The sequence below is a fragment of the Oncorhynchus nerka genome, linkage group LG26 (assembly GCF_034236695.1).
Source record: "Oncorhynchus nerka isolate Pitt River linkage group LG26, Oner_Uvic_2.0, whole genome shotgun sequence".
In the NCBI taxonomy this organism is placed as follows: Eukaryota; Metazoa; Chordata; class Actinopteri; order Salmoniformes; family Salmonidae; genus Oncorhynchus; species Oncorhynchus nerka.
Window position 1 is genome coordinate 4,296,271 of NC_088421.1, and position 288,358 is coordinate 4,584,628.

The following is a 288,358-nucleotide window of genomic DNA, read 5'->3' on the forward strand; positions in this document are numbered from 1 at the left end:
TCTAGTCAGTACCGTGAGTCTCTCTCCTCCCCTCTCCTACTACGTCTAGTCAGTACCGTGAGTCTCTGTCTACCCCTCTCCTACTACGTCTAGTCAGTACCGTGAGTCTCTCTCCTCCCCTCTCCTACTACGTCTAGTCAGTACCGTGAGTCTCTGTCTACCCCTGTCCTACTACGTCTAGTCAGTGCCGTGAGTCTCTCTCTTCCCCTCTCCTACTACGTCTAGTCAGTACCGTGAGTCTCTGTCTACCCCTCTCCTACTATGTCTAGTCAGTACCGTGAGTCTCTCTCCTCCCCTCTTTTACTACGTCTAGTCAGTACCGTGAGTCTCTGTCTACCCCTCTCCTACTACGTCTAGTCAGTACCGTGAGTCTCTCTCCTCCCCTCTCCTACTATGTCTAGTCAGTACCGTGAGTCTCTCTCCTCCCCTCTCCTACTATGTCTAGTCAGTACCGTGAGTCTCTCTCCTCCCCTCTCCTACTATGTCTAGTCAGTACCGTGAGTCTCTGTCTATCCCTCTCCTACTACGTCTAGTCAGTACCGTGAGTCTCTCTCCTCCCCTCTCCTACTATGTCTAGTCAGTACCGTGAGTCTCTCCTCCCCTCTCCTACTACGTCTAGTCAGTACCGTGAGTCTCTGTCTACCCCTCTCCTACTACGTCTAGTCAGTACCGTGAGTCTCTCTCCTCCCCTCTCCTACTACGTCTAGTCAGTACCGTGAGTCTCTCTCCTCCCCTCTCCTACTACGTCTAGTCAGTACCGTGAGTCTCTCTCCTCCCCTCTCCTACTACGGCTAGTCAGTACCGTGAGTCTCTCTCCTCCCCTCTCCTACTACGTCTAGTCAGTACCGTGAGTCTCTGTCTACCCCTCTCCTACTACGTCTAGTCAGTACCGTGAGTCTCTCTCCTCCCCTCTTCTACTACGTCTAGTCAGTACCGTGAGTCTCCGTCTACCCCTCTCCTACTACGTCTAGTCAGTACCGTGAGTGTCTGTCTACCCCTCTCCTACTACGTCTAGTCAGTACCGTGAGTCTCTCTCCTCCCCTCTCCTACTACGTCTAGTCAGTACCGTGAGTCTCTGTCTACCCCTCTCCTACTACGTCTAGTCAGTACCGTGAGTCTCTGTCTACCCCTCTCCTCCCCTCTCCTACTACGTCTAGTCAGTACCGTGAGTCTCTGTCTACCCCTCTCCTCCCCTACTACGTCTAGTCAGTACCGTGAGTCTCTCTCTCTACCCCTCTCCCCCCCTCTCCTACTACATCTAGTCAGTACCGTGAGTCTCTGTCTACCCCTCTCCTCCCCTACTACGTCTAGTCAGTACCGTGAGTCTCTCTCTCTACCCCTCTCCTCCCCTCTCCTACTACGTCTAGTCAGTACCGTGAGTCTCTGTCTACCCCTCTCCTCCCCTACTACGTCTAGTCCGTACCGTGAGTCTCTCTCTACCCCTCTCCTACCCCGTACCGTGAGTCCCTCTCTTCCTCACCCCTCTCTCTCTCTACCCCTCTCCTCTCCTCCCCCGTACCGTGAGTCTCTTGTCAGGGTTGACCTGGATCATTCCTTTGAGCAGGGCCTGGCAGTCTGGGGGGATGAAGTGGGGCATGTGGAACACCCCACTCTTCACCTTCTCAAGGAGCTGGCGCAGGTTGTCATGGTCAAAGGGTAGAGCTCCCTACACACACACACACACACACACACACAGGAGAGGAGAGAGGGGAGTTACAGAGCGAGAGACATCGAGGGGAAGAAAGAGATGGAGGGAGAGGTTCTTACCACCAGCAGTGCAAAGAGGATGACTCCACAGCTCCACACATCTGCCCTGCGACCGTCATACTTCTCCCCCTGCAATGCAAGAGGACGGCAGGACACTCAAGGAGAATAAAACCGATTCACTGTTCATTCATGCAGTACAGACACACACAGAGATTGTGGGTGTACGTCTGACCTCCACAGACGCACAGAGAGAAGGGAACTTACTCGGATAACTTCTGGACACGCGTAGTGAGGAGATCTGTCATGGTTCAGAAGAAAGAAAAGGCAGTTCTTAACATGTTTTATTTATTTAACCAGGCAAGTCAGTTAAGAACAAATTCTTATTTACAATAACGGCCTACAGGGGAACAGTGGGTTATAACTGCCTTGTTCAGGGGCAGAACGACCGACTTTTATCTTGTCAGCTCGGGGATTCGATCCAGCAACCTTTCGGTTACTTGTCCAACGCTCTAACCACTAGGCTACCTGCCATCCCCAAAATACTGTACGTCAGTAAGGGCACCCGCCTCTACACACACACGCAGGAACACACACACTGTACTCACCCACAGCTGGTCTCTAGCAGGCTGTCTCCCACCTGTAGGGAAGCCATGCCGAAGTCAGCGATGCGGATGTTGTTCTTCTCATCCAGGAGCAGGTTCTCAGGCTTCAGGTCTCTATGACTACACACACACACACACACACACACACACACACACACACAAACACGCGCGCACACACACACGCGTGGACACACAAACACACGCACGCGTGTGCACACACACACACACAAACAAACACACGCACACACACACACACACACACACACACACACACACACACACACACACACACACACACAGGTTAGAGAAACAGGTATGTTCTCTTCATTCACGTCTTCTTTTTCGCCTCTCTAGAGTTTAAACTGGATTGATTTGACATAGTGGCTGTATATATCTATTGCTCTGACCTTATAGAGTGACAGTGTACACACAGACCGACCAGGTGAATCCGAGTGAAATCTATGATCCCTTATTGATGTCACTTGTTAAATCCACTTCAATTAGTGTAGAGGAAGGGGAGGAGATGGGTGAAAGAATCTTGACACAATTGAGACATGGATTGTGTGTGTGCACCATTCAGAGGCTGAATAATGGGCAAGACAAAAGATTGAAATGCTTCTGAACAGGGTATGGTAGTAGGTGCCAGGTGCAACAGTTTCAGTGTTCCAAGAACTGCAAAGCTGCTGGGTTTTTCACACTCAACAGTTTCCCATGTGTGTCAAGAATGGTCGACCACCCTAAGGACATCCAGCCAACTAGACAACTGTGGGAAGTATTGGAGTCAACATGGGCCAGCATCCCTGTGGAATGCATTCAACACCTTGTAGAGTTCATGCCCTGATGAACTGAGGCTGTTCTGAGGGTAAAAGGTGTGGGGGGGCAACTCAATATTAGGAAGGTGTTTGTAATGTTTGGTATACTCAGTGTATATACTGCATTGCTGTAGTGTCTGAACATGTAGAGTGACTGTGTATATACTTCTGTAGTGTCTGACCATATAGAGTGACTGTGTATATATTTCTGTAGTGTCTGACCATATAGAGTGACTGTGTATATATTGCTGTAGTGTCTGACCACATAGAGTGACTGTGTATATACTTCTGTCGTGTCTGACCATATAGAGTGACTGTGTATATATACTTCTGTAGTGTCTGACCATATAGAGTGACTGTGTATATATTTCTGTATACAGTATATTATTGTAGTGTCTGACCATATAGAGTGACTGTGTACATATTGCTGTATACAGTATATTATTGTAGTGTCTGGCCGTATAGAGAGACTGTGTATATATTTCTGTAGTGTCTGACCATATAGAGTGACTGTGTACATATTGCTTTATACAGTATATTACCGTAGTGCCTGACCATATAGAGTGACTGTGTATATATTGCTGTAGTGTCTGACCATATAGAGTGACTGTGTACATATTTCTGTAGTGTCTGACCATATAGAGTGACTGTGTATATATTGCTGTAGTGTCTGACCATATAGAGTGACTGTGTATATATTGCTGTAGTGTCTGACCATATAGAGTGACTGTGTACATATTGCTGTATACAGGATATTGCTGTAGTGTCTGACCATATAGAGTGACTGTGTATATATTGCTGTATACAGTATATTGCTGTAGTGTCTGACCATATAGAGTGACTGTGTATATATTTCTGTAGTGTCTGACCATATAGAGTGACTGTGTATATATTTCTGTAGTGTCTGACCATATAGAGTGACTGTGTATATATTTCTGTAGTGTCTGAACATATAGAGTGACTGTGTATATATTTCTGTAGTGTCTGACCACATAGAGTGACTGTGTATATACTTCTGTCGTGTCTGACCATATAGAGTGACTGTGTATATATACTTCTGTAGTGTCTGACCATATAGAGTGACTGTGTATATATTTCTGTATACAGTATATTATTGTAGTGTCTGACCATATAGAGTGACTGTGTACATATTGCTGTATACAGTATATTATTGTAGTGTCTGGCCGTATAGAGAGACTGTGTATATATTTCTGTAGTGTCTGACCATATAGAGTGACTGTGTACATATTGCTTTATACAGTATATTACCGTAGTGCCTGACCATATAGAGTGACTGTGTATATATTGCTGTAGTGTCTGACCATATAGAGTGACTGTGTACATATTTCTGTAGTGTCTGACCATATAGAGTGACTGTGTATATATTGCTGTAGTGTCTGACCATATAGAGTGACTGTGTATATATTGCTGTAGTGTCTGACCATATAGAGTGACTGTGTATATATTTATGTAGTGTCTGACCATATAGAGTGACTGTGTATATATTGCTGTAGTGTCTGACTATATAGAGTGGCTGTGTATATATTGCTGTAGTGTCTGACCATATAGAGTGACTGTGTACATATTGCTGTATACAGGATATTGCTGTAGTGTCTGACCATATAGAGTGACTGTGTATATATTGCTGTATACAGTATATTTCTGTAGTGTCTGACCATATAGAGTGACTGTGTACATATTGCTGTATACAGTATATTACTGTAGTGTCTGACCATATAGAGTGACTGTGTACATATTTCTGTAGTGTCTGACCATATAGAGTGACTGTGTATATATTTCTGTAGTGTCTGACCATATAGAGTGACTGTGTACATATTGCTGTAGTGTCTGACCATATAGAGTGACTGTGTATATATTTCTGTAGTGTCTGACCATATAGAGTGACTGTGTACATATTGCTGTATACAGGATATTACTGTAGTGTCTGACCATATAGAGTGACTGTGTACATATTGCTGTATACAGGATATTGTTGTAGTGTCAGACCATATAGAGTGACTGTGTATATATTGCTGTATACAGTATATTGCTGTAGTGTCTGACCATATAGAGTGACTGTGTACATATTGCTGTATACAGGATATTGCTGTATTTTCTGACAATATAGAGTGACTGTGTACATATTGCTGTATACAGTATATTGCTGTAGTGTCTGACCATATAGAGTGACTGTGTACATATTGTTGTATACAGTATATTACTGTAGTGTCTGACCATATAGAGTGACTGTGTACATATTGCTGTATACAGGATATTGCTGTAGTGTCTGACCATATAGAGTGACTGTGTATATATTACTGTAGTGTCTGACCATATAGAGTGACTGTGTATATACTACTGTAGTGTCTGACCATATAGAGTGACTGTGTATATACTACTGTAGTGTCTGACCATATAGAGTGACTGTGTATATACTACTGTAGTGTCTGACCATATAGAGTGACTGTGTATATACTACTGTAGTGTCTGACCATATAGAGTGGCTGTGGCAGAAGTCCAGCGCTGAGATGATCTGTCTGAAGAACTTCCTGGCCTCTTTAGGCGTCAGTCTGCCCTTCTTCACCAGGTAGTCAAATAACTCTCCTCCTGAGACATGCTCCAACACCAGATACCTGGGAGGGAGGGCGGGAGGGAGGGAGGGCGGGAGGGGAGGGAGGGAGGGAGGGAGGGAGGGAGGCAGGGGGAGGGAGGGAGGGAGGGAGGAGGGAGGGAGGGAAAGGGAGGAATCAAATACTGTATGTTTCAGCATATAATAATAACAAACTAATTCCCCCACTGTACATGGTCACACATACTCTCACACACTTTGATGTGTACATGCTTAAACATGTATAGGCCTGTTCATAATGTCACACGTTCAGTACAGCACCAATTATCACTCACACATACACATGCGTGCGCGCACACACATACACATGCATGCACACACTCACGCACAGTATATTAGTATATTATTATATTATTGAGTTTTGGTACAGTAGAAGAGACGGGCAGAAAGAGTGGGTGAGAAAAGAGGATAATATACTTACAGGTATTTGTTATTCTCATAAACATCATGCAGCTTCAGCACATGAGGGTGCTCTATTAGTTTTAGTATAGCTATCTCCCTCTCCACCTGGAGACACAGAGAGAGAGAGAGAGAGAGAGAGAGAGAGAGAGAGAGAGAGAGAGGAGTTACAAACAGAGAGGAGAGAGAGAGGGGGGGGGTCGAGCGAGAGGGAGAGAGTGAGAGAGAGAGAGGAGGTACGAACAGAAAAGAGAGAGAGAGGAGGTACAAACAGAGGAGAGAGAGAGAGAGGAGGTACGAACAGAGAGAGAGAGAGAGAGAGAGAGAGAGAGAGAGCGAGAGAGAGGAGGTACGAACAGAAGAGAGAGAGAGAGAGAGAGAGAGAGAGATTCATATTTATATATATTTATAGAGAGAGAGGAGGTACGAACAGAGGAGAGAGAGAGAGAGAGAGAGAGAGAGAGAGCGAGAGGAGGTACGAACAGAGGAGAGAGAGAGAGAGAGAGAGAGAGGAGGTACAAACAGAGGAGAGAGAGCGAGCGAGCTTGAGAGGAGATAAAGACAGCAGGAGCAAGTCCGGAAGCGAGAGATAGCAAGAGATCGATAGAGAGCGAGCGCCAGTGAGCGCATGTGACAGAAAGAGCTTGTGAACACACAGTGCATAGCCTATACACACACCTCCTCTACCCCAGAAGTAGATTACAAAAGAAGAACCAAAGAGGAAGAAGAAGCTGATGACATATTGTATGTCAAACTACATTCATTATTAACGACAGCACACTGGCTGGTCTATATAATGTGCTCCTACAAATGCCTAATAGCAGGCTCATGGCTCTCTCTGTAGGCTACTGGACCTTCAGAAGGACAGACACTGAGAGCCTCTGAGTCCCAATTGGCACCTTATTCGCCGTGAAATGCACTACTTTTGACCAGGGCCCATGCTCTGGTCGGAAGTAGCCCGCAATGTCGGGGAATAAGGGTGCCATTTGGAACACAGGCAGCTTCTCCGGGCTCATACCTTCATGAGGACAGACTCGGACAGCTTCTCTCGGTTCACAATCTTTATGGCCACCTTCTGTCCCGTGATACAGTGGACTCCCAGCTTCACCAAACCTGGGAGAGAGAGAGAGAGAGAGAGAGAGAGAGAGAGAGAGAGAGAGAGAGAGAGAGAGAGAGGGCGGAGGAGGAGAGGAGATGGGGGAGAGAGAGAGGGAGAGAGAGACAGAGAGAGAGAGGGCGTAGGAGGAGAGGAGATATGGAGAGAGAGAGAGAAATAGAGAGAGAAAAAGAGCGGAAAGTAAGAAAAGAAAGAGAGAGAGAAAAGCTTTGAGTTTGTCTCGTTCGTTTTGCTTCTCCTTTACTTTCAACACGGCTCCATTCTCATTCACAACAAGTGAGCCAGAACCCATACAGGGGACACGGGTGGAGCATGGCCTCGCCCAAACCATATCGACTTGACTAGGCAGAACCTAATGGCCTAATTCAGCGACTGCAGTCTACGTCGGCCTGTCTATGGTTCAACCAGTTCAATCCACCAAGGCTACACCAGCCTGTTCTCAGCACTGACATCCGATACTCGCCAAAACCTCCACAATAAACCAAGCAATATCAGTCTTCTCCATCGATGTCCATTCATGCCAGCTGGTCAGTCTACACAGGTCTGAACGAGTCTACCGAGGGGACAGATTCCCAGACCAGGATTAAGTCTACTCCTAGATTAAAAAACCTCCACTGGGGAGAGAGTGTTGTTTTAGTCCAGGAATAGAGAACAGGCTTAATCTGAGCGTGGTACATCTGCCCTTATTAGATAAATTCATCCTGCTAGTCCAAGTCTCTGCCCGTCGAGTGGGCCTACTTTACTCTGGCGGGGGGTCACTTAGCTCCAATATGAAGGTCCGGATTTACCAGACACAAATGAAACCTAATCCTGGATTTAAAACGCCGTTTCAATGTAGAATGAAGATTCCCTTTAGCCCTGGACTAGGCTTAATCTGTGACCGGTTAGTTAGTTAGTTAGACTTCAGAGCACCAGGAGATGAAAGATACCGAGATCGGCCAGACTGTGTCCACCCCTGTACTGTTTCTGTCAATGAGACGCACCCCTCAGAGACACATGGATTCATTCCTGAAGGACACAGACACCATACACAAACAAGCAGACAACACGCACACAGCTACTCTCACAACAAACAAACAAAAAAACATGACATGCAACATCATACACACGTAAAAGCTGTGACCACATGCTTGACATTACTGATCCCGGATATTTGCAAATGGCAAGACTATCGGGGCCTATCGGGCCCGTCCGTGTGAGTTGCTTGCACTACTGTGACATACATCACATACACACACATATTAATCCTGAGGACATCATGTCCAGGCGCACATAGAGCGGACTCTTTAGACAACCAATTGTATTTCTCGGCCTAATATACATCAATAGTTACAGACGTGACTATTTTAATCTACCATGCATTGATAATAGCAGCTTTTGCGCTTGGTGATGAGTTTAAAGGGAACGGTGGAAGTACGCTTACCCGTCTGTCCCTTCCCAAGGGTTTTCTCCAACCGGTAAGGCCCGACGTATTGGGCCGACTGGCCTACGGACAGCTCCTTGCTTGTCATGATGTCCGTGCGTTGAAAGCGAAATGATATGATGATAAGGAGATCAACTCGCAGTTTTTTTCAGGAGGAATGTATAGCTGTCGGTCCTGGCGGCAGAACGGCTCCGCGGTAATAACATTACAGACGCCTAGCGATGTTGTCACAGGGAGGAATGGAGAGAGCGGTTGTAGTCGTGATGACAATATCGTGGCCTATAGTCTCGGCAGGGCTACTCCCGTGCACTTGCCCTTTTCTATGCGGCTATTGCATAAATTTTCCGTCATATAAATTCGGCAAACTCAGTTTATTATCAACGACCGTGAATTGACTAAACAGGAATGAAACAAGGGGACGTTAGAAAGTGGAAGAGGGAAACTCGTACGGAGATTTTGACAGGTGCATATTTGAGAAGTCCAAAATAACGGAAGTTATTATGAATTACAATTATTATTAACAATAGACGTAATAAATGTGTCCTATTGTTCATATTAGTATAGACAGATAGATGTAAGCAGCTGGAATAGCCTATCAAAAACTATTTCATCAGATAGGCTCAATTTAACGGCTAGATTGCACACAATTCTGCACCTCATAGCCTACACCCGATGCTGTCATAAGTGATCCTTATAATAACATAATAACGACATTTGTAAAGAATCTTATCATCGTAACATATTTGTGTCTTCCTCCACCTCTTTTTGTCTCATTTTGGTATGTAGACTATCTCTGCTCCGTCCTTCAGGCTATATGAATAGTAATTTTCCGTTATAGCCTCAGAGGGGTGGTTTTCCCAATATCCGGTGCACTCTTCGGATTATCCCAGGGCCTGGTATCAGGAAATAGAGGGTAACAGAGCGTCAAAACAGCCACCCTGCTATCCGCACCCGTTCGGACTAGCCTAGACTTCCCTCAATCTGTATTCCCCCAGTCAACGTCTGTCAACAATTTCACTTTGCGTTTCTGTTCGGACCAAAATGTTATTTTTCTTTCGATAAATAATCGTTTTCTCTATTTAAGTGAAACGCTCGATTGGATGGTTGTAATACATCGTGTTTCTACAAAAAAAAAAAAAAAAAGCATATTTAGCTGGTGTAGTACTCCTCCCTCCCTCTTTCTTTCCCGTGCACTCTCCCCTCCCTCCCTCGCCGTCTATGGACATATCACACCATCCCCGCTCGCGCTCCTGTCGCCGCTGGTTCCAAGAATCATCCTTCACCGGCGTCCTTGTGCAGAAAGATGCAGCTTCAGAAGCGATTCGAAAAATATCTGCTTGTCTGTCGAAGTTCTTTGCATCCACAATCCATCACGGGATAGCCTCCCTTCTGGCCGCAAAAAAAAACACGTTATTTTTTTTCTCTCTCCCCTCTTCTTCTCCTCCTCATACGATACGGCAGCATCAGCATCCGGGTTCCGTTCCGCCCCCCCCCTTTTTCTCTCCTCCACCCCATCCTTTTCCCCCGTCTGCCTCTCCTTAAAATATGCTTTCCGTCGCCTCCTGTTCGCCTACCTACTTCTTTATTCAAACACACCAACTTTTGAAGGGCTGAGGGGGAAACACATGAAAATACCCTTTCCGACATCTAATAGTGTAAAGAAAAGAAGATACACGTGTTGTTGAATGTTCTTGTAGAATAGAATAGTATAGAATAACAAACCGATTAATTTACTTCCTTTTAATAGTTTTTGTACGTCCCTCTTTGGTCCATTTCCACGTCTTTCTTATTTCATCCCAGGCAACACAAAATGTAATACGGTCATTTACAAGTGTTTAACTAAAAGTATGTTTCTCTTGATCTAGCCTATTGATTGGTCAAATCAGACAGATATTATTCATCTCACGTCATTTCTATGACGTGTCTAGTTTCTCTCATTAGATGCATCAACAGTCTTAGCGAATGGCGAACCAATAGCCATTAATAATAGGCTAATAGGCATAGCATGTTGCCACACCGTCATGCAGTTCCGCGTTTGTACAAAGGGTGTATTACTTGCTCATAGCGCTGACTTGGCAGAAAGTAACTTACAATATGAATTTCATTGCATGACTTAATGAGATTATTTTTGATTGATTTATTGGCCCAATTATTATTATTTGAGATGATGGACTTATTATTAGTGTCTTGTGTCATATATATATATATGGGCTTATTATACGACACAGCTCATTCAGTGGATCGTTTACAGTGTGTGAATATAATGATACTTTGTGTGAAATACATGGACTGACAACATCAAATTCCTTCCTATACCATATGGCCTGTATACATTTGAGTGGGCAGAAGGTGCACATGTATTTTTACTGCAGTTCTCTTCATAACCACCAGGTGTCAGACTATATGAACAGGCAGATGACATGAAGGTGTAATTCAGTGGTCACCAAATGGTCGATCTGCAGTTGATTCAGAAGCCCTGCGCACCAGGACTGCATTCCCAACACGAATAAAATTATGGGGCGTTTCAGGTCCGAAGAGAAAATAATTGTACACTCGCAGATCCCGTTAAAAACGAGGGCTGAGGGGCTTACGTTGCAAACCTCCCGTGCTTGGCTAATCATTTGGACAAATATGGCCGCGGGGATTCCCCCAAGGGCTGAGGCTTTAGGTCCGAGGGCTGTCTACTTTGAGTTTGAAACGCAGCCCAGGTAGGTAAAGTGTATCCATTTGGAACCATTCAATTTGTCTGAAAACACAAACTCGCCCTATCAGGCGAACCGGCAGATATGTGGCTAAATCGAGTGCGCCTACTGTGCTGGCCAATTGGATTGCTCAAATCACCGTGCCAACAGCTTCGAAGACCCGGCAACAGCGAAGTTTGATTTCATGACTTTTAAAAACATGACCAGAGAGACTGTCAAATAATACAGCAAATAGCTGCTGTTTTTATGAGTCAGTTTTGATTCGGCAATGTAAACACAGTTTTTATTAATCACTTACAAAATATAAAACGGCAGCTGGATGAGTAGCCAAGTGTATAGATAGCCCAGCGTTTGTATTATTATTAGCAGCTTATGTCTATTTTAATATCAAGGAATATTTCACTTTCTCTGGTCATAGATGCGGCTCGAGGAACCGAAGGAGAGAGTAGGAGAGACCCTCTGCTGCTATCTCCCTACCTCCGCTGAGACTAATGCCGTGTTCAAAACTGGGCATTTTAAAATCTCCTACTTCAGTGCGTTCAAGACAACTGGGTTCTCGGGAGAGAAAAAAACTAGATCAGACTGGGAATAAATAGTTTTGAACGGTCATCCAACTCGGAATTTCAAGACGGAAACTCAGGCATATTTTCTAGAGCTCCGACTTTCCGACCTGAATATCGCTGATGTCATGATTTGAACTCGTTTTTCTCCCCAGTTCTCAGTTGTCTTGAAAGCACCATGATCATGACGCAAGGCACATCAGTCCGGTAAAATAAAACATGGTCTGAGATGAATAACATCGCTGGCATATATAACCAATATGCTGTGTTAATCCGTTAGGCCTACTGCACAAACCGAATTCCTACAGAACTGATTGAGTTTGAGTTTATTTTATTTTTATAGGGACAGTGCACATTAATCAACGTTTCAGTAAAAGTGCCGGTTTTAGTCAGCCGGCTAATTTCAACCGCAGTCCCTGGGCAGGTAAAAACAATTACAATATAGACAATCATTGAGCAGTGAGCACACGCAGAGCAACATAGGACAAGAAAGACGTAGCATACACACAGAGCAACATAGGACAAGCAAGACATAGCATACACACAGAGCAACATAGGACAAGCAAGACATAGCATACACACAGAGCAACATAGGACAAGCAAGACATAGCATACATACAGAGCAACATAGGACAAGCAAGACATAGCATACATACAGAGCAACATAGGACAAGCAAGACATAGCATACACACAGAGCAACAAAGGACAAGCAAGACATAGCATACACACAGAGCAACATAGGACAAGCAAGACATAGCATACACACAGAGCAACATAGGACAAGCAAGACATAGCATACACACAGAGCAACATAGGACAAGCAAGACATAGCATACACACAGAGCAACATAGAACAAGCAAGACATAGCATACACACAGAGCAACATAGGACAAGCAAGACATAGCATACACACAGAGCAACATAGGACAGGCAAGACATAGCATACACACAGAGCAACATAGGACAAGCAAGACATAGCATACACACAGAGCAACATAGGACAAGCAAGACATAGCATACACACAGAGCAACATAGGACAAGCAAGACATAGCATACAGACAGAGCAACATAGGACAAGCAAGACATAGCATACACACAGAGCAACATAGGACAAGCAAGACATAGCATACAGACAGAGCAACATAGGACGAGCAAGACATAGCATACACACAGAGCAACATAGGACAAGCAAGACATAGCATACAGATAGAACAACATAGGACAAGCAAGACAGAGCATACACACAGAGCAACATAGGACAAGCAAGACATAGCATACAGACAGAGCAACATAGGACAAGCAAGACATAGCATACACACAGAGCAACATAGGACAAGCAAGACATAGCATACAGACAGAGCAACATAGGACAAGCAAGACATAGCATACACACAGAGCAACATAGGACAAGCAAGACATAGCATACACACAGAGCAACATAGGACAAGCAAGACATAGCATACAGATAGAACAAAAAGCAGCAAGACAAAATTGATAAAAGCAACAAAGTGTTTCCACACCTCACAGACAACATGGAAAGTGGCAATACACAGCTAGGGATTATGATCACAAATCTGATTGACCTTTAGCAATGTCTTCATGCATTTTGTGAAAGTGTGATAGGTGGTGCAGTTATGTGTGTCTGGTGGCATAACTGTTTTTATTAGGTTAATATAAATTAAATGTAAGTCATGTTTAAAGGTTGGTGACCACTGGTGTAATTGATTGAAGTCTTCTTATCCCCTGTGTATCCACAGACAGTAATAAGTTAATCCTGTTAGTGTCTTTACAACGAATCCTTCTCAACAACCGTTAGAGTTCAGACTGTTGACCAGTCAGGTCAAGCAGCAGGTAACCTAGTGGTTTGAGCATTGGGCCAGTAACCAAAAGGTTGCTGGATTGAATCCCTGAGCGGACAAGGTTGTTGTTCTGTTGTTATGGCTCTGAACAAGGCAGTTAACCCATTGTTTCCCGGTACGCCGTCATTGTAAATAAGAATGTGTTCTTAACTGACTTGCCTAGTTAAATAAAGTTGTTTTTTTAAGCTTGGTGTAGGCTACTACTATGTGCCCTAATAGACCAGCGGGGAGCTTAAAATGGTACCTACCACATACACTACCACCTCCCAGTAGGGCTGAGCAGTATACTGTATTTTACGATATACCGGTATTGACGCATGGATCGGTTTGAGTTTTTACTTTACCTTCTATAACGGTATTTGAATGTTTGGTTTGTTATATGTGATAAGCCGTGTTTAACGTCCATTTTTATAATTTACTTCGCTACTTGAGTCATCCCTCTCCGATCTCCCCATATGCCGCTTTCCACACAGACCTAGCCCCGCCCCCTGTCACTCAACGAGCGCATGTGTTGCGCTCAATCTGCACGGTCAATGCAGCGCATTGCAACAATGTTGTTTTCGCTTTTCCCTCTTCATATAAATCCAGTAGTATTCTATAATTACACTATTAGTTTATGTTGCTTACATCTGCACCCAGCTAGTTTGTCTGTTCTTAGCAAGTTGGGCCTACATCTTGTTAGCCGATAATGCTAATCGCTAGGTAGCTAGCTAATACATGTACTGAGTCGGAGCAAATATAATCACTAATACAGCCTGATAATAGCAGTGATGGTGTAGACCTAAATCAGCATGTTGTTTGTGCAACAGTACCTTTTAAATCAAAGAGGAATACAAGAAGCATTAATGTGTTAGCTACATGAACTAGCCAAGAGAAAACACACAATGTAGCCAAAGATTATAGGGTTCCCTAGGAAGCATTTATCAACAATTTGGTCCCTTAAAAAAAACATTTTGGTTCCTACCCTATCACAATAACTCCTCCCTGGCATTTTCATTCGTCTTCATGTCAAACAACACTATTCAAAGTGCCCACTATCATATTCTGACTATGAATTAAAATAATAATTCTATGTCCATGATTCCAACAAAGTGTTTTGCTTGAAATCACAAGTAAAATCGCTATTGCAACATTAAGTACAAAATAAGTTTGAGATTGTTTGCCCATATCGTGCAGCCCTACATGGCAGTGTGGAAATGATCTCAAATGAGTGCAGGAAATGCAGAAATGTATGAAAATGCAAAAATATATATATTTTGGGTTGAAGTTGAATTGAACAGTATAAAACAATCAGAATGGAGAAGGACCCATTGAAATAATGTAGAATGTATGTGTTGCCACCCCGAGGTCATACACTACTTATAAAGACATTTTAGAAATGTTATAGTTTAAAAACATAAAAAATATATAAAATATATAATATATAATGCTTGTGCTTCTAGTTCCGACAACAACTACCTAATACACACAAATCTAAGTAAGGGAATAAGAATATATATATATATAAATATGGACGAGCAATGACAGAGCGGCAAAGGCAAGATTCAGTAGATGGTATAAAATACAGTATATACATATGAGATGAGTAATGCAAGATATAAACATTGTTAGTGATTAGTGATCCATTTATTTAAGTGATATATTTTGGCCATATCGCCCAGCACTACCTCACAGTAACGTGGGCTCCCCGCGTCTTTATCCCGTCAAGTCAAGCAAGTGTACTACTGTTTACCCCTATCCCTTTTAAAGTCCCGGGGGAAAGTTGACCAGCGGGCGGTTTAAATGGTATTGTCATGAAACAGCAGGGAGCAGGGCACCCTCGACCATCTGGCCCGAGGTCCAGCGCGCTATCGACTGTGCCGCAAAAGCATGCTCGTGCGGCAGAGTCGATTTCCGCGCTTATAAACCCAGGGTCATTACAGTATGTACCCCCGTCCACATAGACTTCAACGCCCCCTTCCCATATGCCTCACTGACACATAACTCTGGGATGAACCGAAATATCTCCTCCCTCAGTAAAATTCCACTCAGGCATAGGAGTCCCACTGAAGATCCAGGGGTCCAGTGAGGTTAGAGTAAATATATCTGGATAGAGCGCTGTCCTGTGGGGTATACGAAGCAAGCTAGATCTACTCATGGTTCTCTAAAGCAAACCAGCTTCAGTTAGCTTCACCTTCCAATTCAGGCTTCATCCTTATTACGACGGTGGATATTGCGCGGCCACCTGCCGCTAACCCTAGCATGTTGCACATGGCTAATCAAACGCCGAACTCTTCGTTGAGACAATACTGAAACGTCAATCCATGGGCGAGTCAGTGCAACATTTTAATTTGTGCCGTAATTAAAACGAAAGAAAAGTCATCTTGCAAATTCAGCAAGCTATGGTGTGGAATACGCTTTTATTACTGACATCTTTATTTGATTTCTTATCCTTAATGCTGACTTTGGTGTGCTTATCAATGCACTCACCTTTTTCCCCCCATTCTTTAAGTCATACTGTGCATGAAGTTTAAAATGTATTCCGTCATTACTACATTTGCAAAGTGATATATTGTAACATTTTTTTAACACAAAACATTTAATACAATATTGAATCAGTCTTCCTCAAATCAAGGGTAGATGATGCAATCTTTGCAAGATGGAGGCAATCTGATTTCAATGGTTCTCAGCTCATGGTCTAGACATTTCATTCAGGGTAAGTGGAGTTAGCCTGCCCCAGAGCTGGTTAGCTCTGAAGGATATGTTGCCATAGAAATGTACCTGGCTAAAAGGTGAGCCACTTTCGTATGACCGGTTATCCCAAGTTGACCAAAGTTGCCTTGTTAACTCCTCGGGTGAGTGGTTTGTGTGTCGGGAGGGGGGGTAGTAAAGGTATGTTCTTTCACATGGAACATTCCTGGGAAAGAATTTGTTACGCACACACACCCTTTTTCCCTCACATGCAAGTACAGTCCCACCACCTACATGGCAATATCTCTCCCATACATAGTCCACACATGCATACTAACCCTAATCCACAGCTAGTGTTTCTCCTTGCTCATACTCAGTTCACAGAGCATTTAACTCACATTTACAGATATCAAATCAACTACAAGAGATAGTCTAAGACTTCATGGTCTGGCGTCCACTTGTGGCGCTCCTAGTCATGTGTTGTGCCATGTCCCACTACCAAGCCCCCTTCACACTCAAAACCCTCCTTACATGCACACATATTCCTTGCATGCGGTCCCATCTCTCTCCCTCTCCCCCCCATCAGCTGTCTGATTCTGGAGCCCCGTGGGGTAGATTGACACTTTAATGTACTCACATCCCGATTATCCTTGGAGTCTACTCACACCATAGAAAGTGTGTGTGTCATACCTCCCTGAACCCAACCTCACCCACCTCTGGGCCTTCAGCCAATCTGCAGGACAAACACATATGCACTTAACCCTCAATGTCAGGACCCATTGATCCTGTGCAGTGTGTGGCCGAGTCGCAGCTCTACACCCTTTTCAGAAGTGTACTTGCACTTTCCCCCCCCATCATGTTTTTAAAAGCATATGATTGGTGCAAGCATTAGCTGGAGTCAGTTTACACCATTGTTCAAGCCATACGAGGAAGAGCAAGTGTACAGTTTGGTAGAAGGGTGGAAAATGGGGATGCAGGCTCTGTGTGCCTAGTTCAGAGTGCGTTCATGTAATCCATGAGAATTAAGAGTGCATCAGTCGCATTTGACAGATTAAAGCTTAACTGCATTAGTCAAATTAAGGGTTTATATCTCCTGGTCCTTTAAACCCATTACAAAGAGACAGAATAGTCCCAGGTTCAAATGCTTTCGGATTAAAGAGTTGAATCTTAAAGTAAGAAGTGCAAAGAGCGACGACTTCTTGAAATTAGACACATTCACCAGCTTTTGATGGTCTGAGCCCGTATTCATGAAGCACCTCAGAGTAGGAGTTGATGTAGGATCAGGTCCCCCTCTAATCTTATTCATTAGGCGCTAAAAAGGCTAAACTGATCCTAGATCAGCACTCCTGAGAAGCTTTATAAATAGGGGCCCTGGTCTGCAACAGGTCTAAAAAGCCAAAGCCCAATTCAGAACATGAAACTGTAGAGACTGGCTAGCCGACGTCAGGATAACGATGAGCACGCGTCAATGGGGAAGAAGTCTGTGTCGTGACTATGACAAGAAGCTGCCATGGGGGGGGAATCGTCAGTGGCTCGTTTCACCTAGTTCTTGATTTACCGTAGTCTTGTTTTGACTGATATCACGTCTATGCTAATGTGGCTCAAATTCGCTAGCTAGCTAACCAGCAACGGTAACGATGTATTTAAGAGACATTGTGCACATTAGGTTTTCAATAAACATTGGTGACGAAACATTGTTGGCATGCCAACAATCTAAGCCAAAAGTCTGTTTTGCCCCATAGTTTCGCAAGCGTCGCTTGTGTTGCTCAACAACCAACCTGTCTGTTGAGGTTACAAAACTGTTCAAAGAAACCAGAATGACATTTTACATCACATTTTAAAAAAGAGAAGCAAAGCAAGACGCAAAATGTTATACCAATTTATTTTAGACTTTATTATTCCATTTTTAAATGTATGCATCTCAAGTGGACAACTTACATAAAACCCATGGGCTTTCTGGGAATTGTCTACCAATGGATGTACTCAGCCACGGTGGGAGTATAGGATACAAATCGGAAGACACCATTTAAGCTTCGAGGGGAGGGGGAGAGAGTTGGGGAGGTAGGTAAAAGGTGAAGGGTTTCTGCCAGGCGCCGAACACCGCCAGTATCATTCAGCCCAGTGCTCGTTGTGCAGAAGGGAATACTGGTAAACATGGAGAACTCAATGCAGTGGACCTGGAGAGAGTGCAGGAACAGAAAAGAGAGGGAGATAAATTAGTTTCAGTCATACTGGCTTGACATCTGCCTTCCTGGCTAGAGTGGATAGACTGGCTGGCACACCATAAGCCAGGTCCTGCAGGCTATTCAAATCAAATTGTATTGGTCACATACACATGGTTAGCAGATGTTATTGCGAGTGTAGCGAAATGCTTGTGCTTCTAGTTCCGACAACAACTACCTAATACACACAAATCTAAGTAAAGGAATAAGAATATATATATATATATATATATATATATATATATATATATATATATATATATATATAAATATAAATATGGACGAGCAATGACAGAGCGGCAAAGGCAAGATTCAGTAGATGGTATAAAATACAGTATATACATATGAGATGAGTAATGCAAGATATAAACATTGTTAGTGATTAGTGATCCATTTATTTAAGTGGCCAATGATTTCAAATCTGTATGTAGGCAACAGCCTCTGTGTTATTCAATTCACATTCCATGAGTGTGCCCCAATATTCAGCGAAGCATTTCCTGTGGCATTACAGAAAGTCCATTACTGGACAAAGGTTGGCTTTAGTGTATTAGGAGTCTTATCAGGACACAGCGACCCTGCATGTGAACTTACATTTCCTGTCAGCCTAGCTCCTCCTCACGACGCCTCCGCCGCACTCTTCAGACAGGCTGCAAACGCCTCCATCAGATCCTTACAGTCACCGCCCTCCTTCACACTGCAGAGAGAACACAACCACATGGTTAGGACCTCGGATCCTCTCCTCCAATGCTAGTAACAGTTTGACAGAGATCTTTGAAGCATTTAGATACGTTGGCATCGAGCTCAGCACCAAATGATCCCTGTCAACTCAACTAAAGATGTTTTGGCGTCAAGCCGTCAGCCCTGAAGTGTCCTGGTCCTACCCTGTCCCAGTATGACCTTTTCTAAACAATGTTGGCATTCCTCAGATTGAACCAAGTCACAGACAGACAGACACCGCCCTCACTGGTTACATAGGTAGAGAGTGTTGGCAGACTGGTTGAGGGAGATTATTTCAGGAACTCTGCACCAAACCTCGGGCAGACACTGACACAACGCATTAGGGTGATGGGGCGAAAGGGAGCGAGAGAGAGAGATAAACACATCTGTGAGGTAGGGCGGACAGATGAAAAGTACGGGTAGGAGGGCAATGGTCAGAGACGGCAGGAGGGGATGGATTGACTGACATGGCTGTCTGCAACCCCACACTACCTCACCATTCACCAGGGTGCATTTCAGGGAGGAGCCCCCCCCGGTTCCATGCCTCCTCCCACCCCATCCCCTTGTCACTGGGCTGATCTCCATGATGTAACTCACAGCTGGTTTCTGCAGATTAAAAAGGTTTATGCAGCCGGTTGCTAGGGGGGGATGGAAGAAGGGTCGTTTGTGAATCTGTAGTGTGTGTCAAGTCACTGAATGCATAAGAGTACATGTGTGCGGTTGGCAGAGGCATAGGGGGAGGGTGGGGGGGAAGTGATGCAGAGGCAGCAGAGATGACCCAACAGCAGCAGCACAGAGGACCTGGCCCTGAGGCTGTGTGGCCAGATAATCCATCCACCATAAACACCCCCTGCTTTTACCACATAGAGGAAGTGCAGAAAAAACATAGATATGGCTGGACCAAACCTATGAGAAGCAGGGGGGGATAAACACAACAGGCAGCCATTTTAATAATGAAATTACATTGAACTGTAATGGCGGGAGGGAAGGGAACGAGGGATGGATAGAACAACATTCATTCTGCCACTTGTGGGTGCCCCACAAGTGTAGCCCGGGGCCTCGTCAACCAACCAAACCAATTAGGCTTCGTTATAGAATGCTGCCTGAACAGAACAGAACTCTCCTCTGTCCAGCTTCAGCTCCACACAAATGATTGGGGGAATCCTTTGTGAATGAAGCAAAGGGAGAACTTTTGGGGTTTGAATATACTGTACATAAAAAAATATTAGTTTCAAGTTAAAATCTTGGGATTGAGTGATCAACATGCAAGAGTCATCTGCCGCAGAGTGTTACCTCTGGGCATCATAGAGGTTGCAAAGGCAGCGAATGGTGACATCACCATGACAGCGGTCACATAACATGGAGGCGGTGCCGTAACGTGACTGATGCCCCCCCCCCCGCCATGTTGGCATGGCAATGGGCACCGACCACTTTAGGGCGCATCACAGAGCAAGTTAAAGAGGGTAGGATAGGGTGGCAAGGGCTGGGTTTGTATGGAAGGCAGATGACCGATCAGGTGGTTGGACTGGTGGAAACACTGCCTTTACAATCATGAAATTAAGATGTGGTCGGCCGACAGCCCTAAATAATTCACTAGTTGTGCGTGGGTGAGCGGTTTGTTTATTAGCAATTGCTAATAACCTGTTCGATTTAGATACGTTTCTGCTTATAATTTCCAACATTTTGGAAGACTATTTATTAGTCAACTTGTCTGTAATTAGATAGATGCAGCTTCTCTGTCATTAAACAGTTGAAGTCAGAAGTCATTAAAACTTGTTTTTCAGCCACTCCACAAATCTCGTGTTAACAAACTGTAGTTTTGGCAAGTCGATTAGGAGAGTAGTTTTTACAAACATTGTTTACAGTAAGATTTCACTGTATCATAATTCCAGTGGGTCAGAAGTTTACATTAAGTTGACTGTGCCTTTAAACAGCTTGGAAACTTCCACAAAAAAAGTTGTCATGGCTTTAGAAGCTTCTGATAGGCTAATTGACATCATTTGAGTCAATTGGAGGTGTACCTGTGGATGTATTTCAAGGCCTACCTTCAAACTCAGTGCTTCTTTGCTTGACATCATGGGAAAAAAATCTAAAGAAATCAGCCAACACATCAGAAAAAAAAAATTGTAGACCCACACAAGTCTGGTTCATCCATGGGAGCAATTTCCAAACACCTGAAGGTACCATGTTCATCTGTACAAACAATAGTACGCAAGTATAAACACCATGGGACCACGCAGCCGTCATACCGCTCAGGAAGGTGATGCGTTCTGTCTCCTAGAGAGGCAGCTAAGCAAGGAAGAAACCACTACACCAAAACCACCATGAAGCCAGACTACGGTTTGCAACTGCACATGGGGACAAAGATCGTACTTTTTGGAGAAAGGTCCTGTGGTCTGATGAAACAAAAATAGAACTGTTTGGCCATAATGACCATCGTTATGTTTGGAGGAAAAAGGGGGCGGCTTACAACCCGAAGAACACCATCCTAACCGTGAAGCACAGGGGTGGCAGCATGATGTTGTGGGGGTGCTTTGCTGCAGGAGCGACTGGTGCACCTCACAAAATAGATGGCATCATGAGGAAGGAAAATGAGGTGGATATATTGAAGCAACATCTCAAGACATCAGTCAGGAAGTTAAAGCTTGGTCACAAATGGGTCTTCCAAATGGACAATGACCCTAAGCATACTCCCAAAATGGCTTAAGGATAACAAAGTCAACGTATTGGAGTGGCCATCACAAAACCCAGACCTCAATTCCATAGAAATTTGTGGGCAGAACTGAAAAAAGTGTGTGCCGAGCAAGGAGGCCTACAAACCTGACTCAGTTCCACCAGCTCTGTCAGGAAGATTGGGCCAAAATTAAACCAACTTATTGTGGGAAGCTCGTGGAAGGCTACCCGAAACGTTTGACCCAAGTTAAACAATTTCAAGGCAATGCTACCAAATATGAATTAGTGTATGTAAACTTCTGACTAATTTGGAATGTGATGAAAGAAATAAAAGCTGAAATAAATAATTCTCTACTATTATTCTGACATTTCACATTATTAAAATAAAGTGGTGATCCTAACTGACCTAAGACAAGGATTTTTAAAAATTTGATTAAATGCCAGGAATTGTGAAAAACTGAGTTTAAATGTATTTGGCTAAGGTGTTTGGCTAAGGTATATGTAAACTTCCAACTTCAGCTGTATGTTGCCCTAGAAGACAAAAAAAAAATCCTTGTTTACCAGAATGTCATAAATCAATATAATGAATGCTTTAATCATTGGTAAAGTTCTGTAATCTCTGCATCTTTTGCAGAGCAAAGATGTTTAGGGACCGGGGAGAAAATTTATTTTTAAAAAGTGAAAGACTGTGCAAAAATCACCAAATCAGCTGTTTGATCGGTTTCAAGGGAATATACTGAACCAAAATATAAATGAAACATGTAACAATTTCAAAGATTTTACTGAGTTTCAGTTCATGAGGAAAATCAGTCAATTGAATTTAATTCATTAGGCCCTAATCTATGGATTTCACATGACTGGGAATACAGATCTGTTAGTTACAGATAACTTCTCTTAAAAACAGGCCTCAGTATCTCACTGTATTTTTGTGCATTCATATTACCAATCTATAAAATGCAAATTGTGTTAGTTTTCTGCAGCTTGTGCCTGCCCAATACCATAACCCCACCCCATGGGGCACTCTATTCACAATGTTGACATCAGCAAACCACTCACCCACACGACGCAATACACATGATCTGCGGATGTGGGGCCGGTTGTACGTCCTAACAAATTCCCTAAAACGTAGTTGAATAGGCGGCTTATGGTAGAGAAATTAACAATCAATTTTCTGCCAACAGCTCTGGAGGACATTTCTGCAGTCAGCAAGCTAATTGTTTGCTCCCTCAAAACATCTATGGCATTGCGTTGTGACAAAACTGCCTGCCTTTTATTGTCCCCAACACAAGGTGCATCTGTGTAATGACCATGCTGTTTAAATTAGCTTCTTGGGACCAACACCAACAATTGACATGTTCCATTTATATTTTTGTTTAGTGTAGAAAGCGGTGAAAACAACCCAACATGTTTCTGATAAGATTTCAGTTTGGCTTGGATGCATATTTTATGTGATTTGTATTTCAATCAGCTTTTATGATGCTGATAAAACAGCCTCTCTACAGACTGTATCGAACACATTCTCTCAAGAAGCTAAAAAAAAAAAACATTTCTCCACTCCTGTTAACAAGTACACATTTTGCCTACATTTGGTGTATCATTTTACTGCAAGAAATGCTTAATTCTGCAGGAGTTAATATTAAGGCTATGTAAGAGGTTATATACCTATAGTCAGTATCCAGATTTCAGTTTCCATTTAAACCATCTGAACAGTAGGCTTCAGTTCCCTTGACGTACCATAGGCCTATTTAAAGTCCCCATCTTTTGACTGTCAAATTTGTATAGTGCCTCACAATCAAACAGCATGCGCCTTTACCACTTCACTATATCTTTCCCTTGTTAGTATCCTAAAGGAACTCCTGCTCAATTCTGAGTATCAATCAAGTTTCCAGAACTCAGACTAAAAAAAAGCATTGGTTTGGACTAGAAGTCAACTGATTAATTAGGGCCGATTTCAAGTTCCCATAAAAATCGGTAATCTGCGTTTTTTGGTCACCGATTATGGCCGATTACATTGCAATCAATGAGGAAACTGAGTGGAAGGCTGACCACCTGTTACACGAGTGCAGCGTCAAAAGGACCTTGTGGCTGCAATGAGCCAAGGTAAGTTGCTAGCTAGTGTTGAACTTATCTTTATAAAAAATAAAGCTTACCATAATCACTAGTTGACTACACATGGTTGATGATATTACTAGGTTAACTAGCTTTTCCTGCGTTGCATATAATCAATGCGGTGCCTGTTAATTTATCATCGAATCACAGCCTACTTTGCTATATGGGTGATGATTTAACAAAAGTGCATTTGCGAAAAAAGCACATTCGTTACACAAATGTACCTAACCATAAACAATGTTTTTCTTAAAATCAATACACAGAAGTATATTTTTTTAACCTGCATATTTAGTTAAAATAAATGCATGTTAGCAGGCAATATTAAACTAGGGAAATTGTGTCACTTCTCTTGCATTAAGTGCAAGCAGAGTCAGGGTATTTTCAACAGTTTGGGTTGCCTGGCCCATTGTGAACTGTGTTTCTTCCCAACAAAGACTAATTAATTTGCCAGAATTGTAAATAATTATGACATAATATTGAAGGTTGTGCAATGTAACAGCAATATTAGGGTTGCCACCCATTTGACAAAATACGGAACGGTTCTGTATTTCACTGAAAGAATAAACGTTTTCTTTTTGAAATGATAGTTTCTGGATTTTACCATATTAATGACCAAAGGCTCGTATTTCTGTGTGTTTATTATAATTAAGTAAATTATTTGATATTTCATAGAGCAGTTTGACTGAGCGGTGGAAGGTAGCAGCAGGCTCATAAGCATTCATTCAAACAGCACTTTCCTGTGTTTGCCAGCAGCTCTTAGCAATGCTTGAAGCACAGCACTGTTTATGACTTCAAGCCTATCAAATCCCGAGATTAGGCTGGCAATACTATAGTGCCTATTATGAATATGTTTCATTATTTAATTGAGACTCAGATTTTATTTACGTATTATATTCAAATAAGTGTTCATTGTTCATTCAGTGTTGTAATTGTCATTATTACAAATATATAAAAATCGTCCCGATTAATCGGTATCGGATTTTTTTTGGTCCTCCAATAATCGGTATCGGCATTGAAAAATCATAACTAGGCTGTCCTAATGGAAAATAAGGGATGCTTGAGAAAAGGGTACCAAAGAGGGGGGAACCATCCAGATCAGTACGCTAAAGAAAGAGTAGGGACACGAAACCAACATCATCCAGTTTGTGAGCAGCGCCCAACATTTAAACAGCTTTGAAGTTGGTTACTGGGCCTGTCTGAGTGGGGAACTAAGAGTGACCTAAAGTCACTACACAGTGAAGAGTTCAATGGCATTGGGACGCCTGCGAGTGAACAACTATGGAGGGAACTAAGGGAAGGCCCACAATGACAGGGATATCATTCTAGGACCAATACAAAACATTGTCTGAGTCTCAAATGGTTCACTGGGCTCTGGTCAAAAGTAATGCACTAGAGAGGGAATAGGGTGTAATCTGGGACAGAATAATTATCTACGGAGCAGGAGGAGAAGAAAGATCAAAGCTGTGATAAAAATAAAGAAAATAACTGCGAATGACTTGGTCGGTCTCCAGCTGGAACCCTGTTGAAGCTACGGGGTCTCGAATTGCATTGACAGTGCATACCATCCACGTAAACCATACTTTCTGTCAGGCAGAGCAAGCACACACGTCTACATACAAGCCATCGGCCAGGGTCTGTGTGGAAGGCTAGAGTGTTGGCTTACAGGTTACACACAGTTAAGGAAGACTACCAAAGTTACCACAGAACCACATTTCAAAGTACACAGCAGGACCCATACAGGTAGCAGACATCCTGCAACATTTTAACGCTTAAAGCGGACGTTAGTTATCCGAGTCACATATTTACACGGCTAACTTCTAGGTCTCCATGTCCTGACTATGAGATACACTACATACCGCGGGTAACAGGGAGGTCAGTAAGGCCCCTACAAAGCACACACAAATACCAGGTTCAAAGGTCAGTCGATGCAGGTTCTAGAATGTTAAGGCCGGGGGACGCAAACTGAGCTCAAAGTGCTTTCCAGGGAACTTGTTTCGCCCAGTGCCAAACTGACCCCTAGACCCTAAGGCATGTGTACTTCTGGATAACCGAGGATTATGCAGGTGTACCCAACAACATTACATTTTTTTTTAGTTTGAAGCCATCAAGGTGACCCCTCCAACTAATCCATGTCTTTCTAGGTGACATGTCTTGGGCACGTCAAGCCAGCCGCAGTTAGCTGTGCATATACGTTTATACAGTACGTATGCAAGTTCCAAGGGAAGTCGGCAACATGATTATGATCTACGGCCATAGGACCGGACATGGTATCCTGGACATTTACACACCAATCCATGCGTGACTATTTAGGATTCACGAGTGGAAGCTCAAAATACATCGTCCTGGTATAGATTACTCAGTCAGCCCTCTGGTACTGCTAGCTACGCTGCATTCAGCAGTCACGTGGGCCAGGTTACAGGATACAGTACCATTTTGGCTCGTCGATGACAAAAAGCCCCAAGGACCGTGAGGTAAACAGTAGAACCCCCGGCCTGTAGGTTAGCAGTACAACCGTTGCTTGTAGGATTAACAAAGTGTCCTGAAAAATTGCGCCAACACAGCACAGGGCCCTTGACTCATTGTCAAAGTAGATGTGATTTACTGTGGCATAGACCAAAGTGCTGTACACTACAAAAAAATATATAATAATTATAAAGAGAAATTGCAATATATGCCCTTGACCCAAGTGTTGAGAAATCCTTAATCTAGTTTCTAATGCAAAATGTACAAATTATAAAAGTATAAATGCTGAGGTAAAAGTAAAGGCCTACAACGTGCAGCAACACTACACTCCATTCATAAAAGGTACCATACCACAAACACAGGGAACTTAATGCAAGGACATTCAATTCACCATGGCTCAAGACCGCTATAGGCCCACTGAAAATGTTACTAAAACAAAACTTTACAGCCAGCAGCCAACCTAGCCCATCCCTAGCATGCCCTGCAACCTACCACCCCCTAAACCCTTATCTCATCCCTCACACCCATCGGGCAGGACGTATCTGGCCTATACAGCCTGAGACACTCCAGGCCCTATCCTATCCTAGCCTAGCCTATCCTAGCTCCAAACCCTGCAACACCACATCAAAATACAACACCAAGGGTCAAGATGCATCTTGGTTTTGGTGCAATGTCAATGTGAAGATTGACAGAGTTGAAAACAGCTGAAGGCTAGAGTAGACACGTTACATCAGCCATCGAACTGGGCTTTGACATTGCACTGTCATTGAGCCCTCACACACAAACACCCAGGTTTCCTGTGTCTACGCATTTCTAGAGATAAAACCAGCAATAATCTCACTCTGCACTAATCTTGCAGAGGGAGGACGGACGGGGGGGTGCACACCTGTCGGGACAATGAAGCAGTGAGTTAGCGACGGCTAACGCTCACTCAGCGCTGTTGACACAGCAAGGCCAGGGAAGCTGAGCGGGGACAGACATGGCAACATAACGAGGGGGGTGGAGTGGGGGCAGCGAGTGGGAGAGAACATGACGTAGGCAAATTCCCTGCCTTCGATCAGGCGTGTGCGAGAGAGACTGCCGTGCTTTGACCCCCAAGACCCCTACATGCGGACCCCCCATTACACTACAATAGGACCCACCCCCCTCCTAACGACAATTTAAATTCAGTTACATTTAGAACATTGGAATGGGGATTCTTCCATCACCATGCACTGCATTACTCAACTGTTCCACCATTTTATCATGGCGCAACACAAGGACGCCACACGACATCAGCTCATCATGCACCACTTTAGCCTATCTCTAAACCTGCAGGGGGGGGTTCCACTAGCTGCTTCAAATAAACACAACTCGACACCGAAATCCACTTGGATACATTGGGAACCTCCAAGTGAAATGTACTTGAAGCACTGCGGCATTGCCATGTCCATCCGTGGCTTCCAACTCGTTGGATGGACATCCCGGAGACGTTGGTCCCGGTGGCAATGGAGGACAAGAACAGAGAAAACCACGTCTGTCCGTACGGACACTCACCATTTGTCCAGGTCCGCCTTGATGCTTGCACATGCGGCAGGGACTGGGGCCTCAGCGGGAGCGGCGGTCTCGGAGTCTGACATGTCTGTAGAGTTGCTGTGTGTGGGAGTGTCTCCTCTGTACGCCTGTGGGTTGAGTGTTCCAGAGAGAGAGAGGAAGAGAGTGAGAGGAGAGAAGAGAGCAGAGGAGCGTATTAGTGGGAGGGGCAAGTGAACACATGAGGGGAGGGGAGAAAAAAGTAACGGGGCAGGACACATGTGAAAATAAGGGGCAAGCTCAGTGACCCAGACAAAGTTCAGCGGGAAAATAAATCAAGTGGAAAGGTTGAGTAAAGTAGAGAATAGTTCAATAGACTAAAAACGACACTTCAAATATCATGAAATGACAGATATCCATCTGACAGATACCCTTAATGTTCATGTAGGCCTAAAATTCATCCACCAACGATGTGGTAGTTGGCAACCCATACCGACACCAGTCTATTAAAGCAGCGGACAAAGCAAAAGTGAAATTTTGCGCGCACTTCGCCACAGAAGCGCACGTTTTGGGGCCCGTGCGCGCACACGAATATGGAGCGCTGAGCGCAGCAGAAGGAAACATTTTTAAATCCATCAAAGCGAAAGGATCCCTGCACGACCCATGGACGAGTGCCACCTACTGGCCTGTTCAAGAAATTACGCACCCACTGTAGTAAATGGCCGAAAAGGTCACCCCAAATAATGATGGATAACGTACGCCTCAGTTGGTAAGCAAAGCACGACTCCTACAATTAACCTATAGCTAAACTTAAAAAAAAAAAAATCAAAACATGAAGATTATAACTACTAGTCAGTGGTCCATACAGGAGTTAAAAAAAAAAATCAAGCATGTTTCGGCTATGGAACATAATGGGCGTGTTTGAGTGGTAAAGCGAAAGCAACCGACTGCAGAGAAAAGAGTGAAGTCAGGGAGATGCATGTGAGAAATACGAAAGTCAGACACTAATGTGGTTTTCAACCAGCAAGGCTCAGATCATTGTTCTCTATAATGTCGAAATAAACATGGCTCCAACCGCCACATCACACACTCACAAACTGAACTGGTATGCGTGTGCATTGTACAATCAATGACAGAGAGAGTAAACTACCACATTAATTTGTATACATTATTCCACTGTATAGCCTACGTGAAGTTGGTTCCTGTTTCAGTCTCTTCTTTGGTCACGTTGGCTTAGGTCAAACAAACATCCGAATGATTGGTTGACAATAAAGCCTCCCACAATGCAGGTGATGGATGCAGGATGAAGTGCAGAAACTTGCAGTCACATCTTCATGACCTTCGACCATATGATTTCTGTAAAGCTCATGCAGTCCACTTGTCAACACACTTAAAAGCGGTGAACAACGACGGTCCCCGACCAGACAAAAGCGACCTGCTCGAACGCTCCCAATTGCCTCGGCAAAGGCGGCAGTGTCAGTCAGGCCCAATTCGCGCCCTTGCATGAATAGATCTATAGGGTTCTCAAGGACACGGACATACAACCGTCATACAAGTTGTTATCGTTAAAGGCTACCGGCAGAAGTCGGTGCCATAGTTTGATAGCCAATGTTCAGTAACCATCCACGTGTTTATAGAACATTAAGTAACCAAACCATTTAATATTAATCGAGCCTGGGCAAGGATGCGCAATAAATCCAGATGAGTAGCCTACGTCAAAGTAGACTACACATGTACAGGGTGGGAGAGACTACGGAAATTCATTTCAGTTCGTGTTCAAACTCCGTGGTAAACCTTAATAAAACTGTCATTATTTGGTGTTATATTACTCTGCATTTGTCATGTCACTTTTCGTTGTTGTGAAACACTTAAATATATGTATAAATAACTATCGTAATTAATTAACACACTACACTCCGAGGACATACAGCTAAAAATACAATTTTTGCACGGGGTGTGCACATTCTGCTAAGCAAAAACCACAATCGTTTTAAGTATACAAAGGCTGATAGCATTGACTCTATGTAGGCTACTACACAAGTCGAAACGCATATTTAATACATTTACTGTCAAGCATTTGCATTTTGGCAGCTGTCATTGCAACCAGTCACATAAACCAAAAGCCTAACCACAGGAATGTGGCACATGGAGCACAGGTAACCCTTTTGCAAACATTCCATTTAAGTTTTTTTTTTTTACCGAAATAGTCGCGACTCAAAAAAGAGGAATGGCGAATAAATCTCAAGTCTAGGGCGTACTTGTGTATATTTTAGTAAAACAGGTCAAACCGCAAACATTTCCCAACGATTCAACCAGGATGTCTTACCTGATCCCTCTGTAGTCAGTATCAAAAAAACGCTATCGGCTTTGCTTTATAGGCTACCTCATCCCGTCAACACACCAGCAACCAATTACAAGTAGTGATGGGTCGTTCGCGTACGAGTCAGCTCTAAGAGTCAGCTCTAAGAGTCAGCTCTAAGAGTCAGCTCTAAGAGTCAGCTCTAAGCCAGCTCTAAGAGCCAGCTCTAAGAGCCAGCTCTAAGAGCCAGCTCTTGCACGTTGGGAGCCGACTAGCATATCAGAAGAGCCGAATCTATTTTTTAAAACATAATTTTTCTAATGAATAATCAACAGATTTAAATGAATAGAATTAACGAATTCAAAGAACGAAAAAATAAATACAATTATATAGGCCTAAATGCTCAAGTGCACACACATTCTTTCTGACTGTCTGCTCAGAATAACAGCCTCACCTGTTGTTCCTGTCAATCAGACACACCGAGCCAACTCACTCACAGTCACACGCTTAGCAGCCGAGGACAGAGAGGAAGGACAGCTGTGAAAAAAACAGCTGGAAAATGAGTCGGAAGCACAGTATCATTTGGATGCATTCTAATAATGTAGATAATTATAGAGTACAGTGTAGAATTTTCCAAAACATATTCTCATATAAAGCCGGTTCAACCTACACCGGCATATGTGAACTGTGCACCCAACTGTGAAGCTAGCTGTAGCGGAGCTTTGAGAAACTAGCGGGCCTGCTAGTGATGGTGGTGGAGCCAGCACCTCCACACGTGGAGATGTACCCACTCAGTCAAGTCGGCCTACTCCGCGACCCACAGCAACACAGTCTTCTATGGATCAGTTTATATCAAAGTCCATGTCTGTAGCAAAACAAGGCCAAGTTGATATTGCATTGGCTAAAATGATTGCCACCGATTTCCAGCCATTTTCGATCGTGGAGGACAGAGGTTTTAGAAATTATAGCAATAGTCTAAATCCAATGTACACAATTCCAAGCAGGAAAATCAAAATCACTTATTCCACAACTGTACAAGAGCACACAGGCTTCAGTGCTGGAAAGAGTCCAAAAGGCTACTACAGTTTACCTTACCACTGACTGCTGGACATCAAGGGTAACCACTTCTTACATGTCGGTTACCTGTTACTTCATTGAAGATTTTTCGATGTCTAGCTGTCTTCTGGACTGCTTTGAGTTCAGCGACAGACACACCTCAGAGAACTTGGCAGAGGAACTGTTGAGAGTGGCCAGAGAATGGCAAGTAGATGGAAAAGTGGTCTGTTGTGTTAGCGACAATGCAGCTAATATAACCAAAGCCATGAAAATGTTCAAATGGACCCATCATCCATGTCTTGCCCACACAATCAACCTGATTGTAAGAGATGCTCTGAAGGTGATGAAGCCCACTGTGGACAAAGTGAAAGCTGTGGATTACTTCCACAGGAGCACAGTAGGTGCTGAAAAACTAGTCTACACAACGCCAGATGGGGATGCCTGAGCTGAGGCCGAAACAAGACTGCAAATACAAGGTGGAATTCAACATTTAAATGTTGCAGCGGTTTCTTGAGTCAAAGGATGCCATCATCGCTACCCTGGCCATTGTCAATGCACCTGCTGATACTCTGACCCAAGAGGAATGGGAGGTGGTGGAGGAGGTGTGCAAAGTCCTGGACACCTTTGAACTGTGGAGATCAGTGGAGAGAGGTACAGTAATCAGTTATTACTACATCATTATTTAATACAGTATTATATATGTATATGAGCAGTAGATGAGAGGGTAGTATCAGTAGACAAAACATGAACCTGAACTAATAAGTTACTGTTCTCTCTTTTCAGCTGTGTGACAGCCTCAAAAATGATACTCCTGTGTAAGGGTCTGCAGCCAATCACAGCCAGACGCTAGAGAGAAGCAAATGTAACCACAGGACATGTGACAGAGTTGATGGACACCCTATGTTCAACAATAGACAGAATGTTCCACAGAATGGAATATAATCACATGCTATCAGATACCGCTGCACTTGACCCAGGTTTAAGAAGTTAGCCTTCAGTGATGCCAGAGCGATTGATGAGGCTCTTCAAAGAATAACCTCAGCAGCAGGGACGGACACTCCCAACAGTCAGCTGGCTCAGGCACCAGGGCAACAGGAAGAAGAGGGATCAGATGGAGCAGAAGCACCAGTAGTAGTGCCACAAATGTCTGCTGTTAGGATGCTGTTTGATGAGAGAGCAACTGGGGATGCAGCACGAAGGAGTCCCTCAGCCATAATGGAGGGCCGATCCTATTTGAAGGAGATCTGCAGATCCTCTGAGCTGGTGGAAGAACAAGGCCTCTGTCTACCCGCGGCTTACTAAAGTCATGACAGGGAGACTCTGCATAGTGGCCACATCCGTTCCCTCTGAGAGGGTCTTCTCGAAAATGGGACAAATAATTACTGAGAGAAGAAACCGCATCAGCCCCTCAAAAGTGAGGCAGCTTGCATTACTGAATGCAAATCTCTAATAAAAGCAGAATATGGTCAGCATTGCTGTGTGCTGCTGGTTATATCATGGCAATAAAGAAGAGAGAGAGAAAAAGGGACCAGTTTAATGTTTTAAGAATTGAACCCTGTGGCACCCCCATAGAGACTGTCAGAGGTCCGGACAACACGCCCTCCGATTTGACACACTGAACTCTGTCTGAGAAGTAGTTGGTGAACCAGGCGAGGCAATCATTTGAGAAACCAAGGTTGTTGAGTCTGCCGATAAGAATGTGGTGATTGACAGAGTCGAAAGCCTTGGCCAGGTCGAAGAATACAGCTGCACAGTATTGTCTCTTATCGATGGAGGTTATGATATCGTTTAGGACCTTGAGCGTGGCTGAGGTGCACCCATGACCAGCTCGGAGACCAGACTGCATAGCGGAGAAGGTACGGTGTGATTCGAAATGGTCGGTGATCTGTTTGTTAACTTGGCTTTCGTAAGAACCTTAGAAAGGCAGGGTAGGATAGATATAGGTCTGTAGCAGTTTGGGTCTAGAGTGACTCCCCCTTTGAAGAGGGGGATGACCGCGGCAGCTTTCCAATCTTTGGGGATCTCAGACGATACGAAAGAGAGTTTGAACAGGCTAGTGATAGGGGTTGCAACCATTTCAGCTGATCATTTTAGAAAGAGATTGTCTAGCCCGGCTGATTTGTAAGGGTCCAGATTTTGCATCTCTTTCAGAACATCTGCTATCTGGATTTGGGTGAAGGAGAAATGGGGGAGGCTTGGGCAAGTTGCTGTGGGGGTGCAGGGCTGTTGACCGGGGTAGGGGTCAGGTGGAAAGCATGGCCGGCCGTAGAAAAATGCTTATTGAAATTCTCAAATATCATGGATTTATCGGTGGTGACAGTGTTTCCTAGCCTCAGTGCAGTGGGCAGTTGGGAGGAGGTGCTCTTATTCTCCATGGACTTTACAGTGTCCCAGAACTTTTTGGAGTTTGTGCTACAGGATGCAAATTTCTGTTTGAAAAAGCTAGCCTTTGTTTTCCTAACTGCGTGTGTATATTGGTTCCTAACTCCCCTGAAAAGTTGCATATCACGGGGGCTATTCGGTGCTAATGCAGTACGCCACAGGATGTTTTTGTGCTGGTCAAGGGCAGTCAGGTCTGGAGTGAACCATGGGCTATATCTGTTCTTAGTTCTACATTTTTTGAATGGGGCATACTTATTTAAGATGGTGAGGAAAGCACTTTTAAAGAATAACCAGGCAACCTCTACTATGGTGCAATATTCCATTATTATGTTGGTCAGATTGTATTCGTTTTGAATTGTTACATTTATATGCACTTTGTTTATATACATAAAAAAAGTTATACATTAAATGCAAATGTTTAACAGCATTCTTTTTCATAACAAACCAATGCATTTTTAAATACATTGTGATTAAGGTAGAGTATGATTTAATTGAATAATTGAATTAGAATTGTTTTAACACTATTCACAGTCAAACTATCTCAAACTGTTTGACTTGGGAAAAAATACAAAACATATATTTTTTTAAAGAGCCATTTGGGAGCCAAAAGAGCCAGCTCTTTTTGAGGAGCTGAGTCGAACGAGCCGGCTCACTGGAAAGAGCCGGAATGCCCATCACAAATTACAAGGGGTCTATGACTTGGGTCTGGTAAACGTAGTCTTTTGGACACAGCCTACAGCCATAGGCCTATTACCATACCATGTTCCGTACTTTGCATAATGCTACATGAGAAAGCATGGGCATTTAACGTCCAACCTCCCAACAAGTGACGTTGCTCGCAACAACAACAACAAAAACGAGGATACTGAAGAGAGAACCTAACATCCGTGGTGAGATCGCCCCCCGACGCCCCCCTTCACCCAACCCACTTCCCTCCGTCTTCCCGAGGTGAGCCTCGTGCATGTCCATTAATAGCTCCTATAGATTCATATTCACCACGAGAGGCTCAACTCTAGTTCTAATTAAATTACCATTAAATGCCACCCAATTACCTTGTCCTGCAGCGGGACTGGATTTGACCGGAATGAACAGGGACTTCAGTTCAATGCATAACTGGAACAGGAACACAAATGTACTAAAAGCAGTAGGCGTGCACTACACATAGTACACTACACTACACATAGTGCACTACACTACACATAGTACACTACACATAGCAGCAGTGCACCTGTCAGACCCTCTTGACGTGAGAGTTACATGTACATAGCCCGTGTTTGAATCAACGAGAACACCTTTTACAAAACATACAGAAACTTGGTCGAAGTCAGCGCATGGCTGTTGAAGTGTATTCCCAGGGCATCTGTTCTTTTACCTCTGTATGCGATAGCTGTTCTTCCTCGGTCCATCCAAAGCCTTCTGCTTGTCACAATGAGCAACATAGCAAGAACGTTACGGAGGCCCGGAGACAAAGAGATCATGGTGGCACACAATAAAAGTACCCATCGTGCCAAAACTGACCGCAGAACAGCTTTAATCCCAGTGTAAAGTATCAAATCCCACCTATCCGTGCAGATGTCTGATCGTAGTCTTGTGTGACAGCAGGTGTATTGAGGAATTGCGATGCTGAAGCCTCCAAACACCTTCAACGGTTTCCTAAGGTACCGGTGAATGTGATCCTATGGAGAGAGGGGGGTGTGTTGCAGTTGGGTCTGTGTGTTTGTGCCTGTGTCTCTGTGTGTGCTGCACTACAGTAACGTATAGAGTGCCATAGAGGCCCTGGGGGAGGTAGTGGACTTTCCTTTTCACAAACTAAGCAGAGTCAACCCCTTTCACTGGAGAGAGAGAATTCACAAAATGGGACAAACACCAAATTGAGACTCTGCATGCAGAATTCTGCAAAAATGTCCTCTGTGTATAGCGTAAAACACCAAATAGTGCACACAGAGCAGAAGTAGGCCGATACCCGCCAATTATCAAAATCCAGAAAAGAGACGTTAAATTCTACAACCACCTAAAAGGAAGCGATTCCCAAACCTTCCATAACCAAGCCATCACCTACAGAGAGATGAACCTGGAGAAGTCCCCTAAGCAAGCTGGCCGTGGGGCTCTGTTCACAAACACAAACAAATCCCACAGTTCCCCAGGACAGCAACGCAATTTGACCCAACCAAATCGCGAGGGAAAAAAATATAATTACTTGACACATTGGAAAGAATGAACAAAAAAACAGAGCAAACTAGAATGCTATTTGGCCCTTAACAGAGATTACAGAGGCAGAATACCTGACCACTGTGACTGACCCAAACTTAAGGGAAGCTTTGACTATGTACATACTCCGTGAGCATAGCCTTGCTATTGAGAAAGACTGCCATAGGCAGACCTGGCTCTCAAGACAAGACAGGCTATGTGCAGACTGCCCACAGAATGAGGTGGAAACTGAGCTGCACTTCCTAACCTCCTGCCAAATGTATGACCATATTAGAGAGACATATCTCCCTCAGATTACACAGATCCACAAAGAATTCGAAAACAAACACGATTGTGATAATCTCCCATGTCTACTGGGTAAAATACCACAGTGTGCTGTCACAGCAGTAAGATGTGTGACCTGTTACCACAAGAAAAGGGCAACCAGTGAAGAACAAACACCATTGTAAATACAACCCATATTTATGTTTATTTTCCCCTTTGTACTTTAACCATTTGCACATCGTCACAACGCTGTATATATACATAATTTGACATTTGCAATGTCTTTATTCTTTTGGAACTTCTGTGAGTGTTAATGTTTACTGTTCATTTTTATTGTTCATTTCACTTTTGTACATTATCTATTTCACTTGCTTTGGTAATGTTAACATATGTTTCCCATGCCAATAAAGCCCCTTGAATTGAATTGAGAGAAGTTGCAACAAAACCCTTTTAGAAAGAGAGGGAGAGCAGAGGAGGGACAAGGACAGAGAGAGATATGATAGGCGCAGAGAGTGATAGAGGCTCTGCCAACCATTTTAGGTGAGTGAGGGAATGAGCAAGGGAGAAGAGAAAAAAGCACAGTAACAACTCTTTGAGGAAGAAAAGGAGGGAGAGAGAGAACAAGAGAGAGAGAAAAGGGTGGAGAGAGAGAGGCACCATGGTTAGATTCCACATGGGCAGGACATGACAAATAATTGTTTCTTCATGGCAGGGGAGGAGTGTTTCAGATGGTTTTTCAGGTCCTCTCTCTGTCTCTCTCTCTGTCTCTCTCTTTCTCTCTCTCCCCCTCTCTCTCTACCCCACTACCCCTCACTCTCTCTCTACTCCCACTACTCTCTCTCTCTCTCTCTCTCTCTACCCCCACTTTCTACATCCCTCTCTCTACCTCCCACTCTCTCTCTCTCTCTCTACCCCCACTGTCTCTCTCTACCCCCACTGTCTCTCTCTACCCCCACTGTCTCTCTCTCTCTCTCGCTTTGTTGTCTCTTTACACCCTCCCTCTAATCGTTTTGTTTTCCTCATATTTGTGGTTTCATCACTGGTTTGCATATGATCAGACTCGCCAACTCTTCTTCAGGCTCCTACAGAGATCACATCTACCTGAGTCTATCATCCATAGCAACACCCCTGGCCTGAAGCCACATCCCCCATTCCTCTACTCCACATCACATCACATCAAGCCAGCACAGCACAAATACAGCCACGCCTACAATTATTGTTTTAGTAACAGTAAGCAGTGGAACATTTTGAGAGAAAAAGACAAGAGAGAGAGAGAGATTTGAAGAAGTTTTTCTATTTTGTGTTACAGCAGTTGGTAAGGAAATGTTTGTTGAGGAGAGAGAGAGAGAGAGAGAGAGAGAGAGAGAGAGAGAGAGAGAGAGAGAGAGAGAGAGAGAAAACAGTTTGGGAGTAGTTTTGTGTTCAAGTAGGGGTTGGTAAGGAAAGGGTTGGTAAGGAGAGAGAGTCAGTGGGAGTTATTTAACTCCAGGGGCACCTCTAAGGGGAAGTAAATTACAATTAAAGTCAGATGTATAGGTCATACTAGGGGGGAGAGGAGGAGTGTTTCATGTGTGTGTGTTGTATGTGTGTTAGTGTTCCTGTGTGTGTGTGTGTGTGTGTGTGTGTGTGTGTGTGTGTGTGTGTGTGTGTGTGTGTGTGTGTGGTTAGAAACAGCCACTGTGAAAGGACGACGTAGGGGGAGGGTGTCAGCCAGCAGCAGAGGCACATGGGTAATCTATAGGGTGAACGTCCATGCGGTGAGACCGGTTGTTCCACACATGTTGTCTTTGTGTACTGAAACCCCATATATAGGACCTTGTGTTTATCTCATAACCACCACCCACAGGGCTGGAGAGCAACTTGTGAACGATACACTAAATAGTCTACCCTCCATGCATGCACCATATAGATACACACCATATAGACGCCTGCACACACACACACACACACACACACACACACACACACACACACACACACACACACACCAAAGATACATGCTTATACAGGGCACACACATAAAATAAAGCTATATACCTTAAATTCACACTATCATAGATAGCACACATAAGCATACATTCGTTCTCATGCCAAACACACACACTGCTCTAGATTCATAAGGAGCAATGCTCTGGCTTGATGGCTTTCTATGAGCTTTCTATCATTTATTCCCCAATAATGGCAGTTTTAGACCATTTCTTGAGGACACAGGAGCCCTTCAGTGAAGTGTAGGCCTAATACCAAACACATGAATTCTAGCCTGGGTCTCTCTCTGTCTGGAGAGAAGAGCAGCCTCTGCTGGCTCAACAAGGCGTGTCAGTCCTGAACAACTCTAGCCCAGTCCATGGAAAAGAGAAATAGAATTTGTGCCATTAGGCTGGATTTCAGCCCACTGTGACACAATATATCGGTGCACTAACCCCATATGTAGATCATGTTTTTATTTTACCTTTATTTAACTAGGAAAGTCAGTTAAGAATAACTTCATATTTTCAATGATGGCCTAGGACCAGGGGCAGAACAACAGATTTGTACCTTGTCAGCTCAGGGATTTGAACTTGCAAACTTTCGGTTACAAGTCCAACGCTCTAAACACTAGGCTACCCTGCCGCCCCATTATTGAAGATAATGTATTGATGTCAATGGGATGAAAATTCTAGAGTACATTTTTATTTAAAAAAATAAAAAATACAAATGATTAAAAATTTAACAAAAAACAGCCCTGAAACTAAACGTAGGCTGAAAATAATTTGCACGTCATCTTACAGGAAAAGACTCACAGAACCACCCGAAGTCACACATTCAGATTTGGCACTTCAAGCACAAATATTTCATACTTTGACAAAAACAACGACTTATTGACTTACATAGTTGTGCAACACCACGGGGAAGCATTGGCCATCGGAAATGTGGATTTCTAATGGTGTGGGCGTTTAACGTTCTCAAAACGGAAACTATTGGTTATTTTAAGGTAATTATACAGTGCCTTCAGAAAGTATTCACAGCCCTTGAATTTTTCCACATTTTGTGTTACAGCCTGAATTTAAACTGGGTTCAAATGTGATTTTATGTCACTGATCTATACACAATTCCCCAAAATGTCAAATGAATTAAAAATGAAAAGCTGAAATGTCTTGAGTCAATAAGTATTAAAACCCTTCGTTATTGCAAGCCTAAATAAGTTCAGGAGTAACATTTAGCTTAATTAACAAGTCACACAAGAAGTTGCATGGACTCACTCTCTGTGCAATAATAGGGTTTAACATGATTTCTTGAACGACTACCTCATCTCTGTACCCTACACATACAATGATATGTAAGGTCCCTCAGTTGAGCAGTGTATTTTGAAAACAGATTCTACCACGAAGACCACAGAGGTTTTCCAATGCCTCGCAAAGAAGGGCACATAATTGGTAGATTAAAAAAAAGCCAACATTGTTTTTAGTTTAGTTTAGTTTATTTTATTTTTTACAGGGACAGTGCACATTAATCAACGTTTCAGTAAAAGTGCCGGTTTTAGCCAGCCGGCTAATTTTCAACCGCAGTCCCTGGGCAGGTTATTAAAAACAATTACAATATAGACAATAGCACCATAGAATAAGCAAGACATAGCAACATAGGACAAGCAAGACATAGCATACAGACAGAGCAACATAGAACAAAAAGCAGCAAGACAAAATTCATAAAAGCAACAAAGTGTTTCCACACCTCACAAGCTACAGACAACATGGAAAGCGGCAACACACAGTTAGGGACCATGTTCACAAATCTGATTGACCTTTAGCCAGGTCTTCAAGCATTTTGTGAAAGTGTGATATGTGGTGCAGTTATGTGTGTCTGATGGCAGTGTATTCCAGACATGGGAAGCTCTCACAGAGAATGCAGATTTACTAAAGGTGCTTTTCCTTAGGGGAACTATACAGTCACCTCTCATGGCAAACCTTGTGGATCTGCTGCCATATGTCTGGGTTTTCTGTTTAACAAAAATATTGAGTGGAGGGGGAGCCAGGCCATTAAGGATCTTGAATACAAGACATGCGTCGGTATATTGCACAAGATTTTCCCAACTCAAGAGCTCATGCTTTCTAAGGATGTGACAATGATGATGGCTATTGGGCTTCCTATCAAGCACTTTGAGAGCCTGTTTGTAGACAGACTGAATAGGTTTTAATGTTGTACAGCAAGCTTGGGCCCAACTAGTCAAGCAGTATGTTAAGTGGGGGAGTATCATAGATTTGAAGTACAGTTTTGCTACCTCTGTAGTCAAACAATTTTGTATAAATCGGAAATTAGCTAGATTGAATTTAGTTATTTGAATTACCTTTTTCACATGCTTTTTAAAAGAGAGGTTGGAATCAAGTATGATGCCAAGGTACTTAAAATCGGATACCACCTGGAGCTTCTCCCCTGACACATAGACATCTGGTTCAGTAGCATCTGTTGCCCTCTTTGTGAAGAACATGCAAACAGTTTTTTTCACATTGAGATGCAAACACGAGTCACTGAGCCACTTTGTAACCTGGACCATTACAGTATTGAGTTCTTGTGCAGCTTGTTGTTTGCTCTTTGCATGCACATATATCACTGTATCATCTGCATACATTTGAACTTCAGACCCAGTACAGACAGAAGGCAGATCATTAATGTACAGGCTGAACAGGAGGGGCCCCAGTATTGACCCTTGGGGCACGCCCACATCATAGCTACGAATGGGCGACAGCTCATTGCTCACTCTGACACACTGAGTTCTGCCTTCAAGGTATGATTTCATCCATCTCAAGGCATCAGGGGAAAAGTTGAACTTGGACAATTTTGTGATGAGAATCTCATGGTTAACAGTATCAAAAGCCTTCCGTAGGTCCGGAAACACAGCCCCAACAGCACCCCCTTTGTCCATCTTGGACTTCACATTTTCCAGAAGAAAGCAGTTGGCCGTTTCTGTGGAGTGTTTCGCTCTGAAGCCAAACTGCATGGAGTGTAATGTGAAGGGGCTGTTGTTGAGGTGGGCAATCAGTTGTTCTGCTACACACTTTTCAACAACCTTTGACACCACAGGTAGTATACTAATGGGCCTGTAGTTACTCACGTCAGCAGGGTCGCCTGATTTAAAGATGGCCGTTATTATGGCCGACTTCCATACCCTTGGAAACACACCGAGACCAATAGATGTGTTGGTGACCTTAGTAATGGAGCCAATGAGTGACTCTTTGTAGTTTAAGAAAGGTAGAGTCCATCCCAAACACATCTTTGGCTTTAGAGTTCTTTAGTGAGCTAATCACCTTGTTCACCTTTGACTCAGAAACCTCCCTTATGATGAAGACAGGTTGAGTGTCATTCACTAGCACTGAGCCCAAGAAATCAGTGGAGGGGTTCTGTGTCAGTAACCTGACAGAGTCAATAAAGTAGGAATTGAAGGCTGTTGCTATTTCAACTGCATCCTGTGTTAGATTGTTATTCACCATGATTTCTAGTCTTTTTGCAGTGTTACTATGGTCTTTCCCTGTTAACTTTTTTAGATTCTCCCATATCAATTTAGAATTTCCCTTTGCTTCACCAATTATGTTAATAAAAAAGTTTGCCTTGGCCTGTCTGATTTCTTTTATCACCTTATTTCTCAACATGGTAAACCTACGTCTGTCATGCTCTAATTTAGATTTTAGGGCTATTTTTAGAGCATAATCTCGTTCTTTCATCAATTTCCAGATTTCTCCATTTAGCCAAGGAAGAGTGCTCTTTTGGCCAGGTTTGGATTTTATTTTCTTTAGGAAGCCATTTATTGTAGTCTGGATTGTGGATAGAAAAACCTGACTATCAGCTTCCACGTCTGTATAGGACAAGAGATCATTCCAGTGTATTCCCTTAATTGCTTTTTCAAAATAGTTTAATTCACTCTTAGGTATTCTGAGTTGATCCGGCTTTCTAACAGTAGAGAGGTTAAACCTGCTCTTAGACAGCTTTCTGGCTATAAGTGTCATTGAATATCCCTTTGAGCATGGTGAACTTATTTATTATTTATTTATTTGATTTATATTATTCTTTGGATGGTGTATCAATTACACCCAGTCACTACAAAGATACAGGCGTCCTTCCTAACTCAGCTGTTGAAGAGGAAGGAAACGGCTCAGGTATTTCACTGTGAGGCCAATGGTGATATTCCAAAACACGGATCCTGTTTGCAATAAGGCACTAAAGTAAAACTGCAAAGAATTTGGCAAAGAAAGTCATATTTTGTTTGGGGCAAATCCAACACAACACATCACTGAGTACCACATGATGGTGGCTGCATCATGTTATGGGTATGCTTGTCATCGGCAAAGACTAGGGAATTGCATAATCCTAGAGGAATACCTGGTTCAGTCTTCTATCCAACAGACAAATTCACCTTTCAGCAGGAAAATAACCTAAAACACAAGGCCAAATATACACTGGAGTTGCTTACCAAGACAACATTGAATGTTCCTGAGTGATCTATTACAATTTAGCCTTAAATCAGCTTGAAAAATCTATGGCAAGACTTGAAAATAGCTGTCTAGCAATGATCAATGACCAACTTGACAGAGCTTGAAGAATTTTAAGAATAATGCACAAATATTGTACAATCCAGGTGTGCAAAACTCTTAAGAGAGTAACCCAGAAAAATTCACAACTTTAATTACTGACAAAGGTGATTCTAACATGTATTGGTATTGATATAGATATTTCTGTATTTCATTTTCAATAAATGTGGTGATTCTAACATGTATTGATATCGATATTTCTGTATTTCATTTCAATACATTTGCAAAAGATTTCTAAAAACATGTTTTCAATTTGTCAGAATTGTGTGTAGATGGTGAGATTTTTTATTTATTTAACCCATTTTGAATTGGGACTGTAAACACCACAAAATGTGCAATAAGTCAATGGGTATGAATACTTCCTGAAGGCACTGTAAATAACTTTCTGAGAACAATAGACTTTTAATAACACTGCTCGCGTAATTTGGGTTAGCTGTTTTGAACTCCACATATATGACACATGTAAATTAATTTGCTTAGGCAAAACATATGTATTTTTAATTGTGGCATGGCATCAGTGAGATTTGAACCTATGCTCTTTTGCTCTCTATCCATGGAATTAATCCACTATGCCACCAGAAAAACATGCCATGTTTTTTTATCTCATAAAAAGCTGTTCATTTTTAGTCTATTTACACAGACTCTGTTTCAAATGAAACAGGCACTCATTAAGATCAGATGTGGCCAACTAATGGACAAACTTAACACATTTAACAAGATAGAGAATGATTTTTTTGTTGATGCCGAGAACGGAATGTATACGTTTTAAATACCTTTTTAAAAAAAACATTACTAAGGTTTTCTTCTGTTTTTTTATGGAATGTTTTCTTAAAGTTCTGAGAACATGACTTTAAATAGAACCATGAGGAAACCTGTAGAAAATGTATTGCTGAAGTTCTGAAATTCCCACAGAAGAAAAGTGTTTGTTAACATTCTCTGAACAATTTGAGAACATTACTTTCAATAGAACCACGAGGAAACGTTCTGGGAAGGTTGTATGCAAAATAACCATAGGACCACTACGCTCTCACCAAATTCTAAGAAACATATGGTTCTCAGAATGTTATGTGCCAACTGGGGTGTGCTTCACAACGGTAATGTTACTCATTCATTGACACATTGGCATCATTGATGCTGACAGGATGTGTGTGAAGACAGTAATGGTACAGGTACAAGGTTGGAATTATGCACTGACACTTGAGGTTTGCCCTGTAAAGATAATGGTCTGGGCTAACATTTTAAACACATATGGGGTCATCTAGGCTGCCTACGTGAGCAACTAGGTTTGAACCCAGGTCATCTGTGTGCAACAAGACTGTGCTAGCCTGTTGAGCTAAAGTCTAGGCATTCGCTTAGGGAGATAACACAAGTCTTCAGGACTCAGGAAACTCATATGTTAGCGCAAAGTGCTGCATCAGATGAACCTGGCCTCCACAATTGTCCGACCTCACCCCAATTGAGATGGTTTGGGATGAGTTGGACCGCAGAGTGAAAGAAAATCAGCCAGAAAATGCTCAGCATATGTGGGAACTCCTTCAAGATTGTTGGAAAAGCTTGCCAGGTGAAGCTGGTTGAGAGAATGCCAAAAGTGTGAAAAGCTGTCATCAAGGCAAAGGGTGGCTACTTTAAAGAATCTCAAATATATAATATATTTTGATTTGTTTAACACTTCTTTGGGTACTACATGATTCCATATGTGTTATTCCATAGTTTTGATGTCTTCACTATTATTCTACAATGTAGAAAATAGTAAAAATAAAGAAAAACCCTTGAATCAGTAGGTGTGTCCAAACTTTTGACTGGTACTGTATACATATTTAAAGGGCATTTTTGCTTTTAATTAGACAGATAAGATTTAGAATCAACAGGGGAGACAGATTAGGAGGAGACACATTTGGGAAAGGTGGAGAGGGGGATTGAACCCCAGGTTTGAACTCCAGGGTTGAAGCCCAGTCTCCAGGTTTGCCTGTATGTGGGCCTGCATAAAGGATTGTTGAGAGGCGTTTGTGTTACATCGCTGTGGGAAAGTTTGTGTAAGTCACCCGTGATTGGTGGGACTTATTCAACAATCATGAAGAAGCTTCCAGATCAAGACCAGGATCCAATATTGTAGTCAGCCTTCTGGAACATTCTTAGAACATTCTCGATGTAGCGGAGGTGAGTCGGACTCACGTTCTTGTGATGAGGTAGCCCTGCCTGCGACTTCAAAACCAGTGTCACCATCTAATGCATTGATATTCATAGTCGGAGTCCCTGCAGTTGGGTTGCCAAATTTATTTATTTAGGGAACAAAACATTTACACTACAGATTATTGTATGGGACAATATACAAACGTTTCTGAGAAAGATAATTTGACAAATGTAATTTTATTGAGTAAAGGTATTTATAGGTTTCTTTTCAATTTGATAAGAGATGATAATGCAATTAATAAAAGGTTGTGTCATTAGATCTGGAGTGGGGTTGCAAGAAATTCTGGTGGGAAAGAAAATGGGGTCCCCGCGGAAAAAGTTTGACTACCAATGCTCTAATGGTTAAGATGTTAGTTACCGAGCGGGAGACTGGGGTTCAGATCTCAGGTCATCAGTGGCAGAGATGGAAGGTATTACATCACCACACATACTAGTCTGCCAGAGGACAATAGAAAGGTTACTTTCCTCTCTGTTTTATATTTTTTCAGATATTTAATTCTAGAGAATAGACAGTATATAGATGGGAAGAGAGGAGCTGGTAGCAGTGATTCCTGGATTCAAACCTACCACATGCGGTCACGAGCATACACCTGCTGATAGCAGTGGTGTTAACCACTAAACCACTCCAGTCCAGGCCATGTGGAAAGATGACTTGTGTGGAATACAAACTGGGTGGCAGTGTGGCTGACCCGAGGCTCATTGGAAGTGGTTTATTTGTATTTACATTTTTTTGTGTGTGTGTTTTCTCTCCAATTTCGTGATATCCAATTGTGAACTTCACGGGAGAGGCGAAGTTCGGGTCATGCGTCCTCCGAAAAATGACCCGCCAAACCACGCTCCTTAACACCCGCCCGCACCAATGTGTTGGAGGAAACACAGTTCAACTGACGACCAAAGTCAGCCTACAGGTGCCCGGCTCACCACGAGGAGTTGCTAGAGCGCAATGAGCCAAGTAAAGCCTCCCCGACCCCTAACCCGGATTATGCTGGGCCAATTGTGTGCCACCCTATGGGACTCCCGGTCATGGCCGATTGTGACACAGCCTGGGATCGAACCCGGGTCTGTATTGACGCCTTAAGCACTGCGATGAAAGTGGTTTTAGTGAGAGAGAATGAGACAGTGTAATAATGATATGATAAGAAAGATGGTCATTTAGCAAATGCTTTTAGCTGCTGAATATACCTACAGGGTGCCGTGAACACTGGTTACACTGGCCAAACTAAAGGGAAGAAAGAGCCAACAGCACACTAACAACACTATCAAATACTATCAAAAAAAAAATACTCAGCTAACACTATCAAATACTCCGCTAACAACACTATCAAATACTCAGCTAACAACCCTATCAAATACTCCGCTAACAACCCTATCAAATACTCTGCTAACAACCCTATCAAATACTCTGCTAACAACCCTATCAAATAGTCTGCTAACAACAGGAAAAAGACCAGATGTGGTGCTCTCTCAAATCTGGGAGTAACACATGACAGTTAAAGAGGCTGTACAGAATTTCTGACAGAAACCATTAGTAACTTAGCTTCCATCGTGTACCGTGTATTCAAGTTACACAAATACAGACGATCCCACCTTGTAGGACGAGTCAATGATTCCATTCAAAACTCACACTAAATGGAATCTAATTGCCCTTCAACCATCCCCCCAGCCCCCCTCTCTTTTTTCCAAAAGCTTTTATCCACCTCACTATCTCACCTTAAAAAAATACCATGGGTATTGATGAGTACATGCCTAAGGGACAGACCCCCCCCCCCCCCCCCCAAAACAATGTTTCTCATTAGTGATCAGGAGAGAACTAGTTCTGAACAATACGCACAGTCACCAAACTTATGCATTCACAAATGAAAAAGACAAGGGCATTATATAAGGGGGGCGAGAAGGAACAACAGCCAAAAAGCAGGAGAGGAAGGACAAGAAGATAAGGAGAGAACCGAAAAGAAGGAAAGATGACTCGCCGATCCCAGGGTACCAAACTCCACTTAGCAGGTGAGATGAAATGTGTGTGTTTAGTCCGTGTGTGAGTTTTTGATGGAGGCAAATTGACTAAAGCCAAACCTCTCTCTTTCTCTTTCACCTCTAGTTCTGTGTCTAGTTGTGTCCTGTCATGCCATTGGCCTTAGTGACCTAATGGAGAGAGCTTCCCAGCGATCAGACAAGCTTCACTCACTCAGCACTTCCCTCACCAAGGACCTGGTCAGTAACAACCATCCCAGCTAGCACATTTGGTTCCTTGGAAGTTGTGGGAACGTATGTTTTTGGTTTCACATTGGTTGTGGGAATGAAGTCATACGTTTCCTGACCGGTAAAACTGAACACTTTTTAAATGTTCTGAGAACAGAGGTGAAAATGTTGCCTTTTCTGGGAACATTTATCTTTAGGTTGCAGGGACGTTCAGAGAACATTTTTGCTCTGGTTCCTTGAAAGTTTTCCTGGGAGGTTTTATTAACGCTCTGAGAACTAAAATGATAGGTTATTTGTAGGATTTTGAATAACTTCCTTAAAACTTTCACTGAATATTTCAATAACACTTTCAGATTATTTTGGGTAAACTTTTTTTTTAGCTCCAATCCCAGATGTGGCACATGGAAATGCATTTCCTTTGGCATTCACCGTGCAACTTTAAAACAAATGTGACACGGCATCAGTACGGTTCAAACCTATAATCTTCCGTCCTCTATCTGTGGAATTTGTCCACTGCACCACCAGGATGGAGATAATATGCCATGTTTTTTTTTACGCATACAAAGCTGTTAATTTTAGTCTATTCAAACAGAACCCATTTCTAAAGGAAACAAGAACTCATTAAGATCAGGTGGGGCCAATTAGTACTTGCAGCCAACCCACCTGAACATGATTTTAAATAGACCCATGAGGAAACCTGTAGGAAACGTTATGCTGAAGAACTGAAATGAACGTTCTCTGAACTATTTGAGAATATTCTCAATGACAAACCAGTTTAAGAACGTTAGAACATTTCAAAAAGGAAAATTAAATGTAACCACGTTTGAACTTTTAGAAAACGTCCTGTTAAAGTAATGAAATACCAAGAAATTAATGTTTTTTTTGTCAAATCAAATGTATTTATATAGCCCTTCGTACATCAGCTGATATCTCAAAGTGTATATCTCAAAGCCTAAAACCCCAAACAGCAAGCAATGCAGGTGTTGAAGCGCGTTGTCTAGGAAAAACTCCCTAGAAAAGCCAAAACCTTGGAAGAAACCTAGAGAGGAACCAGGCTATGAGGGGTGGCCAGTCCTCTTCTGGCTGTGCCGGGTGGAGATTATAACAGAACATGGCCAAGATGTTCAAATGTTCATAAATTACCAGCATGGTCAAATAATAGGTCTGGGACAGGTAGCACGTCCAGTGAACAGGTCAGGATTCCATAGCCGCAGGCAAAACAGTTGAAACTGGAGCAGCAGCACGGCCAGGTGGACTGGGGAGAGCAAGGAGTCATCATGTCAGGTAGTCTTGAGGCATGGTCCTAGGGCTCAGGTCCTCCGAGAGAGAGAAAGAAAGAGAGAATTAGAGAGAGCATACTTAAATTCACACAGGACACCGGATAAGACAGGAGAAGTACTCCAGATATAACAAACTGACCATAGCCCCCCGACACATAAACTACTGCAGCATAAATACTGGAGGCTGAAACAGGAGGGGTCAGGAGACACTGTGGCCCCATCCGATGATACCCCCGGACAGGGCCAAACAGGAAGGATATAACAATAAAACAATAATTAAATAATTAAATGTGCTGAGAATGTTCCAAAGCCAAACAACTATCCTGCACCATTCCCAGAAAGTTGTGAGAAGGTTAATAACCATGGACAACCATGCACGTGTACTTGGGTCTGTGTGCGCATGTGTATCTGTGTGTATACCTGGTCTGTTTGTGTTCAAGATGTATATATCGTGCATTACATTATGTTCAGAGTATTGTGTCAGAGCATGTTCAACTTGAGTTAACTTTATAATCACTTTTGTGCCGTTCTCTCTCTCTCTCTCTCGCTCTCTCAGGACTCTCACTTCCCACCAATGGGACGAGTGATGATGCCACGCCCGTCTATGTGTCACACCTCCTCACTCCAGACACCCAAGGACAAGGAGCAAGCACTCAAAGTATCGGTCAGTAGAGCTCTGTGCTCTCCTCACTCATCTCTTTCACCTCTCTATTTAGTTATAATCTATCCCCATTCTCTCTTTAACAAATCTACCTGCTTGAGTACTTGAGCAATATGCATCCAGCAGTCTCAGAATAGTGGAGTCGTGGAGATGAAGGAAAGGAGACAAGGAGAGGTAGCCCCCTAACTCAGATGTACCCTTCCTCTCCTCTCGCTCTAGATTTGTCTCCTCCCTGTGGTGTATCTATGTTAGTATTCACTCCGTTCTAAAAGAGCAGCGCATTTAACAACCTGCACAAGGCCTTCCTTGACTAAACCCCCAATGCCTAGTCCCTACTCCTACTCCCTGTCACGCCCTGACCTTAGAGAGCCTTTTTTATGTCTCTTTTTGGTTTGGTCAAGGTGTGATTTGGGTGGGCATTCTATGTCCTTTATTTCTATGATTTGTGTTTCTATGTGTTGGCCGGGTATGGTTCTCAATCAGGGACAGCTGTCTATCGTTGATTGGGAATCATACTTAGGTAGCCCCCCCCCCTTTCAGTGTGGGTAGTTGACTTTGTTAGTTGCACTATAGCCATCTTAAGCGTCACGGTCGTTTCCTTGGCTACATTTTCTATAAATAAAAGGAATATATACGCTCCACCACGCTGCACCTTGGTCCGCTTCTTATGATGCTCCCCTTCGTCGAGCTTGATTAGGACCTTTTGTGTTGGAGCGTTGCACTCAGTAAAACTGCAGGAGCATTCTACAGCGTGCAGGATCTATCTTTCTTTCATGACTGTGTTTGTCAGGAGAATGAGCTGATCTCCCTGGCCCGCTCCCTCCTCCTGGCCTGGAACGATCCCCTGCTGCTGCTCTCCTCAGAGGCGCCCACTCTGCCACACCCCTCCAATGGCGACATCAGCAGTAAGATCAGGGAACTGCAGGACTACTCCAAGAGCCTGGGAGATGGACTGGACATAATGGTAAACAAGGTGGGTGACTTATGCTGTGTATCTGTTTTTGTGTGAAGCATACCGAACTGTTTATGTACTTAGTGGGTTTAGTTCAACAATTGAACACTGTGTGCAAGGTGACAACCTTTTGGCACTATCTTTCTCTATAGATGGGACCCTCCTCCCAGTACATTTCTTCAATCCCCTTCAAGGGTGGAGACCTCGGCAATGACAAGACCTCCCGCCTCATCAACTTCCACTTCCTCATGTCCTGCTTCCGCAGGGACTCCCACAAAATCGACAGTTTCCTCAAGGTCCTTCGATGCCGGGCTACCAAAATGCGACCAGAAACATGTTAGGAGAAAATGGCAGGCATTTTGGTTCTGGATTGTTCCATTTTCAAACTGATAGTCAAAATGGGGTAGCCATTTGAAGGAGAATTTAGGGGATTGTTTGTTGAGTTTGATTTTGTGAAATTACTAATGCTGCCATCTACATCACATTTGGACTATTCATAGACTATACGTTGTATTCAACCTGTTATCTGAAACACATTTTACCATATAACTTAAGGTAGTTTATGTTCGGTAATGCATTTCATCAAAAATATGCAACTTAATATTGCCACTTATAATCATATTCAAAGGATCCCTCCAAGTCATTCTTAGTAGATACAGAGGGCTGATAGTTGACCAATGACCGTCATGATAACATTTGCACTTTAGAATATGATTTCTCAAGTCACTTATAACTTATCTTATACTATACACAATGTACTGTTTCACTAAATACCAAATAAAATCTTTATTGCATTATAAAACATGAATACTTGCAGTCCAACCAGAGCTGTAGATCACTTCAAACCGTGAAACAGGGTTCGAACTTTCTGCGGCCAGTCTGTGTGTCCTTGTTATTACTGTCGGTGTATGATGAGAGAGATGTGAAAAGCTGACTCCTCTCCTGGCCGCTCCGTAACCTGACACCTGCTCGCCGTATTTGACAGCTCTGCTCTAGTCAAGAAGAGGATGAAGCAAAACCAGAGCGCAGCCTACCGTGCCAGCGCGAGTTGACATGTCAGACTATGACGTGTCAGTGCAGCAGCTCAATGATCTGTGTACCAACGGTGACGGTTACTACAGCATGCCAATACACCGTGTCGTCGAGGTGTTTCCCCCGAGAGATATGTTGGAAACGCATGCGTTTCATTTGCTTGAGTTCAATGTGTCAATGGAATGTTCATTCTAAACTTTATAGATGGGTATAAGGCTATTTGATCAACTTGTCTTGGCAACGCTTATCTGAAGCATTATGATATTCAAATGGAGTATAGCCTAAGTGCATCCACACTGATTGTACAAAAGATTAAGAACACCTGCTCTTTCCATGACAACCTGGCCAGGTGAATCCAGATCATCTATAATCCCTTATTAGTCACTTGTTAAATCCACTTCAATCAGTGTAGATGAAGGGGAGGAGACAGGTTAAAGAGGATGTTCAAGCCTTGAGACAATTGAGACTTGGATTGTGTGTGCCATTGAGTGTGAATGGGCAAGACAAAAGACTGAAGTAGCTTTGAACGGGTTATGGTAGTAGATGTCAGGCACACCAGTTTGTGTGTCAAGAACTGCAATGCTGCTGGGTTTTTCACAATTGTTTCCTGTCTATATCAAGAATGATCCACCACCCAAATGGCATATAGCCAACTTCCCACAACAGTGGGAAGCATTGGAGTCAACGTGGATCAGCATCCCTGTGGAACACTTGACACCTTGCCCATGCCCCAACGAATTCAGGCTGTTTTGAGGGCAGGTGGTGCAACTCAATATTAGGAAGGTGTCCCTAATGTTTTGTACACAGCCTATGTTGTGAAAATAACTTAATGGTTTTATTTGTTTGCTTTTATCATCCTGATTTCTTTATGAAATATTTGTTGACAAAAGCCATACTGATTAGATGGATTAAATATTAGCATATCACATAAGATAGTCTATGATGGAACACAGAGACAAACAAGTTTAAAATAAGCTGACATATACTTATTCCCTAACTAAGCTAAGGCCAAATGTAAATAATTTGAGGGCATGCATGCTCTCTACCTGAATCTACCATACATACCCCCCATCCATCATCGACCTGGCCAAGGCTTTCGTCTCTGTCAATCACCGTATTCTCATCGGCAGACTCAACAGCCTTGGTTTCTCTTATGACTGCCTCACCCGGTTCACTAACTACTTCTCAGATAGAGTTCAATGTGTCAAATCGGAGGGCCTGTTGTTCGGACCTCTGTCAGTCTCTATGGGGGCGCCACAGGGTTCAATTCTCGGGCTGACTCTTTTCTCTGTATACATCAATGATGTCGCTCTTGCTGCGGGTGATTCTTTGATCCATTCTACGCAGACGACACCATTCTGTATACATCTGACCCTTCTTAGGACACTGTTATCAAACCTGCATACGAGCTTCAACGCCATACAACACTCCTTCCATGGCGTCCAACTGCTCTTAAATGCAAGTAAAACAAAAATGCATGCTCTTCAACCGATCGCTGCCCGCCCGCCTAGCATCACTATACTGGACAGTTCTGACTTAGAATATGTGGACAAATACTATGCTTTGCTTTATCTTGGCCAGGTTGCATTTGTAAATGAGAACTTGTTCTCAAACTGGCCTACCTGAAATAAAGGTGAAATAAAAATGGCAAAATCCTAGAGGAAAAGCTGGTTCAGTCTGCTTTCCACCAGACACTGGTAGATGAATTCACCTTTCAGCAGGACAATAACCTAAAACACAAGTCCAAATCTACACTGGACTTGCTTACCAAGAAGACAGTGAATGTTCCCGAGTGGCCAAGTTGAGTTGACTTAAATCTACGTCAAAACCTGAAAATGGTTGTCTAGCAATGACCAATGACCAACCAATGACAGAGCTTGAAGGATTAAAAAAAATAAACTGACAAAATGTTGCACAATCCAGGTGTGGAAAGCTCTTAGAGACTTACCCAGAAAGACTCACAGTTGTCATTACAGTCAAAGGTGCTTCTGCAAAGTGTTGACTCAGGGGAGTGAATACTTATGTAAATTTGATATTTCATTTAAAATAAATGAGCAAGAAACAAATCTATTTAAGCCATTTTTAATTCAGGATGTAACACAACAAAATGTGAAATAAGTCAAGGGGTATGAATACTTTCCGAAGGCACTGTATCTGCCTGTATACAGTACCACTCCAGGTTTGTGACAGTTATGACACCTACGGTACTTTGTTGCACACGAGTTGGTGAAGTGCAGGCCGATGGAACAAAACACTTCGAGCAATAGTGTCTAGCCACCTCTTTCTTTTAAAATAAAACAAAGCTGGGAAGGATAAGGTAACAGTGGATTGTTGTGGCGTCCGCCTCTGGATGAGATCAGTGGAATAGAATACAGCACATCACAGTACATTTACATTTAAGTCATTTAGCAGACGCTCTTATCCAGAGCGACTTACAAATTGGTGCGTTCACCTTAAGACATCCAGTGGAACAGCCACTTTACAATAGTGCATCTAAATCTTTAAGGGGGGTGAGAAGGATTACTTTATCCTATCCTAGGTATTCCTGAAAGAGGTGGGGTTTCAGGTGTCTCCGGAAGGTGGTGATTGACTCCGCTGTCCTGGCGTCGTGAGGGAGTTTGTTCCACCATTGGGGGGCCAGAGCAGCGAACAGTTTTGACTGGGCTGCGCGGGAACTGTACTTCCTCAGTGGTAGGGAGGCGAGCAGGCCAGAGGTGGATGAACGCAGTGCCCTTGTTTGGGTACATACATTACATGTATGTACATACAGTACATGACATTATCGAGCGAAGATGATGAAGAAGGGCTTTTGTGGTCTAATGGGATGACTCTGTTTCAACACGATCACACTAGGGATGGTTGCAGAGATGACTTCAGAAGAATCAATTATTTTAATAGATTTTTGGCATCGTGCATTTAGAAACTGGAAATTTAGTTGAATTCAAATGCAGAATTGTCTCAACTTAGAAATAAATTAAATACATTTTGATGCAACATTTTATCCCGGTATGTGATGTAATATTTTATCCTTATTTGTTGCAATATTGCATCCTATTAGTTGATGCTATATTGTGTCCCGTTCTCTCTGACCTCTAGCCCCTCTCCCCGTCCCTCAGGCAAAGTGTATGTCTACTGCAGAGAGGGCTACAGCCGCTCCCCGAAGCTGGTCATCGCATACCTGATGCTGCGCCACAGGATGGACGTTCTCTCCGCCCAGCCCATGGTACGAATGAAGAGAGAGATCAACCCTAAAGACGGCTTCATGCGGCAGCTGTGTCGCCTCAATGAGACGCTGGCGGCCGAAGGAAAGTTCTAGAACCAATTCCAGTTTTGGCCGGAGGGGGTTTCTTTCCCTTGTACCCGTACCTTACAAGTATATACAAATAAACAGACACGTGAAAGTGTGTAGGTATTCAGGACATCTGAAAAATATGTACCTGTAGATGTACACAGACACACACATTCACCGACTGCCATCCTGGTTTTGTAGGCTGGCTCAAGCATGACTTGTCCTTTGATTTCTATTCAGACAGGCATTGTATACAAGTGGATCCTCGCACTCCGGAACAATGCTGCTACCATCCCTGCAACTCCCCCTCCTCCGTCTCTCTCCATCCAACCTTGACCCAATTCCTTCAGTCAGTCACACTGCCAGTCTTGTCTAGCCTCTGTGCTGTGTAGCTTCCATCTACTCGTCAAGGTGATTTCTAGCGAACCATTGAATGGTTGTTGTCAGGTTTACTTTTCCTCCTGTTCCATCAAGTGTCTAAAAGAGAAATAGTTCTCATTTTGTTGTAGCATGTATTTTTTTTTGCACATTTATGAGAAACTGTGTGATGGTTAACATAGTGCGGCCTACAGTCTTACTGAGATCATGCTATATTCTTACACACACACACACACACACACACACACACGAGGACTAAACTAAGACCCCTGGCCAATCGTTTGTATGACAGACTGAACAGATGGGATTGGGAGGACTATCATATGTGAGCTTCCCATTGTCGGTAACACAGATCATGTGAAACACCAAATTAATGATCTAACCAATTCACTGTATTCAGTTTTTTTTAATGTTCTACGATGTAAACACTGCAAGAATGGTAAACGCTACCAGATATTTGGTTACTTTTTAGTTAGAGACTTATGTAGTTAACCTATGTACTGTATATTACAATGTACAATTTTTGATGTCTTATTGTATGTAGGCAGTGAAATATGATTGAAGATAAACAGAAATGCATTTATTTTTGTATCTGCACGTCATGGACGTGTTTTTCTCCATTACTGAATCTTTATGCAAAGTAAGTGCTGTGTACATATCGGTTCTTGTGGGCACAGAAGAGCACTTTTCACTGACAAACACTGGTCCGTGCACTTTGTCCCAAACAAGGTCCTGTCATTGTTCTCTCTTTTCACGATACAGCGCCATAGGGCTCTGGTCAACGGAATAGGGCGCCATTTGGGACAAGCCTAAAGATGAGCTTCCATCATATTGTCGTCACCCGTATTTTTCAAACATTGCAGATGAAGGGGAGGAGACGAGCAGAGGGCAGTAAGTAAATTAAGTAATTTGGGACATTCATCAGTTTGTCCTGGTGGGGGCGCTGTGGTAAGACTGTAAAAGAGCAGCTGCATATTATATCTCAGGTTTAATAGTTTGCGCCAACTGAACATAGTCAAACTGTTACTTAGCTGTTTTTGTTTAATTGCCTGTTTTGTTTGAAAGAAGAAACCAGAAATTACAGATAGTATTTCTTATTTAGTTTGATTGTGATATTTTCAAATTGTAATTCTTCAGTGAATACCAGGTATACTGACAATACTGAAACAGTTGTGGAGAGGTTCTGCTATTGACCAGCATGGGTATGGAGTCCACTATACCTTTATGAGAGCAGCAGAATATCAGGCTGGACAACATTTGGTGTTCTCGGTCTGTATCAACTGGTCTGGGGCTGGCTCTGCTGATACTCATGTAATGCCTGCATACCGTTAGGAATGGGATAGGATGAGGGTAACTGGACCTGTATTCAGCAAGCGTCTCAGAGTAGTGGTAGGTAACAACCCATCCGCCACGCTGATCCTCAACACAGAGGCCCCTCAGGGGTCTGTGCTCAGCCCCCTCCTGTACTCCCTGTTCACTCATGACTGCACGGCCAGGCACGACTCCAACACCATCATTAAGTTTGCCGATGACACAACAGTGGTAGGCCTGATCACCGACAACATTTACATTACATTACATTTAAGTCATTTAGCAGACGCTCTTATCCAGAGCGACTTACAAATTGGTGCGTTCACCTTATGACATCCAGTGGAACAGCCACTTTACAATAGTGCATCTAAATCTTTTAAGGGGGGTGAGAAGGATTACTTTATCCTATCCTAGGTATTCCTTAAAGAGGTGGGGTTTCAGGTGTCTCCGGAAGGTGGTGATTGACTCCGCTGTCCTGGCGTCGTGAGGGAGTTTGTTCCACCATTGGGGGGCCAGAGCAGCGAACAGTTTTGACTGGGCTGAGCGGGAACTGTACTTCCTCAGTGGTAGGGAGGCGAGCAGGCCAGAGGTGGATGAACGCAGTGCCCTTGTTTGGGTGTAGGGCCTGATCAGAGCCTGGAGGTACTGAGGTGCCGTTCCCCTCACAGCTCCGTAGGCAAGCACCATGGTCTTGTAGCGGGCGAGCTTCAACTGGAAGCCAGTGGAGAGAGCGGAGGAGCGGGGGTGACGTGAGAGAACTTGGGAAGGTTGAACACCAGACGGGCTGCGGCATTCTGGATGAGTTGTAGGGGTTTAATGGCACAGGCAGGGAGCCCAGCCAACAGCGAGTTGCAGTAATCCAGACGGGAGATGACAAGTGCCTGGATTAGGACCTGCGCCGCTTCCTGTGTGAGGCAGGGTCGTACTCTGCGGATGTTGTAGAGCATGAACCTACAGGAACGGGTCACCGCCTTGATGTTAGTTGAGAACGACAGGGTGTGGTCCAGGATCACGCCAAGGTTCTTAGCGCTCTGGGAGGAGGACACAATGGAGTTGTCAACCGTGATGGCGAGATCATGGAACGGGCAGTCCTTCCCCGGGAGGAAGAGCAGCTCCGTCTTGCCGAGGTTCAGCTTGAGGTGGTGATCCGTCATCCACACTGATATGTCTGCCAGACATGCAGAGATGCGATTCGCCACCTGGTCATCAGAAGGGGGAAAGGAGAAGATTAATTGTGTGTCGTCTGCATAGCAATTATAGGAGAGACCATGTGAGGTTATGACAGAGCCAAGTGACTTGGTGTATAGCGAGAATAGGAGAGGGCCTAGAACAGAGCCCTGGGGGACACCAGTGGTGAGAGCGCGTGGTGAGGAGACAGATTCTCGCCACGCCACCTGGTAGGAGCGACCTGTCAGGTAGGACGCAATCCAAGCGTGGGCCGCGCCGGAGATGCCCAACTCGGAGAGGGTGGAGAGGAGGATCTGATGGTTCACAGTATCGAAGGCAGCCGATAGGTCTAGAAGGATGAGAGCAGAGGAGAGAGAGTTAGCTTTAGCAGTGCAGAGCGCCTCCGTGATACAGAGAAGAGCAGTCTCAGTTGAATGACTAGTCTTGAAACACGACAACGACGAGACAGCATATAGGGAGGAGGTCAGAGACCTGGCAGTGTGGTGCCAGGACAACAACCTCTCCCTCAACGTGATCAAGACAAAGGAGATGATTGTGGACCACAGAAAAGAGGACCGAGCACACTCCCATTCTCATAGACGGGGCTGTAGTGGAGCAGGTTGAGAGCTTCAAGTTCCTTGGTGTCCACATCACCAACATGGTTCGAGCACACCAAGACAGTCGTGAAGAGGGCACGACAAAACCCATTTCCCCTTAGGAGTCTGAAAAGATTTGGCATGGGTCCTCAGATCCTCAAAAGGTTCAACAGCTGCACCAGAGAGCATCCTGACTGCTTGCATCACTGCCTGGTATGGCAACTGCTCGGCCTCCGACAGCAAGAAACTACAGAGGGTAGTGCTTACGGCCGAGTACATCACTGGGGCCAAGCTCCCTGCCATCCAGGACCTTAATACCAGGCGGTGTCAGAGGAAGGCCCTAAGACACCAGGTCAGACTCCAGCCACCTTAGTCATAGACGGTTCTCTCTGCTACCACCCGGCAAGCAGTACCGAAGCGCCAAGTCTAGGTCCAATTTTTTTAATTTTTTTTATTTCACCTTTATTTAACCAGGTAGGCTAGTTGAGAACAAGTTCTCATTTGCAACTGCGACCTGGCCAAGATAAAGCATAGCAGTGTGAACAGACAACACAGAGTTACACATGGAGTAAGCAATTAACAAGTCAATAACACAGTAGAAAAAAAATGGGCAGTCTATATACAATGTGTGCAAAAGGCATGAGGAGGTAGGCGAATAATACAATTTTGCAGATTAACACTGGGGTGATAAATGATCAGATGGTCATGTACAGGTAGAGATATTGGTGTGCAAAAGAGCAGAAAAGTAAATAAATAAATAAATAAAATAAAAAAACAGTATAAAAACAGTATGGGGATGAGGTAGGTGAAAATGGGTGGGCTATTTACCAATAGACTATGTACAGCTGCAGCGATCGGTTAGCTGCTCGGATAGCTGATGTTTGAAGTTGGTGAGGGAGATAAAAGTCTCCAACTTCAGCGATTTTTGCAGTTCATTCCAGTCACAGGCAGCAGAGTACTGGAACGAAAGGCGGCCAAATGAGGTGTTGGCTTTAGGGATGATCAGTGAGATACACCTGCTGGAGCGTGTGCTACGGATGGGTGTTGCCATCGTGACCAGTGAACTGAGATAAGGCGGAGCTTTACCTAGCATGGACTTGTAGATGACCTGAGCCAGTGGGTCTGGCGACGAATATGTAGCGAGGGCCAGCCGACTAGAGCATACAAGTCGCAGTGGTGGGTGGTATAAGGTGCTTTGGTGACAAAACGGATGGCACTATGATAGACTGCATCCAGTTTGCTGAGTAGAGTGTTGAAGCCATTTTGTAGATGACATCGCCGAAATCGAGGATCGGTAGGATAGTCAGTTTTACTAGGGTAAGCTTGGCGGCGTGAGTGAAGGAGGCTTTGTTGCGGAATAGAAAGCCGACTCTTGATTTGATTTTCGATTGGAGATGTTTGATGAGTCTGGAAGGAGAGTTTGCAGTCTAGCCAGACACCTAGGTACTTATAGATGTCCACATATTCAAGGTCGGAACCATCCAGGGTGGTGATGCTAGTCGGGCATGCGGGTGCAGGCAGCGATCGGTTGAAAAGCATGCATTTGGTTTTACTCGTTTAAGAGCAGTTGGAGGCCACGGAAGGAGTGCTGTATGGCATTGAAGCTCGTTTGGAGGTTAGATAGCACAGTGTCCAATGACGGGCCGAAAGTATATAGAATGGTGTCGTCTGCGAGAGGTGGATCAGGGAATCGCCCGCAGCAAGAGCAACATCATTGATATATACAGAGAAAAGAGTCGGCCCGAGAATTGAACCCTGTGGCACCCCCATAGAGACTGCCAGAGGACCGGACAGCATGCCCTCCGATTTGACACACTGAACTCTGTCTGCAAAGTAATTGGTGAACCAGGCAAGGCAGTCATCCGAGAAACCGAGGCTATTGAGTCTGCCGATAAGAATATGGTGATTGACAGAGTCGAAAGCCTTGGCGAGGTCGATGAAGACGGCTGCACAGTACTGTCTTTTATCGATAGCGGTTATGATATCGTTTAGTACCTTGAGCGTGGCTGAGGTGCATCCGTGACCGGCTCGGAAACCAGATTGCACAGCGGAGAAGGTACGGTGGGATTCGAGATGGTCAGTGACCTGTTTGTTGACTTGGCTTTCGAAGACCTTAGATAGGCAGGGCAGGATGGATATAGGTCTATAGCAGTTTGGGTCCAGGGTGTCTCCCCCTTGAAGAGGGGGATGACTGCGGCAGCTTTCCAATCCTTGGGGATCTCAGACGATATGAAAGAGAGGTTGAACAGGCTGGTAATAGGGGTTGCGACAATGGCGGCAGATAGTTTCAGAAATAGAGGGTCCAGATTGTCAAGCCCAGCTGATTTGTACGGGTCTAGGTTTTGCAGCTCTTTCAGAACATCTGCTATCTGGATTTGGGTAAAGGAGAACCTGGAGAGGCTTGGGCGAGGAGCTGCGGGGGGGCGGAGCTGTTGGCCGAGGTTGGAGTAGCCAGGCGGAAGGCATGGCCAGCCGTTGAGAAGTGCTTATTGAAGCTTTCGATAATCGTGGATTTATCGGTGGAGACCGTGTTACCTAGCCTCAGTGCAGTGGGCAGCTGGGAGGAGGTACTCTTGTTCTCCATGGACTTCACAGTGTCCCAGAACTTTTGGAGTTGGAGCTACAGGATGCAAACTTCTGCCTGAAGAAGCTGGCCTTAGCTTTCCTGACTGACTGCGTGTATTGGTTCCTGACTTCCCTGAACAGTTGCATATCACGGGGCTATTCGATGCTATTGCAGTCCGCCACAGGATGTTTTTGTGCTGGTCGAGGGCAGTCAGGTCTGGAGTGAACCAAGGGCTGTATCTGTTCTTGGTTCTGCATTTTTGAACGGAGCATGCTTATCTAAAATGGTGAGGAAGTTACTTTTAAAGAATGACCAGGCATCCTCAACTGACGGGATGAGGTCAATGTCCTTCCAGGATACCCGGGCCAGGTCGATTAGAAAGGCCTGCTCACAGAAGTGTTTTAGGGAGCGTTTGACAGTGATGAGGGGTGGTCGTTTGACTGCGGCTCCGTGGCGGATACAGGCAATGAGGCAGTGATCGCTGAGATCCTGGTTGAAGACAGCGGAGGTGTATTTGGAGGGCCAGTTGGTCAGGATGACGTCTATGAGGGTGCCCTTGTTTACAGAGTTAGGGTTGTACCTGGTGGGTTCCTTGATGATTTGAGTGAGATTGAGGGCATCTAGCTTACATTGTAGGACTGCCGGGGTGTTAAGCATATCCCAGTTTAGGTCACCTAACAGAACAAACTCTGAAGCTAGATGGGGGCGATCAATTCACAAATGGTGTCCAGGGCACAGCTGGGAGCTGAGGGTGGCCGGTAGCAGGCGGCAACAGTGAGAGACTTATTTCTGGAGAGGGTAATTTTCAAAATTAGTAGTTCGAACTGTTTGGGTATGGACCTGGAAAGTATGACGTTACTTTGCAGGCTATCTCTGCAGTAGACTGCAACTCCGCCCCTTTGGTAGTTCTATCTTGACGGAAGATGTTATAGTTGGGTATGGAAATCTCTGAATTTTTGGTGGCCTTCCTGAGCCAGGATTCAGACACGGCAAGGACATCAGGGTTAGCAGAGTGTGCTAAAGCAGTGAGTAAAACAAACTTAGGGAGGAGGCTTCTGATGTTGACATGCATAAAACCAAGGCTTTTTCGATCACAGAAGTCAACAAATGAGGGTACCTGGGGACATGCAGGGCCTGGGTTTACCTCCACATCACCCGCGGAACAGAGAAGGAGTAGTATGAGGGTGCGGCTAAAGGCTATCAAAACTGGTCGCCTAGAGCGTTGGGGGCAGAGGATAAGAGGAGCAGGTTTCTGGGCATGGTAGAATATATTCAGGGCATAATGCACAGACAGGGGTATGGTGGGGTGCGGGTACAGCGGGAGGTAAGCCCAGGCACTGGGTGATGATGAGACAGGTTGTATCTCTGGACATGCTGGTTGTAATGGGTGAGGTCACCGCATGTGTGGGAGGTGGGACAAAGGAGGTAACAGGGGTATGCAGAGTGGGTCTAGGGGCTCCATTGTGAACTAAAACAATTATAACTAACCTGAACAACAGTATACAAGGCATATTGACATCTGAGAGAGACATACAGCGAGGCATACAGTAATCACAGGTGTTGAATTTGGAAAGCTAGCTAAAAACAGTAGGCGAGGCTAATCCGCTAGCACAACAAACAGCAGGTAAAATGGCGTTGACTAGGCAACGGGGCCGACAGGTAAGACAAACAAGCAGAAAGGAGTACCGTGATTAATGGACAGTCCAGCGTGCGTCAGCTATGTAGCCAAGAGATCAGTGTCCAGGGGGCAGCGGTGGTGGATGGGCAGGGGGGCTGGGCTGGCGAGTGTTATCCAGGTTTTTTTTTTTTTTTTTTTTTTTTTTTTTTAACAATGACTAACTAGCTTGTAGCTAGTTAGCTGGTTAGCGTCTGAGGTTCTTGAGTGTGTCATAAAAATAAAAATAAGAGTAAAAGTAATAGCGATTCCGTATCACATTGGGTGAGGCAGGTTTCCGGAAGGTATAAACAAATTAAAAATCAAAAAGAGATAGAAAGTAAATGGGGTCAGAGAGTGATTGGGACGCGGTGGTACAGACGGTTAGCAGGCCTGTGCTAACAAGTTAACAGTTCGTAGGCCCGAGCTAGACAAGGTAGCAGTTAGCGGACCGGAGCTTGACAAGCTAGCCGTTAGCAGGCCGAATTAGCAAGCAGGGAGATAGCGAGGGCTAGAGAGTTAACCTTTGGGGGACGTCGCGATGGGGTGAGTCTGTTTATTCCTCTTCATGCGGTGAGCTGGAGATACAGCGATTCCTGTGGGCCTTGGCCAGCAGACGGATCTTTGGCGATGTCGCAGCGGAAAAGCCTGTTGAAACCCCTCGGACGATTATGTCGGCGGACCAGTCGTGATGGATCGGCGGGGCTCCGTGTCGGCAGTAGAGGGTCAGTAGAGGGTCCAGGCCAATTGGCAAATTAGGTATTTTTGGACCTCTTCGGGTAGTCGGGAGATGGGCTTAGCTCGAGGCTAGCTCCAGGCTAACTGGTGCTTGCTCTGGGACAGAGACGTTAGCCAGGAGTAGCCACCGGATTGCAGCTAGCTATTTACGATGATCCGGTATAAAGCTTCAGAGTAGGAACTGGAGATGTGGTAGAGAAAAAGCAGTCTGATATGCTTTGGGTAGATGTCGCGCTGGTGTCCTAGTTAGCGTTGAAGAAAGTGGCTAGCTAGTAGCTAGTTAGCGGCTAGCTTCTGATGAGGGTTCCGTTTCTAAAGCATAGAAAAAGCAGTTCCGTACCACATTGGGTGATGCGGGTTGCAGGAGAGTATATTCAGCCTGTGGTTGGGAAGTGAGATTAAAATATGTACGAAATATATACGGAAAAAAAAGAGGAAAAAAACTATATTTACACTATACAGGACGGGACAAGACAAAACACACGTCCGACTGCTACGCCATCTTGGATTATTCCCAAGAGGCTTCTAAAACACTACTGAACACCTAATCAAATGGCTACCTAGAATATTTGCATTGCCCCTCCCTCTTTAACACCGCTGCTACTCTGTTATCATCTATGCATAGTCACTTTAATAACTCTACCCACATGCACATATTACCTCAACTAACCGGTACCCCCGCACATCGACTCTGTACAGGTTCCCCCCTGTATATAGTCTCGCTATTGTTATTTTACTGCTGCTCTTTAATTACTTGTTACTCTTATCCATATTTATTTTTCATTTTTTAAACTGCATTGTTGGTTAGGGGCTCCAAAGTAAGCATTTCACTAAGGTGTTGTATTCAGTGCATTTGACTAATAAAATTTGATTTGATTCACAAAGCACCTACGAGGAGGAGTGCTGATCTAGGATCAGTTCTGCCTTTTAGATAATAATAATGATACAAGTGATTACTTGAAAGTAGGAACTGATCTTAGATCGGTCTTATTAATCATGATATAAAAGGCAAAACCGATCCTAGATCAGCAGAGCTGTGATCTAGAAGTTTCTCTCACAGCTTACTAGATGGGGAAGAGACGAGAAACAGAAAACAGAGAAATTAGCCAATGACTGTCTGGAGTTGACTTTGCAACCCCCTTATCCCGATCACATCCAAGACCAACTGAAACCACATGCTCAATGTTATTCTTACCTGTAAAATCCCCTACTGTGCATGTGCTCCCTTATCCCTACACCAATGTTTCATTCCCCAACAAGCATCAAACCACTGCTGAGAACTGAAATTCCTAATGACCTTCCACAGTTAGATCCACTTTTTAACTATGTCGCTCACTGTTAATATTGTTTATTGCTCATTTGATGCACCAGTTTTCATGTGTATAGATTCATGTTTGATGGCTTCTCAGTTCAGTTTTAAAACACACCAATGCCTTTCTTTCACACACTCCCTCCATCCTCCCCCCTCTTTCCTACAAATCCCCAACTTCTTCCTGACAAAGTCTTTAGTGGGTCTCTCATTAAACCTGGGGAAAGCTATATTTGTGTGTGTGTGTGTTTCTGACAGGCAGGGTCAGTGTGGGTGTGCTCCCAGATGCCCCCCTTCTCCCTGTCCTCGCCTGAGCCTCAAAGTTGAGCTGAGGACACATCCAGGCTAGTGAATGAGAGGGTAATATGCTTATGTACAGTGGCGTGTATTCATGGATACCAAGCGAAGAAGAATACAATCATTTAGCTTTCGTCTTTGTGTTGCACACTCTTTCTTCAATTCGCAAATACACTCAATGTATCTCACAGGCGAAAGCATCCAAGCGAGCAAAAACAGCGCCCCTCCGTCTCTCCACGTGTCGGCCATCTATCTGAAGCTCTCTGGTCCGAACGAGTATGACATTGTTGCCACCCCTAGCATTGAAGGCAAGGAAAGCCCGCGAGCATTTAGCCTCCCTTGATAAAAAAAATGATTAAAAAAAAATGTGCCAATCAGTGTTGAACTAAACTGAGCGAGAATTCACGCATAGAATTCACTGGCTTGTATGTGAAGTAGTAATTGTTTCAAAACATCTCCTGCCATGTCACTGATGCGTCATGAAACAGTGATGAAGGCAGTGTCTGTATCCTGTTTTGGGCCTTTTCCCCCAGCATTGTTCCAGCCATATCCACGGCAGCAGGAAAAATTAAGTCCTCCACAATAGTATGGGGCTTGCCTGTCCCAGCCACTCGGTAGCTCACCATATAAGATGCTTCTAGCCCCTTCTTAATGTTATCTGTTGCTTTTATAAGCGTCTTACTACTCAAAAGTAATTAAATCTCGCTCCAAATATTCCTGTGGCTTATTTTTCAAATGGGCATGTTTTGTTTCTAAATGCCTGCGCAAGGGTGAAGGTTTCATCGAGTTGTGAGATAGTACTTTTGCACATATCACACACTGTGGCTGCGGAAAGGCACTACACCCAATATAAGTGATCCCCAAATCAATGTAATTCTCATCATATTTGTGCCTCTCCGATGGTCCAATGTCCCTGTACTGTTGTTAGGTGCTTTCCCGGGTAAAGGGGGCAGTAGCTCTTCGGCTGCATCAGATTCACAACCGTCAGTGTCCATGCTAGCTGGGCTAACAACAAATGTAGAATTACTGATGCTAGCATTGGATGTGCTTGTGGAAGCAAAACAGCTTGTGTTGTCGTCAGGTGCAGGTGTAGTCCTGCTGGTAGTAGCAGTACTACCAGTAGAGCTGGTATGTGTCTCTATGGACACAAGCCTTTTTTTAACCATTTATCCCTTTTCGAGCAAACAGAATGAGCAGCAGCTACGTTTGGCTACATGAGAACCGTTAGTGAAATTCCCGTGAGAGAGTAACGGTTCATGTGATTGATGTTAATTATTTGACTAGGCTACCTGTTTTTAACATTGTGTTATTTCACTGAACACTAGATTATTTTAGGCAGTGAAACGAGGCTACACAGGCGAGAAAGAAAAAAAAAAAACTCACCCAAATGTATCACCCTGTTGGAAAATGTAAATAACGGTTTGAAAATGTGATTTCTTGTTTGTTACATCAACATAGCTCAGGCAGTAGGAAGCTCTCATCCATTTTATATGCAGATGATAGTCTTCTACTCAGCTGGCCCCTCCCCGGATTTAGTGTTAAACGCTCTAAAACAAACTTTTTAGTGTCCAACAAGCTTTCTCTGCCCTTAAACTTGCTCGGAACACCTACAAAACAAAGGTCATGCGGTTTGGTAAGAAGAATGCCCCTCTCCTCTTGAGGTAGTCACCTCATACAAATACTTGGGAGTATGGCTAGATGGCACACTGTCCTTCTTGGTTTCCTCTATCTTAATTGCTCCTCTTTCACCCCACGCTGCCAAATTAACCTCGACTCAGATGACCATCCTACCCATGCTAGATTACGGAGACGTAATTTATAGATCGGCAGGTAAAGGTGCTCTCGAGCGGCTAGATGTTCTTTACCATTCGGCCATCAGATTTGCCACCAATGTTCCTTATAGGACACATCACTGCACTCTATACTCCTCTGTAAACTGGTAATCTCTGTATACCCATCGCAAGACCCACTGGTTGTTGCTTATTTATAAAACCCTCTTAGGCCTCACTCCTCCCTATCTGAGATATCTACTGCAGCCCTCATCCTCCACATACAAAACCCGTTCTGACAGTCACATTCTGTTAAAGGTCCCCAAAGCGCACACATCCCTGGGTCGCTCCTCTTTTCAGTTTGCTGCAACTAGCGACTGGAACGAGCTGCAAAAAAAACTCAAAAAAACTGTCCAGTTTATCTCCATCTCTTCATTCAAAGACTCAATCATGGACACTCTTACTGACAGTTGTGGCTGCTTTGCGTGATGTATTGTTGTCTCTACCTTCTTGCCCTTTGTGCTGTTGTCCGTGCCCAGCAAATGTGTGTACCCTGATTTGTGCTGCTACCATATTGTTGTCATGTGTTGCTACCATGTTTTTGTTATGTGTTGCAACCATGCTATGTTGTCGTCTTAGGTCTCTATGTAGTGTTGTGTTGTCTCTCTTGTCGTGATGCATGTTTTGTCCTATATTTTTACTGAATTGATTTTTATTTCTAATTCCAGCCACCATCCCCGTAGGAGGCCGTTCGCCTTTTGGTTGGCCGTCATTGTAAATAAGAATTGGTTCTTAACAGACTTCCCTAGTTAAATAAAGGTTCAATAAAAAATAAACTCGGGTCTGAAAATGTTGGAAACATTAACTTGCTTGACCTTGGTGTAGGTCATGTTTCCTTGCTGTAGGTCTGTTACTGTACCTGCCATATGCTTTGTGGACTTCACTGGACAGAGTTTGCCATCTGGCGTTGTGATAAAACAAAAAGTTGTGGTTGAATTAATTCTGCCACTGTGTCTTCTTATCGTCTCGGCCTTTAGGCCTACAGTATATATATCACGGTGACAAGGCATATGAATTAACATGTAGAGCAAACAACACAATTATCACAACACATATGGCCTCAGCTTCCCCAGTGATTTTACCCACGCACCGCTACTGCTTATGTAACACCGTTTTGCATGTGCAGTGTGTGTGTGTGTGTAGAGGGGGTTGGGCGGTATTGTTGTATGACGCGTGAACGGCAGGCTATTTAGATTTGCAGAGTGAAGGAACTCGTGCTTGAATTAACCTGTGCCCAGGCACGTGCGCAAACACTGTACTGATGCCATGGACACTTCACTTTACTCAAACACTGGTTTCATTTTAACTACAGTCTCATACAGTACCTGCAAGGTTTCTAAGTGTGTGTTTGAGCACTAAGTAGTGTCCTTTTTTAATGTAATGCAATTTGATGTGTGTGTGTGTGTGTGTGTGTGTATATATGTGAGAGCGAAAGTTTGTGTGCGCTATTTTTGTGCCTTTGTGGTGCTGCAAGCACTCTCCTCTCCTGAGCAGAAAAATCTGTAATGGATGTCTGAGTGAGGCTGTCAGCCTGTGTGTGTGTGTGTATTACTCTGTGAACTCAGATGTTTGCAATCTGTCTGATGTGGTGAGGAGCCGAGAGAGCAGCTCTGTTTGCACAGTGAACAAGGGCAGGGAGCGAGGTGGGAAAGACAGGCTGGTGATTGGTGGAGAGGAAGACTGCCTTTATGACGTCATCTCCTCCACAACAAATCTAAAGCAAACTCCCACAGAGTTCACAGTGCTGTACTTACTCAGGTTCAAGTTCAAAACAGAACTTGTATCAAGACAGATAAATACATACTCTTTATTAGATAAATATATTGTGAATAGACTAACCCCAACTACCATACAAATATATCATTTTAAAACAATGAACACAATCTCAAAACCTTTTTTTTTTTTAACAACTGTGCTGGTTGATTGTTTGGACCAGTCAGCCCAACACATATCGGACATAAGATAATACCCTCCATCAATAGAACATATGCAACGTGAACAGAATACTGGCTTGAGCAGCTGGTGACAGCAATCACATTAACTGAATTGTCTTGTGTGTTGGTGTTGTAGTAGTACACTGCTTGTACAATTCAATTTGATACTTTATTTTTTTATACATTTTAGTCTCTGACAAAACCCCTGAATTTTTATTTTGACTAAGAACCTTGGCACATTATAGCCACATGGGTTAACAACAGTAACGTTTAAATAACTGTAATACTTGTAGGACCTAGGCTGTGAAACCCTGATTACTGCATGAGGTTGTGTTTCTGGGGGAGTGAGACACACTCCCCCAGAAACACAACAAATAAGCAACCGCCGGTCTTGTGACCGGCGTAAGCACCCAGTGCTTTCACTTGAGCTAAAATTGCGGTTTTATAAGCGAAAAAGTGTCAACAAGCGGCCATCAAAATGGAGGGGGAGAAAAAGATGAAAAACCACTACTGTGCATCAACTTGCATAGTTATAATAGATGCTCGTCTCAAGCCATGACACCATAGGAAGAGATCATCTGTCCAAACGTTATGATTTTGTCGGTCATCTTGCACGTATCAAAGCCCAGTTAAGTGGCAGATATAGTGTAGCAGTAACACTCAACGCACGCCGGAGACCTGGGTTCAACCCCAGAGTCGTCCCTTCCAACTTCCTCCCTTCTCTGCCTCTGTATCACCTTGTCATTTCTAAAAATTAAAAATAAACTATTGGAATAAAGCTTGAAAATAAGCTTAAGTTAAACAAACGGAGGGGTACTGAATCTATAACCCGACAACCTACGGTCACATTCACTATCAAAACCTTTTTCTAAGGGAAAACCAAAATGAGAACTCTAATTAGAAAAGTCATTCTATTAGGCTACCTCGATTTCTGAAACAGCATCTCCCGTTTTGTGCCTTCGTTAGGAACATGACCATAGCCGTGGGACGTAGGAGTGCTGAACGTGCTGCAGCATCAACTGGTACATTTCCTAAATCAAATAATTATTCAACTAACCAAAATGAAACAAATAGTCCTGTTTGTACATAGGCCTAAATAAATACAATTATTCAAAATACTACACCAGAGAGGATAATGTAGCCACAGAGGATCAATATCTTAAAAAAATAGCTGTGAATTGCTTTAATCACAAGCATAGCAGTGTGCTTAATATCAAACCGCTGGTTGTTAGCTGCTGTTTCCTGACAGCCGCAGCGCCACATTGGCCTTATATTTCAGAACAGTTTTGAAATCAAATGGTTATGGCTGAAAAGAGAAGAGACTAAAATCGGTCTGTAATTAGGCTACCAAAATCAATAGGCTACCAATATTGAGAGACCAGCGGAGCGCATCTGCCATTAACCGTGAGTGAAGCTATTCCCAGAAGCCCAGCCGAGGATTCACTAACTTCATCATTGGGGAGTTTGTGCCTCTGAATTATGACATTTTTAAAATATTTTGATTCTTTGTATATTTCCTATGCTGCCTTGATTGTGTAATTGCTTGTCATGCAGGGCTGCCTTGGAAAAAACACCTTGTTCTCAAAATGAGACTCCACACTGCCTAAATAAATTACACTAATAGCATGTCAAATGAAGCAGATTTTCCTGATCCCGAACCCCCGGCCTTTCATGATCACTTAGGCGAAAACAAAATCCTTTGTTCCCGGTCAGTAGACTCAAAATCCAAAAAGGCACTCGCACATCTGAGCTATCTTTGTTGGAGGTGCATGGTAACAATTGAATAAGATGAGGAAAACAACATTTTTTTGCCCGCACACTGCTCTTTATTTATTAAGCTTTTACGTATCGACCTTCGTCCGAGGTGACAAAGGCCTCGAGGCCGATAAGTAAAGCTTAATACAAGTGCAGTGATACCAGGAAGAGCAGTGTGCGGGTTTCCTCTTTTTCGTCACCTGGGGCCTGTTGCACAAAAGTAGAATTAAGACATCCGGGATAAATGACTCAGCTGAGCTCAATGAAGCCAAAACATGTGCGTCCAGGCTTAATTGGTTGCACAAAGACCAAGCCAGGATGAGCAGACACGGATTCATTAAGCCAGGTGAAACCAATCCTGGATAGGTGCGCGCTCACGGCTCACTCAAATAGACCCCGCCACAGATCACAGATTAACTGATTTACCATGGCAACTAGAGCCGCGTACTTTTCCCCGTCGGAAGCACAAATCCTCATGGAGGCATACGAGGAGGTAAAAGATATAATTAAGAAGAAAGGCAACACCGCCACAGTGATAAAGCAAAGAGAAAAAGCATGGCAAAGTATTGCAGACCGCCTGAATGCGTAAGTAGTGCACAATTACACACTCACCGCTCCGCTGAAACATCACAATTACAATTCAAATATTTAATTCACATCTCCAAAAATGCAGTTGTACTGTAATTATGAAACGGTTAAATTTTTAATTGAAATGCACTGCAGATATGAGTGAAATTGTGTAAAGTAACTCCATCACACTGTATAAAGCTATGATACATTTTTTGATATTTTTACTGAAAACAAGACAAAAATACCAAGTAATTTTTTGCAGTGTGACTCCATTAAATGTGTGTGTGTGTGTGTGTGTGTGTGTGTGTAGATTAAACATGAACGGGCCAAAACGGACATGGCAGCAGGTCAAAATCAAATACAAGAACATTCTGCAGAATGGTATGGTCCCTGACTAATATTTAACAAAGCACAAGCATATATTGTACCCAGAAGGTGCCTGCTCACACATTGTCTGTACTGTTTTAGCAGTGAAAAAGAATACCCACAGACAAGGCACGGGTGGTGGGTCACCAAAGGCTGACCTTACCCCAGCAGAGGACATGGCCTTGGAGCTAAATAAAGGCAGGCCCGTCTTAGAGGGGATCCCTGGGGGAAAGAGACGAGCATAGGTTCCTCCCAAGATGCCACCCGCTTCATTCAAGGTATGTCCTTCCATCTCTACATGGGATACAACCACATTCATATTGAATCAATTTGGACTGTCTGACTTTGGTTTACCTATTGCCTTGCAGTGCCTGGCAGCACTGTGTTCCTGTTAGAGCCACCAGCACAAGCACCAGACGATGCTGATCCAGTGAGTACTCCATCAAAGGCATACTGTAGGCCTGGCATGTCTTGTCTACTAGCTTCAATATGAATCCGATTAAATGTGATAGGGTGAAGGCCCCAGTGCAGCAGCAACAGCACATGATGGAGACGATGATGAGGAGGAGACCATCTCTCTGGATTCCAGAAGGCATGAGGTATCATGTTAAGACTGTGAAAGTACTATTTACTCTACAATGGTGAGGAGTCCTCATCAAAATCAAAAAATCTAATTTCTTTTACAGGACCCAGATGCTATACAGTGGGAAAACCAGCCTGGCAACATAGTGCGTATTAATAAAAGGACACCACATCCTGCCAAATTCCAGCTGCGCTAATTGTATTGTGTTCACAGAGCTCACAAGCTATCAGAAAGTTGTATGGCAACCACCTCCGGCGCCAAATAGAACTGGCAGACATAGACATTCAGTACAAGAAGAAAAAGATGGAAAATCTTGCACTGGAGTCCGAAATAAAAAAGAGGACAATTAGGAAACTGGACCTTGAAATAAAAAAACTTGAGAGGGAGGTGAGATATGCCTTCAATGTACACTGTATGCTAACTGTAACACAAATGTATTAATCATTATTTTTCTTTCCTCCCCCAGCTCCAAGAAGATGACACAGCTCAAAATAAAAATTAGGTATATTCTCGTAAAGTCAAGTGAGCCATGACATATGAGCTCTTATTGTGAGCACACAGGACGGTGGCATCTTTCTAAGGTTTTTTTTATTTTCCCAGCAATCAGTACAACCAAGTCATCGTTATAAGGCATCGCCCTCTTTTGCCCACCCCCAGCACCAGGTGTGGCCACTAGCCTATATGAAGGCCCAAAATTGTGTGTTCCTTTCTGCTCTGACAATGGCATGCCCATTCGTGCGAGATGTGGTGGATGAAGAAGCACTTGTGCTGAGGAGAGCCTTCAGGCGAGAAAGGGTCTTCAGGGACCGGTTGGACCCACTGGCCTTCCCTGATGACCATCTATATGAAAGATACAGGTTTTCTGCAGATGGCATCAGGTATCTATGCAGACTACTGGGTCCCAGGATTAAGCACCGCACTGCACGGAGCCATGCACTGAGTGTGGAGCAAATGGTTTGTGTGGCCTTGCGCTTTTTTGCTAGTGGAGCCTTCCTGTACTCAGTGGGGGATGCAGAACAGCTGAACAAGGCCACAATTTGCCGCACAATAAGGAGTGTGTGTCTGGCTATCAAAGCATTAGCAGATGTCTTCATCTCCTTCCCTGGCCACAGAAGACTCTGTGACATCAAAGAGGAGTTCTATAGGATTGCAGGTAAGAGGATCTACAAATTACAGGACAACTGTTAACACATAGTAGGATACTCATTACTTTGTGTGACAGGTTTCCCCAATGTCATTGGTGCAGTGGACTGCACACACATAAGGATAAAAGCCCCCTCAGGTGCCCATGAGGCCGATTTTGTGAATAGGAAATCCTTTCACAGCATTAATGTTCAGGTGAACATAACTTTTGATATTGTCCATTGACGAACACTCTGCATTGCCAGTGATGTGCATTGATTGGTGTAATATTCCTCATCTTATGATTTCAGATGGTCTGCAATGGTGACTGTGTGATCAGCAATGTTGTGGCAAAATGGCCTGGCTCAGTCCATGACTCCAGAATCTTTCGGGCCTCTGAAATCTATCAGTGCCTATCACAAGGTAAGCCACACAACCCCTATTTATAACCATCATGGCTGTGTCAAGAATATCACTGTGTTTATGAGGTAGTAATGATGAGATTTTGTGTTGACAGGTGAATTCTCTGGTGTGTTGCTGGGAGACAGGGGGTATGGCTGCCAGCCTTTTCTCCTGACACCTTTCACAGACCCCCAGGAAGCACAGCAGGCCTATGCCCATGCCAGGACCAGGGCCAGAGTTGAAATGACCTTTGGCCTCCTGAAGGCACGCTTTCACTGCCTTCACAAATTAAGGGTCAGCCCTGTTAGGGCATGTGATATTACTGTGGCTTGTGCTGTCCTCCACAATGTGGCCTGCCTGAGGAAGGAGAGGGCCCCCAGAGTGCCACCAGCCATGGACTGGGACAATCCGGCAATCTTCCCTGATGACGACAGTGGTCGGCTGCTGAGGGACCAATATGTGTTGAATTATTTTAGTTAGTATGTGTGCTTTCAATTTTGGTTAAATATGTCCTGCGGTAGCAGAGGAATTTGGTTTTTTTTGGGTTCGTTTTTTGACGAATTTGGCCTCTTATGATGTTTGTGCGGTATACTGTGTGTAATACAAGGCTGCAGGAGGCTACTGCATCCATTCATTTGTCTGTTCAGTTGATGTGTATGGATTTGTCCTGCATTTATTTTAGTGTGCAGACATGCAGGGTGTGTTATATACAGACCTTTGAATGTGTATGTATCATTTTGTATAATATGCTTGGATTCTGTGCTTTCCATCTTGTAGAGTCACTGTGACTTCAGTTTCGAAAGGAGCTGATGGTTTACCTGCTTTGTTTTGTCCTTATTCAATAAAGGAACATAATGTTACACATTGTGTTTTTATATTCATATGGAATGTGTATTTGTTTATATGACAGAGTACTAGGGCCACACTGAAGAAAAAGGATAAAGTCATAAATTTATGAGGCTGGTTCTTTCTGCAGAAAAGCTACATATTGTTTTTACAGTTTTGATACTTAATATTCTGGCACATCAGCATGTCTTTGTTTATGAAACCATACTGAAGTACAATTTCACGAAATGCCCCACATCTGTCATTTTAACAACTGTCCTCCTTTAAAACAACTGGTTACAATATTATGACTTGTGTTTTTTTCCCCTCTGTGGCCCTAATATTCTATCATTTTATATATAGCAACATCATTTAAATTAATGATCACAAACGTTTAAATAATAACAGTGGGTCTAGTTATATGTGATAACAATGTATAGTGAGCAGTGAAATAACTATTGGTTTCCATTTGTGGTGACTGCTGACTGACATTAGGGATGAGATTAAATAGATCCTGGAATTTAGCCTGGTCTGGAGCAGGCTAGCTCCACAGAATAAATCTCCATGGTAATTTATACCATAACATATCCTCCTGCCCCCTATCCATCTTTAGTGCAACCGGATTACGGATCAATTGAGCCAGGATCACCAAGATATCCTAGTTTTGTGCAACAGGCCCCCTGTCAGTAGACTGAAATCACAAGACTATGATTTATGTACGCAGGCTATTCAATTAGCACAGGCAGACCAATTCTTAACTTAAACATTCAGATTGAATGCATATTTAACCATTGAAATTGGACATTTATGGAGCAGGGTTTGGAGATCTGATACTGCATTGAGACAGAGCTTACTGCGTCAATATGACAAAAGAGTATAAAAGTTGTGTTTACCCCAGCTTGAGCCAATCGCGACAGATTGATCCGCATTCAACACTGTCACAGCCACACCCACTTACCTCTCATCTGCCCAAGACAAGGCACAAACACAGACAGTCAAAGACGCGTGAAGGAACAATGGTTTGAGTCTAAATAATCATTTATTAAAGTGAAAAGGTCATTGTTTTCTTATATACCTGAGTTCAACCTCCTCCTGCTGCTGCTGCTTTCCACTCCACAATGACTGCATGTGAAAGTGTGCACCTGTGCATGGGTCTGTGTGCAGGCTCCAAATGGTCTTATTTTACTTGTCTTTTACTAGGATAAATTCTCTTGAAAATAGATTGGCCTATACTTTAGATCGCCTGGTGTGTCTATACGTGATACCTTTGCTGAGGGGACCTTCCAAATGCCCCTGTCACCATATTTCAGTCATGCCTTCTACGGTATCCAAAGTGACATTCAGAATGGACTTCCATTTTGGATCTACCTGGGGAATTTCGGGCATCATCTCCTAATACTTAGACTATTTGTCACCTTTTGGCGCGACATATGGCATGTTGGAATACAATGTGCTGGGGGGGGGGGGGTATAAAAAAAACAATGAAATCACATTTATGTCTAGGAGCAATGTAACAAGTGGTCACAACCACATCCCACAAACACACAATTCTGTAGCCTCCGTTCACCCCTCTACATAACATCTAGTCAGACCTGAGTGAATTTGTTAACACATCTACACAGTTTGTCTCATTGGAAATTGCAGGCGTTTTTCATTTTTAATCAGAACCAATATGCTGCATAAAAATGGTTTCCCCAATCCTGGTCCTTGAGTTGAGTATAGAAACGTCCCCATCCCATCTCCAAATCAGACATGCTCTACAGTACACCATTCAACTGGAGGGAAGAGCAGATAACTGTTCAACTGAAAAAACTCAAGAGGGTCATTCACTTGTCAGCAATAATAGGGGCAATACCCTTGCCTTGCCCACCCAAAGACCAGGATTGAGAAACACAGGAGTAGTTCATGGACTGCTCCCTCTTGCCTATACAGTGTTCGCTCCCAGCTAACCCACAACCTCCCATTCTATATACCCTACTTGACTAATGGTTACCACTGGAAATGGACAGGAAATGGATGAGTTTCCAGACTGCTTTCACTTATCTGGTCCTTTCAGATCAGTGTTCATGAAGGTAAGCTGAGAGAAGAGCAAGCACATAGTTAAATGGCCGATTTCAGAAAAATAATTGGCTCAAGAGCAGGTTGAGGAAGGGAAACGTACATCAGTAAGAAACTGGACATTAACAACTTTTGACGTATGCAAGTCACTTTTTAACAACACAAATAAAGAGCTCTGGGATGCCACCATTTCTCGATGTATGTTTTCTGTTGTTTTCATAAACTATGAAACCAAAAACAATTGATTGGCGAGTGTCTGAGCGCAAGAGCCACTATCGCATTCTGCAGAGCAGCAATGTCTATATGATTTGTCTAGCGTTACAGGGGTACTGACATAGCCTGCCTCCAGACCGGTTTGTTCCATCTTGCCAACTGTGATAATGACCATAGGAGTTTACAAGACAGCCTGATCTGGGACCAGGCTTGGTTAGGCAGTTATGAGGGACATAAACAAGAGTTATAGACATAGATCTTGTTGAGCTACATTTAATACTGAGCCAGGACATAACATCCCAATACACACTATGTAGAGGGAACCTCACCTAAACATCTCCTGATCCTGTGAGTCTATCTGAGCCTATTGGATTAAGTGGTTGTGAGAAACTGCATGATGTCAAAAGCCTAAAATACCACTTGAATTTAAGATGGTGTCGTTTTATATACAGTTCCTGTCAAGAAGCTTCACACAAACGATGTGAGCGTACGATGCGGCGGCTGGCTATTCATGCATGTGAACCACAACTCCTTTTCATTCAGTTTCCAACTTCATTGTCTGAGGTATGAAGTTGTTTAAAAAAAAAAAAAAATTGGTTTCTGTTTTGTAATTTTTTGATTTTTTTTTCTTAAAAACATAATATTCCTGTTTACATTAAGACAGACAGATGGGCAAATTCATGGGTGACGTTTCCCCCAAGCTCTCAACTAAAGGTCCTTTTTTTACTTTAACCCATTAGATCAAGGTTAATATTGGGTAGAGTATAAGCAGAACACAGATCAGTGTTTTAGGGGCGTCTTCCACCTGGAGCAAACAGTACAAACCAGCTGAGATCAAAGTGAAGTTTCACGAAGACCTAGTCTGCGTCAGAAATAGGGGGTCATTTGGGACGCAGCCCCGACACTGCACAGACGTTCAGAAAGTGTCTACAGCTGTTTGTTTTACACAGTAAAGCATCATATCAGTCAAGCGCCGACAACACAGACATTAACTTAGAAATTAAATCAAATGCTAAACAAACAATAATTATTTAAAAAAACAAAAAAAACATTTATCCAAGTTGCCTTTTCTTTCCCTCCGTTTCTGGGCTTTCAGTCCTGAGTCTCTTTCTAAACAAAAAAAAATCTTTATTGAGACCAATCTGTCAGACAAACAGCATTTCAACCCAGAAGTATGACATCACAAATATGCAGAACGACACTTATTAGTGCACAACATTTTCAGTCTGGGACTTCTCCATTTCATTTAGTCTTTTTTTTTTTTTTTACAATCCTCACAACGACATATCATCCATGTACCTGGGCTTTCCGTTCCTCTCCAAGTTCTCAAAGTGCTACTTTTGGTTGGGGTTCGATTGGATTTTCAGAGGGGAGCGAGACAACCATGTTGTGGGGAGGAAGGGGTTATGGGGAGGTTAAAGCGAGTGAGGGCAAAGCATGAGATTGGCATAACGGGGAGGGGGAGATTGGGGCTAGTTTCCTGGACCCAGATTAAGTCTAGTCCTGGACTAAGAAGCATGTTCGATGGAGATTCTCCATTTAAAGAGGTGAATGGGCGTCAGGGTAGAGATGTGTTGAGTTCCAGAATGTACATGATATCCCTGGTTTAGTAGTGTGGTTAGTTGAGGTGGTGCAATAGGAACAGTGTGGAGAATGGGAGGTGTGGGGGTAGCGTGGAAGGACATACCTAAGCTAACATTTGTCGGTTGATTGTATCCACACTGTCCTGACACGAGGATGGCTAGCGAGAGCCTGAGGATCGATCTGCTGTGCTGGTGCGATTGATGGTGTCTGAAGGCAGTGTGCTCTTCGATGCTGGTGAGTCTGATTCTGTGTGAGATTGTCAGTAGTCTAGGGACCACTGGCTGTGTGGGAAAGCTCCCTTCTTCGACATGCTGTTAATCACGACCCCTCTGGGGAACATTTCCATGTCGTTCACAGCTAAAAAGCCAACCCTCTTCTACACCTTATCCAAACCAACCGTCTGGTCAAAGCCTGGCTCGTTCACAGTAACAAAGAGTTGATTATCATTATGCTGCATATTGTTTTTATTTTTATGCATCCTTTATTTAAGTAGGAAAGTCACATTGATATCGGCATCTCTTTTTCAATCGCCGTGCACAAGTTTGAATGACATCCTATTTTCCATACAGTTAAGAGCTTCTAGGTTCCTTTAAATCCCCTTGTAATACTGAGAGTGTGTGTGTGTGTGTGTTGTGACAGAATGTTAGGCACCGGGCTGAAGCTAGGGATTAGGGTAAGACTGCAGGAGAGGGGAGGTATTGTATTAGGAGCGGTGGTGATCTGGATTGTATCGCACGGCGCATATTTAGGGAAAACACAGGGGGAGACATCCCTTTAGTGCAAAACAAACAACTGTCAATGGCTTTGAAGGAGAGGAGGGGGACATGTAGAGAAAGCGCAGAGCTGGCTGGGTGTAGGATTGGATGTGTGGAGAGGACAGTCAGAGAATCATCTCAAAGGCTTTGTGGCTCTCTGGGGCCTTTTTCCATACTTTAGGAGAAAGAGGGTTGCTACTGTGAACAGTGCTGTAAAAAGTACATTATGTGGCAGGTTGCATTGGCTGGGCCTCTCATTCATGTCTCGTCTCTGGACCTGCCACATTGAGAACCAGGGTATCCATCCACAGGTGAATACTACTGAATTGAGTTAGAGATTAGAGTACGTTTGTTTACCACAATAACAACGATAACAACGTCTACAATAACAATGCTTTGGCCCATCCATCGAGCTCAGTTGGCTTCCAAGGTGTACGGTCTGTCTTTTCCTAAGAAAGAACGTTTCCTTGGAGTTTGTCAGACACAGAATCTTTATTCCCGCCAGTGGGTTTGTTGTTTGTCTTGAACATCGATAGATGGGGGAATCCATTATGAGACTTGGTCTTGTGTGGTAAAAATACTTCAAAAAGAAAAAAGTGTAAAAGATAAAGACTGCTGTGCATGTTGATCTGCAGCTTTCTCCCATTTCATGGGGTCTTACTGAACAGGGTAGTAGGGGGACCAAACAGGTCCATATTGGCAACTGTGGAAGTATATGGGTTTTGCACTCAGAGGGGCATCTACACTGACATGAGAGGCGAGGTAGAATCTGTCAGTTTGGAGGTGGGGCCTGTGGTGTAACCACCGGCGAGGTAAGTGACACCTCTCGCCGTCCCTCAACCAATCCCACATCAGAGGGGGCGGTAGTCCTGTGTGATGGGCAGGGCAACATAGGAGACACACACAGTCTGCAACCAGGAAGTGCAGTGCAGTCCAAACAGGAGATGTAGTGGAGGTTTGGGACAGGTAGAGGTTTGGGACAGGTAGATTGACACAACCTAGGTGAGGATCAACTCACCTCAACTGTCATACGAGGTAAAAGAACAGCAAACTATTATTTTGTGTGTGTACACACAGAGAGAGGTATGTATAGATGAGAGGTACCCATATACACAGGCAGAAGGTTATGTTTACTGTATATATATATATATATGTATATATATATATATGGTTAAAGAGGTATGGCTGTATTCAGGTAGACAGGTATGTATAGGATGAGAAGTACATGGAGGTAAACCAGTGGGTATATAATGCAGGTACAGAGGTATATGTGCATGCAGGTAGACCGGTGTACTGTATACATGCAGTAAGATAGGTATACAGTACTTGTATGTATGAGGGTAAAGGGTTGTGTATATACATGACGGTACACTTGCACCTTTGCACAACAAATTGGATGTTGTTTGTATCCATTGTCATAAAGGGAGGTTTATGTGTCACTCTGTGTAAGGGAGGTATGTAAGGTACAGGGAGGTAGGTTCACAAGTACACGCCTTGGCTAGGAGGAGTTTGGGCTGCACATCAGGGGGTGGAAGGTGAAGTGTGGGGGAAGACTTGGTGACTGTCCCAGTGGAGGACGGTGAGGAGGCCGAAGAGGGGAGCAGGTTGGAGGGTGGAGGCTCTGATGGAAGCTCGAGTGTGGGACAAAATACAGCAGCTATCTGCCCTGCTCGAGTGACTGGCGGCTCTGAAAAGCTACGTCAGTCCCATGTGTGTCTATAGCAGTGTGTGTGTGTTAGGTGAATGTAGATTGTACATCAGTGGCTTTATGTGTGAGGTTTGATTTTGTAAAGTGATTGTCTGTGAATGTATATGTTTGTCTGCCTCTCAGAGCGATTGCCTTCCACTAACACAGAGCTCCCCACCAGTACCGCTACTCCAACCAGACCTCGGGGGTTTGGGTTTGCATACATGTGCACCTGGTGTATAACACAGGAGCAGAACACCGCTCAGGGCTGCTAGCCTCTCTGTTAGATAGATGCACAGCGCAGTCAGAACCACACTTTAGAGGGGGGCCCCACACCCCAACTCAAAGTGGGGCCCAGCAGCCACAAGAGCCCCAAGTGCGGCCAGAAACAAATCATCAAAACGGCTACGCAAAAGAAAGCCTTTGGTTTTCTGAGACTTTTTTCTTAGTGACTATCCGTATTGCTGGTGGTGGTGATATTGTGTTTCACAAAACAAAGAAAGCGGCCAATTTCTTTACCCCTTTTCTTTTCCCCTAATAATTCCCCCCTCTCTCTTCCATCTCTTCCAGGTCAGAAGTCAGTTCATACTTCCTGGTCCTCGAAGACCTCCAGGAAGAGCGGAGGGAAGAGCTCGTTGGGACACTCCACCTTCATGTGGAGGAAGCGGCTGGCGTGGCACGCCCCGATCATCCTCAGGTCCGTCACCTTCATCAGCAACTTGGGCCAGAAGTGGGGAATGTTGTGCTTGCGGTGGTTGATGTAGTGCTCGAAGGCAAGCAGGTACGTTTCCTGGCACTTCTCGATCTTATCTACCGACGTCAGGCCCGAGCGATCTGAGAGGAACGCACAAATACATACCTTTTAAAGACCAATGACAAGACTAGAGAAATGGTAGATATTGAAGCTTGTTCATAACATGTTACCAACATAGGGAGACCTTCAGTGTGTTCATACAGCTGTTCTTTGTTCATAAAGATGTTATGTCTGTTCTTAAAGTGGTTATGTCTGGTTATGTCTGTTCTTAAAGTGGTTATGTCTGTTCTTACAGTGGCTATGATCCTGATGTCCTTCCATTGATTGACTGTTTTGTTTGTTCATAGAGCAGCTGTGTCTGTTCATTAAGATATTATGTCTGCTCATAGAGTTGTTATAACCTTTCCACAGCCTCCTGGCCCCTCACCTGAGCTCATGAGGAGCACAGCCTGCAGCAGGGCCACCTCAGAGTCGTCCAGGTTAAACTGTGCCAGACTCTTGCCCAAATCAAAGATGGCGTCCGACACCACGCCCAGCCCGCCATTCTTCAGCTGCTCCCTCTTCACCGCCATCTCGCCGCTCAGGGTAAGCGTCTCGCTCTCTGGGTCATAGCGCACGGCGGCACGCAGCGACATGATCTCCATACAGCAGCCTTTCAATAGGATGATCTGGTCCTCACAAGGCAGCTGGAGGGAGGAGAGGAGAGGGAGACTGTTAGAGTGTACACCACATAAACACCTCTTTCAGGAATACCTAGGATAGGATAAAGTAATCCTTCTCACCCCCCTTAAAAGATTTAGATGCACTATTGTAAAGTGGCTGTTCCACTGGATGTCTTAAGGTGAACGCACCAATTTGTAAGTCGCTCTGGATAAGAGCGTCTGCTAAATGACTTAAATGTAAATGTAAATGTAATAAACACAATAATGTCATCCCATGGCAGTGAGGGGCCTGAGAGGAAACCTATAGTCAGCTGAGGTAGAATGCACTAAAAGGTCAAGACACACACACAGAGAGATATACAGACATGCACACTGCAGTCCTCACAAGGCAACTATAGGGCACATTGTACACACATACACAGCCTGGGAACAAACTGAAAGATCCAGTTACTAAATATCCAGTAATTCTAGCAGCTACCACAACAACATTATTCCTCTGCTGGCCAGTGAGACTGCATTGATGTTTATTTGTAATGATAGTCCAGCTACAGATTACATAACTGGTAAATGACAATCTTTCGGGACTGTCTGTCAGGGACCGTGGATGAAGGTGAGTTCTGTGCACCGTAGTCTGAGTACCGTGTGCATGCGCACGCGTGTGTGAGAGAAAGTGAGTGAGTGTGAAACAGCAGCATTATGTCCTCATTATATAGCAGATTGAGTCATATGCAGGAGGCAGTAGTGAATATACAGTATAACAAGCATGCACGCATGCAGGAACGAACAGACAGACACCATGACAATAAGTTCTGCTGAAGGAGGAAAAAGAGGAGGTAATCACAGTCAAGTGTGTGTTGATGAGCCCCATTAGACTCGCAGGGACAAATGAGGACACAGGAACTTACACACACACATGCACAGTGCTTTAAACTCACCTCTGAGAACATGGGCAGTTTTTTGGCAAAGTCGACGACGCGTGTGATGGCAGGGGTGATGATCTTGGTGAACTCGCTGAAGGCCTCCAGGTCTACCTTGTCTCCGTCTGGGGTGGGAACCCCGGGGGACTGACCTATATCCTCAGGCTGGGGAAACAAAGATGGTGTCTAATGAATAGTCCCACCAGGCAAACAGTCAGATCAACCAACATCCACATCTGGTTTGATATTTCATTTCGGTTGTTCACCAGACCTGGGTTCAAATGTATGTGCATTTAAGTATTTTGTATTTATATACTTATTTTCTGTGTATTTGAGTATTTTCAAATAATGTGGCAGAAATAAACTACTTCTATTTGAAGTATGAAACTATTTTTAATTAGTAAGCTATTTATAGGAAATCATTTTAAAGAATTTTTAAATACTTGTTTCCAAATAGATTTTTTTCAAAAAAACCTAGGACCAAACAGACCTGGGTTCAAATGCATGGAGTATTTCATTATTTGTACTAGAAAATAAATATATACGAGTACTTTTAAATACATGTCAATACTTTCCAAGTGTATTTCCAAATACATTCCAATATTCCACCCCCTGTATTTTCAAATATACAGTACAAGTCAAAAGTTTGAACACCTACTCATTTAGGGGTTTCCATTATTTTTACTATTTTCTACATTGTAGAATAATTGTGAAGTCATCAAAACTATGGAATCATGTTGTAACCAAAAAAGTGTTTAACAAATCAAAATATATTTAGATTTTTACATTCTACAAAGTAGCCACCCTTTGACTTGATGACAGCTTTGCACACTCTTGGCATTCTCTCACACAGGTTCACCTGGAATGCTTTTCCAACATTCTTGAAGGAGTTCCCACATATGCTGAGCACTTGTTGGCTGCTTTTCACTCTGCGTTCCAACTCATCCCAAACCATCTCAATTGGGTTGAGGTCGGTTGATTGTGGAGGCCAGGTCATCTGATGCAGCACTCCATCACTCTCTTTCTTGCTCAAATAGCCCTTACACAGCCTGGAGGTAAGTTGGTTCATTGTCCTGTTGAAAAACAAATGATAGTCCCTCTAAGGCCCAAACCAGATGGGATGGCGTATCACTGCAGAATGATGTGGTAGCCATGCTGGTTAAGTGTGCCTTGAATTCTAAATAAATCAGTGTCAACAGCAAAGCACTCCCACACCATCTCCATGCTTCAGATTTGGACTCCAGACCAAATGACAGATCTCCATTGCTGTCAAATATCCATTGCTCGTGTTTCTTGGCCCAAGCCAGTCTCATCTTCCTATTGGTTTCCTTTAGTAGTGATTTCTTCGCAGAAATTTGACCATGAAGGCCTGATTCACGCAGTCTCCTCTGAACAGTTGATGTTGAGATGTGTCTGGTACTTGAACTCTGAAGCATTTATTTGGGCTGTAATTTCAGAGGCTAGTAACTAATGAACTTATCCTCTGTAGCAGAGGTAACTCTGGGTCTTCCTCTCCTGTGGCGGTCCTCATGAGAGCTAGTTTCATCATAGTGCCTGATGGTTTTTGTGACTGCACTTGAAGAAACGTTCAAAAGTTCTAGAAATTTCCTGCATTGACTGACCTTCATGTCTTAAAGTAATGAGCGGTTATTTGAGCGGTTCTTGCCATAATATGGACATGGTCTTTTACCAAATAGGGCTATCTTCTGTATACCACCCCTACCTTGTCACAACAACTGACTGCCTCAATCAAAGCCAAGAGTGTGCAAAACTGTCATCAAGGCAAAAGGCGGCTAATTTGAAGAATCTCAAATCTATTTTGATTTGTTTAACACTTTTTTGGTGACTTGCATGATTCCATGTGTTATTTCATAGTTTGAGGTCTTCACTATTATTCTACAATGTAGAAAATAGTAAAAATAAAGAAAAACCCTGGAATGAGAAGGTGTGTCTAAACTTTTGACAGGTACTGTATTGTATTCAAGTGCAGACTGTTTTGTCTGTGTGTGTGTCCGTGTGGTTAAGGTGATGCACCGAGTGAGTGAGTGAGTGAGTGAGTGTGGTGATGCACCGAGTGAGTGAGTGAGTGAGGTGATGCACCGAGTGAGTGAGTGAGTGAGGTGATGCACCGAGTGAGTGAGTGAGTGAGTGAGTGAGGTGATGCACCGAGTGAGTGAGTGAGGTGATCGAGTGAGTGAGTGAGTGAGTGGAGGTGATGCACCGAGTGGTGAGTGAGGTGATGCACCGCCCGACCGAGCGAGGTGATGCACCGTGACCGAGCGAGGTGATGCACCGTGGTGGTGAGGTGATGCACCGCCCGTGAGCGAGGTGATGCACCGCCCGAGTGAGCGAGGTGATGCACCGCCCGACCGAGCGAGGTGATGCACCGCCCGACCGAGCGAGGTGATGCACCGCCCGACCGAGCGAGGTGATGCACCGCCCGACCGAGCGAGGTGATGCACCGCCCGACCGAGCGAGGTGATGCACCGCCCGACCGAGCGAGGTGATGCACCGCCCGACCGAGCGAGGTGATGCACCGCCCGACCGAGCGGTGATGCACCGCCCGACGAGCGAGGTGATGCACCGCCCGACCGAGCGAGGTGATGCACCGCCCGACCGAGCGAGGTGATGCACCGCCCGACCGAGCGAGGTGATGCACCGCCCGACCGAGCGAGGTGATGCACCGTTATGCCTGTTTTCGAGGCTGTGGTTATCAACACCTCAGACATGCACTGGATCAATCCATTCTGAGCAGATCCACATCAACTTTACTTTCAACAATAGCACTTTTCATACTGCGTCTCATTTGCCTGGTTGCCTGGCAACAACTTAGTCTCACTTAGCCCTAGCCTAGCCAACTTTAGATTAGCCTAGCATCTCACCAGGAACTTGCGTTTCTGTTTCCAGTGGGAGCCCTGCGCGTTGGTGTGGCGGTGGGCCTCTGTCACATGGCGAATCAGCTCCCACTCCGAGCTGTCGGGCTCCGGACGGGTCTGCAATGTCTTCACAATCTCGTCTTTCTTCCTCTTCTCCCGGTTCTCCTCAATCAGACGCCGCTTGGCAACCCGCTTAGAGTCGTCCAGCACCACTAAGGACACAGAGTTGTTTTGTGAACCGACTGTATTTCAGTACTAAATGTAGAGGTAATGGGAGTGTAAAGCAGTGACAAGGTAGGTGTGATATATATATATATGATTGACACTCATGGTTACACACTCATGGAGTGTGTGTGTGTGTGTCACTCACAGTCCATGGCCATGCCAACTGCGATGCACTTCCTGAAGCGACACAGTTGGCACTGGTTCCTTGTGATCTTGTCGATGATGCAGCAGCCATCGTACTTACAGGAGTAAGCCGGGTGAAGGTTCTTCTGGATGGTGCGCCTGAAGAAACCCTGTGGACATTGGTAGCATCAACTTAGTTATGTCAAAGTACGTTATCAACTTAATGACGTATCAACCATGTTGGTAGTTTTTTTTAGCTTAGAGACTAAGTTTACAAAAATACAATTGGTTCTGCAATGTTGAAAATCCGATGTGTGGAGACCAAAGGTTTTTTTTCAATTTCAATTTATTTGAGAAGAATTAGGGAACTTTTTTCTTTAAGAAAAGTGCAAGGGTGACAATATATGCTATTTGGACACAATTGTATACATTTTTTAAGTCACTAGTATAATATGTCAATTTTGCAATCATTCTTGATAGTTAAATCAGAAATAACACTAACTTATTTAATGCATATACAAAGGAAAATCATGTTATTCCCTAGTAGTTACTGTGGAATGCCTAGGTCATATAACATTTGACCAAACCAGTCCTTGAAGTCCCACAGGCCAGTCATGGGCCATGTCTCTCACCTTGCAGCCCTCGCAGGTGATGCAGCGGTAATGGTAGCCGGTGGCCTTGTCTCCACATACCACACACGGCTCATCCTTCTCCAAGTAGCTGGGGATGTATCCTGGGACAGAGAGGCTCAGTGCTGAAGGAGAGATGGAGAGAGTACAGGAGGAGGAGGAAGGAAGAGGAGGAAAGAGGAAGAGTAGAGGAGGTAGAGAGAGTACAGGTGGAGGAGGAAGGAAGAGGAGGAAAGAGGAAGAGTAGAGGAGGTAGAGAGAGTACAGGAGGAGGGGAAGCAAAGGAGGAGGAAAGACAGTGGAAGAGAAATGAAGAGGAGGAGGGAGGAAGAGGGAGTACACGAGGAGGAAGAGGAAGAAGAGGTGGAGGGAGTAGAGAAGGAGAGAGAGCGGAAGAAGAGAAGGAGGAGAAGTGTTAACACAGGAGCAACAAAAGCACATGTAGCGTGTGTGTGTGTGTGTGTGTGTGTGTGTGTGTGTGTGTGTGTGTGTTTGATTAGGTCTGTGTGTTTCCTGTGTGGGCACACACATAGTTGAAATCAGAAGTTTACATACACCTTAGACAAATATATTTAAACTCAGTTTCACAATTCCTGACATTTAATCCTAGTAAAAAGTCCCTGTCTTGTCTTCTAAATTGTTTAACTTGGGTCAATTGTTTTGGGTAGCCTTCCACAAGCTTCCCACAATAAGTTGGGTGAATTTTGGCCAATTCCTCCTGACAAAGCTGGTATAACTGTGTCAGGTTCGTAGGCCTCCTTGATTGCACACGCTTTTTCAGTTTTGCCTACACATTTTCTATAGGATTGAGGTCAGGGCTTTGTGATATCTACTCCAATACCTTGACTTTGTTGTCCTTAAGCCATTTTGCCACAACTTTGGAAGTATGCTTGGGGTCGTTATCCATTTGGAAGACACATTTGTGACCAAGCTTTAACTTCCTGATTGATGTATTGAGATGTTGCTTCAACATATCCACATAATTTTCCTGCTGCCTGCTGCCATCTATTTTGTGAAGTGCACCAGTCCCTCCTGCAGCAAATCACCCTCACAATATGATGCTGCCACCCACGGTTGGGACATTGTTTTTCGGCTTGCAAGCTCCCCCCTTTCCCCCCCAAACATAACAATGGTCATTATGGCCAAACAGTTATATTTTTGTTTCATCAGACCAGAGTACATTTCTCAAAAAAGTACAATCTTTGTCCCCATGTGCAATTTCAAACCATAGTCTAGCTTTTTTATGGTGGTTTTGGAGCAGTGGCTTCTTCCTTGCTGAGAGGCCTTTCGGGTTGTCGATATACGACTCGTTTTACTGTGGATATAGATACTTTTGTACCCGTTTCCTCCAGCATCTTCACAAGGTCCTTTTGCTGTTGTTCTGGGATTGATTTGCACTTCATCTCTAGGAGACAGAATGCGTCTCCTTCCTGAGCAGTATAAAGGCTACGTGGTCCCATGATGTTTATACTTGCGTACTATTGTTTGTACAGATGAACGTGGTACCTTCAGGTGTTTGGAAATTGTTCCCAAGGTTGAACCAGACTTGTGAAGGTCTACCATTATTTTTTCTGAGGTCTTGGCTTTTTTTCTTTTGACTGTCCCATAATGATGTCAAGCAAAGAGGCACTGAGATTGAAGGTAGGCCTTGAAATACATCCACAGGTATACCTCCAATTGACTCAAATGATGTATATTAGCCTATCAGAAGCTTCTAAAGCCATGACATCCAGGCTGTTTAAAAGGCACAGTCAACTTAGTGTATGTAAACAATTGTTGGAAAAATTACTTGTGTCATGCCCAAAGTAGATGTCCTAACCCGACTTGCCAATAGTTTGTTAACAAGAAATGTGTTGAGTGGCTGAAAAACTCCTTTTAAAATCACTCCAACCTAAGTGTATGTACATTTCTGACTTCAACTGTACAGTATACACACGCACATACACACACCACTCTGACCTAATATCACTCCAGGGGAAATCCTAAAGTCACTCACCATCTCAAGTCTTCAGAGCAGAGAACCACATTTACCACATGGAGGTGCCAAGACTACACAGCTGAAACATATTTATTCCTGACAATTCTAACGTGGAGTCCCCTCTTTGCAAACGACCTAGTTAAATTAAAATGGTTCTCCAATTCATCTCCTGAAACGCGCGTCTTTGTCTAAAACACTGAAAGCAAGTTGGCAGATAAACCATATGGTGTATTACAGTATGTGGAGTAAGTAGAGAAAATAAATACTAACCATCTGACCACCTAGGAATGCTGTCCCGCCCTCATAAAAAATAAAATGCTTTATATAAGGGTATCCAAAGTATGTGGCTGAGTGGCTAGAGTGTAAAGTGCTTAGAACCGCTACATGATACAACCATTTGTAAATGAACATCGACTTGTCCTTAACTGAGGAATGGTGGCCAATGGCTTGTACACAAACTTACCAGACATGCTCTTCACCGAACATGTGCTGTTCTTTCTCTTCCTTTTTGGGCCATCAGGCCACCTGGAGAGAGGGAGGGAGAGAGAAAGACCGAAACAGACAGACAGAAGGGTAGGGAGACAGAGAAAGAGGATAGATAGAGAGAAATGGAGAATGTAAGTTTTTCCCATTCGAACACACAACCAGCACCTTTAAATAACATTCCACCAACCAATCTGCCCTGTAACTAAAAAACCCATGACCAAAACAAGACTACTTACAAAGCAGGGCAGCCATACAAATCTCTTCACAAGCCGATTACCATTTCATTGACAGGACAAACTACCTCCCATCCCCCGAACAACACATTATTCTGAAAATTGCCTAATGTTATTCAGTTACTAGGCTCACAGTAACCTGGTTCCTATATGTAATCCACATGACATAGCCATTTTAGTGACCTCACAAAACATACACCAGGCATACAACATCTGGACTACTGCCTGAAAAGACATGAGGGAGAGGTACTGAGGGAGAGGTACTGAGGGAGAGGTACTGAGGGAGAGGTACTGAGGGAGAGGTACTGAGGGAGAGGTACTGAGGGAGAGGTACTGAGGGAGAGCGAGAGGTACTGAGGGAGAGGGAGAGCGAGAGTGTTCGAGAGAGACCATAGAAAACAGAGGGGAGAGCGAGAAAGGTGTGCAACTGGAGCACAAAACTCACCAAAGGTCACTTCCGCTTAGAAAACGGAGGTTTTTCCTAGCACACGCTACACACATTACCATCAGTTGATACCCAATGTTACAACACATCTATTTGGGTATTTCGGTTTTATTTTAACATCAGTCATTGACGTGTTGCTGCTCCCCTTAGGAGGAGCGGTTGTCTTTAAATCAAAATCAAATCACATTTATTTATAAAGCCCTTCGTACATCAGCTGATATCTCAAAGTGCTGTACAGAAACCCAGCCTAAAACCCCAAACAGCAAGCAATGCAGGTGTAGAAGCACGGTGGCTAGGAAAAACTCCCTAGAAAGGCCAAAACCTAGGAAGAAACCTAGAGAGGAACCAGGCTATGTGGGGTGGCCAGTCCTCTTCTGGCTGTGCCGGGTGGAGATTATAACAGAACATGGCCAAGATGTTCCAGTTAGCCTGGTCAAGCAGGCTGACTACTGTACTCACGCTTCCTTTCACAAGAGAAGCTAATCGCGGAATCAGGCTGCTTTCATAAGGACATCAGAGAGCTCTTTCACTGTGCTGGACGAAGTCCCTGCATCTTTCTCTACGCATATCCTCTCTGACATGGTCAATGTGATACGGTCACTCCCTAACACCACCATTCGTTTTTGCCTCTCATTCGCCCAGCCTCAAGTGTTCTGTGGAGGGTACAGCGCCAGGGCATTCATTTAACCACACTTGTGCACACACGCACGTACACACACGCACGTACAGGCGTCACAAGAGACTAATTCCCTTGACACCATCATTTGTCCATGTATGACAGTTTTACAGATCAACTTTTGTCAAGCATCCTCTTAAATTGTGCTTCATCTAAATGACTGGTCTATCGTTATATAACAGCAAGTTACAGTTGAAGTGATGATTGGCTTAGCACATTGCCTTCAATGTCAGTTCAGTGATAAGAGATTCTCCGTCCTCTCTCCTCTATACACCTCTACTTGTCCCCTCTCTACCCCTTTTCTCCATTCAATCACTCTCCCTCTCCCGGTTCCCGCTCCCCTTCTCCATCAGAGATATGTTAATCCCAAAATGGTCTTTCCTCCTTTTCAAATGTGATGATGCAAGCTAGATTGTTTTCCATTTCGTTCACAGTAAAGGTGCGCTTAAAGCAAGAACGTTCAACTATATTTCAAATACACTGTGGTCAACTTGGCTTTTGCTGTCATAAGCTCACACACACACAGAGACACACAGAGACACACCTGTTGATGCAATAGGGCTGCAGAATATGCATGGCTGTCGTCTGTATATCCCCCTGAGAGATCTGTATAGTATATCTTTCCAGAGCGATCCTCTCGGTACAGTATCTGGGATGCTGTGATGTTCGCTGGGTGCTTCAGCCCTCAGTACTCTCTCGCTCTCTCACTCCCTCCTTTTCTGGCAGGGAGTACGTTACTTTGCTTTCACTTCCCAACCCCTCTCCCCTTTCCATCTCTCGCTCGATGCTTCCCCCTCCCTCTCTCGCTCATGCTTTCATCTGTTGACGCCCCCCCGCGATGACAGCCAATTAGTGATAACTATCACCTCATGTGACAGAGCTTTAGAAGACACCTCTCCCTGTCCCATCCCTTCTCAAAATCCCTCAGTCCTCCTCCTCAGAATGACTTGATCTTCAATCCCAAGTCACAGAGGCTTTGCTTATATAATCATGGAGATTGTAGAATACAATGGGACCCACAGCTAACATGTTGTGACTTTATTATGGAACACCTGGTAAGTATTCCAGTGAGCTTCATCTAAATGACTGGTTGTCTTTTAATGGTGTTACAAAGGAAAATAAAGACAGGTAAATGTGTTTGATTGATCAATAATGTCAATGGGTTTAATCAATGGCTCTTCGTTTTCAGTGTTTTGAAGCTCACTGCCGGGTTGAATTTAGAGAAACCACAAACTGAAACACAAGCAGATTTTTATATACACACACACACACTGAACAAAAATATTACGCCGCAAAGTGACAATTTAAGATTTTACAGAGTTACAGATCATATAAGGAAATCAGTCAACTGAAATGAATTAATGAATCTGTCTATTTCACACGACTAGGAATAAAGATATGCATCCATTAGTCACAGATACCTTTAAAAAAAAAAGGAAGTGAAAACCAGTGACCACTATTTGCCTCCTGCAGCGCAACACGTCTCCTTTGCGTAGAGTTAGTTAGCGACATGGGGACGTGCATTATGCTGAAACATGAGGTGATGAGGCGGATGAATGGCATGACAACGGGCAACAGGATCTTGTTAGGTTCTCTCTGTGCAACAACGGCTGAAGCGCATTCAAAAAAAAAATCTGTCCTCGGTTGAAACAATCACTACCGGATTCCAAACTGCCTCTGGAAGCAACGTCAGCAAAATAACTGTTTTTCAGGAGCTTCATGAAATGGGTTTCCATGGCCAAGCAGGAGCCCACAAGCCTAAGATCACCATGCGCAATGACAAGTGTCGCTGGAGTGGTGTAAAGCTCGCCGCCATTGGACTCTGGAGCAGCATGAATGCGTTCTCTGAAGTGATGAATCACGCTTCACCATCTGGATGAATCTAGGTTTGGCAGATGCCAGGAGAACGCTACCCGCCTGAATGCACAGTGCTGACTTTAAAGTTTGGTGGAGGAGGAATAATGATCTGGGGCTATTTTTCATGGTTTGAGCTCGGTCCCTTAGTTCCAGTGAAGGGCAATCTTAACGCTACAGCATACAATGACATTCTAGATGATTCTGTACTTCCAATTTTGTGGCAATAGTTTGTGGAAGGCCCTTTCTTTTTTCAGCATGACAATGCCCCCCGTGCACAAAGCGAGTTCCATACAGAAATGGGTTGTCGAGATCAGTGTGGAAGAACTTGACTGGCCTGAAATCAACACCATCGAATATCTTTGGGATGAATTGTAACGCTGAATGCGAGCCAGGCATCAAAGCCCGACCTCACTAACGCTCTTGTTGCTTAATGGAAGCAACTCCCTGCAGCAATGTTCCAACATCTAGTGGAAAGTCTCCCAGAAGAGTGGAGGCTTTTTTATAGCAGCAAAGGTGGGGGGGACCAACTCCATATTAACGCCCATGATTTTGGAATGAGATGTTTGACGAGCAGGTGTCCACATACTTTTGGTCATGTAGTGTAGATATAAACCACATCAGGGAACAGGACATCATTTTTAAGGCCTTACAGTTGCTTAGATACCTTTATATGTAGTGGGTCTAGTCAAGGCTTAAGATGTTTGTCTTGAAAACCGACTGACTGGCCAAACATTTGTTTCTTCACTGTACCTTTCATTACATTGAGATCAGGTTAATGGTCAGCGGGCTGGTTCCTTTTCACAGATCCTCTTTACCTTATGCATCTAGTCCTGTCCCTGAGCTACCTATTCACTCATAAGTCCGGTGTGTGCGTCTGCCTATTAACTAGGCTGGGTTCTTGGACTGCACAGCTTTCGGTAATCAAGGCTGTGATGACACACACTGGCATCACTGATATGACTAGTAGCTGATGTCACTATCTGGCTGTGATGTGCTCTGCGATAAAGTAAACTCTGTTAAACATTTAGTAAACTAACATGCGTAAACATTACAATATTCTCTCGGTCACTGACCAGCCCATCAGGTCAAACATTTGTCAATAAACGCACACGCACGTGTACACGGTGCACCCACACGGACACACGGTGCACCCACACGGACACACGGTGCACCCACACGGACACACGGTGCTAGGACGTCACCCTTGCAGGGAAAAGCTTGTGAATAGTAAACAGGCTTGTTGTTGCAATTCAGAACATAGTGTTTGAGGACAGAGTCTGATGGGAAGACAACCTGGTCTCAGAGCATTGTGGGCATCAAGTTAAAACACTGACCCCATTTTACAGAACACGTGAGGTCATAGTCTAGGAAGGCAAGTAGAATATTGAGAAATGTAATTATTTTACTTATCTAGATAATAGATATGAATATTCGATAATGCATTATCTAAAGCAGGGCTCTCCAACCCTGTTCCTGGAGAGCTACCGTCTTGCAGGTATTTGCTCCAACCCTAATCTAGCGCACATGACTAATAATTAGCTGGTTGATGAACTGAAATCAGGTTAGTTACAACTGGGATTGGAGCGAAAACAGACAGGAAGGTAGCTCTCCAAGAACATGGTTGGACAGCCCTGATCTGAAGTGATACTGAAAGAGTATATTGATCAATGCATGAAGTTACTGTAGATACCGACCCTAAAATCAATGTCCACTTGTACCTGAAGTTAACGAATAACAAAGGTTTGAATTTGAAACAGCTTGAGGACTCCTTGGTTCCGTTGTTGATCTTTAGAGTGGATAAGCAAAAGGCCCCTGAATAGATTTGAATTCATCACCGCTTCATTCTTTTTCACACTCCTTATTAAATTAAAGCTGGTAAGTGAATTTATGTGGTGGGCGCCAAACCTCCCTGAGAAGAGAACTCTAGACTGCTGCTCTCTAGAGTTAATCCTAATGTGCACACACGCATGGGCACACACAGTAGCGGCGTCGCTGTGATTGCCCCAGGGCTCTTGTGTGTGTGTGTGTGTGTGTGTGTGTGTGAGACCAAAGAGCTGAGTGACTCAGAGATCACAGGGGGGGGGGGGGGGGGGGGATGCATGAGGCAGCTCACACAAGGACACGTGCACAGACATCCTCCACACACACACACACACACACAATTGCACACAAACAAAACAGCAACTCACACACACACACAAACATACACAGAGACATAAATAGCGACACGCCAGAAACAATCCCCTGCTGGCGTCACATATTGATGTGTCCTGAGTTGTCCTGAGTTTGCTTTCCTGCCATTCCATCTGCCCCCACACTCCTAATCCTACACTCTGTTCTGTTAATCCCTGCACAGTGGACACACTCACATGCACACATAAACACCATACACCTTCACCACATCCTCTGTAGTATAGGCCTATAACCAATACATCCCTTCACTAACATATAAAATACAGTACATTCGACACACACAAATTTGACATCCAACGTGTGCATTTCTCTACCGCCGTCTGTGCGCATTTAAAAACGGGACTCCAATTCGCTGGATAAATTCAGCATCTTCACATTTAATGAGAAGGAAGGCGCCGCGCATGTGAGCGCACGTGTCGGGCAGGAGGCAGCGCTTCCCTACAACTCCCTCTACATTCCTCCCCTCATTTTTACATTGTGTTTGCGGTAGATCCATGGTGTGGGTGCGTCCATGCCAGTGTTTGTGTGTAGAACATCTCTTTACAACGACAATGGTGAGACATTTGCGTCGTCTCTAGATTTATACATGAAATTGCATTATATAACGTCTAACTCGTCCTCTGAACATATGACACACTGGTATGCAATCCCCAGAGGCAGTGTTAAAAAATACATTTGGGATGAACTAAGTGGTGTATTGTGTATCTGAAATGTTATCGGACGTTGTTAGTTACAAACCCACACACAGAAATCCCGCTCGTACACACCAGGGAACAGGGAGGAACATGGGACTGACCGTTTCTCATCTCCCTCTGATGAGTTGGGGTCCTCGACGTTGGAAATGGGCTCCATTCACCTTAATTCCATCCAGCAGCCAATGAGCGGAGACTGAGGGCGGGCCCCAACCTCACTAGCCTGCTCAGCATTCGCAGTTGGCCCCGTCAAACGACGGCCATCGATGGACGGCAGCGGTGAAGCGTTCCCCGGAGATGGTTGTGTGGAACATCGGCGGGGCAGGCCCGCCCCTGGTTCTAGAGGCAGGTGATGTGCTAAGAAGAGGAGACCCAGCTGAAACCTGTGAGGGGACAAACAGAGAAATTAGAGACATAAAATATACAACATATAGTAGGGAACAAATGCATTACGAGACCACTGGTGACCTTTTTATGAATTTATAATAGCTGTTATATCTAAAAAGGTTTATTAATAGCTGTTGATCAATTCTACTGAAACCATTCAACTGAAAGTATGGCTTTTAAATGTTTTGGAGAGCAATAAATAATGCATGACAGTTGTCATCCCCTCTAGTTAAATATACTGAACAAAAATATAAAAAACGCAACATGTAAAGTGTTGTTCCAGGAGCTGAAATAAAATATCAAAATGTTTCCATACTCACAAAAAGCTTATTTCTCACATTTTGTGCACAGATTTGTCTACATCCCTGTTAGTGAACATTTCTCATTTGCCAAGATAATCCATCCACCTGACAGGTGGCACATCAAGAAGCTGATTAAACAGCATGATTATTATTACACAGGTGCACCTTGTGCTGGGGACAAAAAAAAAGCCACTAAATGTGCAGTATTGTCAGACAACACAATGCCACAGATGTCTCAAGTTGAGGGAATGTGCAATTGGAATACTGACTGTAGGACTGTCCCCCAGATAATTTAATGTAGTTTTTCTACCATAAGCCGCCTCCAACATCGTTTTAGAGAATTTGGCAGTGCGTCCAACCGGCCTCGTAACCACATACCATGTGTAACCAGGCCAGCCCAGGACCTCCACATCCGGCTTCTTCACCGGTGTGATCGTCTGAGAACAGCCACCCGGACAACAGATGAAACTGGGGAGCATTTCTGTCTCTAAAGCCATTTTGTGTGGAAAAACTCATTCTGACTGGCTGGGCCCGGCTCCCCAGCGGGTGGGCCTATGCCCGCTCAGGCCCACCCATGGCTATGCCCCTTCCCAGTCTTGTGACATCCATAGATTAGGGCTTTTTGTGAATTTATTTCAATTGACTGATTTCCTTATATGAACTGTAACTCAGTAAAATCTTTTAAAATTTTTAATTGATTTATTTCACCTTTTTTTAACCAGGTAGGCTAGTTGAGAACAAATTCTCATTTGCAACTGCGACCTGGCCAAGATAAAGCGTAGCAATTCGACACATACAACACAGTGTTACACATGGAATAAACAAAACAGTCAATAATACAGTAGAACAAAAGAAAACAAAAAGTCTATATACAGTGAGTGCAAATGAGGTAAGTTAAGGAAATAAATGGGCCATGGTGGCGAAGTAATTACAATATAGCAATTAAACACTGGAATGGTAGATCGGCAGAAGATGAATGTGCAGGTAGAGATACTGGGGTGCAAAGGAGCAAAATAAATAAATACCAGTATGGGGATGAGGTAGGTAGATAGCCTATCTGTAAACAGCCCATCTAGGTGCAGTGATCTGTAAACTGCTCTGACAGCTGGTGCTTAAAGCTAGTGAGGGAGATGTGAGTCTCCAGCTTCAGAGATTTTTGCAATTCGTTCCAGTCATGGGCAGCAGAGAACTGGAAGGAAAGACGACCAAATGAGGAATTGGCTTTGGAGGTGACCAGTGAGATATACCTGCTGGAGCGCGTGCTACGAGTGGGTGCTGCTATGGTGACCAGTGAGCTGAGATAAGGCGGGGCTTTACCTAGCAGAGACTTGTAGATAACTTGTAGCCAGTGGGTTTGGCGATGTGTACGAAGCGAGGGCCAACCAATGAGAGCGTACAGGTTGCAATGGTGGGTAGTGTATGGGGCTTTGGTGACAAAACGGATGGCACTGTGATAGACTGCATCCAGTTTGTTGAGTAGAGTGTTGGAGGCTATTTTATAGATGACACCACCGAAGTCGAGGATCGGTAGGATGGTCAGTTTTACGAGGGTATGTTTGAGTGAAGGATGCTTTGTTGCGATATAAGAAGCTGATTCTAGATTTAATTTTGGTAAATTCTTTGAAATTGTGGCGTTTCTATTTTTGTTCAGTATAGCTACAACTCAGTTACAGGAGGCATGACTAAAAGCTGGTGACAGTGCAGGTCATGTGTGTATGAGAATGTTCTAGAAACCATTTGTCTAGGAGACTTTTCCTTTGAGCTTTTCTAGTAACAGCGTCCCGAGTGAGCGGCTAGTCCATGGCTAACGGATTTACAATGCTTAGCCTCAAAAAGCCACCATTCTGAGTTTGTGGTGCAGCCCAACTGCAGTCCCTCAACATGGTTAACTTTCATAGATGGAGCTTTGGATCCAAGGACTGATAGCTCATGAAATCAATATGATAATAAATATTTTAAAAGCTATACATAGTTTCTACACAAAATCAAATGACAAAGAGTAAAACAAGCTTATATTTTGGTTTATGATAGTGTAAGACAGTTGAACTAAGCTCATGTGACTTTAATAAGTTATATTCTTCAAGAATCAATGGGTTTGTATCTTCAACTGAAATGACCAATGAGCAGGAGTAAATATCCCAGATTGCCCCTTTAACCTATGTTAAGGGTGTGTCCTGCCTGTGTGTGTAAACTGGTTTGCCTGCACACAGTGTCACTGTCAGACTTGTGTCATCTAGGATCAAGGTATTGTGCAACATCACACGTCGACTCAATATCCAATGGCTCCATTGCTGATCAATGCATTAGTCAAACACTGAACAAGCTAATGTTTAGTGACCTATACCGAATTTAATCAATGCTTTGAAATAGATGAAACATGGTTCATTGAGAACACTGGACTAAATATATGTATGTATGTATATGTATGTATGCAAGCATGTATGTACATACAGTCGTGGCCAAAAGTTTTGAGAATGACACAAATATTAATTTTCAAAGTCTGCTGCCTCAGTTTGTATGATGGCAATTTGCATATACTCCAGAATGTTATGAAGAGTGATCAGATGAATTGCAAAGTCCCTCTGCCATGCAAATGAACTGAATCCCCCCAAAACATTTCCACTGCATTTCAGCCCTGCCACAAAAGGACCAGCTGACATCATGTCAGTGATTCTCTCGTCAACACAGGTGTGAGTATTGACGAGGACAAGGCTGGAGATCACACTGTCATGCTGATTGAGTTTGAATAACAGACTGGAAGCTTCAAAAGGAGGGTAGTGCTTGGAATCATTGTTCTTCCTCAGTCAACCATGGTTACCTGCAAGGAAACGTGCCGTCATCATTGCTTTGCACAAAATGGGCTTCACAGGAAAGGATATTGCTGCCAGTAAGATTGCACCTAAATCAACTATTTATCGGATCAAGTACTTCAAGGGAGAGCGGTTCAATTGTTGTGAAGAAAGCTTCAGGGCACCCAAGTCCAGCAAGCGCCAGGACGGTCTCCTAAAGTTGATTCAGCTGTGGGATCGGGGCACCACCAATACAGAGCTTGCTTAGGAATGGCAGCAGGCAGGTGTCCTGGCCTGGTATCAAGAAGGGCAGCAAAGAAGCCACTTCCCTCCAGGAAAAAGATCAGGGCCAGACTGATATTCTGCAAAAGGTACAAGGATTGGACTGCTGAGGACTGGGGTAAAGTCAAATTTTCTGATGAATCCCCTTTCCGATTGTTTGGGGCATTCGGAAAAAAAGCTTGTCCGGAGAAGACGAGGTGAGCGTTACCATCAGTCCTGTGTCATGCCAACAGTAAAGCATCCTGAGACCATTCATGTGTGGGGTTGCTTCTCAGCCAAGGGAGTGGGCTCACTCACAATTTTGCCTAAGAAATAACAACCATGAATAAAGAATGGTACCAACACATCCTCCGAGAGCAACTTCTCCCAACCATCCAGGAATAGTTTAGTGACGAACAATGCCTTTCCAGCATGATGGAGCACCTTGCCAAAAGGCAAAAACATCGATATTTTGGGTCCATGGCCAGGAAACCCCCCAGACCTTAATCCCATTGAGAATTTGTGGTCAATCCTCAAGAGGCGGGTGGACAAACAAAAACCGACAAATTCTTACAAACTCAAAGCATTGATTATGCAAGAATGAGCTGCCATCAGTCAGGATGTGGCCCAGAAGTTAATTGACAGCATGTCAGGGCGGATTACAGAGGTCTTGAAAAAAAAAAGGGTCAACACTGCAAATATTGACTCTCAAATATTGCATAAACTTCATGTAATTGTCAATAAAAGCTTTTGACACTTACGAAATGCTTGTAATTATATTTCAGTATTCCATAGTAACATCTGACAAAAATATCTAAAGACACTGAAGCAGCAAACTCTGGAAATTAATTTATGTGTCATTCTCATAACTTTTGGCCACGACTGATTGATATATATATAGTAGGTCTCTACTGTATCAATGTTGCAATGAGATTACTGGTCAGGACAGCTCTACTAAACAGAGACAGAAAACAGTAATCACTTCACTTCTGTTGCTTTGACAGTAGATGGCGCGTGTGTGATTTCAGGTCAGACCTTGCTCACTCTCTATAGAACATCACTGCCGGGAGAGAGACATGGAAGATTTGAATTGACCGTTAATTTGAGAAATTTACCAGACCCATATTCGTTGGGTGCGTAACCCATTAGGGTTAGCATCTACTCACGATGCTTGGAATGTCATCAATCACATTTAGATTGTGGTAATTCATCTTAACAGAAGTCAGGCTATGTGGGCTGGAGGCAGAAGACTATGCATTTTGAAAACAAAGACATAATTGTTTGAAACCTGAATGTTTTACTACATGAAGAGTAATGAAAACACACAAGTGCCAATTTAATTCCACTAAATTATGCAAATGAACCTATAGACCGATAAGTATGACCATAAAATGTATTTCCATCAGCGAATGAAACGTTTTTCTCTCCCATTTAATGTGGATGGCAACAATTTTATTTATTCGCTTTTCATAATTTTTTTTCTGGCCAAAAGCTGCCATTTACCAACGGAAACACTGACACACACACACACACACACACACACAAGCGATGCGCGGGTTTGACTCAATGTCCGCGTGGCGGGCGGGTTTAAGTCATGAAATATTGTGTGGATGAAGGACGGGTGGTTGGCGGGCGGGATGAATAAAAATAAAAATGCATTTAAAAACCCAGAAATGTATTAGTCTTGTGCAATTCATATCTGTAGGCTACATTGAGGTTTTTCTTTCATTCTTTTTTATCTGGCGTTAGTGCGTAGCCTAAGCTTCAGGGCCTAACTGTAGCAGTGTAATTTTTGGGAGCCAGATGCTTTTGGGAACTCGGGCAGTTCAAAAAGAAGTAAAAGACAATACAAGTAAGTTGTGTCTAGTAAAAGTTTAATGCCGAGTGCAGGAGTCTCTCCATTTACAAACATCAGTATCAAACCCATCTGTCAGTCTGGACTTCATCACATCATCTTACAAAGTCTCCATGTGCTGGCTCCATAGATGCATCTGTGAACACATACACCATCACTGTTCTATTACCAACGGCAGTTAGGATAGGTGATATCTGACAAACAAACCGTTTCAACAGTTCAGACTAAACCTACCTAATTCTGGTCTTCCCATCCACGACCGTTGGTGATACTGGTCGGTCCCACAGAAACACAGAGCACCGATTTCCTTAATCATTGGTGGTTATGATCACGATTTGGAGGCACAGTTGAAAAGGTAACGCACTGGATTAATTAGAAAATTATAGCAGTCATTTTTTCAATGCGTGATAAGAGGTGTGGCTTATGAGTGTGAGAAGAGGGTCAAATTGCATGTCTCACACTCAATGCATGAGAGTTGGCAGCACCGCCTCAGTCATCAGAGCAGTAACTCGGTCCAAGCTAAATCTAGGTCATCACTTCATACCACAGCCACAAAGTCATACAGGGCACCCATTTCTACAATTAGCTTTTAAACCTTAACCCTAACCTTAACCACACTACTAACCTTTAACCTGATGCCTAACCTTAAATGAAGACCAAAAAGCTCCTTTTTGTTTTCATGAATGTTTACGATATACATTTACATTTAAGTCATTTAGCAGACGCTCTTATCCAGAGCGACTTACAAATTGGTGCGTTCACCTTAAGACATCCAGTGGAACAGCCACTTTACAATAGTGCATCTAAATCTTTCAAGGGGGGGGGGGTGAGAAGGATTACTTTATCCTATCCTAGGTATTCCTGAAAGAGGTGGGGTTTCAGGTGTCTCCGGAAGGTGGTGATTGACTCCGCTGTCCTGGCGTCGTGAGGGAGTTTGTTCCACCATTGGGGGGCCAGAGCAGCGAACAGTTTTGACTGGGCTGCGCGGGAACTGTACTTCCTCAGTGGTAGGGAGGCGAGCAGGCCAGAGGTGGATGAACGCAGTGCCCTTGTTTGGGTGTAGGGCCTGATCAGAGCCTGGAGGTACTGAGGTGCCGTTCCCCTCACAGCTCCGTAGGCAAGCACCATGGTCTTGTAGCGGATGCGAGCTTCAACTGGAAGCCAGTGGAGAGAGCGGAGGAGCGGGGTGACGTGAGAGAACTTGGGAAGGTTGAACACAAGACGGGCTGCGGCGTTCTGGATGAGTTGTAGGGGTTTAATGGCACAGGCAGGGAGCCCAGCCAACAGCGAGTTGCAGTAATCCAGACGGGAGATGACAAGTGCCTGGATTAGGACCTGCGCTGCTTCCTGTGTGAGGCAGGGTCGTACTCTGCGGATGTTGTAGAGCATGAACCTACAAGAACGGGCCACCGCCTTGATGTTAGTTGAGAACGACAGGGTGTTGTCCAGGATCACGCCAAGGTTCTTAGCGCTCTGGGAGGAGGACACAATGGAGTTGTCAACCGTGATGGCGAGATCATGGAACGGGCAGTCCTTCCCCGGGAGGAAGAGCAGCTCCGTCTTGCCGAGGTTCAGCTTGAGGTGGTGATCCGTCATCCACACTGATATGTCTGCCAGACATATAGCCACTATGTGGGTGTGGTAACTAGTGGAAACCATAATTCTATGCGTTACAGATGTAGACTGACTCTAGAGCCAGATTGTTGTTCCTAGTTCACTGTATTAGTCAGACTCAAACCTGGGTTAATTGCCACCATTATATTGTTTTGCCCTAGGCAATACAACTTGTATAAGCTACAAATTAACTTGCAAATCCAACTTGTAGGGTAATGTTAGCTATCTAGCCAACATGACCTAGCCTGTAGCTAGCTAGCAGTATCTAGACAATACACAATAAACTTGTATGAGCTACGACTTAAGTTGCAATGCGGTAGCTAAAACGTTAGCTAGCCTGCCTCGCTAGCTAGCCTGTAAATGGAACAATATTTTTATGTTGCACATCTTCTAGTTGCCTCATTACATTATTTCTATATGTTTTATATGCATTCATACACTTTATAGTTGGTTTGAGTTTTTAAGTCATAGAAATTGCGATATTGACCTTGTCCCCATGTACGTTGGGTAATACTGATGGTCCTAAATATCCCCATGGGGATATCGAATATCTATCCAAATTGACCATGAGAATTAAGATCTGGTTGCAAGGAGCTGCGCTCCGAATTGATGATTACTTGGATGCTGCCAGCTGTGGCTCGACAATTTATCTTCCTACACTAGTCTTTCTGGCTATTGTTTCTCAATTATTTTATATTCTTTTCACTAATCCCTAGCCTTTACATGTCTCTTCTGTTCACATTTCTTGCTCCTCTCAATTACTATGCTGTGATTTATTGCTGAGAGAATTACTAATCTTTCGGTGTGCATGCCTCGGGGCAGGGAAATTTAGTCTACTGAGTATTACTGAGACAGAAATGTCATACATTTTCTGGCTGCTGATCTTTCTGACTTGATTAATAACTCGTTTTTCTCTTTTCTCTCCTGCTTAATTGCATTCTCTCTGTGTGTCTTACTCTACTGCCCTCACCCATATATATATACAGTGGGGCAAAAAAGTATTTAGTCAGCCACCAATTGTGCAAGTTCTCCCACTTAAAAAGATGAGAGGCCTGTAATTTTCATCATAGGTACACTTCAACTATGACAGAGAAAATGAGAAAAAAAACAACATAAAATCACATTGTAGGATTTTTTATGAATTTATTTGCAAATGATGGTGGAAAATAAGTATTTGGTCAATAACAAAAGTTCCTCAATACTTTGTCATTGCCAACAAAGGGTATATAACGGAAGGTCAAATGTTTTCTGTAAGTCTTCACAAGGTTTTCACACACTGTTGCTGGAATTTTGGCCCATTCCTCCTTGCAGATCTCTAGAGCAGTGATGTTTTGGGGCTGTTGCTGGGCAACACAGACTTTCAACTCCCTCCAAAGATTTTCTATGAGGTTGAGATCTGGAGACTGGCAAGGCCACTCCAGGATCTTGAAATGCTTCTTACGAAGCCACTCCATTGCCCGGGCGGTGTGTTTGGGATCATTGTCACGCTGAAAGACCCAGCCACGTTTCATCTTCAATGCTCTTGCTGGTGGAAGGAGGTTTTCACTCAAAATCTCACGATACATGGCCCCATTCATTCTTTCCTTTACACGGATCAGTCGTCCTGGTCCCTTTGCAGAAAAACACCCCCAAAGCATGATGTTTTCACCCCCATGCTTCACAGTAGGTATGGTGGTCTTTGGATGCAACTCAATTCTGTCCTCCAAACACAACGAGTTGAGTTTTTACCAAAGTTATATTTTGGTTTCATCTGACCATATGACATTCTCCCAATCTTCTTCTGGATCATCCAAATGCTCTCTAGCAAACTTCAGACGGGCCTGGACATGTATTGGCTTAAGCAGTGGGACACGTCTGGCACTGCAGGATTTGAGTCCCTGGCGGCGTAGTGTGTTACTGATGGTAGGCTTTGTTACTTTGGTCCCAGCTCTCTGCAGGTCATTCACTAGGTCCCCCGGTGTGGTTCTGGGATTTTTTGCTCACCGTTCTTATCTCACTGATCATCCCGTATCTCACTGATCATCCCTAAAGCCAACACCTCATTTGGCCGCCTTTCCTTCCAGTTCTCTGCTGCCTATGACTGAAACGAATTGCAAAAATCGTTGAAGTTGGGGACTTATCTCCCTTACCATCTTTAAACATCTGCTATCTGAGCAGCTAACCGATCGCTGCAGCTGTACATAGTCCATCGGTATATAGCCCACCCAATTTACCTACCTCATCCCCATACTGTTTTAATTTATTTACTTTTCTGCTATTTTGCACACCAGTATCTCTACCTGCACATTACCATCTGATCCTTTATCATGCAAGTGTTAACCTCTTCAACCTATGGGGGTGCTATGTCATTATTGGATAAAAAACGTGCCCGTTTTAAGCGCAATATTTTGTCACGAAAAGATGCGACTATGCATGTAATTGGCAGCTTTGGAAAGAAAACACTGTGACGTTTTCAAAGCTGCAAAGATATTATCTGAGAGTGCCACAGAACTCATGCTACAGGCGAAACCAAGATGAAACCTCAAACAGGAAATGAGCAGAATTTGAGGCTCTGTTTCCCATCGTCTCCTTATATGGCTGAGAATGTGCCATGAATGAACCTAAGCTCTCTGCCGTTCGTCCAAGATGTCTGCAGCATTGTGACGTATTTGTAGGCATATCATTGGAAGATTGACCATAAGAGACTACATTTACCAGGGGTCCGCCCGGTGTCCTGTGTCGAAATTATTGCGTAATCTCTAGGTCCATGCGCGTTCCATTTCTTCAGAAGAGAAAGTCAACTGCCACGATGGATTTATCGTCGATAGATATGTGAAAAACACCTTGAGGATTGATTCTAAACATCGGTTTGCCATGTTTCTGTCGATATTATGGAGTTAATTTAGAAAAAAGTTCGCGTTTAATGACTTAATTTTCGTTTTTTTTCTTACCCAAACATGATGGAGAAAACGGAGCGATTTGTCAACACAAATAATATTTTTGTACAAACTGAACATTTGCAATCTAACTGAGTCTCCTCATTGAAAACATCTGAAGTTCTTCAAAAGGTAAATGATTTTAATTTGAATGTTTTTCTGGTTTTTGTGAAAATGTTGCTTGCTGAATGTCAGGCATAATACTATGCTAGGCTATCAATAGTGTTACACAAATGCTTGTTTTGCAATGGTTGAGAAGCATATTTTTGAAAATCTGAGATGACAGTGTTGTTAACAAAAGGCTAAGCTTGAGAGCAAATAGATTTATTTCATTTCATTTGCGATTTTCATGAATAGTTAACGTTGCGTTATGCTAATGAGCTTGCGGATAGATTTACACAATCCTGGATACAGGTTTCTTTCGTAGCTAAACGTGACGCAGAAAACGGAGCGATTTGTCCTAAACAAATAATCTTTTTGTAAAAACTGAACATTTGCTATCTGAGAGTCTCCTCATTGAAAACATCTGAAATTCTTCAAAGGTAAATGATTTTATTTGAATGTTTTTCTGGTTTTTGTGAAAATGTTGCCTGCTGAATGCTAACGCTAAATGCTACGCTAAATGCTACGCTAGCTATCAATACTGTTACACAAATGCTTGTTTTGCTATGGTTGAGAAGCATATTTTGAAAATCTGAGATAACAGTGTTGTTAACAAAAATCTAAGCTTGAGAGCTAGCATATTGATTTCATTTCATTTGCGATTTTCATGAATAGTTAACGTTGCGTTATGGTAATGAGCTTGAGGCTGTATTCACGATCCCGGATGGCTCGTCGCAACAGGCAAAATGGTAATTATTCGCCTACCTCCTCATGCCTTTTGCACACAATGTATATAGACTATTCTTTTCTTTTTTTCTACTGTGTTATTGACTTGTTTATTGTTTACTCCATGTGTAACTGTGTTGTTGTCTGTTCACACTGCTATGCTTTATCTTGGCCAGGTCGCAGTTGTAAATGAGAACTTGTTCTCAACTAGCCTACCTGGTTAAATAAAGGTGAAAAAAAGGGAAAAAAAAGGTCACAACAGTTTTCCATGTCCAAAAAAGTAAAAAACAATCCAATTCTAATATATATTTTTAACATTGCACTCAGGCCAAAGAGTTCAATCTTGGTTTCATCAGACCAGATAGACTTGTTTCTCATGACCTGAGAGTCCTTTAGGTGCCTTTTGGCAAACTCCAAGCAGGCCGTCATGTGCCTTTTTCTGAGTAGTGGATTCCATCTGGTCACTTTACCATAAGGGTCTGATTGGTGGAATGCTGCAGAGATGGTTGTCCTTCTGGAAGGTGCCCCCATCTCCACAGAGGAACTCTGGAGCTCTGTCAGCGTGACAATCGGGTTCATGGTCACTTCCCTGACCAAGGCACTTCTCTCCCGATTGCTCTTTTTGGCCGGACGACCAGCTCTAGGAAAACATTTTTGGAACCCTTCCCCAGATCTGTGCCTCACCACAATCCTGTCTCGAAGCTCTGCGGACAATTCCTTCAACCTCATGGCTTGGTTTTTGCTCTGACATGCACTGTCAACTGTGGGACCTTATATAGATAGGTGTGTGCACCTTTCCAAATCAATTGACTGTTTGAATTCATGTTTACGTGCTTAATTCTGCCTACCACCGCTCAGTCAGATACTTGTATGCTTGTATGCTCAGTCAGATTATATGCAACGCAGGACACGCTAGATAATATCTAGTAATATCAACCATGTGTAGCTAACTAGTGATTATGATTGATTGTTTTTTTATAAGAGAAGTTTAATGCTAGCAAGCAATTTGGCTTACTGCATTCGCATAACAGGCAGTTTCCTTGTGGAGTGCAACGAGAGAGAGGCAGGTCGTTATTGCGTTGGACTAGTTAACTGTAAGGTTGCAAGATTGGATACCCCGAGCTGACAAGGTGAAAATCTGTCGTTCTGCCCCTGAACAAGGCAGTTAACCCACCGTTCCTAGGCCGTTATAGAAACTAAGAATGTGCTCTTAACTGACTTGCCTAGTTAAATAAAGGTATAGAAACAAAATTTAAAAAATTATAAAGGCAAATCGGCGCCCAAAAATACCGATTTCCGATGGTTATGAAATCGGCCCTAATTAATCGGTCAACCTCTACTGTATACCCTCTAATATATCAAGGGAAAGCTTACATTCACAGCTAGCCATTAGACATTCTTGGAATGTTCAAGTCAACAGAACCTTGACCTTTGACCTCTAGGGTATAAATCACTTAAAAAAGGAAACCCTGATACATTAACCTTTGTTTGACAAGTGGTTCTGAAAGGTCATTAATTTACATTTGAAATTAAATTAATAAAACCAACTTTGAAAGCACCAGCTACAACTAGTGTTTAAAAATAGAGCATATTATACTATTAACGTTAGAATGTTTGAAGCTTAGCCACAGAATTCTATGTAGTGGGGCAGATATGTTTTTGTATTGTAACTTTGATGATGGAGGCACCACATTTCACACACACTGCTAGAACGGGGTTTTAAAAAGATGGAAGAAGATACAGGGCCATCACAGGATTCTCATATTAACCCCACAGAAGCCTTTTTCCAATATGGCCACCAAACAGGTTTTGGGCTCCCGAGTGGCGCAGAGGTCTTAGGCACTTCACCTCAGTACTAGAGGCGTCACTACAGACGCTGAATAGATGCCGGGCTGTATCACAACCGTCCATGATCAGGAGTCCCATAGGGAGGCACACACTTGGCCCAGCGTCGGCCCAGCGTCCTGGTTAGGGTTTGGCAGGTGTAGGCCGTTAAATAACAAATGTTAACCTTTTGCGTGTAGGGGGCAGTATTTTCGTTTTTTGCTAAAAAATGTACCCATTTGAAACTGCCTATTTCTCAGCCCCAGAAACTAGAATATGCATATAAATTGTCAGATTAGGATAGAAAACACTAAAGTTTCCAAAACTGTAAAAATATTGTCTGAGTATAACAGAACTGATATTGCTGGCGAAAGCCTGAGGAAAATTCAATCAGGAAGTGCCTCTTATTTTGAAACCTCTGTTCCTATGCAAGCCTATCCTCCATTTAAAGGGATATCAACCAGATTCCTTTTTCTATGGCTTCCCTAAGGTGTTAGTCTTCAGACTGTTTCAGGCTTTTATTTTGAAAAATGAGCGTGAAGGATCACATTGCGTAAGTGGATAGGTGGGGGCTCTGAGTGAGTTTTTGCGCAACTGAGTAAAGCCGCCATTGTTCCTCCCGCTGTTATTGAAAAACCTACACACTCGGTTGATATATTATCGAATATATATTTTAAAAACATGAGGATTGATTATAAAAAACATTTGACATGTTTCTGTGGACATTATGGATATTATTTGGAATATATGTCTGTTGTCGTGACCACTCTTTCCTGTGGATTTCTGATCATAACGCGACAAACGTCGGTATTTTGGGTATAAAAATAATCTTTATGGAACAAAAGGAACATTTGTTGTGTAACTGGGAGTCTCGTGAGTGAAAACATCTGAAGATCAAAGGTAAACAATTAATTTGATTGCTTTTCTGTTTTTCGTGACCAATCTTCCTGATGCTAAGTGTACATTTTACACTATGCTATCGATAAACTTAAACGCTTGGACTGCTTTCGCTGTAAAGCATAATTTCAAAATCTGAGAAGACAGGTGGATTAACAAAAGGCTAAGCTGCGTTTTGCAATATTGCACTTGTGATTTCATGAATATGAATATTTTTTAGTAATATTACTTCACTGTTGCGCTATGCTATTCAGCGGTTGCTGACGAAAATGATCCCGCTAACGGGAGGGGTAGCGCCAAGAAGTTAAATAACTTCTTTTTTAACTCAATAGGGTCTTTATTAGATCAATTTTGCATTATCATACCTGTGTGAAATATAATTGTAGCCCAATATCATAACATGTTCATAGTGACGTAGAACACACTACCAAATGAGCCGGCTGTGCAGATAAAGATTATTCACAGAACTGTAAGAATGTGCCCAAAAAAACTGTCCGAATCACTGATTTCTAAAGATGTCACGATCAATAACTGCAGTATTATATCTTCAAACATGTCAAATGGATATGTACAAGTGAATAGTCATGGATGTGAGCCGACTCAAATGATATACGTTATCCTATTAACTGTCGCTGGTTGCTCAGCTCCGAGAGGAACTCTTTGTCCAAAGCCATCTAATAGAAACACGGAGGATTTGTTCCCCGGTGCGGAAAGGAAAAGAAAAGGAGATAAGTCGCCCTGGATAAGAGCGTCTGTCAAATGACTCAAATGTAAATGTTACATGAGATAAGGAGGCGGCAGGGTGGACGAGAAGCAGAAGAAGGGGTCTTGATTGTAAAAGCGGCAGATGCATGGCCTCCTAAGCGAGGATCCGGAGGGGGGTTAGAGGGAGTGGAACCACTCACATCAACACTCTATAAAAGATGGAAGTTCTACTTTCATCATATCCCCCACCCCCCTTCTCTATAACCAGAAGGCAGTCATGTTCTATATGTCGAGCTATATTAGAGTGTGTGTGTGTGTGTGTGTGTGTGTGTGTGTGTGTAGAATGGTAATGCAAAGCCTTATATGTGGTGCAGCCATCTGCTCATGGTGGGAAGTCTGTGGCTTAAGCACCAGCTATCTTCATACTAACGGTCTCGCGTTACATCTACTGTACATCGCGTGTAGGTGCTGTTTTTGGCCCTGTGTTTTGCTGGTCTGCCTAAAAACAGGGGCTCGATTCAATCAAAATCTTAGGACATAAAATACCTAGCTACTTCTACCAGGTGCTTCCTCACAGGTACACGTTTGTGTGTGTGATCAAATGTGTGTGCGCATTCCTGCATGCGTGCGCTGAGCCACAAGTGGGAAGTCCAGTGTTAATTCTGATGAAGCATACTCGTCACACTAATACCTCCAAAACAGGAGCAATGACTTCCCAGGCAGCTGCCCTGGCCAAGGGGTTGGTTTGGCGGGTAGTCAGTCCACTCAGCCTGCATGCCTGGCAGCTTTTATGAACGGGCATGCCCAAAACCCCAGCCTGGCTGCGTCACCGCCCAAAACACACAGCACAGGGAATCCTGTTCCCCTAGCTGCAACCAGAGTGTCTGTGTGTACTGTGTTTGTTTGAGACTGACAAAAGCGGGCCCTGAGCCACAAGCAGTAAGAGCAGGAGCCCAAAGTGAGAGTGCTACACACAGATGCGCACGCACACTTCCCTTTGCAGTGAGGCTGACTGAATTTGCATTCCAGTGTTCACAGTAAACCGTCAACAAATTAGATTGTTTCATATACACCAACCAGAGATGGAGATCAATGGTGCTGCTGAGAAGGGAAATGAAACCTCTCCCTCCCTCTCTCTCGTGAAAAAGGTAGCTGGACTGTTGAACGTGCTGCGAAATCGCATAAGATACGGTTGTTACTGTAATGAATGCTTCAGAAAGGCCGCAGTGTTAAAATAGCAACACAGAGCATACCTATGGGGAGTGGCAGATGGGCTTGGGTCCTAAATGGCACCCTAATCCCTTTATAGTGCACTTCTTTTGATCAGGGCCCATAGAGCTTTAGTCAAAAGTAGTGCACTATATAGGAACTTGGACGCTATTTAGGATGCAGACAGGGTCTACGGTAGATACCTGTATTGTTCTCCAGCGAGAGGTGACTGGGAGAGAAGGGGCAGAGGTGGGGTGGTGGAGGGTCTCTGGTTTCCTTTTAGCCATAATCATGCGTGACTGCGAACAATGTACTTCAAAAGGTGAGACGGCACTGGCCTTCTTTAGGGCCCCTGTAAAACCAAGCCCCCCCTACAATATCAATGAACATGAAAGACCCTAAGGGTACACAGTGATTGCAAATGCAATAACGGCAGAAATATGGGGATAGGTGTGTGAGGAGACACCCAAGTTCCAGTATGGGAGGCAGAAAGCACACCAGACCTCGGAGCTAACCTTGCATGTGAAAGAAACCCTTTAACGGTGAACAGATTTTTTTTAAACCATGGTCTCTCTCTCAGGTCTCGGGAGAAAGAAAAAAAAACAGAACCACGACACTCAAACTTGACCCATACACACCTCTAACACCCAGGTCCAGTCATAGAGTGTTGACGTGAGCCTAACCATGTCTAAGATTCTCTACTGCACTTGGTCTGCCTTCCACATCTCATCCACACAGATAGGCAGAGGTGGAATGTGTGTGTGTGTGTGTGTGTATATATAATATATACATTTGTAGTTGAGTACTCAACTTGTTGTGTTAGTTTATTAAAAAAGGTTAAGGTATTCCAAATGGGTTAAAAACAGACGATATATTAATTTCTATCAGTATTTTTCAGTGAGAATTAAGGACAGGTTAGTAGACAGGCCTTTGTATCTGTATCAATCAATCAAACTTTATCTACTGTATAAAGCTGAGACATTACTAAAAAAGGCATTTAAAAGCGGAGATCCGCGAAGGTAAAAGAAAACACACAAAAAACAGTCACTGGTCGCCCCAGGCGCAGTTGTTGTTCTATTTGTATTTTTTTTAAAGAGGTGTTGAGCATCCAGTGACCTAACAGAAAAGACTGTAGTACATACGCTGCTGTTCAATTGTGCGTGTAATGATGTGCAGTGATGACCAAGGGAATAAAACAGTTGATTGTTTAGCTTTGACTTCAGGAAAGGCATTGCCAATTTTGTATGTTGGGGGGGTTCTGCATGTCATTACAATTGTGGAAAAGTTCTAGTTCTGTGGACACATCGACAACTGGACATCAACTGCAGACTTCCTAACTTGAAGCTGAAGTTTATCATGTGTGATGTGTATGGAACTGGAGCTTGGAGGGAATAGTAAAGCAGACTTGTTGGCTGGTGCTAAGCAGACCAGGCCTGTTATTACAATATGGGCTGCTTTCAGACTTGATATACTGTACATGCTGCTTTCGGACTTCATATACTGTGCAGGTGTGAATTCTTGTTCTCCATGCATCCAGCCGCCTGTCTGACAAGTCGACAGAGCATTGAAGCCTGCCACGTGAGGCTTACATTCGCTGGACTTCCCCGGGAGTATCTCAAGTCCCTTTATGGCTCCTTAAAAGGATAGGTCACTCCAAAATCAACGTGTTTTTCAGGCCTTTTAGGATCTCAAATATGGTCAAAATGTTGAGAAGAGTCCCACACCATCTGTTGTGTATATCCAGCTATAAGCCTCCATCCCAAATAAAAGGGAAAGAAAGGCACCACCCGAAATGATGACATAAGACATCCAGCTACATCTATACAACAGATGGCATGGGTCATGCCACAGAGTCATCTCAAACATTTGACCACTTTCAGGGTCTGAGCAACAACATCAATAAAAAAAAAAAAAACATTCATTTGTGTGCGAGTTGTTCCTTTAAATCCGGAATCTGACTGACAACAGGGCAAAGGTTGTGATGGAGCATGAAGGTATACTTTATCAATTCTGTAGGTCTACCTGTGGAACAACCCAGTTCTCGTGGCCGCGGCCAGGGCTAGTCAGTATTATTCCAGAGCAGTGGTGTGGTGGGCGGAACGTTCCGCAGGGTTCCGGAGTGTTACAGAGTGCGTCTGGCCTGGAACTCCCCACCAGCAGCAGGCCCCAGGTGGGATTTATGAAGTGTTAAGAATGTTTTGATCTCAAAACCTGATGCAGGCCATCTGGGAGCAGTCTACACCTCACTGGCGCCTCCATGATGCCTCGTCCTCCATCCACCCACTCCCCCTACAGAAAACACTCCAGTGTATCTAATATACAGGGAGGTAGCCTGGGTAGGGTAGGAGAGTTAAAAAGTTGGAGACCATGCCCTCTTTTCCCAAGCCACAAGGCCCCCACAACCCAACATCAATCTCCATCTGGCACAAGGCAGGCTGTCACATTCCTTCCCCAGAACACCCTACCCAACTCGACCAAATATGGACTGGGCTGATACATTCGGTACTGCTGACAAATGTGTCTCAAGTGATTGAGCGGATTAAGTCTATCAGCACAGCCCATTTATAGGGTGAAGAGCAAAAGCATCCACTTACTCATTCATTTCTAGAGCTGTCTGAGCTGCAATCGCTCCCACGACCCCATGCATGCTCCACAGAAGTTTACACACTTGAATAATGCAACAAAGCATGTCGAAATGTTGACACTGTTCATTACTGTTCGCAAAACAATGTCCATACAGGCTAGAACACTATCCAATGCAAGATGATTACATACCACCACAGACAGATGCTGGCACTAAGACCGCACTCAATGAGCTGTATACCGCCATAAGCAAACAGGAAAACGCTCATCCAGGTGGCGCTCCTAGTTGCCCGGGACTTTAATGCAGGGAAACAAATCAGTTTTACCTCATTTCTCCCAGCATGTTAAATGTGCAACCAGAAAGAAAAGAAAAAAAAACTCGAGACCACCTTTACTCCACACACAGAGACGCGTACAAAGCTCTCCCTCCATTAGGCAAATTTCACCATAATTCTATCCTCCCGATTCCTACGTACAAGCAAAAATTAAAGCAGGAAGCACCAGTGACTCGGTCAATAAAAAAAAGTGGCCAGATGAAGCAGATGCTAAGCCACAGGACTGTTTTGCACAGACTGGAATATGTTCCGGCATTGAGGAGTACACCACATCAGTCACTGGCTTCATCAATAAGTGCATCGATGACAGTCTCCACAGAGACTGTACATACATACTGCACGATATAGTCAGTGAACATATCGGAATCGGCCGATATAAGCTAAAAATGCCAACATCTGTATAGGCCGATATCTAGTTTAACGCTTGATGTGCAAAACCAATTTCAAAGCTGACGTGCATACCTATATAAATAAGGTACGTGATATAATGACGCCATGTAAAATGTTGCGCTACACGTGCAACACAGAATTCCTAACCTGGCCCACAATGTCTGCTGTGTGGATCGAGCAGTCAACAAGTTGAGCAGTCATTTGAAAGAGTAGCAACATTTCAGCGAGACAACAAAGGTGAAATCCATTAAAGCCAGGATAATGAAACTCATTGCCCTTGACAATCAACCGTTCTCTGTCGTGGGTGATGTTGGCTTTCGCCGACTGGTCGAGCACCGGCTAACACAAAGTGAACCATTTTCCCGATGTTGCCCTACCGGAGTTACACAGTAATAGCTTCACTGCTATTAGCTTCACGACATACACTATGGAGCCGCCGTTTGGGTCTATGCGTGTCACAAAAAAGATACAGTAGCACTGTCAAATATGTATAAAAATGTCAAACGATTGTGTGTTTACAATACCGCGTTGGTAATAAAGCATCATTCGATAGACCGCTACTTCTGGGGGTAGCTAGATTTAGCTTGGTACCTAGCTAGCACCAATACAACCAGCCTGAAAACAATGACCAGTAAAAACTGCAGTCATTTTCATTATTCTTAGCAATGATTTAGGAATCCTTGTAAGTATTAGCAAATAGTAGAATTATGCCTTACTTTTATTTTGAAGGCTAATCGCAAAGTCCACTATTAATCAAATAAGAACTGCCTTATAAATTAGGGTTATTTTACATTATGACACATAGCTACAGTGGGGCAAAAAAGTATTTAGTCAAATAAATTATTACCATTAATGCTGTTTTGTAGTTTGATAGATTTTTACCTAAGTAACATTTATTGTAGAATCGATTCAAATAATGCATAAACATTTTGTTTCAAATGTAATGACAGAGCAGTAGCTGAGTTTATCTGCTTGGATCAAGTGCCATTCTGGCTTTGGCTAATAAGCCTTCCTTTTTTGTGTGGTCTCGTTTTGGTATTGAGATAATAAACCTGGTATCGGTATTCAAGTCAAAATGCTGGTATCGTGGCAACACTAGTTATAGGGCTATAGGCAAGAGTCATAGATTCGCCAGCCGACCTTGCGCGTCTCTGACTGGTAACATATTGATCTGCATGATGAAAGCATCTCCCTTCAACTCTGTTTGCACTCTGCAGTCTGGACACACGCTGAGCTTCAGCAGGCAGGGAGGGAGGGAGGCACGCAGGCACACACACCGGTTTTAACAATACCAGTGTTACAATATTTTTTTTCCATGCCAAAAATGTAAACACAAAGCTCTCTTGGTCCTTTAAAAACCTGCTGCCTGTAAAATAGTGTGCTATAGCTTGGAAAATAAATACATGTGACTCTGGATGACAACATAACGGTGTTTGTTTCCAACATCAGGGCTGTTTTCCTAATGAAGTTACATTCGCTTCGTGTTTTGTTTCCTTGCCACGATACGAACAAGTATCGTACAGAGCACACACAAACGCACGCATGCTAGCATGCACACCAACACTCACACAAACGCATAGCTTCCACAAGTTCAGTAAGGTGAGCACTCCACGGCAGGAGCCTCTGATTGGACGGCCTGGGGTTCTAGTTTCTATACATCAACCTGTTGCTCAGCTGTTCCCGTGCAGCATGTGCAGGGAAGGGAGGACATTACCATGGCAACACAAAGTGCAGGAAAGGGGAAGGTGTTATGGTGCTAGTATGATGCGTGAGACGATTATCAATAGAAGTTATTACAAGTGACATTTTCACAGCAGAGGGAGTAGGGAATGCTGAGAGAAATTAAAAGGGGGATCCCTGAGGACGGGGTCAAAGATACGAGTGTTTTGTCACACAATGAGGAATATGGAAATAGCATTGTTTATGTCAAATAAAGAATGGAGCCTTGGGAGCGGCAGGTAGCCTAGCGGTTAGAGCGTTGGGCGTTGCTGGTTCGAATTCCAGAGCCGACTAGGTGAAAAACATCTGTCCATCTGCCCGTGAGCAAAGGCCTAAAACCTTAATTGCTACAGTGTCCCTGGCCGTGACCCCGCTGTCCGCTGGGGTTTTAGGGGAGGGGGATGTGCAACAAAACACACTTGTTACACACCTGTACATGTGTGAAACAGAACCAATATCAGCACTTTCGGTATTGAGCTACGTTCCTAACCCAGAATCCCATTGAAACACAGGGACTGGTTCAATCCTGACTTTACCCCTCAGGCACCATAATGGAAGACATTAGATCAAGGGGATCAAAAGGGGACATGAGATCGGTTTGATCCAGACTTATTTGAGCTAAACACACAGGGAGGGAGATCTTCATCTTAGTCTATGAAGCACAACAGTCAAACATCAACCCCGAGGTGTGTCCACACCAAATTTGCCACATTGGTGTCAGCAGTGGGATATAGCCATATCCCCACAGTCAAACAATCCAGAGTGCACTAGCACAGTCGTGTTAAAAAGGCATACAGAAAAGGGCTCGGCCCGAAGGAGGACCTGATCCTCCATCAGCACTCCTACTCCGAGATGCTTTTTTAACCTGGGCCCTGTTCAGTTGGATCAGTCACTTCGATCTCTGACAGTCTAGCTCCCTCCTCTACTTCGACTCTCTCCCCCAGAAACCCTCACGCCACCTGGCGGGTCACGGAGGATTAGCCAATCAAAAAGGTCAGAGGTACACGGAGCTTCCAGTGGCTTAACGCCACAGCCAGACAACACACGAGAGGCAGTGGACTGGTTTACTCAGGTTACTCATGTTGGGAAATAAGTTAGTCGCGTTTAGAACAATTCCTTGACTCAAGACCACATTAAGAGCACCCTGAATCTATACCTTAAGCCTTGAGATAACCTTGCCTCGCCTTCTCAAATTCAATGTGCAGATGTGGATATAAAAGAGCTGAAGCTCTGAGCTATCCAATCAGGCCCCAGCCTTGCTACTCCTGTTGTTTCACCCACTGCATCATAAGGCGGAGAGAAGGGGCCGAGTGGGAAGGAACCAGAGAACTCACCTGTGGATTGTTCTTCTCACCCTCGCTCTGCTGGGTCTTACTGTTCTTCTTATAGCCTTTGCCACCTGGCGGGCTATTATCGGCTGATAATAGGCTCCCCTTTCAGTCCCTCAGGCAGCACGCTGCTCTCAGGGTCCCCAAACCATTCAGGCTTGCCGCTGTGCTGTTTAATGTAAGTGACTGACCCCCAAGCATGCAGCCTTCTGGTTTTGACTGCCTCCCAGGTGGGCCATTTTCCAGATGTGATGCTGCCACCCAGGCAAACTGTTTTCAGGCTCTCTCCGTGCTTTTTTTTGGCAGCAACTCGCTAGCTCGGCTAGCCCTGGGTCTGAAAGACTCAGACGTGCTCCACTGCTCGGTCCTTGTCTACCTCCCAAAAAGGTGGTCTCCAGTGGATCAGTCAGCCTGCACCTGTAAGACACACAGAACAGAAGGATTCGACATAAACACAGAGAAGCAAACTGAGTACAAAAAACCTTCAAACTCACAGGGTAGATTATCAGAGGACTGGTTTCCGGAACACAGATTACGCCTAGACAAACTCACAGGGTAGATTATCAGAGGACTGGTTTCCGGAACACAGATTACACCTAGACAAACTCACAGGGTAGATTATAAGAGGACTGGTTTCCGGAACACAGATTACGCCTAGACAAACTCACAGGGTAGATACTGTAAAAACAGTCAACGCCTTGATTTTACTGGTGTGTCTATGAGTTTGGTCTGCCTTGCTGTTGTGGAGTTGAGGTCAACATTATTTTAGGGAGGTATTACTTGAGGACAAGTTCAAGTAGGGAGAATAGCATTTTAGAAAATCTATAAATTGCTCAAGAGACTGTTTCACATACAGTGCAAGTAGGAAATGGCCTATTCTGCAAGTAGGTAATAGCCTACTATGGCCCAAAGCAAGTGGAGTTTGTCAAAAGGCACCTAAATGACTCTGACCATGAGAAACAAGATTCTCTGGTCTGATGCAGCAGGGACTGGGAGACTAGTCAAGATCGAGGGAAAGATGTACGGTGGGTGCACAGTACAGAGAGAGATCCTTGATGAAAACCTGATCCAGGGTGCTCAGGACCTCAGACTGGGGCGAAGGTTCATCTTCCAGCAGGACAACAAACCTAAGCACACAGCCAAGACAATGCAGGAGTGGCTCGGGACAAGACTCTTAACATCCTTGAGTGGCCCAGCCAGAGCCCGGACTTGAACCCAATTGAATATTTCTGGAGAGACCTGAAAATAGCTGTTCAGCGACGCTCCTCATCCAACCTGACAGAGCTTGAGAGGATCTGCAGAGAAGAATGGGAGAAACTCCCCAAATACAGGTGCGCCAAGCTTGTAGTGTCATACCAAAGAAGGCTCGAGGCTGTAATCACTGGTCAAAGGGGCTTCAACAAAGTACTGAGTAAAGGGTCTGAATACTTATGTAAATGTATTAAAAATAAATAACTTTATCACATTTGCCAACATTTCTAAAAACCTATTTTTGCTTTGTCATTATGGGGAATTGTGTGTAGATTGATGAGGGAAAAAAAACTATCAATTTTAGAATAAGGCTGTAAAGTAACAAAATATGGAAAATGTCAAGGGGTCTGAATACTTTCCGAATGCACTGTATCTTTAAGCATGGTCAAGTTAATAGTTATGTTGTGGATGATGCATTAAACCACCCAGACACATAAAATATGCAGTCATCCCGGGAGAAAACTGAAGATGGATCAACAACATTGTAGTGACTCCATAATAATGACCTAAATGACAGAGTGAAAAGAACACAAATATACAGAATAAAAATATTCAGAAACATTCAAAAGTACACAACAAGGCACAGAATAAAAAACAAATACTGTATAATTGCTGTTTAGCCATGATCCCCAACACCTTGACAGAGCTTGAAGAGCACCTCCTCCCAGCTGCCCACTGCACTGAGGCTAGGTAACACGGTCTCCACCGATAAATCCATGATTATCGGCTGGCCATGCCTTCCGCCTGGCTACTCCAACCTCCGCCCGCCCCCCCGCAGCTCCTCGCCCAAGCCTCTCCAGGTTCTCCTTTACCCAAATCCAGATAGCAGATGTTCTGAAAGAGCTGCAAAACCTGGACCCGTACAAATCAGCTGGGCTTGACAATCTGGACCCTCTATTTCTGAAACTATCTGCCGCCATTGTCGCAACCCCTATTACCAGCCTGTTCAACCTCTCTTTCATATCGTCTGAGATCCCCAAGGATTGGAAAGCTGCCGCAGTCATCCCCCTCTTCAAAGGGGGAGACACCCTGGACCCAAACTGTTATAGACCTATATCCATCCTGCCCTGCCTATCTAAGGTCTTCGAAAGCCAAGTCAACAAACAGGTCACTGACCATCTCGAATCCCACCGTACCTTCTCCGCTGTGCAATCTGGTTTCCGAGCCGGTCACGGGTGCACCTCAGCCACGCTCAAGGTACTAAACGATATCATAACCGCCATCGATAAAAGACAGTACTGTGCAGCCGTCTTCATCGACCTTGCCAAGGCTTTCAGCTCTGTCAATCACCATATTCTTATCGGCAGACTCAATAGCCTCGGTTTTTCGGATGACTGCCTTGCCTGGTTCACCAATTACTTTGCAGACAGAGTTCAGTGTGTCAAATCGGAGGGCATGCTGTCTGGTCCTCTGGCAGTCTCTATGGGGGTGCCACAGGGTTCAATTCTCGGGCCGACTCTTTTCTCTTTATATATCAATGATGTTGCTCTTGCTGCGGGCGATTCCCTGATCCACCTCTACGCAGACGACACCATTCTATATACTTTCGGCCCGTCATTGGACACTGTGCTATCTAACCTCCAAACGAGCTTCAATGCCATACAGCACTCCTTCCGTGGCCTCCAACTGCTCTTAAACACGAGTAAAACCAAATGCATGCTTTTCAACCGATCACTGCCTGCACCCGCATGCCCGACTAGCATCACCACCCTGGATGGTTCCGACCTTGAATATGTGGACATCTATAAGTGCCTAGGTGTCTGGCTAGACTGCAAACTCTCCTTCCAGACTCACATCAAACATCTCCAATCGAAAATCAAATCAAGAGTCGGCTTTCTATTCCGCAACAAAGCCTCCTTCACCCACGCCGCCAAGCTTACCCTAGTAAAACTGACTATCATACCGATCCTCGACTTCGGCGATGTCATCTACAAAATGGCTTCCAACACTACTCAGCAAACTGGATGCAGTTTATCACAGTCTCATCCGTTTTGTTACTAAAGCACCTTATACCACCCACCACTGCGACCTATATGCTCTAGTCGGCTGGCCCTCGCTACATATTCGTCGCCAGACCCACTGGCTCCAGGTCATCTACAAGTCCATGCTAGGTAAAGCTCCGCCTTATCTCAGTTCACTGGTCACGATGGCAACACCCATCCGTAGCACGCGCTCCAGCAGGTGTATCTCACTGATCATCCCTAAAGCCAACACCTCATTTGGCCGCCTTTCGTTCCAGTACTCTGCTGCCTGTGACTGGAACGAACTGCAAAAATCGCTGAAGTTGGAGACTTATCTCCCTCACCAACTTCAAACATCAGCTATCCGAGCAGCTAACCGATCGCTGCAGCTGTACATAGTCTATTGGTAAATAGCCCACCCATTTTCACCTACCTCATTCCCATACTGTTTTATTTATTTATTTACTTTTCTGCTCTTTTGCACACCAATATCTCTACCTGTACATGACCATCTGATCATGTATCACTCCAGTGTTAATCTGCAAAATTTTAATTATTCGCCTACCTCCTCATGCCTTTTGCACACATTGTATATAGACTGCCCCTTTTTTCTACTGTGTTATTGACTTGTAATTGTTTACTCCATGTGTAACTCTGTGTTGTCTGTTCACACTGCTATGCTTTATCTTGGCCAGGTCGCAGTTGCAAATGAGAACTTGTTCTCAACTAGCCTACCTGGTTAAATAAAGGTGAAATAAATAAAAATAATTTTTAAAAGAATAAAATGGGCAAATATTGCACAATACAGGTGTGCAAAGCTCTTAAGAGACTTACCCAAGAAGACTCACATCTATAAATCAGGCGTTTCTAACATGTATTGACTCAGGGGTGAATTCTTATCTAAATCAAGGTATACAGTTATTTTGTATTCATCTTTTTTTTAATTGAATTTTTCTTACAGTTTGACACTATTTTGCGTAGATCATTGACAGAAAATGACAATGAAATCCATTTGAATCCCAGTTTGGAACACAAAATGTGAAGAAATCCAAGGCAGACATTCTATAGTCACTAAGTAGGGCTGCAAAGAGTCGCAAACCTTCCGGAAAATTTCAGGACATTTTTCATGGGGAGGTTAAGCCCGGGAATTTTGCTTAAATTCATCAAAAATGTTAGTTTATATCAGTCAACCTTTTTTTGTGGGATACACCTAAGGCAATTCTAGGTCTTGTGGCATGTTATGGTTAAACTATCCCCAATTCAATGGAATTGCAACCCTTTGCATGCACAGTGCACTCCATCACATGTACAGCTGATTCTCAAGATCTTGCACAGGAATGAGATGCTATTGAGCCCACACTACTACACAGTCTGAGCCAAGGACTACATGCTTTCTGGTATGTTTTGATTACAATACTGGGTGGGGTGAATTATTTTATACGACATACAATATTTTTTGTTAACTAATAAATAGTAGCCTTCAGCAAAGTGTGTTTAAATCATTTCTAACTTGTTAACAATTTCTGCTAGTTAGTTTTTGCTACCATGTGGGTTTCAGCTTGCTTGAGCCTGCCAATTGAGTGTTAATTCACCTGTTTCCATACATTTCATTTTAAAACATTTATCTTACAAATGAGTTGTTTAATTTAACTGCTTAACTATTTATCTGTACATGGAATTGTATATTTTTTTTACTCATTTGTTTTCTTATCTTTACAGGAAAATGCCACGGGCACTATCTGACACGTGGAGACATTTCACAGCAACTAATGTAGAAGGAAAAGCATTTGCAAATGTACACAGCAACTAATGCTAAATCATGTGTGAAAAATGCAACAAAGATGCAGAATCTGGCCAAGCGCATAAAGTTCCCTCAGTGCTCACAACAAGCAAGGAAACTAGGAAACTATGCAGTTTTTTGTTTTTTTTACGTGTTATTTCTTACATTAGTACCCCAGGTCATCTTAGGTTTCATTACATACAGTCGAGAAGAACTACTGAATATAAGATCAGCGTCAACTCACCATCAGTACGACCAAGAATATGTTTTCCGCGACGCGGATCCTGTGTTCTGCCTTACAAACAGGACAACGGAATGGATCGCATGCAGCGACCCAAGAAAACGACTCCGAAAAAGAGGGAAACGTAGCGGTCTTCTGGTCAGACTCCGGACAAGGGCACATCGCGCACCACTCCCCAGCATTCTTCTTGCCAATGTCCAGTCTCTTGACAACAAGGTTGATGAAATCCGAGCAAGGGTAGCATTCCAGAGGGACATCAGAGACTGCAATGTTCTCTGCTTCACGGAAACATGGCTTACTGGGAAGACGCTATCCGATGCGGTGCAGCCAACGGGTTTCTCCACGCATCGCGCCGACAGAAACAAACATCTTTCTGGTAAGAAGAGCGGCGGGGCGTATGCCTCATGACTAACGAGACATGGTGTGATGAAGGAAACATACAGGAACTCAAATCCTTCTGTTCACCTGATTTAGAATTCCTCACAATCAAATGTAGACCGCATTATCTTCCAAGAGAATTCTCTTCGATTATAATCACAGCCGTATATATCCCCCAAGCAGACACATCGATGGCTCTGAACGAACTTTATTTAACTCTTTGCAAACTGGAAACCATTTATCCAGAGGCTGCATTCATTGTAGCTGGGGATTTTAACAAAGCTAATCTGAAAACAAGACTCCCTAAATTTTATCAGCATATCGATTGCGCAACCAGGGGTGGTAAAACCTTGGATCATTGTTACTCTAACTTCCGCGACGCATATAAGGCCCTGCCCCGCCCCCCTTTCGGAAAAGCTGACCACGACTCCATTTTGTTGATCCCTGCCTACAGGCAGAAACTAAAACAAGAGGCTCCCACGCTGAGGTCTGTCCAACGCTGGTCAGACCAAGCTGACTCCACACTCCAAGACTGCTTCCATCACGTGGACTGGGACATGTTTCGTATTGCGTCAGATAAAAATATTGACGAATACGCTGATTCGGTGTGCGAGTTCATTAGAACGTGCGTTGAAGATGTCGTTCCCATAGCAACGATAAAAACATTCCCTAACCAGAAACCGTGGATTGATGGCAGCATTCGCGTGAAACTGAAAGCGCGAACCACTGCTTTTAATCAGGGCAAGGTGTCTGGCAACATGACCGAATACAAACAGTGCAGCTATTCCCTTCGCAAGGCTATTAAACAAGCTAAGCGTCAGTACAGAGACAAAGTAGAATCTCAATTCAACGGCTCAGACACAAGAGGCATGTGGCAGGGTCTACAGTCAATCACGGACTACAAGAAGAAACCCAGCCCAGTCACGGACCAGGATGTCTTGCTCCCAGGCAGACTAAATAACTTTTTTGCCCGCTTTGAGGACAATACAGTGCCACTGACACGGCCTGCAACGAAAACATGCGGTCTCTCCTTCACTGCAGCAGAGGTGAGTAAGACATTTAAACGTGTTAACCCTCGCAAGGCTGCAGGCCCAGACGGCATCCCCAGCCGCGCCCTCAGAGCATGCGCAGACCAGCTGGCCGGTGTGTTTACGGACATATTCAATCAATCCCTATACCAGTCTGCTGTTCCCACATGCTACAAGAGGGCCACCATTGTTCCTGTTCCCAAGAAAGCTAAGGTAACTGAGCTAAACGACTACCGCCCGTAGCACTCACTTCCGTCATCATGAAGTGCTTTGAGAGACTAGTCAAGGACCATATCACCTCCACCCTACCTGACACCCTAGACCCACTCCAATTTGCTTACCGCCCAAATAGGTCCACAGACGATGCAATCTCAACCACACTGCACACTGCCCTAACCCACCTGGACAAGAGGAATACCTATGTGAGAATGCTGTTCATCGACTACAGCTCGGCATTCAACACCATAGTACCCTCCAAGCTCGTCATCAAGCTTGAGACCCTGGGTCTCGACCCCGCCCTGTGCAACTGGGTACTGGACTTCCTGACGGGCCGCCCCCAGGTGGTGAGGGTAGGCAACAACATCTCCTCCCCGCTGATCCTCAACACGGGGCCCCACAAGGGTGCGTTCTGAGCCCTCTCCTGTACTCCCTGTTCACCCACGACTGCGTGGCCACGCATGCCTCCAACTCAATCATCAAGTTTGCGGACGACACAACAGTGGTAGGCTTGATTACCAACAACGACGAGACGGCCTACAGGGAGGAGGTGAGGGCCCTCGGAGTGTGGTGTCAGGAAAATAACCTCACACTCAACGTCAACAAAACTAAGGAGATGATTGTGGACTTCAGGAAACAGCAGAGGGAACACCCCCTATCCACATCGATGGAACAGTAGTGGAGAGGGTAGCAAGTTTTAAGTTCCTCGGCATACACATCACAGACAAACTGAATTGGTCCACTCACACTGACAGCGTCGTGAAGAAGGCGCAGCAGCGCCTCTTCAACCTCAGGAGGCTGAAGAAATTCGGCTTGTCACCAAAAGCACTCACAAACTTCTACAGATGCACAATCGAGAGCATCCTGGCGGGCTGTATCACCGCCTGGTACGGCAACTGCTCCGCCCTCAACCGTAAGGCTCTCCAGAGGGTAGTGAGGTCTGCACAACGCATCACCGGGGGCAAACTACCTGCCCTCCAGGACACCTACACCACCCGATGTTACAGGAAGGCCATAAATATCATGAAGGACATCAACCACCCGAACCACTGCCTGTTCACCCCGCTATCATCCAGAAGGCGAGGTCAGTACAGGTGCATCAAAGCTGGGACTGAGAGACTGAAAAACAGCTTCTATCTCAAGGCTATCAGACTGTTAAACAGCCACCATTGAGTGGCTGCTGCCTACACACTGTCATTGACACTGACCCAACTCCAGCCACTTTAATAATGGGAATTGATGGGAAATGATGTAAATATATCACTAGCCACTTTAAACAATGCTACCTTATATAATGTTACTTACCCTACATTATTCATCTCATATGCATACGTATATACTGTACTCTACATCATCGACTGCATCCTTATGTAATACATGTATCACTAGCCACTTTAACTATGCCACTTTGTTTACTTTGTCTACATACTCATCTCATATGTATATACTGTACTCGATACCATCTACTGTTTGCTGCTCTGTACCATCACTCACTCATATATCCTTATGTACATATTCTTTATCCCCTTACACTGTGTATAAGACAGTAGTTTTAGAATTGTTAGTTAGATTACTTGTTGGTTATCACTGCATTGTTGGAACTAGAAGCACAAGCATTTCGCTACACTCGCATTAACATCTGCTAACCATGTGTATGTGACAAATAAAATTTGATTTGATTTGATTTGAAGCAACCTCTGACAAAAGTTCTATTCGAGGTGAAAATTAGACACCTTATTGATAGCAACAGCTCATGGTTTTTTTTACTCAATGGAGGAACGTAGTCAGAGAAATTCTGATGAATGTCTTGCTCGAGCTGTGTATGCAACTGGATCATCTCTGATGCTCACAGGCAATGTGTATTAGAAGAGATTTCTGAATGTGCTTCGCCCAGCATATAGCCCTCCAACCAGACATGCTTTATCTACTAATTTGCTGGATGCAGAGTTCAAGTGAAGGTCAAGCAAATCATAGAGAAAGCAGATTATTGCAATCATCTCTGATGGGTCGTTGAACGTTCGTGGACAAGGAATATTTTAACTACATTATCTCCACCCATCAACAGCCTGCCGATATGGACTTCCCCATCAAGAGGATCCTCCTGGATGATGTATTTTGGGAGAGAGTGGTAAGCAGCCTGAAACTCCTTAAACCTATAGCAGTAGCCATTGCACGGATTGAGGGAGACAATGCCATCCGGTCTGATGTTCAGACTCTGCTTGCAGATGTAAGAGAATAAATTCATACTGCCCTGCCCACTTCACTGTTGCTCCAAGCAGAGTAAACTGCAGTTCTGAAATACATCAAAAAGCATGAAGACTTCTGCCTGAAGCCCATACATGTCGCAGTGTACATGTTGGACCCCAAGTATGCTGGCAAGAGCATCCTGTCTGGTGCAGAGATCAACAAGGCCTATGGTGTCATCACTACCATGTCTCGCCACCTTGGCCTGGATGAGGGCAAAGTTCTTGGCAGTCTGGTAGTACACTTCCAAGCAAGGGCTTTAGGATGTAGATGCAATGTGGCAGTCGTGCCAATATATATCTCATCAGCAACCTGGTGGAAGGGACTTTGTGGATCTGAGGCTCTTTCCCCTTTAGTTTCTGGACTATAATTTTACAGATGTATGTTGAAAACGTTTTTGGGAGAAGCGATGGATCATTGGGGATCATTCAATATTCCATTCCCTTTTGTTGTTCAGTGAAATCATCCCGTGTAAAGAGTCACAAATTTAACTTTAATTAAAATGAGTTGACTAAATAGTTGTTTTTTCTATTGGAAGGATTTAATCATTTGCAATTATGTCTAATTATGATCAGGTAAGATGTTTATGATTCGGTCTCCATATGATATGGTAAATATATCCAATGCAAAAAACACCTACATTTAAATGGTACTAATATTAATGTGCATATATTTCCGTTAATTCCCATATATTCCCGTTAATTCCCACGGAAAGTTTCCACCTCGGAATATTCCCCAAAATGTGCAACCCTAGCTGTAAGTAGTGGCCACCGGCAGCGCTAACACCTCTACTGTGGAATTGAGGATACAGCTATTGTAAAATAAAGAAAATAAGTTCTCTGGGGGGGAAAATGTGCCATTCAAGACTACTTCATGCTCTATCATTATTTGTGAATTACAGGACTCCGGTTCCAGCGTCAGCTAGCAAGCATCAAAAACCCCCAGTACCCAGCTCCTCTGAGACATTATGAACAGCATGAACTCATTTCCAGTACTCTTACAGCCCAGCCCGGAAGGCCTACTCAAAACTGTTTAAGGCAAGGACATATTTTCACTGTGTTACTTTGGTAACGGCCTTGTGTTTTTTAGCCATTGAACAAACAAGGAGAGGGTGACTCAGATCGACTCCCTGGCGCTTGAAAGAGTGACAGAGGGAGCGCAATCACAAACAAAACATCAATTAGTTAGTTAATTTAATTAATGTTAGCAATCAGTGACTATCTGCCAAGGACACACTGACAAGGAGGGATGAAAATAACATTTGGCATTGGCAAGACTTCTGTCAGAGACTGCCTTCCCTCCTTTCCTTTTTCCACATTTTGTTGTGTTACAGCCGGTATTTAAATTGATGACACTGATCCACACACAATACCTCAATGTGAAAGTGGGTTTTTTTGTACAACATTTTTGAGATTAATATAAAATGTAAACCTGAAATGTCTCGAGTCAATAATTATTCAACCTCTTTCTTATGGCAAGCCTAAATAAGTTAAGACGTGAAAATGGCCTTCACAACTCACATAAGTTGCATGGACTCATTGTATTTTTATGACTACCTCATCTCTGTACCCCAAACATACAGATAATTGTCACACCCTGGCCTTAGTTATCTTTGTTTTCTTTATTATTTTGGTTTAGGCCAGGGTGTGACATGGGTGATTTATTGTGTTCGTCTTGTCTAGGAGTTTATTAGAATATGGGGTTGTGTTCAGTTTTGTTGTCTAGGTAAGTCTATGATTGCCTAGAGTGGTTCTCAGAGGCAGGTGTTTATCGTTGTCTCTGATTGGGAACCATATTTTAGGCAGCCATATTCTTTGGGTATTTTGTGGGTGATAGTTTCCCGTCTTTGTGTTTTATGCACCAGTTAGGACTGTTACGGTTTTCACGTTTCTTGTTTTGTAGTTTGTTCATGTTTTGAGTTTTCTTATTAAAGAACCATGAACTTCAACCACGCTGCGTCTTCCTTCCCAGGAAGAAAATCGTGACAATAATCATCTGTAAGGTCCCACAATCGAGTAGTGATTTTCAAGCACAGATTCAACCACAAAGACCAGTAAGGTTTTTCAATGCCTCGCAAAGATGGGCATCGATTGGCAGATGCAAATATCCCTTTGAGTATGGTGAAGTTATTCATTAGGCTTTGGAAGGTGTATCAATACAACCAGTCACTACAAAGATACAGGTGTCCTTCCTAACGCAGTTGCCGGAGAGTAAGGAAACTGTTCAGGCATTTCACCATGAGGCCAATGGTGATTTTAAAACAGTTACAGAGTTAAGGTTAATGGTTGTGATATGAGAAAACTGAGAATGGATCAACAATGTAGGTACTCCACAATACTAACCTAAATGACAGTAAAGGAAGCCTGTACAGAATAAAAAAATATTCAAAAACATGCATTCTGTTTGCAACAAGGCACAAAAGTAATACTGCAAAAAATGTGCCAAAGAAATTTCTTTTTGTTCTGAATACAAAGTGTTATGTTTGGGGTTAATCCAATTCAACACATTACCGAGTACCACTATATTTACAAGTGTAGTGGTGGGTGTATCATGTTACAGGTATGCTTGTAATTGTTAAAGGACTACGGAGTTTCGGGATAAAAAAAAGGACCCGAATGGAGAAAAGCACAGGCAAACTCCTAGAGAAACACCTTGGTTTAGTCTGCTTTCCAACATATACTAGGAGACAAAAATCACCTTTCAGCAGGACAATAACCTAAAACACAAGGCCAAATCTACACTGGAGTTGCTTACCAAGACGACATTGAATGTTCCTGAGTGGCCCAGTTACTTTTCACTGAAATCGGCATGAAAATGCATTTTAAAAAATGTAAATGGCTGTCTAGCAATTGTTAACAATCAATTTGACAGAGCTTGAAGAATTGATTAAATAATAAATGGGTAAATATTGTACAATCCAGGTGTGCAAAGCTCTTCGAGACAAACCCAAAAAGACTCACAGCTGTAATGGCCGCCAAAGGTGCTTCTACAAAGTATTGACTTATCATGTTAAATGAAGAGTCCCTTAAGGATGTTAGGAAAGAACATCATGGGGTGGGACACGCATGCACACACGCACCTTCCCCAAAACACATGTAAATATTGTTTGATGAATTACCTGCACAGGATCGGTACATCCGAACATCACACCTGCGGGGACAGGTACAGGATGGCAACAACTGCCCAAGTTACACTAGGAACGCACAATCCCTCCATCAGTGCTCAGACTGTCCGCAATAGGCTGAGAGAGGCTGGACTGAGGACTTGTAGGACTGTTGTAAGGCAGGTCCTCACCAGACATCACGGGCAACAATGTTGCCTATGGGCACAAACCCACCGTCGCTGGACCAGACAGGACTGGCAAAAAGTGCTCTTCACTGACGACTTGCGGTTTTGTCTCACCAGGGGTGATGATCGGATTCACATTAATTGTCAAAGGAATGAGCGTTACACCGAGGCCTGTACTCTGGAGCGGGATCAATTTGGAAGTGGAGGGTCCGTCATGGTCTGGGGCGGTGTGTCACAGCATCATGGGACTGAGCTTGTTGTCATTGCAGGAAATCTCAACGCTGTGCGTTACAGGGAAGACATGTGGTATCCTTCCTGCAGGCTCATCCTGACATGACCCGCCAGCATGACAATGCCACCAGCCACACTGCTCGTTCTGTGCGTGATTTCCTGCAAGACAGGAATGTCAGTGTTGTGCAATGGCCAGCGAAGAGCCCGGATCTCAATCCCATTGAGCACGTCTGGGACCTGTTGGATCGGAGAGTGAGGGCTAGGGCCATTCCCCCCAGAAATGTCCGGGAACTTGCAGGTACCTTGGTGGAAGAGTAGGGTAACATCTCACAGCAAGAACTGGCAAATCTGGTGCATTCCATGAGGAGGAGGTGCACTGCAGTATTTAATGCAGCTGGTGGCCACAAGCTTATATTCTGGGTTCTAATGGGGTACAACAGTTGCAAAGCTCATAAGACATTTATAAAAAAGAAATATTCAAATGCGTACGTAATGAATTTATAAGTCCAAAAGTAGATGTAGCAATTGCTGATTGCCCCTTTAAAAGATCCCCTCCTGCTATTTTGTTTTCTTACTTGAAAAGTGATATCCCTGACAAACAACACAAGTGTAAGACAGCTAGGAGTATATCTACACAGTGTACAAAACATTAAGAACACCTTCCTAATATTGAGCGGAACCCTCTTTTACACTCAGAACAGCCTTAATTCCTTGGGGCATGGACCGTATAAGGTGCCGAAAGCGTTTCACAGGGATGCTGGCCCATGTTGACGCCAACGCTTCCCACAGTTGTGTCAAGTTAGCTGTATGACTTTTGGGTGGTGGACCATTCATGATACACATGAGAAACTGTTGAGTGTGGAAAAACTCAACCGCGTTGCAGTTCTTGACACCGGGCACTTCAATATTTTGGCTTGCCCGTTGACACGCTCTCTGAATGGCACACATACACAATCCACGTGTAAATTGTCTCAAAGCTTAAAAATCCTTCTGTAACCCGTCTCTTAACCCTTTATCTACTCTGATTGAAGTGTAGCATTCACCTGTATTCAACCATCTGTCAAGGAAAGAGCCGGTGTTCCTAATGTTTTGTGCACTCAAAGTATTCACTTCCCTTGACTTATTCCACATTTTGTTGTGTCACAGCCTGAATTTAAATACATGTTTTTTTTTTCTCCCTCAACCATCTACACACCCATAATGAGAAGGTGAAAATGTGTTTTCAGAAAATGTTTGTAAATTTGTTGAGAATGAAATACAATACTGAGTCAATACTTGGTAGAAGCACCTTTGACAGCGACTACAGCTGGGAGTCTTTCAGAGTAGGTCTCCAAGAGCTTTCCACACCTGGATTGTACTCAATATTTTCACTCATCTACCAATAGGTGGCCTTCTTTGTACAGCATTCAAAAGCTTCCCTGGTCTTTGTGGTCGAATCTGTGTTTGAAATTCACTGCTCGACTGAGGGACCTTACAGATAATTGTATGTGTGGGGTACAGAGATGAGGTAGTCATCCAAAAATCATGTTAAACACTATTATTGCACACAGAGTGAGCAGATGCAGCTTATTATGTGACTCAAGGACATTTTTACTCCTGAACTTATTTAGGCTTGCCATATCAAGACATTTCAGCGTTTCATTTTTATTTATTCAAAATTTCGATAGACAAAAGAACCGTAAGGCTCTCCAGAGGGTAGTGAGGTCCGCACAACGCATCACCGGGGGCAAACTACCTGCCCTCCAGGACACCTACACCACCCGATGTTACAGGAAGGCCATAAAGATCATCAAGGACAACAACCACCCGAGCCACTGCCTGTTCACCCCGCTATCATCCAGAAGGCAAGGTCAGTACAGGTGCATCAAAGCTGGGACCGAGACACTGAAAAACAGCTTCTATCTCAAGGCCATCCGACTGTTAAACAGCCACCACTAACATTGAGTGGCTGCTGCCAACACACTGACTCAACTCCAGCCACTTTAATAATGGGAATTGATGGGAAATGATGTAAAATATATCACTAGCCACTTTAAACAATGCTACCTAATATAATGTTTACATACCCTACATTATTCATCTCATATGTATATGTATATACTGTACTCTATATCATCTACTGCATCTTTATGTAATACATGTATCACTAGCCACTTTAACTGTGCCACTTTGTTTACATACTCATCTCATATGTATATACTGTACTCGATACCATCTACTGTATCTTGCCTATGCCGCTCTGTACCATCACTCATTCGTATATCTTTATGTACATATTCTTTATCCCCTTATACACACACAAGTGTAAGACAGTAGTTTTGGAATTGTTAGTTAGATTACTTGTTGTGTATTACTGCATTGTCGGAACTAGAAGCACAAGCATTTCGCTACACTCGCATTAACATCTGCTAACCATGTGTATGTGACAAATAAAATTGGATTTGAATTCCACTTTGACATTATTGGGTATTGTGTGTATGCCAGCGACAAAAAAATCTCAATTTAATCTATTTTAAATTTAGCTGTAACAAAAAGTGGAAAACGTCAAGGGAGGTGAATAGTTTCTGAAGGCACTGTTAATGCGTTGCAAAATAATGGGTGTAATGACCAATGACAATCCCCATGGTAATGATAGGTTCATCCACAGGCCAAGACGTGACATTGCGTGTTCCCTTGGACTCATCTGTGTGTCACTATTTAGGGAGCTGAACTGGTATGAGTTCAGAGTAAGTGAGAATATTCCGTGCCCTTGGCCTACTGTTGATATGCCTTTTTGGCAAACAAGTAGTGTAGTTAAGAGTTGCAGCTGTCATGACACACACAACTCTCCCTTTCTATTCTTCTCCCCACCCTAACCCCTCTTTCTTTTTGTATCCCCCTTCTCGCTCTCTCAGCAGATAAATAATAATAATAATAATAATAATAATAGTAGTAAACAATACAGCAATGTAAATAGGGCTGAAAAGTGACTTGTAGAAGGATATAGATATAGAAATACTTGTGGCAATATACTGATGGTAATATAGTGCATTTGGAAAGTATTCAGACCCCTTGACTTTTTCCTAAATTTGTTAAATTTGTTAAAATAGAGTAAAAAAAAAAATGCTCATCCATCTACACACAATACCCCATAATGGCAAAGCCAAAACAGGTTTAGAATGTTTTGCAAATGTATTAAAAATAACAGAAATACCTTATTTACATAAGCATTCAGACACTTTGATATGAGACTCAAAATTGAGCTCAGGTGCATCCTGTTTTAATTTAACATCCTTGAGATGTTTCTACAACTTGGAGTCCACCTGTGCTAAATTCAATTGATTGGGCATTATTTGGAAAGGCACACACCTGTCTATATAAGGTCCCACAGTTGACAGTGCATGTCAGAGCAAAGACCCAGCCATGAGGTCGAATGGATCGTGAGTAGAGCGCCGAGACAGGATTGTGTCGAGGTACAGATCTGGGGAAGGGTACCAAAAAATGTCTGCAGCATTAAAGGTCCTCAAGAACACAGTGGCCTCCATCATTCTTAAATGGAAGAAGTTTGGAACCACCAAGACTCTTTCTAGAGCTGGCTGCCTGGCCAAACTGAGCAATCGGGGGGGAAAGAGCATTGGTTCGGGAGGTGACCAAGAACCCGATGGTCACTCTGACAGAGCTTCAGAGTTCCTCTGGGGAGGTGGGAGAACCTTCCAGAAGGACAACCATCTCTGCAGCAGTTTGGAGTTTGCCAAAAATGGCAGCAGTGTAGCCTAGTGGTTAGAGTGTTGGACTAGTAACCGAAAGGTTGCAAGTTCAAATCCCCAAGCTGACAAGGTACAACATCTGTCGTTCTGCCCCTGAACAAGGCAGTTAACCTGCTGTTTCTAGGCCGTCATTGAAAATAAGAATTTATTTTTAATGAACTGACTTGCCTGGTTAAATAAAAGGCACCTATAAAAGGACTCTCAGACCATGAGAAACAAGATTATCTGGTCAGATGAAACTCTTTGGCCTGCATGAGGTCAATCTTGGTTTCATCAGACCAGAGAATCTTGTTTCTCATGGTCAGAGTCCTTTAACTTTTTATGGCTGCAGGGGCAGTATTGAGTAGCTTGGAAGAAAAGGTGCCCATTGTAAACAGCTAGCTCCTCAGTCTCAGTTGCTAATATATGCATATTATTATGAGTATTGGATAGAAAACTCTAAAGTTTCCAAAACTGTCAAAATATTGTATATGAGTATAACAGAACTGATATTGCAGGCGAAACCCTTAGGAATATCAAAACAGGAAGTGGCTTCTATTTTGAAAACTCCATGTTCCATAGCCTCAATTTGCTGGATTTAAAGGGATATGAACCAGATTCCTATCGCTTCCTCAAGGTGTCAACAGTCTTCAGACATATAGTGGGGAGAACAAGTATTTGATACACTGCCGATTTTGCAGATTTTCCTACTTACAAAGCATGAAGAGGTCTAATTTTTATCATAGGTACACTTCAACTGTGAGAGACGGAATCTAAAACAAAAATCCAGATAATCACATTGTATGATTTTTAAGTAATTAATTAGCATTTTATTGCATGACATAAGTATTTGATACATCAGAAAAGCAGAACTTAATTATTTGGTACAGAAACCTTTGTTTGCAATTACAGAGATCATACGTTTCCTGTAGTTCTTGACCAGGTTTGCACACACGGCAGCAGGGATTTTGGCCCACTCCTCCATACAGACCTTCTCCAGATCCTTCAGGTTTCGGGGCTGTCGCTGGGCAATACGGACTTTCAGCTCCCTCCAAAACTGTTATATTGGGTTCAGGTCTGGAGACTGGCTAGGCCACTCCAGGATCTTGAGATGCTTCTTACGGAGCCACTCCTTAGTTGCCCTGGCTGTGTGTTTCGGATCGTTGTCAAGCTGGAACACCCAGACACGACCAATCTTCAATGCTCTTACTGAGGGAAGGAGGTTGTTGGCCAAGATCTCGCGATACATGGCCCAATCCATCCGACCCTCAATACGGTGCAGTCGTCCTGTCCCCTTTGCAGAAAAGCATCCCCCAAAGAATGATGTTTCCACCTCCATGCTTCACGGTGGGATGGTGTCCTTAGGGTTGTACTAATCCGTCTTCCTCCAAACACGGTGAGTGGAGTTTAGAGCAAAAGGCTCTATTTTTGTCTCATCAGACCACATGACCTTCTCCCATTCCTCCTCTGGATCATCCAGATGGTCATTGGCAAACTTCAGATGGGCCTGAACATGCGCTGGCTTGAGCAGGGGGATCTTGCGTGCGCTGCAGGATTTTAATCCATGACGGCGTAGTGTGTTACTAATGGTTTTCTTTGAGGCTGTGGTCCCAGCTCTCTTCAGGTCATTGACCAGGTCCTGCCGTGTAGTTCTGGGCTGATCCCTCACCTTCCTCATGATCATTGATGCCCCACGAGGTGAGATCTTGCATGGAGCCCCAGACCGAGGGTGATTGACCGTCATCTTGAGCTTCTTCCATTTTCGAATAATTGCGCCAACAGTTGTTGCCTTGTTACCAAGCTGCTTGCCTATTGTCCTGTAGCCCATTACAGCCTTGTGTAGGTCTACAATTTTATCCCTGATGTCCTTACACAACTCTCGGGTCTTGGCCATTGTGGAGAGGTTGGAGTCTGTTTGATTGAGTGTGTGGACAGGTGTCTTTTATACAGGTAACGAGTTCAAACAGGTGTAGTTAAAACAGGTAATGAGTGGAGAACAGGAGGGAAAAACTAACAGGTCTGTGAGAGCTGGAATTCTTACTGGTTTGTAGGTTTTCAAATAGTTATGTCATGCAATAAAACGCAAATGAATTACTTAAAAATCATACAATGTGATTTTCTGGATTTTTGTTTTAGATTCCGTCTCTCACAGTTGAAGTGTACCTATGATAAAAATTAGACCTCTACATGCTTTGTAAGTAAAAAAACCTGCAAAATCGGTAGTGTATCAAATACTTTCTCCCCACTGGAGTTTCAGGCTTTTATTTTGAAAAATGAGCCAGAACGATAACATCGCGTCAAGTGGTCACATGAGTTTGGAAAGGTATTACTTTTCCCTCTCCTACTGTGAAAGACATTTGCGGTTGATATATTATCGATTATTTATTTTAAAAACAACCTGAGGATTGATTATAAAAAACGTTTGACATGTTTCTGTGGACATTATGGAAACTATTTGGAATTTGTCTGCGTTGTCGTGGCCGCTCTTTCTTCTGGATTTCTGAACATAACGCGCCAAACAAACAGAGGTATTTTGGATAGGAAAAATAATCTTTATGGAACAAAAGGAACATTTGTTGTGTAACTGGGAGTCTCGTGAGTGAAAACATCCGAAGGTAAACAATTCATTTGATTGCTTTTCTGATTTGTGACCAAGCTACCTGATGCTAAGTGTAATTTAAGTTTATCGATCGCACGACAAAACATTAACAAACGCTTGGATTGCTTTTGCTGTAAAGCATAATTTCAAAATCTGACACGACAGGTGGATTAACAAAAGGCTAAACTGTGTTTTCCTATATTGCACTTGTGATTTCTTGAATATAAATATTTGTAGTAATATTTATTGAATGTAGCGCTATGCTATTCAGCGGTTGTTGATGACAGTTAATCCCGTTAGTGGGATTGCAGCCATAACAAGTTAAGTGCCTTTTGGTGTCACGTCTGTAGGAAACCTGGCACCATTCCTACGGTGAATCATGGTGGCAGCATCATGCTGTGGAGATTTTTTTCAGCGGCAGGGACTGCGAGACTAGTCAGGAAAAAGTGAAAGATGAAAGGAGCAAACTACAGAGAAATCCTTGATGAAAACCTGTTCCAGAGCACTGGGGCGACGGTTCACCTTCCAACAGGACAACAACCCTGAAAAGACAATGCAGGAGCAGCTCGAAAGTCTCCGAATGTCCTTGAGTCAGAGTCCGGACATGAACCCATTCGAACATCTCTGGAGAGACCTGAAAATAGCTGTGCAGTGACGCTCCCCATCCAATCAGACAGAGTTTGAGAGGATCTGCAGAGAAGAATGAGAGAAACTCACCAAATACAGGTGTACCAAGCTTGTAGCGTCATACCCAAGAAGACTCGAGGCTGCAATCGCTGCCAAAGGTGCTTCAACAGCATAATCATTACACAGGCAAGTGTGTGGGGGTGGATTTTGCAACTTACAATATTGCTCCATTGTTTACATTTGTTGATGGGCCCATTTGATTGTGGCTTTACTTTACCATCACAGCGATGGTGCATTGATTGTGTAGCCTAGAGATTAGTGATACGGGTTTAAACTCAACAGCCACGTGTACAGTGTACAGACCAAATGTACCCTATCAGTAAAAGAACAGCACATCCACTGCTGTGATGTCACATCAGATATTGGTCAGTAGTTACTGACAGCTTCCTTTACCGCTGAAAGAGAAGGGAGGAGGCCAGGAACGACTAGTGAGCCAAGAAAGAAAGGAAAGAAAGAGGAAGAGGAAGAGAAAGGCACCAGACATGAGAAATTGAAAATAGATTAGATGGAGAGAAATAGCAGGAAGAGAGAGAGAAGTGAGAGAGAATTTCAGAGAGAGGAAGAGAAAGTTAGTGTGAGAGAGTAAAAGAAAGAAAGTGTAAGACAGGCTGAAAGAGAGGGGAAAGGAAGTGAGAGGGAGCCAAAGGCAGAGTGAGTGACTATGCATTCTGTGCAGCAGCACCCCTGAGGGGCCCCTTGCTTCATTGGTTAGCTGAGGGTATATGAGGAAAGGAGAGGTCAGTACTAAACCTAACTCAGTCAGCCAGTCAAAGCACAGAGGCCTGCCTGAGCAACAACTAGGGTGGAACTCTGCATATAACCTACATGGTATAAATCTTCCCTCTCGACCCCCTCCATCCACCTCCGTTCCCCACCCTCTGTCTAAAAAGGCACGCTCTCCATACATAACTTATATTATACCCCCTCTCCCCCATCTACAACTGATAAGGTGGTCAAAGATAAGGGGAGATTGAGGATGGCGAGGGTCTGCTCTTGGCCTGATTTAGGTCCCTTAGAATGTGTCCAAACATTGCTGAGATGGGAACATAGTGAGCAGGACTGATGGAGAAAAAAAACACACGTTGAGCCAGCAGAGTAGAGGAGAGCTGAGCAGAGGAGAGGAGAACAGAGTAGAACAAAGAAGCGAGCAGAGTAGAGGAGAGCATAGAGAGCTGAGCAGAGGAAACGGTCTGCCTTCTGAGAATTCGCAGGCTGCCATCCATTCTATTGGCCAACATGCAATTATAGGAAAATAAAATGGATGACCTACGATCAAGATTATACCAAAGGGACATTAAAAACAAATATCTTATGCTTCACCGAGTCGTGGCTGAACGACGACACGGATAATATAGAGCTGGCAGGAGTTTCCATGCACTGGCAAGACAGAGAAGCTACGTGTCTATTTGTCAATAACAGCTGGTGCGCGTTGTCTAATATTAAAGAAGTCTCGAGGTAATGCTCGCCTGAGGTAGAGTACCTTATAATAAGCTGTAGACCACACTATCTACCAAGAGAGTACTCATCTATATTATTCGCAGCCGTCGAGTTACCACCACAAACCGATGCTGGGACTAAGACCGCTCTCAACCAACTCGATAAGGCCATAAGCAAACAAGACAATGCTCATCCAGAATCGGCGGTCCTAGTGGCCGGGGACTTCAAACAAACTTAAATCAGTTTTAGCAAATTTTTACCAGCATGTCACGTGCAACCAGCGGGGGAATTTTTTTTTTTTAAAAAAAAAAAAAAAAAAAAAAAAAAAAAGTATTTTATTTGTAAACTCTGGACCACCTTTACTCCACACACAGAGATGCAAACAAATCTCTCCCCCGTCCTCCATTTGGCAAATCTGACCATAATTCTATCCTCCCGATTCCTGCTTACAACAAAAAACTAAAGCAGGAAGTAACAGTAACAGTGACTCACTCAATACGGAAGTTCTCAGATGACGCGGATGCTACAGGACTATTTTGCTAGCATAGACTGGAATATGTTCCGTGATTCATCCAACGGCATTGAGGACTACACCACCTCAGTCATTGGCTTCATCAACAAGTGTTGATGACCAGGGGCCTCCCGGGTGGCGCAGTGGTTAAGGGCGCTGTACTGCAGCGCCAGCTGTGCCATCAGAGTCCCTGGGTTCGCGCCCAGGCTCTGTCGTAACCGGCCGCGACCGGGAGGTCCGTGGGGCGACGCACAATTGGCCTAGCGTCGCCCTGGTTAGGGAGGGCTTGGTCGGTAGGGGTGTCCTTGTCTCATCGCGCACCAGCGACTCCTGTGGCGGGCTGGGCGCAGTGTGCGCTAGCCAAGGTGGCCAGGTACACGGTATTTCCTCCGGCGCATTGGTGCGGCTGGCTTCCGGGTTGGATGCGCACTGTGTTAAGAAGCAGTGCGGCTTGGTTGGGTTGTGTATCGGAGGACGCATGACTTTCAACCTTAGTCTCTCCCGAGCCCGTACGGGAGTTGTAGCGATGAGACAAGATAGTAGCTACTACAACAATTGGATACCACGAAATTGGGGAGAAAAAGGGGTAAAAAATAAAAAGTTTTAAAAAGTGTATAGACCATGTTCCCACAGTGACCGTACGTACATATCCCAACCAGAAGCCATGGATTACAGGCAACATCTGCATCGTGCTAAAGGCTAGAGCTGACGCTTTCAAGGAGCGGGACACTAATCCGGACGCATAGAAGAAATCCCGCTATGTCCTCAGACGAACCATCAAACAAGCAAAGCGTCAATAAAGGATTAAGATTGAATCCTACTACACCGGCTCTGAAGCTCTTCGGATGTGGCAGGGCATGACAACTATTACAGACTGCAAAGGGAAACCCAGCCGCGAGCTGCCCAGTGACACAGGGCAGATGAGCAAGATGCATTTTATGCTCGCTTCAGGGTAAGCAACACTGGAGCATGCATGACAGCACCAGCTGTTCTGGACGACTGTGTGATACATGGGCTACCGAGAGCATTAAGACCTTTAAACAGGTCAACATTCACAAATCCCCAGGGCCAAAAGGATTACAAGGACGTGTACTTAAAGCATGCGTGGACCAACTGGCAAACATCTTCACTGACATTTTCAACCTCTCCCTGACCGAGTCCGTAATACCTACATGTTTCAAGCAGACCACCATGGTCCCTGTCCCAAGGAAGTGAAGGTAACCTGCCTAAATGACTACCGATCCGTAGCACTCTATAGCCATGAAGTGCTTTGAAAGGCTGGTCATGGCACACATCAACACCATCGTCCCGGAAACCCTAGACCCACTCCAATTCACATACTGCCCCAACAGATCCGAAGCCCTTTCACACCTGGACGAAAGGAACACCTATGTGAGAATGCTGTTCATTGACTACATTCAGCGTTCAACACCATAAAGCTCATCACTAAGCTAAGGACCCTGCGGCTAAACACCTCCCTCTCCAACTGGATCCTGGACTTCTTGACGGGCCGCCCCCAGGCAACAACACGTCTGCTACGGTGATCCTCAACACTGGGGCCCCTCAGGAGTGTATGCTTAGTCCCCTCCTGTACTCCCTGTTCACCCATGACTGTGTCGCCAAACACGACTCAAACACTATCAATAAGTTTGCTGACGACACAACAGTGGTAGGTCTGATCACCTGGCAGTGAGGTACCAGGACAACAACCTCTCCCTCAATGTGAGCAAGACAAAAGGAGCTGATCGTGGACAACAGGAAAAGGACCCATTAACATCGGGGCTGTAGTGGAGCGGGTCGAGAGTTTCAAGTTCCTGGTGTCCACATCACCAATAAAATCTCATGGCCCAAACACACAAAGACAGTCGTGAAAAGGGCACGACAACACCTTTTCCCCCTCTGGAGACAGAAAAGATTTGGCATGAGTCCCAGATCCTCAAAAAGTTCTACAGCTGCACCACCGAGAGCATCCTGACCGGTTGCATCACCGTACTGGTTTGGTAACTGCTTCTGACCGTAAGGCGCTAGAGGGTAGTGCGTACGGCCCAGTACATCACTGGGGGCAAGCTTCCAGCCATCCAGGACCTATATACTAGGCAGTGTCAAAGACTCCAGTCACCCAAGTCATAGACAGTTCTCTGCTACCACACGGAAAGCGGTACCAGAGCGCCAAGTCTAGGACCAAAAGGCTCCTTTAACAGCTTCTAACCCCAAGCCATAAGACTACTGAACAATTAACCAAATGTTGTGTAGTGCAGTGGTTCCAAAACTGTGGGTTTCAACCCAGCCAGGGCTCTAGGTGGGTCGTGGGATGACAGTTTGTGAAGAGCAAATGATTATTTACTTAACTTTCAGTATGGGAAAACGCTTTCAGTGTAAACTTAAAACCAAGTATGTAGAAAAGACATACCTACAGTATATATTTTTCAATAATAGCCTATAACCTTTGAGAATTTACAAACAAAATAAAAGCTAGACAAAAATCAGGTCCCCATTTATATTTGAGCCTAAGAACACAGCATTAGCCTCGGTCAAAATGTGTTACATTTTAGGAAATGAAGCTTAACTGCACAATTCTCTTTCAGCTCCATGGCAGGATGTGTGGAATTTCAGGAAATAACTTCTGAAACTACAACATTCTCTTCGCTGCCAAGATGATATTTTCTACTTATTTTTGGTCTGTGTATATTTCTTTCGCCACTCAACCATTATGGTGGATCGCGGATCAGAAAGACACCTCAATTGGTGTGTCAAAGCAATAAAGTTTGGGAACCCTACATGTAGTGTAAAGGGAGAACAGGACAATTACACTCAATTTACACAACAGCGAGTGAAGTGGTTGACACATGTATGAGGGGTGAACACGAGTACATAATGTCCTTTCCGAGGCACTAAGAGATGCAGACAACGTGTACACACACACACACACACACTAACTCACACACTAACTGTGGATTAGAGGTCACTGATAAAAGTGTTTGCTCAGTGCGAAGCCTTTGCAGATGGGTGAGGCGATAAGGGAGTTCAATGGGGGTGGCCTCGGGTGTGTTATGCAAACGAGGAAAGAAGACACACACACACAAAGAGAGAGAGACACACCAATGATTTATATATACACACTAGATGACTAACAGGGGGGGGGGGGGTACTGTAAAGCCACTGTGCCTCCATCTTGACACCGCCCCACCATTGTACTTTTTTTTGTTACCAATAGAAATGCATTTATTAATGTCTACATTAGTTTCCCCATTTATTATATTACAGACACCTTAATGTGAAGGGATGTCATCAAGGCAAAGGGTGGCTACTTTGAAGAATCTCAAATATATTTTGATTTGGTAAACACATTTTTGGTTACTACATGATTCCATAGGTCTTATTTCATAGTTTTGACGGCGTCACTACTATTCTACAGTGTAGAAAATAGTAAAAATAAAGAAAAACCCTTGAATGAGTAGCTGTCAAATTTTGACTGATATCATTTTTGTGTGTATTATTATTCGCCATAGACTATAAAAGCACCAGCTGCAAGTTATTTTCATTTAGGCAATCTGTTCAAGTATTTCCAAACATAATATAGAGCTGTGATCGTATACAAATGTAAACACTGTTTGAAATGATTATGTTTGTCAAATATGTGTGTTTGGGCTTCTTGCAGTCAATTTGCGATCTACAAACTATTTGTAATTATGTTTCGGCTCCCCGACCATCCATTCAAGAAAAATTGTCTCGTGGCTAAATGTAGTTGATAATCCCTGCCTTAATACTTTAAAATTATATAAAATACTTTTTTTTTTTATTCCTGAAAATCTATTTTTTTTAGATTACTAAATGTTAGTGTCCCCTACCACCACAAAACAAATACTTGGAATTTTGGAAAAACTGTAGGATTGGACGACTGCCAATCAGTGGCTTCAAAGCTTCTCCATGGTCAATACAGAGCATCACCGCGTGCACACACAGAGTCATACAGTACACACACACACACGTCGCCCCAGATGGCACATCGAGGGGCCTGGTATGTGTGATTGACCTTGGCTGCTGTGGCGATAGTCCAAGTGGGCACCAGGCAAAAACAACCGCAGGAGGAGGGAGGGCTGTTGTCATTTTCGGCAACCTTTTAGTTACGCAATACTTGCAACTAAGCATAACCAAAAGCCCAGCTGAGGACAAGAAAAAGGAGGAGAAGGAGCATGTGTGTGAGTGTGTGTTCATGCATGTGTCCATGTGTGTGTGCACTAGTGTGTGTGCACTATATCCACGGGGCGGGTGGGTTTTAGGGCCATGAAATATTGTGTGGATGAAGGGTTGAATAAAGGGTTGAATAAAAAAATATATATATATTTAAAAAATGTATGCATTTTTTTCTAAATACGCCAAAAGTATCATTCTTGTGCAATTCATATCTGTAGGCTACATTACCTGGCACTAGGGCTCTAAAGCTTAGGCTATGCACTAACTGTAGCGCACCAAATACACACCAATTGCTAAATGCTTTTGGGAACTTCGGTAGAAAAAGTTAACACTGATCCAACCGAGGCAAAACGGACAATGTCGGAGTTTAATTCAATAAGACAAAAGCTGCGAAATGGAGAGTTGAAAATAAATAGAAGGGAAGGCCAGAAGAGTAGGCTATTATCTGGAAAATATTTGGTGAGGTGGCAAAAGAGGATGATAGCAGTGCCAGCACTGGGGACTTCAAAATGGCACGTCAAGGGAACTGTACTGTTCAGATGGGTTAAATGGAATAGTAGCCTAACTGAAATCTGAACTGTAGGTCTATAACCTCTCATATAGCCTAATATAATATTAACCCCTGCAGAATTAAGTATTTCTTGCAGTAAAATGATACACCAAATGTAAATTCTGACTCAGAAACAGGAGTAGAGAAATATGATTGGTTTCTTTCAGAATCTTGAGAAAATTAATGTGCGGTGCTGTGCTGCTCTGTCAGCATCTTAACAGCTGATAGTAGTATTTCAAAACATTCAAAATATGCATCCAAACCAAACTGAAATCGTTTTTAAAAAATTGTGTCGTTTGATAGATTTTAATTTCCTTCAAACCGGTGAAACTAATGCTATTTGGTGATTTTACACTGAAAATCTTTCCTGTTTTTTTGGTTATGGGTGAGTTATTGCATTTTATCCCCAGTCCCTAGACGTCTTTGCTGCATGAGAGAAGCAGAGATGAGGAAAGAAAACAAACCTTACCGATGTCAACCAGATTGAAGAATTGATTCTATCGATTTAGCTAATTAAATTAAATGTTATTGGTCACATACACATATTTAGCAGATGTTATTGCGGATGTAGAGAAATGCTTGTGTTTTTGTGACATTCTGGTATCTAAAAGGCCTGTCAACAACAACAAAAAAATACTCCCTCTGACTATATTAGTGGGTTAGGGTCAGGTGCGGACCTCACATCTTTAATTTATCACATATACGTCGGTCAGTTGCGAATGGGTTATTAGCAATTGCGGGCGGAACACACAGCTGACCATGCATCACTAGTGTGTGTCCGCATGCATGTTTATATACGTGTCTCTGTGTCATTGTACAGTGGGGCAAAAAAGTATTTAGTCAGCCACCAATTGTGCAAGTTCTCCCACTTAAAAAGATGAGGCCTGTAATTTTCATCATAGGTACATAGGTCGATTTCTCAGCCAAACGTGAAGAACAAACGGAGCTATTTCGCCTACAAAAATAATATTTTTGGAAAAAAGGAACATTTGCTATCTAACTGGGAGTCTCGTGAGTGAAAACATCCGAAGCTCAAAGGTAAACGATTTAATTTGATTGCTTTTCTGATTTGTGACCAGGTTGCCTGCTGCTAGCTAGTCATAATGCTATGTTAGGCTATCGATAAACTTACACAAATGCTTGTCTTGCTTTGGCTGTAAAGCATATTTTCCAAATCTGAGATGACAGGCTGTGTTTAAATAGATTTCACTTGTGATTTCATAAATATGAATATTTTCTAGTAACATTTATGTCCGTTGCGACATGCTAATTAGTGTCAGTTGATGATTACGCTCCCGGACCTGGGATGGGTAGTATCAAGAGTTTTTAACAGTCTATCCCGTGTGTCACGGTTTTCTTGCGGTGAAGGAGAGTCGGACCAAAATGCAGCGTGGTAATTTTGATACATGTTTAATAACCAAATAAACACGAACAATACAAAAAACAATAAACGTAACATGAAAACCGCAACAGCCTATGCTGGTGCAAACTAACACAGAGACAGGAACAATCACCCACGAAACACAAAGAATATGGCTGCCTAAATATGGTTCCCAATCAGAGACAACGATAAACACCTGCCTCTGATTGAGAACCACTCCAGACAGCCATAGACTATGCTAGATACCCCCACTAAGCCACAAACCCAATACCTAACAAAACCCCAAGACAAAACACACCACAATAAACCCATGTCACACCCTGGCCTGACCAAAATAATAAAGAAAACACAAAATACTAAGACCAGGGCGTGACACCGTGCGTCAATCCAAGTAATAATAAATAGTGCCCATCATAATCTGTCAGGTTAAACGAGAGTTTTTCTTTTGCATGGGCTGCGTCTCAATCCACTACACCCGCCCTATGTCGGCCTTCCACATCTGCGGTGGAAACTCTCACGAACACGACGGTGTTCTCCGTTTTGCTCTACGACACCCCACAAGTGTCACGGGACTCGTCTGCGAATGGAAGTATGGAGGTAGTTTTGTTAGGGGGTTAAATATGTGTCCAAAAAAAACTAAACCATTTCCTGAGCCTTCTTATATGCATTATTCAATGCGTTTCTATGGGCTATAGTAGTAAAGGCCAAGGACTATATATTTTTTGTATTTCTTTTTTGGACACCTAAAGGGGTCCTAAAATACTAAATCAAATAGCTAAATGATTCATGCTATGATCATCTTAAAACATTTTTTTCCCCAGTTTTGTACCCCCCCTGCGCGGTTTAGATAGAGGTTAACTGTTTTTAAAGACCACCTTCTCATTAAATCATACTCTGCTATGTCATACATTCTACACTTGTCCTGGCAGAAGATGGATTTAGGCTAGTAGTAGGCACAGATCTAGGATCAGATTACACTCACTAAATTCCTCACTTTATCCCTCAGGGAGAAGAACTGAGGTTAGATCACCTAAGTGCATCTTCAGCCTACTCCTAAAAGTAAATGTAGGTTAGCCAATCCTGCAACTTACTGTGCAATGTGCACTACACATTTTAATGTTACCCTGGTATGCCTGTACAGACCGTTTTATAAGCATTGTATTATAACCTAATGATAAGGTTTATGATCAGGACAACTCTCTCACAGATTCACTGTGACTCCTTTCCATTGAACCCAACTGACCCTTGTTGCTCAACTTTCAATTGAAAAATAGAGAAACCGCAACAAAGTAGATTTCATAGCAATATGCATTACATTTAATCGTACGGGCCAGACCAAACGAGCTGTCTGACTCTTCCTTACCTTTGACTCTGGCATCTTGCCTAATTAAATAAAGGTAAAACTTGTATTTTTTTATTCTACAGTACAGTAGGTTGAGGAAAGTTACAGATGGCTTAGTCTCCAGGGTAAAAATACCCTTTTGACATTTAACCTGTGATCTAACGCAGCACTCGTCGCTTAAGTGGAGGTCATCTGCCTCCAGATCACTAGAAACCATTCAGGGAACATTCCCACAACCCCCCCCCAAAAATGTACATTCCCAGAAAGTTCTGGGAACCAAAATATGTTAGCTGGGCTACAGTCCCTTTCGCCACATCTCACACACTGACTGACTAGTAACTAAGAAAAACATTCCTGCTTGGTGTCATTAATTCAAATAAACAAGCCCAAAAAGAGTAAGACAACCTATATACCCAGCGTGACTCGATGAATCATCTATGACCGGAAATGATAAACACTTTTGCTGAGGTGACTTGACTTTGTTTCCATGGTCAGGGCCGGTTCCAGGAATAAGCGACATACAGTGCCTTCAGAAAGTATTCACACCCCGTGACTTTTTCCACATTTTGTTGTGTTACAGACTGAATTAAAAAGGGATTAAACAGAATTGGTGTCACTGACCAACACACAATACCCTATGTCAAAGACAAATTATTTTTTCTTTAAATATATATATATATATATATATATATATATATACTTTTAAAATAAAAAGCTGAAATGTCTTGAGTCAATAAGTATTCAACCCCTTTGTTATGGCAAATAAGTATAACAACTCGCATAATAAATTCCAAGGATTCTGTGTGCAATAAGTGTTTAACCTGACTTTGATTCTTATCTCTGTACCCTACACGTACAATTAGAATTCCTTCAGAAAGTTTTGACTTATTACACATTTTGTTTTGTTATAGACAGAATTCTAAATGGAATAATAACCCCCCAAACCATCTACAAACACTAACCCATAATGACAAAATGAAAACATGTCTTAGAAATCTTTGCAAATTTATTGAAAATTAAATACAGAAATCTCATTTATATAAGTACTCACACCTCTGAGTCACACCTCAGAATCACCTTTGGCTGTGATTACAGCTGTGAGTCTTTCTGGGTAAGCCTTTAAGTGCTTCCACACCTGGATTGTGCAACATTTGTTGCTAGACAACCATTTTCAGATTTTGCCGTAGATTTAAGTCAAAACTCCCTCGGCCACTCAGGAACATTCAGTCTCTTCTTGGAAAGCAACTCCAGTGTAGATGTGGCCTAGTGTTTTAGGTTATTGTCCTGCTGAAATGTGAATTCCTCTCCCAGTGTCTGATGGAAAGTAGACCGAATTAGGTTTTCCTCTAGGATTTTGCTTGTGTTTAACTCCATTCCAATTTTTTTTTATCCTGAAAAACTCCCCAGTCCTGAATGATTATAAGCATACCCATAACATTATGCAGCCACCACTATGCTTAAAATATGGAGAGTGGTACTCCTTAATGTGTTGTATTTGTCCCAAATATAACACTGTAGTCAGGAAAAAAAAGTTACTTGCTTTGCCACATTTTGCATCAGCAGTCACATAATTAGCCCATTTTTTTAGATTGGTAAATTAGTCTAGCTGCCAGCTATCTACAGTAAACGTGTAGTAAGCATGGTCGAATTACCAACTGGGGTGGAGCCCATTTATCACCAGTTATCATATTAAAACCGGGTAATATCAGGATGTTGGATGTAACATGAACCTATCAACTTCAAAACATTTTTTTTATCTGAACAGGGGAGGGGGGAAAAAAAGAAAAGAACAATACTCCGAGTCACAGCTCAATACTACTTGTCAGACAGAGAACTGATATTATATACTTGTTGTATCCGTGGTTGGATTTTTACAATTTCCCGTAGAGAAGAAGTTTTGTCCAAATTGAATGTTAGGATTCATATAATACCTATCATTTAAAAATGGCCGATTTGAGTGCAATCTAAATGTCTCAGAGAATAAATTACAGGGACAAAGTGGAATCATAATTCAATGGCTCAGACACGAGATGTATGTGGCAGGGTCTACAGGAAATCACGGACTGCAAAAAGAAAACCAGCCACGTCACGGACACCGACATCACGCTTCAAGACAAACTAAACACCTTTGCCCGCGTTGAGGATAATACAGCGCCACCGGCAAGGCCCGCTAACAGAGACTGCCCCCCCCCTTTCTGTGGTTGACGTGAGAAACATTTAAAAGTGTTAACCCCAGGCTGCTGGCCAAGGCGGCATCCCTAGCTGCGTCGTCAGAGCATGCGCAGACCAGCTGACTGGTGTGTTTACAGACCTATTCAAATGCTCCCTATCCCAGTCTGCTGTCCCCACATGCTTCAAGATGAACTAAATGACTACCACCCCGTAGCACTCACCTCTTTCATCATTAAGTGCTTTGTGAGGCTAGTTAAGGATCATAACACCGCCACCTTGCCCACTTCAGTTTGCATACCACCCCAACAGGTCCACTGATGCAATCGCCATCACACTGCCCCATATCATCTGGACAAGAGGAATACCTATGTAAAAATGCTGTTCATTGACTACAGCTCAGCATTCAAACCATAGTACCCTCCAAGCTCATCATCAAGCTGGAGGCCCTGGGTCTCAACCCCGCCCTGTGCAATTGGGTCCTGTACGTTGACGGACCTTCCCCAGGTGGTGAAGGTAGGAAACAACAACTCCACTCCGCTGATCCTCAACACTGGGGCCCCACAAGGGTGCGTCCTCAACCCCCTCCTGCACTCCCTGTTCCCCCATGACTGCGTGGCCATGCACACCTCCAACTCAATCATTAAGTTTGCAGACGACAACAGTTGTGGGCTTGAATAACAACAACGAGACAGCCTACAGGGAGGAGGTGAGGGCACTCGGAGTACAGTGTCAAGAAAACAACCTCTCACTCAACGCCAACAAAACAAAGGAGATGATCGTGGACAGCAGGGGAAGAAAACAACCCCCCCCCCAATCCACATTGAATGTACAGCAGTGGAGAAGGTGGAAAGCTTTGTTCCTCGGCGTATACATCACAGACAAACTGAAATGGTCCACCCACACAGACGGTGTAGTGAAGAAAGCGCAACAGTGCCTCTTCAACCTCAGGAGGCTGAAGAAATTTGGCTTGTCACCCAAAACCCTGAAACTTTTACAGATGCACAATTGAGAACATCCTGTTGGGTTGTATCACAAAGAGGTATCACTAACTCAAAGAGGCTGCTGCCTACATTGAGACGCAATCACTGCCACTTTAATAAATGGATCACTAGTCACTTTAACATCTGTGCACGGAACCCGGTAGCGGGATGAAATTCGACAACATACGGTGATCGCTACATAAATAGTCATATTAAACATTCATGAAAATACAAGTGTCTCACATGTTTCGAAAGCCTAGAATCTTTCTAATCCAACTGCGTTGTCAGATTTAAACAAGGATTTACTGCGAAAGAATACGATGTGATTATCTGAGGATAGAGCCCCATAAAAAAAAAAAAACTATTTCAACCAGCACAAGTGTAACAAAATCACAAACTCCAATCAAATAAATAGTTTGCCTTTGACAATCTTCCTCTGTTTGCAATCCCAATGCTCATTGTTACACAATGAATGGTCTATTGTTTGATCAAATCCATTTTTATACACAAAATATTTTGTGAACCGCTTGTGTCGTTAATTCCGTTTCATTCCATTTGACGACACACTCGAGGTAAATACACACAGAACGTGACTTTTCCCATCATGTTTGGTTTCATTGCAGTCAACTGGTTTGTTTGTAACACAACCAAACCTGATGGGTCATTTCGCGGGACTTATTGACTGAAAGAAACTTTGAAGACAACAAGTAATGATATTGTGCACCAATGATTTGCCCGCTGTTTCGTTGATTGACTGTATTTTAACCCAATGACCACTGATCGTCTTGAAATCTAGCTGGGTAGAAAGCCAATGAGCTGAGGTAAACGGCAATATGTAATGTTTATGTGTTGGAAGACCAACCCATGTAGTAAACTCCAGCGTAAAGAGGGTCATTCGCCATTGAAGTTTCATACCGGAAAGAGCAACGCATGTTGCGCACAGCGTTGTTTTGGTAAAGCGCATATTCAGTGGTTTATATATCAATCAGTATGGCGACTAAGTCAGGGAAAGCTAAATCTAAGACTAGATATACAGATGTACACACAATTTTAGAAGAAATTGATTGAGGACGGTTCATTTAGCGATTCCCAAATGGAGGAATATTTTTTGAACGGAGAGGACATCGTTTTGGACTGGTAAGATCTTCTCATGCTAATGCCGTTGTTTGAAATTAATAATATAAAATATTATTTGTGAAATAAAATAGCCTATTTGAGGCTGTTGAGGGGAGGGCAGGCCCACAACAATGGCCAAAGTGAAATGGAGACTGTAGATACAGCTGGTCCGTTGTAATATAATAAAGACAGTAGATCTAGCTGGTCTGTCATAATATAATAGAGACAGTAGATCTAGCTGAAATGTCATAATATAATAAAGACAGTAGATCTAGCTGGTCTGTTGTAATATAATAAAGACAGTAGATCTAGCAGGTCTATAATAATATATTCAACCTTATGTTCCATGTACTCTATATATATCTGTTTATTATACCAGTTTGATACAGGGCTCATGTGAAACTATTCTAACTGAACATTTTCTTTCACAGTGACACTGACTCCGAATGGGAGCCCCCAGTGCCAAGGTGTAAATCCCCCACTGAAGCTGGTTCATCCAGCTCCTGCCAGGAGCAGGAGTGATAAACAGGACCCTGTCTTTCAAAGACAATTTGTAAAAATCCAAATAACTTCACAGATCTTCATTGTAAAGGGTTTAAACACCGTTTCCCATGCTTGATCAATGAACCATAATTAATGAACATGCACCTGTGGAACGGTCGTTAAGACACTAACAGCTTACAGACGGTAGGTAATTAAGGTCACAGTTATGAAAACTTTGGACACTAAAGAGGCCTTTCTACTGACTCTGAACAACACCAAAAGAAAGATGCCCAGGGTCCCTACTCATCTGCGTGAATGAGCCTTAGGACTGCTGCGAGGAGGCATGAGGACTGCAGATGTGGCCAGGGAAATAAATTGCATTGTCCGTACTGTGAGACGCCTAAGACAGCGCTACAGGGAGACAGGACGGACAGCAGTGGCAGACCACGTGTAACAACACCTGCACAGGATCGGTACATCCAAACATCCCACCTGCAGGATAGCAACAACTGCCCGAGTTACACCAGGAACGCATAATCCCTCCATCAGTGCTCAAACTGTCCGCAATAGGCAGAGAGAGGTTGGACTGAGGGATTGTAGGACTGTTGTAAGGCAGGTCCTCACCAGACATCACTGGCAACAACATTGCCTATGGACACAAACCCACCATCGCTGGACCAGACAGGCAAAAAGTGCTCTTCACTGACGAGTCAGGGTTTTGTCTCACCAGGGGTGATGGTCAGATTCGCATTTATCATCGAAAGGAATGAGCGTTACACTGCAATAAACGCAGTTGACAGTGAGAGGACATTTATTTTTTTGCTGAGTTTACATGCAGACACAGCATCATTCAAATAATGGAGTTCAATATGGCTGAAAAAGAACATCTCAGAGATTCATACCTGCACCGCACCTTTATTTGCCAAGGAAGAGTACATGATCAATTAACATATTCAATGAACAGGCTACAATGTGGAATTCTCATGCGTGGTAATAACTACAGTATATGTATATAGGACTTCCATCCATGGCACAATAAAGTTATTATATTCTACTCAATCCATAGGCTTCATTAATGCCATTCAGACTTGATACAACAACTATGATAGCGGAGGTTCATAGATTGGTATGAATATTAGTTCAGAACCTAACGTTTTAGGGTCCATACACAGATCGGCTACATACTGTAGCTAGCTACACATCCATAGACATAGTTCATTTTAATCCTCCACTACACAATAAGTAAATAGTTAGCTAGCATTGTTACTTCAGCTGCATTGCAAGGAAAGCTTACACAATTGTACATTAAATTTGCAGTAAATGCTTTAGCTAGCTAGAATCTTTACAACCATTGGAATCACTGAAGATTGGTCATATAAAAACCTTGGGACCCAAACACATAATGAGTGCTCTAACTCCCCCTTGTGGTGGTCTGGAGCAATGAAGCCGTGGCCCTGGGTACATCCAAGTCACTGGGTACAACTTTTAAAGGAGGAACCACTGTACTGTATTTTATACCATCTACCGCACCTTGCCAATGCCGCTCGGCCATCGCTCATCCATATATTTATAATGTACATACTATCATTCACCCCTTTAGATGTGTGTGCATTAGGTAGTTGGGGAATTGTTAGATTACTTGTTAGATACTACTGCACTGTCGGAACTAGAAGCACAAGCATTTCGCTACACTTGCGTTAACATCTGCTAACCATGTGTATGTGACCAATACAATTTCATTTGATTTGGAGGAGAGAGGACTGAGGAGAGAGAATGTTATTTTATCCAAGCGAGAATCGCCCCATGCAGACCAGTCTCATAGACTAGACGTAACAAAGTAAACGTAAATCCGGGACACTACTGCACTGTTGGAACTAGAAGCACAAGCATTTCGCTACACTTGCATTAACATCTGCTAACCATGTGTATGTGACCAATAAAGTTGGATTAGATTTTTTTGTGCACTATATAGGCAATAGGGTGCCATTTGGGACGTGGGCTTGGTCAGTGTTGAACGGAAACCGAATCTAGAGACTTGGAGGGAGTTAAGAGATTTTTCCTGGTTAAGAGTTCAGTCAACAGGTCTGGTTGGGTTCATGTTCCTTATGGGATTAACTAAGGTTAATCCCATAAGGGAGCAACATGGAGGGATGAAATAAACCGGTGATTGAAGGTGAGGGAGACGAGATCTTTCAAGACTAGGCCTACTTGATAAAAAAAAAGCTTTTTCTAATGTTAAAGAATTGAAGAGAGAAAGCTGATCCGAGTACAGCGCTGCCTTAGGATAGAAACAATCAGTATCAACAAGAGCTGTCAAACGTGTTAATAATGCGTTAACTCTAACGGCATAAACAAAATTGCCACCAATCTTTTCACCTTACTGACCCTTTTTTAGAGCAACATGGTATACCGAAACATGGTTTGGAACTATATTTAAAAAATAAAATAAAAACTTGTGTCAAATGTGTATCAGCGCAGCCGATGCACCCCGTATGGCGCGAAAGCACCGTTCCTGCTCCACTTAGCCCCCACTGGGAGTCTGAGCTGTATCACGTTAGCTCCACACTCATGCCTCGCAGAAGTTAACACACTAGAATAATGCAACACGGCACGTAGATATTTTGAAACGGTTCATTACTGTTCGCAAAACAATGTCCATATAGGCTATAACACTACACTGCAAGAAGAAAACGGTATCTTCCAGCTTTGTAGGCTAACTTTTCTTGGTAGCTTACAGCTAAAACTAACATCAATTCACTACCATAATACTTTGTATTTTTTAGGGGGTAGTTTTAATATTGCAGATATATTGTAGCTTCCATCAATGTAATCGCCTGCATCACTTCCAATCCCTTCCAATCCCCCATGGCACACTGTTAGCTAATCCAAGTTTATCATTTGCAGGGTTAGCTACAGGTAAGTATTGCAATTCTCCAGCCATTCCTGGACCTGTGACCAAAAACAAGCTACATATAGAAAGTACCAAAACAAATGATCTAATGATTCTGCCTCTTCGCATTGGACACTGGCTGAATTTACAAGAAGTTTACCTTTAAAATGGTGTAAAATACTTGTATGTTTGAGGAATTTTAATTATGGGATTTGTTGTTTTGAATTTGGCGCCCTGCAATTTCACTGGCTGTTGTACCAGAGAGGTTAACAACAAATTTGTGGAGTGGTTAAAAATTAGTTATAATGACTACAACCTAGGTATATGTAAACTTCTGACTTCAACTGTAGATATGCCGATAGTAGACAACCTTGTTATGCTCTTCTTGACAATTTAAAAGTAGCCATCATTTACTACTTTACACCTAGGGTTACTATACATGATTTTAACCTATTTTTATAAAGAGATTCTCCAAAATTGAAATGTTCCAAGCATTTATATATAAACTCCAGTCGTACTTTATCAAAAGCCTTTTCAAAGTCCACCATGAATAGCAGGCCTGGTTTCCCAGATTTTTTATAGTGTTTTGTTTGTGATAACCAACCATAACGCAAAAAATGCTGATTTACATTTAACCATTTGGCAGACCCTCTTAACCTGTGTGACTTTTTTTATATATAATTTTTTTAAATCCAGAGTGATTTACAGGAGCAATAAGGGTAGAAGCAGATATTTTACCTAGTCAACTCAGGGTTTCGAACCAGCAACCGTTTCGGTCTCTTAAAATTGGTCTCGCTCTCACGTTTCTCCCAAATATGTTCTATTGCCTCAGCGAACCGACGGTCTGTAAATAGTGCTTTGATGGGCCGCCCCCCTTTTGTTGATCAGTACAATAAAATAAGTCCCAAATGGAAGGGAAACAGAATGTCATCTGTAACCCCATCAAATCAGCCAAAACAAGATCAATAACTCAAAATGCATGCAAACACCCCTATTGAATATGCATTCAACTGTATTGTGAATAGACCTAGACTACATATTCATTTAGCCAGTTTATCGATAGAGATGTACAATTCAAATAAATGCTTACAATTATGTTATGTAGTTAGTTTGGTAAAAACAACAAATTGATTGTATGACTGTACAATTGATTTGTTAATGCACACATGGCCACCTGAAAAATGTTAATGTAAAAAAATGTAATGTAATCATGTTGAACTCAAAATAAGCCCAATAATTGAACAGAGCAGTCGCGGGGTTTCTGTCTGGATCAAGTACCATTCTGTGACTTTCATTAACATGGCTTGTTTGTTTGCTGTGGTATCGTTTTGGTATTAAGTATCGTGATGGTATTGAGAATCGTGATACTAAACCTGGTAGCGAAGTTAAAATTCTGTTAAGGTGACAACGCGCTTGGCTGACCGTTCATAACGGGTATATACAGTACCAGTCAGAATGAGAATGCCAAGAGTGTGCAAAGCTGTCAAGGCAAAGGGTGGCTACTTTGAAGACTCTTAAAATATATTTGGATATGTTTAACATTTTTGGGGATTTTACACATGATTCCATATGTGTTATTTCATAGTTCTGATGTCTTCACTATTATTCTACAATGTAGAAAATAGTCAAAATTAAGAAAAACACTTGAATGAGTAGGTGTCCAAACTTTTGACTGGTACTGTAGCTCAATTCTCCTGTAACACGTTCTCTCTCTACACTATGCGCACAGGTTTCCACAACACATTTGAAAGAAACCCTGCAGAAAGTTCAACCATAAACACATTCCCAGACATTTCTTTAGTAACAGCAAACATGTAATTTGCACAGAAGTAGCTAGGTAGTTATGCTAACTAGCTAACCAAAACGAAAATGGTTTGCAATGCCATGTCTAAATGACTCGATTCAACTCAAATTTCCCACAATGATTTTAAAAAGCAGGACAGGATATCCATTCCATTTAGCTACAGTTTTTGTTGTAGATCTCAGGTAAAAAGATTTAAGTAGATTATCCCAATTCTAGTAGCAGCTTATGACTAGTTCATGTTGAAGAACATGGATAAGTAGGCTAGATCTAATAACTGTACGATATTTTACATGAACTCACACCTGGCGGATCTGTTATTGTCTTCTGTGGAATTCCTAACATTGTTGGATAGGTTTAAAGCTCTTTGTATTGATAGATTCAGTTATTTTTTCCAATAGTCAACACTCCAATCATACATTGGGAGAACACTCATTTATAATGCCTGAAGCTTTAACAGTACTTGAGCACGTGTGTGTTAAACTTTAAGAACATCCATAAGAGTGAGTAGGCCTACTTAAACTTAGTGTTAATAGCTGTATGTTACAGTGATTTTGTGTTGTTAAAAAACATTGATATACTATGTTGTGTTTCTGTCCACTACAATCAAAGTAACCCTGTAACTCAATGCACTTCTTTATTTAAATGCAAAAATATTTATTTAGGGACAAATTTGAGCAAATTACATTGCATTAACTACAGAAAATTATGTGATTAATCGCGATACATTATTTTTATCATTTGACAGCCCTGGAATCAACACATGCTCCAACTCCAGACATAATCAAACATTCTCTCAGCGTCTTGTTTTTAGAAAGGCATATTTGGTCTATAGTAAGTCTTCGGCCGTTGTAGGAACAATACATCATTAAAAACACTCGTAAGCCTTAGTTTCATCACTTTTGGGAAACCGGGCCCAGGGAGTTACTTAATGAGTCCGAAATGGCATCCTATTCCCTATATAGTGCACTACTTTTGACCAGAGCCTGTTTCAAAAGGTAGTGCATTATATAGGGTGCAATTTCAGCCTTACATTGACTTACTACCAGCCCCTTCTTCCCCAGCCTGCCCTCCTCTCTCCCCCCACCATGCCCTGCATGGGTCTACCTCCTCCTCCCAGATGATGCTGGGGGAGATGAGGGGCACAGGACAGTTTGCGGCTGTAGTCAGCCCACATTATATACAGCAGAACAGTATCTTTCAGTTCCCAAACTCAGGTAAACTCAAGTAGCCTGACTGGGTTTGTGGGTCAGGCCATGCCCAAGAGTCCCCTGCTGTCCCCCAGGATGGCCCACACCCAGTCTCCCATGATGCAACAGCAAGGCCAGGGCAAAGCCGCCTTCCAGGCCTCGCCTGACAGTAACGGCTGACTGCCGCAGGGGAATATGTTCAGTACCAAGTTCACGCAGCAGCAACAGACCAACAATGGGGGAAACCTTGTTCAACGGCAACGGAATGAACCTCAACGTCTCCATGGCTACCAACGCCAGCGACATGGCCGCTGTGAGTCAGATAGCGGGACAGATGAGCGACACCTCGCCTGGGATGACCTGGACAGGAACAGAAAAACTGTTGACCCTTGTGGAGCATTCAGCCAACCAGCACCTCGATGTTAATACCCAGGATCCAATGAGCTCGCTGGTTTATCGTCACCCAACCAACCAACAGCTTGAATGGCTCCTTGATGGTAGCCACCATTAAGAGAATTGGAAGGTCGATGGTTCAAATCCCCGAGCAAACTAGGTGAAAAATCTGTCGACGTGTCCTCGAGCAAGACAGAACCCTAATTGTTCCTGTAATGTCGCTCTGGATAAGAGTGTCTGCAAGATGACAAATGAAGAAAGAAAAGCGTAAACTTGTAACAAATCATTTGTGAATTATGCACTACCTCTGCAGTTGCCCTATAGCAGGCCTATACCCTGCTACATCCATCATTTAAATCAGCCAATAGGAGTTCTTCTGAGGCTATGATGTAAAAGTATAGTTATCAGCAAGTAAAGATAAGTAACAGCTTACACATTAGGACATATTCACCAACATCAGTAACATGCATGCATGCCCCCTTCTCAACTGAGAATGTATTTTTCAGCCTCTTGTTTGAGGGGAGCAAAACCTTGTCACTTACATCTCACTTGATTGATTGCTTTCATTTTACTCCTGCTACTCTTTCATACTCTTTCATGTACCCATTATTTTCCCCCCCAGTTAATGTTACGACTGTGGAATGGTTTTTAATGACCTGTCAAACACATCCAGGTAATGGCTGAAACGGGCTCAATGGAATACATTGTCTTTCCGTTGAATCGATAAGAACGATGTGATTTAATGCCTCATCGACAATTGCATCATAATAAAAAGAGAAAAAAATAACTTTGTTTTGTTGGGTGCTCATTTTTTGTGGAATAGCCAATTTAATACAATGGAAATGTTTACAAATTAGATACGAAAGCAAATTCCAAAAATGAACACTCGGATTATAGTGATATGTCTGAACTCGCAAACAATGTAACGCATGTATAGATAGGTGTAATCTAGAGCCAAGCATATTGATTGTGTAAATAGCGGGATACCTTCAGATTAACAATCAAATTATGGAACAGTACTTGACAATAACCGTAATTAATGAGTCAGTCTAGACAGCGCAGGTGAGTGCAGGTAGGCCAGAAAATCACATTGTAGGATTTATGAATTTATTTGCAAATTATGGTGGAAAATAAGTATTTGGTCACCTACAAACAAGTAAGATTTCTGGTTCTCACATACCTGTAACTTCTTCTTTAAGAGGCTCCTCTGTCCTCCACTCGTTACCTGTATTAATGGCACCTGTTTGAACTTGTTATCAGTATAAAAGACACCTGTCCACAACCTCAAACAGTCACACTCCAAACTCCACTATGGCCAAGACCAAAGAGCTGTCAAAGGACACCAGAAACAAAATTGTTGACCTGCACCAGGCTGGGAAGACTGAATCTGCAATAGGTAAGCAGCTTGGTTTGAAGAAATCAAGTGTGGGAGCAATTATTAGGAAATAGAAGACATACAAGACCACTGATAATCTCCCTCGATCTGGGGCTCCACGCAATATCTCACCCGTGGGGTCAAAATGATCACAAGAACGGTGAGCAAAAATCCCAGAACAACACGGGGGGACCTAGTGAATGACCTGCAGAGAGCTGGGACCAAAGTAACAAAGCCTACCATCAGCAAGGGCATTGAAGATGAAACGTGGCTGGGTCTTTCAGCATGACAATGATCCCAAACACACTGCCCGGGCAACGAAGGAGTGGCTTCGTAAGAAGCATTTCAAGGTCCTGGAGTGGCCTAGCCAGTCTCCAGATGTCAACCCCATAGAACATCTTTGGAGGGAGTTGAAAGTCCGTGTTGCCCAGCAACAGCCCCAAAACATCACTGCTCTAGAGGAGATCTGCATGGACGAATGGGTCAAAATACCAGCAACAGTGTGTGAAAACCTTGTGAAGACTTACAGAAAACGTTTGACCTCTCATTGCCAACAAAGGGTATGAAGTATTGAGATAAATATTTGGTCAATAACAAGTTTATTTTCCACCATAATTTGCAAATGAATTCATTAAAAATCCTACAATGTGATTTTCTGGATTTTTTTCTCTCATTTTGTCTGTCATAGTTGAAGTGTACCTATGATGAAAATTACAGGCCTCTCATCTTTTTAAGTGGGAGAACTTGCACAATTGGTGGCTGACTAAATACTTTTTTGCCCCACTGAATATGAAAATACACCCAGTGTATTCTTGCAAATAAGGCACATATAATTTTCTTTATTTTAACAGAAAATATGTGCATAAAAAAGTGCAACTTAGCAATAAATCGAATACTTGAACTCCATTCATTATTTGTCCATGCCAGTAAAAATGTTTCATGTGCTATATTTCAGTCAATATCTGATCGAATAAAACATTTCTAAAAAGGTTGTATTCATCCATTGTCCAACAGTTGCATTACTTAGAATTGTTTTTAGAACCTTTTAACTTGGATGACCGTTTGTACCAAAACACACGAAGGCCACAGACATATATTTCACAATCTACTATTGCACATTCCCGAATGACAACAAACTGAGTTGAGCACATGGGAGGAGTCTGTTATTTTGTTACTATTGGTGGAATGTGTGCGTAGTGGGGGGGGTTAATGAAAGGTGATGCCATGCAGTGTCCCCGTTCCTAAGCGAGGCGTGAGACAGAATCCTGCTTCAGACAGAAGTAGATGGGTGGGTTGGTGTGTGTGTGTGTGTGTGTGTGCGCACGCACGCGCGTGTGTTGGTGTGTGTCCCTCCCTCTGTGCACCTTCCCTGCTCCTCACCACAGTACCGGTCTCGGTGGCAACAGAAGTGGATCCTGACCTTGGACCTCCATGGGGTTCACACTAGAGGGCATCGGGCTGGACCTGCGGCTCCAAACAGAGATCTCAGCATGGTTGTCATTTTTCATACTGCAGGAGTGGGTGGTCAGAGACAACTTTAGGATTCTTTCTTTGGGGGGGGGGGGGCTGTCATGGTTCTGCTTTGTATGAGTTTTAATACAATAGGTAGGCAAAGTACATATTTGTTGCATTATTCACACGCATAAAATTCCCTGTTTGAAGTCTAGTAGCCTACGTCTCCTCTCCGAGTTGGATGTGTGAGGTAAAATTTGTGGTCTCAATGAAATCGAGTAGGCTGCCTATGCATGGGCAGAGAATCAAGTGGCAGATAGCCTAATCATATTGAAGTTAAATTCCGTGGAAAGCTATAGTGTACTTGAGAGTCTGTAAATAAATAGCAACAACGGAAAGAAGTGGAGGGCATTGGTGAGCAAGTACATTGGTGAGCAAGTGTTGCGCCTATTCCTGTTCAATAAACCCATGTATGCCTCTGCCTGCAAATCGTCCTGCTCCTAAGAATTAGGTTATATCCTATATGAAAGACATAGCTCAAGAAAAAGTACAAGTGTCTGCCCTCATCATTCATGTTGCTTTAAATTCAGTAGCCATACCTCTCCTCTCCTAGTTTGGCGCGCGAGATCAGATGCGCATGTGGTCTCAATTAAATAGAGTAGGCTATAGCTACGCATGGGCGGAGAAGCACCGGGCAGTTATCGTTTTCAATTCAATTAACTTCCTAAATATGATTAGGCAATAGACTACATTGCATAGAAATACATATTGATCACCAATATTTGTCTCCGTCTGAAAATCGCCACGCTCCTTAAAAAAAGGTAGACTATGCAAAAAGGTAGCCCAAAAGAAGTGTCCGTCCACTCTCTCCAACTGTACTCTATTCAAACTACTGTATGTCTAGCCTATTGGCTGACATAGTCCAGTAATACTGATATAGCCACGCCTAATATAATGGGCCACTTGAGAATCTCTGGTAATTGAACCAATTTCTTAGGTTATTTTTGCGCATTTTGATTTTGCCTATAGGGTGCAAAATTGCTGGGACCATGGACATGGCCGAAGTGAGCTGTGTCACATATGCCTAAAATAACATTGCGGGACTGCGGTTGGTTTCGGGACCAGTTCTTGAAGGAGCAGGTGGGAGTCGGAGAGAGAAAGCCAGCAGGAGCGGGTGCGGAATGAAAAGCTTAGGGTGCAGGCAGGAACGGGACAAAGAAATCAGTCTCAAACCAGATGACTTAAAACCATTAAAGCCCATGTCAAATTCATATGGACACTGCATGGTATCAGACTGTAAAGACTGTGAATGTTCAAAAGTACAAATTTGTTCTAGGTTAGATTTAGGCCCTATCCATTTGTAACTGAACAGCGTAAAACATTTGTATATTCGTTCCAAAAGGCAGTGCCACATGTGAGTCGGTTTGACGTGTCTCAAGTCTGAAAAGCACAAAGCCAAACAACGTAGCTACACATGCAGCCTGCAACAACAGCCTAACCTACCAACTTTCTGTCACCCAACTACATGGAGCACCATTTTACTGACCCCATCACACTGACCAAATAAACGTATATGAGAAACGCCACATGCCTCCATAAATGACAAATTACTTCTGTCCAGAAGAAGAAAATACAGTTAAATTAAGTGCATCTATGCCTGAAAGCATAGATCAAAATAGTCCAATCAGCAAGGGGCTATCTCCAGATGGCCCGACCACGATTTCTTTGATTAGCTTCAACAAAACGTCCTTGTATTTAAAACCTCCTTATGATCTAGGATACATTTTAGCTTCACAAAGAGTAATGTCTCATCTCCTCTAGCCCGAGGGAAGGGGGGAGGAGGTTAGTTCACCAGGATATTGGAGTATTTGTCCCTTCTTTGTGTGTAGGCAGGGAGACATGCGGATCCAATTTTGGCTGCCATTGCCGGGAGGGAAGGGAAAAGAGAGATACAGTTTTCCAGAAACATGTCACGTGTCAACTATCATTTCATTTCTGGCAATTTGCTAAACCTCCCAGAAAATACTATGGAACATCTTATTCCGAACAAAAATGTACAAAAGTGGCTCATGCAGAAGATTTGTCAACTGACCGACCGCTCAACTTGTTCTCGAAACCAGACAGACGTTACCAGTGGCGCCATGCAGAAAGTACAATAACTAAAGCCATCAGAATCTCACATCACATCGTAAGCTATCGGTTCTCAGCAGCATCCAGTACTTTAGGCAAATGACACTTCTGTCAAACAGAGAATCTATAGGCCTATTTAGCTAACAGAAAAACTAATCCAGACAACGAGTCCTGCTGGGACAGCGGTAACGTAAACTCGCCCCATTCCGTACAAATGTGCATAACCGCGACATTCAAACGAGGCTACAAAGTAAACTAAATGGGACTGTAGCGACTGTGTTGACTTCAAAATCGGGGATGTGAACTAGGTTTCTATTCAAGCGTTGATCGACCTGGTAATGGCTCTATAGTATTGGAGAAAAGTTGAAAAAAACGGACCCTCCTTTACATCGTGTCATGTCGTAAGGTACAGCACGCATAAAGCAACCATTTGTCTTACAATCTCTCTCCACTTCGCTCATCGTTTAAAAACAAGAAATGGACAGTGACGGGGTAAGGGGGGATACCTAGTCATTTTTTTGCGTCATCACTGCATGCGATCATCATTCTCAAAGCCGCTGTTTACTTCTAAGATCACTTTATAGCACCGCCCTAAAAACCTGATTCAAATTCGACAAACCTTCAAATAGGTATGTAATGACACATTATATAAACTCTTTATAGTGTTTTATTTAAATTTTAGAGGCGATAAAGTGATAAGTTGAACAGATCGAGTGAAAAAAAAAAAGTGTTCCCACACGAATTCTCTCCTTCTCACTATCACGCATTAGTTTCGCTTCCCCACGCGCCATTTTTAAAAAGACCTGACAGGGCTCATTGCCTGCTTGAATTATGCAGAAACGGGCAGCGTTTAGGTCATGTAATTGATTTGGTTGGAAATGGGAGAAATTGTGCTTTACAATGGTATTGACATTACAGTTGATCTGGAAGTATTTGTACGGACCAAGGCGATTTGCGGTTTGCACGAGGTCATCCGACCCTTATGACGCAACATCCTCAAAAACGCCACTTACTTGGCGGCAGAGGTGAGTTCAGTCCATCTGGTGAGTCCCTAAATGTAACTACTCAGATATAGAGCAGTAGCTATAAAGATGGGGAAGTTGACCCACTTCACCAGCCAGCCCAGAGGAAAACCTTGCACTGTGTAACTGAATCTTATTACGGGGTTGTCTTATCCCACCGTAGAGCACACACCACTGATGGTGGTACCACGGTTGCATTTTAATGACCTAAAGTAGCCTCCTCGCCTCATATCACCTTCATGTGCACTGAGCTGGGGGGTGAAAACAGATAAGGGCATTTCCATCTAAAAAGGACCTATGAGCGCCAACGTGAAGTTCATAGGAGTAGTGCTGTCGTGATACCAGAATTTTTACTTCGATATCAGGTATAGTATCCCGATACTCGATACCGAAAACAATACCACGGCAAAAAAAGAAGGCGTATTAGCCAAAGTCACAGAATGGCATTTGATCCAAACAGAAACTCCGCTACTGCTCGGTTCAATCATTGGGCATCTTTTGAATTCAATATCATTCCATTAGATATTTTTTCGAGACAGCAAATGTATGCATTAATAAATCAGTTATACCCTCATACAATCAATTTGGCTATGGTTTTACAAGAGGTTGACCGATTATGATTTTTCAACGCCGATACCGATTGGAGGACCAAAAAAAAAGCCGACACCGATTAAAAATATATTTGTAATAATGACAATTACAACAATACGTAAAGATCTGGCAAATTAGTTCGCAAACGAGCCAGGTGGCCCAAACTGTTGCATATACCCAGACTCTGCGTGCAATTAACGTAAGAGAAGTGACACAATTTCCCTAGTTTAATATTGCCTGTTAACCTGGATTTCGTTTAACAAAATATGCAGGTTTAAAAAAAATATACCTCTGTGTATTGATTTTAAGAAAGGCATTGATGTTTATGGTTAGGTACACATTGGTGCAACGACAGTGCTTTTTTCGCAAATGTGCTTGTTAAATAACCGTTTGGTGAAGTAGGCTATGATTCAATGATAAATTAACAGGCACCTCATCGATTATATACAATGCAGGACAAGCTAGATAAACTAGTAATATCATCAACCATGTGTAGTTAACTAGTGATTATGTTAAGATTGATTATTTTTTTACAAGATAAGTTTAACGCTAGCTTGCACCTTACCTTGGCTCCTTGCTGCACTCGCATAACAAGTAGTCAGCCTGCCACGCAGTCTCCTTGTGAAGTGCAATGTAATCAGACATAATCGGTGTCCAAAAATGCCGATTGTTACGAAAACTTGAAATCGGCCCTAATTTAAAATTGCCCATTCCGATTAATTGGTCGACCACTAGTTTTTAACCAATCTAACTACATGACACAATGGGTGATGATAACTTGGCTATATAAGTGTACCAGTACAGAGTCGATGTGCAGAGGGGTACAAGATAATTGAGGTAGATATGTACATATAACTAGGAATAAAGAACTGACATAGTTAAACAATCGCGTATGTGGGGGGAGGGGGTTTGCAAAGAGGTCAATGCAGATAGTCCAGGGCCTGTTGGTTCTAGACTTGGTGCATCGTACCGCTTGCCATGCGGTAGCAGTGACTTGGGGGGCTGGAGTCTTCAAAAATGTTTAGGGCCTTCCTCTGACACCGCCTGGTATAGAGGTTCTGGATGGCACGGAGCTTGGCCCTCGTGATGTACCAAGCCCTGACGCAACCAGTCGTCTGTAGTACAACTGTAGAACGTTATGAAGATGTGATGGCACATTACAAATATTTTCAGATGCTTTTTATAGCTAGCTGGAAGAGAGTCAGCTAGCTCCTCCAACAATGACATAAAAAGCTTGCTTAGCTCATTTAAAATTACCCTGAAGTTGTAGACACAATTAAGAGGAACTTAACAGAATTCAGTCCGTAGATCAGCATGTTTCTTCGTGATCATATCATTGGGTCAGCTGAGCAAAGCAGTTGACTTGGGAGACTACTGCAATGACTTGTGGCAGAAGAACAGCAGCTCCATGTAAGCATTAGCACTACTAACTACAGTAGCTTGCTAGCTAGCTTTTGTTGGAAGATTCAACATTGAGTGTGCAGCACTAAGTAGGTAGCTGGTTGGTTAGCAGCATTGTTCAGTCAAAGATGATTTCAGTGACTGGCTCAGATTTCAGACACAATGAAGAAGAATCCTTGATTAGCTAGATGGAAAAAGGTGGCGACAAACATCCTCCCCAAAAACCCCTCAACATTGACTTAGTTGAGGCAGAACTGGCGTTCAGCAGACAATGTCACCTAGGTAATATGTTCGAATGTTATGGCGGCCCATTGTAGCTGGACAACTTTTGATCAATCCCATTACCATTTGTGAGATACAAGACAGATCCGTGCAATATCTGATGTAAGACAATGAATGGGCATGTCGGTGATGGACATTTCCTTTCTCTGACAATGCTTACTCCTTGTGACAAGGAATGTGGGTTCGCCTTCTGTGTAGTAATAGACACTCTGACCTGTCAATCATGCAGTTTGATAAAGAAAACAGAGAATGGAGGGTGTTGAAAAAAATGTCTCTTGTTTAGTGGTCTCCCCATATGATCTGATTGTCAAAGCATTGGTCAAAGGTCCAACATAACGTAGACCTACTCTCTAATTCAGCGAAAATGCCCACAGGGACGGGACTATGGATGTACCCTCATTATTGTGTCAATATTTAAAGCTCGAATCTGTGTTTCAGTCCAAATGCAGCCACCACCACTTGGTTTGAAACAGAATGAGCTAGGCTACATTTCTGGGAAATAGTCTACAAATTTAAGGGTAGTTCTGAGCGAGTGATGCAAGGACTGATATTAGATCGGCATGCTATTTTGAAACCGTATTTGAAAAGGCCTATACATTATTCGCTTGCAAAAGACTCAAAACAACGGCATAATATCCTACAAGCTAAAGATTTGGTGTTATGATAGGGTAAGACATTCCTACTAAGCCCATAAAGCATAAGCTAGTTTATAGACCCACTCCTCAGAATCAATTGAAGTGGCCATTAAAAATGGCAGGAAAAGTTATGGTTTGTGGCTTTTAGGGCAACTTTACACACCAGTGATTTTTGCAATCACATTGATGGATCATTTATTATTTTCAGATGGTGCTATTTCATTTGCTTCAAGAGTGATAGTTGTTGTCTATGGGGGTAACTAACCACCACATCAACAACCAATTAACACACCCACCTTCCGAAAAGGAAAATATACAGATTAATTGCCTAAAAAAAAAGGCTTAAATCTGTTGGTTTGTCAATCTGTTGGTTCAAGAACACATTAGACTGAGTTGATCGTTAGTATGCTGGTACCATCATTATCATGTATGTCTTTATGAGTGATATGTGTACACATTGGCTGGTACTAGTACAAAATAGACCAAGAACACATTGTAATTCAGGGCAAATCTCTATGCTGTAATTCAAGCCATATGAGTGCATAATGGAATACCATATTACTGTGTAACTGGGATTCAAAATGACCAGCAGGAATGTTGTAATGATGTTGGGGGTTTGAACAAACCAAGTTCCTCCTCTGCAGTTTGTGGACAACGACACGCATACAGTACGCATGCACACACACTTGGAAACACCCGCCTGCACTCAAGCGCAAACTGATCATGAGGGGCCACATTTGCCCGCGGATCTGCATACCCACATCCATACTCACACAACATGCATTTTAGAGAGGTCGACCGATTATGATTTTTCAACGCCGTTACCGATTATTGGAGGACCAAAAAGTCGATACCGATTAAATATATATAATGACAATTACAACAATACTGAATGAAAACTTATTTTAACTTAATATAATACATAAATAAAATCTATTTAGTCTCAAATAAATGTTTAATTTGGTTTAAATAATGCAAAAACAAAGTGTTGGAGAAGTAAAAGCGAAATATGTGCCATGTAAAAAGCTAATGTTTAAGTTCCTTGCTCAGAACATATGAAGCTGGTGGTTCCTTTTAACATGAGTCTTCAATATTCCCAGTTAAGAAGTTTTAGGTTGTAGTTATTATAAGACTATTTCTCTCTATACCATTTGTATTTCATATACCTTTGACTATTAAATGTCTTACAGGCACTATAGTTTTGCCAGCCTAATCTCGGGAGTTGATAGGCTTGAAGTCATAAAACAGCGCTGTGGTTAAAGCATTGCTAAAAGTTGCTGGCAAAACGCAGTAAAGTGCTGTTTGAATGAATGCTTACGAGCCTGCTGCTGCCTACCACCGCTCAGTCAAACTGCTCTGTCAATTCAGACTTAATCATAATATAATAAAAACACAGAAATACGAGCGTTAGGTCATTAATATGGTCAAATCCGGAAACTATCATTTTGAAAACAAAATGTTTATTCTGTCAATGGAATACGGAACCGTTCCATATTTTATCGAAAGGGTGGCATCCCCAAGTCTAAATATTACTGTCACATTGCACAACCTTCAATGTAATGTTATAATTATGTAAAATTCTGGCAAATAAATTAGTCTTTGTTAGAAAGAAATGGTCTTCACACAGTTCACATCGAGCCAGAAGGCCCAAACTGCTGCATAAGAGAAGTGACAATTTCCCTAGTTCAAAGAAATTCACGTTAGCAGGCAATATCAACTAAATATGCAGGTTTAAAAATATACACTTGTGTATTGATTTTAGACATTGATGTTCATGGTTAGGTACACATTGGTGCAACGACAGTGCTTTTTTCACAAATGCGCGTTAAATCATCACCTGTTTGGCGAAGTAGGCTGTGATAAACTAGTAATATCGTCAACCATGTGTAGTTAACTAGTGATTATGTTTAGATTGATTATTTTTTATAAGATAAGTTTAATGCTGGCTAGCATCCTTGCTGCACTCAACTAATAGATAGTCAGCCTGCCAAGCAGTCTCCTCGTGGAGTGCAATGTAATCGGCCATAATCGGTGTCCAAAAATGCCGATTATCAATTGTTATGAAAAATTAATTGGTCGACCTCTAGTTCAAAGGCACTTACATTTTGTCATTCCCATTCACCCTCTGAATGGCACACATACACAATCCATGTCTCAATTGTCTCAAGGCTGAAAAATCCTTTCACCTGTGGATGTAACAAGTGACATCAATAAGGGATCATAGATTTCACCTGGATTCATCTGGTCAGTCTGTCATGGAAAGAGCAGGTGCTCTTAATGTTAGTACACTTAGTTTATTTATATCATTATTTTCATTTGACTAGGAAAGTCAGATAAGAACAAATTCTTATTTTACACTGACAGCCTACCCCGGCCAAACCCTCCCCTAAACCAGACGATGCTGGGCCAAATTGTGCGCCGCCCTATGGGACACCCGATCATTGCTGGTTGTGATACAGCCCGGGATCGAACTAGGGTCTGTAGTGACGCCTCCAGCATTGAGATGTGATGCATTAGACCGGGAGCCACTCGCCACCTGCTGCGCCACATTTATATTACATTGTCTTTTTGTTAAATAGTGAAAAGATTCTGCCTGCACTGATCGGTCTCGTATCTTGCAAAGAGTAATGAGCTAGAGCAAAAGAAGAAGTTCAGCCACAGATTCCTTAAAGTATCCCTGGTTCGGCTACAACTGTGCAGTCTAACATTTGAAATGTTTACCTAGGTGACTTCGTATGCTCCCTAAAATGAGTTGACATGAATCTAAGAGAAAACAATACACAGGCTGTCAGTCATGTTTTGTTGATGAGGAAGTCTTATTTCCCCCCCATTTTACACCTAGCTAAGGATTACTGTGCTTCAATAAACAGTATTTCTGAAATTTGACTATAGGTATGAAAGCATAAACTTGTCCATTACCTTGCCAGCTGAGCCAGTCACTGAAATGTTGCTAACAAACAGCTGCCCACACACACACTGACTCTTTCAACAAAATCTAGATAGTAAGCTACTGCTACCAGCTAATGCTTACATTATGAGTTTCATGAAGCCGCCATTGTGCCACGAGTCATTGCACTAGCCTTCCGAGGTGCGTCAAAAAAGGACAGAGTAAAGGGTCTGTATGCAAATGTGATATTTCCTATACGTGTTTAGTTAAAAATGTGCACAACTCCTAAAAACATGTTTTCGCTTTGCCATTATGGGGTATTGTGTATAGATTGAGGAGGAAAAACATGTATTTAAATCCATTTTAGAATAAAGCAGAAACGTAGCATAACGTGGAGAAAGGGAATGAATACTTTCCGAATGCACTGTATATACACTAAACAAAAACAAAATGCAACATGAGCTGAAATAAAAACCAGCCCAGACATTTTCCATCTTCACAAAAAGCTTATTTCTCTCAAATTTTGGGCACAATTTGTTTACGTCCCTCTTAGTGAGCATTTCTCCTTTGCCAAGATAATCCACCCCGTGACAGATTAAACAGCATGATCATTACACACGTGCACCTTGTGCTGGGTACAATAAAAGCACTCTAAAAAGTGCAGTTTTGTCACAACAAAATGCCACAGATGTCTGAAGTAAACATGTTGACCAAAGGAATGTCCACCAGAGCTGTTGCCAGATAATTGAATGTTACTGCCAAAATGGGAGCCACTTAAGGAAAACTACAAATTCTAGCTCATTTTTCCAAAAACAAGCCTGAAACTCTTTCTAAAGGCTTGAGTGTTTTCTATCCAGCTCTACCAATTATATGCATATCCTAGCTTCTGGGCCTGAGTAACAGGCAGTTTACTTTGGGCATGCTTTTCATCCAGACGACAAAAATACTGCCCCCTAGCCCAAAGAGGTTTTAAGAGTTGCGTCCTGACAGCAAAACAAACAAATAAAATCATGATCAAAGAAGATGACTAAAAATAGTACTTTTAAAAATCACAAATCATGACTTAACATTAGACCCATTTATATTCTCAAACAAAGAGCAGTGCCTATAATGAAGTCCTTCCATACAGGCGTGACATGCTGGAGTGATGCGCCTATGACATTGTTGATGATCAGTAGGCTATTACAGAGGACCTTCAGAAAGTATTCAAACCCCTAGAATTGTTCCACATTTTGTTGTGTTAGAGCCTGGATTCAAAATGGATGAAAGAGATTTCCCCACCCCCCCCATCTACACACACACACACACACACACACACAAGTTCACATAATGACAAAGTGAAAACATGTTCAGAAATTTTTACAAATGAAACAGAAATATCCAATGTACATACACCAGTCAAAAGTTTGGACACCTACTCATTCAAGGGTTTTTCTTATTGCTTGCTGCAAAGAAACCACTACTAAAAGGACACCAATAAGAAGAAAAGTCCCAATGGACATGCTTGGGTCAAGAAACACAAACCATGCACATTCGACTGGTGGAAATCTGTCCTTTGGACCGATTGCAAATTAGAGATTTTTGGTTCCAACCGCTGTGTCTTTGTGAGATGCAAAGAACGTGAACGAATGATCTCCGCATGTATGGTTCCCACCGTGAAGCATGTTGGAGGAGCTGTGATGGTGCTTTGCTGGTGACAGTCAGTGATTTATTTAGAATTCAAGGCACACTTAAACAGCATGGCTACCACAGCATTCTGCAGCGATAGATACGCCAGTCCATCTGGTTTGCGCTTAGTGGGACTATCATTTGCTTTTCAACAGGACAATGACCCAACACACCTACAGGCTGTGTGAGGGCTATTTGAGAGCAAGAAGGAGAGTGATGAGTGCTGCATTAGATTACCTGGCCTCCACAATCACCCGACCTCAACCCAATTGAGATGGTTTGGGATGAGTTGGAACACAGAGTGAAGGAAAAACAGCCAACAGGTGCTCAGCATATGTGGGAACTCCTTCATGACTGCTTTTCAAGTTAAGCTGGTCGAGAGAATGCCACAAGTGTGCAAAGCTGTCAAGACAAAGGGTGCCTACTTTGAATTATCTCAAATATAAAATTGACTTACATTTGTTTAGCACTTTTGGTTACTTCATGATTCCATGTGTTATTTCATAGTTTTGATGTCTTCACTATTCTTCTACAACGTAGAAAAAAGTAAAATAAAGAAAAACCATTGAATGAGTTGGTGTGTCCAACCTTTTGACGGGTACTGTACATGTCATGTGTGAGGGAGCATGCTGTCATTTCCCAGGGTCCAACATCTTGTACATTGCCAGAACAGGCTCTTAAATAGAACATAATTCAGGATGGAATGTAGCTTACTGCGGTAAACATATTTCCACACACACACACACACACACAACTGAGCTTGAACACACACGCACACCAAAACAGTTACCCCTCCTCGTCTATGGGTAGTAAATCTAAGGTAACGATTTTGAAACACCCACAATTTTGGCCAAACTCAATGCATAGCCAACACCCCTGTGTGCAGAAACTTCAAAAGATCCATACACATTTAAACAAAACAATAGGCTACAGCTTCAGAATAATAATGTCAGCTGCAGAGGCGCCATGAAGAAAAATGAAAGAAGAAAAAAAAGACTCACCTTATTCCTTGGAATGGAGTCAAGAGTGGCAGCCTGGTTTGCTTGGCTCTTGTGCACATTTTACTGCTATGCATTCATTTAAAGCGTTGAGAAATGTACAGCCCTGCCGCTGACCAATCAGGTGTTAACCAAGACCATGGTGCTTGCCTACGGAGCTGTGAGGGGGGCACCTCCAGTACCTCCAGGCTCTGATCAGGCCCTACACCCAAACAAGGGCACTGCGTTCATCCACCTCTGGCCTGCTCGCCTCCCTACCACAAGGCGGAGTCAAACCCCACCTCTTTCAGGAATACCTAGGATAGGATAAAGTAATCCTCTCACCCCCTTAAAAGATTTAGATGCACTCTTTCCACTGGATGTCTTAAGGTACCAATTTGTAAGTCGCTCTGGATAAGAGCGTCTGCTAAATGACTTAAATGTAAATGTTAACCCCACCCTAAACAGGAAGTGAAGCCATTACACGGCGACATTAGTGGAGGTTTGCCCCTTCATTGTCGGTGTCCAGGGACACAGTACTGTTGGTCCTGCAGCTGCTGATTGGGAATATCCTTTTACCATTAATCACATCAGCATCCACCAAATCATCCATCTACTAGGCTATACGCTGCATAGAGATCATTTGAAGGATTATGTCTTGTTTGCTCAGCTTCAGAAAACGTAGCCAGAACATTTAAAAAAAAAAATCAACAATCAAAAAGACCCAAACATGATAAAGATCATTTGTGTGTGTGTGTGCCGCCTGATACATATGTGCATCTCGGAGTTACATCACAGTGACCGCAGCAAGGCAGAGAGAGCAGAGGGCCTGTTTGTGGGAACAGCTCCAGGAGGAGGCTGATACTAAGTCAGCCATCTGCGACAGACTGGCCCCACTAATCCTCCACAAGGAGAGGAGAGAAGAGCCATGCAGTTACACCACTGAGCACTCTAGCACAGTGACAGCACAGCTCAGCTGTACCAAGCCCCGTGGAGAACAGAGGCACAGCTACAGATGCCGCATCTCAAAATGTGATCATCCTGGAGTTTTAGGATGTTTCCTGCGCAACAGAAAATACAAACTTGTAGTTTGTTGAAGGTCATAAAAAGGCTTCTAAAATGCTGGTCATTTCCACTTTAACGTGTACGAACACACAAGTGTGCTCATTCTACTGTGGTCCCTGCAGTGATTAGAACGTCTAGTTACAATCGACGCAACAGTCGGCGTTTGAGCTGGCCACTCCCCCCCCCCCCCCCACAAGCGTTGTGCAACATGTACAAAGTTATGTCCTCAATGGGATGTCAGCTTACTTTTGGATGCAACGTTCACACATTCACAGAAGTAGCAACAGCATAACACAATTCTCATCCAAACCCGGGAAACGTAGGCTACATTAGTAACGTAGGCTACATTAGTCCTAGCGCTAATGGAGGAGACGGAGCCAACACAAGCAGTCGTATTTAGCCTCTCCTCTCCAAACAGCATGTTGCTAGCACGCAAAAGCAATCATCAATCTCAGGGAAGAAAGATGTCCAATTCCAATTAGGTTGGCAAGTCATATTCAATACTGTGTGTGTGTGTGTGTGTGTGTGTGTGGTTTCTGAAAGTACAGAATAAAGAGGATTTAGTAGTCAGAATAAAATAAGGATACAGCAATAATACACTGTTACAATGAAGTAACATGACTGAAGCGCTCCACACGGGGGGGGGGGGGGGGCAGGGCAGAGCTATGCTAAAGAAGCTCAATTACTTCAGAGCTATGCTAAAGAAGCTCAATTACTTCAGAGCTATGCAAAAGAAGCTCAATTACTTCAGAGCTATGCTAAAGAAGCTCAATTACTTCAGAGCTATGCTAAAGAAGCTCAATTACTTCAGAGCTATGCTAAAGAAGCTCAATTACTTCAGAGCTATGCTAAAGAAGCTCAATTACTTCAGAGCTATGCTAAAGAAGCTCAATTACTTCAGAGCTATGCTAAAGAAGCTCAATTACTTCAGAGCTATGCTAAGAAGCTCAATTACTTCAGAGCTATGCTAAAGAAGCTCAATTACTTCTTTGACACAATTAGCAATGTTTTACAGAAGTTATAGAAACATTTAACTAGATAAGCACAATTGAGCATAACACCATTAGAAAAATCAGTACCTAGCGTGTCCACGGTTATAAAGGAAAACACGCAGAATACATTATGCAGCATACATAAATACAGGGGGGGGCTACAATAGAAAAAGACATAACACGATATACATAAACTGTATTACGATAAAGGTAATAAGGCACTTACTTTAATAAGAACACACAGTAAATATTTGTAAGGGAAACAACAATGAAGACAACGCAGGCGCCAGCCGGAAAATGCGGCCAGATTCTGTCCTAACTGGAGATGTGCAAATGTCTGCAAACTTGGCCTGAGGGAACACTGGGGGAGTGCTTGAGCCCTCATCGAAGAGAGAAGTTTGTCCGGCTCATCTAGCTAATCCTTGCCTTACATTAGCATAGCATGCCTCAAATGTAAATTGTCCACCACAGTGAAATAGGCTACTTCTATGTGAATTAGTGAGGCGGAATGCACCCAATTTCAAACGGTTTTTTGAAAATCATATAAAATGTACAGGTTGATACATAATATAGAGAGATATATTAGCAGGCAGTGCCTTGATTTGAGGGCGGCCCAGGTTAACGAATCCACGAGCTGACAAGGTAAAAATCTGTCGTTCTGCCTCTGAACAAGGCAGTTAACCCACTGTGCCCAGTTAGGCCGTCATTGTAAATAAGAATCTGTTCTTAACTGACTTGACTAGTTAAATTAAAAATAAAATGTATTATTCTTATTTATTCTTTTTAAACATGCTTACCTCACTTCCATAGATTTTTAGCTAGAGGTGGCTAAAGTTAGCTGAAGTTTGTAATGACTGTTTAAAGAGAACCGAACTATGGATTTCAGTTTCCCCTGGCCCATAGACTACTTTCAGAGTGAGGAACCATCTAACAAGTTGTAAAATAGTGAACTACTCCTTTAACTCTGATGACCTGGCTTGAATCTATATAAGCTGGGCAAGCCGAGCAGAGCGGGGAAAACCGGGTTTACCCAATCAAGAGATTTCCTCCACTCCAATTACTCTCCATGCAAAACAACAGATTTGGGATCAGTTGTCCCTGTGTTCACCCTGTATATGAGAAGCTGGACAGCATTGGATCTGTGTCAGCATGATGATGAGAATTTATTTTCACCATGCTTCTTTCGCCAGTCATTCAATTTTAAATCCATGAGGAGGAGTGGAGCGATCAAGTGTATCTTTCAGGGGAGAAAGAGAGCTAGAGAATTGGCCCTCAGGTTCTATAGCACCACTAGTGGTGGAGCGGCTGACCGCATCTTTTAATGTCTTCCCCGGGCAGACGGGCCACTTTCTCACGTGGGCCACGCCTGACAGCCCTCCCTGATAGGCCCAGCAGAGTGGAGCTTGTTAAGTCCTCTGACCCATCACAACACTGATGTGGGGGTTTCCCATTTGCCTGCCTTGGCTTTCTCTCAAAACAATGCCAGTCCTCAGAGAGTTAATACTGATCCAGCCTTAAAGGGATAGTTCTGGATTTTGGCAATGAAGCCCTGTATAATTACCCAGAGTCAGATGAACGTGTGGATACCATTTTTATGTATCCGCGTCCAGTATGATGTAAGTTAAAGAGGTAGTTTCACAAGGAAATGCTAGCTAGCGCTAACACAATTACCAGAGGTCTACAGGAACACCTAGCATACTATAACTTTGTCAGAGGCTTGTGTTTGCAATCATGTCTGGAAGTCTAGGTCTAAAAATGGGGCAATGCCTTTAAAACAGCCAAAAAGGCTTATTTATAAGATCACCATAACAAATTTATTTTAACAAATTTGAAATAGGTCAGTGTCCCTGTTTAGGGTCGGGTTAATATGATGATTTAACTGTCAAATCAATCCCACATTTACGACTATGAAAAGAAAAAAAATGTGTAACTTAAAAATAGATTTGAAACCAATACTATTTACAACATAGGCACTACCCTCTATATGAAGTCATTACCGTTTATTACACCTTGTTCCCTGTCTATAGCGGCTATACCATGCATATAAACTGAGAAGGGTGTAATTATGGCCTACTCCTGCATGTGGGCAATTTATACTTCTATTGGTCCATTTTTAAGCAAGGGACTTCAGTACACAGGTGGGAGGCAGGGCACTCCAGTATCGTAGGTGGTGGTAATGCACTTTAACGTTGGATGCCAACTAGGGGTCGACCGATTAATCGGAATGGCCGATTTGGCCCCCAATTTTTTTTTACCACCTAGGCAAGTCAGTTAAGAACACATTCTTATTTTCAATGACGGCCTAGGAACGGTGGGTTAACCGTCTCGTTCAGGGGCAGAACAACAGATTTTTACCTTGTCAGCTCGGGCGATTACAGTTAACTAGTCCAACACTAACCACATGATTACATTGCCATCCACGAGGAGACTGCCTATTACGCGAATACAGTAAGCCAAGGTAAGTTGCTAGCTAGCATTAAACTTATCTTATAAAAAAAACAATCATAATCACTAGTTACCTACACATGGTTGATGATATTACTAGTTTATCTAGCGTGTCCTGCGTTGCATATAATCGATGTGGTGCGTAACGTTGCTCCAATGTATACCTAACCATAAACATTAAAGCCTTTCTTAAAATCAATACACAGAAGTATATATTTTTAAACCTGCATATTTAGCTAAAAGAAATCCAGGTTAGCAGGCAATATTAACCAGGTGAAATTGTAATTATGACATAACATTGAAGGTTGTGCAATGTAACAGGAATATTTAGACTTATCGATGCCACTTGTTAGATAAAATACGGAACGGTTCTGTATTTCACTGAAAGAATAAACGTCTTGTTTTCGAGATGATAGTTTCCGGATTCGACCATATTAATGACCTAAGGCTCGTATTTCTGTGTGTTATCATGTTATAACTAAGTCTATGATTTGAGCAGTCTGACTGAGCGATGGTAGGCACCAGCAGGCTCGTAAGCATTCATTCAAACAGCACTTTCGTGCGTTTGCCAGCAGCTGTTTATGACTTCAAGCCTATCAACTCCTGAGATTAGGCTCGTGTAACCGATGTGAAATGGCTAGCTAGTTAGCAGGGTGCGCGCTAATAGAGTTTCAAACATCACTCACTCTGAGACTTGGAGTGGTTGTTCCCCTTGCTCTCGTTGGGTAACGCTGCTTCGAGGGTGGCTGTTGTCGTTGTGTTCCTGGTTTGAGACCAGGTAGGAGCAAGAAGAGGGACGGAAGCTATACTGTTACACTGGCAATACTAAAGTGCCTATAAGAACATCCAATAGTCAAAGGTTAATGAAATACAAATGGTATAGAGAGAAATAATCCTATAATTCCTATAACCCAAAACTTCTTACCTGGGAATATTGAAGACTCATGTTAAAAGGAACCACCAGCTTTCATATGTTCTCATGTTCTGAGCAAGGAACTGAAACGTTAGCTTTCTTACATGGCACATATTGCACTTTTACTTTCTTCTCCAACACTTTGTTTTTGCATTATTTAAACCAAATTGAACATATTTCATTATTTATTTGAGGCCAAATTGATTTTATTGATGTATTATATTAAGTTAAAATAAGTGTTCATTCCGTATTGTTATAATTGTCATTAATACAAATAAATTAAATAAAAATTGGCCGATTAATCAGTATCGGCTTTTTATGGTCCTCCAATAAATCGGTATCGGCGTTGAAAAATCATAATCGGTCGAGCTCTAATGCCAACCGCCGATAAACCCCACAGAAGAAGATGAGGCGGGGGGCGACAAAGGTAGCTAGCTGGCTAGGATACCGATAGACAGTGTCTTTTACCCCTGCCTGTTGGGCACTGCTTTCCCACAATTCTGTTAACAACAGCAGGTGTTCGGCAGGCAGGAACAAAGGACACTATGTTAGCTAGCTAGCTAGAACTCTGGTACACAGCAGGCGGGATAGGTAGCTAGCTAGGACAATGTCCTCCTTCCCGAAAAACTCAAATACTATTATTTCCCTTTTGACACCCATTTTACCCGCATAGACAATCAGGGGAAACCCAAAATATGAAAATTGTCACACCAACATGAAGATGGCATGCACGAGGGGTGGGGCATTCATGCAGGAACCAATAGGATGTTTGAGGGGGGTGTGGGGGCGTTCTGAATTGTGGGCTTCAATCTCACACTATTGTGTAAATAGATTTTTTTTATTTCTCAGTTGATGAACTGCCATGCGCGACATATCGGGCTAAATTTATGCAGTGGTGGTGCAGTGTTGACCTGAGCAGACAGGGTTAACCTGCTGCCTTGTAGCTTCTGACATTACTGGTGCAATGAATTCAGACTATTGGGACAACTGAAGTCTTTCATTTCCCACTGGTTAGCCCAATAAAGACAAAAACTCATTCATTTCAATAATAGGATACTCATTCAGTCATATTCTTTCAATTCAAAGAGAAAATTATTTATTTTTTCTACTTTAGAAAGTAGGATAATATTTTATCAGATTTTTTTTTTTATGATAGTAGACCTATATAGGCTACTTGGAAAAGTTCCAATGGACAGTAATTTCTTAGATGTTTTATAAGCTGTACAAACTATAACCCTACCAGGTGAATTACAGCCTTACTTATTGCCAGTGTAATTTACCTTTGAACAGTGGGCTGGCTAATTCAGTGTTGGGGGAACTAGTAAATATCCAAAGGAACCAGTGGCGGTCGGTGCCATTTAAGATGTGGGAGGAGGATGTATTTTTCAAATGAGCATGGCCTTACTTCTTTTACAGCATATTGGATGACTGTCATTCATTTTCCATTCACCCAGCTCATTGTAACGTCGATAGGTTTAGGCTACTGCATGATATTTGACATTTTCCTTGTACCCGTCATGGGGTTGCTACAACCTAGTCCATGAATTAAAGTTTACAACGTTAGTCAAACACAGTTCACTTTCATAGCAGCCATGTAAAAACAGCATGATCACTTTGCTCCTTGTATATACATATAATTCCTTCTGGCAACTATCTACATGCTCTCCTCCTCTCACCTTTTCCCTTCACTTGTGGACTTCAGTGCAAAACACATCAGCTGTCTGTGACCAGGCGAAAAAAAAAGCTTTCCAAGCCAAACTATCATGACTGCTAACCTATAGGCACAGCCTACATCGTGGTCACCTCATAGTCAACATATCTATTGAAACTAACGCTAGTAAACCCATTACAATCATGCAGTATAGTGTACAGTTTGTGCAGGTCCCGTTGGCAAAAAAATATACATAAAACCAAAAGCTTACCTTGACTTGGAAGAGTTCAAGTGTTGGATAGACATAACCTGCTAACTAACATAACATCTCTCTGTTTAAATGTTCCAATATTTATGAAATTCACTGAGGATAGTCCTCCCACTCCTCTGATGAGCCTTCACTGAAAGGAACCATGTGACAATCAACGTGGCTAAATTAACTTAGAAATGTAGGCTGGAGAGAGATTTAGGCTAATTTAGGCTATGCCTATCATTCCACATAGGCCTTTTTGTAAGCTATTATAAGCTTCTAGTTACGCTAATAGACACAAGTGAATAATATAAAAGTTTTTTTTTTTTTTTTAGGGGGGGGCAGTTCGTGTAGGCTAACATTGTTCTTCTACGAGTACCTGGGCTTTTCACGTTCAGAACAACCCCAATGGCTGTTGTGAACGTTTTTTCTCTTTTTATGTAGTTCTATCCTTGAGCTGTTCTTGTCTATTAATGATCTGTAATATGTTATGTTTCATGTGGACCCCTAGAAGAGTAAAGCAGTTTATGGGGATCCTAATAAAATAACAAAACTGCGGATGTCATTCCAAAGGAATGTTTACTTTGACCGCGCAAACCAGAAACACATTTCACTGGGAAGACATTCATATGAAAAGTACTGCATCAAAAATAACTAGGCTTCTAAAAACTCTCATTACGACTATGGCAAGATCACACGCCCCCTGTGACAAAACAGTTTCACAATGTTACAGTAGCTACGCAAGTTGCATTGCTACCAAGTGATTAAGAGCTCAATTCACATGGCTACAAAACGAGGCCAAACTGTGTTAGCAAAGTGTTGCCTCGCATTCCAGATTATGTCTGACTGCACAGACTGACCTTGCCGCTAAGAATTGGGGTAATAGTAAATGAACGGACACCATTCGTATGGGCTTTACTGCTCGAGTTGACATGAGGACAGCAGCACTCACCTTGCCGCAGACAAATAGGTAAGGTGCCTTCTCGGTGACAGTCACGGACGGATACAAGTGTCAAATCCAACCAGTTTCCTGGCTACCGGTGGTAGTCGTACGATAGCTCACCGTTAGGAATTTAACGCACAGCGCAGTTTAGAACTTATCAGACGTTAAACGTTAACCAGCCATCTGTAAACATGCTGCGTTGAGCAGACCATTTCAGAAAAGGAGTAAATTAACGCTTAATACTCGACTTTTCCACTCTGGATATATTAGCACCGTTCACGTTCCACTGCCACGACTGGGAAATGTAACAGACAGCAATAATACATAGGTCCCTCCCCTTTAAAGTATGGGTGCGTGCAGTGTGCAGCCAAGAGTTTTATCGAAATGTCTACTGCTCTCTATAGGGCAATGTTAAAGCTGCAGTTCAACCCTATAGAGCAGGGTTTCCCAAACTCAGTCCTGCCCCCCTGGGTGCACGTTCTGGTTTTTGCCCTAGCGCTACACAGCTAATTAAAATAATCTAAGTTTGGTGATGAGTTGGCTATTTGAAATGTGCACCCAGGGGGGCCCTAGGACAGAGTTCAGAAACCCTGCAGCCGTTTTATCTCAAAATCGAATCATTTCTTGGTAACAATTAAGTACATTACTGTAAAAGAAAATGTATTAAACTAGTCAACAAGAAACAAAAATAGCTTCTTAGCAAGGAGTTTTAGTTTCAAGCAAGAATTTTGCTAGGACTGTCTTAATTACTTGCCTGGCGATGTCACCAGGGTGGGCCAAAATTCCATCCCACCAAAACAGGCTGCAATTTCAGGTGGCCTTTCCAAACAGCTCTTACACTAAAAGGGTATTATCATAATTTTCACAATTGTGGAAATATATATAAAACACAGGAATATCACGTTTTTGACTGCCTTTAAACAATAGTGTGACAGGGTAGGAAAGAAAAAGTTGGCCAGTGTTTCCAAATAGACCTTTATTAGCAGGGAACATTTCAAATGGTATAAAATCATGGCCTTACAGTGTACACCTCTCCAGATCAGCGCTTTGTCCCTGAAGGTCATGTGTAGGCTAAACTGTGCTGTGAAAGTTTGGGGTGTTTATTTGTGTACTTTGTTTAAATTTGACAATATCCAGATGTTTGTTAACCTCAGTTACGGGTTTGGGAAGAGATTGCCTTCACACAAACATTTGGGACAATGTATATTGTACAGTACAACAATTTAAACATTGTAGCAATTGACTGCAGGTTGTTGACAATGCGGTTTTTAAAGGCAATTTCCGATTGAGCCGACATATGCTCCCTGCGAACACGGGAACATTGCCTTTAAAAGCTGCATTGTCGAAAACATGCTGTCGGATTGAATCCCGGCCTTGACTTCAACTGTATCCTCTCTTACAAGTTGTCAACGTTGCTGAATGTGGAACTCGTTGGAATGTATGGGTCTTCGGCACCGACAGACATGGCAGCTCGCTTCGCGTTCCTAGGGAACTATGCAGTATTTTTATTTTTTTACGTGTTATTTCTTACATTGGTACCCCAGGTAATCTTAGGTTTCATTACATACAGTCGGGAAGAACTACTGAAGATAAGAGCAACGTCAACTCACCATCAGTACGACCAGGAATAGGACTTTCGCGAAGCGAATCCTGTGTTCTGCCTTTCACCCAGGACAACGGAATGGATCCCAGCCTGCGACCCAAAACAACGACGTCGTAAAAGAGGCAAACGAAGCGGCCTTCTGGTCAGGCTCCGGAGACTGGCACATCGCGCACCACTCCCTAGCATACTACTCGCCAATGCCCAGTCTCTTGACAACAAGGTTGATGAAATCCGAGCAAGGGTAGCATTCCAGAGAGACATCAGAGACTGTAACGTTCTTTGCTTCATGGAAACATGGCTCACTCGAGAGACGCTAACGGAATCGGTGCAGCTAGCTGGTTTCTTCACTCATCGCGCCGACAGAAACAAGCATCTTACTGGCAAGAAGAGGGGCCTTATGCCTTATGATTAACGAGACGTGGTGTGATCATAACAACATACAGGAACTCAAGTCCTTCTGTTCACCTGACTTAGAATTCCTCACAATCAAATGTCGACCGCATTATCTACCAAGGGAATTCTCTTCGATTATAATCACCCCCCCAAGCAGACACATCGATGGCCCTGAACGAACTTTATTTGACTCTTTGCAAACTGGGAACCACATATCCTGAGGCTGCATTCATTGTAGCTGGGGATTTTAACAAGGCTAATCTGAAAACAAGACTCCCTAAATTGTATCAGCATATCGATTGCGCAACCAGGGCTGGTAAAACCTTGGATCATTGCTATTCTAACTCGGAAAAGCTGACCACGACTCCATTTTGTTGCTCCCTGCCTACAGACAGAAACTAAAACAAGAAGCTCCCACGCTCAGGTCTGTTCAACACTGGTTCGACCAATCTCATTCCACGCTTCAAGACTGCTTCGATCACGTGGATTGGGATATGTTCCGCATTGCTTCCAACAACAACATTGACGAATACGCTGATTCGGTGAGCGAGTTCATTAGAAAGTGCATTGATGATGTCGTTCCCATAGCAATGATTAAAACATTCCCAAACCAGAAACCGTGGATTGATGGCAACATTCGAGCGAAAGGTGACGGAAACATGACTGAATACAAACAGTGTAGCTATTCCCTCCGCAAGGCAATCAAACAAGCTAGGCATCGGTATAGAGACAAAGTAGAGTCATAATTCAACGGCTCAGACACAAGAGGTATGTGTCATTGTCTACAGTCAATCACGGATTACAAAAAGAAAACCAGCCCCGTCACAGACCAGGATGTCTTGCTCCCAGGCAGACTAAATAACTTTTTTGCCCGCTTTGAAGGACAATACAGTGCCACTGACAAGCTGACGTGAGTAAAACATTTAAACGCGTTAACCCTCGCAAGGCTGCAGGCCCAGACGGCATCCCCAGCCGCGTCCTCAGAGCATGCGCAGACCAGCTAGCTGATGTGTTTACGGACATATTCAATCAATCCTTATCCCAGTCTGCTGTTCCCACATGCTTCAAGAGGGCCACCTTTGTCCCTGTTCCCAAGAAAGCTAAGGTAACTGAGCTAAACGACTACCGCCCCGTAGCACTCACTTCCGTCATCATGAAGTGCTTTGAGAGACTAGTCAAGGACCATATCCCCTCCACCCTACCCTCCACCCTAGACCCATTCCAATTTGCTTACCACCCAAATAGGTCCACAGACGACGCAATCTCAACCACACTACACACTGCCCTAACCCATCTGGACAAGAGGAATACCTATGTGAGAATGCTGTTCATCTCGGCATTTAACACCATAGTGCCCTCCAAGCTCGTCATCAAGCTCGAGACCCTGGGTCTCGACCCCGCCCTGTGCAACTGGGTACTGGATTTCCTGATGGGCCACCCCCAGGTGGTGAGGGTAGGTAACAACATCTCCACCTGGGGGCCCACAAGGGTGCATTCTGAGCCCTCTCCTGTACTCCCTGTTCACCCACGACTGCGTGGCCATGCACGCCTCCAACTCAATCATCAAGTTTGCGGACAACACTACAGTGGTAGGCTTGATTACCAACAACAACGAGACGGCCTACAGAAAGGAGGTGAGGGCCCTCGGAGTGTGGTGTCAGGAATGTATTTATTTATTTAAAAAAAAATGTTGTACCTTTATTTAAGAACAATTATTTACAATGACGGCCTAGGAACAGTGGGTTAACTGCCTGTTCAGGGGCAGAATGACAGATTTGTACCTTGTCAGCTCAGGGATTTGAACTTGCAACCTTCCGGTTACTAGTCCAACGCTCTAACCACTAGGCTACCCTGCTGCCCCCATAACCTCACACTCAGCGTCAACAAAACAAAGGAGATGATTGTGGACTTCAGGAAACAGCAGAGGGAGCACCCCTCTATCAACATCGATGGGACAATAGTGGAAAGGGTAGTAAGTTTTAAGTTCCTCGGCGTACACATCACGGACAAACTGAATTGGTCCACCCACACAGACAGCATCGTGAAGAAGGCGCAGCAGTGCCTCTTCAACCTCAGGAGGCTGAAGAAATTCGGCTTGTCACCAAAAGCACTCACAAACTTCTACAGATGCACAATCGAGAGCATCCTGTCGGGCTGTATCACCGCCTGGTACGGCAACTGCTCCGCCCACAACCGTAAGGCTCTCCAGAGGGTAGTGAGGTCTGCACAACGCATCACCGGGGGCAAACTATCTGCCCTCCAGGACACCTACACCACCCGATGTCACAGGAAGGCTATAAAGATCATCAAGGACAACAACCACCCGAGCCACTGCCTGTTCCCCCCCGCTATCATCCAGAAGGCGAGGTCAGTACAGGTGCATCAAAGCTGGGACCGAGAGACTGAAAAACAGCTTCTATCTCAAGGCCATCAGACTGTTAAACAGCCACCACTAACATTGAGTGGCTGCTGCCAACACACTGACTCCAGCCACTTTAATAATGGGAATTGATGGAAATTGATGTAAAATATATCACTAGCCACTTTAAACAATGCTACTTAATATAATGTTTACATACCCTACATTACTCATCTCATATGTATATGTATATACTGTACTCTATATCATCTACTGCATCTTTATGGAATACATGTATCACTAGCCACATTAAACTATGCCACTTTGTTTACATACCCTACATTACTCATCTCATATGTATATACTGTACTCGATACCATCTACTGCATCTTGCCTATGCCGTTCTGTACCATCACTCATTCATGTATCTTTATGTACATATTCTTTATCCCTTTACACTTGTGTGTATAAGGTAGTAGTTTTGGAATTGTTAGGTTAGATTACGCGTTGGTTATTACTGCATTGCTTGTGCTTCTAGTTCTGACATTTTGCTACACTCGCATTAACATCTGCTAACCATGTGTATGTGACAAATACACTTGATTTGATTTGTTGTGTCGTTTGTAGTGAGAGAACTATGAAACATTGAAGAACCTATCACAAATACCCAGTTATTACACAAACAAATGCCTATTTGAATAAACCCTACCCTTTGAATAAACCTATTTTCCTCCCCCTGATTTGCTTTGGGATCTGTGTTATTGTAGAGTGACATCAACTGCTAACACTTGGTGCCGTAACCCGGATGAATTGGTCATGAACAACAACAAGAAAACTCATCAACTGTGTTGATCCAGAAGATAGAGAGAAGGCTGAGCGCAGCCCACTTTGGGAGTCAACTCTTAACCTCCTGATTGATGTAAGTGCTGAGTGAGTCTAGACCAATATCATTTTAAAATAAGCAAATCAGGTTAAAATTAGTGTGTGCAACGAGTGATACATATCTGTGCTGTATTGTCATGTATTGTCATGTTATGTCTTGTTCCTGTTCTTTCTCTTCTCTTCGTTTCCCCCTGCTGGTCGTATTAGGTTACCTTCTCTCCCTTTCCTTCCCCCAGCTGTCCCTCGTCTCCTCTAACTACCTCGTTTACTCTCTCCCACCTGTTCCCTCTTTTCCCTCTGATTAGGTCTCTATTTCTCTCTCTGTTTCTGCTTCTGTCTTTGTCGGATTCTCGTTTGCTTCGCCCTTGTCGCTATTCTCCTCTGCTGCTAGAAGGGGACTCTCCTGTAAAGATCATAGGACTTTATGATTTGTTTGTCGCCCTCTCTGCGGGTTGTCTATTTAGTCAACCGATACATCTGAAGAGGATTTATGTTTTCCCTGTGTTTGGACATTAAAAGACTCTGTTTCTGTTAAACCGCTTTTGGGTCCTCACTCACCTGCATAACATGTATAAGGTTCAAGTCCTTTTTTCTGTTTGTTAAATCTCTATTATAGGGGTTCAAGTCCTCTATTAAAAGGTCAGAGTCATTTTTGTGAAAGCTTCTTGTTGCATAGAAGTGAGTTGCTAGATGAGTAGCAATTTGTACAGGTGTGGGTAATGTAAGCCTTCAACAAGCTTTTGAAGTGAACACAAGTTTTATGGGTCACCAGGCCCTACAGAAACAATTTGTGTTCTATAGATAGGAGGTTTGAGTCCTCAAGGGGTTGTCTTTTGGGGTTAAATAAATAAATAAACATATAGATATTTACTATATAACTTTTTAAGTTAATGTAATGCCATTGTTAAGTGAGAAAACCACTCTGGAGAAGGGAGTAACAGCTCCTCCGGATGTGAGCATGAAATAGATTTTAAATTCACTAGTGATATAAAGAACAATTTCACAGTAGAGAAGTGTAGGCAAGAGAAAGAAATATTCCATCATTGTTGACAAAGACGGAATATGGAATCTGTCTGATATACAAAAAGCTTGGGGGGAAATACAGAGAGCGTCTAACTCGTTGACAAAAACAAGACGGTCTTTAATGGTATTAGCCGAAGTAAGGAAGAGGGATGAGAAAATCTGTCTTGATAACCGTGATAGGACATTGCAGTGAGATAAAGATAGTTGGAAAGATCTTGGTGAACAGATAAAAACCTTGAAAGGCAAAATTCAACAATTTACAGGAGGCAAGGGTGGAAGACTTGACCCTCACCTGTGGACACTTTGTTCCCCCAATCTATCTTCAGGCTGAGTTGCGCAAGATGATCGGGTTTCAAGCATCTAGTCAGCACTGCCTGGCTTTGAGTCAACAGATACTGAAAGCAGTGATGAACAATGTCTTAGGCCAACCAGAACACAGGTTGTAAAAGCAAGTAAAAACAAACCTCCAGTGACAGTAATCACACATAAATCATCATCTCCAGAACAGTAGGATGAATGGTCAAAAATGTTGAAACATCCACGGGAAGTGGGTATGAAAACATGAGACCATTTGAAGCGTTATAAGAAGCTCTACAATCTACATCCTTATGATGGGTTCCAGTTATTAGCCTTTGTTTTGAACAACCGTGAACATGGTGTACTTGAAGAAAAGGTTTATAGAGCTGTGGGTGGTGAAGAGCAAGATGTGGCTGATGGATGGAGAGCCAGACATGTTTTCCTTAATTAGGGATAGGGTCTAGTTTCCTGAATTTCTGCCTGACTGATGTGACCAAAGTAAACTGACTGTTACTCAGGCCCAGAAGCCAGGATATGTATATACTTAGTAGTATTGGATAGAAAACACTTTGAAGTTTCTAAAACTGTTAACATAATGTCTGAGTCTATAACATAATTGATATGGCAGGTGAATATCCAAAAAAATCCAACCAGAATTTTATTTTTGAGGTCCCAGGCTCTAATTATGGAAACATATTGTTTCTATGTAAATCTGTCTCCCAAATTGCAATTCCTATGGCCTCAACTAGATGTCAACAGTCTTTATTCAAGGTTTCAAGCTTGTTTTTTGAAAAATGAACAAGTAATTGGAGTTTTGGTGAGAAGAGTACCGGAACAATATCAGTCTTTCGGCGCGCGAGGGAGAGGGCGTGTGCTTACTAATTTTGCTTTCCTATTGAACATACTATTTTCCCTATGAAATATTCTAGTTTATTTACATTTTAGAGTACCTGCAAATTAAATAGAAACGTTGTTTGACTTGTTTCGATGAAGTTTAGCGGTAGCTTTTTGTGCTCCTTTGTCTGCATGTTGAACGAGTGGATTACTGAAATCGATGGCGCCAACTAAAAACAGACTTTTTGGGATATAAAGGATTTTATCTAACAAAACGACCATTCATGTTGTAGCTGGGACCCTTGGGATTGCAAACAGAGGAAGATCTTCAAAAGTAAATTATTTATTTAATCGCTATTTGTGATTTAATAAAGCCTGTGCTGGTTTTGAAATCGGAGAACGCAGTTAGATTAACAAGAATTGAAGCTTTGAAATGATATAAGATCATGAATTATGTTCATGAATGTTTCATATTTATTTGAATTGCGCGCCCTCCAATTTTTTCACCGGATGTTGTCGGCTGGTGTCCCGCTAACGGGACGCTTATCCCTAGGGTTTGACCGATGCAACCACCAATTGGGGAGAGATAACCAAATGTGTTCAAAAACTGAAAGGACCGTTTGTTGAATTTGAAGAAAGGTTTAGAACAGAGGAAGTTAGACACAGTGGGTTACCCGACATGGAAGATGAAGATGCACTCAATTCCTACAAAAATGGGGCAATCACTCATCAACTGACGCAATCCGTACATGACGATTTGCAAAAATAAAAAACGTTAGTTTCCACAACCAATGACTGGGAGAGACAAAACTATGGCGACATCATCGACAGGTTGTCACGGCTGGACAGAGACACCAAACAACATAATCAACTCGCTGTTATCAAGAGTTGTGCAGGTTTCCGAGTGAAACCAATAACATTACTCATTCAGCAGAAGAGAAACCTGGTCTATGTCATTATTGCGGGATTTATCGTTGCCAGTGACGTCGTTGCCAGTGGGGAATAACTCCCGAGGGGAGACATGACGTACTATCAGGACAGTGGGTGATGGTAAAAAATACATGTCACAGACACATTAGGGCCAAAACAGGAAGGTCCTTATCGAGTTTTGCTCATAACGAGGGCAGCAGTGAAGGTCCAGGGAAAAATCACAATGGATACATGTCACTCACTGCAAAGTTGCCCTTTTTGATGACAAAGCAGAGCCTGGAGCATAAAGAACGGATTGATTAGCCATCGGGGGCCAGTCTCGGGGGAAGAGGCACAGTAAGATGATCAGAACCTGATAAGCTTCTATGTTGTACACTTCAGTCATCGTATTAGGGATATGTCGGGGGAAATGTCCAATGTTTTCCTGAAAATTGGGACATGCTTACTTATGCTTACTTATGTTAAATATCCATTTCTCTTGAAACCAGGACATGTTACTTTCACTTTTTTTGTTTCCTTCGTTACAGGTCATGAGAGTCTACCGTCTGAAGCTGAAGTGATATCCCTTGATCCAAGGACCGTACTTGAAATGGTACAAGATCACCTGTGCAGTGTTCATTAGAGAAGTCCTTTTCAACCAGGTGGAACGGAAGAAGAATTCCTCACTACAGGCAAACGGTCAGAACCACTGGAGAGAATCACTGGAGAATCACAGAGGACAGGGTAGAAATGACCATCTACTTCCGATGTAGATTTGTCCTCTTTGAATAAACCTATTTTCCTCCCCCCATGATTTGCTTTGGGGTTCTGTGTTATTGTAGAGTGCCATCAACTGCTAACAGCACTGTACAGCTCGAGCTGGTTTTGACAATTGACCTTCTTCACACAAACAGCTAAACCAAAAATGGAGACTTAAGAGGTAGGTGTTGTTCTAACCTTGTGTATCTGTGCTTTTATTGCAATAACACATCGGCATGTCGACACACACGGTCAATTCACAGAACATAAAAAATAGCTTTCGACAACAAGCACTGTTCACATAAAGCAATGAATGAACAAACATATCGCAACAACAGGCATATGCACAGAAGCAATGCGTGTTCATTACACACACAAAATATTGAAAATCACAGTCACACATAGAGCTGATTTGATAAGTAATAAAAGTTTCTTTGTAACATATACCATTTCCAAAAGTGTTGAATTGTTTAACACTGGTCTCGAACACACACACAACGGTATCTATATTAGACAGACTACAACCAAGTTATAATCCAACACCACAATCTTCAAGTTTGGAGTGAGATCAACAACAATACTGATATATTACTCAATAATAGTCAATAGAATGATTTGAAATCAGTCATGATATACTGTATCTTATATATACTATGTACAGAAAATAAATAACGGGGGGGGGGAATACATTTACACCCGAAACGACACTTCTCACTTCCACCACACTGTCTATGTTATCATCGGAATATTGAAATAGTTGCGATGACTTGCGCTTCATATGAATCTATGTGTATATAGAATACAGATATCATGTTTTCAAGACTGATATATCTTACTGGTCTGCATAAATATAGATAGCAAGACAGATACGCAGCACTGTAAATACAGGAAGCTAAAACATACGTGGCTAAATATACGCACAATGCACAAGACAGCACTTTTGCGATCCATATTGCGCTTCATACGGATAACATATTGGAACAGTACGATTTTCAATAGGTTTCTGCGAGGTGATATGTCGATAAGTGTCGGGTGGATGGATGATGACGCCAGTTGCCTCTGAAACATGCGTGGGTGAGAGGGGGCGGGGCGACTTCTTCTCCCTCTCGGATTGGTTGGATGAGAATGGATGGCGAACAGAGGGCGTCCTCCTCTCCTCCTCTTGCCTCTTGGTCAGACGCTCCTTCAGCTCTAGTCGAACTTGTAGCTGCGGTCGTTGCGGTCAGTGCGTTCACTGGAGAGACAGACGTGTAGAGAGATGACGATGAAAACGGATTCGGGTGACAATGATTTACCAGTGTCCCCCCCCATCTTAAACGCATGACATATCGTAAAACCACATTCGACTGTACTACAGCATGTACTCACACAACAACAACCAAATGTCAGAAACAAATGTTGAACAGGACTTAATAATAATAATAATAATATGCTATAAAACAAGAAGAAAAAAGATATGGTTCACCATTATGGTTAACAGTCATTTTAGCACTTTAATGACCTCTCTAATATACGTAATTGCACAGAATGTCTATTCAAAATGAAAGCTAAGACTTCTTCATCTTGTCGGCTAGCTTGAAGCAAAAATGCTTCAGAACTATTCGTAAAGAGAAACTTCCGAACCCCCCCCCCCCCCCCAAATAACAGCAATCTAGGACAAGGGTGCACAACTGTGGAAGAACTAAGGTTCTTCCACAGTCTTGCTGCTTTTGTTTCTCCCTGGTACTCGATGGAGTCAGTCTGTAGTTCAAAGGGCTTGAGGACTGAGGCTATGCACCGCTAATATGGAATAAGTGGTGTCCATTGTCAGAGACTATCACAGTAGGGTCAAAGCAGCCTCTGAATGACAATCTGGACAATACGTCACGGTAGGTCATGACACAGGGAGGGAATGATGATAAGGTTGTCGTATGTAATGTTTCTATTACATAGACATGATTGAGGAACAGGAGTGGCAGGTACGTCATGCATAAAATGTCTGGACAGCTGATGTCAGTTTACCTAAACAATAGCTATCTTTAATGACAAGTGTTAAATCCGTTTCCATAAGCTGACATATTTGACCGTAACTGCATATGCTTGATGTGTCATTGGGTGATAACGTGATCACTTTAATGTAGAATTTGGTCGCTCACAGCACAAGTTGGCCAGAGGGTATTTCTTGTAAAGGTATATAAGACACAGGAACGATCTCAGAAGTGCTAGCAGGGGCTTCTAGAGCTCTAAAACGTTGGCATCATTGTAATGAAGCTGAATGAGGGAAGCTATTCCCTAAAGCTAGGGGAGGTGGCTAGGGAAGCTAGTTAAATGTCTGGGTAGCTAGCCTCATAGCTAGCCCCGTAGCTTCTACTGGTGCCCTTACCCTCGGCGACAGCTTAAATTCGGATGTGGTTGGCGTCATCCAACCTGGTGAGGACAAGATGAGATCACACCGGTCAACGACTGATACTCTGACCGCATTGGCAGCCAGCGGGCAGGTCAAGTGAGTGCGACAACTTTATTCATACCCCTCTTCAAGAACATAAACAAGCGTGTCACAGGGTTTCATGTTCATAGGATCCCATTTGTGTCGGTGTGTCAGTTAAGTAACACTGATATACTAGTATTACTACTATACTAGTTACAATACTAGTAAATCATGTTCTTTTTCAAACTTTAGCCTGGTGCCTGTTGTTGTGTATCATTGTCGTAATATTCACAGAGATAGAAATGGAATAAAGGATACGCAGGAGAGGAAGGCCGGGTTTTAAAGTCAAAGAAAGGAAGCGGGTGGGAGGCCGTGACTGAGTCGCATGCAGGCGGGGTGAGGGTGATTGCGTGGGGGCGGGAAAGGGGGGAGGGGCCGGGGAGTACTCACGCCCCCTCGTCTCTAAGAAGCTGCAGGAACTTAGTGACTCTGTACTCCACATCCATCTGGAGGAAGGAAGCAGGAAACCAAAGATTAACACTACAGAAGAAGAAGACACACACTTTGACAGTGCATATGTGGCATTATGCAGGCTCTACCATAGAAAGCCATTTGCCACTTGATGCATGAAACCTTTCTAGCGACCATAGCTACGAGGCGGCAATTGTGGTCGACTGTTCTGCAGCTGAACGATGAGGAGGAGGAGGAGCGCTGACTGCCACTGACCTGCAGAGACATTTCGATGAGCATCAGGAGCTTCTTGATGCCAATCCAGACCCTCTTTCCCTTGACGTGCTGGCCGATGGTGACCCGCTCTGCGTCCGTGAAGCTTCCCAGTAGCTGCAATGGATACAACGTCAATGAGCAAACACATGGCACACGAGACAGGACAGCAGCATTAACTACTGAAACTCTTCGGCAATATGTATATCGTGTGTGTTCACTCGTTGGTTTGCGGGAGTGTGCGTACCTCTAGGGCTTCCACCAGGTGTTCTCCAGTAGAGATGTTGGGGACGTGGATGGTGGTACTGAAGGCGTCCAGCATCTCCATCTCCCGTAGCACCTCCTTACGGCTGGTGGTTCCGATGATCAACAGCTTACGGCCCTGTAGGCAGAGTAAAGCACAGACAGAGTTACACACACGTTACATGCGCACACGCACACGCACACACACACACACAAGCATAACGCAACACCTACATTCAGTAATGCAGCCATGCCCGTGTTGTACTGAACAGTGAACACTCACTTTCGGAGGAGTCTTCTTCAGCAGCACCAGCAGGGCCTGGAGAACCATGTTGGAGAAGCGAGGTCCAATGGGGACGTAGTCTAAAAGGAGCGGAGCACAAAGAAATCAGAACGGTACTTCGGACCGGAACCGCTAGTGTTGCCGCCGACTCCCTTAGCGTGGAAGAACCGGCCTTGCCTTTTAGACACAGTGCTTTGCTAGGCTGCGGCGCCACTGGAAAGTTTTAAAAAGAGAGATACCAGTTTGTTGCTCCACTAGAGACGGATCGGGGAGGCCCGCTAGACTAGAAGGAGAAGGAGGTTTCAGAGGAACGAGGAAGCAGACAATCACCTAGGAGACGCTCAATGTCGTCCACCACCACACAGCTCAGCTGAGACTTGTAGGCGTCCTCGAAGATCTGAGGGAAGGAAGGCAGGGGATACCGAGTTAAATGACGCAACAGGACTGCATAATAATGCCATACAGGAAGTACTGGTAATAATCTCTTTCCTCTGCTCTCAGTTATTATTGTGACGTCAGATAGGAAAAGGGAAGGAGAAGTCGCTAGTAAAGAGAGCGGTGGACCCAGGGATCGAACCCCTAACTCTGTGGGGCAATGCGTGGTCCAGAGTCAGCAGTGCCACATCTAGTCTACCATTCGACCAGATTCTGGGACAGTGGCCATCTCTTTCTATGGGCATGGTGCCAGCTTTACAAAGACATCGGGGTCAAAACACTTAATAAAACTGCAGGAGAAATTCAACAGTGTGCAGGTATCCATCTTTCTGTCATGGTGCCAGGCTTCACACCCACCTTCTTGATAGCCAGGCACTTGGAGTTTTCGGAGAAACCGATCATCTTGTCCGGGGAACAGATCTTGATGAAGGGGAACTCTGAGCTCTCCGAGATTTGGGCAGCCAGGGCCGTCTTTCCACTGTGAGGGGGTCCTAAGAGGACAGATGGACAAATAAAGACTGTTAGAGAGAGAGTGTGTGTGTGGGGGGGGGCTGTTATTCAACTGTGTGTGTGTGCTTAAGTGTGTGAGCTCCACCTGCATGTGCCTACGCTCACTTGCGTGTGTGTGTACTTGTGTTCGTGTGTGTGTGTGTGTGTGTGTGTGTGGTCGGGCCTACCCTCCAGTAGCACGGCCACCAGCGGTGTGCGGTCGCTGTTCTTGGTCTGCTGCACCAGCAGCTCCCCGTCATCCAGCACACAGGTCACAGGGTCGCCCCACTTGATGATGCCGTTCATGATGTAGCTGGCGTAGTCCTCCTGGTTGGAACCAAATGCCTGGGGGAGGAAGAGAGGGAGGAGGATAAAGAGGAAGGGGAGTGGGCAGAACTTTTCAAGATTGGAATGACAGTCTTAAGGGTCCATCTCAAATGACACCCTGTTCACTTTGCCGCCTGTCCTACGTAAAAAATACACATATAGTAGAGAGATGCCTACTGGTTTAATGTCGTTGTTCAGGGAGCCCATGAAGTCGCTTCTGGTGACCTGCAGCTTCTCGGCTCTCTCTGTGTCCACCTCCACTGTGGCTGTGGCCTGGACACACAGAAAGAATTAGCAGTCTGATCTGACTGTGGTATACAGTAGACTTAAAAGGACAGCGTTAGCCCCTCAAAGCACCTTGCTAAGGGGTGGAGTCTAACCATGTCATGGGTGTTCAAAGGCGCCAATTGGATAGTCTAACCGTATCATGGATGTTCATGTTTGTTGATTGGCTGGACTCTAACCTTAATGTGGCGGTTCATGGCTGTCGATTGGGCAGCTCTGACCAGCCCCTCCAGCTCAGCACCACTGTAGTTCTTGGTTCCGGCAGCCAGCTCCTTCACGTCCACATCAGGAGCCAGCAGGCCGAAGTCACGCATCTTATTAGTGTGAATGTTGAGAATCTGAACACGCCCCTTCTCATCCGGAAGACCTGAGAGGGAGGGAGGGAGGGAAGGAAGGTAAAAATGCATTCAGGGAGGGAGAGCGGTCACTACAATAACACAATAAAGGGTGGCGGAACACATGAAAAGAAACAAGCCAGGAGATAAGAGAACATGTGGGATTCTTACCGATCTCCATCTTGACCTCAAACCTGCCAGGCCTCATCAGGGCATCATCTATCAGGTCAGGCCTGTTGGTCATCCCTGTGGGGAAGAGAACGAGAGAAAGGGGGATGCAAAGTTAAAGATGGAGTTACTAGTTAAACCAGAGACTTGCATTCATCTCTAGTGCTATGTGAGGCTTAGGGTAAGATTGGTATCTATACCTCAAATCGAACCATCTATGACCAGTATGTTATAGAAGAGTGTACCTACTACCTACCTATGACCAAGATGTTGTTGAGCTGCTCTACTCCGTCTATCTTGGACAGCAGCTGGTTGACCACCGTGTCGTGGACTCCTGTACTGCCCTGCCCAGTACCTCTCTGCTTACAGATGGCATCCAGCTCATCAAAGATGATTATGTGCAGACCACTGTTAGCACCCAGCTAGGATGAGAGGAGAGAGGGGTGAGTAGGAAGAGAGGATGAAGAGAAAGAGAGGGAGACAGTCAGTCATGCATGTACGTATAACATTTGTTTGTGATCTTATCCTTATCCATCCGATTTTAAAAAACAAACATATTTTTACCCCTTTTTCTCCTCAATTTTGTGATATTCAATTTGGTAGTTACAATCTTGTCCCATCGTTGCAACTTCCGTAAGGACTCGGGAGAGACGAAGGTCGAGAGCCATGCATCCTCCGAAACACGACCCTGCCAAGCAGCACTGCTTCTTGACACACTGCTCGCTTAACCAGTAAGCCCGCCGCACCAATGTATCGGAGGAAACACTGTACAACTGGTGACCGAGGTCAGCTTGCAGGCGCCAAGCCTGTCACAAGGAGTCGCTAGAGCACGATGGGACAAGGTCTTCCTGGCCTGCCAAGCCCTCCCCTAACCCGGACAGCGCTGGGCCAACTGTGCGCTGCCTCATCGGTCTCCCAGTCACGGCCAGCTGTGACACAGCCTGGGATCAAACCCGGGTCTGTAGTGACACCTCGAGCACTGCGATGCAGTGCCTTAGACGGCTGCGCCACTCAGGATGTCGTGGATGGATTTTTTTTAGTTCGATTAATTACTTCTGGTCATCAAAAAAAAAGATGGTCGTTGGCCACTCACCCTCTTCTGCTCCTCTTCTGCATCTGCGAAGAGCTTGCGGATGTTGGCCTCAGACTCTCCAACAAACTTGTTGAGGATCTCAGGGCCGTTGACGATCTTGGGCTCGCGGGAGTTGAGCATCTTGCCAATCTGCCTGGCCATCAGAGTCTTTCCACAACCAGGAGGCCCGAAGAGAAGGATTCCCTTCACGTGCTTACAACCTGGGAGGCAATGGAACAACGACTGTCTATAGACCTCTGAATATTTGAAATCACAGCTCCAGTTGTGTACACAGACAATTTAGTTTGTGACAAATTATCACTAGGAGGCACCGAGAGGCGCAATGTTGCACATGCAATGCGGCAAATTGTTCTGCCAATACCGCGGCTCGACCTTACTTTTTTTTGTGCCCGCCACTGTAGGTAGTACCCGCACGATCTAACGAAGACCAAGGAGTGGGGAGCCTTACCCATCTGTTCCACGATGTCAGGAGGGAAGACACGAGAGGCAAAGGCTCGGCGGAAGATGTCGGAGAACTCCTTGTCCAGACCACCAATGCCCATGCGCTCAAAGTTCCAGTCCGGGTTGATGATGGACTGACGCTGCTCTTTGGTCTTGGCCTTGCCTGGTGGGCAGAGAGGAATCAAACACAACTTTCTTTAAAATACATTAAAAACATGCTCAATTAGACTTTACAATGAAAAAAAGTGTAACAATGGATAAAGACGGGTTCATTTTCCCATGGTTGAAGGATTCGATCAATCTTGGTCGACTTCGTCTAAATCAAATCACAAAAAAATCGAAATCAAAGTTTATTGCTTGCGTAGACACATTTTTAGATGCTATAGCAGGTGCAGGTAAATGCTCGGGTTACTAGCTCCAACGGTGCAGTAGTACCTAGCAATGACAATGAAAAAAAAGGAACAACACACATAATCCAGAGAAATAAAGAAATATCAGAAAGAGCAAAATCAGAGACCGGAATATATATGAATGGAAATAGTGTGTACAGCAGTAGTTATATAGAATGAGACATGACCACAATACAGTATATAGATATAAAGTGGGTGAAACAGTATGTAAACATTATTAAAGGGATCAGTGTCCAACGACTATCTACTGTATGTATATAGGGCGGAAGCCTCGAAGGTGCAGAGTAGGGTACCGGGTGGTAGTTGGTTAGAACAGTGACTAAGGCTAGTGGTGACTGATAAACAGGCTGATGGCCTAGAGATAGGAGCTGTTTCTCAGTCCCAAATTTGATGCAGCTGTACTGTCTCCGCCTTCTAGATGGTAGCGAGGTGAACAAGCTTGGGTGGCTGGCCTCCCTGTGACACCGGGTGCTGTAGATGTCCTGGAGGGCAGGCAGTGTGCCCGGTGCGTTGCGGACAGTGCAATTGCCCTTCCAGGCGGTGATACAGCCTGACAGGATGCTCTCAATGGTGCATCTATAGACATTTGAGAGGGTCTTCGGGGCGAATCCTCATTTCTTCAGCCTCCTGAGGTTGAAGAGGCGCCGTTTGCATTCATCACCACGATGTCTGTGTGAATGTACCATTTCAGGTTTTCAGTGATGTGCACGATGAGAATCTTGAAGCTTTTTACCGTATCTACTGCAACCCTGTCGGTGTGGATGGGGCAGTGCTCTCTCTGCTGTCTTCCGTAATCCACAATCAGATACTTTGTTTTCTTGATGTTAAGGGACAGGTTCTTTTCCTGGCACCACTCTGCCAGGGCGCTCAACTCCTCCCTGTAGGCTGTCTCATTGTTGTTGGTAATCAGGCCCACCAATGTTGTGTCATCATGAGACTTGATGACTGGGTTGGAGTGTGGCCACGCAGTACTGGGTGAACAGGGAGTACAGGAGGGGCTGAGCATGCACGCCTGTTAGGACCCCGTGTTGAGGATGGCAGCGTGGCAGAGGTGTTGTTGCCTACCTTCACCAAGTCCAGGACCCAGTTGCACAGGGAGAAACACGGCCGTAACTTTAATGATGAGCTTGTAGGGCCCTACGGTGTTGAAGGCTGAGTTGCAGTTGATGAACAGCATCATTACATAGGTATCTCTCTTGTCCAGGTGAGATAGGGCAGTGTGCAGTGCAGTGCAATGCAATGGTGATTACATTGTCCGTGGATCTGTTACGGCGATATGTAAATTATAGTGATTCTAGGGTGTTGGGTAAGGTGGAGGTGACATGGTCCTTAACTAGCCACTCAAAGTCCTTTAGTTCAGTTACCTTTTCTTTCTTATGTACAGAGGTGCCCGCATCGGCAGCTCGAGGTTGTTGTCCTCCAAACGGGCGAAGAAGGTGTTTAGCTCGTCTGAGAGTGAAGTTTCGGTGTCCCTTCATAATCCATGATTGTCTGGAGTCCCTGACACATTTGTCTCGTGTCTGAGCCTTTGAATTGCGACTCCGCTATGTGGCTGTACTATTGTTTTGACTCTGTGATTGCTTTACGGAGGTCGTAGCTGGTCTGTTTGTACACGTCCATGTTCCCAGTCACCTTGCCGTGGTTAAAAGTGGTGGTTCACGCTTTCAGTTTTGCAAGAATAGTTCCACCTATCCACGTTTTTGGGATAAGTTCTAATCGTCACAGTAGGAACAGCATCCTCTATGCACTCCCTGATGAACCCCGTCACTGAGTCAGTGTATACATTGATACTATTCTCAGAGGCGACCCGGAAAATTTCAGAGTCCGCATGATCTTGAAGCATAGATTCCGATTGGTCAGACCAATGTTGAACAGTCCTTACCATGGGGAGCTTCCTATTTAGGTTCCTGCCGATAGGTGGGGAGGAGCAGAATGTAGTTGTGATCTGATTGGCCGAAGGGAGGGCAGGGGAGGGACTTCTAGCCATCCCAGAAGGGAGAGTAGCAATGATCCAGGGGTCGGTGTTGTGTTTGAAGCACAGATGTGTCGATAGAATTTCAGAAGCCTTTTCCTCAGATTTCCTTTATTAAAGTCCCCTACTACAATAAATGGATATGTTTTTTCCAGTTTGTACATAGTCCAGGGTAGTTCAGGGTAGTTAATGGTGCAGAAGATGGGCTGTCCCATGGACACAGAGAGTGTTATCAGCGCATTCGGTAAGTATTCAGACCGCTTGACTTTTTCCACATTTTGTTACGTTACAGCCTTATTCTAAAATTGATTACATCATTTTTTCCCCCTCATCAATCTACACACAATACCCCATAATGACAAAGGAAAAACGGGTTTTTAGAAATGTGCAAATTTACTCAAAATAAAAAAGTTAAATATCACATACAGTTGAAGTCGGAAGTTTACGTACACTTAGGTTGGAGTCAGTCAAACGTGTTTTTCAACGACTCCACACGTTTCTAGTTAACAAACTATAGTTTTGGCAAGTCGGTTAGGACATCTAGTTTTGAAGTCTTCACTATTATTCTACAATGTAGAAAATAGTACAAATAAAGAAAAACCCTTGAATGAGTAGGTGAGTACAACCTTTTGACTGGTACTGTAGCTCCTACATAATCTACCTGTATTCTGTATGTACTCCTCTGTAACTTACCAACTAACGTGAGGGAGGAGCTCTCTGCTTTCTCGAAAACCACCTGGCTGTTCCCCACCAGCAGCCCAATGTCAATCTAAGTGAAACAGGAATTGTTGGAATTATTACCAACTACTGGTTATTACAAATAACTGTTCCAAATAAACTCGTACAATTCTGCAAAGTTCCTTTTGGACTTCGACCAGCTCCCTAGCAGCACGTTCCCTCGTCAAATAGAGACCCCGTTCGAAATGAAGGGGCAGGTGAAAGCAAGGGCTCCACCCCTTGGCATTCACCTGTCCAGTCATTTCTAATCATGGATTACTTCAAGGAAGGGGGGGTAATACCGACGGGGGCCCATATCATGAAGGGTTGAGTTGTTACAGCAGTAGGTCAATGGTAACTCTGGGTACCTTCTGCTTCTTGCCTGATGCTGGCTCTCCCTTGAGGATGCTGGCGTCCATGGCTTCAATGTCTTTGATCACCAGCCCAAAGAGCTTGTCGCAGAAACTAAACACCATCTGTGTGGGGGGGGGGGGACAGGAAGAATAATAGATGAAAGGAAGAGAGAGGATGAGAGGAGAGAGGAATTGCTGTGTGAGGTTACATCCCAATCCTCCCAAGTTTGCACTCCTACCCACATCTAAAATCAATTTGATTGATTTTAGCCACCAGTCTTTTTCCTTGTAGCTCCAGGGAAGGGAAGTGTGCAGGAAAAGTGTGAAGAGTTGTGACCGGCTGGAGTGTTTGTTGTTCTGACTGACCTGCTGGGTGACAGAGAAGCCCTGGTTGTTGAACTGCTGAATGAACTCGCTGGCCATCTTGTCTGAGTCGTAGGGGCTGGTGTCCGTGCTCTTCTTCTGGAGGAAGTCAATCTCTATCGTCATGGCACCGATGCACTGCTGGGACTTGTCAAAGTTGTAGTTGGCCACTATGAAGGGAGAGGACTGGTGTCAGATATGTTTCTAGTACCGTATAATTTGTACTCGCAGAAATACTGTACTGTCAAATGAAATAGGTACTGTATGTTAAGATGAGCTATGGGCTGTGGTCAAGGTGTGAAGGTACAGTATATTAGGGACTGTGCAGGGTGCAGTGTCAATGAGGCTGTGCTGTGGTCATAGCTTTCTTTTCCTGAGACTCGTTCATGAAATGGAGTGAATTACCTTCCACCTCCTGTCCAATGGACAGACCGGCCCATTTCCTCTGAGAGAGAGCGAGAGAGAGAGAGAGAATAAATAGATCTATGGGTATACTGTACAATAGATTGAACATTCAGTATAATATACAGATCTGGAGTGTGTGTGTGTTTTTTTTTACCTGTGGCAGACTGAAAGCGATAGTGCCAGGGACTATGGCGTGGTGGGTTTTTGTGGTGAACACAAACTTGTGAGTTGGCGTAGTCTTCACAGTCACATGTCTGAAGAGAGAGGGTTAGAGAGACTTGTGGACATCTGTTCCATACATGCAGGCAACGGCAAGACCTCAATAGAATATCATATTTACAAATACTCCAAATACTCCCCACTATATAGAGTATAGTTTTTAGTATGAAATCAGAAAAAGACAGTACCTTCACAGCAAAAACGGTGCACTAATTACAGTGGGGCAATAAAGTATTTAGTCAGCCACCAATTGCGCAAGTCCTCCCACTTAAAAAGATGAGAGAGGCCTGTAATTTTCATCATAGGTGCACTTCAACTATGACAGACAAAATGAAAAAAAAAATCCAGAAAATCACATTGTAGGATTTTTAATTGAATTAATTTGCAAATTATGGTGGAAAATAAGTATTTGGTCAATAACAAAAGTTTATATCAATAATTTGTTATATACCCTTTGTTGACAATGACAGAGGTCAAATGTTTTCTGTAAGTCTTCACAAGGTTTTCACACACTGTTGCTGGTATTTTGGCCCATTCCTCCATGCAGATCTCCTCTAGAGCAGTGATGTTTTGGGGCTGTTGCTGGGCAACACGGACTTTCAACTGCCTCCAAAGATTTTCTATGGGGTTGAGATCTGGAGACTGGCTAGGCCAATCCAGGACCTTGAAATGCTTCTTACGAAGCCACTCCTTCGTTGCCCGGGCGGTGTATTTGGGATCATTGTCATGCTGAAAGACCCAGCCACGTTTCATCTTCAATGCCCTTGCTGATGGAAGGAGGTTTTCACTCAAAATCTCATGATACATGGCCCCATTCATTCTTTCCTTTACAGTCGTCCTCGTCCCTTTGCAGAAAAACAGCCCCAAAGCATGATGTTTCCACCCCCATGCTTCACAGTAGGTATGGTGTTCTTTGGATGCAACTCAGCATTCTTTGTCCTCCAAACACGACGAGTTAAGTTTTTACCAAAAAGTTATATTTTGGTTTCATCTGACCATATGACATTCTCCCAATCTTCTTCTGGATCTTCCAAATACTCTCTAGCAAACTTCAGAAGGGCCTGGACATGTACTGGCTTAAGCAGGGGGACACATCTGGCACTGCAGGATTTGAGTCCCTGGCGGGGTAGTGTGTTACTGATGGTAGGCTTTGTTACTTTGGTCCCAGCTCTCTGCAGGTCATTCACTAGGTCCCCCCGTGTGGTTCTGGGATTTTTGCGTGGAGCCCCAGATCGAGGGGGATTATCAGTGGTCTTGTATGTCTTCCATTTCCTAATAATTGCTCCCACAGTTGATTTCTTCAAACCAAGCTGCTTACCTATTGCAGATTCAGTCTTCCCAGCCTGGTGCAGGTCTACAATTTTGTTTCTGATGTCCTTTGACAGCTCTTTGGTCTTGGCCATAGTGGAGTTTGGAGTGTGACTGTTTGAGGTTGTGGACAGGTGTCTTTTATACTGATAACAAGTTCAAAAAGGTGCCATTAATACAGGTAACGAGTGGAGGACAGAGGAGCCTCTTAAAGAATAAGTTACAGGTATGTGAGAGCCAGAAATCTTGCTTGTTTGTAGGTGACCAAATACTTATTTTCCACCATAATTTGCAAATGAATTCATTAAAAATCCTACAATGTGATTTTCTGGATTTTTTTTTCTCATTTTGTCTGTCATAGTTGAAGTGTACCTATGATGAAAATTACAGGCCTCTTTCACAATTGGTGGCTGACTAAATACTTTTTTGCCCCACTGTATATGACAATAGAAAAATGAACACATATTTAGACCGCTGTGTACTAGTTCTGCAGAGAGGAAACAGAGGAGATGCCAATCTCAGTCAAACCCCACTGTAATGGAGAAACTATAGTGTTCAAAACAACTTATTTTATTTTAAAATATAATTTAATTGTGGGTAGAACAGCCATGTAGGAAAAAAAACAAATCCAACATTTCCCAGGAATAGAGGAGAGGGTAGGTGGCAGGGCTATATGTCCAAATCAACAACATGATCCTAAACAACACTCCCTCCCTTCCCCCTTTGAGAACCAAGAGGATTCCATGGCTGGAGGACTAATCTCAAATTAGCAAGAGATTATACTCTGTGTGGTCCCTAACAATGAGCAGAAAAGAGGCAAAGAGAAATCAGTTAGGAAAAGCTGCTATTGAATTCAACTATTTATTGATTCCTATTTATTATTCAACAACTAGTTATAATATGGAGTACCACAAGGGTCAATGCTAGGACTGTTCAATTGTATACTTACAACTCGTGCTAAATTAAGATATTCTACTGAATTAAATCAACCAGACTCCGAGGGAAACTTCAACATGTCTTTGCTCCATCACTGTCCGTGTAATCCCTCACATTCCTTCACTGACGTGGTGACGTCCTATACACAACATCCCCCCCTTTACTTGGATATGAACTTCAATGTCAACCTGACCTACACAACAGCACATATTCTTTATCTGTACAGCAACCTTTATGTTATTAATAAACAACTGAAACCTGTTCAATGTCTTATTATTTCTGTTCTCCTAATGGACTTTTCTTTATTTTCGTCCGTAACAAAACATTCTGCACTTTTTTTCCTTCACAACGTAACTCAAAACATTCAGAGTCTTCGCATTAGTCCTTTTATATTGGTCATTTTTTCAGTTTATACTGGTTCTCTTAACCCCTTTCAGTACAGGATCATTATTTAATTACAATGTCTGATAACTCCTGTGGCAGTTTAATTTGTCGGTGAGGCCTGACTTGCTCGGGTGTCTGTGATCTTTGTGGTGATCCCTCACAGGTGGTCCCTGGTTTGGATTCTATGTGCCGTCTCTGCTCCACAGTCTCTTTCAGTTGTGTGTGGTCCTTTGATTGTGGATCCGGCTCCTCAAATATATACCTCTTCAGCGAATGTTGTATTCCTTAAATGCCTGGCTCCAGTTGGAGATTGAACAACCACATTGTTTCCCTCTTTATTGACCACAGTGTGTGGCATCTTGTTGAAAGTTGTTGTGAACTCGTCTGTTTTCTCCTGTTTTAGGAGAACCTGATCTCCAACGTCCACGTCGGAGGGTTTGGCTCTGCGGCGGCTGTCGGCATAGATCTTGGATTTCCCTTTCTGCTCGACATTATTGCCCCGTGCCTCCAGGTCACTCTGCTATATCTGGAAGCTTTCCCCTTGGGACTAATTGTCCGATTACACACAGTTCATTTGCTATGGGTGCAAATGCCTGGCGTGTCTCATAACACCCATTCTGAATAGCATTTCTCACCTCTCTTAGCTGTTCATCTGCAGCTGATGCTTCCTCCACTTCCCGTGTGGTCATTGCATTTGGAGTCGCGTTCACAGCCGCAAATCTTACATAGTCCTCTGTTCTATGTGTGTGTGAGTCTTTCACTGCAGTCTTCCCAATTAGACGAGACCAGAGGGTCAGCGGTGTTGTTTTTCCCCGGCATGTGGACAACTCGAAAGTCATAGGGTCGGAGTCTCAGCACCCACCGTTCGATGCGAGCGCATGGCTTTGAGCGAGGACTGTAAATAGCCTCTAAAGCCTCGTGGTCAGTCACTAGATCAAATTCCCTGCCGTGTACAAACTGATGAAGCCTTTCACAAGCCCAAAGCAATGCAAGGGCCTCACGTTCAGTGTGTGAATATCTACGTTCACACTCTGACAGACACTTGCTCACATAACAGACTGGAACAATTTATCCTTGTTGTTCTTGCACACGAACAGCTCCTAGGCCCACTGGTCCTGCATCTGCTATTACTTTCGTGGGCGCGTCTTTGTCAAAGTATGCGAGTGTCGCGGCTTCAGCCAGTTACTCTTTAAATGTCCAAAATGCCTCCGGTCCGAAGTTGAATGTTGTTCCCTTCTTGGTCGACTTCCGCAGAGGCTCTGAGAGTGTAGAGAACTGGGCAATAAACCTACTGCTGCAGCCCACTGAACCTAGAAAGCAAGGAACCTCTGATGCCGTCTCAGGCTCCCTGGCCTCGACCACTGCTCTCACTCGTTCAGCTCTGGGCCTTACGCCTTTCTATGAGTGTAACATGGCCCATAAACACCAATTTGTCCATGTTGACCTGACATTTCTCTGAGTTGAGAGTCAGCCCACAGTTCCCCAGCCTGTTGAGGACAGCATGTAGCCGCTGGTCATGGGTCACCTTGTCTGGGGCCTGGACGATGATATCATCCGATACGTCGCCCCCGATGCCTGCCAGTGCTGTTGCGATTTCATGTTGCTACTGCTCGCTCGCCGATGAAACTCCAAATGTGAGTCTTTTATATTAGTATATCCCGTTATGCACTGCAAACGTCGCTATGCCTCTCGACTCCAATTGATGATAGACCCATTTAAGATCCAGTTTACTGAACATGACAGGCCCATTCATTCCATGCAAAAGTTCACCTACTGTGGGGATTGGGTACCTGTCACAAATGATTGCTGTGTTTGCTTGTCTCATGTTAAGACACAGTCTTACGTCACCGACCGGTTTTGGCACCACCACTACCAGATTCGCCCATGGTGTGGCACCACCACTACCGGATTCACCCATGGTGTGGCACCACCACTACCGGATTCACCCATGGTGTGGCACCACCACTACCGGATTCACCCATGGTGTGGCACCTTTCACTCTCTCCATTAAGTCCATGCTTTGTAGTTCCTCTCTCTCTTCTCCACAGCTTCTCAGGTGGAATGGTACACACCGAACGGCCTGTGCTGCCGGTGTCCCATTTGATCAACATGTAGGTTGATCTGCTTTGTGTTTATCTTACCCACCCCGTCAAACAACCTGGGGTATTGCTGTTATATCGGAGTTCTTACATCTGTCACACACCCAATTGAATGGCAGTCTCTTTACCTAGCAACGGTACTCCGCGTCCACATATTACAATGAACTCAGGCACGTTTGGCACGTGAAACCCCCTTTTACTGATAATGGCATGGCCTGATGAGTATGCATATAGCTTTTTATCAGTCCGTGATGAACGGCGCCTTATTTTCGATATTTCCCCATGTGCTCGCCTCTACTATATCACTCGTGGGCCCCAGAGTCAATTAGCATGAGTAAACTGTTCCCTCCCACTGAGAATGGGGTCAGTTACAGAGTTACAGTTCTCATTTTACTGGTCTTTTCCTTTTTCATCCTGTCTCAGCCGTTTTTGTGATATTTCCTCTCCTTTCTGAAAACATGATGCACGGTCTCATTATCTTTAGCATCTGTTCTCGCATGCATGGCGGCCATTTGCACTTCAATTCTTTAACATTGTGCTAATGTTAGCCCAGGGCCCTCCAACAGTTTTCCTCGCACATATTCAGTATTACACTTGCTAAGTATGGCATCTCTAATCTGATTGTCCTTATCTCCAGCAAAGTCTTTAGCCGCTTGTCTAAGACGAGTAACACATTGCTGAACTGTCTCACCAGTGTTCTGTGTCAGTTGATAAAATGTCTGTCTCTCGCGAACGCTGTGTTGACCTGTGGCACGAAGTATGATGCGTTTAACACAACCACAGCCCTGACGCTTAGAACACACCGGCAGCGCAATTTTGGCATTTTGGTACGCCAGAAATACATTCATTTCCAATGAAACTCTGCGTTCGCCTTGCAGCATTGCGTTGCAGAGGCAGTTGCAGTACGTTCGGTGTGGTGCATAAGCGTGGACGGCTTGACAGAAATGGTAGCAGCTGATGAATGTGGAACTTTTATTGCATACATATCTAGATGATGCTGCGTCCTATTTTGCACGTTTCACTCTCACTGTCGGTGTGTTCACTGTCGGTGTGTTCACTGTCGGTGTGCTCACTGTCGGTGTGTTCACTGTCGGTGTGCTCACTGTCGGTGTGTTCACTGTCTGTGTGCTCACTGTCGGTGTGTTCACTGTCGGTGTGTTCACTGTCGGTGTGTTCACTGTCGGTGTGCTCACTGTCGGTGTGCTCACTGTCGGTGTGTTCACTGTCGGTGTGTTCACTGTCGGTGTGCTCACTGTCTGTGTGCTCACTGTCGGTGTGTTCACTGTCGGTGTGCTCACTGTCGGTGTGCTCACTGTCGGTGTGTTCACTGTCGGTGTGTTCACTGTCGGTGTGCTCACTGTCGGTGTGCTCACTGTCGGTGTGCTCACTGTCGGTGTGTTCGAGGCATGACGTTGTCCGTTGGTTCTCCGGTGTCTGCGAGTGTGAAGAAAATGTCCTGCACATCTGTCCCAGCCTGACGTAGAAGCAAAGCTCTCCTCCGTTGTTTTGTAACCGGATCAACGTCACAGGACAGTGTTAATCCTTTACCATCCGCCATCAACCACCTGGTCCAGCGTGGACCTAGCGTAGCAGGCTCACTGTAGCTGTCAAAACTTTGGCGCAGTGTTTTCCATCTCCACATCTCCATCTCAACACTAACTCACTTTTCAGATTTAACTATCGTTTTCCAACGTTATCCTTGTCGCAACTGTTCAATCGTATACTTACAACTCGTGCTAAATTAAGACATTATACTGAATTACATCAACCAGACTCATGTCTTTACTCCATCACTGTATGGGGCAGCAGGGTAGCCTAGTGGTTAGAGCATTGGACTAGTAACCGGAAGGTTACAAGTTCAAATCCCCAAGCTAACAAGGTACAAATCTGTCGTTCTGCCGCTGAACAGGCAGTTAACTCACTGTTCCTAGGCTGTCATTGAGAATAAGAATTTGTTCTTAACTGACTTGCCTAGTTAAATAAAGGTAAAATACATTTTAAAAATCCCTCACATTCCTTTACTGACGTGGTGACGTCCTATACTCACTGTCCAGACTACAGAGAGCTACACTGTATTGTGTGACTACTCACTGTCCAGACTACAGAGAGCTACACTGTATAGTGTGATTACTCACTGTCCAGACTACAGAGAGCTACACTGTATAGTGTGACTACTCACTGTCCAGACTACAGAGAGCTACACTGTATAGTGTGACTACTCACTGTCCAGACTACAGAGAGCTACACTGTATAGTGTGACTACTCACTGTCCAGACTACAGAGAGCTACACTGTATAGTGTGACTACTCACTGTCCAGACTACAGAGAGCTACACTGTATAGTGTGACTACTCACTGTCCAGACTGCAGAGAGCTACACTGTATAGTGTGATTACTCACTGTCCAGACTACAGAGAGCTACACTGTATAGTGTGATTACTCACTGTCCAGACTACAGAGAGCTACACTGTATAGTGTGACTACTCACTGTCCAGACTACAGAGAGCTACACTGTATAGTGTGATTACTCACTGTCCAGACTACAGAGAGCTACACTGTATAGTGTGACTACTCACTGTCCAGACTGCAGTGAGCTACACTGTATAGTGTGACTACTCACTGTCCAGACTACAGAGAGCTACACTGTATAGTGTGACTACTCACTGTCCAGACTACAGAGAGCTACACTGTATAGTGTGATTACTCACTGTCCAGACTGCAGAGAGCTACACTGTATAGTGTGATTACTCACTGTCCAGACTACAGAGAGCTACACTGTATAGTGTGACTACTCACTGTCCAGACTACAGAGAGCTACACTGTATAGTGTGATTACTCACTGTCCAGACTACAGAGAGCTACACTGTATAGTGTGACTACTCACTGTCCAGACTACAGAGAGCTACACTGTATAGTGTGACTACTCACTGTCCAGACTACAGAGAGCTACACTGTATAGTGTGACTACTCACTGTCCAGACTACAGAGAGCTACACTGTATAGTGTGATTACTCACTGTCCAGACTACAGAGAGCTACACTGTATAGTGTGACTACTCACTGTCCAGACTACAGAGAGCTACACTGTATAGTGTGACTACTCACTGTCCAGACTACAGAGAGCTACACTGTATAGTGTGACTACTCACTGTCCAGACTGCAGAGAGCTACACTGTATAGTGTGACTACTCACTGTCCAGACTACAGAGAGCTACACTGTATAGTGTGACTACTCACTGTCCAGACTACAGAGAGCTACACTGTATAGTGTGATTACTCACTGTCCAGACTGCAGAGAGCTACACTGTATAGTGTGATTACTCACTGTCCAGACTACAGAGAGCTACACTGTATAGTGTGACTACTCACTGTCCAGACTACAGAGAGCTACACTGTATAGTGTGATTACTCACTGTCCAGACTACAGAGAGCTACACTGTATAGTGTGACTACTCACTGTCCAGACTACAAGAGAGCTACACTGTATAGTGTGACTACTCACTGTCCAGACTACAGAGAGCTACACTGTATAGTGTGATTACTCACTGTCCAGACTACAGAGAGCTACACTGTATAGTGTGATTACTCACTGTCCAGACTACAGAGAGCTACACTGTATAGTGTGACTACTCACTGTCCAGACTACAGAGAGCTACACTGTATAGTGTGACTACTCACTGTCCAGACTACAGAGAGCTACACTGTACGTCACACCAATACACGCAAGGACCTGTGCTCTTTTTTTCAATGGCTTATTTGTAACTGCCCTTACAGAGTCGATGTGAACCGCGTTTCTCCTGTTGTTACTTAGGCAACATTAGCCACACCTATCTGCTCCCTGGACTCCACCTAAAGTAAGAATAGATCTAGGGAGAACACTGAAATAAATGCTAAGGCGCAATCTTCAACATTTTGAAACACCTGATCTCCTTCGATATTTAAATATATATATATTGACGGTACATTGGGAAGATAGTGTGACAGTGCAGAGAAGCAAAGGCAGAGTGGCCAAAACTGTGCTCAAACAGGGCTCGTACATACATTATTGTAAGGCATGTGCCGTCCCAAGTGGTAAACGCTACACCAGACTATGGCACGTTGACCAGGGATCATCAACTAGATTCAGCCAGGGGGGGATTTTAAAAATATAATCAATATATTTTCAATATATTTTATAATCAAACTATAATCATTCAAACCTTGCTTACGTTTGTATCCATTCACGTGTCTCTCTATTATGCGTAGCAATACTTGGGAACAGATTTCCAAATTGAAAATCACTTGGAGCTGGTTGTCTGGTGTTTTTACAGTCTTTTTATGTCCAACAATGAAAAAAAGATCTTTAAAAAAGCTCAGAAAACTGCCAGTTGGGGATCCCTGATGTAGTGTGATTTTCCAGACTACAGAGAGCTACACTGTATAGTGTGATTACTCACTGTCCAGACTACAGAGAGCTACACTGTATAGTGTGATTACTCACTGTCCAGACTACAGAGAGCTACACTGTATAGTGTGATTACTCACTGTCCAGACTACAGAGAGCTACACTGTATAGTGTGATTACTCACTGTCCAGACTACAGAGAGCTACACTGTATAGTGTGATTACTCACTGTCCAGACTGCAGATCCTTCTCGCTCACCACAGCACAGTTTGTCAACGACAGGTCATCTGTCGGGCATCGTGCCGCTTGCATCGTCTGCAGTGGAGAACAGAAAGAAAAGAGAGAGAGAGAGAGAGAGAGAGAGAGAGAGAGAGAGAGAGAGAGAGAGAGAGAGAGAGAGAGAGAGAGAGAGAGGAAAAGGTAGTTAACAGAGAGAAGAGAAGAGGAGGGAAGAAGGAAGTGGGATAAGGTGGAGATATCACTCCAGTACTTGAGTGGTGACGCAGCATTTCCTTTCCATTTCCCAAAGGAAAACTCATTTGACATTTAGTAGCATCATCAAGCAACTTGGATTTCCTTGTTGAGACTGAGGCTAAGAAACAACCAGGAGACACACCAATGATGACCTTTTGACTTTCATCAAAAATCATGAAGAAACATCCAGTTCAATTCTGGTAGTTCACACTATGGTGTTTGGGTATATAATGAACCATTCAACTTTGTTGCAATGCAACAGTATCCTGTAGATATGTCACAGAATTTCTTTGGGTGGAACATTGATCATGTTTAGTTTCTCTGTAAATTCAACATATTTCAACACATTAGGCAACAGCAACGTTTGTCCAACATCACAAGACAGTCAAATGCATATATAAAACCAGCCTTGAAACAGACAACGCCAGAGAGCAGCAACAAGCAGCCGACACAGTTAGCTAGTTAGTTCATTTGTTAGGATCTGTTACAGTCGTTACAAGACTGTGAATGAACGAATGGACAGATGACATACAAAATACAATGGAACCAAAGGCAAATTCAAAAGGCAAAATAACACTTCTTTCTTAGTCGCGGCAACTTATCGAAAACACAATTCTTGTTGGCGAGTTTCTACACTCTTATGTCAGACTGTCGCACGGATCCACGGCATTTTGACATTCTCTTCCGTAGCTCTGTTCGCACAATTCACGGAGCGAAAAGGTTACAGAATGAAAATGAATCTCGCCAATCTTTGTTTGCTGCTAAGAGCACAGCTTCCAGACCGCATGTGAACTGTCACAACATACCAAGGACACTATGCAGTACAGAGCCTTCCCTTTGGTACACAAGACAAACCTCTGAACACTTTCAGTTAAAAGAGAAAAGATGAGAAAAAGAAAGAACATGTTGTTCCAATTAAGAATCCCAGAGAAGGCCATGTTACAAAAAGGTTGTTGTGACGACAAAATACACTTTCCAGGGCTGCAGGGTAGCCTAGTGGTTAGAGCATTGGATTAGTAACCGGAAGGTTGCAGGTTCAAATCCCCGAGCAGACAAGGTACAAATTTGTCATTCTGCCTGCCCCTGAACAGGCAGTTAACCCACTGTTCCTAGGCTTTCATTGAAAATAAGAATTTGTTTTTAACTGACTAGCCCAGTCAAATAAAAAGCCAGAAAGTGATCTAACTCCAGTTTTTAAGACAAATCAGGGGAGATTGAGAACCCTCTATCTCAAGACTAGTCTAGACCATTTAAAAACAGTCTTGGTCTGGGTCTGTGTTGATGGTCTATGATGAGACCGCAGTCTTCATTTATTCTCAACTCATGATGTCAAGATGCATCTTTGAATACCATCTTTTCAGTTACTGTATGTGGCCATGTATGAGTGAAATAACACGCAAGTCTATCACTTGTCAGAGCCAAGTTGGACTAATATAACAACAGGTTTGGTCTGGGTCTAAATATGTTGCATCTTCGTCTGGGCGTCATAAGGTGTGGTCTTAGTCTGGGCCTTTAATCGCCATTCATTTCAGTTCGATTTTATACAATCCTATACGTTGGTTGCGAACGTACCCGGTGAAGATGTGCTTGCCATAGCCATCTCTGATTTAGCTTACTCATAGTTAGACGCGGGCCTGTCATGTACGCTTGCTTGTCTGACATTTGAGCGCTGGCGGCTGGAGAGCGGAGAGCGAAGGAGAAAGGGCAGAGGGTGTCGGGAGTCGCAATGTTTGGGAGCGAAGGGAATGCTTAGGTTGTGGTAAGTAATAGAGAGGTGCGTATTGCACTGCAGTGCTGGCACACTGCCCTGCCCCATTTCTAAAATCACCACATGCAGTCTAGTCTAGCCCTTCATCTACCATACCGCCAGCGCTCGCTCAGCCAGAAGACAAATAAATAGGCTTTAAGCTTTTCCGCTTGACCCCGGGCTCAAGCGTAGGTCTGTACACTCTTAGTGAAACTGCAGTGGAGGAGTAATGGATGATAATGAATTGCTTGTGCACTCAATCAAATATCTTCCCTCTCTGCATTTGCAACTCCGTCAATGGATCTGCAATGGCAGATGATATGTACCATATCGATATAGTTTCTCCTGAGACAGTCACTACCAGGGGTGAGAGCGGTGGCAGCGGGGGGGGGGGGGGGGGGTGCTTTCGATAGACACTGGGAGTTGACGAGGCGGATAAAGCTACTTTCAGTAAAGCCTGACTGTCCAATTAAGCTGTTAGACGTTTAGCGGGTGGCGTGGGAGTTCATACATGAGGAAATGACTTACATACATACCTTGAAAAATATTACGACCTGGGGGCCAACGTACGCAAGCAAAGAGGGAGAGGAGGACATAAGACAGAGAATTGAGACAGGCCAGGACCACTGTCTGTCAGAGAGCTGAAGCAGCATCGGGTGCATTGATTCACAATCCAAGGAATGACACTTTGACAGTGGCAAGTGGCAAGCGCATGCAGAGCGGGGCAGAGTTGGGGTCATTCTTATCATTTATTTCACTCACTTTAGTTTTGTTCCCGTCCTGAACTGCACCAAAGCATGTGGACATTTTGACGTCAGTGAATTTACACTGCCCAAATAAATTGGTCTGTGGCTAGAGTCTTGTTTTTGAAATGTGAGTTTTTAGCAAGCTAAGCGTCTACTATAAATTATACCCCAAAATCTGGTAGTATTGTCATTTTTGTCGGTCATATATGCTTAACAGTCTTATGTAGATCTTACATAAGGAAGAGATTCATTCTTCACATTGTAAACATAAAATATTGTCCTAATGTGAGAACTAATGTGAATTTCAGCAGAAATCTTTCGTATTTTTGGTGAGTTTATGTGATGAATGGATGGAACCCCAGGGTTACTGTCATGTATGGCTAATTAAAATGGTAATAGGAGCTGTATTATGCACAAACAAGCAAGACATGCCATGGTTTTGAAAATGTAGTAAGAATAAAACCCTTAACATAAATACCTTCATTCATAACAGAATTCAATGCATTTAATGAGACACCATTTGGATTCAAAGTTGTCACGCCCCACAAACCCCCGAAGACTGTATTCAAAACATATATCACAAATGGCTCATTGGTGGTGGTACGCTGCAGTCAGGACTAAGAAGAGGGTGTTCACTGATCCGTCTTATGATTGCGGTATAAACACACACACACACCGCACACACACAATCCTAAATCTTGATGCCCCGCCCAGCCCTGCAGTCTTGTAGGACAGAACACTCTGGGCTTTTTCATCCTGCCTTATTTCAGGAATCCCTTTTCAATAGTCCATCAGCTGGAGTCCTGGGGGAGGTATCCATTCAGATGTCTGTGCTGGAGATCGATGGAGTCCTGGGGGAGGTATCCATTCAGATGTCTGTGCTGGAGATCGATGGAGTCCTGGGGGAGGTATCCATTCAGATGTCTGTGCTGGAGATCGATGGAGTCCTGGGGGAGGTATCCATTCAGATGTCTGTGCTGGAGATCGATGGAGTCCTGGGGGAGGTATCCATTCAGATGTCTGTGCTGGAGATCGATGGAGTCCTGGGGGAGGTATCCATTCAGATGTCTGTGCTGGAGATCGATATGCATGGATGCAACCAGTAGGAGGAGCCATTCACCTATGCCTCTAGCCAGCTTAAGTGCATCAGGTTCACCCAATGATGTATACAGTAGAAACACAATTGAACGGAGTATAGAACACATTGAGGAAACCTGCTCTTTCCATGACATAGACTGACCAGGTGAATCCAGTATGAAAGCTAAGATCCCTTACTGATGTCACTTGTCAAGCCCACTACAATCAGTGTCGACGAAGGGGAGGAGAAAGGTTAAAGAATTATTTTTAAGCCTTGAGACATGGATAGTGTATGTGTGCCATTCATAGGTTGCATGAGCCAGACGAAAGATATAAGTGCCTTTGAACGGGGTATGGTAGTAGGTGCCAGGTGCTCCAGTTTATGTCAAGAACTGTGAAGTTGCTGGGTTTGTCACGCTCAACAGTTTTCCATTTGTATCAAGAATGGTCTACCACCCAAAGGGCATCAAGACAACTTGACACAAGTTGCAATAATTTATGCAATAATTTCAAATGAGGCGTTACTTTTTCTATGGTAGTTTGGCAATCTTACCAGTATATTATGTCTACAAATCAGTTATTCTCAGAATGGCACCAGAAAAAGTGCATACACAATCTATTTCACAAACTGATTTGGGATCAGTTCTCCCTACACCAATCTTTACTTGAAACCATTGTAAGCGAGTCAACAGGTCAGATTTTGAAGGGCATTTAGAGTCAGCACAGGGATACAGTTGAAGTCAGAAGTTTACATACACCTTAGCCAAATACATTTAAACTTTAAATTCCCTGTCTTAGGTCAGTTAGGATCACCACTTGATTTTAAGAATGTGAAATGTAAGAATAATAGTTGAGAGAATTATTTATTTCAGCTTTTATTTCTTTCATCACATTCCCAGTGAGTCAGAAGTTAACATACACTCAATTAGTATTTGGTAGCATTGCCTTTAAAGTGTTTAACTTGGGTCAAACTTTTCGGGCAGCCTTCCACAAGCTTCCCACAATAAGTTGGATGAATTTTGGCCCATTCATCCTGACAGAGCTGGTGTAACTGAGTCAGATGTGTAGGCCTCCTTGCTCGCACATGCTTTTTCAGTTCTGCCCAGGAACTTTCTATAGGATTGAGGTCAAGGCTTTGTGATTACCACTCCAATAGCTTGACTTTGTTGTCCTTAAGTCATTTTGCCACAACTTTGGAAGTATGCTTGGGGTCATTGTCCATTTGGAAGACCCATTTGCGACTAAGCTTTAACTTCCTGACTGATGTCTTGAGATGTTGCTTCAATATTTCCACATCATTTTCCTGCCTCATGATGCCATCTATTTCGTGAAGTGCACCAGTCCCTCCTGCAGCAAAGCACCCCCACAACATGATGCTGCCACCTCCGTGCTTCATGGTTGGGATGATGTTCTTCAGCTTGCAAGCCTCCAACTTTTTCCTCCAAACGTAACGATGGTCATTATGGCCAAACAGTTCTATTTTTGTTTCATCAGACCAGAGGACATTTTGCCAAAAAGTACGATCATTGTCCCCATGTGCAGTTGCAAACCGTAGTCTGGCTTTTTTATGGTGGTTTTGGAACAGTAGCTTCTTCCATGCTGAGCGGCCTTTCAGGTTATGTCAACATAGGACTTGTTTTACTGTGGATATAGATACTTTTGTACCCGTTTCCTCCAGCATCTTCACAAGGTCCTTTGGTGTTGTTCTGGGATTGATTTGCACTTTTCGCACCAAAGTACGTTCATCTCTCCTTCCTGAGAAGTATGATGGCTTCGTGGTCCCATGGTGTTTATATTTGCATACTATTGTTTGTACAGATGAACGTGGTACCTTCAGACGTTTGGAAATTGCTCCCAATGATGAACCAGACATGTGGAAGTCTACAATTCTGTTTCTGAGGTCTTGACTGATTTCTTTTGATTTTCCCATGATGTAAAGCAAAGAGGCACTGAGTTTGAAGGTAGGCCTTGAAATACATCCACAGGTACACCTCCAATTGACTCAAATTATGTCAATTAGCCTATCAGAAGCTTCTAAAGCAATGGCATCATTTTCTGGAATTTTCCAAGCTGTTTAAACGCACAGTCAACATAGTGTATGTAAACTTCTGACCCACTTGAATTGTGATACAGTGAATTATAAGTGAAATAATCTGTCTGTAAACAATTGCTGGAAAAATGACTTGTGTCATGCACAAAGCAGATGTCCTAACCGACTTGCCAAAACTATAGTTTGTTAACAAGAAATTTGTGGAGTGGTTGAAAAACTAGTTATAATGACTCCAACCTGGAGTATGTAAACTTCCGACTTCAACTGTATGTGTTATGAATTCAGAAGCAGCTAAAGACATTGAGCTAATACGGTAGGTTTGAAAGCCAATTCCTTTTTCAATTTCAGATAAATCACTTTAAGTTAGTTCTTGGCTGTCTTCCCCTACTGGAAAGTAATTCCATTGAAGTTGGAGAGATTTAATGGCAGGGAGAGACCATGCAGACACATCAAACCTGCAGGGTATGTCATGTTTTGTAAGGAAGGAAGATTAAAAAAGATCATGTGCTTGTATTTATTCTGTGCAATTTGGCTACGTTGTGCAGTAGGGAATTTCCCATCCTATATTTGAGTGACAATTTAGCTGACAAATGTGAAAGATGAGAGATAACTGCAACATGATTATTATTATTAATTTTTAATATATATTTTTTTGCATATGTCCAGCCGGGCAATGAAGCTTCAAGCTTTTCAAAATATATCAGGCAGATTTTGCTACCAAGGATGTTTATGCCTCCTGGTTCCATTCCAATACAATTAAACTCACATGAGTTCTTTTTTTTTTTGCTTTGTCCTCATTGGCTGATTCTGCTGCAAGCTCTTTGTTTGCCGCCTCCGGCAGACTGCTTAGCGAGTGAACCAATCACAGCGGGGCAAGAGGACACATCTGAAGGTTGCTCTTGTCGTAGACAAAACACCCGGCTCATCACCCTGCTCAGAATCCGAGAGAATACCTCAACTCCACTACGAGGTCTTCTTGTTTTGTACAGTCTAAACATAATCACATCACAACTGTCAGATGAATTGTGTGTCTGATGAAAAGAGTGTTTGAACTGTTCAAGCCTGGTCCACTGCAATGACCCCCACGGCACATAGTGGCACTCGCTCTAAATATAGCTGCAGCTCAACACTCACACAGATGAAGGCCCTACACAGGGATTACATATTACACAGACACCCACACACACACTGTACACTCATACACATGTATATGTGTATATAGGCACATAACATATACATATAGAGATGTGGCTATAATTCAGCAATAAGGCATGGGTGTTTATGTTATATGGCCAATATACCACGGCTAAGGGCTGTTCTTAGGCACGACGCATCGCGGAGAAATGGCTATAAAGACTTACAACCCATGTTGTTTATAACATTTTCAATATATGCTGTGCATATATTGGCCCCTATATAAATATTAGTGAGGCTAGTGTTTTTGTCGTGTGACTTTTCTGAGGTTTAAAAAACATAGCTGCAGACTGAATAATTAAATGAGACCAATGTTATATGTCAGATACAACAGTGGTGTGTATTACTGAACACGTGACTAACAGCAAGGGAGATGTTTGATGTTTGACACTATGCTGTTATGAGATAATTAGTTTACCAGAAGCCTAGCTAAATTAATTGTGGAGAGCTAAAATGCTCTCATCATTAAACCCTCCTCTGGTTCATGTTCTTGTTATGTTTAAACTGGTCTTGGTCTCATCATGTTAGTGCTGAGCGATTAGTGATTTTCGAGTTCGGTTTGGTTTCGTTTCGATTATGAAAAAAAAATAATCCCGGTTTTATGATTTCCGTTTTCTTTTTTCACATTAAATGCACAAAAAATTATGACATTAAAATTATTTGAGATTTTTTATGGGGATTGCCAAAATATTTTAAATATCCCATTGTCTCCGTCAGGTCCACATTGGGTAGACATTGGGTAGACAAAATAGAAATTTACTATGAAATAATAAAATATTTCAATTGTGTATATTACTTAGCTTTTATTTGATGACTTTATTATTTGTATTCCTTAAAGTCATCATCTCATCTCTGCTCAGGCAGTAGCAGCCAGCCAACATTATCTCTGTTCTCTCCATACTGTACTGTCCTTAGTCATCCTATTTAGCTAAGCTAAGCTAGCCTGCCTAAGTATGCTGCAGAGTTATCATTTTACTAGTTCTTCAAAGTATATTAGGCATACTTCCCCAACCAGTCTCTCGTCGTTGTGCTGTGCACATTCCTCAATGTGGTCTATGCGGTCTGTGTGCATCGAACCCATGGTTAGAGCTACTTTCCAAAAATGAAACATGTCGTGAGCTACTTATTTTGTTATAACTTTCAAATAGGCACATTCTTCTCCTCTGCCCTGCAACTCTTTGGTGTACAAGATATGTGTTTTCTGTCAATATACCTGGTAAAATAATGGTTAACAAAGAGAACCAAAAATCTCACATTTGGACAATCTCAGATCAAAGGACAGATTTCTACCGGTCTAATATCCATTGCTTATCCTCTGCAGCAGAGGTAACTCTGGGTCTTTGCTTATTTTAGCTGTTTTTGCCATAATATGGACTTGGTATTTTACCATATATGGCTATCTTTTGTATACCTTGTCACAAAACAATTGATTGGCTCAAACGCATTAAGGAAGGAAAGAAATTCCACAAATGAATTTTTAACAAGGCACACATGTATTACAGCTGTGTCACGTTCGTCGAATGGAGGAGACCAAAGCGCAGCGTGATTAGAATACATTATACTTTTAATAAAGATAGACACTTAACAAACTATACAAAACAACAAACCGAACGTGACGCTATAATAATACTAGTGCAGACACAGGCAATTAGACATAGACAATAACCCACGAAATACCCAAAGAAGATGGCTGCCTAAATACACCTAGATGGTAAACAACCCCATAAACCTACAAAAACCCTAGACAGTACAAAAACACATACATCACCCATGTCACACCCTGAACTAATAAAAATATATAAAGAAAACAAAGAATACTCAGGTCAGGGCGTGACAAGCTGACTACCTTATGAAGCTGGTTGAGAGAATCCCAAGAGTGTTCAAAGCTGTCATTAAAGGCAAAGGGTGGCTACTTTGAAGAATCTCAAATATAAAATGTATTTTGATTTGTTTAACACTTTTCTGGTTACTACATGATTCCATATGTGTTATTTCATAGTTTTGATGTCTTCACTATTTATCTCAAATGTAGAAAACAGTAGAAAATAAAGAAAAACCCTTGATGTAGTGTGTCCAAACTTTTGACTGGTTCTGTACACAAACGAAGGTTATTCTCTGACAGCCATCTGCGGTATACATTCCCGAGGTCTACTCTTCATAGTGACTCTGCGTCCTTTCTTATGTTTCACTCTTAGTAAGAACATTTTGTAAGGGGTATTCATGTAGGCTATTTCCCTCTGTTGTAAAATGTCCGCTGTGTGCTGTCAGTCTGTGATACCATCTATGTCCCTCTCAGCAGCTCTGACACTCTAGGCCCAGCAACAATGTGCAGTGCACTCTGCAAGGGCGAGGGGAGGAGGGAGACCAATGCCAGTGGACACAGTTGACTCGTGCCTTGCGACTGACTAAAAATGTATCATCAGCTGCCTTAAACAAGTCTGTCGACTGAAACGAACTGCCGAGTCCAGTAAACTAATGTACAAAAGCTAATCATTGCCTTGACACTTAACGGCAAGAAGGAGTACAATACTATATTAAATCATGTAATTTATGTTATTTTCATAGTGTAAAGATTGCATGTTCAATACTGTCTTGTAATTTCATTCGGGCTATTACACTAGAGCACTGGAGGGGGAAATGTTTGGTTCACCCAAAAAATGCCTTGTCATGTAACTCAGCAGTGCATAGGGCCCTGGAATTTGTGACAGACACCTCTGGCGGAGATGTTTAAAAAGAACACAACAGCGCTAGTCAGACTTTGACAAATTGCACCTCTGGTCTTGTCTGTGTGCCCACGGTGCCCAGGCTGGATGCAAACCCTGCTGACAAATCAAAGCTGTCTTGTTGTAGACAGGCCTATATTTCAACAGAGGATCCACTGAGAATGGAAAGGTGATCCTCGTGGTTTTCAGTCCTTATTCTCAAACCACAGAGGGGTATTGCCAATGATGTCTTCTGGATACACGTTTGCATAATGCAGGCGGGCAACAACATCAACCAATGGAATAGGCCTTGATTTGAAAACCTCATGCTATTATGCCACGCCTATATTACAATTTTGCCTTGAGCTATGTGAATTCAATGGGCAAGCTTAGATCTCCACGACATGTAATGGTTTTAAACTGGGAGAGACAGGAGAAGAGCTTCAATCAACAATAGTGATGGGCCTATATACATACAAGGTGCGGTGCATAAATTGACAGTCGACCAGCTCTAAACTGTGCTCCATCCTGTGATTAAAATCCAGTGATATAAGATATTTCCAATAGGAATTTGGCAGCACACTGGCATCACTCCAAATCAGCAGGCCAGGCAGGGCAAAGCTGATCTACGAAATGCATCAGCCAGGGGCTGTCTGTTCAAGTTGAGCATAGCATATATACCTGTGGTACTCCAGGAACAGGGTTGTTTACCCCTGTTATAGGTTGTGGCTGCCTGGCTGGAATGCATCTCTATCGGCAACAGGTTGTTGCTTGTCATGCACTGCTTCGTCTTAATTAGGGACAGGCAACATTGATGGGGGTGGAGGCCTCGAAGAAATTTGGTGGCCATAGGTTATTTTTGTGGGGGCCTTTTTTGTTTTAGAGTTAATTTCGTGCAATTCTACACATTTTGCCATAGAGTGGAGAGAAATGTTTGCAGTTTTTAATATGATATCTGAGTGGGAGTGACTAACAAAATCAATGGGGAGACCATGTCGGTAATTCGACCATGATTACTACACGTTTAGATAGCTGGCAAGACTAATTTACCAAACAAATGCAAGCTGACACGGGCTAATGAAGTGACTGTCAGTGACTGACATAGGCCTAACAAGGGAACAACAGATGATCCACAACCCCGTGTTGAAATTACACCTTGTTTCTTCCACCATTCTAACTCTCAACAGTAAGTTGACCCTGACTGAGTCCCCCCCCCCCCCCCAATTAAAAAAAAAATGTATTTGGAAATTGATCCGTGGGCATACAAAAGGGGGTTTGCCCAACCATGATCTAGATAGCACAAAAATAGCTTTCCAATGCAAGAAAGCACAGATTATACTACGGACTCACAAAACTGCCATAGGCTACTGTATATAGGTCGTGCTGTGGACAAGGAGGTCGTGCTATGGACAAGGAGGTCGTGCTATGGACAAGGACGCATGCGTGCGCTGCTGTGATATGCTTTCCACAAAATTATTACAAGCACTTTTTGCACAGATATCCTATAAAAGGTTTTAATTGCCCATTTAAGCATTTTGTCGGCTAAAGGACATGTCAAATCCAGGATTATAGCTTCAACCGATTCACGCAGCTAATGCAGTGGCTAGCTGTAGAGGCCCATAGCTTCCTAGCGCTGACTGTAGGATGATTCTTCTGCGACCCGTCAAAACCAGATTGTGCGGGTGCCTATCAAGCTGAATGCCAGGGCGTAAAAAAACATTCTGCATTGAAATAGCAGAGCGGACGTCGAACTTGACATTCAGGCGCAACGTTGCTGCAGCTAAATTCTTGCCATTTGAAAGCTGGCGACCTCCTTCCTTCGCGTATCTGGAAGCCATACATCACACTCTGAATTGTATTCTATTTACAACGAAAGAAAATGTTTATTTCGACAAAGAGATATTGAACAACCGAGAAAATATCTTACCCGGGCCGCCATCTTCGAGTTTGGTGATGTTCAGAGGTGCAGCTCTGAATGGTAATTAATATGGCAGTCGGCAGCACTGAAAGCGGACGGAGACGGCAGAGGCAGATGGACTGTATCCTACCTATCTAGCTGCGCAGGAGGAACCAACGCTTCACGCACTGCATACTACACAGACGAGAACAACGCATTCGATTTTGATTGGCCGAATTCAGAGGAAGCCCTAGATTAACGTTCTTCTTCCTCGCCAATGATCTCGTTGCAATGAACGTCCCTCACGTTGCACGATTGATGGATAGGCTGGCAATCTTAGGGAATGGCTTCCTCCTGATCCCATGTGTGTGTCCCCTCTCACTCTCACACACTATTATCCATGTAGCCTATTCTCTGTTTAATGTTGAGGATTCTCAATAAAATTATTGTATTAAACCAAACTCTGGCCTTAACGTGACATTGTATGTAGCCTAGTTTACCAGTAAATAATATGTGCGAACGAATTACGCACACAATGTAGCTATTGGAGTTTATAGATGTATTTTATAGATTGACACAATGTAGTTTATAGATTGATATTATGATCTGCAATTGTGAATAAGCAGCTCGAATCCTGATTCTAAACTGTGCTGGGTGTGTGGTATCTTGCGAAGGCGGTAATTTCAGCTCTGCAGGCAGCGCCACTACATTGGTCAGGACCAGGGACAGCGGTCCTCACACGTACAAACAGCTAGCTGCCCGTTCAGCACCACCAACCGTGGACAGCTCATCCTAAACACTCCACCACGTCCGAGGCCATACCGCACTGCAGTTGTCCACCCCGCTGCAGATTAGCGTTTGAGCGAGGCAAAGCGCTCTCATTGTTTTTAAGGGGGTTCCCTTTGAGCGAGACAATGTGCAAAATTGCTCATCTTAATCACATAGTGAGTAGTTATTTGGAAGGCAAGGTTATTTGTAGATCTGTAATTCTCCGCAGTTCGACTGCAATGTAGTCATCTCAAGTCGGCCTGCCATGGATAGTAGAGACTACCTCAGCAGCCTCACAGCAGACATAGGTTATAGTTTGGCAGACATATTAAGCAACCTAATCATCTCTTATTCAAAATTCCACCCAGCCTATCATATGGAAAGGTGAAGCAATGTCCATGATCGTAATTAGATACAGTGTCTATCCTCTCAAATCTCCAAGCTGCAGGTTGCTCAGCGTTCCTTATGACGAGCAGCAACTCTCTACTGCCTCGCTGTGGCTAGACTGGGTAGCGCAGGCTCATGGGAAGTGAAGTTCTTTTTACGGGGGGCATCCATGGAAAGGGGAAGGGGGATACCTAGTCCGTTGTACAACTGAATGCATTCAACTTAAATGTGTCTTCCGCATTTAACCCAACCCCTCTGAATAAGAGAGGTGCGGGGGGCTACCAAAATCGACATCCACGTCTTCGGGGCCCTGGGGAACAGTGGGTTAACTGCCTTGCTCAGGGGCAGAACAACAGGCCTACAGATGAAGGGATTTCCTCTCATATTGTTTATACAGTGCTTTATATGGCTAGGAGGTGGAAAGTATTTGGCCTGTCTGCATTATGGATTTATAGTGTGAGGTCCCTGGGACAGGATTGGTCTATCCATTACAATGAAAATTCCACCAAGTCTATATGTGTAAGATGGAGTTCCTATTGCCTCAATGTTCAACATTCATTCACAAGATCAGTCACAAAGAAACAGAACATTTCAAAAGGCTTGCAAATGTATTTTTTTAATATAAAGTCTCACTCACATACATAGTCATACATCCACATACAGTAGTCACAGATTGCCTCATCTTTACTCCAATAACACTATTTTGACTTGAATTGTTCAACAAAGTTGCACACAATATGATTCACAAATGGGGGGAAAAAAATGAAATAACCCCATTAACTTTGTATTGTACAAATGTGTTGTCTTGTTTGTGTTGCAAGTGAAAACATGGCACATAGTTATGACTTAGTCAAAGAAAGAAGAGGATACAGGGTGAACTTCACCCCTCTCCATAGAGTCCCAGGCTGTGTTCCATTCCAAACAGGCTGGGTGTTCCATTCCAAACAGGCTGGGTGTTCCATTCCAAACAGGCTGGGTGTTCCATTCCAAACAGGCTGAGTGTTCCATTCCATACAGGACGGATGTTCTATTCCAAACAGGCTGGGTGTTCCATTCCAAACAGGCTGGGTGTTCCATTCCAAACAGGCTGGGTGTTCCATTCCAAACAGGCTGAGTGTTCCATTCCATACAGGACGGATGTTCTATTCCAAACAGGCTGGGTGTTCCATTCCAAACAGGCTGGGTGTTCCATTCCAAACAGGCTGGGTGTTCCATTCCAAACAGGCCGGGTGTTCCATTCCAAACAGGCTGGGTGTTCCATTCCAAACAGGCTGGGTGTTCCATTCCAAACAGGCTGGGTGTTCCATTCCAAACAGGCTGGGTGTTCCATTCCAAACAGGCTGAGTGTTCCATTCCATACAGGACGGATGTTCTATTCCAAACAGGCTGGGTGTTCCATTCCAAACAGGCCGGGTGTTCCATTCCAAACAGGCTGGGTGTTCCATTCCAAACAGGCCGGGTGTTCCATTCCAAACAGGCTGGGTGTTCCATTCCAAACAGGCTGGGTGTTCCATTCCAAACATTTGTTTCCTTCCCTCTGTTCTTTGCAACTTGCCCTTCGCTGAGTTGAACAGCAACAGCAAAGAAAATGTCTTGATATTTATAATTCCAATTTTATCTGAAAGTTATACATCAGCTACCTTCCGTCCAATCCATCCCAAACATATCATACAGGATGAACAAGTACGCTGACTCTGCAATCTGATTTTCATATGCAGATTTTTCATTAGTTTTGAGACCGTCGATAATATCAATGGCAGTTTAAATTGAGAGCTACATAGCCAAGTCAGTGGAGATTCTGAAATGGACAGATAATTCCTATTTCTCTTGTTTCATGTGGCCGCTGAGTTACATTGGTAGAACACAAGTCACTGGCTCTGTCAACTCCAACATACATACACAATAATATAATAGTAACTCATGAAATGTATAGGATGATTGCATGAAGAAGTCTTTCTTGTTCTGCATGATGATCCAATACTTGGGTTGTTGTTTTTATAAATCCTAATCTTCAGAACGATATGACACAGGACTCTCGAAATCCCAACCTTGCAGGAGGTGGGTTTTCATCAAAACAAAGACTTAATCAGTAATCATAATATCATAATTATTCAAGGTAAGGGCAGCATTGCAGCATACTGCTCTCAGTCTAAAATAATGTGGGGGTGGTATGTCCCAAATGGCATGCCATTCCCTATGTAGTGCACTACTTTTGGCCCGAGAAGCCCATTACATAGGAAATAAGGCGCCACTTAGGACGTAGCCGTGGTGTGCGAACACAAAGCAGCATGCTAGGAACCCATAGAAGCACACATGCATGTCAACACAAGTCGTTACATAAATAACCATCAGTGGGGAGGGAAGCGTCTCTTTAAGGGTGATGACTGAATGGAGAATCCATTTTGTTCTGTCCTCAATGGAAACCAAGCAGGTGGACACATCACATGAAGTGCCACAATTATAGCCTCCTGTAGTTCTCGACTAGTGTTGTTTTGTAAGTCAATCAACTCAGCAGCATGTTCTACTGGCATTCCATATCACTTTCTAGTCTCCTCTCCACACCAAAACACAAATCAGGACTGTGGTGGAGGATGAGGTTTGGCAATGTTCCACTCTTATCTGTAAATGGTGAAATAAAACCAGGCATGCTTGTTGTGGGAAGAAGTGCAATGTTGTGGGGGTAGACTTGGGCAGGCTATTGTTGGTGGTGAGGTAGGGGGCATTGGCAATTGGTGATTGTGTGGAGGACATTAGGAAATGAGGACGTGGGAAGACTTGAGAGGACGTGCGAAGACGTGAGGTCTTGAGAGGACACGTGATGACATGGGACGTGATCACATGCGTAGTGGAATCATGTTTCTTGTGCCCCCACATTGCCTTGGTGTATCCACACGGGTCCTCTCCTTAGCTCTGCTTTTGGTTGCTTTAATGACTCTCTTATAGTTTATTCACCCCCCCTAAGTATGTACAGTACACGAGCAGACTACTACAGTGAAGTTGTCTGGTGTTTCCACTGTCTGTGTTAATATTTAGGGTCAGTAAGGATGCCGATGCAGCTTCGAGAGGGGGAAAGAGATGCAGTGGCCTCACAGCTTTCTGAAGTCCCTAAAGTGATTCTCTTGACTCTGAATCTGGACACATAAAATGTATCTGTCTTTTACTCAGCCATTCTTCTTTTTACTCAAGTCACTGACATTTGATTACCTGTTTTGGGTTGGTGAGGGGTCATCATTTTCTATCAATGTAATCTTGTCTGGTTTGGCTGCTGTTGAAGTAATATGTAATATGTGTCCAGCCCCAGACCAAGCTGCATCTCTGTTATCAAATGTCCTGAAGGCAGTATTTTACTGTTCACTCAACATAAAGATTATCAGTAATTGTATCTGTGTGATTGTCTGTAAGTACTATAATGCCCAAACATTGGCCTTGTTAACATGATATATGACACCAGAGCCTCCTGATTGGCCATTATGGGCCTCCAGCTAAATAAATGTCCTACTAATACAAGATGGGAACACCAGACAACACGTGTGTTCTTTTTGTAGTCGTGCGTGCCACCCTGACCCTATCCACATCCCACCCGTCCCACTTCTCCCCTGATCCTCCCTTTACCATCTTCCCACGGTTCCTCTTATCGGTCAAGGCCTATCAACAACCTTGTCTTCTCTTCCTCCTTCTTGCTCTCGTTTTTGAGGTCGGCGAACACCTGGGTGAAGTAGTGCGGGTCAGAGTTGATCTGCAGCATCTTGCCACTCATGCGGTTGATGATTTCCAGGCAGCGGTCCCAAAAGGCCTCCTTCTCAGCCTCCACCAGGAAGGGCTTGAGCGGGTAGGAGATCTCGTTGCCCATATAGGAGTAGGACAGGTAGAGGCAGGTGAGCAGAGAGGCTTGCAGCTCCCGCTCGCTGGCCACCTCGGAGGAGACCACATCGCGGCACAGCATGTAAAGGAAGACCACGTTGGCCGGGGTGATGAAGCCCTGGTCCTGCCAGCCCTGGAGGAGGAGGGAGCGGTCCACGCTTCGCAGCCACAGCACCGGGTCGGTGGGCGACAGGCGCTTCAGCCGGTAGCAGCGCCGGCACAGGAACTCACCCAAACTACGCATTAGCTCGCTGGTGGAGGCCTGGACGATCACCCGCTTGGGCGTGCCCGCGTTCGTTGCCTGGCCCCCAGTGGAACCGGTCAGCGAGTTCTTCTTGGTGGCTGCGGCCACGTTGGAGACGGTCTTGGAGGTGGGGATGGTGGCAGCTATGGTGGGTTCCTGCGTGGTGAAAGAGGACAGGTTGGCGCAGGACTGGGACTTCTTCAGCTTCTGGCTGTTGGTGATGGTGTGCTCAGTGCTGGCCTTCTGCCCGTCGTCGGTTGGGAGCTTTTTGGAACCTTTCCGTTTGGCCGATACCGCCACAATGCGTTTCCATGGCAACACGCTGATGAGGGACTGGCGCTTGAGGCTCTTGGCGTCCTTGGAGTTCTTGCTGTTCTGGACGGCCGTGTAATGGCCGACAGTGGCCGGGCCATCCTCGAACAGGGCCGCTTTCCGGTAGCTGGGGGAGAGGGACAGTACAGTACCCATGGTTCCTCTGGGGTAGAGAGCTATGGATGGAGTGTTGGTTCTCTTCTCTGAGGGATCTGACAAAAGTGATTTTAATGGGAAGAACCAAAGATGCTTGTTCTCTGAGAGGGGAAATGGTACCTGTCAATAAACAGAAGACAAAGTGCATTACAAAGTAGTATGCTACAGCGTTTTGTGCATCGTATTGAAGATTACTGAATGCATTTTCAACAGTTATTAAAACAACAACTGTTGATCTTGGAAAATGCAGGAGGTCAAGTATTTTGTATTATTTGTATTAATTGGAAGGCATTAGATATATTAGATATTACATTTGAATAGTATTCATATTTCGTGTTTATTTCAAACACATCGTTTTTAGTTTGTTCGGTTGACATACATCAGACGCAAATCTGACTTCCTATCTTCAAAACTGAAGTAATCAAAATGTCCAACTTATAACCAAATCAAATTCCTTTACAGCTTGGTTTAGATTAATCAATGAGTTCCTTATATGTGTGTTAATTGGCCTATGAATAATTATCACGTTTCTTAAATAGCCTGTGTTTACAGGAGATTCATAGTTGCATGTTTTTGTGTTTTTTAGTCACAGATGAATGAATAGACCTTGGACTATATAAAACACCCCAGAGACAGTTCATTCATAACGGCCAAATCTCGCATCATTCACTATACAATTTTGAAATTAGGATTTGTTTAATATTCATATCAATCGTGATGTTAATATCATTTATAAAATGGATTATGTTCCATATCTCTAATTTCGAATGCGAATTTGAATTAATCTAACCAGGGAAAACATTACATCATTACTATGAATTTTATATAAGGAGCAGGATAAGGCCACCGAAGCATGATAAAGAAATGTGCGCAAGCATCCATCTTAGCTTCAAAATGGAAGCCTTGAATGAAAACACCATCCACTTTAGCACAAGACAGCTTTGATATAGATATAGATGTTACAGTTGTTGATGTTACATATTTTTTTATTTGGGATATTGATAAATATTGTTTATTGATGACACATGACACATGACCCATTATTGAAGACATTTTCTCTCTCAGTTACCAAGATATGGAATGCAAGCAACCAATTCGCACTGTAATTTTAAAATGGTTGCTTAATTGTGCCCAATAAAGACAAATACAGTGCAATGATAAAGACACCGAATATACTGTATTGTTTATAGCATGTTGATTAAAACACCTGATAATGATGCTGACACAAGCTGCAGAATAACAACTGCTCATAAAGCCACAATGTCTTACCTTCAAATCAGTCTTCTGGTTTAATCCATATAGAACCACGGCTTGTAAATCTTTACTTGTAGTCAATTCTTGAGTATCATGTTATGATTGTGATTAACCGATAGGCCTAATAGTTGTTTTTCACACCGAGCTGCGGCCACTGGCACAAGCGCTGTCCACGGTCCTGGGGTATCTAGGGGGGAGCAAGACAAGGCGCTATGGAACTGAACGCTCTATGGATGAACGTTTCCCGGTTCTTGTTGTGTCTATGTGTGGTTTCTCAATCTTCAGCTAAGAGTAATGGAATAGTCTCTTTCTCATAGAGGGCAATACCGGCACACAGCAGATGCGAAATGTATTGCCAACACTCGCTATTAGAGTAGAAATGTATTCCATTGAAGAGCAAAAATCAATAGCACGGCTGTTATCGCAGTCCTCGCGACGAAGCAGACAGAGGGGGGTGTTTCTCTCAAACACGCCGTAGGGAAAGTCGAGAAAGAAGAAAATGAAGATTTAAACATTGAAAATAAAACGATAAAATGTATACTACAGATTCTAAAAATAGAGGGCTTATCCTTAAGCAACCCAGCAAAAATCTCAACGCTTTGATGCAGGCATCTGCGGATACTCGGGTTGGCTGTGAACCTGATATGCAGCCATCCTATTGGTCCACGCTGTAGGCTGCTGTTTCTGCTATGTCGCTCTCGCAATCGTAGCGCTAGAGACTGTATTGTCTGTGGATGTGTGGGTAGCCAACCACTGGGTGTTCGGTCCATGGTGCTGAATCCGCTGTCTCTAGAGGTGCCCTTCACTCCACTGACAACCAATACAGTTATGCCATACAAACTAGTTGGATACCCTCATGTAAACTCAACCCCCATTGGCAGATCAGGGTTCTCCGTAGGCCTATATATTTTAGATAAACATGCATTTGTAACTTATTCTGAAATTCTGCTTCGTGCATTTCCGATGGACAGGGTTTTTTAACAATTCGGAATAGCCTACACTTGAAATCCTTAATCAAAATGATAATTTAGAAATTTAGGCCATTAACCTTTCCATGTCACCAGACAAATATCCTCAATATGTATTGGAAAGTAACATCAAGCTCATCACCTTGCACTTTCATCATCCTGTGAAGTTCATAACTTATTTCATCTGTAGCCTAATAAACGGCATGCTTTAATGACGAGTCGTAGTTGGAGAACCAATGTGTTTCCATCGCATTTCCAACTCTACGGATAGCTTGGTTACAAAAACTGTTGCGTTAAATAGCAAATGTACCTACTCTGGTCTTGGCACGTGTGCACTGGCCAACAGCTTGCAGGTACAGTGCGGGTAGGCTGTGAGGCCAGGTAGGCTAGTCTACTTGGTGAGATTGTTATGAGTCCAAGTTTGCTTCAATATGTTTGCTGTTATATAAATAATTGCGCATAAAGACGTTTCTACTGCCATTTCTTGCATAATACATTATACAGACACAAAAAGATCCCACCATGTCGAACGAACAAATGATCTGTTGGCATTTATAAAATAGTTCTGAAACTTCCTGTTTCCATCACAGCTGTCTTGATTTGATTTTAGACTGCATGAATTTACTCACATAAAAACGGTCGATGGAAACGTGGTTTCGGTATTTATTTTAGATGGTATGAATTTACTCGCATAAAAACTGTGGATGGAAACGTGGTTTCAGTCTTTATTTTAGACCGTATGAATTTACTCACATAAAAACTGGATGGAAACTTGGCTTCTGTCTTTCTTTTCATTTCCTCGTCTCATTTCTTCAAGATTCTTTCTCAATGGTTTTTACATCTTCTTCTGAGATTGACATTTTTTTGCCGAGTTGTGAACATCGAGGTAAAGACAGATTCAGGTTGGAAATTCGACGGATATTCGCCTGTAGTTTTGGAACACTATTTTAAATTATTTATTTACATATTTGAATTTCAATAGCTCATTGGTCATATGACCGACTGACTTCAAACAAGGTTCAGAATGTCCACTGACTACCCTTCTTTTTTGCAAACTATTTAGTTTGTCCATTTTCATCTCACATGATTTTACATGAATTTTTCCAAATTTCAAATTTCAATAGCTCCTTGGTCATGTGACCTAATGACTTCAAACAAGGTTCAGAATGTCCAATCAGTGGACATTGCCCATTTTCATCTCACATGATGTTACATTAATTTTTCCAAATGTAACATTTCAATAGCTCCTTGGTCATGTGACCTAATGACTTCAAACAAGGTTCAGAATGTCCACTGACTAAGCCTTCATATCACACACTACTTTCACCTCATGCTTTTAGACTTAAATCTGTATTTCTTTTTTTTAACCTTCATTTAACCAGGCAAGTCAGTTAAGAACAAACACTTATTTTCAATGACGAACAGTGGGTTAACTGCCTGTTAACTGCCTGTTCAGGGGCAGAAAGACAGATTTGTACCTTGTCAGCTCGGGGGTTTGAACTCGCAACCTTCCGGTTACTAGTCCAACGCTCTAACCACTAGGCTACCCTGCCACCCCATAAGCCTGAGACCCAGTAGGTGTGGACATTGCTGTACAGTGGACACCCACACTCAGAAGTCATTTGGAGAAAAAAGAGAGTATCTGACTGACAGAGCAGTTAACAGTGATTACTATTATCTGTCTGACCCCCTTCCAGGACATGACAATATCCCAACGCAGGATATTCCATGGTCCTTAGGCTCATTTCTAACAGTCCTCAAGCTTCAATAGGATAGTCAATGACTGTGTAACTGTTGAAGTCTTATGGTCGGGCATAAAATGTTGTCTTTGGTTTCTTTCTTTTGGTCCTGCTGAGTGGACGGTATTGATGCCTTTTCAGTCTAGCTCCAGACAGGTGTCGTTATGTTATAAGCACCACGCCACCCCAATCGGGGGTCATAACACCCTCTCACCTTCTACCATTTGTCTAAACTCCAAGAACCATGAGAGCCCTCTAGCTGTAGACACGCCCAGATCCATGACAACTGAGATTCCCATATCCACAGCCGCCTTAGCTTGTAGCTTGCAGGTCTAAAAGCGTTTTTTGTTGTTGTCCTTGCTATGTTGAAATATCAAAGACTAAGCTTTTTTTGTGACTCTGGTAAGTCATTTCAAGTCAAAGCCTTGTTTTCCCTGGTACATAAATGTATACTACTAACTAGTTCTGCTTATTTAGACTTTGCAGCATAAAAATCTTGTCGGGAGCTGAAGAATACTTTCACAGCTGTATGTTAATAAAGAAATAGTACAGCTCAGTGCAATGGTAAATGTTAAGTCAGCTGTGGGACATGGACAGAGGAGGATGCTGTTGTAGTGACAGTAGAGTCATCACTATTTTCAGGACTTTTCTTTTGATGAGGGTCACAGCACTGGAGAATAACCTGGTTCTGGGCCAGATGTACCGGACTCATTGGCCTCTAAAACAGTAAATAAAGTTATGTTTGCTTGTACACTGGTCATCCTTATGTACTCCATGCAATACTTGCTGTTTGTAATAGTTGATGTCGTGTTTTTGTCCACATTTGTTTGGAAATACGTATAACTGTCATTTGTCGTTGGCATACCGCTGCATGGTACTGTGACATTAGTTTCCACGTTGTCCACGAAGCTGGTTGTTGTTCGTCTAAAGCATACGTTTACAAGTTTGTTTAATATTTGCATTTGTCACCCAGCTCTCTGCCTCAAGAGTCCAGTCTGCCTTCCACAGCCTTTATTTCAAAGACGACATTGTAATTCATTTACTGTCCCGTAAAATTGTTTTGTTGAAAATGAAAAAGTATTAATATGAATTTCTTACAAATAAGTGCTTTTGTGCAGGGTGGATTTTTCATATCGTGATTATCTGTTTTTGTATTTTAATATATTGTAATAAGCAACTAGAACTAGATAGTGGGTGCTAACATGGCAACTGTTTAACCCTGCTGCGCCTTTACCTACCTATTGACAACAACAAAAGCTTTTCCACATGTTTTTATTGGCTATTCTAGTCTATAGTATTTAAGCCTTGACAATATACATGCGCCACAGCTAATTTGCCCAAATAAAGATGACAATGGGAAAGGTAAATATTGATGATGGCCAGAAATTCAGTCAACACCAACTAGATCATTACTCCAGAGACAGAAGGTGAGGCAGAGACTCTAGATGACAGGAAAGATAACATACAAGCACAAAGTGACAATGGTTTTTTTCTTCAAATGTTAAAGGATTGTGATAGTTTGTTTTCAGTTCATATTTAAGAGGACAATGACTCGTCTAAATGTGTAACATTTGCATATTGCAGGTCACAGCTCTGTGGCGAAGAAACAATTGTGAGGTGGTGGTTGCTGTTGTGAGGTCAACAGACAAAAAGTCCTCTTTAATTCTCCAACATTCAAAGTTTAAAACTCTGCAGCCCCACAAATGCTTGTGGGTGAGGTAATAAATACGAGTCATAACATGACAATAAGCATTTTAAAAAATCCCAATTCTAAACATAGTGTAAAAAGATTCATACAGTATTAAGGATGAACATAGAAGTACATTAGATATGCACCTAGCCAAGTCTAAGGACATGTAATATCATTATGTAACAAACTGGAATGGGAGTAGAATGTTTCTGATGAAGTACACTTGAATATTAATGGCCCTTATTCTGTCACTTTAAAGTAAATAGTGAAGATGTGTAATCACGTAAACACAGTATTTTCAGCAATAACACACTTTTTTGACTACATAACACATTATGTATGATACTTAATCTCCCTAACGAGGCAGATATACAGTTGAAGTCGGAAGTTTACATACACCTCAGCCAATACATTTAAACTCAGTTTTTCACAATTCCTGACATTTAATCCTAGGAAAAAATTCCCTTGTCTTAGGTCAGTTAGGATCACCATTTTATTTTAAGAATGTGAAATGTCAGAATAATAGTAGAGAATTATTTATTTCAGCATTTCTTTCTTTCATCACATTCCCAGTGGGTCAGAAGTTTACATACACTCAATTAGTATTTGGTAGCAGAAAGAGGAGGAAGGGAAGCGCTACTAAGGTACACAATAGTACATTTTGATAGACAGAAGGTGCTCTTTGGTAAATTGCTAATCAAAAAGAAAGGAGGACCAAGGCACTCTTCATATAATTAATTAAAATGCCTTTATTAGTATGGCATGTTCAATAGAAACAAAGTTTTAAAAATTGACGTGTTTCAGCTGCATGGGCTTCGTCAGGGAGTACAAAACAATAATACAATGTCCTCTTTTGAGCAGCTTTTCCAAACAACCAGCTTAGTGGATAGCTTTACCCTAATTAGAAGAGGGAGTGGTTACAAAATTGATTGGACACACCTAGTAAGAAATACTATACACATCAAAAAGTGAAATACTGTAGCTATGTTATCATAAAAATACAGCTCCAAGCTAAAAGTATCAGGACACTTAGAAAGGTAGTTCTAACCTTTAATATGACTGGGAGAAGTGTCAAGAATAAGAAAGCAATATATTCCATAGTACACTAGAACACAGCAAAACATGAACAACACCAGTCTAAACACAGCTGAGGGCAATTGGTCAAAATGTCCACTAGATGGCAGCAAATGGACCTATCACGACCCTACAGGAAGGGTGAGAAATCCATATCTTCATTTAAACCAGGGTATTTAGTGGCCTGTAGTTTGTAAATCCAAACACTTTCCCTTTGGTTTAACTGTTTAAGACGGTCCCCTTTTCTAATAGAGGCCGGAATATGATCAATACCCATAGCTAGTAGGGAGGCAGGGTTGCCATGGTGTACGGATTTGTAGTACCTTGCCATGGGGTAGTCTTCATTGCCTACCCGTACAGCGTACTTGTGTTCCACTAAGCAGTCTTGAAGGCGTCTCTTTGTCCGTCCAATGTAGAACACCTTGCACTGTGGACATTCCAATCTATAGATGACATGAATGGTTTTGCAGTTAATGAAATGCTTGACATAATACTCCATGGCAAGGCACTACAGGTCCTTACACCATGGCAACCCTGCCTCCCTACAAGCTATGGGTATTGATCATATTCCGGCCTCTATTAGAAAAGGGGACCGTCTTAAACAGTTAAACAGTTATTGCTAACTTATAGTCACGTCAAAAAGAGCAGCCAGAATAATAGCAAAGTAGACACATTTGCATTTGTTTAAGCAGTTTTCTAGTGACATTTATTTGGATACATCCATAACAATGAGCTGAGGCACGATTTCGCCTGGCATAGAACATTTTCTCACACGTCAAAACAATGTTGTTCAGAGGAGCTAACCAACAACACAGCAAACACAATCACTTCAAACTGAAGCTGGAAAGACTGCAAATTAGCTGCACTTCATTTCGTTTGACCTTTTTTCAATTTACATTTCTTTGTATATATCCATAAAAATTATGCCAGTTGATTCATGATTTCGACTGGCTGGGAAACGCTGCCTGCCTGTATGTCTCATCCCAACTCCCGGCACGTTCATTACTATGGGACAGCTGCAACTGGATCCTGGACTTCCTGACAGGCCACCCCCAGGTGGTAAGAGTAGGTAACGGACATCCGCCACGCCGATCCTCAGCACGGGTGCCCCTCAGGGGTGCGTAATCAGTCCCCTCCTGTACTCCCTGTTCACTCATGACTGCACGGCCAGGCACGACTTCAACACTATCATTAAGTGTCACAGTCTATCTAAAAGATAACGAAGGAGTCAGGCACAGGACACAGATAAGAGTAACAATCACTGATTTACTCAATCCAAAACGTAGCAAAATCCCGTTCCAAACAAGGACAAAACAGGACTCAAAATACAACACACCGGAATACACAAAATACAATCACGCACAAAACAGAAAGGGAAACCAGAAGGTTAAATAAGGAACATAATTATGAGATGGGAACCAGGTGTGTAAACAGACAAAACAAAAGGAAAAATTAAACATGGATCGGTGGCGGCTAGAAAGCCGGTGACGTCGAGCGCCGAACGCCGCCCGAACAAGGAGAGGGAACAACTTCGGTGGAAGTCGTGACATTAAGTTTGCAGATGACACAACAGTGGTAGGCTTGATCACCGACAACGATGAGGCAGACTATAGGGAAGAGGTCAGAGACCTGGTTGCCAGGACAACAACCTCTCCCTCAAAAGTTATGATTATGGACTACAAGAAAAGGAGGACTGAGAACACCCCCATGCTCACCGACGGGGCTGTAATGGAGCAGGTTTAGAGCTTCATGTTCCTTGGTGTCCACATCACCAACAAACTAACATGGTCCAAGCACACAGCACGACAAAACCTAAAAAGATTTGGCATGGGTCCTCAGATCCTCAAAAGGTTCTACAGCTGCACCATCGAGAGCATCCTGACGGGTTGCATCACTGCCTGGTATGGCAACTACTCGGCCTCCGACCACAAGGCACTACAGAGGATAGTGCATACGGCCCAGTACATCACTGGGGCCAAGCTTCCTGCCATCCAGGACCTCTATACCAGGCGGTGTCAGAGGAAGGCCCTAAAAATTGTCGAAGACTCCAGCCACCCTAGTCATAGACTGTTCTCTCTTCTACCGCACGGCAAGCGGTACTGGAGCGCCAAGTTTAGGTCCAAGAGGCTTCGAAACAGCTTCTACCCCCAAGCCATAAGACTCCTGAACATCTAATCAAATGGCTACCCAGACTATTTGCAATGCCCCCCCTTTTACGCTGCTGCTACTCTCTGTTAATATCTATGCATAGTCACTTTAATAACTCTACCTACATGTATATAGCCTCGCTATTGTTATTTTACTGCTGCTCTTTAATTATTTGTTAATTTGATTTTTGAGGTATTTTTTAAAAAACTGTATTGTTGGTTAAGGGCTAGTAAGTAAGCATTTCACTGTAAGCTCTACAACTGCTGTATTCGGCGCATGTGACAAATAAAAATTGATTTGATATTGAATTTGATTATTGAAACAAATGTTTCAGACAGACAGCAAGGTTTATTCAAATCTCTGCTGTTGAAAACTAAATGTTTGTTTAAAAGAAATGTGAGATAATGTCTAGATGCTTTTTATAGTGGAGATCAAGTTGATAAATTGCTTGGCTGGGCTGATGAGACAGTGGATTGCGCAGTCAGATGGAACAGAGTAAATAGGCATTTTAATGTCATAGATTTAGCCTGTGGTAACTTGTGGAATAGACACCGGCTGGAATGCGTTTTTAACCAATCAGCATTTAGGATTAGACCCACCTGTTGTATAATGTTTAGCAATTCCTCACATTGCTTCTGTGTATCATCAATAAGTTCCTCCTTCAGGTTTTGGACTGTTATGTCAGTGTTGCTCTGCCAGTTCTCCGGGAGCTGTGTATGTTCCTCATTCTTAAAATATGTCTCTATTACGTCTTCAAATTTTACACTTAGACTTGATTTGTGCTCAACCTGTACCTTGTGGCTGTTGATTTCCAAAATGTCAATTGTGATCATGGTCACAGTTCAATCACAAATGTATCATTCTCCACATTTAATGTCTGGACTGAGGGGCAGCTCCGGACCGAGGGGCAGCTCCGGACCGAGGGGCAGCTCAGGACCGAGGGGCAGCTCAGGACCGAGGGGCAGCTCCGGACCGAGGGGCAGCTCAGGACCGAGGGGCAGCTCAGGACCGAGGGGCAGCTCCGGACCGAGGGGCAGCTCCGGACCGAGGGGCAGCTCAGGACCGAGGGGCAGCTCAGGACCGAGGGGCAGCTCAGGACCGAGGGGCAGCTCAGGACCGAGGAGCAGCTCATGACCGAGGGGCAGCTCAGGACCGAAACAAATAACTTTTTCTGAAACTCATCAGTCTATTCTTGTTCTGAGAAATTAAGGCTATTCCATGCAAGAAATTGCCAAGAAACTGAAGATCTTGTACAACGCTGTGTACTACACGCTTCACAGGACAGCACAAACAGGCGCTAACCAGAATAGAAAGAGGAGTGGGAGGTCCCGGTGCACAAATGAGCAAGAGGACAAGTACATTAGTGTCTAGTTTGAGAAACAGACTGCTCTTTAATTATTTGTTAATAAGTGCTAAACATTAAATAGTACCCGCAAAACACCAGTCACACCGTCAACAGTGAAGGGGCGACTCTGGGATGCTGGCCTTCAAGGCAGAGTTCCTCTGTCCAGTGTCTGTGTTCTTTTGCCCATCTTAATCTTTTATTTTTATTGGCCAGTCTGAGATATGGATTTTTCTATGTAACTCTGCCTAGAAGGCCAGCATCCCGGAGTCGCCTCTTCACTGTTGACATTGAGATGAACAATGTCTACACTGTATTTCTGATCAATTTGGTGTTGTTTTAATAGACGCAAAATGTGCTTTTCTTTCAAAAACAAGTGACCCCAAACTTTTGAACGGTAGTGTAAACTGGGTGGTGTGAGCCTGATTGGTTGAAAGCCATGTTATATCAGACTGTGTACCATGGGAATTACCTTTTTTTTCTCACTTTTTACTATTCTAATTACATTGTTAACCAGATTATGTCCAAAAGAACAGCCCTTAGCTGTGGTATGTTGGCCAAATACCACACCTCCTAGGGTCTTATTGTTCAATCATTGCAGTCAGAACAAGTTAAACCGACATCCAGTGATGGAAAATTATCTGGAGAGTTTAACAAGGGCAAATTACCTTGTCTCTTGTAACATATTACCTTTTCTCTTTGCAATAACTTCCAAGAATTATTATTTTGATGGAACACCGAATTTAGCTTCTTAGCTTTCTTCATTTAAAATGACTAGATATTCCTTCTTAATTCGCTCGATAACGTTATGGAAAAAGGGTTTAATGGAAAAAGGTTTTCATGGATAATGGGGCAACTCCTCTCTTGCTGCCAATAAAAAAAAATGTTTTGTCTAGGTTTCAGGCCTTGTGGGTGGGTTTTCAGGGGTCATTGGGTTAGAAATTTAAACTGGATCTGGCAACACTGAATCCCCTCAATAAAACGATAAAAGGCCAATTGATTTGATGAAATAGTGTCACATCTATTTGCAGTGCATTGACTTCATAAAAAGGGGTGAAATTAATACCCCGTGAAAGTAACCGCCCCGTCCGCTTTACTTCCGTATCATGTCCCATAATCTCTTGAATGGGCTTCAAGATTATATAATCAAATTCTTGAAAAAGCGCTCATTTAAGATATATATCAATTCTATTCGTATTTGTGAATTAATTTACTCATACCCGATGTCTTTAATCAAAATATTTGACACTCAAGAAGACACCACCGAAAGTTAGAAAAGTCTAATTTGAACTACAACCCCCACATTTTTGTTAGAATAACTGGAGAGTGCCTGCTCGAGCAGAGGACAGTGGTGTACCGCAGTTTCTTCTAATTCTAAACCTTTTTTACATGATTTATTACGTGTTCATATGCGATCTGGGCAGAGAGGGGCCCAGAGCCAGTGGTTGGGGATACAGGATGGTAAGAACCCACTATACAGGCCGTTTTCTGTGTTTTATATTAGATTACGCGTGTTGTTGTTTTTTACTGAACGTTGCCAACCAGTAGGCTACTTTTTTTAAATGCAAAAAATAAAACATAAATTCACCCAGTATGCTGTCGAAAGAGAGACATTGTAGGCTACAGCTTGTGGGAGTTGTAGTGAATGTGTGTAGTTAGAAAGAAACGGTTGTAGCCTTTCGGCTTCGTGCTTCTTCTTGGCCATCAAATATGTAGAAAATCGGCAATGGTAAGTAAATTCACCCGGAGACATGTGTACATCTTAAATTACCGCAGTTTCATGACTTTGATGATGCACATTTTAGTCTCATTCTTAGCCTACTAAACAAATAAAAGGAAGTGAAATTGACTTGTCACTTTCATATTATATTAATTGGCCTTAATTTAAGAGTTCTATTTTTAATAAATCAATACAATTCAATTTTGAACTATTTAAAAGTTTAAAATGATTATAAACGTTTTAATTGAATCCATTCATTATTTAATTCCAGTCCCCATCCCTGCAGGAGGCCTTTTGTCTTTTGGTAGGCCATCATTGTAAATAATAATTTGTTCTTAACTGACTTGCCTAGTTAAATAAAACAATTATAAATAAAATATTAATTTCAATTACATTTTATTCAATCCAGTATCCACACAGAGGTGCCAGTTCTCATCTCTTCTAGAGTTCTCCCATCTGATCTATGATTTTAGATGGCAACCATTTGTTTCCTGGCCTCTCCAACTTCTAGGTATCATGGTGAGTACATCCGAATGGTTGTCGGATTTGGAGATCGAGTCAGGGGAACCCATAGAGGTCAGTAAGAAGGTGGGCATGGAAAAGGGAAGAAAGTGGAACATAAATAGATCATAAAATGATTTTTGGAGAGAATGAAACCTTGCCTTCTGGCTGATATGTGGTGTCAGAAGAGGTTGGAGAATGTTGGGTCAGTGGAAGTTTCTGCCGTCCAGTGGGAGCATGTGCGCCGCATTACGCGACTGGGGACAAGAACTGTGATTTGCTTTCCTCTCCGGAGCAGGGCACCGTTGAAAGGAGTGATAGCGGGAGTGGCATTAAGTGTTGAAGAGGATCAACTGAAGTCTGTGACACCCGCTGTTTGGTGAGATGCAGACCCAGTGGAGAGCGTGGTAAAACAGAGAAGACACTGTCTGTATTATTGAGTTTTGATGAAGAGTCTTTACCAGAGAAGGTCAAGTTAGGATGTGTCAGTTATCCCGTGAGAGCTTTTATCCCGAATCCATTAGGGTGTTATATGTGTCATGCTTATGGTCATGTGGCCGCAGTATGTAGTAGGGATATACCTAAATGTGAGAAGTGTGCAGGAGGAAATGAGACAAAGGAATGTGTAGTATCGGTAGAGAGATGTTGTGTGTAAAATGTAGGGTACCCATGGTGCTGGAGATCAGAAGTGTCTGGTGAGGGAAAGGCAGGTTGAGGTTGCCAGGATCAGAGTAGTGCAGACGGTGTCGTATGCTGAGGCAGTTTAGAGAGTAGTAGAGGAAGATGGGTCCAGATTGAGGTATCCTAAGAGGATCCCTGTGAATGGGCTGAGACCAATAGAGTGATAACTGGCTTCAGTAAGGTTGTTTTTTTGGCATTTATGGCCATGGTTGTGAATTGTACCGTAGGAATGGAATGTAAATCACAGAGGATAGATGTTGTGGTGACAGCAGCAGAGAAGTACTTGGGTGTACAAGATTCTACTGCAGAAGAGTTACAAGATGTTTTGAACGATGGTGTCCCGTCCTCCCAGGCTGCTGGCCTGGAGTAGGATCAAATGGGGACAAAGTAGTGGAATAATGGTGAGGTTTTAATGGGTGCAGGGTTAGTTGGTAGGGCAATTTTTGTAATGAATTCATACTACAGAATAGCAGGCTGATACCCAGCCAAAATAGTAGGTGGCAGCATGCATCTATAATATTTTGTTTACAGACTGCTATAATTACCAAAGAAGAAGAAGAAACATGAACTTGGCCATGATTCATACAATGGATACAAATATTCATGTAATATTTGAGACCACTCTCTCACCAATTACTTGTGAGAGTAAAAAAAATAAAGATGTAAACCTCTCAACCAAAATTCTCATTAAAAGAAATCTCACTAAGGGTCCACTGGGAAACGGGCGATTCCTATCCTTTACACATACAGGGAGATGTCCATAGCCCAGACCAATGAGAACCTGTGTTAGGAGGTTTACATTTTTTATTTTTTTATTTTAGGGCGATAACTAGCCTCGTGAAACCAGTCTGCTAGCCTAGGAGACAACATCAGTGCGTACTAGGCAAGGGTCCTTCACTTTTCTGTGAAACATAGGATACATATTCCAGTCCAGTAGGTGGCGGCAACCGCCATTTAACTTCAAAGGAAAAGAAGAGACACGTTGATTGACAGACCGGAAACAAGCTGTCATTGAGAGGAGGCAAGATGGCAGCCGCGGCAGTGGCTGAGTTTCAAAGAGCCCAGTCTCTTCTCAGTTCAGACCGGAATGCATCTATCGATATTTTACATTCAATAGGTAAGTATATAGCTGCAACGTAACTTGTAGTATCCAAGTGTCTCGGACGTGTAGATTATCGCTAAAACAGTTCCTGTCTAATTTAGCTAGTAGTAGCTTGTTTGCTACCGTACTCTAGCTCAATGACCGTACCCGGCTATCGGCCTATCCCCATTGGTCACAGTGAGTCAGCAGCAGGGAGACCGGTAGCTAGTATGCTATGTGCAATTAGCTAGGTAACGTTAGTTAGCTACCCGTTTGCTTGCGCATTGCACTAATAAATAGCTAGCTAGCTAAATGGTAGAATATTCGGACACAGGCAGAAGTTATTCCAACCTTATAGCCATCGACACAACATCGCGGGACTTTCGGGAACGCTTCCGAAGCAGACTCGACAGACCAGACCAGGATTTGGGGTGTTAGAATAGGGACTGCTACACTGTCCCGTGTGGACTATAGTAGTGGTCAACAACCTTTTCTGAGTCAAAATTCAAGCCGAGATCTACCGCTTAGGTTATTTTGTTACATGACTTTAAAAAAAGGTAGCCTATGCTAAATTTACCTATTAAATATATATTTTTTATAAATATACACATCTTCCCAATGTTTTTGTTTTTAAATATTTGCAGTAGGCTATAGGACCTAAACATTATCACGGCATTTGGCTTTACTTGAATTGCCCTGCCAATACACTGTTCTTCTCAGACCAGTTATTTAAAGAGGCTCTATGATCACACTGGTAATATATCAGTTGTATTACTCCTGAAGCACAGCTGAGTGAGCATACATTTTAAAGAATGACCTTTTCTATTTTACTGGGCTGATGGTGCCTGTTTCTGATGGTCAGTCTCAGGAGTGAGAAGGCAACAGAGTGAGGGTCTGCCTCAACATCCCTCCGCTCTCCACTGTCACTGACCAAAAAGGGTCACTGTCTTCCTGCTGATGGCTAAACTTGAGTCGCACCGCACACATTCATGTTGTTACTCCTATGACCAGAGAAAGTGAAATGTTCCTTGATATTTAAAAAATACTTAAGCCCCTAATAATAATGCAAGCCTATCGATACTTTCCTACTCATTCATTGCAACTGCAGTGCTGGTTGTATTCATTGCTATGAGACTCGAAATTGAGCTTAGGTGCATCCTGTTTCCATTGATCATTCATGATGTTTCTACAACTTGATTGGATTCCACCTGTGGTAAATTCAACCACAGTTGATGGTGCATGTCAGCAAAAACCAAGCCTTGATGTTGAAGGAATTGTCCGCAGAGCTCCAAGACAGGATTGTGTCGAGGCACAGATATGGGGAAGGGTACCAAAAAATGTCTGCAGCATTGGATGTCCCCAAGAACATAGTGGCCTCCGTCATTCTTAAATGGAATAAGTTTGGAACGACAGACTTCCTAGAGCTGGCCACCCGGCCAAACTGAGCAATCGGGGGAGAAGGACCTTGGTCAGGGAGGTGACCAAGAATACAATGACAGAGCTCCATAGTTCTTCTGTGGAGATGGGAGAAGCTTCCAGAGGGACAACAGAGCCCGGACTTGAACTCGAACATCTCTGGAGAGACCTGGAAATGGCTGTGCAGCGATGCGCCCCATCCAACTTCTTTTTTTTTTTTAAACCTTTATTTAAGTAGGCAAATCAGTTAAGAACAAATTATTATTTACAATAACTGCTTGCCCTGGCCAAACCCTAACCCGGACGACGCTGGGCCAATTGTGTGCCGCCCTATGGGACTCCCAATCACTGCCGGTTGTGATACAGCCTGGAATTGAACCAGGGTCTGTAGTGACACCTCTAGCACTGACATTTAGTGCCTTAGACCTCAGCACCACTCGGGAGCCCATGGGAGAAACTCCCCAAATACAGTTGTGCCAAGCTTGTAGTGTCATACATGAGGCTCTAATCGCTGCCAAAGATGCTTCTTTACTGAGTAAAGGGTCTGAATACTTATGTAAATGTGATATTTCATTTTTGTTTTTTCAGACATTTCTAAAAACCTATTTTTGCTTTGTCATTATGGGGTATTGTGTGTAGACTGAGGGGGGATCATTTAATCCATTTTAGAATAAGGCTGTAATGTAGCAAAATGTGGAAAGTCAAGGTCTCCAATCAGTCTTAGTTACTAAAATTCTAAACTTATGTAAATGCACCAGCGGAGAACATAAGCCATATTCTTTATTATTGAGTCAGTGCCATTTTTGTTTGTTTTCGGACAGTAATTTTCTCCAAGTTGGGTGGACGTCATATTGAAAAATTTTCCCATTAAAAAGGGTAGTAGAATTGCATGAAATGTTTATAAAGGGCCTACTTTTTCCTTTGTGAAGAAATGTAGGCTCTGATATATCCTATAGTCTAGGCCTACTCTAAGACACTGCATGGAACAGTATGTCCCCAACTCAGGGTCGGTTCTTTTTTTGCTGTCTTTCAAAGATTATTTGTAAAAATCCAAAACTTCACAGATCATCATTGTAAAGAGTTTAAACACTGTTTCCCATGCTTGGTCAATGAACCATAAACAATTAATGAGCATGCTCCTGTGGAACGGTTGTTAAGACCCTAACAGCTTACAGACGGTAGGCAATTTAAGGTCACTGTTATGAAAACTTAGGATGCTAAAGAGTCCTTTCTACTGACTCTGAAAAACACCAAAAGAAAGATACCCAGGGTCCTTGCTCATCTGCGTGAATGTGCCTTAGGCATGCTGCAAGGAGGCATGAGGACAGCCAGGGCAATAAATTGCATTGTCCACACAACACCTGCAGGACAGGTACAGGATGGCGGCAACAACAACTGCCCGAGTTACACCAGGAACGCACAATACCTTCAGTGCTCAGACTGTCCCCAATAGGCTGAAAGAGGCTGGACTGAGGGCTTGTAGGCCTGTTGTAAGGCAGGTACTCACCAGACATCACCGGCAACAACGTTGCCTATGGGCACAAACCCACCGTCGCTGGACCAGACAGGGCTCGCAAAAAGTGCTCTTCACTGATGAGTCGCGGTTTTGTTTCACCAGGGGTGATGGTCGTATTCGCATTTATTGTCAAAGGAATGAGCGTTACACCGAGGCCTGTACTCTGGAGCAGGATCCATTTGGAGGTGGAGGGTCCGTCATGGTCTGGGGCGGTGTGTCACAGCATCATCGGACTTAGCTTTTTGTCAACGCTGTGCGTTACAAGGAAGACCTCCTCCCTCATGTGGTACCGTTCCTGCAGGCTCATCCTGACATGACCCTCCAGCATGACAATGCCATCAGACATGCTGCTTGTTCTGTGTGTGATTTCCTGCAAGACAGGAATGTCAGTGTTCTGCTATGGCCAGCGAAGAGCCCGGCTCTCAATGTGATTGAGCACGTCTGGGACCTGTTGGATCACAGGGTGATCTTGCTGTAACATCTCACAGCAAGAACTGGCAAATCTGGTGCAGTCCATGAGCAGGAGATGCACTGCAGTACTTAGTATCTGATGTGGCCACCAGCTGCATTGACTGTTAATTTTGATTTTTGTTCCCCCCCCCCCTTTGTTCAGGGACACATTATTACAATTCTGTTAGTCACATGTCTGTGGAACTTGTTCAGTTTATGCCTGTTGAATCTTATGTTCATACAGATATTTTCACATGTTAAGTTTGCTGAAAATAAACCAGTCGACAGTGAGAATATGTTTCTTTTTTGCTGAGTTCATGACTAGGAGGGTGTCTTTAGCAGTGGTGAAAAAATACGCAGTTGTACTTTGGTATAGATACCTTTTTCTTTAGGAATTAAGTTTAGTGAAAGTTAAATGCCCCACAAAACTACTTAAGTAGTACTTTAAAGTATTTTTACATAAGTACTTTATACCACTGGCCTTTGGCTACTGGACAAGGATTTGATTTGAAAACCAATAGAACATAAAAGAAAAAGGCTATTGGTTTCAATGGCATATGAAAGTATTTTTATAAAATGATTGCCTGCACATTTGGTTGGATTTTGGCTAGGCTACTTTGAAGCAAGGTAAGACATGCCTCATGTTGTGAAACGTTCTGATTTCAAACAATTAAGTATGCTTTCGAAATGCGTACTGCCTCCAGCTCATTGCAAAGTGGTGTGTGATGCACTGAAGCCTGACTAGTTGCCATGCACTTGAATGGGAAGCGTACTTCAATTACCAGTCGAGAGAGAATTTTATTAGAAAAAAAAACTAACTTTATTATAGCTATCTGAAGTTAGCCAGATGGTTAGTAATTTCTGTATAAATAATGGTAAAATAAAAACATCTAGCTAAATGTTAGCGAATGTGATGGCTATCTGACAAATGCCTTTTTCTAACTTTATTATAGCTATCTGAAGTTAGCCAGATGGTTAGTAATTTCAGTAATGTTCGCCAGCTAACTACACATTTTTGTTGGTAAATAGAGCCAGCTAAATCAGATTGACAGCAGAAGCTCAACAGATAGTGGCTGAGGCTTTTGTTACATTGACTGCTAGTGAACTAGGTCCAATGTTGGACCCAGGGATGATTTCCCCAGCTAGCTGTCAACTGAAAGCAGTGACTTATAGATTAGCATCCCTACTATGATTTGACAACTGATGCATATTTCTCTCACATATACGTGTAAAAGGTTGTGTTGACAATGTCAACAAGTTTCCTTCCATTTTATTTTGTTCCAGTAAAGCGGGACATCCAGGAGAGCGATGAGGAAGCAGTGCGTGTCAAAGAGCAGAGCATCCTGGAGCTGGGCGGTCTGCTGGCTAAGACGGGCCAGGCTGCAGGTGACACATCCTTCCTCCGATTTCAGCTGGATAAGTGCACTTTCAGAGTAGACACATCACCTCTACTAGAGAATGATGCTTACTAGGCTTGTCACGATACCAACATTTTGCAAACAATACAATACCAAGTATCACGATACCGAGTAGTATCGCAATACCATGGTGGAAGAAAATCCTGTTCGCCCTGTCCCCCAAAAACCTGTCACTGAAATTCACACTTCTACTCAATACAACACATTTGAATTTAACTTCACACTGTTCAGTGTATAATATAATACTGCATAGAATGGCTGATTTTCAAAGGCCTACCTGTGATTTGGCTGGAGGAATGGGAGGAAGGAATATACATCAGTGGAGGCTGCTGAAGGGAGGATGGCTCATAATGATGGCTGGAAAGTTGCGAATGGCATCAAACAAACACACTGAAACCATGTGTTTGATACCATTCCGCTCCAGCCATTTTCTCAAGCCCAGCCTCCCCAATTAAGGTGCCACCAACCTCCTGGGATATACATACATAATGATCTGCATGTCATTGTGTCAGTAAGGGGAAACGCTAGAGGTCGACCAATTTGATTAGGGCCGATTTCAAGTTTTCATAACAATCGGAAATCGGTATTTTTGGACACCGATTTGGTGTCACTCGCTCTTGAGACTTGGAGTGGTTGTTCCCCTTGCTGTGCAAGGGCCGCTGCTTTTGTGGAGCGATGGGTAACGCTGCTTCGAGGGTGGCTGTTGTCGATGTGTTCCTGGTTCGAGCCCAGGTAGGTGCGAGGAGAGGGGCGGAAGCTATACTGTTACACTGGCAATACTAAAGTGACTATAAGAACATCCAATAGTCAAAGGTATATGAAATACAAATCGTATAGAGAGAATTTGTCCTATAATTCCTATAATAACTACAACCTAAAACTTCTTACCTGGGAATATTGAAGACTCCTGTTAAAAGGAACCACCAGCTTTCATATGTTCTCATGTTCTGAGCAAGTTACTTAAACGTTAGCTTTTTTTACATGGCACATATTGCACTTTTACTTTCTTCTCCAACACTTTGTTTTTGCATTATTTAAACCAAATTGAACAAGTTTCATTATTTATTTGAGGCTAAATTGATTTTATTGAAATATTATATTAAGTTCAAATAAGTGTTCATTCAGTATTGTTGTAATTGTCATTATTACAAATGATAAAAAATATAAAAAAATCGGCCGATTTTAATCGGTATCGGCTGTTTTTGGTCCTCCAATAATCGGTATCGGCATTGAAAAATCATAATCGGTCGAAAACACTGCATGAAACCTCTACTCTTCAGTTAACACTGACACACACAATCCTTCCCTTCATCACACACTGTCTCCCTCACTAACAAGCACACACAGACACTACTCCCAACTTTTAAAACATTAGGCACCAAACCGATTTTTAGGAGAACCAAAAATAAATAGATATAGTTTAGGCTTACATTAGGCCTATATGTGTCCTACCTTTTTGACGCACATTTCATGAGTGGCAGCCCCTTTTTCTTCCTGTGCCAATCCAATTTGACCAAAACCTACTGTCAAGTTACCAGGTTGTTAGCTATCTAGGTAACATTACTGAACGTTGTTTATCAAATCAATCATTTGCGACCTTAGATTAGAACGGCCCGTGACATGGTTTGTGAAATTACATAAAATCCCTGCAAATTCCGTTAGAAAAGAAAAAAAGGCATCTCCAGTAATATGGGTCGTATTTTTTTTGAACTGTTTAGGCTCGAGACGAGCCTTTTCTTTGCTGTGAAGCTGCAAGCATGCCTGTCGCGAAGCGGTGCTCCAATTCCCTCGGACACTGAGGCTGCATGACAGTGAACTTGCAAAGTCTACTCCGACTGGTCTGTGCTCTTGGTTTACAACAGGCGATGAAATTATATCAACATTGCTTGCTTTGCGCGCTGCTCCAATGTAATTAATGTACAGATCTAACAGAAGACTCGTCTGGGTCTGTCTCTATCATGACAAAATTCTACGACACAATTCTATAACAAACACAAAAAAAACTGGTGGAGGAATAGATGAGTGAAAAGCGGGCAGAGAGAAGCAGGTGAATAGTATCATATGAAACAGTACTACGCTATTCTAAAAGGTTGGTATCATGATGTTTTGGTACCATGATACTACCGTGGTACCGGTATAGTGTGCAACACTAATACTGACTAGTGTTGTCATGATCTTCAGTATGGCTAGGAAACAAAACACGAATCGGACTAAATTGCTGACAAATGCTGTGGCAATTAACTTTTTCTATAATGTTGGTGAGAGTGACAAGTCTCTCCTTGACTGTGCGCAAGTTTGCGATTGATTGCATCGCATGCGGACTGCCCAGAATTACTGATCTACAAATCGCCTTGCGTCCCAAATACCTAGTCGTTGTGATCAACATTAGGTTTTCTGCTCATCACCTTGGCCTGCTTAAACTGATCCCCCTCCAACCTGCTGTCTGTGTCCCTCAGAGCTGGGCGGTCTCCTGAAGTATGTACGGCCGTTCCTGAATTCCATCAGCAAGGCCAAGGCGGCGCGGCTGGTGCGCTCGCTGCTGGACCTGTTTCTGGACATGGAGGCAGCTACAGGCCAGGAGGTGGAGCTGTGTCTGGAGTGCATCGAGTGGGCCAAGGCTGAGAAGAGAACATTCCTCAGACAGGCCCTGGAGGTGAGGAGTGGGAGAGGGGAACCCTACTGGAAGGGAGCTGAGCTAGATGGTTTACAGTGGATGGAGATCAAGCCCGTCTTAGGGTTCTTGAGTCTATTTCGCTGTATGTAGCACTGCAGCCTTTGCTGCAGGGGCCATTGGTGGATCTTGATGATGCATTTCAATTCGGGATTAAGTTGAAATTCCAATTGAACTATTTTGATATTTTTCTTAGTCATCACCACTAGAGGTCCATTTTATGTTAAAGATGGTTCCAGAGGTGGTGGTATCCTTGACTTTGTCTTCTCTCTCTCTCCAGGCTCGTCTCATTTCTTTGTATTTTGACACAAAGCGGTATCAGGAGGCGCTTCATCTAGGTGCGTTGAGTTTCTTGTTTGAAAAGAAACTGGAAATATTAATCACAGCAGAAAGAGCAGAATATGATTACAGTTGGCATTCCTAATAAGTGCACATCAGATACATGTTAACTCAGTTTTAAACACTTCAGTTGACTAGTCCCAATTAAAGTACTTAAAACATTCCCTGCATATCTGCCAACTCTGGCTTGGTGTACTCATTCATGTCTCCCTTCCTTCATCCATCCCTCTCTCCCACAGGCACCCAGCTACTCCAGGAGCTGAAGAAGATGGATGACAAGGCCCTGCTGGTGGAGGTGCAGCTGCTGGAGAGTAAGACGTACCACGGCCTCAGCAACCTGCCCAAGGCCCGTGCTGCCCTCACCTCTGCACGCACCACCGCCAACGGCATCTACTGCCCGCCCAAGCTACAGGCCGCCCTGGACATGCAGTCAGGTCTGCTACCCTCCATCCTCTTCCCCTACAACACCCACCACTAGTTCAGTCTTATGTCCACTGTGTAGGCGTGACCTCTGCCGTTTTTTAAATTTTTGAACATTTTATCTGTCATTTTAAAGCATTTTACAGTGGGAGGGCATCATCAGCCAGCTCTTCCACATCCACCAAGCATAAAGGCCTGGATCCTAACTCAATGTAGTTGTAGGTTGGGATTTTCTGGTCGCTCAGAGGTGGCCATGCTGTGTTGTTGAGCCAGTTGTACATCTGATTTTCATTTTGACCTCATTGTACTCATCTGGTGCCCTGGGTCTAAATCAGTCCCTGATTAGAGTGCAAGAATGACAATCAGCATTGCAACAGGATTTGAGGTCCAGATTTGAGTATCCCTGGTTGATAACCTCAACCTCCTACAGGGATCATCCACGCAGCAGAGGAGAAGGACTGGAAGACGGCCTACTCTTACTTCTACGAGGCCTTCGAAGGCTACGACTCGATCGACCACCCCAGAGCGATCACCGCTCTCAAATACATGCTGCTCTGCAAAATCATGCTCAACCTGTAAGCAGCTGAGCGCTCAACTCTACGTGTTGTGTGTTATCGTGATCGATGTGTAATCACTATATTATACTTGCGCAATATATAACATTGGAATTTGAGTAAATATGCAGCCCCACAGTTAGTTATGGAGTTGGTTATGTGTAGATGCCAAGAGCTTTAGAGGAAAGGTGATGTCTTGGATGAGTAACCTGTTGTCTTGTAGTCCTGAAGAGGTCCAGGGTCTCGTCAGTGGAAAGCTAGCCCTGCGGCACGCCGGGAGACAGACGGACTCTCTGAAATGCGTGGCACAAGCCAGCAAGAACCGGTCGCTGGAGGATTTTGAAAAGGTAAGGACATGTTGAGTGAACTGAATAGCACGGAACAACATCGATGAACAGATGCATTTTTTCCGTTTGCTGTTTCTATCCCTTGTAGGTTCCTCAACACCTGTTTTACTCTTTCTCTATTTATATCCCCCTCTTTTGCTAAATCTTTACTTTCTCCCCTCCCATCTATATCCTTCTATTTGACCCATTTCTCACCTCTACCTCTCTCCAGACCCTGACCGAGTACAGAGGTGAGTTGAGAGACGACCCCATCATAAGCACACACTTGACCACGCTCTATGACAACCTGCTTGAACAGAACCTCATCCGTGTCATCGAGCCTTTCTCCAGGGTACAGGTGAGCTTACAGCTGAGCGTTTTGTGGCGGGTGGGGGCATGCTGTTCAGTCCAGGTCTAGGCTTTTGTTCTTGTAAAATTCCTTAAGAATTCGTGAAGTCTGTTAAAACCCGAATTTCTGTGTTTTTAAAAGTAGCATGAATCCAATACGTTTAGCACAGCAAGAGCACTGGTAAGGACTGTATAAATATAAAGGACTGTATAGATCAAGGATATATAAGCAAACAATTCATTAACTTACCACCAAGAGTAAATAGTAAAACACGCATTACAACAATAACAACAACTCAGTTCTGCTCGCACTCCATCCCACAAGTCCACTCAAAGGAGTGAACAGACACTGGCCTGTACAGCCAGATGAGCCGTCAGGTGTCCTGCCCCCTAACAATGTACCCCTTAGCAACCCAGGTCACGTGTTTGACAGGCCAGTTTATTCTACTCCTAGGGTTGGGGAGTGGAGTGTGCAGCTTGAAAGGGATGTGAGATGCTGATAAGTCACTGGCTGGGAATTCATAACAAGGCTATTTGTAAAAGGCTAGTATTTGTTTGGCTTTGTTTAGCTTGGATTTTTCGTCCTGTAAAATTCTTTACAAATCCTTAAAGTGTGAAGTTCAAATGGCTCTGTTTCTAAAAGTAATATTTTTATAATTGTCTATTCGTTTTGGATTGTTGAGCTTGTGTTCCAGAACACTGACAAGTGTGGTTCTGTCTCCCCACAGATAGAACACATTTCCACCCTCATAAAACTCTCCAAGGTAAGTCATCGCTTATGACATATTTCTGAAATGTTGCTCTGTTGACTGAAGCAGTAATGTAGAAGAAAAACATATATAAATCAAGCATTGATGTTCTTTTTACTCCATTCACGGTGTGTGTGTTTATCTGTGTGTCGCTTTGGTTTCTTCACTTCTACATAGGGAGATGTTGAGAGGAAGTTGTCACAGATGATTCTGGACACAAAATTTCACGGTAGGGGTCTGATAGAAGTGTATGTGTTCACATTTTTCACAATGTAGTTATTTGGACAGTGAAGCGTAACTTGCTGACCAAACTGAAAGTTTTAGTTTTACTTTTCAAATGAATACATGGGAGTTTAAATCCAGATTTCCTCCTCCCGTCATATTAGTGCCATAGTTGTTGGTAAAATGTAATAATTATCTTCAAGTTAAAGCCAAAACATTTTTTTTTTTTTTTTTTGCCTTTTATGTACCTACTTGAAACCATCCATCCCTCCACCTCTCTCTCTAGGTATTTTGGACCAAGGCGAGGGTGTGCTGATCATCTTCGATGAGCCTGCAGTAGACACAACGTATGAGGCGGCCCTGGAGACCATTCAGAACATGAGCAAAGTGGTGGACTCGCTCTACAACAAAGCCAAGAAGCTCACATAGGTCAGTCCGTCCCGTGAGCCCGCTAGCAGAATTGGAGTGATATAGAATTAATGTACAGTACCAGTACAAGACACCTACTCATTCAAGGGTTTTTCTTGATTTAGAATATTTTCTACATTGTAGAATAATAGGGAAGACATCAAAACTGTTAAATAACACATATGGAATCGTGTAGTAACCAAAAAAGTGATAAACATATCAAAATATATTTTGTTTCTTCAAAGTAGCCACCCTTTGCCTTGATGACAGCTTTGGACACTCTTGGCATTCTCTCAACCAGCTTCACCAGGAATGTTTTTCCATCCGTCTTGAAGGAGTTCCCACTGAGCACTTGTTGGCTGATTTTCCTTCACTCTGCGGTCCAACTCATCCCAAACCATCTCAATTGGGTTGAGGTCGGGCGATTGTGAAGGCCAGGTCATCTGATGCAGCACTCCATCACTCTCCTTGGTCAAATAGCCCTTACACAACCTGGAGGTGTGTTTGGTCATTGTCCTGTTGAAAAACAAATGATAGTCCCACTAAGCGCAAACCAGATGGGATAGTGTATCGTTACAGACTACTGTGGTAGCCATGCTGATTAAGTGTGCCTTGAATTCTAAATATATCACAGACAGTGTCACCAGCAAAGCACCTTCACACCTCCATGCTTCACGGTGGGAACCACACATGCAGACATCATCCATTCACGTACTCTGCGTCTCACAAAGGCACGGCGGTTGGAACCAAAAATCTGAAATTTGGACAGATTTCCACCGGTTTAGTGTCCCTCTTCTTATTGGTGTCCTTTAGTAGTGGTTTCTTTGCAGTAATTTGACCATGAAGGCCTGATTCACTCAGTCTCCTCTGAACAGTTGTTGTTACTTGAACTTTGTGAAGCATTTATTTGGGCTGTAATTTCTGAGGCTGATAACTCTAATGAACTTATCCTCTGTAGCAGAGGTAACTCTGGGTCTTCCTTTCCTGTGGCGGTCCTCATGAGAGCCAGTTTCATCATAGTGCTTGATGGTTTTTGCGACTGCACTTGAAGAAACTTTCAAAGTGCTTAAAATGTTCCGCAATAACCGACCTTCATGTCTTAAAGTAATGATGGATTGTAGTTCATAGTTTGTCTTCACTATTATTGTACAATGTAGAAATGGAACAAATAAAGAAAAACCCAGGAATGAGTAGGTGTCCAAACTTTTGACTGGTACTGTATGTTGAATATGTGTACTTGTTATGTATGACAGCCCTGGGACGGTTTCCGGAACACAGATTAACCGCTTTAATATTGAGTGCTATTTAGTCCATGACTAGCTTGATCTGTGTCCCTAAATCTGCCGCTCCAGCCACCCAGTTAATCACATTTCCATTTTCTCTTTCCGCAGAGGAGACCACCTGTAACCCAGCACAGAGCGTGTCCAGACAGTTTGTGAAGCACTCCGGGATGGGGGGGTTCGGACTCAAATAAACCAACTGACCAACTCACAAACTGACATGGATAGGCTGTCTCCCACCCCTCTTCAATTCAGACTGGGTACATTTTTTAAAACTGCCCCCCCCCCAACGAACATTACAACTACTGGCATCTCCATCACAGGTTTCCTTAATGTTCCTCGGCATCCCCCTCCTTGCTGACCATCAGGGAATGTTGTAAAGAAACATCTACATAACATGTAAGATACATAAAGGTCTCTGAAAGAGTGTAATTGGTGGGCTCACACTACCTATAGGTTCAGTTCTATTGCCAAACAACCTCTGTGTTCTTGCCTTCATCCCCCCCAACACACACAGACAGCAGTCTGAGTCTGCTTTCTTTGGGCCAGAGTGGACAGAGAACGGACTACTGTCCCTGCGAACACGCCACAGGACAAGGACACCGTCATGGCCACACCGTTTCATAGTTCCCAGAGCCAGGTCAATATATTGTTTGTTTTTATCCTGCCTGGGGTACCATGAGGGTGTGGTTTTTCCTTTTGGGACTTTTCTATTGGTTCCAGCTCAATCGAGAACCGATTAAGTACCTGATATGATCTCTTATACTATTTGAATCCAGGTCTAATTGTTTCCCTCCCTGCCTCTAATTCCAGTTTGTACATAATGTTGCCAGGTGTCTCTGTCATACCTGTCATGCTAAAACTTCGCCCAACCCACCCCCTTTAAAAAAAAATATATATATATAACACTAAATGAGAATAAATTAAGCCCCCAGTGTGCTTTTGTGAGAGGTGGTGGAAATGATTGACCTGGTTATATGGATTGTGACTGGCAGGGAAAGTGAGTTGGTTGTTTATTCCTCATGTATTCAAACAACTGTGGATCATTTGTTGAAAAATATAAAAGCTGTAAGGTTTGGGGACTACTTTTTGCAAGGACTACTAGTCTACCATTTCCCATATGATATAGATAAAAGACAAGTGCTAATAAATGTTGAATGTCACAGCTTAATATTCTGTTTGGAGGAACTTAACTATTATTATCTTGACCCTCTGTTTTTGCTTATTGCCTATTACAATAATCAAGAAATACCTGGATTTTTCTTCAAATCTATCAGGTCTCTGTATATTGATTTTTATCTTGCATATGTCATCCGATTCAGCATATTTGCTGCATTTATCAGGGTAAATGAATTGTTCCATTTTAGACAACTCGAACATAAGCAAAAGGTGTTTGGACAGTCTGCCTTACATCGAGTCTGGGGTCTGTTCACCAAACCATTTTTACCCAGCTAGGGCATCTTGACATATGCCCAATGGGGTTTCACATGGCACATTTCTAATGAATGTCATGATGTACCTACACTTATCAGACACCAGGGAGCGCTATTTGATTGTGATTTTCACAAGTTAAATTGTTTTGGTTGGTCACATGGGGGAGGGAAATAATCTCTTTAGGTTGACTAATTTGTTGAAATATGTCTGTTTATAAATCCTTCACGCTTTGCTTGAGCCATGTTTGTATTTTAATTGATGCACCTACTGTCTGACAAAAGTACTATGGAATAATAGGCTACATGCTAATTCAAGGAACATTTCCCTCAAATCAAAGTTTGTCAGATGTTTTCAGACTTCAGAAGTGGTTTAACCTAATAAATAAGACTGCATTTCATATCTCACCTAATTAACCTTTATGGAGCCACTTAGTGGTCATGGTGGAGAAAAATGAACCGCCAGGCTAATCCATATGTTTTATTAGTTCCCTCCCTTCATAGTGTTTTCATATGTCTCTGAATCATAAGGGCAAATGATAGTAACGGGCATGCAAAATCATTAAAGGTGCAAATAGGGTAAAATTACACGCTCTCATCCCTAGGCAGGAATTCCGTCTGGCTATGCTTCATGACCTTAAATGTTATAGATCTGTACTTCGGAGGAAATCTTTAGCTACATTCGTTGCCAAAAGTTTTGAGAATGACACAAATATTAATTTTCACTAAGTCTGCTGCCTCAGTTTGTATGATGGCAATTTGCATATACTCCAGAATGTTATGAAGAGTGATCAGATGAATTGCAATTGTGAGGTTCAATTGTTGTCCACTTAGGAAGCAACACTGATTTACAATAAATTCCACATGCTGTTGTGCAAATGGAATAGACAACAGGTGGAAATTATAGGCATTTAGCAAGACACCCCCAATAAAGGAGTGGTTCTGCAGGTGGTGACCAGACCACTTCTCAGTTCCTATGCTTCCTGGCTGATGTTTTGGTCACTTTTGAATGCTGGCGGTGCTTTCACTCTAGTGGTAGCATGAGACGGAGTCTACAACCCACACAAGTGGCTCAGGTAGTGCAGCTCATCCAGGATGGTACATCAATGCGAGCTGTGTCAAGAAGGTTTGCTGTGTCTGTCAGCGTAGTGTCCAGAGCATGGAGGCGCTACCAGGAGACAGGCCAGTACATCAGAAGACATGAAGGAGGCCGTAGGAGGGCAACAACCCAGCAGCAGGACCGCTACCTCCGCCTTTGTGCAAGGAGGAGCAGGAGGAGCACTGCCAGAGCCCTGCAAAATGACCTCCAGCAGGCCATAAATGTGCATGTGTCTGCTCAAACGGTCAGAAACAGACTCCATGAGGGTGGTATGAGGGCCCGACGTCCACAGGTGGGGGTTGTGCTTACAGCCCCACACCGTGCAGGACGTTTGGCATTTGCCAGAGAACACCAAGATTGGCAAATACGCCACTGGCGCCCTGTGCTCTTCACAGATGAAAGCAGGTTCACACTGAGCACATGTGACAGAGTCTGGAGACGCCGTGGAGAACGTTCTGCTGCCTGCAACATCCTCCAGCATGACCGGTTTGGTGGTGGGTCAGTCATGGCGTAGGGTGGCATTTCTTTGGGGGGCCACACAGCCCTCCATGTGCTTGCCAGAGCTAGCCTGACTGCCATTAGGTACCGAGATGAGATCCTCAGACCCCTTGTGAGACCATATGCTGGTGCGGTTGGCCCTGGGTTCCTCCTAATGCAAGACAATGCTAGACCTAATGTGGCTGGAGTGTGTCAGCAGTTCCTGCAAGAGGAAGGCATTGATGCTATGGACTGGCCTGCCCGTTCCCCAGACCTGAATCCAATTGAGCACATCTGGGACATCATGTCTCCTCCATCCACCAGACTGTCCAGGAGTTGGCGGATGCTTTAGTCCAGGTCTGGGAGGAGATCCCTCAGGAGACCATCCGCCACCTCATCAGGAGCATGCCCAGGCGTTGTAGGGAGGTCATACAGGCACGTGGAGGCCACACACACTACTGAGCCTCATTTTGACTTGTTTTAAGGACATTACATCAAAGTTGGATCAGCCTGTAGTGTGGTTTTCCACTTTAATTTTGAGTGTGACTCCAAATCCAGACCTCCATGGGTTGATAAATTTGATTTCCATTGATAATTTTTGTGTGATTTTGTTGTCAGCACATTCAACTATGTAAAGAAAAAAGTATTTAATAAGATAATTTAATTCATTCAGATCTAGGATGTGTTATTTTAGTGTTCCCTTTATTTTTTGAGCAGTGTACTTCAGTATTCCATAGTAACATCTGACAAAAATATCTAGACACTGAAGCAGCAAACTTTGTGGAAATGTATATTTGCGTCATTCTCAAAACCTTTGGCCACGACTGTACATATACCATAGCCTGGCAAATTTCCAGGTGAACATATTGTCATTGTAACACAGCAAATAGTTATCAGTAGCTAGGTTTCCATCCAATTGGTGACAGATTTTCATGAGTATACTCTTCAAATCTCAAAGAAAATATGCACATTTATGTTTGTTTTTTTTGGCACAAACTGTTGCGTTAAATAGAAAATGTGGCTACCCAGCTGACAGATACATTGCGGTGCAGGTAGGCTGTGCGGGTAGGCTAGTCTGCATGATGAGATAATTATGGATAATAGCGAGAATATTTGTTTTTGTCAAACGGCAGTCACGCATCGATCATCATGTTACCAGAATAAGACCCTAGATATGTATTGGAAAGCGGTATCAAACTCGTCGTGCACGTTCACCACCCTGTGAACTTAATCATCATTTATTTAATATGTATCCTAAAACTGCATGGTTTCACGAGTCATCGTGGGAGGACAACACACCATATAATCGTGACTCCCAAGTGTACGTCAATGTGATTGTTATAAATCTATATCAATATCTGCGCAGAAAGGCTTTTCCATCGCCATTTCGCGCATAATACATTTTACCTACACAAAAAGATCCCACCATGTCAAACGAACAAATTAGCTGTTGGCATTTATATAATTGTACAGAAACTTCCTGTTTCCATCAAAGCTGTTTAGAAAAACATTTATAGGCTAAAAACGGTGGATGTAAACAAGGTTACTAGGTAGGTTGGCGCCAGATTTTAATGCCAATTTTCTCAAATCCGCATAAAAACTATAGGACCTATGCGCATTTTACCACCAGAGATGTTTAATTTTGCGCTTAAATTCCCATGTACCGAAAAAAAAAACCAAGTTATATGGGTTTCCATTGCATTTTAAACTCTACTGTTGTATTTCTGACACAAATGTTTTGCATTAGCGATTGTTCCCACTCTAGTATTGGCACGTGTGCTCTAGCCAACACTTTGCAGATAAACTACATAAGGTTAGACTATTATGGACAATATAGCGAAATTATTTTTATTTGTCAAATGGCAGCCAAGCATCGATGATCATGTCACGAGAATAAAACCCTCTACATTTATTGGAAAGGATCACGATGCTCATCCCCTTGGATTTAAATTTTACCACCCTGTGAAGTTCATAAACATGCCGGCTATTTCATCTGTAGCCTAATAGAGCTCGCCAGTTTTTAGTCCTAAAACCCGGAAATAAATTACCTGTTGTTCGTTGAGCAATCCATCCCAATGGGAGAATGTATGGGAAAGAATAGAGATTTGAAATAAACGCAGAAAATAAGGTCTGAGGTTAAGGGGATGTTCTATTAGCCCAAAAGCCCAAAACAGCCTGGCTGTTTTAACCCCCCCATCATGACCCCTAAGGGGCTCCGTAGAACCTGGTCCACTGCTAATAGACAAAGATTACAAACATTCAACCATGGAAGTTAAAAGAGGAAAGCGAAAGTTGATGTATCTTTTTTGACACTCCTTGAGAGGTTCACTTGGTTTCCCTTGCCACTATCTATAGTCTATATGAGTTCATTGCGTTTTGTTTGGCTGATAGGCCGTCATTTGCTGCATATCTGATAATCAACGACAATCGAATTACACACAATTTACCTAGACTTCTCCAAACCTTGGTGCCATTAACACAGTTTTTGGGTTGTTTTGGAGGATGTGAATGGAATGGCCACGTCTAGAGTCTCCACTAGTTACCACAGCCACAAAGTCAAAGTTGGCTACAGGCTATCGTAAAAATGTATGAACACAAAAAGGGTTATGCATAAGGTTAGCAGTATGGTTATGGTTGCGGATGAGGTTAGGTTTTAAGTCAGATTTTAAGAAGATAAATGGTAGAAATAGGCGGGGTTTATGACTTTGTGATTATGGTACCTAGTGACGACCCAATTCTAGGGCTGCCACTCCTACGGAAAGTCCTTAGGGCAAATCACAAGCCAACCTAAAGAGGAATTAGCCTATCAAATTGATCTAGTCCCAAACCCATGCATATAGGCTACATTTTTTAAATGCACAACTACATTGAAAAATGGTGCCTAATCCTTGTTGCAGACAGTTAAATGCGGACTAAATATGTCTTAATTAGGTCCGAATACAACAACGAATACAACAGATGTAGACCTTACAGTGATTTGCTTACCTACAAGCCCTTAACCAACAATGCAGTTTTAAGAAAAATAAGTATTAATAAAGTATTTACTAAAATAAACTGAAGTAAAAAAAAAAAAAAAAAAATACAAATAAAAAAGAAGAAAATGGAAAAATAACAAATAATTAAAGAGCCCACAATAAAATAACAGTAACGAGGCTATATACAGGGGGTACCGGTACAGAGTCAATGTGCTGGGGGCACAGGTTAGTCAAGGTAATTAAAGGTATTTTGTACATGTAGGTCAAGTGACTATACACAGCAGTGTAAAAATGCAAATAGTCTGGGTAGCCTTTTGATTAGCTGTTCAGGAGTCTTATGGCTTGGGGGTAGAAGCTAGTAAGAGCTTTTTGGACCGAAACTTGCCGCTTGACGTGCGATAGCAGAGAGAACAGTCTATGACTAGGGTGGCTGGAGTCTTTGGAAATTTTTAGGGCCTTCCTCTGACACCGCCTGGTATAGAGGTCCTGGATGGCAGGAAGCTTGGCCCCAGTATTGTACTGGGCCGTACGCACCACCCTCTGAGGTGCATTGCGGTTGGAGGCCGAGCAGTTGCCATACCAGGTGGTGATGCAACCAGTCAGGATGCTCTCGATGGTGCAGTTGTATAACTTTTTGAGGATCTGAGGACCCATGCCAAATATTTTCAGTCTCCTGAGGGGGAATAGGTGTTGGTGTGTTTGGACCATGATAGTTTGTTGGTGATGTGGACACCAAGGAACTTGACGCTCTCAACCTGCTCCACTACAGCCCCGTTGATGAGAATGGGGGTGTGCTCGGCCCTTCTTTTCCTGTAGTCCACTATCATCTCCTTTGTCTTGATCACGTTGAGGGAGAGGTTGTTATCCTGGCACCACACTGCCAGGTCTCTGACCTCCTCCCTATAGGCTGTATCATCGTTGTCAGTGATCAGGCATACCACTGTTGTGTCATCGGCAAACTTAATGATGGCGTTGGAGTCGTACTTAGCCATGCAGTCATGGGTGAACAGGGAGTACAGGAGAGGACTGAGCACATACCCCTGAGGGGTCCCATGTTGAGGATCAGTGTGGCAGTTTTTTTAAATATTTTTTTATTTCACCTTTATTTAACCAGGTAGGCTAGTTGAGAACAAGTTCTCATTTGCAACTGTGACCTGGCCAAGATAAAGCATAGCAGTGTGAACAGACAACACAGAGTTACACATGGAGTAAACGGGTTAAGGGTTACCTACCCTTAACACCTGGGGGCAGCCCGTCAGGAAGTCCAGGATCCAGGTGCAGAGGGAGGTGTTTAGTCCCAGGGTCCTTAGCTAAGTGATGAGCTTTGAGGGCTCTATGGTGTTGAACGCTGAGCTGTAGTCAATGAATAGCATTCTTACGTAGGTGTTCCTTTGGTCCAGGTGGGAAAGGGCAGTGTGGAGTGCAATAGGGATTGCATAATCTGTGCATTTTTTCTTAACTGTATTCTTAACTGCCTAATAAACACATCCAGCAGAAAATGTCTCTTCTACTTTCAGAAATGTTGTGGGACTGTGGTTCAGGCCGGGGGAGGTTCTGGAGGTTTTCGTGGCGAGAGGAGTGTAGCCTGGCTGGCGACACAGTTTAGCCCTCAGGGTAAACTGGGAATGAAGCATTCACTCCCCTCGCTCTCTGTAATTTTGAGTTCAGTTGGGTTGGGTGCCTTCACAGTGCAGTGCAGTCTCGCCAAGGGACTTTGGATACACTCTGAAGAGTTCAACGCTTCACAATAGGCCTATTGTTTTGGTTTTATTTTGGGGAGTTGATGTTTACTTTTCAAACTTGAATTTCAACTTACTAGGGCCTTTCTTACGAGTCTCCTCTATTTCTGGGGGTTTTTATTAGGGGGGTGAAGGAGGGCCGTGCAGGATGAATGGAACTACTTCTGAGAAGGCGGCATCGAGCCTGTCGTCTGATCTCCACTCCACAGTGAGCTGTCACCCGGGCGCCAATGATTTGCCGATACTGCCAAAGTCCTCTCCCATGGACATGGGGTTATACAGCGGCCAGACGACGCACAGCCACCACGACTACTACCCCAGCCACGGTCAGTCCTGCTTGCAACCAATGAAGCCATACTCGTATCATCACCACTACAATCTCCATGGGGCCTACATTGCCAAATCGGAAAACCCGTATCCTCATACGCAATACGCTCATTATACCCGGGACATACAGTCACATCTCCAAGATACCGGTAAGATTTACGCATGAGGCACGTTGCCATTTTTGGTGAATCTCGAAGTTATGTTTATTACTATTTTGACACGTGGCCGATGTTAAATCAACTATCCAAAAGGCTTATCGACAACGAGGACCAACGTTTATGCCACAGAATTTAAATGTGCCTACTTAAAATTCTATAAATCGAATTTACATTTGGTCAGCCTAATTGGTGTTAGGAATTCATTTGTTTGTTGGATGTCTTGGGAGATAAACGGTTTTGAAAATAGTGTAAGTTGGCGTACTTTTGATTTGGAGTAATTTATCAACTAAATTTGGCCTACCTTTATGGAAAAAAACATGATTTCACATGTGGAAAATCACATGATTTATTACACATGTAAAAATGCCACATGTCAAATCACGTGGTTTTGGAACACTTTACATGTGATGATATTTCACATGAAGTTTCTTTACACGATGCCCTGCAATTTAAATTAGGATATCCTCAGAAAGTCACAAACTATACACAGTGTTTTTCCACTTAGCCAATACAGTAATTTACATACATGATTACATTGTGTATGTTTATTTATACAGTAATTATTATTCAACATGTCCTCATGTGGGATTTGTACTCACAACCTTGGTTCATGGCACTCAACACTTCCGGCTATGCCACCATGTCTGTGTCAATGACTGATTTCACCACTATTCCTACACTGGACTTCAAGTAAATCTCAGTTTTGTATAATACACTCAAGAAAAGCAATTATATTTGTCATGGTGATTCAGGAGTAACATTAAAACTGAATTTTTTATGCCACACTGACTTTAGAGAACTATACAGAAAACCCTTAAAATGCTGAGATAAATCAACTAAATCAATAATGAGAGAATAGTCAGATTAACTGATGACTAAAATAGCAGTGCAAATGGGCAGTCTTTTAGACTTTGTGGCGCAGCAGAAAGAGCAGCACAACCCAAATCCAGAGGTTGTGAGTTCAAATCCCAGGTTGGGTCATGTTGAAAAGTCAGTACTAAGTTATCAAAATAACCATATTGATTAAAGATTTATGCACTTTTTTTATTACACATTTTATCTCAACAATGTTCGCCTTACATTAAAGCTAGAATCCTTAATTGAAACAATAACAAAGTGGGCATCCCGCCTTTGTTTTGGTAAAAAAGCTGAGAGATGGGCCTGGAGAAATGTAACCATTCTCAAATTCATAGACAGAGCAATTGATCCATGATATGTCACAATTATAGTTTACATTATGTTTTGAGGCTATACAGTGTTTGTTTACATTTACATTGTTTACAAACATTGGAGTAAAACAAGCTTGCATTTTGGGTTCTGCTGCGGTAGGGCAGTTGATCTAAGCTTGTGAGGCATTTATAAGTTGTATTATTCAAGTATCAATGGGCATATATCGATAATTGCTCATTAATTGATCATTAAAGTCCAAAATGTATGTACATTTTTCACATCTGAATCTGCAATTCATATGTGAAGTGAAAACATTATCCTCCTCACATGTATAAAGGGGGTGTTAACATGTGAACTCTAAATTGAATACATTTGAACATCTGACCTCAGCTATTTCAGCTATTTCACATGTGAAACTGTAAATGTCACATGCTTTTTTTGTAAGGGAAGTAATGAAATGGTATGGCGATTTTAAATCTGGAATCCTTATTTGGAAAAATGTTCAAATGTTGTCACATGTAGTTTCATGGTATAAAGTGTTGAAATGTTGCATCCCCATGTTGTCACATTTATTTCATGAGATGTTTTCATATGTGCTGAGATGATTTTACATGTGTACTTTCATGTTATCACGTGTTTCTTTTACATGTTTCACATGTTATTTTAAAAATCCTTATGGATATACTATACAAATTGAGTAGGACTATGCCTGTAGACAGTATGTCAAGAATATTTTTTTTGCTATTCTGCATTCTAGGCTGCAAAGCCAACATGTGATATGTGACAACTTTTAATTAAAATAAAATCAGCTAAAGCCTACCCCATTAGTATTTTTGTCAAAATTCTGAAAGGTACCAAACAGTCATTTTGATTCCTATGTAAAATAGCCTTTTGAGTTAATAAAATATCACCCATAATATTCGTTTTGAATAGAAGTGCTCAGAATATGAGAAACATTTTTTTTTGCGCTGGTGGCTAACCAGCAGGAGGTTTGAAAAGACAGGCTTGAGTGGGCGGGAGCTTATATTCATGACCTCGTCTTGACTGACAGCTCTTTGAAACGCCTATGTCAAGCAACTTGGTTTCAGTGAGCATTGTTGCAGTAAAATCCTCTCAAGATAATTCAGTGGTTCACTAAGCATCTCAAACAACATTGAAATTGCATCTCAATAATGTCAAATGTTTTATACATCTCCCGTTTGGCATGTCTCTTGTGATGTGTTGATTTGACAACTGCGTCAGAGTATTGAACCCTTTTCCCCGCCTTTTGTTCCATGCTGGTTGAAGACCTAGCTAACCCGTAGCCAGCTAACACCAGACACAGATGAAGACCTAGCTAACCCATAGCCAGCTAACACCAGACACAGATGAAGACCTAGCTAACCCGTAGCCAGCTAACACCAGACACAGATGAAGACCTAGCTAACCCGTAGCCAGCTAACACCAGACACAGATGAAGACCTAGCTAACCCGTAGCCAGCTAACACCAGACACAGATGAAGACCTAGCTAACCCGTAGCCAGCTAACACCAGACACAGATGAAGACCTAGCTAACCCGTAGCCAGCTAACACCAGACACAGATGAAGACCTAGCTAACCCGTAGCCAGCTAACACCAGACACAGATGAAGACCTAGCTAACCCGTAGCCAGCTAACACCAGACACAGGTGAAGACCTAGCTAACCCGTAGCTAGCTAACACCAGACACAGATGAAGACCTAGCTAACCCGTAGCCAGCTAACACCAGACACAGATGAAGACCTAGCTTTAATAATCCCGCCTCCTGAATCCAAGTGTTTGACACAGGGGAGGGGACCAATAACTTTATGATAAAACTTTATCAAAGTGGAAGCAACAGTCATACATTTCATACATTGGTGATCATACTTTGATCTGGTTTCATCCAAATATCATCCAATTTCACGAAAAACATGATTTTGACTGTTCATGGCCTTTAAGATGAGCTCCCAGGGAATAGTGCATTATATCATACAATTGAAATGACCCATTAGGCCTAGCCTACTTTGATCGTTTTGCAATAACACACTATACTATTAAGCTCTTAAATAATATAAATTGTTCATATGGCCTAGAATGCAAATTAAAATGCAGCCTATTCTGTAAATGCCAAAATTGGTTTTGCAAAGCAGCTGAAACCTTCACATTTGAGAGAGAACTGCTATTGTGTTTGTGTTGTCAATGGTAATTGTATTACCAATGGTAACATACCATTTATCGTTTTATCCAGAAATAATATTTATCTTCAAACTGGCCCGAAGCCAAGTGCATCAACATCAGGTGTCACATCATGCCAGTCTGGCACGCATTGCTTTTTGGCTCAATAGCCTGACTTAGATTTTTGACTTGATCACTGCATGTGAAAACACCCCAACAGCCTATATACTCGATGCATCAATCATCCTGTCTCATTAGTGGGCATATCCCATAATAATTTATTTTTATTTTACCAGGCAAGTCAGTTAAGAACAAATTCTTATTTTCAATGACAGCCTAGGAACAGTGGGTTAACTGCCTGTTCAGGGGCAGAACGACAGATGTCAGCTCGGGGATTTGAACTTGCAACCTTTCGGTTACTAGTCCAACACTCTAACCACTAGGCTACCCTGCCGCCCCAATGTGAGGGGCATTGAAATCTCTTGGACAAAGACATTTTGTGCATATTTCAGAACTGGTATAAAATAAAATAAATGTAAGGCAGAATTATATTTTTTTTAATTGATGTTGACTAATGAAATACATCATCATTCATCTTTTATCATAATAGTTTTCATTAATCTGTTATCATAATATTTTATTTCTGTAGGCATAGGCCTATAGCCTACTGTTGAAGCCCACTGTAGGCCTAGTGTAAATGTATAAGCCTCTCAAGTCCTTTAGCCTACTAATGCTCTGACATTTTTCAGTGAAAGAGGAACCAGAGCCTGAGGTGAGAATGGTCAACGGAAAGCCTAGAAAAATCCGAAAACCTCGCACCATATATTCTAGTTACCAGCTCGCTGCGTTGCAACATCGCTTCCAGGGAACTCAGTATTTGTCTCTTCCTGAGAGAACCGAACTAGCGGCTCAACTCGACGTGACACAAACACAGGTGAGGAAGCCAACAGGCCACACATACCACTGTTATGACACGCTGTTGAGAGATTTGTATCTCTATGATTTATGTTCATTTGTCTAATAAAACCCATGAACTATACTGGCATCTTTTTGCATACTGTAATTCTACATCTAGTGAATCATCTGAGATGTTATAGATTCTTTATCGTTTCTTACATTCACAAGTATGTGGTCCATTTGCACAACTCTTAGTCGAAAACTCAAAACAGATCAACAAAAAGGCAGTTGTTTTAAAACTCTAAGCACATGTTCAATTGACTTTAGTACAACACACAAAATCATACAGTCACTTTTTCACCAAACTGAGTCAGTGTTTCATCTAGAAAGACATGTTTCACATTGCGAAACATGTTCATGTAAAGTAATTGCCTTTCACAATGTAATACTCACAAGACCTGTTACTATTACTTCATCCGACTGTTCTTAATTGATGATCACTTAAACGTTTGGTAAACCTATAGATGGTACACGTAAACGTGTTTGTCTACAACAGATTTTGAGAATTGCATAATAAAAAAGTATGTCTGTAAAGTAGAAACATAAAAAAAGATATGATATAAACTCGAATGTACTGCTATGATGATGACTATTATGATTTTACTTCACAGTAAGTAAAAAAAAAAAATCTGATCAGAGATGTTCTGTATGTAACAAATCAAAGTTAATCGGTCGCGTACACAGATGAGCAAATGTTACAGCAGGTGCAGCGAAATGCTTGTGTTTCTAGCTCCTACAGTGCAGTAATACAATACCAATACACACATAATCCAGAAAGTCCAAAACAAGAAAGAAATGCATCCCCTACACAATACATATGTATCCAAAATGAAGTTTGCCATGACAAAATGTTTTCCCCCAGGTGCATGAACAATGAGGATATTTACTGCAAATTCGATGAGAATCTATGGCCAAATGCTCAAGACAGGCTTAATGCAAACTAGTGCCTGCTAAAAATGTATGTTTCTTTCATTTGATTACATTGCGAAAGATGTCTTCAATGATCACGCCTTTGATCACATGTGGGATAGAAATGATGGACATGTGATGTTCCGTCAATTTGAATGGGTAGTGCAGGTGTATAGCCTAATGTAAAACAGTGTAATGTACTGTAATGTACAGACTGTAACATACTACATTCAAAGGACAGTTTGGAGACATGTATCTTACAATTCACCAAATACTTGTAAAAAATAGTACCAAAGCGATATTTATAAAAAGCGGTATTGTTTATATTATATGTCAAACCACCGGGGTTATTAACCTCTTCCTGTCGTTTTCATATCTGATAATTGATAGCTTCATTAATATATCTAAGTTTGCATCTGGATTCCAAATTTCAATGCAACATAATTAGGTATATTCTATTCTAATAAGACCTAGGGTGTCAATATGAAATTACAACCCTTCGCTAGATAATACATTTTTAACCCATACCTTCACATTTTCTGGTACAAACATCCCGACCTTCTATATAAACCTGTAGCTCAAATATGTTTTCTTCCAGGTCAAGATCTGGTTCCAGAATCGCCGTTCCAAATTCAAGAAGCTGTACATGAACGGGGAAGTTCTACTGGACAACAGCCCAGGAGCCAGTGACTCTATGTCCTGCAATTCACCCCTGTCCCCGGCCATTTGGGACCGTAGTGTACCCACAGACCCCGCCACTAGAGAGCAGGCTCCCCAGCCCTCCCTCGGCTCCACTCTGTGTTATGTGGAGAACTACACTCATCACTGGTATCAACAGACCTCACAGTCACGCTCACAGCACTCAGGACTGGTTCATCAGCACACAACACCACCTAAGAATATGGGGGCGGTGTACTAACACAAAATGTACCGGTACAAACTGTGGGTTAACAACATGGCTCATTGGAAATAAAGCCTAGAGGGCTGTGATGGGATTTGTGTGCCAATACAGAGGGCTGAACTTCACGGACAATTTGGGAAATATGCACAAGGACTTGTTGTCTCTGTTGTATACAAATTGTATACAAAAAGAACGGACAAATCCAAGTCCATATTCTGTTTAGATAGAGTGATGAGACGCTAATGTTATCAGTGGCTCATTTCACTCTGTTGGAGAGATTTGATATGAGAATGGATAGAATGACAGCCTATTTGGTGGTACTTTCCTTTACGGTGGCCCACTGAGGTCCTTTCAGATTCTTTGATCTACAGCTATGCAAATATATACTGTCGGTGCATTCAACGCCATTTTGTTTCTTCACAATATGAAACACTCACAGATACATGGAAGTAGCGTGTACCATTTTCGTACATTTGTTAATTATACTTGCCATTTGTTGCATTGATATAGATGTCATCAAGGCTCAGTTCAACATTTTATTTCACAATGGTTCAAAACAAAACATCTCTTGGAAGTTGCAGAGAACTATAGGGGGAAAGAAATGTGTATTTGGTACTCTTTGCGTTTGCAATCGATTTTTTTGGTAAAAGCCATAAACTCTGGTTATTTATAATGTAGCCTATTTTATACTCTATTGATCTGTTAGTAGAAAGTCAATGTGACACTTTGGTGCCTGAGAAAAACACATTTTATAGGTAGTCTTTGGAGTGAATAATAAAGTTTTTGTTTTTATTCATTCTATTTACACCAATTGAAATCATGTAATATTCACGCACGCACACACACACACACACACACACACACACACACACACACACACACAAAAGTGTAAATGACCCCTTGAGATAACATTCAAATCTTGTTTCCATAAACTTCTTTATACAAATGATCCATTGAAATAGTTGTAAGGACAAAATGGAATAAAGTTTACTGTGAAATATAATGATTGTACATGTTTCAATATTGTCCTTCAGTACTGTACTGACATCACTTCTTTTTTTACCCCCTTTTTCTTCCCAATTGTTAGTAGTTACTGTCTTGTCTCATCCGTACGGGCTCGGGAGAGACGAAGGTCGAGAGCCACGTGTCCTCCGAAACACAACCAACCAAGGCGCACTGCTTCTTAACACAGCGCGCATCCAACCCGGAAGCCATCCGCACCAATGTGTCAGAGGAAACACCTTATACCTAGCAACCTGGTCAGCATGCACTGCGCCCGGCCCGCCACATGCACTGCGCCCGGCCCGCCACAGGAGTCGCTAGTGCGAGATGAGACAAGGATATCCCTACCAGCCAAACCCTCCCTGACCCAGGCCAATTGTGCGTCTCCCCATGGACCTTCCGGTCGCGGCCGGCTGCGACAGAGCCTGGGCTCAAACCCAGAGTCTCTGGTGGCACAGTGCCTTATAACCACTGTGCCACCCATGTGCGATCAAAGGTGTGATCATTGAAGACGTCTTTCACAATAAAATCAAAATAAATAAATTAAAGAAACAATCTTTAGCAGGCACTAGTTTTCAATCGAGCCTGTCTTGAGCATTTTGCCATAGGTTTTGATCGAAATGGCAGTAAATATCTTCATTGTTCATGTACCTTGGGAAAAACCTTTTGGTCTAAATAGGTCTGGATTGAAATCATTGCATGCCTCCTCCATGGCCTGAAGGAGGGTGGTACGCTCATGGGGATGGTAATCATACATCTTCCGCCTGTATGGTAATCATGTATTGTATTTTGCAGTATTGTACTTATATGTTATAGTGGTCCTGTATGTGGCTCAGTTCATAAAAGTATGGCACTAGCAACACCAGAATTGTGTGTTGGATTCTCACCAGGGTCACATACCAAAATGTGTGGACCGTGTCTGCTGCGTAAATGGCATATATTACAGTACTTATGGGGAAATGACATGATTTCACATAGAAAATCACATGATTGCGCATTTTATTTCACATGTGAAATAATGTGAAACCATGTTGTTTTGGAACACTGGATATTTTTCACAGGTGATTCCCTGCAAACAAAAATGTGTCATTAGGATGTCACGCAGTCGCAGTGTTTTCAACTGACATATTAGACACACATGATTACATTGTGTATGTTTATTTATACAATCATTTTTCACCATGTCCTGACCTGGGATTTGAACTCACAACCTCTTGGTTCACAGCATTCAGATCTTCCTGCTACGCCACCATGTCAATGACTGATTTCATCTGTATTCCTACACTGGACTTCAAAGTAAATCTCCGCAATGTTACAAATACACACAAAAAAAGTGATTATATTTATCCTAGTTATTCAGGAGTAAGATTGAAACAGAATAATATGTCTCACCAACATTAGACAACTATACAGAAAACCCTCAAATTACTGAAATAATTCATTTAAATCAATCATGAGAATAGTCAGATTAACTGATGACTAAAATAGCAGTGCAGATGACACTATTTTGCTAAGTGCATGTATAATAGGTCATGAATCTGTAGGGGACTTCTGAGAATGTTACAGACTAAATCCAGAGGTTGTGAGTTTTTAAAAGTCAGTACTAAGGGACCATGTCAAATGTAATCATGTTGATTAAAGATATTTACACTATTTTAGCTGAACAGTGTACCACTTACCTTAAAACCCCCATACCATTTCATTACTTCCCTTACAAACAAACACATGTGAAATAGCTGTTTTCACGTTGAGCTGAGAGACACACGAGGTCAGTTGTTCACATGCAAAACCATATGTTCGCATGTATTTAATTTAGAGTTCACATAATTTAGAGTTCACACCACCTTTTCACACATGAGGAGAATAACAGTTGTTAAAATGTACCACATACTTGTGAAAAAGGCACTAACGCGATAGAAACAACTGTAGTTAAAGTTGTTAAGGAAGGACCAACTATATTTGGCGGCTCATGGGTTAAGTGTGTGAGGCAGACCGTTTGCCTGTCTGTCTGAGTCAGTGAGGTGAACATGCCCTGGATTTAGGAAGAGCTGCCAGCCTGCGTGTGAAGAAGCTGTGGGAGGTGACAGGCGGGCAGACACACTGGAGTCTCTGGATTTTAATAGCACACTACTGAGAGAGAGAGAGAGAGAGAGAGAGAGAGAGAGAGAGAGAGACTCAGTTAAGGAATGGGAGAGAGACAGTTGGAAGGGAAAGGAGACTGTGACGAAATAACTGTCCATCTCCCAGAATCCTTGCTTGCTTCAGGCGCTCGCATACCGACCAAGAGTACCAACAGTTTAACTGGCTGGTCTGTTTGCAGAGCTATAGAGTGACAGAATGTGTCATCAGGGATGGATAGAGGGACAACATGACATCATGGGAAGGGGATCCTACAGATGTAGGATCTTAAATTGAGCCAGTTTGCTACAGCAGGAATATAATCCTGCAGGAAATGTGGATTATAATTTATAGATATTTTTGTAGCGTGGAAAAACATTTTGTTGTACGGGAAAATCAAGTCTTGACATTTCAAAGTGAAAATTACAAACCTCCGAAGCCTTTTTCAACCTCAAATAGACTACAAGTTGTGTGACCAAATTAAGATCCTACATCTATAGGTAGAGGCTGCTGTATTGGCCCGGAGGACAGAGCACAGAGCATGGAAACCCCTTCATACCCCATCTTTAACAGGTTCCTTAATAACAGCCCCTGCTGGTCTGATTTGAAACGTATTCATTTTCTTTTCCTATCTTCTCCTTCTCCTCCTCCGGTCCAAAAATATGTAGTGAGGAGGTGTCGTCCTATGGCAAGCACGTTTAGATATCTGCGATATTGGATTTGAAAGTAGTAGCTCAAAAAATCTTTGTTCGAATTCAAAACGCAAAGACAGAGACACAAAGAAACCCCTTACTCTCACTAACAAGTGGCATCATTCTGCAGTAATAAACATGAAAACACAACCATGTCTTCTTTGAGTTGATGGGAAGCTATGGAAGCTTGAAACGGTCAAGTTCTGTGAAGTTTATCTTATGACTCTATGGGACAAACAATATAAATGTTGTAGTTAGCAGGAGGAGTGCCCCCTGGCTCTGTGTGTGGGCCTCTGGTCTCTCATGCCTCACTCAGCAGGCTGTCTGGACGCTTTAAGCCTTAGGAGATAGGAGTTGATTATATGTCTGGTGTGTGGGCTGAGGGGGTAGCATTGAAATTTTAGGCCACCAAACAACTTAGCACATTCAACATTGTCATGGTAACTGAATCGTTAGCGAAGTTGGACATGATTGACCAGAATCAAACACTTGAAAAACAAACAAAGTTGACCAAACATTAGGAACACCTTCTTAATATTGAGTTGCACCCCCTTTTTCTCTCAGAACAGCCTCAATTCGTCGGGGCGTGGACTCTACAAGGTGTTGAAAGCGTCACACAGGGATGCTGACCCATGTTGACTCCAATGCTTCCCACAGTTGTGTCAAGTTGTCTGGGTGACCTTTGGGTGGTGGACCTTTCTTGATAAACATGGGAAACTGTTGAGTGTGAAAAGCCCAGCAGCGTTGCAGTTCTTGACACAAGCTGGTACGCCTGGCACCTACTACCATACCCCGTTCAAAGGCACTTAAATCTATTGTCTTGCCCATTCACCCTCTGAACGGCACACATACACGATCCATGTCTCAATTGTCTCAAGGCTAAAAATCCTTCAATAAACTGTCTCATCCCCTTCATCTACACTGATTGAAGTGGATTTATTAACAAGTGACATAAACAAGAGATCATAGCTTTCACCTGGATTCACCTGGTCAGTCTATATGTAATGGAAAGAGCAGGTGTCCTTAATGTTTTGTATTCTCAGTGCAGTAGGTTCAGCCACAGTCCATATCTAGTCAAACAAGAATCCATATTCCCACTCTTATTCTCACAAGCAAACCTATGGATGGGGTGCGGGGGTTATCTGGAGGTGGATTGGGTGGTTGGGCGCGAACTGAGAAGCACAGCTGAGGAGGACAGCATCCCAGCTTGCAGACGTCATACTGCCTCTCAAGGCAGGGAAGGGATATGGTTTCACTCCTACCACAAACATCACTCACCACTGTCATTTTCATATGGGGGAAAAACACAAACAAAGATGGGGTGGAAGAGGCATGAGAGACAGCTGTGGGCTTTTCACTGGCCCTGGAATATTTATTCTCAGTGTTGATTGTTTGCAGCAGGGACACTTTTCTGCCATTTGCTTGGGGTGCTACTCACCGTAGACGGGGATGTATTGCACCTAAGGTTGGGTTTTAATTATAGACATGGTTGAGATAAGTCATGCTGAAATGACTGTATCTGTGGTGTAGGCTTACCTGTTTAGGACACTTTTCCCAGGTCGGAAGGTATAGGTCCATAATCGTAGAAATCTCCCAAAAAATGAAGACATAATTTTTTCTCTCGCTTTGCTGCACACCTGTCTGTGGTTCACACACCTGTATCTCTAGCGGTTAAGAACATTGGGCGGTTAAGAACAACTACTCCCCGGGCGCCGATAATGTGGACGTTGATTGTGAGGGGTTGGGTTAAATGTGGAAGACACATTTCGGTTGAATGCATTCAGTTGTGCAGCTGACTAGGTATCCCCACCATTAGCTAATGAGCCCTGTAAAATTGGCATGTCATGCTGCCACCAATGATTGGCTGCAACAGACAGGAAGTAATGTAAGTATGTGCATGCAAAACGAGGACACAACATTAGCACCTATGTTTGATTTGGAAAGGGGGGATAAATTCTTAAAAACTGGTTTGAATAGGTTTCTTTCTTGTGCACTGCTCGGTAAATGACGCAGAATTAATATAGGCCTAAACTGTCTACCGATTATGGACAAAGGGTTGCTTTATGTGGGAAATGGTAAACTGGGAAGTGGTAGCTAAGTCCACATGAATGTGTTCACGTGCCATTGAAGTCGTAACAATTCTTCATCCAATAAGATTTGAACTTGATAGGCTAGCTTACATTGCTTATAACAAAGTTAGCTAACGTGCTTAATATTGACACAATGGTCAAACTAGCTGTGTTTTCCTTATTGATAACGTTGTAATTGTCAAAAACGGATTTGTCATCTTTTGGTTGAAAAGGTAAAAGGTCAGTGGTGAAATGTCGCAACTCGGATAACAAAACGTTTTCCACTTGTAATTTCCACTTGGTGAGTTGTTCAAGCAGTATTCATGGATGCCAAGGGAAGCAAGGCCCCCCCCCCCAAAAAAAAAAACAGGAAAAAAAGTAAAAACATGGAGAATAATGTATCTTTCGTCTCTCTCATCATTTTCCTTCAATTCGCAAGAGGCTGAATGTATCTTACTGGTGGAAGCATCCGAGCATGCGAAACAGTGCCCCTCTGTCTCTGTATGTGTAGGCCATCTATTTGAGGCTGACTGGTCCAAAAGAGTATGACATTGTTGCCGACCATAGCATTGAATGCAAAGAAAGCCAGCAAGCATTTGGCCTCTTTGATAAAAAAAAGTATAAAATAATAGCCAGTCAGCGTTGAGCTAAACTGAGTGAGCTCAACTGTGAATGGTTCTGGCACACCAACAAACAAAAAAAGTCTCAAGGGAAGCAAGTTTGGATTTGGTGTCACTCCCATCATCACATCGAGAGCATGCGTCATTGACAGAAACAACTTGAATTGTTGCATCTCGTTGTGTTGTTGTCCTCCATTGGCCAGCTAGCTAAAATTGTCCCTTTCCTAAATGAGCCATGGATGGAGATAGGGATTTGGACTTGTGGTTTTACTTAATTCTCCGTACTGGCCAATCATTATAACTGTGATTCTGATTTGAACATTAATTCATACATTGTTGTGCCCCTGGCCTGATAGGATGGAAGTTCAATATGTAGCTAGATGTAGAAGGCTAATGTTAACTTGCTAACATTGCCCATGAAAGGAAGTTAGGCTAGCGAGCATGCATTTTAGCCAGGAAACTTAAGAAAACTAAAAACAAAAGCGTGTACTGTATGACAGAGTGATAGTCTGTTTCGTCAACATGAAAGAGAGGAGGATGGCATTGGAGTTTCTCTACAAGTAGGGTGAGTCAATATGTTTTGTCTACTTGCATGAACTTGCACGCACACACACACAGAAATCAGAAACACAGACAGCCACATTATATTTAGCTTACGTTGATTGGACTAAATTGTTTTTGGTATCGTTTAGTTTTTAGTCATTTTATAAGACTAAGCATAGGTGATTTGATGATGTTGAAGTTGAAATTCTGCTGGAATAGTGGAGGCAGTTCTTGTTTTCTTTGTGAATTGCGGTAACTCTCCGTGGTTCTATACTGAACAAAAAAATAAATGCAACATGTAAAGTGTTGGTCCCATGTTTCATGAGCTGAAATAAAAGATCCCAGAAATGTTCCATAAGCACTAAAAGTTTATTTCTTTAAAATGCACAAATTTGTTTACATCCCTGTTTGTGAGCATTTCTCCTTTGCCAAGATAATTCATGCACCTGACATGTGTGGCATATCAAGAAGCTGATTAAACAGCATGATTATTACACAGGTGCACCTTGTGCTGGGGAAAATAAAAGGTCACTCTAAAATGTGCAGTTTTGTCACACAACACAATGCTACAGATGTCTAAAGTTTTGAGGGAGCATACAATTGGCATGCTGACTGCAGGAATGTCCACCAGAGCTGTTGCCAGATAATTGAACATTAATTTCTCTACCACAAGCCGCCTCCAATGTCATTTTAGAGAATTTGGCAGTATGTCCAACCGGCCTCACAACCACAGACTACGTGTATGGTGTCATGTGGGCGATTTGCTGATGTCAAGGTTGTGAACAGAGTGCCCCACTGTGGCAGTAGGGTTATGGTACGGGGCAGGTATAAGCTAAGGACAACAAACACAATTGCATTTTATCGATGTCAATTTGAATGCTCTTGCCATTCATCTGCCGCCATCACCTCATGTTTCAGCATGATAATGCACAGCCCCATGTCGCAAGGATCTGTACACAATTCCTGGAAGCTGAAAATGTCAGAGTTCTTCCATGACCTTCATACACACCAGACATGTCACCAATTGATCATGTTTGGGATGCTCTGAATCAAAGTATACAACAGTGTGTTTCAGTTCCCATCAATATCCAGCAACTTCGCACAGGCCACGATCAACAGCCTGATCAACTCTATGCGAAGGAGATGTGTCTGATTCATGCCCCTACCTTTTTTAGGGTATCTGTGACCAACAGATGTATATCTGTATTCCTAGTCAAGTGAAATGCATAGATTAGGGCCTAATGAATATATTTAAATTCACTGATTTCCTTATATGAACTGTAACTCAGTGAAATCTTTGAAAATGTTGCATGTTGCGTTAATATTTTCGTTCATTGTAAATCAATAGTTGTTTAGTGGTCTGAAAATGTTGGAAACATTAACTTGCTTTACCATGCTGTAGATCATATACCTGTTCGTTACATGCACTATGCTTTATGGACTTCGCGTATTTAGACAGAGGTTGTTCTCCGGTTTTCTGATTAAATAAAGGTGTGGTTGAATTTATTCTGCCACTGTGTCTTCTTATTGTCTCGGCCTTCAGACCTATATTTCACGGTCGTAATGCATATGAATACATAGGTTGTAATGTGGCTTTTTCCCTGGCTTCCCAAGTGATTTTACCCACGCGCCACTACTGCCTTCAAGTGAAATTTCCCACTTGGAACTATAGATGCAAACGATAACTCCGGTAGCATGTGCAAAAGCCTAGCCTACCTTCAGACCAAGGTAGATCGTAGTGGTAACATTGTGGTCAACACAATATGATTTTGTTAGCATATTTAGCCCTGAGTGTCCACTTGTGGAAAATAATCCAACCGCACATTGACAATGGCCGGGATATAGAAAAAAGGTTCCACAGCACTTTTCAATTCACACCACTTTTGATTTAGTTTAATAAAATATATCGACGGAAAGCTTTATAAAGAGGGGTAAAGAGCTGTTACTTGGACCGATTTGCCACATTTGTCCATTTACTCACAATTTCTGTCCTTCGCATCCGAGTGCTGCCGCAGGCTCTTTGATGTTTTGACCAAATCAGATTCACGGAAATAACACGTCGCACCCGCTGGACAAAGATCAAGGCGCGCTCTTCACTTTCCTCTGGTATTTATTTAGCAAGCATGATAACACAATACTCCCTACAGACACAAGCAAAGGCTATTACATAAATGTAGCAGCCTATACACCTAAACATTAGCGACCTTACATGTATTGCGTGGAAGCGAGACAATATTTCAGTCTGATCAACTATAGGCTAGCAGCTGCAAAGTCTAGCCTTCTATGCGCCCTGTCCTTCTGGCCTGAGTAAATTAAGCTGTAACGTTGTGTATGCTTATTTATAACCCATTTGTTTGTGAGAAAATCAGAATGGATCAAATTTGGTTTATAATTCAAACTTGGGCTGACTAGGCAATTAAGCTTTTTTTTATTAACTGGAATGAATCAATAAACACAATAGCTGACAGACTGTGAGTAAATGTTTTATTAGGCCTACAGTTGCATAGGGTAGGACTACACGATGCAAATCAGCATAAGGAAAGCTCCTTGTGTTTTATTGTCCAATCATGTTGCTTTCTCTGTGTACGTGTATAGGACCCCCACTAGTCCTTTAAAATACAATTCAGATATGAACACGTACAAAGTTGCTGCAGTTTGACTGAGTTTTCATCCTCCCCAAAGCCAGGACATTTCCCAGTTTTTTTTTACCCATGTGACCTGATTAGAAAAACTCTGGTCCCATCACAGCCCATATTAAACATTTCCATCACTGCCCATATTAAACTTTATTTTTTTAATTTTATTTTTTTACAAGAGATGAATCATGTCCTACCGCATAAGGCATTGCACTTTACGTGGTTAGGTTACCAGAGCAAGAAAAACTACCGGCCCCATAATTGTTTTTTTTCGCCACACCACTCTGGACCTGTGGTGCCACCTCTGTGCTCAATAGTTAGTCCTAAACTTTTTTTTAAATCACCACCGTTGGTTTTGACTCGAGCGCTGTCATGTATTTTGCCTCTCGTTTTTCAGCTATTTGTGTCGGACTGCTGATAGGCTACAATTAGCTTACACCTGCAAGTCATTTCGGTTCATGACGATTCCGTTGCCTTGTAGAGCCGCAACAGCCGATGGATGCTCCTTGTCCTTTTCCTATTAGTTCCTTTGGACTTTCAGTTTTGGAGAGGGATATTTTGTTGCCTGCAAATTGCTGGTAATTATACTGTTGGAATGAAAGCTTTATTTAACAAGCTACGTCCCAAATTACCTTTAATTGACATGGCCATTTTATAAAATCATTGTCAATGTTAAAATAGTACCCTCTATTGCTTTTCCAGATGTTTTAGGGTAAAATACATGCCCCTTTCTTATGTGAGATGTTAGTTTTATTATTGCGCCGTAGAAGTCCTTTTTTTTTTACACTTTTGGCATATTTTGATATTAACTTTAATAATAATAATAATAGCCTACTACTACTACTAATAATAATAATAATATTAAGAATAGTAATAATTATAAACTCATGCCTAACCGAAATTATATGTCTTTGCATCAAATATTTAAATCACACACACACATATATATATATATATATATATATATATATATATATATATATAATATGTGTGTATGTGTGGTTTAAATATTTGATGCAAAGACATATAATTTCGGTTAGGCATGAGTTTATAATTATTACTTATCAGGTGAAATGTAAACGTTTGAATTTAACTTAGATTGCTTTGTAACTCATGGGGACGGGATTAGGCATTTTCATGCTCAAACTCATTTCGTAAAAATAGATATTATTGCAGTGCATAGTTGACCACTGAGGATTTATTTGGAACTGAACTGCATACAAAATACAGATCCACATAGGCCTCCAAGCAAAATCCATGTAGTCATTTGTCCAATAAATTGTAAGGCAAAACCTCGGATGAAATCCAAACAAAAGACCTTTAAACGGCCATTTCAAAAACTGAAAAGTCTCTAATGTGATAGCTGGGGCTTGGAGCTATATTTAAAAGGGATAGGCTACGCGGTTCATGTACAAGAGGAGAGCGTACAGAATTCCATTCCATTGTCCCATATCCTATCACATCATTTGAGTTCTCGGCGTAGATTCCTGGTGATGGCTTGGATACCAGTGTCCGAAATTGTTCATGTATCCACCGGAGTGCGCAGGCGTCCCCTTATTTGCCATGGAAACGTCCCAAAGTGGCGGCATCCCCGGGGAACACGGAGACCCGGATGACCCAGCGTGCAGATGCTCTCCCTCCGGTCCGCCCGTGCCATGCTTCATGATCTTCTTGTACTTGGAGCGTTTGTTCTGGAACCATATCTTAACCTGCAACAATAAATACAATTTAGTATATTAAGCCTGCAATTAGGCTATTATTGTAATCGTTATCATCATTGATAAGCTATTATTATTACTATTAGTCTACTCAGTACTCACTATAATAATAATAATAATAATAAATTATAATATCCATGGCCTCATTGTTGTTATTGTCAATATAATTGTTTTTGGATAATATTGTTATGCACCTTTGCCTGTTGCCAGCATGCTGGCAAATTGAGCGTTAAATTATTAAAATTATAACTGTAGGCTATATGACTGCATTGTTAGGAATAACACAAATATTTTCCATATGAGAACAATACGTTGAACTAAAAACAGAACATTCACAAGAAAGACAAAATAAAGCTGGTGGGTGGGTTCAGGTTGCCAGGAGAATTAATTGTAAAACCCCACTACAGACCACTCAAGCAATATGTTTGGCATTCCTTCATTGCAGGCTTTTCCCCATTATACGAACAATACAGGGAATTTACAGAGATATTTTGATATGGAGAGAGCCTGTTGAGACGTTTATGTAACCGCAACACCCACAGCGTGGTAAAAGCAGCTCTAGTAAAATCTAATTATGAATTACAATTGATTGTGGAGATGAGTGGAAAACGCGGCTCAGATAGCCCACATTTCACAAAGGCTCGTAAATGGACCAAAATAAGAGATCTGCCCAAGAGTGTCACCCCAAACACGCTGATGACAGAATTATTGTTGTTGTGATGTCTTGGATTAATTACATTTACAGTTCATTCGGGAAGTATTCAGGCCCCTTCCCTTTTCCACATGTTGTTACTTTACAGCCTTATTCTAAAATTGATTGAATATGTTTTTTTCCTCATCAATCTATACACGACACCCCATAATAATTTGGAACGGCACACACCTGTCTACATAAGGTCCCACAGTTGACAATGCATGTCAGAGCAAAAACCAAGCCATGAGGTCAAAGTAATTGTCAATAGAGCTCCGAGACTGGATTGTGTCAAGGCACAGATCTGGGGAAGGGTACAAGAAAATGTCTGCAGCATTGAAAGTCTCCAGAACACAGTGGCCTCCATCAATGTTAAATGGAAGTTTGGAACCACCAAGACTCTTCCTAGAGCTGGCCGCATGGCCACACTGAGCAATCTGGGGAGAAGGGCCTTCGTCAGGGAGGTGACCAAGAACCCGACGGTGACTCTGACAGAGCTCCAGAGTTCCTCTGTGGAGATGGGAGAACCTTCCAGAAGGACAACCATCTCTGCAGCACTCCACCAATCAGGCCTTTATGGTAGAGTGGCCAGACGGAAGCAATTCCTTAGTAAAACACATATGACAGCCTGCTTGGAATTTGTCAAAAGACACCTAAAGAACTCTCAGACCATGAGAAACAAGATTCTCTGGTCTGATTAAACCAAGATTAAACTCTTTGGCCTGAATGCCAAGCGTCACATCTGGAGAAAACCTGGTACCACCACCAGCATGGAGGTAGCAGCATCATGCGGCAGGGACTGGGAGACTAGTCAGGATCAAGGGAAACATGAACAGAGCAAAGTACAGAGAGATCCCTGATGAAAACCTGCCCCAGAGCATTCAGGACCTCAGACTGGGACGGTGGTTCACCTTCCAACAGGACAATGACCCTAAGCACACAGCCAAGACAACGCAGGAGTGGCTTCGGGGCAAGTCTCTGAATGTCTTTGAGTGGTCCAGCCAGAGCCCGGATTGAACCTGATCGAAAATCTCTGGAGAGACCTGAAAATAGCTGACAGATCTTGAGAGGATCTGCATAGAAGAATGGGAGAAAATGCCCAAATACAGGTGTGCCAAGCTTGTAGCGTATACACAAGAATACTCAAGGCTGTAATCACTGCCAAAGGTGCTTCAACAAAGTACTGAGTAAAGGGTCTGAATACTTATGAAAATGTGATATTTGGAATACATTTGCAAAATTTCTAAAAACCTGTTTTTGCTTTGTCATTTTGGGGTACTGTGTGTAGATTCATGAGAGGGGAAAAACAATTGAATCCATTTTAGAATAAGGCTGTAACGTAACAAAATGTGGAAAAAGTCAAGGGATCTGAATACTTTCCAAATGCACTATTATTAAGGGGGACCTGCAGGTTTTTACTGACTTTCAGAGATGGGACCAAGTCACTATTATACGAGTCACAAACAAGTCTCAAGTCATAATGTTTGAGTCTCAAGTCAAGTCCCAAGTAGAATGTGGTCAAGACACGAGTCCAAGTCGTGCATTCTAAGACCAAAACAAGTCGAGATGAGTCACAAGTTTTAAAGCCAAGTAAAACATATATATACATGCAACAACCTGTTCAACTACAAATCTTTGTCTATTTATTGAGGCTACCAGACAGCTTTTTTCATTATTTTGTCTACAACATATTTTTATTAGCATATGTAATTGTAAAATATGGACCTTGTAGCTGTGGTAAGGGCATGAAATCAGCTGATGGCAAGGCAGGTTGATGTGCTCAGAGTGTAGGTTTTATTAGGTCTTGGTGATCCAATGGTGAAAGTGCCATATCGTATAAAATATACAAGTAGATTTATCAAATATACACAGGCAACAGCCCAAAAGAAATAGCCTCTGTACCAGGCTTAACCTGTCCTATCTGAATAGACACCCCTTAAGAAACAAATCAAATCTGTCTAACAGGAGTTCAAACAGGTAGGCCTACCTAATATAAACACTTAGCCCCCAGGACCATACAATTAGCCTACCCAATTGGCAAGAGGCTGAATGTATCTCGAGGGGGAAAGCATCCGAGCGAGCGAAACAGCACCCCTCTGTCTCTCTTACATGTAGGCCATCTATATCTGATGCTGTCTGGTCCAAACGAGTATGACATTGTTGCCGCCCGCAGCATTGAAGGCAAGGGAAGCCAGTGAGCATCTGGCCAATCAGCGGTGAGCTAAACTGAGCGAGTTCAACTGTGAATGGTCCTGGCGCACCAACAAAAAAGTGTCAAGGGAAGCCCGCTATCAAATCCCATTGAGAGCATATGTCATTGACAGAAAAACTTGAATTGTTGTGTTGTTGTCCTTCGGTGGCCGGCTAGCTAAAATTGTCCCTTTCCTAAATTAGCTATGGATGGAGATATGGATTTGGACTTGTGGTTTTACTTAATTCTCCGTACTGGCCAATCATTATAATGGTCGATTCTGATCCGACCATTAATTCATACATTGTTGTGCTCCTGGCCTGAGAGGATGAAAGTTCATTATGTAGCTAGATGTAGAAGGCTAATGTTAACTAGCTAACGATGCCCATGAATGGATGTTAGGCTAGCGAGCATGCATTTTAGCCAGGTAGCCTAGGACAATAGACCGTTCCCTCAACATGAAAGAGAGGAGGATGGCATTGGCGTTTCTTTACAAGTAGGGTGAGTCAACATGTTTTTCAAGTTGGGGGGGTTGGCTTCCCCAGTGATTGCTGGGGTTCCCTACTGCCTGCTGGCCTGATTTCAATCCTCTCTTCCTACAATTTCATGTTTGCACTGCACCCGATCCTATAGCTGTACATCAAATCATCAATCTGTTCGCTTGCACACCTTGCCTGTGTTGATTGACAATTTTCTGGTCCAATCAGAGTGGCGAGGGTGCGTTTCACTAGCCAATCTTTTGCAGTTTTCTTTTGCAAGGGCGATGCTGCGGCTATTTTCTCTGGCTACATGTAGCATAATCCACGTAGAATCTGTGCCACAAAATTAGTGGCAAAACATTACAAAACCTGTCCAGATCATTTCAAGTCATCAGTCTCAAGTCAAAGTCTAGTCCCGAGTCTTGAGGCTCCAAGTCCAAGTCAAGTCTCAAGTTATTTAATTTTCTTTCAAGTCAAGTCTCAAGCCATCAAATTTGTGACTCAAGTCAGACTCGACTCCAAGTTATGTGACTCGAGTAGTTCAAGTCATGTGACTGAAGTCCACAACTCTGCTAACTTTTACGTTGTTTTCTCTGCCTTTAGCTTACACATGCTCAGTTCTGATGAACATGAAAAAAAAGAGTGGGGCCATGGTGAATAACCAACATATTTCACTCCCATAAACTCCCATAGGCCTAAACATAATAATTGGGCACACCTAGAAGTGTTCAAATGGGTATATTAATAATAATTGTGTGTCACATTCAATGCCAGCAAGGGAATTAACAGTTCATGCAGATGTCACAAAAACTAAGTCTCACATAAATAATTTTCAATGACAGAACGCTAATATAGTCTTTCAAGTCTTAATGTCACATGCACAAGTACAGTGAAACGCCTTACTTGCAAACTCAAAACCCAACAATGGAATAATCAATAATAATGTAATAATAGAAGAAGAAAAAAAACACAAGAAATAAGAAGACGTGAAATACATCCTCATAACTTTGCAGGTTGGGGAGGGGGGGGGGGGATCTACAACTACATCTAAGACCTCCAAAAACACTAATATTCAAAAGGGGGACATCCTTAAATTAGCTGTTAAAACTATAACAAAGTGATTTCCCCACCCGTTTTGTTAAAAAGCTGAAGGATGGGGCTGGAGAAACGCAACCACTATCAAATTGATAGACAGTGCAATGGGCGCAAGGATTGACCAACCATGATATCAACATTTGAACCATGTTCTGAGGCTAAATAGTGTTAGTTACATTTACTTTGTTTACAACCATTGGAGTAAAACAAGCTTATATTTTGGGTTCTTATGGGGTACGACTGTTTAACTAAGCTCATGAAGCATTTATGAGTTTTATTCTTCAAGAATCAATAGGTACATATCATGAATTTATAAATCCAACAGTGATATAGCGATTGCTGATTACCCCTTTAATGCCGAAATGGATTGAACTTTAAGTATGAATGAATTTCACCCTAACGTCAATCAACAGCATGCTAATGTAAGTAGCTGTTCCTATGATAATTGGAAGTATTAGATTTCAACAGCAACACTCAGCTGACAAGAGCTTTCAGTCTGAAATGTTTGGTAACTAGGTAGTTCAAGAAATCACGCCAGAAAATCCTGCCCCACATATCTAACTAAATCTCAGTGTGTGTACCGTACAACTTGGGGAAACCACTCTCCTTAGGTAAATGTGTGGTGACTGGCGAGCGGTGGTCAGTGTTTCTGGTGCAAAAAGGTCTAATCAGTCTAATCTGCCAGGTGGTTGCTGCTCATAGAAGGCCGGAAGACACGAGTGATTCCAACAAAGCAATGTTCGATCCCAAGTATCTATACTTAGCTCCCTTATCAATATGACCCTTGTCAATATGACCCTCATCAATATGACCTTATCAATATGACCCTCATCAATATGACCTTATCAATATGACCTTATCAATATGACCTTATTAACATGCCTAATCAATATGACCTTATTAATATGACCCTCATCAATATGACCCTCATCAATATGACCTTATCAATATGACCCTCATCAATATGACCTTATCAATATGACCTTATCAATATGACCTTATTAACATGACCTAATCAATATGACCTTATTAATATGACCCTCATCAATATGACCTTATCAATATGACCTTATCAATATGACCTTATCAATAGCTCCCTAATCAATAATTCCTGCTTCCGCCCAGGTAACATAATATCAGAGAGGTTCCGAGAAGTGCTTCTTCATATTTAGCATATACATACACTGAGTATACCAAACATTAAGAACACCTTCCTAATATTGAATTGCCCTTCTTTTGCCCTCAGAACAGCCTCAATTCGTCAGGGCATGGACTCTACAAGGTGTCGAAAGCGTTCCACAGGGACGTTGGCCTATGTTGACACCAATGCTTTCCTCAGTGTCAAGTTTGCTGTATGTCCTTTGGGTGGTGGACAATTCTTGATACACAGAGCAGGTTTTCTTAATGTTTTGTATACTCCGTGTATAAAGGTGTCCTTTATATACTAGAAATATCATGTCTCTAAAGTCCCAATTGATGCAACATTCAGATGCATGTATACACAATAATCTCTCCAACTAGATTTGGAAAAGCATTGTTTTCAAGAAAAAAAGTCCTGGCTTGATGTGATCTATATGTCTTTGAAACCGTAAAGTCAAGTGTCTGTGAATGGGAGGGTTACAATACTGTAGTTCTATATTTCTTTGAAACCGTAAAGTCAAGTGTCTGTGAATGGGAGGGTCACAATACTGTAGTTCTATATGTCAGTAAGCTCTATAGTTGAGGGTGATTTCATCCATTTAAGGATTGCACATTAAACCAATTAATGTAATAGCACATCTGGCATAACCCAGCAGAAATTAGCTCCACAAAAACAAAAAGCCACAGTGTAATGCCATCCACTTGAAAAGGCTCTGGAGGACATTAGTTATCTGATACCCTAAGTTATAAAGATGTCGGCTGCTGATGTCATATGTATAAAGGGCTCATCTTGCAGAAAGTCCCCTGTTGACGCTTTCTCAGATATCTGTCGTGTAGCACTCACATTGGATTACTAAGGCCCTCCTCTCTTAGCAGTGCATCACGGCCTCTACAGGTTCAGAATGGTCTCTTGCCACAGAGGATCAATGAATACATTTCATATCCGTCCATACGCCAAAAAACTATACTCCAATTGATGTATAGCAGCATTGAGAGTACCTATTCCCTTTTGGATTCGCCAGTATGTATTTTTTTAAAGTCCCCAGGCAAACGTAGTGAGGGAGATCTCTAGATTTAAAGAAATATAGAATGATTACCTGGCTGAAAGCAATAAGCTCTCCCAAATAGAAAATGATGGAGTCCTACCAAAGTCTGTACTTTCTCTGCAGTTATTTTTCTCTCGTTTTGGGAACCCCAAAACTTCATGGGACTCACAATATTTATATAAAACGTGACGCGATAACTCGCTAAGCTCTCTTCCTCTATTCCTTCTGACAGACAAAATGGCCGCGGTCGTTCCACCCCTCTCCCTTCTTCTTCCCTTGCCAGACAGAGATTGGTGAGAAGCGAGGAGTTAGTTGCAAAAGGAACCCATTGGCTGAGAGACTGAGGCCTTAATACTGAAGCAAGACGGCTAAAGGAGACCACTGAGCTCAGGGCCCGTATTCATTAAGCGTCTCAGAGTACAGGAGTGCTGATCTAGAATCAGGTTCCCCCCCTGTCTATAATCGTATTTATTATGATCTAAAAAGCTAAATGTATCCTAGATCAGCACTCCTACTCTGAGACTCGGGCCAGTAAGCCTAGACCAGGACTAAAAAGCATGCTCAATTGAGAATCACCATTGAAACTTTTTTTTTTTTTAGTCCAGGACAACGCTTAACATGTGTCCAGGAAACCGGTCCATAGTGAATACAGGCCCAGATGAGTAAGTAAGTAATAGTAGGAGATGGATAACACATTAGTAAGACAAGTAATACAGGAGGGTGATACACCCTGCTCTTCTGCTGCCTCGCCTCCCTGCCAACTGGGAACTGCCTTGCCAGCTGAAGCCAAGGGCATTCATGTTGCATTCAAATATTCATGAAAGTGTGTGTGCCACACACTGATGAGGGGAAACAATATCAGTTACAGGCCGTTAGAGTCGACTAACACCTCCGTGAACATGGCAGGACATCACACCCAAAGCAAGTTAATACCCCCGCACATTGACACATTGACTCTGTACTGGTACCCCCTGTATATAGCCCTGCTATAGTTATTTACTGCTGCTCTTTAATTATTTGTTATTCTTATCTCTTCCACCAAAATCGTTGTGTGTTGAAGAGTCTCTTGTAATAAACACCTTATTGAACAGTTATATCAGTAAAAATAACTGAAATAGACTATTAAAATGGGCCCAAAATAGAGAAATATGTACCTGTGTTTGAGTTAGTCCCAATTTTGCCGCCAAATCGGCACGCTCAGGTAGCGCAAGGTATTGGGTTTGCTGGAATCTCTGGTTGAGCGCCTGCAGTTGTAAGCTTGAGTAGATGGTCCGAGGTTTTCGGATCTTCTTCCCTTTTCCGTTCAGTCGAATTTCTCCATTCTCGATCACCGTGGTCGGCTTCTCAAGCTCTTCAAAGGGATGAAGAAGAAAAAGTTGTATTTTATTTCACGGGGAAGTCCAATTGAGGTCAGAAATGTTGGAATAATAATAACAATATTAACAACAACACCATCAATAATAATAATAATGATCATCATAATAATCATACATTTACTGAATAATACATGTTTAATTTAAGCCGTTTAATTTGCCCTCAAAGGGCTCAACTTTTCTTTTCTACCTCATGTTGCAAAAGAGGTCATTGAGCATGAGGAATATAATGACTGCATAGTGCTCCCCATTATCCCCATTGTTATGAAGATTGCACATACCAACTAGTGCTTAGGGAAACAGCTGCGTTAGGCCCCACAAGGTGTTCATAGTAACATGACACTGTATGAATCCACCCTTATAATACAACCAGTGTAATAGCGTTAGGAGATTGATCTTTCATCTACTTCACTTTTTGTTTTACAGGGGCATAAAAATTTAGATTTGATTTGCTAAGTTGAACAATAATTGCAGAGAATTTTGGTAGGTGGTAGGTAGTCCAGCGGCTAAGGGAGTTGGACCTGTGGCCGAAAGACGGCCGGTTTGAATCCCGGGCCAGGCGTTGGGAAAATGTATCTGGCAAGTGAACTGCTGCTGGGTTCACATCCTTAAGACATTCCCCTATTGTTGGGTGGCTTGGGCCCTTAACCCCACAACATACAGAGGTGACCCGGTGCTCGTCTCAACTGTATGTGTGATTTGTCCGGTGCTCGTCTCAACTGTATGTGTGATTTGTCCGGTGCTCGTCTCAACTGTATGTGTGATTTGTCCGGTGCTCGTCTCAACTGTATGTGTGATTTGTCCGGTGCTCGTCTCAACTGTATGTGTGATTTGTCCGGTGCTCGTCTCAACTGTATGTGTGATTTGTGCTGTCTGGGGCAGTTGAGAATGAGCAGAAGACATATTTCTGCTGTTTGCTGTAACTAATGGGAAATAAAGTTGTATTGTATCGTTGAGTTAAATAAGTTGCATTTGGAATGTTGAATCTTGATTGTCCCTTTTCTATTCTAAGCCTGCCATTCAAATAGCGAATAATAAACAAACCCATAGGCCTTACATCATATGCTACTGCACAGCCAATTCTCCAGTGTTAAATCAACACTGGTCTAGTGTCTATACAGGCCCGCACTTTTCAGTGTTAAATGAACAACTGTGTTTGTTAGTGACAGAGACATGGTTGTTG

General features: G+C 43.0%; 8 protein-coding genes and 4 long non-coding RNA genes across 18 annotated transcripts in view; 6 read left to right on the top strand and 6 right to left on the bottom strand.

Annotated features, from left to right (window-relative positions):
- The window catches only part of brsk1b (BR serine/threonine kinase 1b), a 32,219-nt gene extending 22,103 nt beyond the window's left edge, over positions 1-10,116 (bottom strand). Inside the window, 8 exon segments of the mRNA XM_065010004.1 lie at positions 1,520-1,666; positions 1,768-1,836; positions 1,972-2,005; positions 2,313-2,429; positions 5,614-5,754; positions 6,172-6,257; positions 7,168-7,262; positions 8,690-10,116. Coding sequence (XP_064866076.1) covers positions 1,520-1,666; positions 1,768-1,836; positions 1,972-2,005; positions 2,313-2,429; positions 5,614-5,754; positions 6,172-6,257; positions 7,168-7,262; positions 8,690-8,777 — 777 coding nt within the window. The 5' untranslated portion in view covers positions 8,778-10,116.
- An 8,230-nt stretch (positions 10,117-18,346) lies between these two features.
- On the bottom strand, positions 18,347-30,523 carry LOC115110064 (uncharacterized). Of its 5 annotated transcripts, none has more exons than XR_003860601.2 (4): positions 30,506-30,523; positions 28,204-28,328; positions 19,297-19,399; positions 18,347-18,660 (listed from the first exon to the last, which is right to left on the bottom strand). It is a non-coding gene; the product is annotated as an uncharacterized LOC115110064 (long non-coding RNA). The 5 variants fall into 5 exon arrangements; XR_003860600.2 differs by lacking the exon at positions 30,506-30,523 and adding an exon at positions 29,369-29,469; XR_003860603.2 differs by lacking the exon at positions 30,506-30,523 and adding an exon at positions 28,886-28,902.
- A 16,524-nt stretch (positions 30,524-47,047) lies between these two features.
- On the top strand, positions 47,048-51,013 carry LOC115110067 (prolactin). The gene is made up of 5 exons (XM_029635407.2): positions 47,048-47,136; positions 47,231-47,343; positions 49,168-49,275; positions 50,063-50,245; positions 50,377-51,013. Exons 1-5 carry the CDS (start codon positions 47,097-47,099, stop codon positions 50,563-50,565), a joined length of 633 nt encoding a protein of 210 aa, XP_029491267.1. The 5' UTR covers positions 47,048-47,096; the 3' UTR covers positions 50,566-51,013.
- Positions 51,014-71,239: 20,226 nt separating this feature from the next.
- LOC135564636 (uncharacterized) lies at positions 71,240-72,930 on the top strand. 2 transcript variants are annotated; one of them, XR_010461169.1, is made up of 7 exons: positions 71,240-71,293; positions 71,384-71,445; positions 71,528-71,614; positions 71,702-71,743; positions 71,812-71,985; positions 72,065-72,751; positions 72,821-72,930. It is a non-coding gene; the product is annotated as an uncharacterized LOC135564636 (long non-coding RNA). The 2 variants fall into 2 exon arrangements; XR_010461168.1 differs by having other exon boundaries at positions 71,702-71,985.
- Positions 72,931-73,026: 96 nt separating this feature from the next.
- On the top strand, positions 73,027-74,005 carry LOC135564637 (uncharacterized). Its single transcript, XR_010461170.1, has 2 exons — positions 73,027-73,143; positions 73,238-74,005. It is a non-coding gene; the product is annotated as an uncharacterized LOC135564637 (long non-coding RNA).
- A 962-nt stretch (positions 74,006-74,967) lies between these two features.
- LOC115110066 (thyroid hormone receptor alpha) lies at positions 74,968-180,011 on the bottom strand. Its single transcript, XM_029635406.2, has 10 exons — positions 179,689-180,011; positions 116,938-117,348; positions 95,095-95,373; positions 88,872-88,933; positions 86,434-86,555; positions 85,824-85,971; positions 85,460-85,665; positions 82,596-82,742; positions 81,426-81,684; positions 74,968-81,078 (listed from the first exon to the last, which is right to left on the bottom strand). Exons 3-10 carry the CDS (start codon positions 95,148-95,150, stop codon positions 80,828-80,830), a joined length of 1,251 nt encoding a protein of 416 aa, XP_029491266.1. The 5' UTR covers positions 95,151-95,373; positions 116,938-117,348; positions 179,689-180,011; the 3' UTR covers positions 74,968-80,827.
- Positions 179,469-188,778, top strand: LOC115110069 (uncharacterized). The gene is made up of 3 exons (XR_003860604.2): positions 179,469-179,706; positions 184,802-184,953; positions 188,528-188,778. It is a non-coding gene; the product is annotated as an uncharacterized LOC115110069 (long non-coding RNA).
- A 146-nt stretch (positions 188,779-188,924) lies between these two features.
- LOC115110065 (vesicle-fusing ATPase-like) lies at positions 188,925-221,583 on the bottom strand. Of its 2 annotated transcripts, XM_029635405.2 has the most exons (22): positions 221,432-221,583; positions 209,744-209,829; positions 200,342-200,441; positions 200,188-200,227; positions 199,786-199,952; positions 199,435-199,542; positions 199,043-199,118; positions 195,975-196,130; positions 195,527-195,726; positions 194,690-194,855; positions 194,437-194,511; positions 194,110-194,297; positions 193,823-193,918; positions 193,507-193,663; positions 193,187-193,320; positions 192,725-192,791; positions 192,395-192,474; positions 192,116-192,250; positions 191,872-191,985; positions 191,596-191,651; positions 191,101-191,144; positions 188,925-189,972 (listed from the first exon to the last, which is right to left on the bottom strand). In XM_029635405.2, exons 1-21 carry the CDS (start codon positions 221,441-221,443, stop codon positions 191,114-191,116), a joined length of 2,244 nt encoding a protein of 747 aa, XP_029491265.1. In that variant the 5' UTR covers positions 221,444-221,583; the 3' UTR covers positions 188,925-189,972; positions 191,101-191,113. The 2 variants fall into 2 exon arrangements, with proteins under 2 accessions (XP_029491265.1, XP_029491264.1); XM_029635404.2 differs by lacking the exon at positions 191,101-191,144.
- Positions 221,584-225,513: 3,930 nt separating this feature from the next.
- LOC115110070 (cyclin-dependent kinase 5 activator 1-like) lies at positions 225,514-229,091 on the bottom strand. The gene is made up of 2 exons (XM_029635408.2): positions 228,399-229,091; positions 225,514-227,249 (listed from the first exon to the last, which is right to left on the bottom strand). The coding sequence occupies exon 2, from the start codon at positions 227,127-227,129 to the stop codon at positions 226,188-226,190; it is 942 nt and encodes a 313-aa protein (XP_029491268.1). The 5' UTR covers positions 227,130-227,249; positions 228,399-229,091; the 3' UTR covers positions 225,514-226,187.
- A 12,142-nt stretch (positions 229,092-241,233) lies between these two features.
- LOC115110071 (26S proteasome non-ATPase regulatory subunit 11) lies at positions 241,234-255,115 on the top strand. Its single transcript, XM_029635409.2, has 12 exons — positions 241,234-241,363; positions 245,994-246,095; positions 248,584-248,780; positions 249,079-249,136; positions 249,377-249,571; positions 249,988-250,132; positions 250,335-250,458; positions 250,670-250,795; positions 251,514-251,549; positions 251,712-251,763; positions 252,043-252,185; positions 253,556-255,115. Exons 1-11 carry the CDS (start codon positions 241,273-241,275, stop codon positions 252,183-252,185), a joined length of 1,269 nt encoding a protein of 422 aa, XP_029491269.1. The 5' UTR covers positions 241,234-241,272; the 3' UTR covers positions 253,556-255,115.
- Positions 255,116-261,048: 5,933 nt separating this feature from the next.
- On the top strand, positions 261,049-268,490 carry LOC115110072 (homeobox protein Dlx3b-like). Its single transcript, XM_029635411.2, has 3 exons — positions 261,049-261,640; positions 265,745-265,929; positions 267,460-268,490. The coding sequence occupies exons 1-3, from the start codon at positions 261,313-261,315 to the stop codon at positions 267,778-267,780; spliced, it is 834 nt and encodes a 277-aa protein (XP_029491271.2). The 5' UTR covers positions 261,049-261,312; the 3' UTR covers positions 267,781-268,490.
- Positions 268,491-278,620: 10,130 nt separating this feature from the next.
- Positions 278,621-288,358, bottom strand: part of LOC115110073 (homeobox protein Dlx4a-like) — a 13,090-nt gene continuing 3,352 nt past the window's right edge. Inside the window, exons 2-3 of the mRNA XM_029635412.2 lie at positions 286,957-287,153; positions 278,621-279,151 (exon numbers count right to left, since the gene is read on the bottom strand). Of these exons, the coding sequence (XP_029491272.1) occupies positions 278,900-279,151; positions 286,957-287,153 (449 nt within the window). The 3' untranslated portion in view covers positions 278,621-278,899. The remainder of the gene's footprint in view (positions 279,152-286,956; positions 287,154-288,358) is intronic.

Bases quoted from the DNA above. Each gene is read 5' to 3' on its own strand.
- LOC115110070 (XM_029635408.2), bottom strand. From the start codon at position 227,129: ATGGGTACTGTACTGTCCCTCTCCCCCAGCTACCGGAAAGCGGCCCTG.
- LOC115110067 (XM_029635407.2), top strand. From the start codon at position 47,097: ATGACTCGCCGATCCCAGGGTACCAAACTCCACTTAGCAG. The intron at 47,137-47,230 runs GTGAGATGAAAT...TTTCACCTCTAG, and splicing joins TACCAAACTCCACTTAGCAG to TTCTGTGTCTAGTTGTGTCC. The intron at 49,276-50,062 runs GTCAGTAGAGCT...TGTGTTTGTCAG, and splicing joins AGCAAGCACTCAAAGTATCG to GAGAATGAGCTGATCTCCCT.
- LOC115110065 (XM_029635404.2), bottom strand. The intron at 199,953-200,187 runs GTAATTCACTCC...CTCCCTTCATAG, and splicing joins CATTGGACAGGAGGTGGAAG to TGGCCAACTACAACTTTGAC. The intron at 199,119-199,434 runs GTACCCAGAGTT...TGTTTCACTTAG, and splicing joins CATCAGGCAAGAAGCAGAAG to ATTGACATTGGGCTGCTGGT.
- LOC115110072 (XM_029635411.2), top strand. From the start codon at position 261,313: ATGAATGGAACTACTTCTGAGAAGGCGGCATCGAGCCTGTCGTCTGAT. The intron at 261,641-265,744 runs GTAAGATTTACG...GACATTTTTCAG, and splicing joins GTCACATCTCCAAGATACCG to TGAAAGAGGAACCAGAGCCT. The intron at 265,930-267,459 runs GTGAGGAAGCCA...GTTTTCTTCCAG, and splicing joins TCGACGTGACACAAACACAG to GTCAAGATCTGGTTCCAGAA.
- LOC115110066 (XM_029635406.2), bottom strand. From the start codon at position 95,150: ATGGAGCCCATTTCCAACGTCGAGGACCCCAACTCATCAGAGGGAGAT. The intron at 85,972-86,433 runs GTGAGAGACATG...CAATGTCCACAG, and splicing joins TCACCTGCGAGGGCTGCAAG to GGTTTCTTCAGGCGCACCAT. The intron at 81,079-81,425 runs GTGAGGGGCCAG...CGTTCCTCTCAG, and splicing joins TGTGCTCCTCATGAGCTCAG to ATCGCTCGGGCCTGACGTCG.
- LOC115110071 (XM_029635409.2), top strand. From the start codon at position 241,273: ATGGCAGCCGCGGCAGTGGCTGAGTTTCAAAGAGCCCAGTCTCTTCTC. The intron at 248,781-249,078 runs GTGAGGAGTGGG...CTCTCTCTCCAG, and splicing joins TCCTCAGACAGGCCCTGGAG to GCTCGTCTCATTTCTTTGTA. The intron at 250,796-251,513 runs GTGAGCTTACAG...GTCTCCCCACAG, and splicing joins AGCCTTTCTCCAGGGTACAG to ATAGAACACATTTCCACCCT.